At 35.6% G+C, this 242670-nt stretch overlaps 2 protein-coding genes across 3 annotated transcripts; one reads left to right on the forward strand and one right to left on the reverse strand.

Moving 5' to 3' along the window:
- The first annotated feature begins 58510 nt into the window (after nt 1-58510).
- On the forward strand, nt 58511-239232 carry SYN2 (synapsin II). Of its 2 annotated transcripts, XM_082768170.1 has the most exons (13): nt 58511-58977; nt 126723-126780; nt 128592-128683; nt 132568-132724; nt 148506-148595; nt 191876-191938; nt 194436-194578; nt 199298-199372; nt 203470-203572; nt 216794-216943; nt 231604-231664; nt 235416-235707; nt 238331-239232. In XM_082768170.1, exons 1-13 carry the CDS (start codon nt 58604-58606, stop codon nt 238464-238466), a joined length of 1794 nt encoding a protein of 597 aa, XP_082624296.1. In that variant the 5' UTR covers nt 58511-58603; the 3' UTR covers nt 238467-239232. The 2 variants fall into 2 exon arrangements, with proteins under 2 accessions (XP_082624296.1, XP_082624297.1); XM_082768171.1 differs by lacking the exon at nt 191876-191938.
- Nucleotides 153057-178713, reverse strand: TIMP4 (TIMP metallopeptidase inhibitor 4). The gene is made up of 5 exons (XM_082768172.1): nt 178162-178713; nt 161089-161186; nt 156264-156378; nt 155479-155603; nt 153057-155324 (listed from the first exon to the last, which is right to left on the reverse strand). Exons 1-5 carry the CDS (start codon nt 178289-178291, stop codon nt 155127-155129), a joined length of 666 nt encoding a protein of 221 aa, XP_082624298.1. The 5' UTR covers nt 178292-178713; the 3' UTR covers nt 153057-155126.
- Nucleotides 239233-242670: the final 3438 nt, after the last annotated feature.

A 242670-nucleotide genomic window follows, 5' to 3' on the forward strand; every position in this document is an offset into this window, starting at 1 on the left:
TAGAAGATCTTGAAATATATATTTTATGTAGGGTGTGGGTGGATGGATAGTATTGACCCAGAATGACCTTATTCTAATAAGTAATAATAAATGAAAAACTGGTTTGCAAGTGAACAAACTAGTAGCATTTCAAAGGGCAATTATTATGGTGTTTACTAATATTTAAAACTAAGTTAGCAAAGCAGTCTCTAGAGGGAAAAATACCTTTGGAATATTTTTGTTTGAGTGGTTGTGTTTATAAAGAAAACACGGGTAATGATGTTGTCAAAGTATTCTAGAATTTTCTACACAAATCTTGATCTTACCAGCTCAGAACTTCTATTTGAGGCCCCCAAGGTGGATTTTTATTTATTTTTTAATTCTTATATATAACTTAAGATCTTGGTTTATAGCTTTCCTACCACTGTGTTCTTCTGTGTATTTCCTTAACTGGCTTTTATGTATTTTAGATTAAATCTGAGATATGTTTCTTATGTACATTACTGACTTTTAAATTCATTTTGTTTCCATTAGCACAAGTAGCTTTGAGACTAATAGTTTGTGACTTGTAGCCTATGAAGAGTCTATATGAAGTTTATGAAGTTATTTTATGTCTTATACCAACTCTGAACTTGGCCTCTAATCTGTTCTTCAGTTTAACTTTTACTTTGCTAACTTTGGTAAGAAAATCTGCAAACACCAGAAGGTCTTAAGTCTCATTTACACTGTCAGCCAGCACTGCTGTTGCAGGGAGCAGTTTTCTTCTATCCGTTTTTACCAGTGTAGGTGTTTGCGTGGCTGCATATCGCAACAGATTGGAGAATTGATGTGGGTTAAAGCCAACTTTTTTTTTTTTTTTTAAACAGTCTAGTTTTAACCAGGTCACCAATGTGCTTTACCACACATGTTTGTGCTGGTGGAAGCAAGAGAGACGGTAAGATTTCTTCATTTATTGACAGTGCTACTTTAAAGATACAAGTACTTTCCCCCCCCCCAAAAAAAAATAAAAAAATTCTCCCTTTAAATCTTGTCTGTGATTGATTCCATGTATTAAAGCTGTGTAGTAAAAGTACAATATTCTGTATGTCACAGTCTTCTTTTGCTTTTATTCTTTCTCTTTCAGACAAGGAAATTCTAATACTGTAGCATATTTCTCATGAGAGAGCATGACAGAAGTCTAAACTTCAGCCTTTTCTTCTCATTCTTTGCCACAGGCAATAAAATGCATGTAGCCTGCCACATAACTAGAAAGCTTATTTGTAAGTGTAATTTCTGTTTCTACCCTGCCATGGTGTTCTCTAGTTCCTCAGAGTCAAGGAATCTCCCAGATATTGACTGTTCAGTGTCTGAATTCCAAGTGGTTGGTAGGTGCTGCTCAGCACATATGCTAAGCTCCATGCTGTAGGTTTCAGTGTCAAATCTTCACAGTTATCTTAATACCAAAATCTTCATTTCTAGTTCAGAAATAACTGTTCTCATGAACTCAATATAGAGTTCTTAATACATACAGTCTGTCAATACACGAGTTGATCTGATAGTTTGGAACTGGGCTCAGATTTCTGAGATACCTGGTCAGCATTTGGTCTCCATAGCGTAAGCAGTGCTGCATTTTAGGTGGTGTAAGTACCTCAGCTGTGGTGGTGCTGCTTCCTAAGAAAAATCTCTTTCTATTTTCCCTTCTGGTTTCGTCTCCATGGATATCCCTCCAATGAAACTGACAACTTTGTGTTCCTTATAGTAGTGGGAAATCTGTCCTACCTTTCCATAGCACATGTCTGCTGGAGATGGCAGCCTCCTATGGGGACAGTTAGTACTTGTGTCTGTAACCATTATAATGTATAAAGAGTAATTTTTTTGTAGTAGTGGCAGCATCTGGAACCAGAAACTCATATCATATTGTTTGTTTTAAATCTGTTTCTGTATTTATTTTATTTTTTCCCTCAGTTAAAACTACATATTTTGTCTAAAAGCATGCATTATATTTATTAACTCTTGCTGGTGCAGCTTCACGTAGGTGTGAATTGGCTTGCTGTTTGTATACGGTAACATCAAATGCCACCAGATGTCCTCTGTTTCTGTCTCACACCTGAGTTACCTCCTGGTAATTTACCTCCTGGGGATTTTAACTGAAAATATCAATTTTAAACAAGAGAGTGGGGGAGTTCAAAATCTTTTTTCTTAGGTTTGAAGAGTTTAAGGTACAAGGCCACTTAGAAGTGTTTAGGGAACTCTCATGGCTTGTTCCATTTTGTTAGTAAACATTTCCCTTTACCCCCCACAAGCTTATTTGTGACCTTGTGACTCAGTATCCAAGGGGCTACCTTCTGACAAGAACAGAGAAACAGCTGGGTACTTCCAGGTGCCTCTTCCAGACCTGTTGCTGAAACCAGCTCCATTATCACCATAAGAATTACTCTTCTTTTGCTGAGAGATCGTTACCAGTTGCAATAAACAAGTTGATTATTACCTAACAATGATTATAGTAAACAAATAAATAAAAATAAAAATGTGGTTAGTACCAAAACCAGTTTAGTATTGAAAATCTGGCTCTCCCCCTGGCTTTGGTTCTGTCTGCCTCCTGGTTCTAGGCAGGAAGGGATTTCTGTGACAGGCTGGTATTGTATGGAAAACTCAATTTTACAGGTGAATGCTAACACTTGTGGGATGCACTGAAACACTGAGAGACAAACTGCTGTTTTCTTGCAGGTGCTGTATTGCTATTTTACCCCAGGCCAATTCATTAGTTAATTCCAGCAATATTTAAGCTCTGGGGAACTGACCTCCACATAAACCCGCACATCATATGTTGCCAGCTGAAACCCTGGGGGAGCTGGGAGCCCCTGTTATTCCAAAATGATCGGTAGCGCTGTCACTTTCCTTACCAAATGCCTTAAACCAGCGTCCCACCTGAGAGTTTTTAGGGAAGTTGCACTTTATTTGCTGTATTTGGATAACAATGACAAGGAAAATGTCAACAAGCACGTTTCACTTTTTATATTTTTTCCTCTTCTGTGGTGATATCAGACAGCAGCAAGTCAAGGTGTTCCCTCGTGCCTCTAGTAGATGGAACAAACAGGAGCCATACATTATCCTGCGTTCACTGCTTCCAATCTTAAAACTCTTGAATTATTAACAACCCCGGCTCTAGAAAGATAATGGAACTCTAACTGTATTTGTAGTGACGATAACCTAGAGCAATACCAGATGCTGACTTGTACTCACAGAAGTAGTAAGGTAAGTGATGAAACACCTCCTGAAGGTGACAGCAGTAACAAATAAAAGTGGTATTGCTTCCAGGGACATTGGCTGTAATAGGATGTCTCCCTACATCCTCATTTTTAATCTTTCATCAGTAATTCTAACTGAAACAGCACATTGTGTAATTAACCATAACGCTTATTAAGGACTTTTTTTTCCTATGTGTGTAGATGGCAACTGTATTAGTCTGAGGGTGTAACAAGTTGAAGTTTTGAATGCCTGCTGTGTATTCTGCAATGGTTCCTTAATATTTCTCTGAATTTGAGTTGATCAAGAGTTGACTAGCATAGATGCATTTCCTTACATAGCAGTTTGTGAGAGTAAGATTTTGTAGTTTGCTGTAGTACAGTAAAGTTCCTCCAACACACTTTGTACCAATTTGAATTCAAGTATGTTTAACTAACTTATTATTACTACTATACTAATATTTTGAATCTGTTTATAAGTAAGGCCGTTGTAGTTTCAATACAGGAGATTATTTATTAGCCTAATAACTGTAGCCAGTCCACGTTGCACATTCTCATTATCATCTATTGCTAAAGCAGCATTGAAATTCTGTGCACTAGAAAAAGCTGAAAGGATCATTAAGCTGAATAAACAGCAAGTGACACTGAAAAATACATTACAGTGATATTTTAAGCTAATGCTTGTGTGGGCTGCGTGAAAGCACAACGAGCTCATCTCCCACAATCCTTTTTGCAATTCTGTCACTAAACAAGTAGTTTACTGCTGCTTTCCTTTACCTGGCCAGGCAAGTTAAGCGATGAGGGAAGAAAGCAAAGTGCCAGATGTGCAAAAGGGGATAAAAATGGGTGAAGGTGTAGACCTAGACAATGACTGCCACACAGTTAATGATTTTCAAAATGTCATTTTAAAGCAACTTATTTTGTTTTTTACAAATAGTTTTCCCTTAATCAAGAAGATTCTTTTGTCCTTCATAATCTTGATTACAGCACTTTTTCCTTTCTGGGTTCTAATCCAAATGAGGCTCTAGATTTTAATTTATTGTTTCTGAGAACACTCACTTGTATTATAGATTATATAGCATGGTTTGGGTTGGACAGGACCTAAAGCCCATGCAGTTGCCCCTGAGGTGAAATTTAGTTTACTTTTAGTTCTTAAACCTCCATTTTGTATTACTATAATACTGTGCTCCAAGGGCTGACAACTACATGATGAAATGTAGTAAAAAAAACAGTGAATTGTGGATAAGTGATTCATTTCAAATGCTAAATAAAAGGTTATTCTCTCTTTTTTTTTTTTTTTTTTTTTTTTTTTTTTTTTTTCTTAGCTTTTGAGCTTGATCATTTGAATTTGAGAAATGTTTGCATTTGGACATGCTGACCTACTTGCCCTGGTGCTTAGGATTAGCAGGAGACTATATTTCTACTTGTTTTCAAAGGATCAAAAATTGAAAACTATGTGTGAAGGGTCAAGATGCATATCACTCAGCTCTATTTGGATCTACATAAAACCACTTTCTAACATTTTTAATAATCCTGTGTATAAGTAAGTATTACAGAAAAACTTATATTTTTTAAAAAAGAATAGAGCGGATTACTTTGGCTTATTTTAATGTCCTAAAAATATTGGGTTATACTTTGTTTGTACTCTGTTTTTCTTCTGATTATGATGACTATTATTAGCTAACAAATAATAATTTAGAAGCAAATTGTTCCCAAGACTATTAGGCACTTTTTCCTACTGAAGAGGTACTTTGCTTCACTTTACAAGTTACTAGGAAAAAATATTTAATTCTCTACTTCTAATGGATCTCTGGTTTAACTACATATCTGAGTATCTGAAAACTATTCAGCAAGTTGGTATGTTCTTCTCATTCCCTTCTTTTATTCACTAATAAAAAATGTACAAAAAGTATGATACCCTTCTACCAAACTCACTTGTTTTCGGCAATGAGAAAGGTTAGCTTACTTGTAGTATATTTAGATTCCTCCAAAATTTTCTTCTTGTTGGAGATTTTTAGCTGTTGCCTAAGAGTGTAGGTAGACGTAAAACAAGAGAAATCAGAAGAGTAACTTACTACTAGCATATGAATCTTGTGTCCAGGAAATACCTTGTAAATATTGAGATCGTATTTCAGTTTAATCTGAAGTAACAACAGTATTGAAGTGTTGTATGATGCACAGACCAAAAAGTTCTGTTCTTTCTGACTTAGTAGTGTTCTAGAAAATTTCTGTACCTTTTAGATTTACTTCTTGAACTATTGTTTTTCATTTTCTGTTTTGTCAAAGCCGAAGGAAAGTCTTTTACCAGAAGCCTAAAAGAAAAAAAAAAAAATAAAAAAAAAAACAGGAAAATTTTTGATTAAATAAATAAAAATCATTTGCATTGATAAACCTTGAATACAGATCAGAATAGCTGTTTCCCAGCTACTAAAAATTACTGATTTCTGAGTATATTAACTTTTGGACACGTTCTGTTCACTGAATTCTTGAATGACCTCAGCAATTTGTTTTCAGGAGAAGAAAATTTTTTAACTCCGTTATCCATCTTATTTTGGAAAAAATAGTTCTTGTACGTGACTGTTCATGGCAAAGCATACACTGAAAGCACTTGTGTTAGTCACTGCTTCTAAGTTAGCACAGAAGGTTCTGAAGTTGGATCAGGAAGATGTCAGCTGCATGTCTGGGTATTTTTAGTGCCTTTCTTAGGTTCTAATTAGCAGTGTCTTAAAACACAGTTAAAATTCAGATGATTCCTGGACTAGTTGTTTATCTTATGTCTTTGTAGTAAATGAGAATAACAAATGTTTCTAAGTAGAAAAAATCAAGCATTTCACTTCCATATTAGACTTTTGTAAAGCTAAAAAGGTTTGTGGAGGCAGCTCTAGAAAGGGTTGCTGTGTGCAGTAATAATGTCAGGATTTAAATGTGTATTGATTGTTGAGGAAACTGAGGCTTAGGCAGGGTTGTACAGCTCTGCTAACTCTTTAACAAAGAAATCGATTGTATGGGGCTTCATTAACGCTGTGTGAACTAATTATTCTATGCATACATGGGTCAGAAATCTTTGATATGTTATTTTGAGATCTTCCTACAGTAAGTTGCTGTTAACCCTTTTTCAGTGTAAGTCATGATATAGGTCGTGAAAGCCCAAATTTGATGTGTTACTCTGATAGTCTTGAATATTGGAGAGTATTTTTTTAAAGATTTGGGCAGCACTATATTCATTTGTATATATTTATATATTTTAGGTTTTTTACATGGTAAGTACTCTAAGGTTTCCATTTCAATATGCTGCTAAGAGGTCAAAAGTGACTACCTACAGGCAGACTTATTTATGTATTACTAAGGAGAAAAATATTCCTGTATCAAGTGAAAGATGGCTTTAATCTCTGTAGAGGTACCCTGTATTTAAATGTAGAATCCTGTACATATAGATATATATATACTGGATCATTATTGCTTGGGGACAAGATTAAAGTCCATCTGTGTTTGGACCAAGCTTGGCTATGTGAAATCTGTCCATCTTATAACTAGGTTTTAGTGCGCGCTTTTGTGTGTGTATGTGTGTGTGTTATATATATCTCTCCACAGAAATGGCATTCCTATAAAATGTGTACATTTTTACTGTTAAAAGCAATCTGAATAGTTAACTGTCTGATAACAAAGCATCTTGTGAGTTTTTCAAGGTAAAATGTTCCCTGGCAGAAGTGCAGAAGCAGTTAGCACAGCTCCTTCGTGCGTTCTGCTGCTGGTCTCTGGCCATGTAGGAGGATCACTTCTCAGATCTATCTTTCTGCTGTCTTCCAAGAGAATTGAAATGCCAGCACTCAAAATTCATGTTTTCAGAACAAAATGCACAGTCTCCCAAAATACTGTATTGACTGAGTAGTTCACCCACTTTAAGCCAAATTTGTGAAGAATTCAAGCCAATTAAGCTAGCTTAGATCTCGCTTCTTTAGGACTGCTCCATTCCAGAGCTAGAATCAATGTCAAGTGTTTCTATTGACATCCTGGGAACTATATTTAAAATTAAAAAAGAAAAGAAAAGAAACTTCCTTCATTAATAGCATAGCCAATATTTATGAATATCTTAGGGTTGGACTTTAAAACCCTCTATGACTTGCAGACATATAATTCTCAGGTTTAAAAAACAGGTTTCTAGTTTAAGTAATCAAATAATGAAAGTCAGTGGCAATGTGGGATACTCCACAGCTTGGCACCGAGCACTTTTTTTTTACATGGTGACATGTGCAAAGATCTCAGACAAAAATGAATCATGAAGCAAACGTTCTTTTTCATCTACAAAGAGCACTGGGGGAAAAAACAGAGCTACAAAATACCAAAAGATGTTTTCCACAGAACAAACAGAGGAAAATATATTGGAGTCATCTTCAGCAGAAGACTCTTACTGTGTTATAAAACTTTCTGCCGGCCTACAGCACAGCTTCTTCTGAGGTCTGATCCGAGCAGATGCATGCCATCAGTTCCGTGAGTTTGTTTTGCCTGTAGTAACGCCTGCTGTGGAGCAGAGTGTAAGAGTTGGTGTTTATCTGGCCTCTGGCTATGCAAAAAAAACATTTTTTTTTCTGCTGGCTACAGTAATACTGTGAGCAAAGGCTCTTTCTCAATGTAGTCATATCCTTAATACAGCTCAAGGATGAAGAATATTAAAATAAAGTGTAAGAAAGAATAATTGTGCTATCCTGAAGGGAAGGTGAGCTAGCGAAAATGCCAGAGAAGATCCTGACTTTCTGCAGCATAGCCATAATTTAAAATGCAGTCACAGATTCACTTTCTATTCAGGCATCGAAAATTCAGGTCTTGTGTATTCTGCAGGTAGCAAAAACTGATTTGAGATTCAGACAGACATAAACACCGCTCCCATCTAAAATTTACCCACAGAGGAATGTCCATCTTTAATTCAATCAAATGTCCAAAATTGTTCATGTATATATCTTTCTTGGGGGTACTTTTCATACTGTAAGTGTGCCAGCAATTATTTCATCACTTTACTTTACATTTTTCCCCCTTTCTTTCTCATCCACTTCCCTCACCCACCCCCCTTCATTTCTCCAACTCACTGCATGCTTCTGTTTTTTCCTTCAGAATAAAACAGCCCATATTATTATTATTATTATTTTTCCATTTTATCCAAGCTCTGATAAATCCAGCCTGACCTCCAGCTCCCACATCTTGCACTGTAGATTTTGGCAATGTTCACCTTGAGCTGCTCCTGTTGCCTGCAGGTCTTGTGCACCCAGAGATTCCATGGAGAACGTGGACAGGTAAGTCTGGCTTTCCCCAGAAAGAAGCATCACTGCTCTGTCTGTCAGCCCCATGCTTTCTTGGTCCTGTCCCCACTCATCAGTTTGTTAATGCAGAAGGGAAGGCCTGTGTTATATTACAGAAACATAGCTTTCTTATTTATGGGTGCTGTTTTTATTTCAGTAACAGGCTTTAGTCTTGATTTTGTAGGTCTTGTCCATGAAACAATGTCTATAATATTTAGTGTCACAAAACTTCAGAAAGTGATTTGCTCATGGACTGTGAAGTCTTCCATCAAATTCCAAATTGCTGTAATTTTCTGGCCATGGAATAATGAGTGTTTTTTATTATACTTGAACAGTAACAGAAAATTTGTAGTGATCAAACATACTGAGCATTAAAAAACTGTAAGAGATGAACATTCGACTGGCCTACATTTATACAAGTCCTAGCCTTAAAAAAAAAAGTTCAAATTCAGAATCTGATGTTTTTCTCAATCTTTTTTTTTTTTAATTATTATTATTTATTCAGAAACAAATTGTATAACTTCATTAAAATTTTCTTTCCCTGCCTCTGAATATATTCTCCACTGATATGTGTAACCCGTATTGAAGTGGTTTTATGGGTTCAGTGTGAGTTAATGATGGGATCTGTGGTGCTGTGCTTACACTGCAAGAAACCTTCATGACTTAAATACATACATTCATTTCACTGTATCTTGGCTGACAGGAAAACAGGCTGTTTCTTCTGCTTATGTATTGTATATTACTGAAACATTGTGACTTTTTCTTCAAGTGCAAAATAGAACCTTGTTCTGTAAGGCTCTTTTCTAGTGAGAAATCACTTCAGAAATGGTAGTATACTGAGTAACAAGGAGATTTCAATAGCCAGTGAGTGTATTACATGGTTTATTTAAAGATATTATTTCAGATGCCCATTGAATTTGTATTCAGACAGCTGCCAAATGTCTGGCTGATTCATTTCTCTTAAAACTTGGTCTGCTCAAAAATGAACTTGAAAAGAGTAATCAGTTTTGCAGTTGTTGATTTGTGCATTTACTCAATTTCTCTGTTTGAGAGAGCTGTGTAAGTGAAATAAGCTGTTCCTATAGCAACATGTACAGTCTAGAAGAGTTTCCATGGTGTACAGATTGTTGTATCCTTAAAATCAAACAGAACAAATTAAAAAAAGGAACTCTCTCTCTCCCCCCCCCCCCCCCCCCCCCCCAAAGCTTACCTCTTTGTTGTTTTTTTTTTTGAAAGTGATGTGAAGACAGACAGCTCATGTATAAGTGATAAGAGGATGCATCTCCTGTTAGGTGCCCTTGCTTGATTTTCTTGGCAAAAGTCCAGAATCGCAGAACCTGCCTCACCTCGCTGCAGAGTTTGCCAAGCAGACGAGGTTATGGCAGTGTGTCTGACTCAGCAAGGCTGCAGGATGCACCATGTACCTAAATATGTCCTCCTGCCAGCACTTTGTTATAGAGAATTAGAAGAAGACTGCTTTTCTTCCAATAGGTCAGACTTGTCCTTTCCATTTATTTGCTGGAGACTGAGCCTGGAAGTCCAAAGGAAGACCAAGGTGGTTGTTTTTTGATTTCTGTTTATACTCATGCTTTTTTTTTTTTTTTTTAAATGAGAGAGAAAACTAGTCTTTGTTGAAAGATGAACTAGATGAACTCTAGCATGCTTACTAGAGTAGTAAGTAGTAGACTTTTCTGGCAGCAGAAAAAAAGTTTTGTGTCTGCCAGTGTTGTAAAACAAGCCATGGAAGGAAAATCTTGGTTCTTTCTCATGTGCGATGTGGTAGAACAGCATCAATGGGGAATGAACCTGATGAAGTCAAAAGGCTTATTTGAAAAGAGCACCAAGTCAGAACTTCAAATACAAATAATAAAATTAGAAATGCAGACATTTCAGATTAAAACAAAGGAAATCTTTCTTCATTTATACTGTTTCCAAATTTTAATGTAAATGCTGCAGTACAGTTGAGAGTTACTAGCTTCTGTTGAAAATCTATATTAAGAACTTCAGAAGTACAGAACATGTAAGAAGGGAAACATAATGTGTGGCTAACTCTTCAACAACTGGGAACAGACAAGGCTTTTAGAATTTTTTAATCTCCATTTTGATACATATTATGTATTTTTGCGTATAAGCCTTATAGGCAAATATCAGGCCATATTTAAATTATATGAGTTTCAACAGTTTGTAAGTGGAAAAAGTAGAACTTTAATATTAAACAAGGTTGTAACTTCATGGACTTGCACTGGATTGACAGTTCTGGTACCAAAGCAGAAAGGTCTCGCACTTTGCTCATTCCTGTTCATTCCTCGCCATCATCCCGAGTCTCCCTTCACCCTCTCTGGACAGAAGGCTCTGGCCATTGCCTGCAGGCAAAGTAGGCTGAGGCAGTTCAATCACCTGGAAAACGCTGTGATCTGAATTCAGCTGTCAAGGCTCCCATCAGCAGACAAGCACCAGATGGGCCTCAGGCAAGCAATGGTTGAACGTGTTTGGGAGTTAGAGAAGCAACAGAGATCAAAAAGAAAATCAAGGTCCTCCTCTTTCACAGCAGCAAGTAGTTTTTTGGCTTGCTCTAGAAGAGAATTTCAGCTCAGTCTGGCATTTCATTTATGTCTGTAACAATCTTGATTTTAACAAGATGCTGATGGGTGGTTTATAAATAAATGTATAGATAACTTATTTATAGCTTTGACAAGGAAATGTATAAATTAGTATAACTAGATAAAAATGTGCTATTTTTTTGTTGAGCTCTTGCATAGTTGTATAATAGTCTTAAGTCTTTAACTTGCCATATAGAAACTCAGAATTTCTGATACACGTTCCTGACTGCTTTTGACATGGTCTTGACAGTTAAAATCTTTGCTTGTAATATATGATTTTATAAGGGCCATAATTTAAGACTGCCTGCAGTAGCTGAATAACAGGTTAATGCTAAAACTGACTTTATTTTGACTCTCCTTGCCATTTATGAGTGTTGAGGGTAAAGTGCGTTAGTACAATAGAAGTACAAAATCCTATTTGTTATAGGACTTCTTATTCTTGTCTCAAATTTTCTGTTACCCTGTACATCTTGCTTACCTGTGCAGAGAGACTGAATATTTCTATGTGAAATAGCTGCACTTTTTTATGTGCAAAATGTCTTGTACTTGACTGCTTGCGTGTGCATTTAGTGTTGAGGAATTAAAGCGTGTTGTAGAACTTCTGAAGAAAACTTGTAATTAAACAGTTTAATTTTAAAACACAGTGTGCTGGGCATAGTAACCAGCACTCATTATTTCTGTGTGTTTAAAAACACACAGTATAAGACAAAGCCAAGTATTTTGAATGCTTCTTTTAGTATTGAATCACCTGATTTGGAGAACTGAAGAAGTATTGGCTTTTGCCTTTATGACTGATCTGTGCTAGAGACATGGCTTTAAACATTTGCAGCCCTGTAGCTATGTCCTGTAGCAACACACAGCATGCTGCAGAACAGCCAAACTAGCAGTTTCTTCTAACAGCTCTTTATTGAAGGAGATTTGAAAGAAATCGGTGTATCTTTATGCCCAAGTGGTGGATGTAACCGGGTCAAGAAGCAGAGGAAGAGGCAATCAATATGATCATAAAAAGTTATGCTTTTTTGCTACACTTTCCAAAGAAAATGAAGTAGGAGTAATGCTATGAGTTAGTTGTCTGGGGTACAAATAGAAGTACTAAATAGCAAAATAAATAAATAAATCTTGGTCTAGATATTTAAGATCAATTTATCAGAAAAGTAGTGGTGGAGGGCTGGCTGGACTTCTTGTCTATCTTTGCCTGACCAGCATATTCTGTAGGTTAGTACCCAAACCTCAGCGCTCATTCAATGAACAGTAAACATGAGCTTCATTTGCTCTTAGTAGATCCCTTCCTGTACAAATCCCTTTTGCTTACTTACTGGGCTATTCAGGGACATTGTTAACATCGAGCCAGTGAGAAGCATCTGATTCAGTAGATATGACCCAAATATCCCTGTGTTTTCAGAGACAGCCCTAATACCTGGCTGCGTGCTACTACTTTTTTTTTTTTTTTTCCTTCAGGACATAAATTGATTACTGCTGAAATCAGAAAGGAGTGTTCTCTTCTGAATCTCTGCCCACTGCTGTACGGAAATGAGCTGGACAGATATAATATGGCAGACGAATTCCCTATTCTAATTTTGCTGTTAATGTAAAGTTTGTTCTGAATGTAATTACAAATTGACAAGTACGCATTCATTCTAATTGCATTTCATGAGACTACTTAATCTTCATGAAGACACTAAGTCTGCACAATGTCTTTGTGTCATAAGCCGTGACTCATCAGAAGGAGCAAAATACAGAACTCTGTGTCTTTCTAGTGCTCTGTGAAAAAGTAAATGGGTCTAATGGTGTTGGATCTTTGATTTTACACTTGGTCACATTTGGAGGCTACTTTAAAAACGTGCTGCTTCATTCTGGCATTAGATTTGAAAATAATTAATGATAACATATATCAAAGTATATGGAAAGCTTTTGTTGTTTGATAGCTGAACATCACTTTTATTTCCAGCAGTCCTACAGTATTGCTTGCTTTTCCTACAACTAAAGATATTTTAGAGAGAAAAGGATGTGTGTGTAAGGGGCGAAGAATAAAGGATTTAGTGCAGCTAACATAGCAGGGTTTATAACAAAGCAGTTTTTACTGTTTCATTGTTACTTCTGAAGGGGTTTCTTTCCACTAAGATGCCACAACAGAAATTTCATTCTGATTGAAAATGATCTTCTGATATTCATGGAGCAATCACGTATTAGCTCTGATAAGATAAAAGGATTTTGAAACGATATTGTAGATTCTAAGAAAGAAAATGCAGCTGTGTGAAGTGGTGAAGTGGATAACTTGCTAAAGCTCTGTTGAAGGTAGGAATACCACGGGCGGTGGAAAGAGGCGATGTGCAGTGCTAAGCCAGCATTCCCATGGCTGCTTCCTGGGAAGTTCTTTGCATCCTGCAGGTATCCTGACTGGGGGCAACTAGTACAGTCACCTCAGGGAGCAGGGTAATGAACAGGAGCAAGAAAGCTGAGAAAACTGTAAAAAAAAAAAAAAAAAAAAAAAAAAAAAAAAAAAAAAAAGTAAAAAATACTTCCAAACATGCTTGTAACTGGTTCCGTTGAGTCTGCTTGTTATGTGAACTTGCTACGAGCCTTTTTATTCTTCTGGACCTGACTTTTAAGGATGTGCTTATCAGCTGCTAGCACCTGGAGCAGGAACAGTGAAAGGTGCACACTCACATGCTGAACCAGAGGACATATACTCCTTTTCACCAAAAGTGTATGGGCCCTTTAGACGAAAAATAATTTGACCCACTCTGTGATGAATTAATACAGCATTTTTCATAAGCCCTTAGTCCACAAACTGATGTTTTCTAACCAAGAATAAGGAAAACAAGCATGCTTTACAAGAGGGACTCTCTTTAAAAAAGGCAATTCCTAAAATGTTAGAATGATTGAGGAGCTCTACTGCCTGGCCAGATGGTAATTAGAGGCTTTAAGGAAAATATTTCATTGAGCTAACTTGCACTGGCCCAACCTTCCCACACAAAGCCTAAGAAATATTCCCCCAGTAGCTGTGTTTCCCCCTCTGGACTGGCAGAAGGCAGGGCTGTTGCTCACCTGAGTTTAGAAAAGCTTGCTGTCTTGGGCTTGGCCCGATGCAAAGCCCGATTTCACAGCTTCTGCCAACTTGAGTGCAGGCAGAGGTCACCACTTAGCCATAATGCTAAGGTATTTGGGCAAAAGATTAAACTGGAGTCAGAAAGGTAGGCTTTCCTACTCCACAATGCCCATGAGTAGTGCAGGAATGACAAAGTGGTGTGTTAAGTCACAGCTCTTCTCCAAATCTGTAACAGTGAAAAAATCTGAAATGTTCCCATAGGGTGCTTCTGGAAAGTGCTGGATAAACACAGTGAATCACAAGGCTGTGTGACATTTTCCAGAAATCACAGCAGTTCAAATCAGAGCAGTTAAATTTAAAAAATCCTTTTAAATATTAAAATTCTATAATGGAAGTGCTAACACTAATTCATTAGGCATAACTTTTTTTTTTTTCTTTTTTCTGTAACTCCACTTAAAAAAACAAACAAACAAAAAACCTTGGGTTTGTAAATTGTAACCCTACTTCTTGATGATTTATTTCTGAAATTAGGAAGATTCTCACTTGGAACCTGAGTCACTAGCCTGACTTCACCAAGGTAATGATTTGTCTGAAATATATGGAAGATTCTGTTCATAGTACATATTCAGCACTCATCTGTTCTGTGATTTGAATAATCTTCTATCCATCAATCATCTGCAGTACTTGCACAGTTTAGTTCCAGTTTACAGGCGCAAGAAGTAACTCTAGAACATTTTTTTCCCAAACTGCTCTATTAAGGAATATGATGGAAAGCTAAATGGCAGCCTTTTGCAAGGGACTGGGTGAGATGGGATAGAGACAATATTCTCACCTTCATCTGACAAGGCGCATGATGGACAGTTTTAAAAGCTGACTCTGAAGACCAAGCCAATACTACCTGTGGGGCTGAGATGTTTGCATTAGTTTTGCAGAATTGTTCACAACTGTTAAACCTTAGAAGACAAATCCCTGTTGGTTTTGATTTGAAGGAATCATCCATGTTCCTGAAAGAAGTATTACAATTTATTTTTGCCAAGTTCTGATGTAGATGTGCTGACTTTCTGCAAAGTTTGTAGGCATACAGAGAAATCATGTATTTGGATTCTAAGTATTTAAGACACTAGAATCAAGCAAACAATTAACTTTTCACCCGCTGGATATAATCAAATTAAATGATGTCAAAATTTCAAGCAAAACAAACTAGCGTGGCATAAGCAGCTATGACTCTGTATGCCATGTTTTGAAATGTGCTGGGAGACGGGGCTGTGAGAAAATGCAGGAGGAGTATTTTGCTTGCAAAGTGCTACAATTTTTTTTCCTTTGTGTATTTCCTTTCCCAATTAGAATGTCAGCACACAGTTCTGATCTTTGAACACAGAAAGCAGCACTTAACACTGGGGATTTAAGATCTTAATTCAGCTCCCTGTTGTGTATACTTGGGAATGCAGTCTGCAGTGATCATGTTTGCTTTCCCTTGTGCTCGTGCTCTTCCCCTTTCCTCCTCCTCCTGCTTTCTCCAGGATGCCTCCACCTCGCTGGCAGCACAGACAGCTTGGGCAGGATGAGTCAGAGCTATTCAGTAAACAAACACAGACTATTCAATTCCCCCTTCCTATGCTTAAAAATAAATAAATAAAAATGGTAGCACCTATGTCTAAGCGGACACCTTTTGGAATTTGTGAAAATGGTTTTCAAAAGGATCTTTAGCCTGTTATATTAGACCAGTTACTGGAAAATACTGAGAGCTTAAAAAAATGACTGCCCGGAGAGCCTGATTAAAAACATTAGTAAAATGGTGAGTCATACAGGCAATTAATTAAAAAAAATAAAATAAGAAAGATGAGAATACTAAGACACAATTGTCTTTGGATAGAAAAAACAAGTCAGGCTAAAATTAGTTTAAAATGTAGTGACTGAAGTGAACAGTGACAGGGAGAAAAGCACCTTTTTAATATCATAGGTGTTTTGATTTAAAATGAGATGAAAATATTTGTTTAGCTTAATCTAAACACGTAGATGACATGTTTATCTTGAAAAATGCCTGAGTCTTTTTGGCATGCCTTTACAGTGGCATATGGAGTGATAAATGTGCCACAGTTTCTCAATTCTGCCCTTTACTTTCTAATTAAAGGAGAAGAAACCCACTTATCTGACTGTTTTCCAGAAGGAGGGATGATGAAGTTTGTGATGGTTTGTGAGTTGGAGCCTTCTCCCACTTCCCCTGCACAAGACCTCAGAGAACAGAATCTATTTCATAACTATCTGGTAGGGGTAGGAATCTTTACATGAGAAAATCTTGACAGAAAAACATCACAGTTTACTTCTTATCCTAAGGCAGGGCAAACAATGACAGATCTCGTACATTCCCTAGTAATGGTGACATTTTGGAGGAGCAAAAACCAGAATTTTTCTCACATGGGGCTCATTTGACACCTGGGTAGTCATTCTAATTGAAATAAAGTTAACTGTCCAGTTTTGTTAAAGATTTCTGTATATAAGTAAAATATTTTAAAGCAAAATACTCCCAAAAGAATTTCTTTATATATCCATATATATCTTGAATATATATGGATATATATATATATCCATATATATCTTCAGTTTATCATAGTCACAGCATCTCAGAGTGGAAGTGATCTCTTGGTGTTTCCATTGTAATGCTTTTGCTATCTAGTAACTGTAATGTGATTACAGTTTAAATGTCTGTAGCCTCCATTCTAAGTGGTGTTTTTTTTATATGAACTTTAGGTAAATACAAAAACCTTAGGTACAGCAGAGTGCACAGATCCCTAAACTAGCATTAAATAAAATATAGTACCAGAACTAAAAGCAGCGTGGCAGCTCTCAACCTTCTCCCTAGAGAAAGGGACTGACACAAGGAAATTCAAACCAAACTTAATTTGTTGAAAGGTAGATAGATTTTAATTTCATTATTATTAAACCCCTCCCCAACCCCTCCGGTTAAAAAAGAACATGAGAACACCCACCAAATCTTTTCAAAAATGCTCTGTTTCAGAAAAAGACCTAGTCTTTGCCTAGACTTTCACTACAGCAGGAAAAGGATATTTCTAGAGTGAATCCTCCCCAAAATGTTGGTTGGAAGGGTTTTCTGAAGATCACCCATCGGTGCAAAGCATGAGCGTTCCTGTTGATACTGTGCTGCTGAGCCAGGGGTGGAGACCCCAGAGAGCCTGTCACCCTTCTGGGTGCCTGTTCCACTGCTGCACTAGTGAAGGCATTTCTGTTGAGATTCAAGATAGAGGTCCCAAGCCTGAAGTTGTGGCTACTGCCCCTTGTTTTGTTTCCTTCCAGGTTTTGGCCCTCTGTGGTTTTCATGGCTCAACGGGTAGTTGTAAGCCTGTATCAGATGCTACCTTAGCCTGCCACTTGCCAGGCAAATCAGTGTTCCAGTGGTTTAGTTTCTATTAAGGCATCTAATTAAAAACAACAAAAAAAGGTTTTAAACTCTATCTTCCACAACAAGTAGTTCCTTCTTGGTTTTGAATGTAACTTTTTTTCTTGCTTTATGAACCTCTTTAAAGCTTCCCATCCCTCACCACTGCTGGTCCTGGTTGAAGAATCTCTGGCTTCTCAGTATGACCCACACAAGTTTTCTGTATTCTCCTTTTTTGCCCTTCCCTTTATCATTTCCAGTCCAGTTTGTGGTGAGACAGTGGAAAGCTGCAGTTCCACAAAGGCCTCATGATGTGCTGTGCTATAACATCTTCACAGTTTCTTCTCTGTTCTTTCTGTAATACTTCCATACATTTGTATTCCCTTTTCATGTTGACCTTGCATTCTTAGAGAACTATCAGAATATCTTCCATGTGTTACCTTAGAGGTAACACCTAATTTTAAAGATGCAATTAGATCAGGAAAGTCATTTTTTCCTGGGCATGTATTGCTTTGCACTTGTTGACATTGTCTTCCATTTCATTCTCCAGCCACACAAGGAGATTCTTGAGGTCTGCTTGAGACCTTATAAACACTGAAAAACTTGCAGTGATTTCAATCCTATCCCAGAATATTTCTGCAAGCATTGAACAGTACTAGTTCCACAAAGCATGCTTGGTGACCTCATTATTATTATTCCTTCTTTATGATAAATGTCTGCCAACCCTTTACTTTTTTATTTATTCATTATGCTAGTTTGTTAGAAGACTTCTTTGTGTTGATTTTTTTCTTAATGCATCTAGGTGAGGCATGAGAGGTTTGAAAAATCCTGTTGATTTCTGTATGTAAGTAAAAACATTTTAAAGTAAAATATTCCTCAAAGAAATTCTCTACATACCACTTTGTAATATAAGGGCTTTGTTAATTTTCTTTAAGAAAGGCGATGATCAATTTCTTTAAAGAACTCTAGAAAATTTTACTTAGCTTTTCTCCAATGACTGCATCTTCCCTGAGTAAATAAAAGGAGTGTGAGAATATTTAAATTTACCAATTGTGTTAATACTTGTGTAAGTAGCCCAGCTATTTCTTTGCATCCTGAACAACTGTATTACTCAGGAGCTTTCTGCTTTAACTTAGTAATGTGTTCCAGAGAGCTTTGTGCTCTCCTGAGGTGTGTGTCCTTATCTGTTTTTTGCTTGCTTTGGGTCTTGTGTACCTACTGGTGTGGCTTAGATTGTATGAATAAAATAGGAAATGCACAGGATGAGCAAAATGGTTGAAATGAAAGACTTGTAACTGTAGTTTTTGAAGAAAAATGAATTAAAATTTTAAGCTCCCCAAACAGTTCTTAAATTAATACAGAAAGTGAAGTGCTGATGAAAGGAACAGAATTACATATGTACATATGTAATCTTACATACGTGGTAGTGATTTTTCCTAGTTGCATCTGTTCTCTTGTAGCTGCTTGCTATTACTCAGATTGAGTTTTAACTGTTGGAAGACATTGTTACATAACCAAGTTTGTCACTGGAAGGATGGGGTTTTTGTGCAAGGGCAATGAAAGGGCAGTCACTGTGCAGAGTGTTCCCATCTTGTTTCAAGTGCATTGTGTTCTCAGCCAGCTGTCCCAAAGGTATTGCCTTGCCATTTGTTGGAGGGACAATCGTGACTGCAGGTTTGCTACAGCTGGAGCTGTGAAAATGAAAATATATCTCTTTAGTGGCTGCCAGGAGGAAAGACCTGAACCCCTGAGTTGGGGAGAAACACAAATACCTGTATATGAAGGAGAGTGGGAACTACGAAATGAAGGACATTATTTCGAGTTTTAACCTCCTGTTTGTTTTTTTTTTTTTTTTCCTCAAAACTGGAGAGATGAGGATTGGGTTTCCCATGACAAATCCAGCATTTGCCTGACCATTTTAAATAACCACAGTCGTGGAGGTAGGCGTTTCTGCCAAGCATTGACTTTTACTTACAAACAATTACAATTCTCAAAACACTGACCAATACAGAAAAATATCATTGCTGTCCAATTTCACATACAAAATCTCTGATTTTATTTTTTTCTCCAAAAACATTAAATACTGTGCAGTAGAAATGTGTATTACAAGGGGAAATGTAATAAATGGTGGATGTGAAGGGCAAGAGAGAACTCACGCTGGTAACCCAGGCACACAGGGAGGCAAGCTGTTGTACTGCACAGCAGATGTTTGTTTCCAGCAGTAATGCAGGACTGTACATCCCAGTCAATGCAGTGTTTTTAAAACTGAAGAAAAACCTCTTCACTAAACATAGATGCTGTAATTGTGACTGTACATAATCACTTTTTTATTATTTTATTTTCAAGTGCATATTTTTAAATAAAAGATTTGGATAAACAGCCTCTAAATTAGCAATCCCTGATGGATTTAACAGATGTAGGCAGCAGAAATCTGATTTATAAATAGGTAGCACTTCTAATGCATAATCTCTCTAACTAAAAGGTTCCTAAATATTGTTTTTACTAGGCTTTGTTCTTACAAATCACCATCTCTTCAAGTGGCATGCAGCGTGGGAGGGAAGCTAGCAGTGTAATGTGAATCAGAATGTGACTGATGGCAAAATATTCCAAAAACATTAATATCAGTGGAGTCCTATAGATTTCAGATTTCTGCCATGATGTTTCTCACCTTTTGCAGTAGAGCTACATGCTATTCTTTAAGTTATTCTTTAAGTTAAAAAAAAAAAAAAAAAAAAAAAAGGAAAAAAGTCTAGTACTCATATTTATCAAGAAAAGCTTAGAAATGAAAACAGTTAACTAAGGCTGTCTTCATGGCAACAGGTTACGTTTTGAAAAATAGGCAGTATGTATAAAGTAATGAGATGATGCATTACATTGGAGCATGTGGAGCTTTTAATCTTAAAATATAACTAAACCTGTAGCTAACCTGCTTTTTCCACAGTTTGAAGTAAGCATCCCTTTTATCCTACCTGCAAATCCTCTCCCCAGTTATTTATACCTTAGCCAAAGTGACTCAGATCATTTACACTGCTAGCATGGTATAGCCATTGATCTCTTAATTGTTTTAAAATTCAGGGTCTGTTCCTTTCTTTGAATAACAGCAATCCCAATTCAATTCCAGTTCCATGAAGATATAGGGCTTGCTGATGTTGTTCCAGAGGTTAGAAAGTCAGTCTTCATACACCTGAAAAGTCCTCTGCAAAGTGATGTGCTGTACCAGTTTTCAGTCTCTGCCCTGGAGGGTATTTGGCAGATATGTGAAAAGAGCCCTTGTTCTAGGAGGAATTGCAGAATCTGACTTTGCCTCATCTTTGCTAGGCTGAATGAATTCAGCTTCTCAGCCAGCCCTTGGGGACCCCTGGGTCCCCAGCCATGTCGGTTGCCCTGCACCAGCCTCTCAACATCCTCTTACTTGAGACAATTTTCAAGTAAGGTACAGGGCTCATGGTAGTCTCACCGTGTTCTCAGCAGTGCTGAGTATTGGTGATGATAATTTCTCTTGATCTGCTGGACCCACTTCTCCTAAGGAACTGTAGCACGCTCTTGCTCAGGTAACAAAATGGCTTCCGTTCCACTGTACTTGTTTCTGTTTGGTTTTAGTCACAAGAGAGTACAGGTTTGTTCTGTGGATTTTTTATTTTATTTTATTTTATTTTATTTTATTTTATTTTATTTTATTTTATTTTATTTTATTTTATTTTATTTTATTTTATTTTATTTTATTTTATTTTATTTTATTTTAATTTTAATTTTTTAGCATGCGTTATTTTCCTGTAGAATCAGCCTGAAAAGGTAACTGTCTACAAGGTTGGTTCTGTCTCCCATTAATATCTATGCAGTACTGTTACGTAGGTGCTCTACATGACAGCAGTTATGTACAAGGCATGGACATACTGGAAAGAGGCCATGAATATGATCAAAGGGCTGTAACACCTTTGGAAAGCACCTCTGGAAAGAAGGGGAGGCTGAGAGCTGGGACTGTTCAACCTGGGGAAGAGGAGGCTCTAGGGGGTCTCACCGGTGTCTATAAGTACCTGAAGGGAGAGGCCAAGGAGGATGGAGCCAGGCTCTCGTCAGTGGTGCCCAGTGCCAGGGCAGGAGGCAGTGGGCACAAACTGGAGGCTCTATTGAAATGTCAGGAAGCACTTCTTCACTCCATTGGTGACAGAGCACTGGCACAGGTTGCCCAGAGGTGGTGGAGTCTGCTCAGAAGCTGCCTGGATATGGGCCTGGGCCAGCAGCTCTGGGTGGCCCTGTTTGAGCAGGGGATCGGAGTCTCTTCCTACCTCAGCCATTTTGTGATTCTGTGAAATTGGTTTGCAGGCTGGTATATAACTTCCATTAGGAAGGTTTAAGAGGAGTTTAGGTTTGATTTTTTTTAGAAAACAAAGCCAAAAATATCCCAAAGCAAAATTAATAGAGCCATAGATATAGATACAGCCATAGAAGATTCCGAACTTGTCACTGGAAAAAATCTGAAACTGATGAGTATTGATTTTGGCTGAATGCCAATTTTTTCAAACCAAGCCTCCTCTTAAAAGACTGAGTAGTTTCTCCTAAATATAAAGAAAAATTATATTTTCAGTTGCCTTTTTGCCCATGCTCCCCCTGATGTCCTCCTGCCACCCTTCTGTCCCACAACTCTCCCCTGGTTTCTCCTGTTGGAGGTGCTGTGACTGGGCCCATCTAAAGCCTCTTTCTTTTTTTTTTTTTTTCTTTTTCAAACCCTTGTTTTACAGCCAAAATGAGGTAGTTCACGGGGGGTTATTAGTGACAGCCCTTCACACAGATAGGTGGTAATGCGAGCCCACTCAGGTCACAACATCCTGGAAACGTTGGCTTTTCGCTGTGCAGTGCATCTTGTCAGAAAATGTCCCCCCTTTTTTATTTTTTATTTTTTTTATTTTTTCCATGCTGTATTGGGTTTATTGTTGCTGTACTGTTGTACTGGGTCTGCAGATTGCTGTATCTTTCTGGTCAGCAAATTGCAAAAGGAGATGTGTTGGCCTTTGCCATGTGAATTGTCCCTCGTTATGTCTCTTTAATATTAGAAATGTTGTCCTTCAGATCTTGTGAATGTTTTTATGTTTTTTGTCTGAGGAATTGAATAGAGTGTTTAAACAAAAGCACAAGCTGCTGCCTTTCCTTACCTAACCAAGAAAGTTAAAAATACTTTTTAAATGTCAGATCCAGGCTAAAATACAAAATTGCATCTTGAGATTCATATGTAGAAAAGCTCAGATGTTTTTGTTGCTGTGTTTGTGCATTGTAAAGCGAAAGCAGGACGTGAAAGACAACAAATCCCAGTAGTCTAAAATTACCCAGACACTCTGCTTGCATGGTCTGGCTTCTGTACCTCAGGTTACGGACAAAACACAGAGCAGCTGAAACACCTGCTGATCTCTTCCATGTTTACCATCTCTGAAATGAGCCTAATTGAAGAATAAGTGAGTTTCCATAGCATTTAGCTAAATACTGGGTTTCTCTTGGCTAGCATTTCTGTGTATGTGGTACTGAAATAGCTCCAACTCTGTAAAATAAGTAGTGGTAGCTGCATGATGCTTTAATAAGAACTGAATCAGTATCCAAGTTTTGTTGTATCTTGCTGTGTGCCTAATTTCAGTTGGGAAGAAAGAATATATTTCTCCTTTTTTTTTTTTTTTTTAAAAAAAAAAAAAAGGAAGCAGTCTTCGTTTTTAATTTGATCTATTTTCTTTTGCATCAAAAGTGAACTACTTTGTTCAAAACTGTTTTTGTTTGAAAATGCTTTAAGTGCTAAGATTTTTATTTTTTTTGTCCTCAGTGACATTGTGTCAGAGAAGGTGGAATCGGTAGGTCTGGCCTTTTGCAAATCAAGCTGTCTTTCAGTTAAGGTTTTGCTGGGGAAGAAACTGTTCTACACACACGCCTGGTATTGGCATTAATTTACAAGATCTCATTGAGTATATGCTACATTAATTTGGCTAATATGCAGTTTGGCATCTAGATGGCAGTCTGCAATTATGGTGGTTAAATAAACAAGAAAATGTGCCATCTAGCTAGCAGAAGACCGTGGAGAGAATTAGAGGAATGGTTGGTACAAATAGGCATGGCTGGTACAAACAGTCTCCTTTGCTATGTGGTATGCATATAAGTAAGTACATGTGAAATGTCCCAGGGCATGTGGAGCATATGAATATCTGATGGGGCTTTTATTTTATTTTATTTTATTTTATTTTATTTTATTTTATTTTATTTTATTTTATTTTATTTTATTTTGCTTTGGTCTGCTCACAACAGAATGTCATGCATGGCTTGAATGCACAATCTGATAAATGCTCTCAGTTTCAGGGACTATCAGATATGTGAATCCTATAGCCCCATTTTCTTGGTGTAGGAAACAAGTAAGCTAGTTACTTAAAAAGAACCTGTTAATGTAAGACACTTCTCATGGACTTCAGTTTTTCTCACTGACCCACTTTTGCTGTCCTTCACAAATTATGCAATTCATTTCATGTTCAACTACAACAATGAAAGTAAATTTGTAGAATGTTTTATGGTAAATGATGTTATATGTCCCTTTTCTTCAAAAATAAATTAAAAATAAAATCCTTCTATAAAATCTGTTACTAAATGCATAATTTCTGTCATCTTTCTCCAGTTTTCACTGACATCAAGAGCTATAAACTGTGGTTTAAGGACTTAACCTGCTGAGATAAACTATTAAATGTAGCCCCTAAACTTTTAGGAAAACATGCAAAATATTTTCCTAGATTTTTAAAATTTCATTGGATTTGTTATTGTAGTATTTGTTAACTAGATTAGTTATTTGTGAAAGTTCTTCCAGTGTGATCTCTGGACTGAATATTTAATTTCCAAGCATAATTTTGAGGATATTATTACTGCAAACGTAGCCCTATAATGCTTTTGGAACCTGTGTAATGCAGAGAGTACGAAATAGAAAGTGATTAACTTTGTTCCTCTTTCTTTCAGACAGTTCCTTGAAACATATTTATGCAATGTGCATATTATTATCCCTGTAGCCCAAATTGTATAGAGCACCCTAGCTGCGAACAACCAGTCCTCATTCCGTCGTCTTCTATTTTGTGGTGACCATGGTACCCATGCAGTCTTATGCCAAAGCAGTGTTTGTATGCTTGGGTTTCAGAGAAAAGCAAACACAAATATATTTTTACAGTATAGATTTGAGCTAAAATATTGTTTGCAAGAGTCTATAACTTTTGAAAGCAATTTATGTAGCATTTGATTTTTTAAATAATCTACTAATTCACTGCTAGTCAGTAGGAGATGCTTTCTGTAGCAAAGCATTTCTGATCATGAATAAGTCTAAAATAATTTTCTATATCAGTTAAAAAAAAAAAAAGGGAAAAAAAAAAAAAGGAACACATTTCATTGCTAGTTTCTTAGAGAGGCAGGAAATCTTGTTATCGAACTACCTGGAATTCTGAAAGTCCGTTCAATAATGACTGCCCCTGCAAAATTCATTTGCTGCTTATTCTTTCCCTTCTTATTCATAAAGGAAAGTACTGACTTTTTTCTCTACCTTTTAACCATCTGATTGCAGGTCAGAACATAATTTTGTTTTTAATTCTGTTTTGGACTATGCCTAGTACTTAGCTCCAGCTGAACTCAATACGCACAGTACAAGCAATCCATTTTAAAAGACCTGCTTATTCAATTGGCAGTTCTTGAGACAGGAATTGATATACAGTCTTTTTGCAGTTGTCATTAGGAACAGACATACCGATATGGATCTGGAGACTCTCCTTTGCTAATTTGGGCAGTAGATTAGAGTTGCAAGTGCTGTCAGGCTTGCAGTGGTAGGGAGAGCAGACAGTATAGTGCGTAAAGTTGGACTTCGTTACTGTTCATAGAATCACAGAGTGGTTTGGGTTGGAAGGGACCCCAAAGCCCACCCAGTCCCAACCCCATTCCTTGAGCAGGGACACTTCCCACCAGCCCAGGCTGCCCCCAGCCCCATCCAGCCTGGCCTTGGGCACTGCCAGGGATGGGGCACCCACAGCTTCTCTGGGCAGCCTGGGCCAGTGCCTCACCGCCCTCAGAGTAAAGAATTTCCTCCTTGTTCAACTACAAATGTTACAGGTGTCCAGAAACATTCTCTTTGATTTAGAGGCACCAGCTGACAGATCACAGAATCATAGAATGGCTTGGGTTGGAAGGGACCTCAAAGATCCCTTAGTTCCAACTCCCTGCCCTAGGCAGGGACGCCACCCACTAGACCAGGTTGCTCAGGGCCTCATCTAACCTGATCTTCATCACCTCCAGGGATGGGAAGTAATAGTCCTCTTCCTATTGCCTTGCTTTCAGGTTTTGGTGTATCTGGTTTAGCACTATTCTGCACAGCAATAGATGTTCTGAGATAACTCGTGTTACATTGCTTTAAATCCTGGTGTTGCTTGTCTTTCACTAGTTTTTATCATGGGAAGAATTCTTCTTGTTAAGATCAAGCTATTTATCTTTTGCTTATCAGATTCTGTAGTTTTTCACTGAGTTATTCAACTTAGATCTATTCTGGCATTATAGGGGAGAATGAAAAGAACAACTTTAATATACTTAATTAAATACATATTTCTCTATAACATTATCAGTAATATTTATGTGGAACTTCTCAAAACAGAAAAGGTCAAATGTTTAGGATATTCAGTCTGAGATTCTTAGCCTGTGTTTTTTGAAATGAGTTCCATTACATCGGCTGTTTGGATGACCATATGGGATTAATCTATAGAAAGTAAAATTTGCCACTTGTGATATTTTATTTTATTTTATTTTTAACAAAATTTTCCCTGCAAAACATTGTATCTTTTCCACACTTATTTAAGTGTTCTACTTGGAGACCATAAAGAATTCCTGTAAAAAGATTATTACAAACACTATAACCTTCTGCTTTGTGTATGAGGTACAACTCTTTCACATATTTGTGCCTCATATGAGCACATAGCAGTGTTATCACTCAGCAGTTTTAAGTCTGCTGTACTGCACATTATGTGATTGTGGATAGAAGATGAGAGAGGTTAATTGCACTGTTTAATACAGACACTTGAGGGTGTTTAAATATATTTTACTTCCTTCCTCACTGAATTATTGAAAATAAAGCAAAACAATGAGGAGATGGGTTTGGATGAATAAATCTCACTGGTATTATTTAAACAGTGTCCATCTTCTAGTTTTGTAGCATTGACAAAAAATTAAAGGTTATTCTATTTCCTACTCCTATCATTGTTTAGAGTTTCCTGTAATGATAGAGTGCTTATTCTCACCCAGCACTGATAAACTGGCATATCCTTCATCTTTTTAGAGACTTATTGTTGCAGTGTAATCTGGGGTGAGAACCCCAGGATGACAGGGTAATAGGCACTGTGGGCAAAAATGAAAGTGATACCATGTAACAGAGGCATTTTTATGACTATTGAAATTAAATGAATTATATGTATGTATTACATGTATGAATAGTTTTTGGACATATCTGATTTTATAGGTTCACATTCAGAGTAAAAGGTGCCAGCTACCAAGGTACCAGCATTGTTTATAGTTTGGATTCTCTAATTTTACTGGCTAAACTCCAGATATTCTAGAGTTTTTTTTCCTGCTGAGTAAAAGAAATGCACCTGCACAACATGCTTCATACTAGTGTTTAATGGCTGTTACACTCTTCTGAGCTTCTTTGTAAATCCTGTCATGACTCAGTCTTTCTAATTCCATACAAAGCAATATTCTGCTTGGTCATCTTTTACTAATGAATGTGAGAAATATTCAAATTAATAAATGTAGTCTGTGATTGTTAAAGTGAAATACTAAACTGAATGAGACATAGCAAATGGCAATGAGCAGTGGGCACAGATCATGCCTACAAGGGAAAACAGAACAGCATTAGTGAGATTTTTGCTTGGTACACCACCTACTAAAGTCAAATTATGCCTGGTTTACAGAAAATGCAAGTACAACTATTAGCCTTCAAGAAATGCTAGGACACTGTGTGCTGTTCCTTTTGAGAAATTTGCTTCCTGTCTGACACGCATATTAAGAACTAAGAGTAAATATTCAGATACCGTAATCATCTTGCCATCTTGGATTTGGGCTGCTTTACTATGCTGTGCTTGTTTTTCCATCCTAGGAAGCCATATGCGAAAGGCTCACAGAATCAGTCAGACAGAACGTCTGTTTTTTCTTCCTAGAAATGAAATAGCATTCACTTCTTAGAATCTAGATTGACCAGAAGGGCGATTCTTATGTGGTTAGCCTTTGATAATACCGTTACTGTGCAGCATTAATTAGTGGTACTCAGAGCATTTATTTATAGCTAGGTAAATATGTGCCTCTTAAAGAGGTTCATCTACCCTTCGAGAATAGGTTAAAATTAGAAGGCACTGGTAGAGAGCTCATATTTAAAAACAAAATTAATCTGCTTTTGGATTTCACAAATTCCATTTGTGTTAATAATGACATATTTAATATAGTAAAGTTTAAAACAACAACAAATGACAATAACAGCAAAAACAATTAAAGCTCCCACAGAAAACATGAAGCAGGTTGCAAAGTAACAAAAAGGAAATCTGGAAAACAATGTGCACAGATTAGTAAACTGAATACCTAGGCAGAGAGTTGAATCCTAGCAAAAGCCAGTAAGCAAGTTTCACTTCTGATAATTTGACATCTTTTGAGTGAAAGATTCATTTTATATATATATATATATATGACACATCATATTTTAGAGATGTCCTACATAGGTAAAAAAATAAAAGAGAATGGTGTAATAAAGAGTTACAGAGAGTCTTTCCTTGGTGATTCCTAAATGATTTCTGCATCTCTGAGCCTTCCTTACCCTGCTGTATCTGAACTTTCACTTTATCTGCTGTCATACAGCCTTTCAAGACAAAAATAAAATAAAAATCTCTAAGCCTATGTTAAGACTCACTCATATGGTATTCCATTGAGAAGCTACTAATTTCTGAAAATTTCACTAATGAGCTGAAAAAGCTGTCAATTTAAAAGAACTATTACGAATAAAAAAATATGGTGTTCGTGTTTTACAGATTTCATTTGATATAGTTCCTAAAATTAGCTGGATTTTTACTTTTATTTTGATTGAACTTTATTTTACTTGTAGCAAAATACAGTAAATCTTCCTTTATATAGGAACCAATGTCTCAGACTTCAGAAGAAAGCTACCAACTGGAATATAATACCCTCTGTAATTTTATGACACTATTCAGGCTGAATGTATGTTCAACTTGGAATATGTAGTATCTCCAAAATTAGGATTGTAATGAATCTCAAGAGGTCATGTGGGCAAGTAAAATCCTCTTCACTTCTTGTTTTTAAAAGCTACAGATTCTACTTGAATGAAAAATATTTTATGGTATTCCATCATGGCGATGTTACATATAGCAGAACAACCTTTTTTGGTCCTTGTTAGCCCTTTGTTTCTTCTTCAAAGACAGGAATTTTAAAAAGATGATGCTCAAGGTAAAAGAGAAAAAGTAAACGAGATGACACTATAAAGGTATTCCAAACAGGTTTTATGTTGGTCTGGAATTATATTGGTATCTAGCAGGAAGAATACCAAATTTCTAAATCAGTTCATTGGTCCTTGCCATTATCTTCCCTCAATACCCATGTGATTCCTTGCATTTAATGATAAAGATATAAAACAGATGTCTGGTTTGTGTACAGAACTTCTAAATTTATAATTAAGCAGCCATTTAGTTTTCAGTATGATTGACTTGGGTTACCAGGAAAGACAAAGTGGGAGACTTGATTGTTAATGACACACCTCTGTGTTTTTGTTTTGCTTTTCTTGTTTTATTTTCTTAATAGCCAACAAAGTTTCTGAGAGGAAATTGCTCCTGGTTCCTTTGGGATCAGATACACCTAACTCTTTGCATTTTAATCTATTTTATGTTTACTGAAGGGACCAAAGAATTTTCTGAGGTTTCGTAGTCTTTTCTATTGCTAGCATGTTTTGTTGTACCATTTACATCTAGAACGTTTTCAGACCATCTGGAGCAAAGCTGTGTGCAAAAGAAAGTCATAACAAAATTCACATTCTTTATGTAAATCTATTCACTGAGCCCCTCCTATCACTAAGGCAAGTTTTTATCGTGTTCCCTCCCCCCCCTTCCCCCCCCAGGATGGATGTGATACTGCTGCTTATATAACAATGCAATAAGTTTCTCTGTTGGAGGAAAAAGTAAGGTAACCAAGCAACAAAAATCATTCTTGCCCTTAATGAAATTGCTTTCCCATAGTTAGGATACTAACACCAATGCTTTTAAGAATTGAACAGTGAAAGCTTCAGTGTGAATAAGTGTGTTTTAGCCTTCTCATTCTTCTTACATGTTTTTTAGTAATGCTCAAAATGTTTTGAAACCCCCTATTTGTAAAGAGAAGCTATGGTGCAGTGCTGTACTCAAACCCATGTGACTACAGCAAAATGCAGTTTTCTTCATCAGGATCCTGCCTTGGTATGCTTATTTGCACATGTAGATTGGAATACAGGATCAAGGCACTTTATTCTCTGATTCAGTAGATTTTTTTCATTAATTCAGATTTGACTATAATATAGAAGTGCTAGAATTTAAGAACTTAACGTGAAGTTTAACATGGTGTTTGCTGATACCTCAATTAAATTAGAAGATGTTTAAGCTAGTGATTATCCCTACTCTTTCTCTGTACACAGTGTTGTACTCAACACAATGTGACCTTCATTTTTGGTTGAGGCCATTAGGTTCTAATGCAATAGAAATAATTGTGCATCTTATAATTTATAAACACTCAAATATTAGTAATACAATTAGATCACACAAACTTGGAAAAGTATCTTTGCAGACAAGAATACTCATGTCTGAGTACATAGTCTGAAGTTTTCAAGTCACCAAATCATGTTGGTACAGATTTATTGTACATATAAATGCCTTATTTTGTTCTGAGAATTCAGTACTAGAATATTTTTGGTGAATGTCACTTTTTTGAGCAACATTTTATATAAGAACATATGTTATTGGGTTTTGAAACATCTGGGCTTGGGAATGTTTTAGTCTGTATCAAACTCAACAGAACCTCCAGTGCACTGTTTTTTTTTTCAGGGATCCATGTGTTATTTGAGAATCTCAATTCAATGAATTAAGAAAGAGACATATCCACAGCTATGGTCAAGTCAGTGCTTGTTAGGTAAGATACTAATTTATTTTGTGTGTTCAAGGGGCCATATAAAATGCCTGAGATTCAATTACCTCAGCCTGCTGTGTTTTTTTTTTTTTTTTGTTCCCCCCCCCAAGTAGCAGGAAGCAAAGTCTGGAATACGGCTTTCTGAGAAAGAGAAGAGTAAAAATAGGCACCTGTATTTGTGGAGATGGATTGCAAACTGCACGGAGCTGAAATGACATTAAGAAATGGGGTTTCTACCTATGTTGATGAAATTAACTTGAGAAGATATATTTTAGAAATATATGGATGGCGCCACCAGCCAGGCTGACTTGCAGGCTTTCCGCAGCTCCCCAGCACTCAAGAGCAGTGGCACCACCATGGTCATTGAAAAACAAGCAAGTGTTTGGTGGTTGGATTTTGAATTACAGGCATGTTAGGGGATGTGAAGGGTGAAAGGGTCTTTATCAACTGTGGAGGATGAAAATTTTTCAGTGTTACTTTAATACAGATTTCTTGAGTTCATTCATTAATTCATTTCGATTTCTGTTCATGTACTTCAGATGAAAAAGACACAAAATTCTGTTTCATAGAGGTTTGGGGAATAAGCTTAAGGGGATGGTTGAACGTGGCAAGAAAATTAAGTACTAGATTTCAGATTAGGACCTAGTTAGTTTGACTGCAAGAGAGATTTAGGTTCAAATGCCCTAACCCTTCCTGTTTCTGACCCCACTTGTATGTAGGATTGTTGCTGAAAATGGGCAATGGTAAATACTAGCACAAAAGCCATATACGAAGGAGGAGGTAACCAGTAACATTTGGAAAATGTTGTACAACATATTTAGTATTATGTAGTGAAAGGTAGGGTTAACAGCATAAAAGTGGAAGGAAGCATTGTCATGTGCCATCTCCTTAAAGAATCTAGATGAGAAGAATGTTTTATGAGGCAATGTGTGGTGCAGGACGCAGATGTCTGGTTTAAATAGGAGGGAGGACTAATATGCTCATAGAAAGGCAGTGGCAGGTTGAACAGAAAGCAAGCAAGTTCATGATGAATTTTGATATAGCCTTGTTTTCTCTGGGGACTAGGAGCATGGATGCAAAATTTGGCAATGTGTTGGTTTCTGTGCTTCAGAATGTGCACTTTCAGGTGTGGGTTGTCCTACTTTTTTGCATGTTTGAGTATCGCAGGGTGAGGAAAAGATGTTGAGAATATGGCTCTACACCCCTTTTGAAAGGACAGGGTGAAATAGCTGTATGATTTGTAATGGAGGGAAGTTTGTCAAATAGGTAGACACTAATTGTTCTGGAAATTACCACTGAAGAAATCAAACAATATTATGAATGGATGAGAGGATGACCAAAGAAAATCAAACTGCATGAGGATATGTTTAACAAAGAATAACATGGCAGATAGCTGGAGAAACATCGGGTTTAAAAGAAATAATTAAAAACGAGTAGAGCAATGGGATGCAGAGGTAACCATTAATATGAAACGAGAGTTTTTCACAGTGTCTTGGGGATTGGGATGGAGAAGTTGAACAGCAAATGACAAATGAGGAAAATACTAGATGCAAGGAACAGGAGGAGGTCTGTCACATTAACACAAGTGAGTGGGGAGCTGCATCATGGACTGAAGAGAGTGTGTTTTGTGTGTTTGTTAAACAAGCATAATAGGATTTGCAGAAATTTTGCATAAGATGATATCGCAACCAAAATAGTTGTGACTGTGCCATTTACTGTGTTGCACTGCACCACACTGCCATGTTGCTAGCAGGGGAAAAGGAGGAAGGAGCATTTTAGTGCAGTGAAGAAAACAGTGTCTGGGACACTGAGCAAGGGTCTGAGAGCAGAGAATGGGGGTAGGGCAATTTGTAGTCTCAAATCAGTGGAGACTGGAAAGACAAAGGAAGTTGTAATCCCAAATAATGGGAAATTATGAGGAGGAAAAGCAGAATGAGGGAGTGACCAGAAGGGAACCACCTCACTGTAACAACATCTATACCCCTTCTTTCTCCCCAACATCTCTAATCTTCTGATCCCAAAGATGCAGGCCCAGCAGAGCTAAGTTAGGCCAGTCAGAACAACAAACCAGAGGCAGTCAAGGGAATAGTTCTGCAAGCAGCCATCTGTAAATGACCGCGCTTCTAATTGAGAGAGTGTGAGTGCTCTGTGATTTATTGCCAAGCACCTCATTTTGGGCAGAATTAAAATCGAGACCTTTCTGTGGATTCTGGCTCTGTACTTTGTGGCTAGGTGAACCAGGCATGATCCTGTTCCTTATTAGGGATAACAAATGGACAACAGACACTGAGTTGTATGTAAAAGAGAAAGAGGTTAACTGAATTAACCTGATCTCTCCTGTTAAATCTAATAGCATTGTGATTTTATAGCTTCCTTCGAAATCTTGGCAAAACCGGAAGGAAGCTTTATCAAATGCTCTCTCTTTCAAGAAGCTGTATGAGAAAAGTACTTAAAAAGGTAACATGATGTGGGATACAATCTTGGGAAAATGGATAAGAAATTGAATTTGACGGATGATGGAAGAAAATAGTTAAATTTAGCTGCATTACTACGTCAATAATCCACTGCATTTGTAGTGCACTGTTTTAAAATGAGTCTCTATCAATGTTGAACAAGTCTGTGCAAAGCCATCAGTGGTTATTTACATACAATTTCCCAGACTACCAGGAAGACAGAAAAATAACAATCCAGAGTATAATCACACTTTAACCTCTTGGTGCTTCAGTGAAATGGATATCAATTTCTTCTCCCAAGGATGTTGTATTGCTTAATTAATACTTGAAGCCCTGAGTGATTTGGGTAGAATGCTTGTTATGCAATTATAAAAGTATGAATTTATTATTAATGTTGGCCATGGAATTTTAATACTAGTTCATTTTTTTTTACCACTCTTTAACTATACTCTGCACTACACACTGATTTTCCTAGTTAAGCTGTAGTTTTCTATGTTGTGCAACTGAAGAACTAGTCAAGCTCTTTTTCTTTTCACTGAGATATCAGTCGTTTTACTGAGACTTACTTAAAAACATACTTTCTAGTAAGTTAACATTTCATAGCTGTCAAATCTGAGAATTTTTGAGAGGAAAGGCAATATTTGTTGTTTCCCTCTGACAGAAATTCCATAGTTCTTTTTCAATTTCACAAGTCATTATGTAAGGGTGTTAGGGAATGGCACAGAAGAACATTTAACACAGCTCTCAAGTACTTTCCATCTTCCTCTCAGGAAAAAACAAACAAACAAAACACATGCACACACAAGAATATTCTTGAGGGCTTCCTTTCGCATGCAGAGAGCTCATTATTATAGTTCGCGTTTTCTAAGAGGATTGATTTACTTTTAATTGTAGTGTGTTGTAAATATGGCAAAGCTGTCACCTCAAGGCACCCAGAGGAGGCAGGGCCCTGCGGCAGCAGGCGTGGGGAGGTGCTGTGCCCCTGTTCTGGTAGCAGCCCGCACCTGCATTTACTCATCTGTCAGAGCAGAAACAGAAAAGTGCAACAACTTCCAAGAGCCTGGAAGTGTTTTATGGCTTTTCTGTTACTTCCTGAATAATCACCTTTTGGTGTCTCTTTCCCTCTCCAACCTGCCCAGCCCTTCCAGCCCTCCCAGCTGAGGTGTGCTCTGCTGAGCGCTCCAGGCCGCATGAGGCCTGGCCGCCTGCACCCAGAGCACTGCCTTTGGAAATGAGGGAGACACAGCTGGTATTTCTAAATTCCTGCAGAGTCATGTTTTCTTTGACTGTCCCTAAACAAATATGAAGTACAATGAATATGAATACGAGTTAGAACTGGGGTAGGACTCCTTTGATTTGTTAATGCTTTTGTTGCTTCCAGTCTTCCCCAGGCCATGTATTAATGTGCAAATTCCCCTTGTTCAGCTTCTCCTTTGGCTCTTCAGTCGATCATTGTTTTTGCAGCTGTCCAGGACAGAGGCCAACTCACCTCTCCATGCACCCTTCCTGAGTTATACCAGTCCGCTGTATTTTTTAGAGTATTTTCTTTCTCCATCTTTCTACTTAAAAACATCAACAACAAAAACCAGCAACAAAGAAAATACCACAAACAAAACAACAACAAACAGAAACACTTTAAATGTTAAACACTTGAGAAGAAAACTGTTACAAAATACATTGGGAGTGAAACTGGTAGGTACTGAATAGAATTTAATGGAAATGAAATATTTACAGAGTAGGGACTCAAAAGCGGTACAGGATTTTTTATGGAGAGAAACCATATTCTAGATGGCCTTGATCCAGCAAAGTGCTTAAGGCCCAGGGCAGTTTCATTGAGTTAATTGGGAATATGTATGTGTGTTTAAGTGCTTTGCTGGACCTCAGCCTTGGAAACACTAGGCTTCCGTTTGAATTCCATTTTTAGTTTTTATTTTTACGTGAGGGTACAAATCTCAGCTGGTTCATTACCTCATTATTGTGACACCAGCAAGAGGCAATATCAATCTGTACAAACTGAAATCAAGGGTGATTTTAAAAAAATGAGTATTTAATAATTATCCTTAAGAAGCACTAAATCTGTCCCGTTTGCAGTAAATGACTTTAAAAATCAAATTTACTTTTGAACTGAAGTGAACTAATATGTTTTGTTCTGTGATGATCAGCTTTAGGAAGAAAACATTTTATAAAATTTTCTTCAGTTCCTTTCAACTATTTAAATTCATAGATCTGTTTCATGGAGAAAATATTTCTGAGATTTCTATTTTATTTAAATGAATCTGCTTAGAAGAAAAAGGGTACAGGATATGAAATAAGGATGTATATATCATTCACTGTTGAAGATGATAATTCAGTGTTTCGAAATACTGATTAAAATGAAGTCATTCCCTGTTCAAATCTGATTGGATCAACATAATCAACATAATTATCCTTAGTAAAAGTGTCATTAACTTTTGATTTATATTATACGACCAAAATATAAATGATTAATTTATGCAATTGAAAGCTGAAAATGTTAATTTGATATGAAACCATGAGTAAGAAAATCAATGTTTTACAAAAGACTCAGTTAGCATGAGATCGTGAGAGTGTTCAGAAGGGTAACATTTACAGACATAAAATCTTGATGATAATGATTAATAATGTAAAAAGTCCATTTGGTGAGACTCAACACATGCCTGTCAATAAGTGGCTGTTTCCATGTTCCTGAGCTAAACTTGCATAAAATTGTTTTTAACTTAAAAGAGGAAAAAAAAACAAAACACAACAGTGGAATCAATCCAGAATGATTTTGCCTTGCAGACGGCATTTGGTATTTCACAACTGGTGTTCTGTCAAGAATAACTTGTCTGTTACAATTGTTCAAATTTAAGTATTTATTTTTACAACATGATTATTATGGGGAGTATTGTATGACAGTCTAGCAAGAAAACCCCAGTGGCACCTGCTGACATTAAGATTTTCCTGAGCTGCTTGTGTGCTGAATATAGGATGTTTCAATTTTCAGTGGTTTTAGAGAAATATAACTTGCCCTTCACAATATATTTCCTAGGCAATATTTTTGTTATGCTATATAATTCATCTGCAGACTCTGATAAGTATTGTCATTTGGAGAAAGAGTGGTGGTTTGTTTGTATATTTATTTTTGATTTTATTTTCCGTGAGGCAGGACAGACTTCTCATTATACAAGACTTATTGGATCACCATCATATTGGAAAACAACCTGTCCGGAATATATTAGTATTATTAAATATAAACTGAAGGCATTGCTCTTCCTCCAGGCAGATGTCTTTTCTGAAGTGCAGAACTTGAAGCTCCTTCCTATGTTAGGAATAAAATCTGAACAGTTGTTCTGAACAATTTCAACTTGGTTACATGCCCCTAAATTCCTTTTATTTATTTATTTATTTATTTATTTAAATTTAACTGCATATACTTATTACATTTATTTTTCAATGCTATATAGTACCCATCTTTGAGGAAAGTGTTCAAGTGTATTTTTAAATATTTTCTTACATGCATCTGTTACAAGGTCCTGTTTTTGCATATTCCTAACACTGAACAATGTAAATGTCAGTAACCACCCTAGGCTTTTCTGCCCTGGTAGTCCCCCTGTCTTATGAGGAATAAGGATGCTGACAAACAAAACTTTTCAAACTGTTTAAGTTTTGCTTTAATTCTACAGATCCTCAATGGAGCAAAACCTTTCTTCATTTCTGAATAAATGTCCTAAATAAATCTTTTACCCCTTCTTTAGACCACCTATGTCAAAATCAGTTTGTTTAATGAAGCAGTCATATTAAGAGTTCTGGCAGAAAAGTCATAAAAAGAAAGTGGAATAATGTAATTGGACTAGAATCTCCCTTAGGGGAGTTATAAGAATTCATGGAAAGACAGAATTAATCCATTTTTGGGAGTAAACTGACCAGGGAAAAAAAAAAAAAGTGTGACTACTGAGGTCACAATTTTTTTATGCTTCAGTGGATAGCATGATGCTATATCCCAGGTTTATTAAAGAGGTGGCAGATAATACAATCTGCTGAACCACTGAGTACAGAGACATAGCATCAAGTGGTATCTGTATGATATCAACTCTTAATGTCTTTCTTCCTCTTTGTCTGGAAATAAATTAGGGCTTGGATTTTTTTCTTTTATGGCTGTTTGAGGATATATCTTATGTGCCTGCTTTTCATAAATATTAGTATTCAGTTTGTGTAAGAAAGACATTATGACTATTTTTCAGCAGAACCTATTAATCTCGATACTCAGACTCTTGTTTGCTTGTTTTAAAGTTTGCTTGTTTTAATGGTTAAGCTGTTTTATTTTTGTTTTTGTTTTTGTTTTTTCCCTTTCCTTTGCATTACCTGTGTAGTATGAGGAGTTCTATTTCAGAATTAGAGAGCTTATTGCTTTATGTAGCAACTTTCACAATCACATCTTGGGTTTCCCTTCAGTCATCTAGTCTGCCTTCTCAGTAAGGTGACCGTATTTTGCTTTCTCTTTCACTGAAATAAGTATCCTGAAACCTCCTCACTATCCAGTTTTATTTGTGTCTAAATATCAGACTGACATGGAATTTCACATTTTGTCTGTGCAATGATATATGAGTATTAAATGCATTATGATGTGCGGTTGAGCTTAAGTAACATGTAGGCTATAACTTCATGGCACACAGTTTTCTGACTTATGGGTTGTTTATACCAATCTATTTTGACAAGCAAACAAATCAGGCAGCAGCATGCAAATTGTGCAGATCTTGTTCAATGGGCTTAAGCTTGCTGATGTACCAACAATCTTGAAAGAATAAGGTTAAAAGTACATCTGCACAGACTTCCAGCAAAAGCCAGGGGTTGGTAGGTTTATTTTACAGCTACAGATGTTTCATGAATAAAAGTAGTTTAACATTTTTCTGGTTCTTAATCCTTTGTTCTTTATTTTATTTTATGGCTCTTGTTATCAGGGTTTCTTACTGAAAATAGACCATATACAGCTTCTTGGTACACTCACTACTTTTGATTCATACAGCCTTTGGAATAATAACCCAGTAGCATCAGCTGACAATTATGAACCTGCAGCTGTGGCCTTCTTAAAAAAAAATCATTCATAATCACAAGAGAACTGTTATCACACACATTTCTGATAAATGTTGTAGCAGCTGTAAAGAAGGGTATGAAAGATAACTAAACAAAGCCACTGACTCTTTCAGAATTTCTTTGACCTAAGTACAAAAAATTTAGGATGAATCATATCCAGTGTCGTGTCAGGTGAAATCGCTTCAGTATTTTCTCTGAAAAATATTTTGCCTCTATGTGCCAATTAAAGGCATTAGAAGACAAATTTTTAACCCCAAAACGTGCAGACTTTATATGTAAGCGTGCAGAAGTAGTATTTTTAATACAGAAATATACAAAGTAACACAGAAAATATAAAGTAATATGGAAATTCAGTGTGCTATATGGAGACATTTGGAGACTGGAGACATTTGTAGGTGATTTTATTTGTTTTTTCTTAATCTTTCTGGCTATCCTATATTCACATAAGCATGCTACTGGAAACTTAAGGGAGTCTAAATGTGTAGGAGGGCAGGAACTGAACTGCACTTGCCTCAGCATTTATCATGGCACCAGCTCTGTCTGTGAGCGAGGGGCAGACTTACACATCAGTAACCAGGTAGCACAAATACTGTGTACCTATTCCTCCTCCAGCACATGGCACAATTCTACACATTGTAAAAGTCTTGCAATTTTCTGATCTTGTACGTTGTTTAGAAAAGTTAAATCATCATATTAACTAAGTAGTCAAATACAACTGAAACACTTTATTCTTTGGGGGAACAGGTGTAATTCCATTGACCTCATGAAAGTATTGTTTAATTTACTCTCATGTTCAGAAGCACTCCGGTTCTGTTAAATAAAATGAGTATGTTGTGATGGCAAGCATTGGGAATACCCTGAGCACATCTGTAGGCTCTCTTACCTTGCCTGAATGCCAGAGGGCAGGAAAAAGGCTTTTAGAAATCACTGACTAAAAAGCAACTGCAATGCATTAGGAACCTCAACAGCATGCAGTTCCTGCTGCCTATATAAAAGTGTGTGTATGTGGATGTATATGTACAGACTGTCTTAGGAGATGTTTCTCTCATGGATACTTTTCCTGTGCTGTGGATAGTATGGCAAGGCACACAGGCCAAGCAGATGTTTTGTTCATTTCTTTATATTTCAATGTCTAAGGATTGCTGGAATTTTTGTTTGTTTGTTTGTTTGTTTGTCTGAAAAGGCATAGATCTCAGCAAGAATTTCTTTTGCAAAAATTGGAGATTTACTTTTTTTACTCCTATGTTTATGAAATTAAATGTCCCTGGAAAGCAAGCAGATGCTTGTTTGCCAGAATACTGTTTTAAATGGAAATATTTCAACAAATCAAAGCTAACAGTCAACCATGAAAGCAAATGACTGAATGTGGATCCCAAAAGCGTAGCTAAAACACTTTTTCTCTCTGAGTTGCTACATGGATGTTGTAAAGGACAAATGTCTGCTTGGTTTGGGAGCTTTAAGTCCAAGCACATGTGGGGCTGCCTTGTTCACTAAATGCAGCAATCTTCACTTTATGTAAGTGTTAAAGCAGGTGCTGAGTTTTTTAAATTATTATTTTAAATTGCATTTACCTAAGGTATGCACCCTTAAACAAGGAGGTTTTGGGCAGGAGGGAGGCACAACTTCTGTAGGGAAAAGAACAAGGGGGAGCTTTAGCAAAACTCTCCCTGTCCCTTGCAACTTCTCCCACATCTCTGTGTCTTTCTGGACCCTGCAGTAACTGATGTCTGCTTTAAAGCAAGCAAGAATGAAATAAAAAGGGAGCTTTGTTTCTGTCAACCTTTAATTGCATACAGCTTCTGAGAAAATTGGACTCTTGAGTCTCTTGTTCATACCTTGGCAGTATCACACAGTGAGAAACTGTAAGTAGTATTCTCTCCCCTGGTCCCCTGACACTAATTTATTATGTCTTGGTGGCAGATTTTACTCTTGGTCTTTCACTGTGATCAGTGTAGGTATAATGTTTTGCGGACAGTGAATACCATACTTCTCTGGAGCAATCAGCATTGTTTAACACGCTTGTGCTTTCAAATATAAATAACCCCCTCCCTCCAATTAATCACAAAACAAGAAAGAAGTGATGCATAGATGTAATTAAAACCAATTTCTTAGTGGACGCATACAAAATACATTCACCGAATATTCCTTGGTTACTGGGTCTCTCTCTCTCTCTCTCTCTTTTTTTTTTTTTTTTTTTCTTAAAATAGACCTACATTCTAGCATAAACTTTAGCCTTTCTACATGCAAAACAGGAATTCTTATATTTTTGCTTGTACATCACTTTTTAATCTTTGAGATGTTAAAATAAAGCTAGATTTATTTATAGTAATATTTAATCTTGCTACATATAGAATCAATTCATCGAAAACAAAATCAGATCTCAATTTCTTTTACAATCTTATGAAAATACTTGAGACGTGCCCAACTATCTGGCCTGCTAAGTCAAATCCTACATATTCAAGGATCTGCATTGGCCAGTAAAGTATCAAGACATGTCTACTGACAGAAACAAATATATGTATATGTATATTTTATTTAGCTCACAGGAAAGTAAAACATGGATCTGCTTTTCTCATTGAAGGCCCAGGAACCTGAAGCTGTCTGGGGAAACATGAAGGCCCTATTTATGGCAACATAGGTAGAGGACCGGTTCTTTTGATACTTTGGTGAAACCACCATAGAGTTCCTCCTTTTATCACTTTTTCGGAAAAGCATTGCTGTTAGTGGATAGAGTGGCAATTCTGAAAGAAGTGCTATGATTGAGATGCTGTGTACACAGCTCACTTTGTTTGATCTTTTGGAACAAGAAATGTCCCCAGTGATTCTCAGGAAAGACTTTTTATGCAACACTAATGCAGTCTACATGCTTTTTCAGTGTGTTCCTGCACTGCCTCTGATAGCATCATTCTCATCCAGTTCCAACCTAATAATAATTAAAAAGAAATAAATCAGAGGAAATTATTTTTTGCAGTCTTGATAGTAATATATACTGTCAAAGTTGCAATTTGATCTCTGGGTTCTGTGCACTAATTTTTGTTATTGTTGTTTGATCATGTTAGTGCCATTTAATTAAGTAATGCCAGAAACAAACAATTTATTTTTACACATGTAGAAGAAAGCCAGCAAATATTCCAGATTTGGGACTGCTTGTGTATTTTATAAAACTTTTAATAATACTGTTTTATAAAAGTATATTGTACCTGATTTAAATCTTCATAACATGATTAGCGATTGCTGAGTTGAGGAAACATTAGAATATCTCATACTGCCATTTGTGCTTTGGAAACGTGTAGCCAAAATGTACAATATTTTTACACTTATTTCAAGATTGTTCATTGATTTACAGCAAGAATTAGGTAAGAATTAAGAATTAATTTGTTGGAATGTCATCACCTGTACTGGAATTTTTTCAGTATTGTCTGTATACTTGCCAATGTTCATGTAACAGTCTGTTTATAGAGATTAATTTGTCTTCATAGCAGTTGCTAATTAAGATTGTTACATCAAGAGATTTTTAGATAAGAGTACTGAAGCTCATTTTGAAGCAAAGCTCAAGTAGAAAAAAAAAAAAGAAGCTGACTGTAAGACCATAAGAACAGAATGTCAGCCTGAATTGTTTATTGCTTTAAATGAAGTTGTTGTCTCAAGTTTTCTAATTCAATTCTGTGTTCTCTTAATTTCTTCCTATAGTAGCAGAGTTTCATGTTTTAGAGAGATGTAATTTTACCTCATTTGTCTTGATGGCAGGGAAAGGACATGACCAGAGTTAGCACGCAGGTTTCCTCAGTTGCTATCACAAAAGTTTCAGTTTGTCACTAGAGTTTAATAGGTTGCTTTAAACAATCCTCAGGTAAGTGACTCTGGTGACTGTGGTATATAGCTGAGTTTCTGCCTTAAGAATGGGTTACTTTCATTATGCTTGCAATTAAAATTGATGGCACTTTATTGATTGATTGGCAGAGATAATTTCTATAGCCATAAAATATTTTAAATAGAGATGGGAAAAATGTAACACAAATAAACAGGATAGATATTACAGTGTTAGTTGATAACATTTCAGAACTCTATTTATTTGTGATAATAAGAAAAAATCAGAAAGATAAACTCTGAAAGGATAGAATTAATTTACTTGACATGGAGGAATACAGGGGCATACGAGAATTAAAACAATGCTTCCTGAATGATCAAATGAAATAAATGAAAATGAGCTTGCAACTGTTTCCCGATATTAGAAACCTCTGTTTACCTGAAGACAATTTCCATGACCTTTTTTTTTTTACAAAGATCACATAACAAAAGTGAATGTTAACTTACAGCATCTATCCTTAGTTGATTATGCCTCATTTCTTTCAGTGACTTTTTTGTTTGTTTGTTTGTTTGTTTCAGAGTAGGATATATCCATCAGAAATAGGACTGTTTTGTTGTCTTGTACCTGTTGTGGAAGATGGTGAATGGAATGGCTGAAGTGATGGGGCAAAGAGAAGGCCCCATTTTCTTATGACCTGCTGGGAAGTTTATTGCAGAGCTGTTTTTTCCTCCTTTTCAACCACTTTGAGATTGTGTTTGCCTACGATGTGTACAATATCCACAGCTTAAAATTAAATGGATGAGGTTTCAAGACTGCCTCTGACACAAACATTTTCAGCAGGAATTCTTTTCATTGTGTTCATTTTTAACTGCTGTGCAATGCAAATTATGCCTCTTACCTATCTCATTATCTTGTAAATAATGCATAGACTTAATTACATGCCTATACAAACCCATCGTTTTCTAAAAGGTTTTCCCATATAAGAACTGATACAAAATTCTGCAAGAACTGAAAACGAGACAGAAAGTAGATTTTCCAGGATTTTTACTGTGTAGCTCTTTCAGCCTTTCAGAGAATAAACAGACTAGGTGATGACCACACAGCTAAAAATTCAGCTGAGAGAGAAAGTACCGTTCTCCTATTGCCTCACTGGAGCAGGCGTACTTTGAGCATGTTGCAGCTTTTAGCAGTGTTGCTGGGATGCTGTTCCTTTATTTCAGCTAGTGACTCATACTGCAGTGCAACCAGAGGCATCACATTCACATCACCTATCAGCTTATTATTCAGGGCAAAGTAATTGTTGATAGCACATTAAAATCTTCTGCTGAATACTTCATTTATGAAAGATTAGAATTTTCCTTTTAACCAAATCTCTTCAACATAAGCCAGCTTAATATTTCTATGATCTTCCCCCTCTCCCCCCCACCCCAGCTCTCTCACTAGTATGTTATTTCTAATAATACCTTTTTTGTTCTGTTTTTGTAACAGCTAACAGTGTGTGTTTGCAACCACAAATTTTATCTCAAGCCCTTCTACAAAGTCTGAAGATAAACACCTTTGAAATGTTGCATAACTTCTCAGTCTGAAGGCAGACTGAGACTTGCTAATGGGAGATATTGCTGGAAGAAGAAAAAGGTTTTCAGTGAGGGCTAGGAGGTTAAAAACAGAAGCTAAGATATTTGCACCAAGTGTAACAGGGAGTTTCATAGGAAAACCCAAAGTGCCATTTTTCCGTCTTGATTAGTATTTGTGTAAAAATCATTATTTATATTTAAATTGAAGTGTTTTTGTTGTTGTTGTTGTTGTTGTTTCTATTTTCCCTTGAAAACCAAGTTTCTGGGATCTTCTGGACTCCAAAAGTACTGAAATATAATTCTCTTACATGTATTTATTTATTTATTTATATTGGCTTATTTTAATTAATTTATTTATTTTTATTTTTAAGGGTTAGTGTAACTATACCAATAGGCTGATGATTTTTATTATGCTAGTATCTGTAGGCTATAAAGGGATTTCAAAACTAATCGTTTTCCTAAGTATTTTGCTTCCCTAAAGATAACCTGTAACAGGAGAGCAAGGCAAGCAAACAGAAGCAAGTAAGATACAGAGCAGACACAGCAGCAAATCTCATGATATGTTCACACAAATGGTAATGTCCAGCATGTTTATACATTTCAGAAATGTTCTCCTTTCAAATATTCATCAATATTCATCAGTACCCAATTAAGTTAAATCCATCTCTCAGGACATGCTACTGTTTTGCAGGTATTCCTTTTTAATAATATGCAGCTTAATTACAGTAAGATTATGCTGCAAAACTGAGGTATCTTTATTTTTTTCATTAACTGCCACTAAACCACTGTGACTGGCCTAATAAGATTCTGCCAGTCTGCATGTTTCTACCAAGCACATTTTATTTCATTATCTCTTAAATCCTCTTTAATTCTTATGGAACTATTGCCACAGGACCCGTTCATGCTTTCATTTTAATGAAGTAAATTGGAGCAGGTTTTAATGTCTGTCTTCCATAAATTAAGCTCTGTGGCTAGGGAGACATGTAAAGGCTTCAGTTTAAATTCAGTAAGCTAGCTTGTTTAACATGTCAGTAGCAGTGAAAAAAAAAATCAGGAAAAATCAGGAAAAACTTTTTCATGCTCTTTTTTGGACTTGGCCTCTTCATGCACAAGATGTGTAGGTGAGAAGCTTGATTTAACTGTGAATGAAGGACGAGAGGTTTTTCTGTAAATCGCCTTCCCACATTCATTAACTTTAAGAAACTAACTTGGAACAAGGCAAAATTATGATTTAAATGAAAGCTTCCATTAAATTGTATTGATGTTTCTGGCGTTTTAGGCTTGAGACATCTGTGAAAGCATTCTGAAGCAGAAGAAGAGTTTTCAGTTCTCCAAGAAAGGACAGAACAAGCAGAGAGAATGGAGTAGTAGGATTTGTGTATTCTTTGCAAGTGTTGAATGTTTTGTTTTTCCCCATCTTTCTCCTTCAACTTTATAATAGCCTTTTAATTCAGCAATGCATGACTTAGAGCAATTTTATTCTTTTAGCTTTTAATATGCTTATTTTATTAAAGCAGTTTAAGAGACAGTATTCTCCTACATTCTGTCTTGAATGAATTGTTTCCTCTACTTGACTTAGTTTAACTGCTGCCATTAAAAAAGCCTGCAGAAGTAAACTGGAAGTTAGATACAGTTCTTCAAGGAGGAGGTTGGGGGGTTGGGGGTTGGGGGTTGGGGGTTGGGGGATGGAGGGGGATGGACGACTGTCTTGGCTGTGTATTCATCAGCTCAGTTAATAAGAAGTTAATTTTTTTTCAGCATGAAGATTTGAGCTACAAATTTAGAAATTAAACCCAACTTTTTGAGTGCAAAGTGAAAAAGAGGTGGCAGGTGTTTATTTTAGGTTACAGACAATCACCAAGAAATGGTATCTTACTACTTAAGAACAAGAGTACTTCTGGAAAGGAGGGCACAATTTTGGCGGTGGTTGTTGTTAGGATTTGCATTTTTGAACAGAACTAAAATGACTGAAGTCATTCTCTTGCTTCCAAGTGTACAGCTCACACTTTAATGGTCACTTTATAATGACCATTAGTTCTGTTCAGAAATCTGTTCAGAAACTAGAGAAGTCTTTACTTCCTTTTTTTTTTTTTTTTTTTTTTTTTTACCCAAAGGTATCGGAGTGTAATCCAAAAATAGTAAGGATTAATATTCACATTTTATGTATGTAGATGCAAAGCCACATGACCACCAGGGAAGCAGTGACAGAGTGAGCAAGAGAGCCCAGCCCCTCTCTGATAACTCCATTACTCTGGATTTTCTTTGAGAGTGCCAGTAATATTACTTTTCTGTTTTTTCTGGTGATTGTCATCCTCCTTTTTCCCTCACCCCCCAAACAAAATGCAATAAATCTTTGCAAAGCTTTGATTCAAGCACAATTGGAAATATATTTGCTTATTTATTGAGCATGTGCAGTAGCATACCAATGTGGTGCTAACCCAGACCGATGCACACATGTGATGTCTGTCGGTATAACAGGCAGCAAAGAAAATAAAAAAAATAATAAATTTTCTATCTAGATACCTTTCTCCCCAAAGGCCCTACACAACCTGACCTTCTTAACACTTTTAGATAACTGCCTAAAATTTTTATTCTCTTCACTGGTGTTTATTGTGTAGCTCTGAAAACATAACCCCGAAAATGAAATTCAGGGAAATCCAGCTTTTAGTGGCATGAGTAAAGGAAAAACACTTCACTGTAGGATGACTCAGGACATGATCTGTTTCTCCTACCAATCTACCAGAGAAAAATTTGCTAAAATTCTGAAACTGTGAACATTGTTTAAGAGGCGCTTTTGTGAATTTGTCATCCATTTACTATAATAGAGAGCTACTTGACTGGGAGATATTGCAGGTGTTATGTATTATATTGCATTCAAAGCACTTCCTACATGTTGCAGCTGATACACAAAAAATCATTTCAGCCTTACAAATGATGCAGTACTACAGTAATGTGACCGTCTAAATGCATGTGAAAAGACAATAAATTGTCAGAGATCCAATTCTCTGCTACAAAATGTGAAGAAAGCATCAAAAAGCAGCTGCTAAAGACAACAAATACAGTTTAGTACCACTAGTGAGTGGTATTCCTGTAATAGCCACATATTTAAAATCTTAGACTGTATGCTGCAAGACACTGTCACTCAAAACAGGCAACTCAAGACCAAGTTCATTCTATTTTCATTTCAATTTTTTTCCCTCTAAGGACCAAAATCTGAGTTATTTTGTGAGCTGTCAGCCTCATTACTGGACAAAATACAAGGCTGTGCTGTTTCATTAATGAACTGAGGACTATGAAGAATATCCTAGTAAAGGATTCCTGGAGGTAGAGACATCAAATTTAATGGTTAATTTACTGTATAAACACGGCATTGACTGAAACCCTTACACTGTGCAGTAAACTGTTTAGCCTATTTTTGTGACTTAACCTTTACTGATTTGCATCTGTTAATCAGCTCTGCTTTTATGCAGTTTCTATTTATGTTTATAATGATATAACCGTATGTCCTTGGTACTAACGATGCAAGATCTTTGGATTCTGTTTTTAACCGTATCCCTTGATGACGATGTCTTCATCTCTTGGATAAGGCCAGCTAATTTATTTGCTTCCTACTAAGAGAGGTCTGACTGTTGCTGCAATACAGTGACTCAGCTAATCTAAATTGTTGTCTGTTCAGCCTGAGTTTGAATCTTTTCCCTGTATATGGAACCAAAATGTAAGACTTTCTGTGAAAATGCGCAGTTTCAAGAGAAAATTCATATTGATTACATATAAAAATAGGTAATTGATTTCAATTACGTTGTCAGAATCTGTGATAAAGCTAAATTTCTTGCAAAATGTAAGCATCTGACTTTTTCTGGTGCTTTCAATGCTTTATATTTAACATTAATATTTATGCCTGGATTTTGGTTTGTGAAAAAGAAGCTTACAGAAAGCATTATGAGTCCTTGGCAGAAAGTTAAAATTACTGTGCCAATAGGACAACTACTAGATACTAAATATTTTTTCTATAAATTAAACGGTACACATTGAAATTAGAACCTCCCTAGTAGCTGGCAAAAATGGTACTGTCTTGGAACTAATTATCATTTCCTACTGTAGAGGAGCCCACCCATGTTTGCACAGCAAGTTTGCTTGTATGCTACAGAGCAAAACAGCTGTTGTGGGTGGAGGCAGTTCCCATACTGTGATGTTCACTTGGAAAATGTCCTGCCAGCTGTCAAAATTACTTATTTACTTATTTATTGGGGGAGGGAAGTGAGTATAACTTGGGGTTTTCTCCTTGTCATAACAGATGGCACAGAAAGGGGTACACCCTTGGAGTGATGCCTACATTTCTAGATTTGAGCGAACAATGGTGAAGTAAGTCAAGCCAAATGTGTTTTGAAAAGGACCTAACATCTTGTTTTAAGGGGAAGGTTTCTCTAGGAATTCTTAATCTGAGCTCTAGCTTCCCACCTGTCACACTTTTCTTCCATGCTGTTTGGATTTTCACTCACAGGCTGAAGTAATATCCTGCTAAGGGTTGGAGGTTCTGTGTTTTTCATCCCAGACCATTGCTTATTGTTCAAATCAATGACAAAATGCTTATTGTTCAAATCTAAATGCAAGGCATTAAAGCCTTATCCAACCAAGCAAAGGTCAGTGGCTGATTCTGTAGCTTCATGTTATATAAGGTGTAGGGAGCTCTGTAATCTCTTATATTACTAAAAGAACACCCTCTAATATCATCCCTGTTAAGCAGAGAAATATTATGTAAGCACAAACAATATAACTCAGGTTTTGTAGTTTATACAGAAATAAAATTATTTTAGCATAGCGATTTAGTGAGGGATAGGAAAAGGGATTCTTACATAACTTCTCATTGTTAAGTCTTGTAGCATCTCTGAGTGTCAAACATCACAGATTACAGAACTGAAACAGAGGTGGAGATAAACGAGACAAAACTAATCTCTCAAATAACCCTGCAGTCGTTCTAAGAAATCAAATGCTTAAAGCACAATTACCTTTAGAGTGATTTAAAGCATACGATTAGTGTAATGCAACTGCATCACAGAATAGCTATTAAGAATCAAAACTTAGAAACTCTTCCTGATTTGTTAAGACATTCACATTCTGTTAGTGACCTAAATCTGTTGTTCTGCCTTCTGCCTTTCTCTCTTAGTTCTATTCATTGCAAAGAGCATACTGGAAAGTTTTCTTTCACTGTTTCACTTGTTTGTGGTCTCTGGAAAGAGTATAGCTCTTAATGAAACATCTGCATTTAAAAATTGATGTGGTAGTTTTAAAAGCATTTATAGTGCATTTACAACCATTACCTCATACGTTTAATTCACAATGTGACATAAACCTTGTCACTGCGATGCACTACCCTTCTTGACAGTAATATATATATATATATTATATATAGGTAGGCAGGTTGGGACTCATATTTTGTGTAGCTGTTTTCAGATATTCTTAATTATGGATATCATAAAGGTTTATTTTTAGAAAGTATTCAGACATCCATTTGAAGTCCAATTGATTCTTGGTGGGTTGTGCCTCCAAGACCAGAGTAGAACATATGTTTAAGATTGGTAATAGGTTCAGCAAATAGGACCAGAACACAGGTCTTTTTCAACTGTCTTGGGAAATTACGGACCTCTGTAATCATCTGTGGGTTTTCAGCAGTGGACAACTAAAGCAGCTGCATTTCTTTAAATGGTCAAATTATGTATAGTGATGTATACCATGAGAATATTTCAGGGCATAAATGATCATTATGTAAATGATGAAAGAGTGTTTCCTTCAATACATCAGGGTTTTGCAGTATTGAATTTCCCTAGTTAGTCCTAAAATTACTCTGGTTAAATGTAAAATCAAAATTAGCTGATAACAGCAAAAGCATTGGACCACTGTTTATTGTACACTATATTGGGTGGATATAATCAAGAATTTAGCACAAAGTTATCTGCAGACACAGAGTCAATTTCAGTGCAAGAGATGTATCCTTGTTCACTCAGCCTTCTTCTGTGGTTATGTTTAGGCTTTTAAATCTGCTGTAAAGGAGAACTGAAGTTTTATATATTTCTATGAAGAGAAGAGGATCCTTTTTTCGTTATTCATTGTACAATAATTTGTCCAAGTCATACAATTTTAAAAAGCAACAAGGCAAACTGTTTCACAGTCCAATACGTTATAGTAAACAGTTATTCTTTGGATTCTTCAGGTCACTTGCTCTCTTTAGTTATTACTAGGTTAAAAGCTCTAAGGTTGACTATTCATTACACAATAAGTGGATGATATTAAATTCAGTACAAACAACAAAATGGAAGTAACTTTCTCAGGAACATCATTAACAGAGACATGACAAAACTTATTGTTGAAGATAAAACTACAAAGACTGAAATACAAATGTTTGTCTTCCTGTATTAGTCTTACCAAAACCCTTGAATTATCCTCTGAATACAGTTATCTACAGACTGTTTCTTTCTTTAAGGTTAGAATTAATAGGTTTGTATTTCCACACTTTTTCTATGAAGGGGAAAAAAAAACACAACTCTGATTCTGAGTAACTCTGAGTTAAAGCCCTATTTTTACCATGTATTGTCAGTAAATTATATTTTGTCCTTTTGTACTACACAGAAATTTACCCTTCATGTTTTAAAAAATAATTTTTAAAATAGGCAAGTGCAAGTTGATGACAAGTGAATAATAATATTATGAATATATGAATAAAGTTTTCTTTATAGAAGATAGAGAATTCATATTCCTCAATTTCATAATTAAAAAGTTTTTAATGACAGTGATAAAACTTCATAGGAGAAATGAGTCTGAAAACATCCTGAAGTTGCTTGTAGTAATTTAAATTTGCTTATAGATAGTACAGTGTGAATGCAGCCCATTGTGATAATTCCTTCTAATCCACATGTAATAGAATTTCATCAAATAACTTTCTCGTCGACACCATAAATTCTGTTTTGAATTTAAAATACCTTCTTGGAAGATATTTTATTTTGATGTAAAAGCTTCTGCTGACAGAAAATCATCCATATCCATAGTTACTTTTTTCTGGTAGACCTTACTTCTGGACCACCTTTGACTACCTCTGAGTTAAAGGCATAACATGTTACTATACTACTACCAGATTTTTTTCTTCTATTATGGATTTTCTATACTGTGACTTGCACTTTTTTCACATGATACTATGACTGTTTAATTTCTTTTCTTTCACAAGAAACTGTAGCATTATAAACACTGTGAGAGGAAGCCCAATCTGAGAGAGTTAATAATGACATTTATCAAAAGTATTAATTTCTTTTGATGATGAAGATATAGTGAAAGGGGTGGCTATATGGAATATTTAGAGAAAATTTTGCTAAGTAGTGTTTGAAGAAGCATTTTTCCAAAGGCTGTTTTCCTATTAGATAGCTTTCTGCTTGGATTTTTAGTGTTCTTTTTATTTGCTAGTGCATGACTTGATGACTTGAGACCAAGAATGTTTACGTTCTGAAATATTTTTAAAGTGCTAGCTGAGCAGAAAAGGTGGCTGCATTCTTGATGAATAGGATGCTCTGGGCTTTCAGCAGGCTTCCACTCTGCCAAAGGAGGGTTGATTGGATTTTGCCAGCAAAATATAGCCAACTGATTTCTCATCACAAGTTCCATATAAAAGTGAAAAGTACTGAAGGGTTTGTGAACCTCTCTCTCTCTCTCTCTCACACACACACACACACACACACATATTATTTGACAGATGTTTCAGCCTTAGCTTTTAGGACATGGCTATCTGAAGGATGCTGGATGCATGCATTTGCATAGGACTGCATGATGAATTTTACATCTTCACTTGAACTTTATTAGAGAACTGAATTATATGGTCTTGTATTCAGTTTGTCAGGAAATGTTTGGGAAAGGCCAGTTGGAAGGCAGGGTTTAAGTAACTTGGTAACCTTGCCTGATTTTACTGCTTACTGGACTGAAGCATAGGGCTTTGATGTTGCAGTATAGAAAACTATACAGTGTAGTCAAACTTCTAAACTAATGAATGCTGCTTTTGAAATGGTTGAAGATGTGCTTGTTTGCAAATGGTTGCTTAACTGTTATTTTCTGCTAGTATAAAAGAGGTCTGTTAAGAGTATCTTTGAACTTTGTTGCATGAGCAACATAGTAGAGAAGATGAATTGCAAGCAAAACCAAAAGACAAATCAAGCTTTCTCAAGGACCTTGTTAAATTCATAGTCTAATCAAAGCATAGCACTCCTATGGAGTGAAACTACTTCAGGTTTTGGTACTAAGGAACTAGCTTCTGAGAAAACAAAAGGTATTAAATTTTAATGAGACCATAGAATAAACAGTGTACTATTGCCCTCAGCCAATCATGAACACTGTACATAGGATTAAAGTTGTAAAACAGAAATGACTGGCCAAAAAACATCTTAGATAACTGTCTTAAAAAGAAAAAAAAATATTTTTAGAAAAGGATATAAGATATATTGCAGGTTGTGTATTTCAGCCTGTATATCCCTTCCCTGTGTTTAGCTAATTATCTCGAAGAAAGCATTGGGAATATGTGTAATTATATCTAGACATCTGTAATATCATACATGTGTATGCATACATGTGTCTAAAAATATATGATTTCAATATAATATAACTCATCTTTCACCTATGAAGCTGTTCTTTTAATTCTTTATTTTAAAACAGACATGTTAATGTTTTACTTTATAGAATAGATCTGCATTCATTGACAATGGTGAGATGAAAGGTAATTTTTGAATGTCATGCATGTTGCATAATATTTGCTTTGAATTCATCTGAGAAAAAAAAAATCAATAACAAAACATAATTATATTGTTTAGCTTGCGTGTTGCCATCCTTTCAATTTTTGGCTCATCTTGCATTCTGCACGTTAATGGCTTATCAGGTTTTCACATACATGGTATTCAAAATGAATTTGTGGTGACTAAAGCAGCCAATTAGTTAAATGCACATTCATCTTAATCATTTTGTAAGTCATGTAAAAAGAAAAATACAGTTTTATTGTGAAGGCCAGGTTGGATGTAAGTGCGACATAGTTTCTGTTTGCTGTATTTCATCTAACATTGTGGTTTACAGTTTTTATTAATAGCCAGTCCTGTGTTTATTTTTCACTGTATCACTGTGTTTCAGTTGACCTCAAATTTACGTATTCAATCAAATAGAATATATGCACCAAGTAAGGGTAACAAATTTTCACACTAATTTTCATAACTCATAAATTTCATTTAAAAATATTTAAAAAAATAAATCCTTAAAACACAGGATACAGTGAGCAAAAATCAGGTAACCTATTTATTATTAGGAAATGAAAAGATATGACTTACTACTATTATAGATTCAGATTTTGAAATAAATCATGAGACAAACTATTTTAACAGATGTTATCTTCTGTAGTCAGTTATTTCTCTTATAGTTATTATCACTCATATAGACTGCAGCCTGCCTTTTTCTATTACAGGTTATTCTCGCATCAGAGTTTTTTGAGATCCCTCTTACATCTCAGCATTATTCATGAGACTACAAAGCTCTTGTCTGCCATGTGCATTCATTCATGTTCAAAGCTTGCTAAGGTAAAAATATGACTCTAATAAATCATGATTTATAAAACAAATAGTCATGGGTTTTCCTACATAGAATTTACTGCACTGCAGAGCACAGTGAGTGTATACTACAGTACATATATAGAGATACAGATGTATATTTTATATATATATATATATATATATATTTTTTTTTTTCCCCCCAGGAATGCTACTTGGTTTCATGTTCAAGAAAATACTACCGTAGGATCATTTGCTTTTTGTACTGACAAAGAGACAAAACGTACCCTGTGACATCAGGTCAGTTCAGTCATTGGAGCCCTTGGAGATTACAGCATCTTCTTCCATGCTCTTGGTGCCCTCCCTTTGGAGTTGCTATGAGTGGGGAACAACCTACTGTTTTGGGAGCACAGAGGCTGAGAGGTTCTTAACTGCTCTCTCAATTATTAATTGGCTCTCTTGCCAATGTAGAACTCTGTTTAAATTGGTGTGTTTATAAAATATGAGATTACTTTAGGCCAGGTAAATATTTACTAAGCTGACATAAATAAATAAATAAAAACACTGTATAATTTATCCTCTCTGCTACTGTTAATAAGTCAAAGCGTAAGAGCTGAGAAATGAAGATGAAGTTGATTTTGTGTCCTTTCTAAAGCAATAACTGAGAAAGTTACTCATGCTGTGCCTATTTTTGTCACATCTTCATATGGCTCAACTGTACTTCTGCCACCTTGGACAACAAAATACAAGGAAGATCAGAAATAGAAAACTGACATGTTTTTGCTTCAGGGGCCTCATAGCAGCAGGTGTTCTGGGAGAATTCAGTGAATCTGTTTAATGAAACTAAGTGAAATTCGGACTGCTGGATTAGGAGGTCAGACATGTCTGGTGAGCGAAGTTGCCATGATGCATTTGGAAAACTGGGTATATGTTTGATGGAAATAATACAGGTGTTAGAATATAAAAAAAAAAATAATGGTCCAGCTTCTTAACAAATGCATCACAGGTGAAAAAAATGTAATTTGAAATTTGAGCTTAAAATGAGTAATATTTCAAATTCGGCAAATCCATTCTCATACAAACAGTGCTCTCATACTAACAATCAGCATCGACTCAAGTGACTCAATTTGTGCTCATGAATAATACTGTATAACTATCCTGCTAGTTGGTACATGCTTTTAAGAGAGAAAAATATTTAAAGACAAATCGGTTATAAATAAAATATTGGAAAGGGTATAGAATAGCACTATCAACATTTTTTAACAACTCAGATATGTAACTAGACATTGGGATCCTGTATGTCACATTTTTGCACAGCATAACAACCTTGGCATACAGTGTATATCCACTTCAGCCCATATTTTCCGTTGTATTTTCTTTACATGCATGTTTGTATGTTGCAGCTGTCATATTTGTATGGAGGTGGGAAGAAAATTTTTGTTTTGTTGGCATGAGTTTAAGAGGGTTTCAAAAAGCTTCATAATCCTGATCTCTGTGAGGATTGGCAGGATATGCTACAGTCCAGAGGAATACATACCTTGGGTGCCTTATTTTCAACACAGTTTCTGTTTAACATTTATCATGAAAATGGGCCTGCTATGCCAGAGTTAGCTGCACTGGCAGCTACCAGCAATGTTCCTTTACCTCAGCTGTGGCTTGTTCCTGCTTTGGGCAGGTGAGGGGTTGGAAAATGTCACTTCCCTAATGCAAGTGGACCCATGCTGACAGTAGCCCTGATGCCCCCACTGGTACAGGCAGCCCTCATCTTTCCCTCTTTGTACGGGCTGAACTCTATCTGCACACCTGGACACAACATTCAACTGAAAGCATGCCATAAATTGGTACACAGGAAACACAATTCACTCCAATAGGGTAATGTTTTTTTTTCCTAACGATGCAGTGCACAGAAGTCCACATGGCACAGAACTTGTATTAGCAAATAACCGTAAAAAAAAAAAAAAAAAAAAGCTTCCCTGGATTCCTTACATTCCTGTTTTCCATTACCATATGCATAGTGTAATGTACAGAGTAGTGGTTAAGATTAGTCATTTTTCTCCATTAAATGTAATTATAATTCAGTAGACTTGCATATTTTTATAGAAGAATAACTGGTAACATGAGGTGTTAAGTAGTTTTCGTTTAAAACGTATTTAAATTCAATCTGCTCAAGTGGTAAGAATCCCTGATTTCTGGTATGTATGACTTGACTGACTCTTTCATTTCCACTACATACAGTTACCTGAAAGTCACTTCTCCCTAAAATGCTAATAAAATTTTAGGCTTTTGAGCAACCTAGAGTTTAGTTTTGCATTATATTAGCAAAAGAATATGAAATCACATCATACTGGCCCTAACCTGCCTGTACTTTTTTTTTTTTTTTACTACTCTTCTGTAAAACATGAACTTGTAAAAGTTATTTCTGTATTAATACTTGTGTTATAGATGTGATAAGTCATTATAAAATGTACTAGTTGGGGTGTTTTTGGGGTGTTTTGCCAACTCAATCCCGAGTCATTAGATTTTTATTTTCTTTTTTACATTGCGATGTCCATGTTAGGAAACAAGACTGGATCAAAAATTTTCTATTGTACTGTCTGCTTTGATATCAACTCAATTTGTGATATTTGTTGTTCAACAAACCTGCAATTCAATATTCTCACTTCTTAATAGACATAAATAATAGTGAAATGTCTCACAATGTGAGGTGATGAAGTATATAACGGTAGGTTGGGCAAAAGGTATTGGTACTAATTCTTTTGGGCACAGTTTTGCCTAATATATTTATCAAGCTCTCTGTCATCCTTCAGATATTCTTTGAACATTTTTTTCCTCTTGTAGTTACAGTAATGCTACAGGAAAAACTCTTTTTGTTTTGTCCTGCCCTAGGGACCATGCTCTTTGAGATTTTGACTGAGTGCAGTTACCAGTTACCCTTGTGCAGTTTTGTGTTTATCAGGTCATTGCAATACTCTGAGGGGTGGTCTAAATGGCAATATGCTAAGGGATGTTTTTTTAGAAACAAACAAAACTCTGAAGTCTAGCATTGGAAAATGCTTCTAAATTTTTAACATTTTAGTCATCATAGTGGTAATGTAAGGAAGTAAAAAAATACGCATCCTAATTTCTGAAGAGATGCTTATAGAGTAGAGATAGTGCATTCAGAGTGAATTACATAAACTATGAACTATCTAGTGCACAGGGTGTGAGCAAGGCTTCTGCTGCTTATCTCGACATCTGGTGCAACCATGAAGGGCAACCCTATCAGAGACTGCTGGCCATGATTACAATTAGGGTCAGGCTGTGTAATCTTAAAGTAATTACTTTGCTGGACTGATAATATACAGGAAAGTACTGCAGATGAGAATCAGATTTTATCAATTAGAAAACAAGTTTTCCACGCAAATGTTAATAAGGATGGATCTTCCATCACACAAATTGTGCTGCCTAACCACTTGATGTTTAATCATTTGTTATTTCATTTTACAGTAATGGATCCTGACATTTAAATTGCTCCTTATCATTTCCACTTGGTACATGTATCTTGCCTTCATACAAAAGAGTATGGCTGACACTAAAGATGGATTTTTGCCCTGTAACAGAGCCCTGCTTAATACTTTTGTTAATGTGCAAAGTGGAGTGGACTGCAGTTCATTCTGCTGTACTTAATTTGGCTCTGCAAGATGTCTGATTGTTGTCAGTAAAATAAGCAGCTTCTGAGTTTCCATAGGAAGCCGTCTGTCCAAAGGGGCTGTTTTATACAGTCACTCTTCAATGTAGAACAGTAATTTCAAAAATATCTAAGTACCATTTTTCAGGATCAGACTGATTTAAAATTTTTCAGAAATACCTTCACGGGGCAGTGAAACTGCTCATACTTTATAAAAAGTCTCTTGAGAAGTACATGTATAAGCAGACCCTCTTTTCTTTACTTAGGCCTCCAGCTTTTCAGAAGAGAAGGCAGAGGGATTGCTGCAACTGTTGCAGCAAGGATGAATGAAACAATTCTTAAGTCTTGTGGTTTTATCAGCTTTGCAGATGTGATACCAGTGGAAATGAGACATGCACTTGCCACAGCAAAGCGCAGCATCCCACCTCTGTCTGCAGACAACTTGCTTCTGTGTCGCACTGTAGGTGAGTCAGCTTGCATAACTGGGTTTACATACACAGTTTTCAGAAGCACAAATGGCCCCAAGATATCAAAATGCTATGGAGAGTAACAGATTCTCTGAAGATCACACTAGCTGTCCATGGCTTTAGGTACAGGAGTAGCTCCATGACTCCTTTAGAAGCACGAGCCACAGCTGAGGGAAATGCCAGGAGCACTCAAACTGCAGCAGTAGCCTCAGCGTGTTCCACTTGTTAAACTTTTGTGCCCTTAAAAGCTGTAACATGGCCTGTGTTGTGGCTCAGCAGCACGAATCCCCCACTCCCTCCCCCAGTTTCTGTGGTGTTTAAAAGGTATTTTTAATAGCCTTGATACTGTATTTTGTTATCAACGTTCCTAAATTCAATGATTCTTGAAAGAATCCCAGGCTGTTATACTTTTGAACACATAAACTTTAAACTGTGAAAGTGTTACTGGGAAAGCTTTATCAAATTTCTGACCTGAATAGACCTTTACTGCATGAATTTGCTGTGTATAGTGCTGGAGCACCTGTTACATTCAGTAGGGCACCTAAAGATCAGTTGCAAAATATTTTGCAGTTATGTACCTGGGATAAAGGTGTATGTTACACTGAAGGCGTCTGTCAGCCTTTTGCGTTTAAATGCATGACTGAGGTGAAACAGACTTTAGAGTAGGCAAGGCCCAGCCTGCACCTTCAGGCTGTGACCATGCCCGTCCTTCTCCCTGACAACGCAGCATTGCCTCGCACACGCACTGCGTCGCCTTCCTTTAACTTTTTTCCTTCAAGTATCATCACGAGGCCCGGCGTGAAGGAGGCGGAGTGCCGCCCGGGGCTGCGGCGGCCGCTCCCGGGGCCGGAGCGTTTCGGAGACGTGCCGGGAACGGCTGCAGCGCCCGGCCTTGCGCTGTCTCCATCCCCGCAGCGCGACCCTCCCGCAGCCGCTGTGCCCGGCGCTGAGGCGGCCGCGCGGCCCCGCTCCTCTCGCGGCTGCCGCCTGGAGGCGGGCGGGAGCGGCGGGCGCGCGCCAGCCGCCGCAGCCGTCGGCCGCGGCGCTGTGGTGAGGGAAGGGACGGGAAGGGAAGGGAAGGGACGCGAAGGCAGCGCCGCCCCCGCCCTGGCCGGCAGTGAGGCTGCGACCGAGCCCGGCTGCGGATCGCACAGCCCCGCCGCGGCGCCCGGCTGCCAGCCAGCCCGCCCGCCCTCGCTCCCTCCCTCCCTCCAGCTCCTCGCTCCTCGCCGCAGCTTCGCCCTCTCTCTCTCCCGGCCAGATGATGAACTTTCTGCGGCGCAGGCTCTCGGACAGCAGCTTCATCGCCAACCTGCCCAATGGCTACATGACTGACCTGCAGCGGCCCGAGCCGCAGCAGCCGCCGCCGCCGCCGCCTCCCTCGGCCTCCTCGGCCCCTGCCTCGGGCTCCCCGGCCGCGGAGCGCCGGCAGCCGCCGCAGTCGGCGCCCCCCCAGCAGCAGCAGCCGCCGCCGCAGCAGCAGTCGGCGGGCAGCAGCTTCTTCAGCTCGCTCTCCAACGCCGTGAAGCAGACGGCGGCCTCGGCCGGGCTGGTGGACCCGTCCTCCGCCGGCTCCTCGGCCGCCGGCAGAAAGTTCAAGCTGCTGCTGGTCATCGACGAGCCGCACACGGACTGGTAGGTGCCCCCCCCCCTCCCCGCTGCGGCCCCTGCCCCTCACAGCCCGGCCCCGTCCGCGGGGGCTGCGGGACCCCCGGGGGGCGCCAGGTGCGGCGCGGACCCCGCCGGGGCAGCCGAGCGTGGAGGCTCCTTCTCCGACAGCAGCCTCGGTAAAACGCGTGCACCGCGCTGCCTAGCGAGATAAACAGCTCGTGTCAGCAGCGGAGGGGGGTCGGGGTCTCTCTGTCGGGGGTTCTGTGCGGATTCACGCTGCTGAGCGGGCTTGTTTTGGTGCGCAGCGCACCGCTGCTGCTGCGGCTCCCGAAATGCGTCTCGGGGTGAAGGTCCTTCGGGAGGCTGCCGACGAGCCCTCAGCCTGTGAATGTCTGCGGCGGGGTTAATTAACTCCGCGGGTTTGGTGCGGGGTGGGTGTTTTGCTTCCACTACAGTCACACGGTACGTGCCATTTACAACGCCAGAACTTGTATGTCAACTCATCCCTTCCCGTGCCTGAGTGCTACCAGCAAGAGAGGCTATAGCTTTTCCAGACCCGCTGGTCACGTATGACATCCCTGAACGCTGTGGTTATAGGAAGGGTGCACGTTTAGTAATCATACGCTATCTTATTTCCCGATAACCTGTGTTTACACATCAAGCTGTGAATCATCCTGTTCGGGGTTGCCAATTACAGTATATCGTGTCTTAAAGGTGCCTAAAAATAATACTGAGTAAAACAAGTATGTTGTTACAGCACTGACATCATCCGTAATGGATCGTGGGTCTCTGATTTTATTGTCAGCTTCAAAAATTTGTAACCTTACTGTCTAGGCGGACTTAAGCATCTCTGATTTTATACAATTTGCTTTAAAATGGCACTTCAATAAAATACTTGAAACAGAAATTAAAGCCTAATAAAAACAGTATTGCCTATAGCAAATGTTATTGTTAGCAATGTTACCTGTTATGTTTCTTGTTTGTTTTGGGGTTTTTGTTTGTTTTTGGAGAAGAAAAACAAAAACATACAAGGTTGTTGTATCTGCCAGACTAAAGAAAGCCTCTGTACCTACGTCATGGAGATGCATCCATGGACACTGCTCACTGCCTTGCAGATACATTTATTTAATATTCTACAGTGAAAATGTTTTTGCTTGGTAAATTAAATAACTCTGTATGTTTGTAACGTCTGTTTCTGGTAACATCTTTCTATAAATACTGAAGCCAGCCTGTGTATTATAATCGTGGCATGTTCTACGTACCTCATAAATGCATCTGATATAAACACTATTTATCAGCAATAGCAAAGCTTTTAAAGGTCTGTTTTGTGAATGTCACCAACTGCACTTCAGAAAGGAGACTAGATGCATTCACAAATATACACAAGGTTACTCCTTGTCCCTGTTTCTTCTTTTTTATTTTTTTCCTTTTTCTTAGTATGTGATGTGGATATGTAGTAGTTCTAGAAAGAACAGTTTATTGTTATTGTGCTGGTACTGGCTCTTTCCCCTCCAAAAAGCTAATCACTTTTTAATTGGGGATTTTAAAATCAGTATTGTAATATAGATGTATGTACTCTAGAAATATATGCAGAAAAGTTTATTCCATATCTTTGGAATTATGGACATCCAGATTGACGTGTACTGAACTGCAGTAGATTTTGTCTATATCATATTTATGAGCAGGCTTGGAAAGTGATTATTAGTGACAATTTGAAAAAATATATTGAAAAATTGGAACTGGCAATAGATAAACTACAATGATCAGATAGCTATCACACCAGCTACCCTGTCTGGCATGATGCATTGACGTACGGTTTAGCAAGATGAGGTATAGAGATCTGCTGTCATGTGATACACTAAAAAAATCCCGTAAATAACAACAACAGCAAAAATTACCAAGTACTCTGGAGTCAAGGTAGATTCATGAGAAACGACTGCAGCTGCTTTGCATTAATCCTGAGAAGAGGATTATATGGTGGGAGTTTTGAGCTGTGTTGTATTTGTCTTCAATTCAAAATGTCCTTTTGGGCAATTGCCTTTAGGTTGCAGTTTAAATAGAAAGAAGAGAATTTCAATCTGGATCGTAATGAAATCCTACTAATTCAGTATCCTCTCTTTAGCAAGCTCCAGAGGATGTATTATGCACCTTATTTTGTGAGCAAAGGATATAACCCCTTACTTCTAACATCAAAAGTGCATTTTGCTTCTAGTATATTTTAATTTCTATTAGAGACTCATGCTTGAGGTCTGAGTTTTAATAACCTTTCTAATATCGTTGTTGTTGCTATTGGATGCATATGGGATATTTTACAAATAAATAAAAATCTGGTTGTTGCTTGCATTTTTTAATCTTGATCTAGGTGACTTCTTTTATAATTTTCTTGTCTTAACAAGTTTGTCCTTTCACAGGTTTTGAAATTCTCCTTTTTCAGTTTCTTTACTTTTATGGTATAGGATGGGGGAAAAATTGGAAACGTATATGGTACTAATTTGCATGTTTTTACCACACTAGATTGTCTTACTCTTTAAGGAAAGAGAGCAAATGCAGTCATCCTGTCAAACCATTCTCTTTTCTCCAGTGGCACTCAATCAATGGCATGTGAGAGCTGTGAAAAAAGCTTATTTTCTTACAGGTTCTTTGGAAACTTGCAGCTACGTAGATGAGAAAGACCGTTATGGACTTCTAAAAAAGACAGCACTGCAAAATAAGCTAAAAGTCTTTGTATCTTTTAGTACCACTACACCTGCCTCAATGACAAGTGAAGGGGAAAAAATGAAAACAGGCTAAAGCTTTCAGTCAACTACCAGAGACAAATCCAAGACAAGCTATCTTCATTGGTTCTGGTTCTCATGGAGTACTTTTTTCTAGTCCCCTTCTACAATAAATGATCCTTTGGTCCAAAGGTGAAAGAAAAAAACAATCATTTCCATCAATTATCTCTGAAGTTTTCTCTCATTCTAGACTATCACCATGAAGAAGGGGTGACTTGTAATGCCAACGCTCCTTCAAATGAAACAGCACTATTCATTCATATGAATGCATTGGAAAGCTCATCTTATTTTGTGGCCCGTTCTTATGCATTTTAATGTCACGTTCTTTTCATCTGCAGCTGTGTATTAAACAGACATTTTTAATACCTTCATTGATGTCCAGAACCCATTCCTGAGTTACCACATCTAGTTGAGAACCATGCAAAGTAATTAAAATGTAGAAGTAAGTCATTTTGATGGAAAAAACGTATGATTCACAAGCACTTAATGGATCTCTTGGGGAAGGGAAAGCTTCAAGAACCAATTTGATGTTTAATAATCATTTTATATAATAGACTTCAACCTGATCATTTTAGAGAGTTAGGTATGTGTTGATATTTTTATAAATGGAAGAGACTGAGAAGTAAAATCATTTGCTCAAGGTCATCCAAGAGCCTAGTGACAGAGCTGAAACAAAATTTCGGTATTTTGCTTAGCCTGTTCTTTTAATTCTTCTTTTCTAGCTGTTGGTCTGCAGTAAGTGCCCCAAGCTCCCAGCTAGCTACATTTATTTAAAAATGCATATAATTTTCTCAGGAGATAACCATTTTGTTCTGTATACGAAATGTACTGAATATTTAGTGCTGTACAAGCAATTGATTAGCGGGTGTACATCAGTGGCGAGGTGCCAAAATGTGCACATAGAGTATTCTCCTTATTGAAAGCTTATGTGTAATATTTAGAAAGCTGTTTCAATATTGAAAAGAAAGTACTGGTTGGTTGCTCTCATGCTTTAAAGATTAAATGTAAGACTCATTGGCTGTTAACGATGAAACTATAAAAAGAATCAGATGGAAAAAATGTGTTCCTATTTTTTTAAGCACAAATCTCATTGGAAGTATCAGTACTGCCACCCCTGATAATTGTGCATTTCCTATAATGTTTACTGCTTTCGTAGTTACTTATCTTTAGATAGGTGCAGAAGATCATTTCCAAATGGCTGGTACAAATCTTGTGTGAACAGAAAGCTTTCTATTTTAAAACTACTGAATTATTTATGGGCAAACATTGCTCATCATAATGTTTTTAGTTTGAAAGCATTGTCTTAGTGCAGAAAGTCACTTGTTTATGGTACAAAAATTTACTCAAGTGAGTAGAATGAGGTTTTTGTTTGTTTGTTTTTCCTATTTTCCAGGCAACTAGAAGGAGGAAAATAGTTGTACTCAATTATATGTACAGAGTTGTTGTGTATAAGGGTAACTGCCAAATAACTTACATGCTACAATGAAGTTTTATTTATTTATTTAATTCCTGTAGGGTTGGTTCAATTATGCATAACCAATTAGGTTATGAATATTTCCTGAATGAACTTGAACTAGAATTAGAATTCATTTTACTTGGTAGTAACATGTTGATTTAGTAACTGCACTATTTCTTGCATTCAGTGCAAGTCTTCTGTTAGCAAGTTTTCTAGTTTGGGAAGGTGTCACTTAGATTTTAGCAACAAGGGCAACTGCTTTGCCAGAGGTCTAGGTTATCTTCTGGGTAGCAGCAGGATGATACTCTGTAGAAGGAGCTTTTGCTAGCCTCCTGGCATTGCAAGGCACAGTGCTACTCGTATAACATATAAAGACACCATATGAAGTGGGGAGGAAAGCCCGGGACATGGACAAGCTGTGTAAGCAGTAGTGATTACGCAGAGTCTCTTAGAACTCATCTAGGGGCTGAAGGTGAGAAGCTTTTGAAAGCTGGCCAAGGAAGGGACTACTGTGTTGCAGAGGTATAGGGAGACTGATTTTTAGAAAGGTGTGAGAATCGCTAAATGTAGATATGTGCCTTCAGGCAATGAGTATACAGTGAAGGTAATCTTACCAGTATATGTATTTTATATAGGAAGAAAGACAATAGAATAGAAGTTACTTTTATTACTTTAAAATATTAATTAAGAACTGCTGTGCTTTTTGCAACAAGAAACTCTTAATACTAAAGGAAAAGCAACTTTTCTTTGACGTAGTGCTCTAACTGTCTTGCAAGGAGGAAACAGGTTCCTTCATCCCCTGAAATTTAGCAACATTGATAAAGATTTTACCTTTTTTTTTCTCTTTAATTGTTGCTTCATATGACTTCGTGTTTTGAAGTGATCTTTGTGAGGAGGTTCATCTGAATCTTAAAAAGTTGGTCATGTGGCAATCTAATTACAGTTATGGCCTTTGGACTAAATTCCTAGTCCTCTAAAAAGGGGATGGCAACCAGATGTTAAGTGAAGTCAATACGTGCTTAGGCAGCTTTCTACAACCGGGTAATAAGACCAGTACTACTTCCCACTACATTCTGAAGTTTTTAGGTTGGATATTAGGAAAACTTCTTTACTGAGAGGGTTGTTAGGCATTGGAAGGGGCTGCCCAGGGAAGTGCTTGAGTCACCATCCCTGGAGGTCTTTAAAGATGTTTAGATGTAGAACTTAGTGATATGGTTTAGTGGAGGACTTGTAAGTGTTAGGTCAGAGGTTGGACTCGGTGATCTTGGAGGTCTCTTCCAACTAGACAATTCTGTGATTTTTAACTCTACATTAAGGCTCTGCATTTTGCAATCAAAATAGCATCATTAATAACAAAAAGATGGAGGCATAAGCAAGGGTTACTGTGAGCACAAGCAGCACACCTCTGCTGGCTGGGAGGACAGATGGGCACAGATTATACAACTTAAGTTGTTTCAAAAAATTTTATTTTGAACTCTCTCCCCTCATTAGATGTGAACAACTGAATCTGTTCGTCTGTTTGTTTTTACCGAAGGGGTAAAAGTATAGCCCAATGAGCATTGTTAATTGGTCTTTGTCCTCCCCCCACTCCCCTATATATATATATAGGGGAGTTATATATTTATTATATATATATATAATTAATTATATATATATTTATATATATATATATATAATATATATAATGTGTGCTGGGCAAGAACATGAGAACAAGGATATGCACCTGCACTAACTGAAGTGCATCATGTAGTATGTTAACAAATCTGAATTTGTAGTATACAGCAATCCCATGCAAGTTGTATTTCAGCTCTATACTCTGAAATGGCCACTGATACCATTCTCCACCAGACAACGTGTGTACTAGTATTTGAAGATAATGTAAGAAAAGATTCCAGAGAGTTTTCAGTTTATCTACAGTTCTGTCATGTGTAATACTAGGATGCTTTGCTTTAGTATAAATAGTAAAACACAGTACATAATGGAGATTGCCTTGTTGACAAGATATTAAAAAAAAAAAAAAAAAGACAAAAAAACAAAACAAAACAAAACAAAGCTCTTACTGGGAAACGCTTTTGTCTTCCAAAATGTGTGTTTCTCTGTCTAAACAAGCTCTTTAATGTTGTAATGTTCTTTCTTAATGTGCATGAGATGCTGATTAGAAATTTAGACATTTTTCTCCCTATGTGCTCAGAATCTTAGTGAACCTATTTTTAGTCTCTAAAGAGACCACCAAACATTTCTGAAACTTAATGAAACCTACAATGATGTGTTTAGCTCCATAAGTGATTTTCAAAAAAAAAAATCTATTTGCTGATGTTTCCTTCTAACGTTTCTGTTAATGGAAAAGAAATGGAAAAACTGGCAAGTAAGTAACTAATTGTTTTCAGGTAGGTATAATTCAAAGCTACAAGATTGAAGTGGGAGATAATAGCTTTTAGGACTTTACACTTAAGTCAAATAATAAATTCTGCTATGATTCAGAACTTTAAAATTTACCAGTGGCAAATAAAGATCATTTATTGAAACAGGAACAGCATGAAAGAAAAATTATTCAAAAACATTATTAGATTTCTTACTGATCCTCTTGAAAAGTGAAATGTGTCTAGAGGACTCTATATTTTGAGTTGTTTCTGTTTTAAACAAATATTATTCTGTAAACAATGTAGGACACCATGACTGTACACATTTTTGTTGAAATCATGTTTCTCCAAAAGACTGATGCTAAATATTCTAATTATCAATATATTCTTCATGTAATTACTTCAGTGTCTGCATTTTTAGTACTCAATTCTTAATAGGACAATGAGACAGTTACTTACAGATCAGTTACTCTGATCATCCTCTTCAAGTTTATCAACTTTAGTTCTTCAGCCAGCCTGCCCACTGTGAATGCTCTAAACTACAGAAATGGGTTTTTAATATAATTTAAGTAGATGATTTAGATTTTTATGTTTGTATATAAGATATACCACAACCTGAATTAAAAAAAAAAAAAAAAGGAAAAAAAAAAGGTAAGACTTTAGTGAAAAGTTGTGTTTGAGTACAAAGTTGTGCCTGAAGAGGAAAACTACAAATATAGAAGGTTGTATTTGGTTACAGAACCTCTGAAGAAGTTTTCTAGACTTGGCTGGATGAAAACTGCTGGATGAAAGGGTAAATACAAGTAGGTAAAGTAGTTATAAAGAACTGAAAATAGTAAAATGGCAAGGAGAACCATATTGTAGATTTCAAAAAGAGAGGTAATAAATTATGAAGTAAATATTACCTGAAATAATGATATTGCTTCCAATGATGAGAGGCTGTGATATGACTTTACAAATGTCGTAAGCTGGAGGTCAACGTTATAGCATGGTCTAGAATGTAAAATATTTGCTTGATAGCACTGCTTCATTTGCTAATTAAGCAGCTTTATCTGCGCTGAGTCAAACTCACTTCTCAGAAGAAAGCAGTGCACTTTTAGACAGCCAGCTGGAGCAGAGGGAGAGTGGGTATTCATGATAACATGAACTGTAGACTAATTTGAGATTTTGCAAAAAATGGAAAGACTGTTTTCTTTTCTCTATTTTACAATACCCACTTTCACCACAAGTGTGTCCCTGCCTGGCTGACACAGAAATATTCATAAGCTGTGTTGATGAATTCTCTGATTCCTAACAAAAAATTGGTGACTAATGTCACTGGTGTTCATATATTTGCAAGCAAAAGCTATATGAATGATAATTCAGAAGATGCAGTCTTATAAAGAACCTTCTTATTCAGAAGATGCAGTCTTATAAAGAACAAGACGAAGCTGGTGAGGGGCCTGAAGAACAAGTCCTACGAGGAGCGGCTGAGGGAGCTGGGCTTGTTCAGCCTGGAGAAAAGGAGGCTCAGGAGTGACCTTATTGCTCTCTACAGGTACCTTAAAGGAGGCTGTAGCGAGTGGGGGTTGGTCTGTTCTCCCATGTGCCTGGTGACAGGACGAGGGGGAATGGGCTAAAGTTGTGCCAGGGGAGTTTTAGGTTGGATCTTAGGAAGAACATCTTTACCAAAAGGGTTGTGAGGCATTGGAACAGGCTGCCCAGGGAAGTGGTGGAGTCACCATCCCTGGAGGTCTTTAAAAGACGTTTAGATGTAGAGCTTAGGGATATGGTTTAGTGGGGACTGTTAGCGTTAGGTCAGAGGTTGGGCTTGATGATCTTGAGGTCTCTTCCAACCTAGAAATTCTGTGATTCTGTGAAATTTAAAGTGGGTCTTCCTGGTTTTCCTACAGACCAACCTGGGACCTTTTTCATCTGATTCTACTGCTGCTAGAGCATGTTTTGTAAAGATAGGAGTATTAGATTTGCTAACTTGTCGCTTTTAGTAATGAGCTACTGCTTTTACAAATCTGCTACTGTTAGCTCCTTTGAACACTTTTGGTAATTTTGCAGCAGTGGAACTTGCAGCAGTTCCATTTGATATTGCTCTGGGGGTGTCTCTTTAATGTGCACAGGAGGATCTTGGAAGAGGGTGCTGATTTTCAGGGCAGAACAACATCTGAAGCAGAACAGGATTGGCCCTCAATCTGTACCTAAGGCTGGGTATTTTGGTGTGAGCAGTGTCAGGCAGTAATGTGAGATATCCAGGGCTTGTGTTGTGATTGTGGTTGCCTGTCAGCAAGGGGGCTGGCAGGGCGGGTTAGCTGATCAAGGCTATCAGAGGGTATCTGCTTACTCTATTCCTTCTTGAATTAAAAACATTGGCAGAAGTGGGATTCATTTTATGGAAGGATCCAGTGGATAGCGCTGAAGAAGATGGAACTTCCATTTTTGAAGACTGTTCCTTTGCCCCCCCCCCCAAATTGTCTTCATCTTTCTTCCAGTGTGCCAGTGACTGAAGAAGATGATCCATGGGGTGTCACTTAAATTGCTTAAGGTTGTTACTTAAGTGCAGCTGGGAATGGGTGAGAATGATGTTCTCTTTACTATTTTCACCTCTGAACATGTGCATTTGGACTCAGCTCTTTTTTTTTTTTTTGTAAATTGCTGCATCCTCCTGCTGCTATGAGAGTGGCAGAATTCAGGCTCTTTCTTCCCTCTGTGGACATTAGGACTTAGTCCCAGCCTGTGCAGAGAGAGGTGTAAGCATACTTTCCCTGTTTTCGTAAAACAAACAAATACTGTGTAGTGCTTGATGCCTAATGGGGTGTGATCACCCCTTTTTCACCTCTAATGAAATAGATAGGAAGAATAAAAATGTTGTGTGCCACCATCAGCCAGTCTGGTGCCAGAAATTGCAACAAAAGACAGTTTGGGTACAGTCCCTGCAATGCACCAACCCCCCCCACTATCGATCCTCAGAACATGACTTTTTTTTTGAGGTGTGAAGAGATTCTGTCCTGGAAGGAAATGGATTTTTATGTTCTCCTTCTCGTTGCAGGAACACACTGGCACGTTCAATGGGTCCCATTTCTTCTCCGAAATCTCAAGAATGTAGACTCCTGCATTCGTGTTTTCTTATTTTTGTTTTTCTTACCAGTCATATTTCAGTCTTATAATTGACTCAGTGTTTTGAAAGGCATAGTTTATGTTTGTACATTGCACTCCTCACCCCTCACCTCCCTCCTATGTAATGTGTCGGGAAATTTTTTTTTTTTTTTTTTTTTTTTTTTGTGTGTGTGTATGTGTTATGTATCTGTTCTAAGGGAGGGAAGAAGATGGTCTAACCATTAAAATGAATTTCTGAAATGACTGTTCCATTTTGATGCTGCCTGAGTTACCATTAGATCTATGATCTTATATCCCAACTGGATTGATTGATAAAAGGAGTTAAAAAATAACAATAATAAAATAAATAAATAAATTTGAAAGTGCACACACTACTTTGAATTTTTATAAGGTGATGAAAGTAATTTTAAAAATATTTTAATCTGTACTTCAGATGAAGTGTTTTAAATAGCTTAATTTTGTTCTAAAGGATCCACATGCAATGATTTGAAATAAAATAATAGATTTTTAAATTAAGTATGCCAATTTACAGATTCTGGTCCTTAAAAACAAGTTTTAAGATCTTGCCTTTACAGAAATGGAGCAAATGTAAGTAAGCAAGCATTAGGGAATCTGTCAGTGAACAGATATGATTTTTTTTTTCTTTAAAATAGGTACAGTTTCCTAATGAGTACTTAAAACTGTAATAGGAAGTTGTTTCCACTGCTCGTAGTGAAGAAAACTCATTACATCCATTAAGAACTGTAGTAACAAAATGTTGTGTAATGCATTTTTAAAAAGTGAATCGACATGATCTGAACAGCAACAGAACAGGGACACAGTAAAGGCTAAGTAGAGACTTGGTTTTATTTTATTAGGCATGGCAGTAGTCGTCCTTTATAGCTGATTTATGCTTTGTTTTCAGAGTGGGGCACTCACTTTCTGACAGGCTACTGATAAATCTTTATTGCTAGACTAACCTTTAGGCTTCTGGATTTCTGAGTTAAGCCAATTTGTCTCATTTTGTATGCAGCTCTTGTTTATTTGTTAAATAGGCATGATTAGAATAGGGGAGCATGCTTTTATGTAATTTCAAATTGAATATAAACAATCATTAAGTAAATATCAGCAATGTGTGCTGTTTCTTGGAAAACTGTTGCAGATAATTAGTTTAGTTTTTGCTGAGAGTGTGAGTGCAGAAAAGACATGAGTAAAACTTGTGGCACAGGTAGTAATAAAATCCAAGTTACACTTGCGTGTAGATGTGTCCAGGAACCAAAGTGTTTGTATCCCTGTAACTTTCTGAGTAGGTGTTTGAGAATGGAGCACAAGTTGAGATGCTCTTTCACAGAATCACAGAATTTCTAGGTTGGAAGAGACCTCAAGATCATCAAGTCCAACTTCTGACCTAACGCTAACAGTCCCCACTAAACCATATCCCTAAGCTCTACATCTAAACATCTTTTGAAGACTTCCAGGGATGGTGACTCCACCACTTCCCTGGGCAGCCTGTTCCAATGCCTAACAACCCTTTCAGTAAAGAAGTTCTTCCTAACATCTAACCTAAAACTCCCCTACGATAAGGTCGCCCCTGAGCCTCCTCTTCTCCAGGCTGAACAAGCCCAGCTCCCTCAGCCGCTCCTCGTAAGCCTTGTTCTCCAGGCCCCTCACCAGCTTCGTCGCCCTTCTCTGGACCCGCTCAAGCACCTCGATGTCCTTCTTGTAGCGAGGGGCCCAAAACTGAACACAGTACTCGAGGTGCGGCCTCACCAGAGCCAAGTACAGGGGGACGATCACCTCCCTAGCCGTGCTGGTCACACTGTTCCTGATACAAGCCAGGATGCCGTTGGCCTTCTTGGCCACCTGAGCACACTGCTGGCTCATATTCAGCCGACTATCCACCATCACTCCCAGGTCCTTCTCTGCCTGGCAGCTCTCCAACCATTCCTCTCCCAGCCTGTAGCTCTGCTTGGGGTTATTGCGCCCCAGGTGCAGGACCTGGCACTTGGCCTTGTTGAACTTCATGCAGTTGACCTCAGCCCATCGGTGCAGCCTATCCAGATCCTCCTGCAGAGCTTTCCTACCCTCAAGCAGATCGACACACGCACCTAACTTGATGTCATCTGCGAACTTACTGAGGGTGCACTCAATGCCCTCGTCCAGATCATCGATGAAGATATTAAAGAGGACCGGCCCCAGCACCGAGCCCTGGGGGACGCCACTAGTGACTGGCCTCCAACTGGACTTGGCTCCATTCACCACGACTCTTTGGGCCCGGCTATCCAGCCAGTTTCTAACCCAACGAAGCGTGCGCCAGTCCAAGCCAAGAGCAGCCAGTTTCTTGAGGAGAATGCTGTGGGAGACGGTGTCAAAAGCCTTGCTGAAGTCAAGGTAGACCACATCCACAGCCTTTCCTTCGTCCACCCAGTGCGTCACTTTGTCATAGAAGGAGATCAGGTTTGTCAAGCAGGATCTGCCTTTCATAAACCCATGCTGACTGGGCCTGATCGCCTGCTTGCCCTGCAAGTGCTGCGTGATGACTCTCAGGAGGATCTGCTCCATGAGCTTCCCTGGCAGTGAGGTCAAACTGACAGGCCTGTAGTTTCCCGGGTCTGCCCTCCGGCCCTTCTTGTAGATGGGCGTCACATCTTTCCATGCACATCTGAAAATACAGCGGTTCCCTGGTCCAAGAAGTGCCCTGTCATTCTTTCTGTGTTATGGCTTCCAATTAAGGTGATTATAAGTCATCAAAATTGCTTTAAGAGTATTGTGCGAGCATTATGAAGTGTGTGTGTGCACAAATAGATATGTGTATAGATAGGTATGCACACTTCAAAAAAAAAAAATTAATTTTCACTAGCAGATAGTATTTCTGTAGTCATAATTCTGTCATTCTGGTACTATTGGGGTGCACTGGAATAAATAGAGGCTCTTCCATTATGCCACTGGTTAGAAAGGTTACCTGCAAAATCTCTTCTATTGGTTGTAATGATAGAAAGCATGAGTATTAGAGATTTGGTATTTTGTGTGAGGTTACACTCTACTTAAATTCTTTCAGTTGATCCCTATTCTAGAATTTCCATGCTGGCTTGTTTCCCTACTAAGGAAGATATGTCCAAGTATAAACTACCAACAGCTCAACATACAAGAGGGTCAGATTAGTATTCTTGGCAGTAGTAATATTTTAGAGAAGTTTAGAGCAAGACTAATATTAATTACAATTAATGTATATTGAGATTTACATTATCTTTGTTAAAATAAATTCCACTAGGTTGGTCTTTGTTCTTGAAATGGGTAGGTAGGAGGACAGACTGCAGGTCTGTTCTTGGATTGGTGAGGATCTTACAACTGTCTTTTTCAACATAAGTCCTATGGTGCTTGTCTAGGCTTTTTTGTTAGAAGTCCTTTCCAGAAAGTTAGGCAGCTTATTAAAGTGGTTGATTTTTTGTTGTTGTTGTTTGTTTGCACTTTTTTTTTTTTTCTCTTCAGAGTAGCACGACCCATTAGAAAGTACACATTTGAAGTCTCCAAATCCTTGGCTGTTAGGTGGCATATTGAATACATATCAGGTACCAAGTAGCTTTCAGAGTAAAATGCTACTACAGAGCAAAATGGGATATTACTGTGTGATTGATTTTGAAGCTGAGTTGTCCAAGTCCCTTGGTTGTAGTGCCCATATATTTCAATTACAGTAGCCTGGAAGGCTGATGATATAGAATAAACACATTAGAGACTGTTATTCTGAAATGCAGGCGGTGTGTAATTTTATGTTGTAACTACAGTTAAATCTCTGTTTTCTGGTATGCCATCTTTGAGGTGGGTTGATAATCAGGATAATGTAGGCTTATTCTAGAGCTTTTGTTAGGCATTTCTCATTTGGATGATTTAGAACAATACACTTACGATGTTTTCTGTGGAGTAGAATTCCAGTATTGGTTTCAGACTTTGAAAAAAACATATGGCAAACTGCTGTCTGTCAGTCAAGATGGCATGAAGACTTCATGCATATAGCTGCTTAACAAACACCAGTGTGAAATTTAAAGCATATCACTTCATTTAAATGCTCCTTTACAGATTCTTAATTTTGAAATGAAATTTGAAGGGAAGTGAATCTGATTTGTACTGAGAAAATATTTTCAAAGGACAGAACAATAATTCTAAAAGACACAATCATAACTTTTCAAATAAGTTACCAGGACTGTTTGCACCTAGACCTCCTATCTCAGGCAACAGTGTTTATAAGTGTTATGTAAAATTTTACATTGCTTTGACTGGCCTTTTTTTCCCCCTAATTCTTTGATAAAAGACTTGAAATAATTCTAAGAATCTTAGCGATAATGTATTTGTCATGTTCTTAGTGCTAGGGTTTTTGTTCAGAATAGCTGAGATAATCTAACATCATATATTAGGTCATCTGCAGTATCCAATTTTTGTGAACACAAAATTATTTTTATAATTAATAAGTATATTTATTTGCATAAAATGTTATGTAAATATGTATGTCCATGCATGAGGAGTCATAAAGTGGTCTTATTGCAGAGAGTAATAAATGTAGAGCCACCTCTCAGGAAGTGAGAGGTACTCACTGTCACCTTGTTTGGCAGTTTGTCTAGATGTTAAATTGACAACCAATACTTGAATCCTGTTCAGTGGCATAGAAAAGATCTGCGTTGGTGTTTTGTTTGTTTGTATGTTTTTTAGGTATGTCATCGTAGCACTTTTGCAAATACGTAAATAGTGGAATCCTTATATAGAATTTTATCATATTATTAAAACAAGTAAACATTTACTAACTTTTCATGCTGTGTCATTGATAAGACTGTTGGTTTTTAAAATCTGGAGCTTGGACAGTCAGTGAATTAGATACTGTCATCATCCTATTAATATAACTGGCGGTATTAGAATGTATGATGGCAACAGAAAATTATTTAAAAAAAATATAGAAGCAAAAACGAAAATTTGAGTAAGCAAAAGAGATCTTTAAAAGAGTCAGTATTCTTACCACGTGTTAGAATATGTGCGCTGCAGAATTTTTGATTTATTAATAAGCTCTCTATTTTGACAAAGTATTATGATAGAATGCATATTTTTGTGTTTCTTGAATTAATATGTTTTTTTTTCAAATAGTTTGTTAATAAATGATTTGGAAGTTATTAAACTCTAGACACCCTACTTCTAGAAGAGAAAATTTTCAGTTTGAGAACTTTAGCAAGTAACTTTCATGGTGGAAAATAGGATTATGTGCAATAGATACATCAAAGTAAAAGATGTTAATCAGCAAAACCAATTTGTTTTAATGTCTAACTGTTTAAAGTTAACATCTTTGCTGCATCTGCATTTAGATGTTGTAACAGATAATAAAGTTATCTATAAAGTGGATTTCATTTTATTTACCACGAAGAGAGGGCTTAAAGTGCACCCATGTAAACATGTACATATGTATGTCTCTTTCTGCAGTAAATCAGGGTTAATTTTTCTGAAAGAGCTGTCCAGGTTATAAAACTGTTCTTCATTTCAAGGACAAAGTCTTTTGATTTGTCAGAAATGTACCCTGAAAACTCAGGGTAAATATCCATGCATGTGAAACTAGTAGCAGTTCAAGTATGCAAATGGGAAAAAAGATTAGAAAGAGCTTGGATCAGATGGTTAAAATTATAAAAATGCATCCATCATCCATATACTTTAAGAAAAAAAAAAAAAAAAGGTACCAATAGCCAGGACCAGCCCATATAGATCTTTTTATTCTACTCAAATGGAACAGTGTGTTTTGTTTTGTTGTTTCCATTCACACTCAAATTAAACCAAGTTAGTGATGCACATTTGCTGTCTTTTACAATCCTCTTTGTCAGCTGTCTCCATTAATAATGCTAAATATATTTTGAGGTCATTGTGTAGTTGGTTAGCTTAACTATGTTGAGAAAAATTACAGCAAACTTCTAGAACTATTTAAAATCTGAAAATGTTATTTAATAATGTGTTGGAGTTTGCTTTGGTTTCACTTGAACGCTATTGAAATTGTTTAGAAAGGGTGAAGAGGAAAACTCAAGGTACCTGTATATTTCATGTTGTCTTTTTTTATTAACCAGTTCTTATTTGACCTTTGTGTTGAAACCTAAATGGAACATTTAGCATAAAATTACCGTGGAGGTTTGCAACTGACAATGAAAGGTATAAATTACTAATTAGGTATGGAACAACATAACAAATCCTATGTTTATTTGTTCTTGTAATTTTTCCATGTGAGCAGCTAAGTATCTGCAAATGTCACCAATGACAATGGCTTTTTGGAAAAATAGTATGAGTAGTCATAAAATTTTTACTAGTTGCTACTACTCAAAAGTTCTATTTCAAAGCACTTCTTAGGGATCAGTTGATTTTTCTGGAAAGCTCATGACTTTAATTTGTCTTTTTTTTTTTTAATTTTTTAATAGGAGAATTTAATGACATGTTTGTTATAAATTTCTACATTAAATGAAGATGAAGGTAAATGTGCAAAAAATATAAATAAATTCAGATATCTTTCAAGAAAAAATAAATATTTACTAGACTAAATTTATAGAAGTCAATATTGTGGTGTTGCATGTTCAGTGTACCTCTGTGGCTAAGGAGAGCTCTGTTCAGATGATTATGTTGACATTTAATCAATCAATTCAAGCAATCAACTGTGGTGTCTTATGTTGCAAAACATTACATTTTTTTTTCCTTGAGTTCTCAGATGGAACATTTAGAAGTTAGTGTAAATTTCTATATGAATATTTCATGTCAGAATGTACAGTGACACAATTCTTAGTGTACATTTAAAATAGTTACCTACAAATAAAATATTTGCCATTATTCAAACATATTTTCTCAGAAGTACCTTTCTGATGCCTAAATAAAGCATCCATATAGCTAATGTAGGTATTGCTTAGTTTTTTTTTTTTTTTTTTTTGTTGGTTTTTTTTTGAACTCTTCTCTCCATTATTTTGGTGGGGTAAATATGTGTTTGACTTGTGCCTTTTTCTCTTTGAGAAGTTGTACATCTCTATATATAGTAGTAACAACAAAAAAAAAGGGAAAATGTATATGCATCAGATGTATATTGTTGCATATGTACATCAAATGATGGAGACTTCCAATCTGATTGTTCCTTAGCCATTGATAGATGGTTTCTTTGCCAGAATTTCTCTCTACTAGAATAATGGTCATTACATTTTCTTAATTTTTTTTGTCTGCTAAAAGCTTATTATGAATAGCATTATAAATATGATGGTTAGACCAAAAAAATCAAATAAAATGGAAATTAAAAACTATTTGAACAGCTGTAAGCTGTTTCCTCTGCTTACTTGTGGTTCTCCCATTTATTTTGATACGCACACTTATGACAAAGCAAAGTTTGCCCCATTACACATTTCTTGAGGGCTTATTTTTACTTCCTCCACTCCCAGTCTTATATGGAGTGTTTGGTTTTGATCAATCAACTCTTAGTTATTAGATGTACTCAGCTTGTTGAAAAGGCATATAGCTAACTTGCTTCATGAAATAGAATTAATTGTCCTTTGTCCATTTGTAATAACTGATTTAAAAATTCTCAGAACTGCCTGCTGATGTACTCTGTATTACTGACATGTTGAAATAAGTTCGGTACCGGAGTAATTTATTTTTTTGACATATATTTAAACTACAATATCGCTTGCATTTAGGTTGTCATAATGCAGAGTGCTTGCTGTTTGTGTGAAATTACTTTTTCCTTGCTTAAGAAATGTTATCAAAGCAAGTTAGAAGTACTAGAGCTTTTACTTCATTAGAATATTCATTCATAAGAATGTATTTTTAACTCACAGTTGGGTTTCCCTCTATCCCAGCATCCAATACCACTGTAAGGCTGAAATTACTTGCTAGATTTCCTATGATCTTCTTAGTGTTTAAAAAAATAATAATTTTATTTGTGTATTATTTGCATGTGAAGCAAAGTTTAAATTAAGTACTAAGAAGCATCTTATAGTTTCGGTAATAAAGAAGACCTTTAGTGCTCTAATTGCTAATGTAGGAGCAAACTACTGTAGGAGCAAACATTCTACATTCTGATCAACTGACTTACAAATGCAGTTTGAAGGATATTGGAACCATACTTTCATAACAACTCTTTATACATTTTATACCCTTTTTATCTGTACATTTTTAGCATCTCAGCATTTTACATAGAATAAGCAAGTACTAATTTTTTAAAGTGTACTGCAGGATACTCATGAAGAAGTAACATAAATCAGTTGTCTCAAATTCTTCATCTGACTCCTGATTTTGTTTAAAGACAGAATAATATGCAAGATGTAATTACACTCGTATAAGTTGCTTATTATATTTTGCAACTAAGAACATGAATTAGAGCAGAAGCTCTGCTGGCAGACAGGGAAGAATGTATTGTACACGCTATTCACCTTTGAAAAATTTTTATTTTTATTTTTTTTTTAAATCAAAAAAAAACAGTTGTTACTGGAGTTTGATTTGTAAGACAGTGTTAGAAATTACAAAACAATTCAGGAACAGGATGAATTTATCAGCTTTGAGGTAAGGCTTCCCTACTACAAGGATGAGCAGAATAGAAATATGGTAATTATTGCCATTGATCATGCATTGGCCTAGAAAATGGCTGAAAAATAGCTGCAGTGTTTCAAATAGTTACAGAAGCTGCAGGTAACCCCATATTCTCCTTTTTATTTTCTTACAAGTCAGGAATGCTTGTGGTGATTAGATGTAGAAAACTCTGAAATTTCAGAATTCTTAAAATTTTGTAGTAAAGAAATACCCTGCTCGGGCAAGAAAATTAATCAAATGAAGCATGTGGACTTAAATCCAAGTCAGAACTACCTGCATCATTGAGCCATGTTGCCCAAGAAGTACATACAGAATGAAGAATAGCACAGATAACCATATGTATGCTAAACATATTATATATGTAAAATAAGCATAGGTATGCAATTTTGCTAATGAAAATAAAAGCCATAGTGAATTACCAAGACTGGAAATTAGAAACTGGAACATAGACCACAGTAAAGATGAGTCCTTTTTGCAAACCTGCGCTGAATTCTGCTCAGTTGTTGCCTGGCCAGATATAAAGCCAGCGTGTGTGTACTTCCCTGTGCCGTAATGGCATTTTATTTTTGCGTGTGTGTGTTCTGGGGCTCTGTCTTTTATAATAGTCTATTGTAGGTCATGTACAATAGGCTGTTTGAGGGAAAGAAGGCTGGTAAATTTCACTCAGTAATAAAGTAGAAAAAAATGCAGTCTACTTTAAAACACAGTAATACCTGGGAATGTAAGAAAATGAAGAAATTGCAGTCTACATTCATTCAAAAACTCTCAGTGGAATTCTGTTTATTCCAAGAACTAGGTATACGTGTTTTATATTTCATTGTGAAAATAAAGTAGCGAGTATTTTTTAAATGCTTCTTTAACTTCCTGTTTATGTACTTAGGTTGATTTTTAGTAGATTATTTTTCATAAATTAAATATTTGTGGAATAAAGCGGCCCAATACAAAACAGAGGAACTTAAAATGAACCAAAAAATTCAGTTTCTGCATTGAATTATTGTTTACCATTATTTCTTTACTGCTTTTCAAACACTTCTATAACGAGTAGTAAAGCATATTTATCCCAATGGGAGTCTTGCAAACTTAGAATTAAATTCGTAAATACTAACAGAGTTTTCAGCTAAGCAATGAGGTTTGTCTGGCATTCCGCATGCTGACTGTCTTGAAATATTGAGAGTCTTTGGGTAACAGAGTATACTTTACTAATTTGATTTTTTTCTTTAAATAATATTGCCCTTTTTTTTTTTTCTTTTTTTTTTTTTTTGGTAATAATGATATAATATATGCTGTTCTGAACCTGCCTTTGGAGTTTTTTCATTCAATTTCATTGTCATTTGACAGTGGTTGCAGGAAAGGTGACACTGACCTTCTGCCAGCTGATGGACAGCAAAGACTAAAAATTTTCATTTGTATCAAATAAATGGATCAAATTTCCTACATTTCTGAAGTAGATACTACTGCAAGCAATTATGTCATAAGAAATTTGGTGTTTGAATCTCTCTTCTGAATTTCCAGGACTGCTTAAGACTTTGATGTAATATATATATATGTGTGTGTGTATGTATATATATATATTTTTATGTATTATATACAATATATATTATGTATATTATATATACATATAATATTGTGCATATTTGTACCTTATCAAAAACTAACTTGAGTACAATAGAAATGGCTTATATTTTTAAAAATATATGTAATTTTTTGTATGAAATTAATGGACCTCGAAGTTTCCACCAAATTTTAATGGAGGCGTATTTTGTTTCACCTTAAGATTTCAGTGAAATTTTTACTAGATATTGGGAGGAAAAGGGGAGCATAGCACTAACCCTTCAAATGGGAATAAGGATATGTTTTTATTAATTCCTTGAGTAGACATTGAAATGCTGGAAATTCAGCCCTCTGAATATGAAAATTAATCATGACTGAAAAGTATCTCAGCTTAGAGAAAATCCCTCTTCTGGGCAGAAGTCAGCACCATGACTCAGCTGCTGCTCTTTTCTGATAAAATGTATGTGGGTGGTTACGCTGCAGTAATCTCTGTAGCCTTCCCTTCTGTTAGTGCCTACAGACATTTTTCTTACACCCACTCATGTTCTCTGGTTCCATACAGCAGATTAATAGTACCTTTATGACACTAGAAAGATGTATATAGCAGATTCTCTTCTGTATGTGTACAAGAGATGTAAACTTGTTGTTTTAAAGAAAGCACATTTCTTGAGTAAAACAGATTTAGTCAGAAATGTAGGAAAATGTTTAAATAAAAGATAAATCTTAAATGTGAACACTGGGATATCTCTATTCTCTGTAAACATTAGGAATTTATGATATTTCCAGGGTGAAGTGTATCTGTATTTTTCAACAGAGATTTTTTTTTCTATTCATAAGAAATCAGTGAACAAAAATTACACAATTTTTCATGCTAAAATACATCTTACAATACCTTAAAAAGCTATTAGACATTTTGCTGAAATTATTTTTCTCTAAAAAAGCCAAAGGTATTGGACAACTGTCAGAATCTTTAGCATGTGGAAGTGGAGAACTTAGAAAGATCAGGATTGCTTGTGTTATTGGGAAGACGAGACATATTCTCTGGAAGCCACTATCCACATTCTGTGTTGCTGTGTCATTCCAAAAGAAAGGAAGAGAAAAAATGTGTGTTACTTGTATTACATCGTATGGCACCTATTAGCTTTTGTTGAATTGTTTCATGGTTTTCTTTTCTAATGTTTTTTTGAAAATTTAGAACTAAATTATATCACATACCATGTATAGATAAGATGACAAAAATTGAAATTATTTACTAACTTATAGAACTGTTTAGAAATCACTGAGGATGTGTGTTCATGCATTCATTCTCATTCATTCAGAGTATTCTGGGGGGTTCTATTACCATTGTACACATATTTCAGCTTTACCTTACAAGTCTAAACTTGCCAATCTTGTATTTTTATCAATATATTTTATCAGGTAGAACTGACCATTGTGGAAGAAAATCATAAATCAAGTGCCACTGACCAAATATGTACTTTAGAAAGGATCAATCTGGAAAAGTGATGTACAGCCAAAGTCCCAATGTTCTGTTTTATTTTTATGCAGTATGTTAGGTAGCTATAGATCAAGTTGTCTCGATGCTCCTGCCTGAAGCTATATCCATGCTTAGCAGATTACATTGAGACCTTTTTGATTTACAAGTTGTCTAATACCTGATCAAATGTTACTTTTATAAAAATTCCCCACCTGGTTACATTCACTTCACCATTTTGTGCCTTTTTTTAAAACAAACAAACAAACAAACAACAACAACAACAAAAAAACTTAAAACTTCATTGAATTCCAGTGAATTATGGGAATAATGATAACGGTTTGAAGATATCTTGGTGTTATTTTTATGATAAACAATGTTCTGTAGACATCAGCAATGATGCAGGCCTGCAGCATAGATCTTCATTTTCAAAAATATTGCTAATCTGGTGGCCTTTATTTAAGAAAAAAATAAAAAAATTGTGTCAGTTGGCAAGATGTTTTGGGTTGCCTAGAATGAGATCCTGAAAGACTTAGAGGCTCACAGCTTTCATTTGTTTTCTTTACAAGTGTTTAAATGTTATTTAGCAGATTATTCAAGACTGTTTTTATAAGCTTCCCAGACAAAACAATTTTTTTCATGCTTCATATCCTTTTCTAATTTAAGTAATTAATCAATTGGATCTGAGATGGTTGTAAAATACAGTTGATTATTGTTAGAAAATCTTTTCATACATTAAGATGTAACTATGAAATAATTGACCACTGTATAAAATATAAAATAAATTTAATTTCAGAATTTATTCAGACAGTGCTCCTGATTGGTAAATTGATGCTTTGTATTTCTAAATCCATTTTAGATAGAGGAGTGGCAGTAGAGATTTTTAGAGTATATTATTTTTGCAATTAATAGCATTTTAGATTTAGGTATTACCATTAACAATGGTAATATTAAAGTATGGGTTTTAGAGAGTAAGTTTGGGTTGAATAACCACAGATTTAATTAGTTTTATTTTACAAATGCAAGCATTAAAGATTTCCCATTGGTTTACTGATAGAGTCTTGTATCATGACTTATAGTTTCACATTTTGACTTTCTATGAATTTTCTTCAGATTTAGTAATTTTATGGATTTTTACTTTTCCAAGTGACTTCCTTTTTTTTTTTTTTTTTTTTTTTTTTCTTGGAACTTTACATTTCAAATGCAAATTTAAAATTTTAGTATTTAGTTTTATGCTTTCCAAACTGAGCATCGAGAGAAGTTAAGTTACCATCACGTGGTATCCACTAGATTGCATCTTGTAACAGTATTTCAAAGTCTATACTGGTATTGAAAGTATGTAATTGAGCTAATTTATTTTATTTTGAAAAATTATCTTCATATTTTATATATAAATATATATATATATACATACACATATATTCTGTACCACAGTCTTAAATTACAGGCTATATTATCTGCATCAAACATAATTTTGAAAAATAATTCCAGTACCTAAAGTGTTTTATAGGAAGAAAGTATAAGAAACTGACTGAAAAATGGAAGAATCTTCACTGTTGTTCTTATGACTTCTTTTTGGAGGTGGTGACATAAGGATGATCCTTTATGTCTGTGTGGGAGATGTGACTGATGGAATTTTTAAACTTAAATAAAATAAAAAAATACTTTTTCAGTAGTTATCCGCTGACCTTTGCTCATTGTAGCATCTCTAATGTCAAAAGAAAATTCTGTTACCAAAGTAAAATTTACAATATTGCTAATACTAAAGTTTAATTGAATTATGGGTTTCCCTTAAATCCTTCACTAAATGGAATATCTTTAAAAGACATAACATTTTATTTATGTTTTAAATTGCCCATTAAACGGGCAATGAAAATCTTTAGGCAGAAGTACTCATCTATAAATGAGACAAAATCTGATGTACTGGTGGAAATCTCATTAAAGCTCAAGTAATTATGAAAACTTGTTGAATGTTCTGTTTTGATTAATTTGTCTCTGTCCCTGTAAAGAAACTATCTACCTCCACAGACCATATCTTTCAACATTGCAGATTCTGTATGGTAGGGGAAAATGACATTTCCACCATTTGTACCATTTACACTAGGAAAGGTGTCCCACCCCTTGGCTCTAAGACTTCAAACAGTATTTGGTGACTCAATATGGGGCTCTCCATGGTGTGATGCTTCTTTGTTGTTGTTTAACTCTGCAGTTACAAGTAGTACAATTTAGTGTCTGTCAGGAAGTGAGGTGGTTTGTTGTTATTGTTTGGTTGGCTGTTTTGTTATTATGTTTTAGTTATTTAATGTCTACTGTTCAGTTAAAAAGGTTGTGTGTTTGTGTGTGTCTGTGAGATAGGGCTGTATTTGAGATAGAGTTGTGCTCTTTTGGGGCTGCTGTTGTTCTGAAGGTTCTGAAAAACAGGAAAGCTAGAATCCTGTATGGGCCACAATTGTAAGGAAAAGGAAATATAGAAAGAAGTGTGAATATATATATATATATATATATTTTTTTTTTTTTTTTTTGCATGGATTAAAAAACTGAAAGTAGTAAAGCAACATTTTTTTTTCCCTCTCAGAACAAATATGTTGTGCATACCTCTATCAGTCTACTCAAAACTATTTATTTCAAAGAACACGTTTTTCTCTTTTTTTTTTTTAAGGAGGAGAAAATGATATCACAGACACTGGAAGTATAATAGTTTACATATAGATATAACAGCAATTATAAGAATAAATGAATAAGCAATGTATAAAGTGTTCTTACTGTTTTCTGTAACCTGTATCAGTGACTCTGAGTGACTTCAGTCTCTTTAAATAAATAAGATTTTGCAGTACTGAATGGAAAATACTACTTTATGTGTGCATACAGGAAACTTCTTCAAATAGAGTATGTTATGTGTAAGATCATTATTAGAAACGTAACTAAATAATGAAAGGTTGTGACGAATTTATTGAAAACCAGAACTAGAAGAAACAATTCAGTTTTATTTATTTATTTATTTATTTATTTATTTATTTATTTATTTATTTATTTATTTTAAGCTCTGTCCATTTAGACAACTCAAATGATTGGGAAATGGGAAAATTTTCATGATTATCTCATACAAACAGAATGTCATCAGCACAAAATACCAAAGATGGACTGCTTGCTTGTGTGCACATACATAATCCCAGCTGATCAGCTGAGGTTGTGTTATGAAGAGATTGAAACTGTTTTTACTGGGGGAGCTCACTTCTGTGTAGAGAAGCTAGTGTTTCTTCCTGTACTTTAAAATAAGGCTGGAGAGATGTTACTTCTTGTTTCCCCTAGGAAACTACTACTTCACAAAAACTGACTGAAACTAAATTTTCATCTCATAACTCTGTTCCAGTCTTTCAATTATGGATAAAAAAATATTTTAACAATATGGTTTGCAAAATACATCTCAAATTTTATTTTAAAATTAAAGCTTCCAGTTATGTTTTTGTTCAGGTAGATTTACAGAAAATAGATATCTTTTTAAACCATTTACAAACAACTTTCATGACAATACCTTAACTGACTGAAGATAGGTTTCTAAAATGCTAATCATTGTCGAGAGGCACTAAAATGCTGGTAATTTGACTGAATAAACCTTTTTTTTTTTTTTTTTCTTTTTTTTTTTTTTTTTTCCCACTATTCATAATGTAACGTACTGTAGAAAGTGTTGCTTCAGACTCTGAAGACAATATATTCACACTGTATATACTTCCCTCAACTCTGATTATGTCTTGGTTTGTCTAAGTAACTCATACTTCAGGCTCTATAAAAGCCAATGTAAAGGTTATCTAAAATAAGCAAGCTTCATGTGTTGACCTACATAACACATACACGACTCTCACCAGCCTTGTAGGCAGTTTGTTTAGGACTTACTGTCTGGATGAAATTTACGTTGTCTGCTTTTAGTGACATGCTTAATTCTAAGTTGCTTTTTACAGTGTTAGAATGTATGAAATAAAAGATTACTAAATATGTAGGGGAAATTATTAAGTAAAAGACAGTGTAAAACGAAGAAATACTCCTAAATGGTTTTGATTTTAAGTCTAAAATCAGAAAAGAGTTTCTTCTGGTAAAAGTAATGTTATTCCAGAACAGGTGTGCAAAGAAAGAAAGGAGGCATAATTACATTCACTTTGAAACAAGCTATGATACAGCTTCATGTATAGTAGGAACACATCCCTAAACACTAGCAATAGCCATGAGAAGATCATAATAAGCTGTTTGAAATGAGTGTTTGAGAAAGAAAAATAACTGTGTTTTTTTTTTTTTCTTTTTTTTTTTTTTTTTCCCCTGGCCTCTAGTAGACTAGCTTGTTTCTGCATTAGCCAGGACACTAGTACATTACTTGTTTGTTTTTTTTCAGAAGATGGTTTTTGATGGCAAATTTTTGCTTCCAGTGTCAGAGGGCTGTACTTGCCTTTTTTCACTCCTTGTTCTTCTAATTAAAATCAATATTTGATTGATAATGTATTTATATTTATTGATAAACAATTCATTTATTTTGCTTCCTAAGTATAATTGCCTAATTGTGTGTTCTATTTAGGTATTTTCCTCCCTATCACACTCTTTCAGTACATTCATGTTGACAAGGTTTATGTACATGCTTTCTGGAAAACATATAAATAATTACCACAAAGTGTTATTTTCTAGAATGCTGATAAGATAGCATAAGTTCTGAAAGCTTGCTATGATAAATAACAACAGAACAACATTGGTGATGCAAAACATTTCATGAGAACCAGACTTGCATAATTTGCCTTTACAGGAAATACATGGAGTGTTGTCCATTTCTTGAAGTGTTGTGATTTATCAGGTCTAATTTGGCATGATATGGCATCTTAACTTGATCAGATTTCAGTTCCCAGAGCAATATGAACACTATCTAGGAACCTTAATGTTCCAAACTGACTGGAATTAGTTCTCCAATCCTGCAATATGCTTTTGATTTATTTTTTATGATAATTATTTAACACTTGGGTACTCTAAAGAAATGTAAACTCTGCTCTCTCTACTAATTGTGGGACCAGAATCATGTTCCTTACAGTGCTTGGCCAAACAGTCCTATGTTTTCTGTAGGTTTACGATTAAACATAGTTAATTTGACCTGAAATGATATTACATGAATGTGGCTATCTGAGTACATTGTGTGGTTTGGGTTGGTTCCTCTACCAGTAAAATCCAGGGAAAGTTGAGGATGATTAAGCATATTGGTTGAGAATTTCTTGAGTAAGACTGTTAGATGGTTTATCTCTGGTATGCTGCTACTAAAGCCACAAATTGACTGAGCATGTTTTGAAGAAGATGACTTACATGTAGTGCATGAACACATGGAAGGCTACATGCAATTCTAGTCTTTACTGTTGTTAGTGATACATGCAATCCTATTTGTACTTTGTTGTTATTGCTGCATTTCCAGACACAGTGTTGTATTGTTCTTCTGTCCAAAGTCATAGGAAGTTTAATACATTGTCTGATTCTTCATAAGCTAGTAACTTAAAAAAATGTAAGATTTTACATATCCATACAGAAGGGAAGGAGTTACCTAAGAAGAAACTGGCCTCTGATCAGCTCTCTTCCCCCACTGCTATTTGCTATAATTAATGGCTGTGGAATTCAAGGAGTCGTTTTAATAATGTGAGCAATAGTTGGAAATAAGGAGCTTTGTCAGTGTTTGTACTTGATAACAGGCTTGGACAAAACAAAAATGAATCTCCAGCTATGACAATTATGTCAATGTTGATAAAGTTGTCTCTCTTTTATGCAAGGGCTATACTTTGCTACAATATAATCACCCTACAACAGTTTTTTTTTTTTGTTTTTTTGTTTTTTTTTGCTTTGTGTTGGATTTATCTGGCACAGCTAAATCTGCTCTACATCATCTGTAGTATTTTTCATCTTTTCACTTACTTTCCTAATAAAATGGGACATGGACAGCAACCTTCAGTACTGTCAAATAAAGATTAATTCTGTATGATGCAAAATAGGTAGGATTTAGGCAATTATAAATCATGCAGATACTTCCAATCCTATAAGATAGTAGAAATTATTACTATAAAATAGTAGAAATTATTCATCTTTGGAGAATGAGCTGTATGTCAACCAGTACCTGATAGTCTGTATCATGATTTCCTTTTGTTGTATAGCAAAATGTTGTGATACTGACACAATATGACTTTGATAACTACTTTGGTCATATCATTTCCCAAATGTCTCTTATCAGTAAAATGCAAGGACACTTAGATTGGAAAATCAGCAAATTCAGATGTGTTTTAGTGCATATACAAGAATAAGAATATTATGTTTTAGATGATTACAAATGATGCAAAAATTCTTCTACTAGTCATGATTCTGAAATCAGGAAATACAGATCAGTTTAATGTGTATCATGTGTACTCGATACATTTATTTATGCACTTAGATTCTTTAGGCTGTGTCTTTCAGTTTTGAAAGTCATTTGAGGTATGTGATTTTCAAGCTATACAAACCTTACTTGCAGTCAACCAACACTGATTTTAAGCATCATTTATTCACCTCAGACTCAGGGAAGCATCAATAGTAAAAATTTGGCATTCAGCATTCCACATCAGCAAGCTCTGTTGAACTTTTGTCAATAATAAGCTTATACTTCTCCTGCTGAGGATTTTCAAAATCAGAAGATAAAACACAACTATAACAGTGGTGCTATAGTTTCCATGTTTGCAGGTGTAAGTGCTTTTAGAAATAGTATTTAGATACCAATGTTTAAAGCATTGTAGAATGGGAAAATAAAGCTATTGTAGAAAGGAAAATATGAGAGATTTTTGGTTTTCTACCTCTGTAATTTTCATCTTATATTGCTATTTATTAGGGACTAACACTGTCTAAGAGGCAATCCTCTGCAATAGAATTAGTTCTGTTTAGTAGTTGTGGAAAGCAAGAAGGAAGTAAAACAAAAAGGGACTTGCGAAAGTTGGTGTTACTAGGGGGGGAGAAAGCACCTGTAGGACTGAGAGAAAACAACTGCAGGCAGGGACAAAAAATGTTAAAGGAGGTTGCTTTTTTTTTTTTTTTAAAGTGAGGAATGATTTTACGTTTATTTATCTATTTATTTATTTATTTATTTTTATTTTTTGCAATTTTTTTTGTTTTTAACCAGAATGTTTGTAAAATTCTGGCTAGTTTCATAAATGTTTCAGAATTGTTTTGTTCTTAAATGCTTCAAAGCTGTTTCATGTTTTTAAGACAGTGGTTTTATAGCAGTTCTGGTAAAGCGACTACTAGCTTTATTCACCATGCCTATTGCTCAAAGAGGAGGGAATGTGCTTTCTGACCTCATTCATAAATATGAACTTTAAATTGCCTTACTAAATGTCAGGTGAAATGCAATAAAGCTTTACTCTTCCATGACAGTCATAAGGGACAGATAATGTGAAAATAATGCCATAGATAACTGTTTGGATTGCTTTTCTGTTGTACATGGGCTATTTCAATAGTCTCTGCTATTGACATATGTTATTGTAGAGGCAAGCTCTTCAGTTCTCTGCTGTGTTTATCACGCATAGCTTCATCTTTGAGTGCTTAGCCTAAGCTTATCTTGAAGACAGATACACTGTTTTTATGTTTTATCATGTTTAAACATACACAGGGTTTGCATACATAATTTAACTATGTACATAATTTAAAATAGTTTTAATATTGATTTTATTGATATTGCAGAGAAACTGTAAATTTCTGGTCATATTAAAATAAGTAGTCTCAACTCCAATATCTTAATGTGTTATATCCTAAAATAACATAATATGTGGTGATACTATGATGTGTATGATACTAGTCTATCGGGAAAAATAGATTCAATATCAATTCAGTTATTTATGTTAGTTTATCCCACTAATCATATATATTTAGAAATTTCTCAGATATTTCTCAAGTTGCAGTGAATAAAGAAAAATAAATTGCCTTTTTAGTATGCACTGTCCACCAGTTCAGGGTGGGGGGAAAAAATCAAATGAGGAAGCAGCAGACCTGCTAATAAACTTGGATGATTTCAGCATAAGCTCTATGTTACAGGAGCTGTATGCATGCATAAATAGAAAAGCAGGAAACCAATGTCTGAATGATGACTTTAACATGTCTAAGCCTTGTTTAAGCAGAACCTAATATGCTGGTGGTTGGATCTGCCATTTAAAAATCTAAAAGAAATATTGGTCCAGATAGTGCAAAGATAAACCATAGTAGTGACAAATGGCATGTTATTAAACTATAGGACAGGAACACATGAAAGAAATGAAAGTTAGAGCTCTCGGAGAATCTGTGCAAGTACACCAAATGAAATACAGTGACTTCTATTTACAAGTCTGTTGATAAGAACTGAGGTCAGGAAGGGAAACAAATTCTCCATACCAGTTACTGTCCACCTGCTTAAAGCATTTTCTTTTTTTCTGCATGTACAAATTGCTTGTTCTGTTACCTCTGACTGAGTAGAATGGGGATTGAGCTTTCTCAGATATACAGGAAATTGCATTTGGAGGAAGAGGATTTGCTAAGGATATGCTAGGTATGTTTCTGCTTCTCCTTGTTGAAAAATGGGTTCATAGCAAGAATGTTTACTATGCTATCAACAACTTATTTCTTGAAACTACAGTACGTAAAAGAAGAAATTCAAAAAAAAGAAAAAAGAAAAAAGAAATTCAAAGTAAATACATTCTCTTCAAAAAGAGGATTTTAATTTATGCATTAATTTATAGAAATCATTAGTGTGGGTATGACTCCAGCATGTAGTTGCAGTGAAACACATTTTGTATTTTTGGCTGTGCTATATCTACATAAATTAATTGGTTTGATTAACAAAAAGTGATTAAAATAGCAGCAAGTTTGTGTCAGAATGGTCTGATACTAACAGGAGATTTAAAACTGTTTGACACTATAGAAAGGGGTCTGCTTACACTCAAGCACTTCATTCACTCTGCCAGACTCCTTACTGCTCTGAGGCCTTTTGATAGAGATGATAATAATGTTGTGCTCTTAGTGTTCTTTTTCTGTTGTGACTGGTTTATACTATAGTTATATGTAAGAGGTTTATTTTTGGACCAGAAACGTGTGGTGTGTGCTAGATGCTATAAAAACATGGAATAAATGGTCTTTACCCTCACAAAGGGAACATTGATTTCAAAATGCATCGTCATATCAGTAGACAGAGGTGATTTAAGGAATATTTTAAACTAATTGTTAGCCAAATAGTCATCTGTCACGTGCAAAACAGCATCATACATGCTTAATGAAACTTTATATTTGCCCTTTCATTGGGCTGCACTGAGGAAAAGTCTAACTCTGTCTTCTCTATTGCCTCCCATCAGGTGTTTATATACATGGATAAGATGCCCCTGAACCTTCTCTTCTCCAGGCTGAACAGTCCCAGCTCTCTCACTCTCTCATTGTATGTCAGATGCTCTTGTCCTTTAATCATCTTTATGCCTCTTCATTGGACTCACTCCAATAAGTCCATGTACTTCTCCCTTCCCCTGCCTCCAAAGAAGTTATTCCCGGGTTTTGTAACAGTAACAAAAAAGGCTGACAGCAGTAAAAAATATAGTGAAACTTTTTAATAGTATGTCCTGAAATAGTTGTGGGTTTTCTCTTGAGGACTCCTTGATTTTTCTAATATATATGATGATTTGTACTAAAAAAAAAAACCACAACAATAAATGTCTCCTTAGCACTATGTTGCAAATTATTTTAAGATTGTTAAACATAAATGATGGGGAAAAAATCTGGAACTTTATTACTTGAGATTTTCAAAATCACATTTCTTTGTTACAGAGCGTGGTTAGACTGGCAGGCACTTTTCATTTACTGAACTTTATTCCCTATAGTGTAAATAAAACTTACACTGGATGTTGCTTCCAAGTTAATTAAATCAATATCTTGAATGCTCTTGTTCCTTTCCAGTATAAATGATGTTGGCTGACATTATTAAATAAGTCAGAGTCCCCAAAATAAAACATAAATATTTCCTGTTAATCTTGTTTGCTTGGAGAAGGGAGACAGGACTACTTAAAAATAAGTGTTCTAAATAGGAAAATGTGTTTTACTTCTACTCTCCAATTCCCTTTCCTGATTTCTTTGTCTGTTGAAAGCAGGTGTTTCTGACAAGGCTTAGATAATCATCATGTAGTTAAGTGACAATTATTTCTTTCAGATGTGAGATGTGATAACACTGGCATATATTCAAGGACACAATTACTTGTTGTGGTACAAATCATAACAATATAGTCCTAGGATGTTACTTGCAGAATCTTTATGGAGTTGTTACATTGGTTTATAGACAGTGGGATCGAGTGCGCCCTCAGCAAATTTGCAGATGGCACCAAGCTGAGTGATGGAGTTGTTACAATAGAAAGAAGGGAGGCCATCCAAAGGGACCTGGACAGGCTGGAGAAGCGGGCCCACATGAACCTAATGAGGTTCAACGAGTCCAAGTGCAGGGTGCTGCACCTGGGCTGGAGCAAGTACAAGCTCAACATGAGTACAGACTGGGTGAAGAACTCATTGAGAGCAGCCCTGCAGAGGACTTGAGGGTTCTGATGGGTGAAAAGCTCGACTTAATCCACAGCCAGAGTTCTAGGTTGAAAACGGGTCCACCTTGAATGGCAGCCAACTTTTTGGCAAAGGACTTCCCATTGAATAAATCAACTCTGAGATCCAATTACTTTGTTGTGACAGGCATGCATTAGAAGGGGACCTATCATGTTTGTTTTTTCTTTAAAAAAAAAAAAAAAAAAGGAATCTAACAGTCACTGTGCTCAAAATGGAACTTGATGTCTGATCTAGGTGCTTTTAGAGTCTTAACTGTCAAACAGTGATCATATATTATACACAAATGGATTTCCCAGGTGGGCATATACAGATGACATTTAAATTAGTTTCACTCATATAATATACTGTGTCTTCTGACATGCAGATTGTGTCTAAGCTTGAAGAGATAATAGACTTACTCGTGTCTTATCTACATAATCTTTCAGACAGAATTTCTAATACTGAGTTTGTTTAATGTAAAAAAAGGGGTGTGGGAGGGGGCTGGGGAGAGAGGTGCTCTTTTGGAAAGCAAATGGAAAGATTAAGGGAAATGGAGGAGAACAGATCTGCAAACTTGATCCTAGATTTTACCTAAAGGCTTCATGTAAGCCATGTAAAGAAAATTAAAACTAAAATCATATGTTTTTAATGAATGATGTGATTTGCAAAGAAATATTGGGTCGTCCCAACTGGTGGAAAGTTTCAGCTTCTGAATTTCTCAGTTGTGGTGACAGGATAAATGTCACTTTTATAGATGACAGGGACATAACCCAACAGGTATGTGTTAATAGTCTATCAAATTTGCAAACATCTATTATCAGGATTCATAAATGCTGTTGAAAGTGCATTGTTTAATCGATCATATACCTAGAATACCTTCTTTATGAGTAATGATCAGTTGTTTCAATACTGTATGAAAGCTAGAACGTTTGTGTGGAAAGTCAGTATATAAACAGCCTTGATATGCCAACAGTTTTATTAGACTTGTTTTCTTGCATGCTTTGTGTATTCCATTGTAAAATTCCTAAACAGCATTGTTTTTACTTAGTCAAGTTTCATTACAGATTTTTTTTTCATATACATCTGAAGAATTCTGGAATAATAGGGAGTATTATGAATAAACATTAGAGAAATTTATATTTTACTTAAAAATGCTTACATCCTCAGATAAAATAGTAGTGCTTGAGTGTCTGATAATTACTTACGATTAGAAGAGGGAAGTCTAGAAAGTATATCTGAATAGAGATGAGGAAGGTAGCTCAGAATGAAACCCTGGAAAGCAGAGCTATCTTGCTGGGGACAGGTCTGACTGCAGGGCTGATGTAGAGTACATGGCCTTGGCTTTTCACCATGACAATTCATATCTGAAAATAATGGTTTTGCTGAACAGTTAGAGGCAGGAAAATCTCATCAAAATGCTATTTAACTCTACTGGTGAAGCAAAGTGTAGAACTTTATGTTGTGGGGTTTTGATTTTGTTTTAAAGCTAGATAAGGCACCGTCTTCCTCGATTTATTTGGTTTACATAGCATGTGTTTGCAAATACTTATGGACTGATAAAATTACGTCATCTATCTAGAGGGGATACAATTCCGCCCTGTCCAATGCATGGGCTGTTTCTTTGCAGTTATATACACTCTGTAAATAGAATTTACTAATTCCATATATCTATAACCAAGGAGCATGAGTCTTGAAACAGGATGGAAAGTATTCTGAAGGAAAGGTTTTAAAGAGGTTTTTAAACCCCAGTTGTCTCAGTGGTCATTCCTTCAGCAGAAAAAGATTTTAATGTTAATAAAGCTCAGGAAGAGATCTGAAATAGTGGGTTACATCTGTTGCTGAATCAGAACAAAACTAAAAGTGACAGGGAGCTTTACAAAATTTTAAAGATTGCAAGTGCCAGGATGGATAAATCCTGACAGAATGAAAGGAGGGTCTGCTTAGAAACATGGCTTCCATTGTACTTTTCTAAACCTAATGCATGCTGTTGATTATCTTACTATAGTGAATAAATACTTTATTATATACTAACTTGTTTGCTTTTTTAAAGGATGATTACATTGCAAACTCAAGTTAGAGGAACAGATTAAAAATCATGTAGTTTTTTTTCTTTTTAATTTGATTAAGGATAAATTTATCAAAACTCACTGATATCTAGATGTGATGTAGGAAGGTAAATGTTTAATTTCTATTCTATGTGACTCCTAAATATCTTTTAGTAAATGCCTTTCCTGGATTCTGTAGCACAATTTATTCCATGGGCTGGAAATCTAGTTTCAATAATGGGCAGTTGAGTGCTTACAGGTACCTTCCAATATAGGAAGGACAATTTGATATTTGATTTTCTTCAGCATATGGTTTTACTTGGAGCAGGATATTGCTAATACTAGGTAGTCCAATAATGCTCTATTCATTTATTTCAAATGAGAATGTGTAATTAGGTCAGCTGGAATTTACATGCGTTATGCTCAACTTGTAAGACATTTTTCCACCTACTGTGTGGAAGTTCAAGTCCTACGTTACCTTCAAATGGGAGGAGGTTTTTGCATCTGGCCGCTAGGCAACAACACCTGTAACTGAGAAGGGAGTATGAAGTGTTCCAGTTTCTAGTAATTTCTATCTTTGTTGTATTCCTCAAGCACAGAAAAGTGGCTCAGAAGCATAAATAAAAGGGCCTACTAATTCTAGCTTTAAATCTGGTAATTGCATCAATACTAAGAATTGGATTTACTGATGTTTCCATGAAAAAAAAAAATATTTCAGACAAGTTTATTGCAGGATCTACTTTTGCTGCACAAAATATATTTGCATATATTTTCCACATACAACATATGGCAATTATTCAGATTGCAACAGCCAAGTGTTAGCAGCTTATGTGTTACTTATGTCCAAGTATATCTCAAATATAGATTGCTGTTCCAATCAGATTTATAAAGGTTTTCATTTTGTCATGCCTCAACATTCGTTATTCAAAATCTTGCCCATTTCAGTTTTGGAAAGTTGAGTCCTTCAGTTGCACTTAATCTGTATGGTTCCAGTTAGTGCCTACATACTAAAAAAAAAGCACAAAAAAAATACCAGGAAATTGCATCGTATCTGTACATTGCTAAATGAATCTGTATTGCTAAGATGTAGCAGTAGGATGTTTGTTTTTAGATCTTCAATTATACTATACTTTTATTTACATTTTTTTTTTTTTTTTGAAACGCTATACTTTGTCAAAGTGCTTAAAATAACTACTTAAAACTTTGAGAGCTGACTTAACAAAGTAAAATAATTTATAATTCTTCTATTTCTAGAAATGGAATGGTATATAAAAATGGAACTTCACAACCACATTACAAATTAATGAAATATTTTATTGTGGTAGTCTATGGAGTTTAAAAAGTCTGAGTCAACATTCAGCTACTAACTTCAAAGAAAGAATATTCAATTTAAATTTAAATAGAGTGTATGAGTCAGCTCACCAGCTTTCTGTAGTTTGCTTTTTATCAAGGGAGAACAATGTTGAAGTTTAGGATATTTTTCAAAATATAGATAGTATGGATAAATTAACTATGAACAAATTAAGGCCATGTTAGAGTCTACATTTTTTTTTAGGGTAATGCAGATTTTCAGTTTCCTGTGGTGATGGATTGTTAAAATCTTAGACTTATAACAAAAACTTTTATCCAGTTTGTTTAAAACCAATTAACTGAATAAGTTAGAGTCCTGTGAAGAAAGTTTGCAGGCATTGAGAGAAATTATTGTGTATGTAACAGAGAAAGATAGCTATTTCATGGTAACAAACTCAATCTACATGTGGACATACTAAGTCAAAGTTACATGCAGTATGAATAACAGAATCTTTAGGATTCATTTTACTTGTCAAGAAGTATTTCATACCTAATTAATGTTAAACACTTATTATCAAACTAGATTTACATTTGAAGATAATCATTATAGTACTCACAACAAAATATTCCTGAAAAGACTTCAGGCATCTAATGCCTGTTTAAAAAAAATGTTAAAATCAAAAGATTTTAATATAATATTTATAAATGTGCAGTACTTTGGGAGCAAGTAAAACTTTGACAGCAGAGGTGGTTTGAATTTAGTGTAGTTCATCTGTTCTTCCTTGACAACGGCACATATGAGTTTCAAGACATTTATCATTTGTTTCTTCATATTTCTGGTTTTCCATTTTCTTATTTTTTATTTTTCAAGCATCTGTGTCTTTAATTTGTGCATAAAGCTAAGAGATAAGATATGAAATAAAAAAATGTGCTACATGGAATTTTACTTGTCTGTGTTGTTATGCAACTCTAGAGCAGAAAAGGAGAAAGGATGAAAAATGTCAACTATGAACTGTCCAACATGCTAAATGGGATTGTTTTAAAATGCTTCATTTGTTTGCAAATTTTAAGCAACCTGTTTAGAAGCTTTATTAGGTAGAAATTCTAGTATTTTTTTCAGAGCAGTTTTGACTGGAAATCTTAATTCTTTTCAACAAATCTCTGAGCCAAGCATATGCTTAAGAACCTTTGCAAGGATGCTTGAATACAATAAGCTTTAGTTAGGCAGTTAAAATATTTTCTCATTTTTCTTCTGTTGGGTCAGTAGAAAGCAATGCATAAGGGAAACCATTTCTAATGAACAATGTTAAAATCATAGCTGAAATTGCACATAGGAAAACTATGATAACAGATGTGAAAAAGGGATTTTGCAAGCAGAGATCAATTTATTCCTTAGAATAGATCCAGACTTTATTTCACATAAACAAAAAGTACTAGTTCAAAAAAGCCTTATCCAGACTTGTAGAAAGACTAGTGATCTTTTCCCCATGTACTTAGAGACTCTGGTTCATTCTACATCGGTTCATATACTGTATCGCTATGCAGAGATGGATCCTCCTCCTGTTTGGAGGATCCTGCTAGAAAGTTTTCACTTTGAATATAACCACAGCCAGCTCATACTAGCAATTTAGACCAGTAAAATGTTATCTAGAGTTTCTTATAATGAATGTTTAAATATGGCTAAATCTGCCTTATTCCTTTATATGCCATTGAGAGTTGCTTATTCAAAGTAAAATTATTTTTTTTTCCTGATTAAAATATAAATGGTTACAAAAATACTTGGTCACAACAGAGGAATGAAGTTAACTATTGTTCAGAAGCATTTGTAGCTTTAGTTTATTTTTTTTCAGAAGTAAGTAAGGTTTTCAGAGAAAAGCAAGTAAAAATATGACTAAATATGACGTAATTTTTTTGCCGTAAAATGTCTCCTAAGGATGGTTCAATACAATTTTTGCAGTAATTCCTTTCCCATCACGTATTTTTGCACTCTTTTCTGGTAATGTCCTGTCTTATAACTCTGCCTTTCCATAGCTAAAATGTAAAGCTGAAAAACTTGCATACTTTCCGGAGGAGAAAACAACAACAACTTTGCTGCCTGCTTCATTTCTCTTCTACCAAATAATTTTGTTTTCTCTTTCCCTGCATAATTTTTATTAGTCATGCATTCCTTAATAGTCCACCTGATAGAATTTATTATAGGAGAAGGAAAAAGAAGACAATACAAAAATCGTTATAATGAAAATAGCTAAGTATAGTCTATTTTAACAGGGTAAATGTACATTCTAGAGAGGAGTTCAAAAAAAAAAAAAAAAGAAAAAGTTTCATACGTTTCCCTTTTACACTCAAACCATTTTCCTGTGGAATACATGTGTATACAGAGCTTGTGGTAGTGTTCTTTTGTCCTGTCCTGTCCTGTACTATCCTATGTTGGTGCTTTGGGAATAGAGCCTGTTGTATCTAGCAGGAGCTGTTTCTGTGTATGATTTCTTGGTGTCACATAATGTGAAGTTGACTAAAGATGTGATGCAGAATAATTTTAATCTGTGAAGTAGTTTAATATAGCACAGCTGACTGACTACACTGTACTAATTTATTTAGATCAGATAATTTCAGAAGTACCTGTGAAAAGTTTGCCATAATTTCCATTTTTATTAGAAACTTGCAAATTTTAAGAAGCAATGCAAAGATTGCACATTCTTCAACAGGTTATGCCTGCATACCCGTCAGTATTTTTTCAGCACGATGGTGTGTCAGATGATACACTAACTTCATGAGTAGAGTGAATCACATCTGTCATGTCTCTGTGCTGAAAAAACACGAATTTCTAAAAGTCACAGATTAATATCTGAAAAAAAAAATTATTTGTTTTATGCCGTAATAAAATCTTTGTTAAACATTAGTGGCTATATGTTGCAGATACTTTCAATTTAAGGTTTAATTGTCAGCAATGTGAAGAGTTCCAAAATACTGCTGATGTTTATGTCTGTCTTTACCTGTTTCAAAATAATCCTCTGAAAGCAATATATTCTGTTAAAATACAAGATCAACATAATATCTTAGAAAATATAGTTAGCAAATGTAGCTAGCTTACTTAGTGAAAAATAAAAATAGTAAATATTTTTTCTGAGAGACAGATCATGCTATGGGTGTGGGCTATAGGATAGAAATCATATTCTCAAGTGTTGACTAAGTGTGAAAGGTATTGTTTTGACATACCGTTTTGGTGCTGCAGATGATCAAATGTTTTCAGTTATGATTTTGGATTATTGATGTCATGTGTACTCTGGAGCATCATCTACAAAGTTGCTTTTTATTTTTTCATAACAGTTAATGATGATTACACTTATTTTAAAGAAAGATACTGCTTGTACATGACAGGCCTCTTAAATTTATCTGCTCAAGTCAGGCAAATTTAGGACTTTTGCTGGAAAATACACATTTATCTTTTTTTTCCTAAATAAATTCCTTATAGAATACTTGTTCAGTTTTCTTCAAAAATCTTTTTTTTTTTTTTTTTTTTTTTTTCCAATAATAAACATACTTCCGTAATAGAAAAGGACTGTTTGAATTTGGATATAACAGCAGATTTTACAGGTTGGGCTAATAATTTCTTTTTGTTAGTGCTAAAAATGGCGTTGGAGTGTTAAACACAAACTACAAGGCACAGCCAGTTTTCAGATATATTCAGAATGTTCTGTTACAAATGACGTGGCTTGCTAATTGCTTTTAAATTAGGGTATTTGTGCCTATGATGATTATTGCAAAGCATCATTAGCATCTAATAACTGGAGTAGTGTCCTAATTGGGATTTGATTTTTCAAAAAGTACTTGAGAATTTGGGGCTGTGGATTTGTAGTCATATTTTATAATATCCAAACATCCTTGTCAAATGTACATCACTGTGCCATCCTCCCAGCAGTTATTAAGTAGTGGATGACTACAATGCATAAAATAAGTAAGGTCAGTGTTGGAGGGAATGGTTAAGTAATTTCTTAATCTGCCCTTTTCTATTATCATTTCTGAGACTCTGCTTTAAGACTTTTGTAAATTTTTGCTTAGCCATTTAATAATTTGCCTTTGGGTTCAGCCTTAACAGTTAAATTTCAAAAAGGCAAAATAGTGATACAAATAAATAAATAAATAAATTGATTTGCAAGCAGGCCTTTCATGCAATCTAAGGAGTATTCAAACTGGGGAGGAAAAAAAAAAGAGAGAGAAAGATGAGAGAGTACATATTCTATTTCTGTACATCAGAAAACTATTATTACCCCCAAAGATTTTATCATCTCTAAAAATTCAGAAAAAGTATTGATAATTAGGTATAATTTATTGGTGAGCTGTGTATCTAAGGCATCCATTTCAGACTAAAAATGCTGTACTACATTTGTATACCTTAAAAGTAGTAAGTGTACTGATACAGGTGCTAGTGTGTGCAAATAGATGGCATTCAGTATCACATTCAGATGCACTTATATACTTTTTTAATTCAGCATGCTTTTCTATGCTTAGGTAATTTTCAGCAATAATCTACATATATACATATATAAGAACCTGTAGCATAATCCCACTGTGTTTTCATCCCTTGAAGAAATCTTGTAGCTATAAAAACAAATCTTCTAATATTAGTACTTTCTCCATTTATTTTTTTCCTATACTATACATCCAGTAATGCCTCTGTGTTACCACAGTCAGAACTGGTTCAAAGCTTACCAAAGTCATGTAAGAATATTAGAATATTGTGCCTGTATTTGTGATGTAATTTGTGCTTCCCTGTCATGTAACTTTAGTTACACCTCCCTTGGCTCCCTTGTGCATCTTCATCTTTTTCCCTTGAGTTGTCACAAGCTTCTGGTGGCCATCCAGACCTGAGCCCCCAGCTGGAAAACAGAAGCCAAAATAATTGAATGAATATAGTTGCTGAGAAAGTAGGTATTTGTGTGGGGGAAACAAACAAAATTTAATTTACAATTCAATTTACAAATAATTTAACAGTGGAGGAGAGGAGGAGTCATTTTCCGACTTATATTTGCCCAGAAATAAAAATCTGGATAGGGAGCTATGAAATATGTTAATCGACACAGATCCTCTTGAACATCTGCAGCTGGTAGGTGAGGTAGTTTTTTTCTTTTGTGTGTGTTTTTCATTATCTGCTGATTACATGCGCAGTTTCTTTCCCTGGGGGTGGAACTACTTGCTATTTTGAATTTGAACAGAGTGGCTATATGTAACTTTTTACAAGCCATAATATAAATTAGTCAAATTAACACTGTGTATGGAGATGACTGGCATCTCTTTGTATTTTCATCCCAATATTGCTGCCATTAAGATTACAGAATCACAGAATTTCTAGGTTGGGAGAGACCTCAAGATCATCGAGTCCAACCTTTGACCTAACACTAACAAGTCTTCTGCTAAACCATATCCCTAAGCTCTACATCTAAATGTCTTTTAAAGACCTCCAGGGATGGTGACTCCACCACTTCCCTGGGCAGCCTGTTCCAATGCCTCACAACCCTCTCAGTAAAGAAGTTCTTCCTAACATCCAACCTAAAACTCCCCTGGTGCAACTTCAGACCATTCCCCCTCGTCCTGTCACCAGGCACATGGGAGAACAGACCAACCCCCACTCCCTACAGCCTCCTTTGAGGTACCTATAGAGAGCGATTAGGCTGCCCCTGAGCCTCCTCTTCTCCAGGCTGAACAAGCCCAGCTCCCTCAGCCGCTCCTCGTAGGACTTGTTCTCCAGGCCCCTCACCAGCTTCGTTGCCCTTCTCTGCACCCGCTCAAGCACCTCGATGTCCTTCTTGTAGTGAGGGGCCCAAAACTGAACACAGTACTCGAGGTGCGGCCTCACCAGAGCCAAGTACAGGGGGACGATCACTTCCCTAGCCCTGCTGGCCACACTGCTTCTTATACAAGCCAGGATGCCGTTGGCCTTCTTGGCCACCTGAGCACACTGCTGGCTCATATTCAGCCGACTATCAATGTCATCCAACAATGTCATAGCCGACTATCAAATGTAAGCTTAAGAAAGCTTACATTTTAACTTTCTGTCCTAGATAATACTGATTGTTTATTTAGTCCAGGAGCATCAAATACTGCTGAAATAAAACATGTCAGAAGCTTATTTGCAAAAGATGAAAAGGGGCAAATCTTCCTGCTTCCTTTTTGTATAAGCTACAATACATTCTCCTTGCGAGGTTGATCAGAGCCCTGACTTTAAAATTTAATGTTGCTTGTATTATCAGTTGCTGTAAATTATATAAGCTTTGGATGTTTTTAATATGTATGTTTAATCTCTTTTTAATTTTGTTAAGATCTTGACACATCCTGTGGCAATGAGATCTGCTATTTAATAATGTTCTACTGATTCTGACGTTTTGCCCCTTCAATTTGGATTAATTTGGGGTTGTTAAAGTACCACTTGTACTTTTGTTATGCACTTGGAAGGAAGAAAGAGGCTCGGGTTGGAAATTAGGAGAAATTTCTTAGAAAGAGTGGTCAGACATCGGAACAGGTTGCCCAGGGAGGTGGTGGAGTCATTGTCCCCGAAAGTGTTTAAGAAAAGGTTGGACCTGGTGCTTAAGGACATGGTTTAGTGGGGCATAGGGTGGTGTGGGTGGGTGGGGACCAGATGAACTTGGAGGGCTTTTCCAACCATGATGATTCTATGTTTCTATGATTGTAATCTGAATGTCACAAACAGGAGAGCACAAGTTTTAAGGTTGATAGAGGACAATCACATAAACAGTTGGTGTCTCATGGCTTCTTGGTCCATGGATTAATTTAAAGGAGTCTGTGGAAGGTGACTAAGAAAGCCAAGTTCATGTAAATTGTACCTCTGAAAGGTGTGAACTTTCTAAATGGCTGGAAAATTAAGACATCTTAGGAGGTGGACAACTGCCTTTCAACGAGATGTACCACTCACAGAGTTTTTCTTTACACCAGCCATCATTGCATACTTCTCTGGCTGTTGCTGTGCAGCAGCATTCTACAAAGACCAGTTGGTAAACTGTTAAATGTTTCTCCACTGAACAACCTAGCATGTGATGTAGTAGGATGTAACATTGCCAGCAGCAGTGGGACTGCAGGGCAGCAGGTGCGCACAGCTGAACACTTGGACAGAAGATGGGAACGGCTCAGCATGTAGCTGGCAGAAGGACTTTAGGATGTACCGTATGTGTGCAGAGATGCTAGCAAGGAAATAGCAGAGCAAATTTGGATTCACACCACACCAAATATATGTTTGTTTGACTGTCCTGTGCTTGGTGGATGAGGGAAAGGCTGTGGATGTGGTCTACCTTGACTTCAGCAAGGCTTTTGACACTATTCCCCACAGCATTCTCCTCAAGAATGTGGCTGCTCATGGCTTGGACTGGCATACGCTTTGTTGGGTTAAAAACTGGCTGGGTAGCCAGGCCCAAAGAGTCGTGGTGAATGGAGTCAAATCCAGCTGGAGGCCGGTCACTAATGACGTCCCCCAGGGCTTGGCACTGGGGCCAGTTCTCTTTAATATCTTCATCGATGATCTGGATGAGGGCATCGAGTGCACCCTCAGTAAGTTCGCAGATGACACCAAGTTAGGTGCGTGTGTCGATCTGCTCGAGGGTAGGAAGGCTCTGCAGGAGGGTCTGGATAGGCTGCACCGATGGGCTGAGGCCAACTGCATGAGGTTCAACAAGGCCAAGTGCCGGGTCCTGCACCTGGGGCACAACAACCCCAAGCAGAGCTACAGGCTGGGAGATGAATGGTTGGAAAGCTGCCAGGCAGAGAAGGACCTGGGAGTATTGGTGGATAGTCAGCTGAATATGAGCCAGCAGTGTGCTCAGGTGGCCAAGAAGGCCAACGGCATCCTGGCTTGTATAAGAAGCAGTGTGGCCAGCAGGGCTAGGGAGGTGATCGTCCCCCTGTACTCGGCTCTGGTGAGGCCGCACCTTGAGTACTGTGTTCAGTTTTGGGCCCCTCGCTACAAGAAGGACATGGAGGTGCTTGAGCGGGTGCAGAGAAGGGCGACGAAGCTGGTGAGGGGTCTGGAGAACAAGTCCTACGAGGAGCGGCTGAGGGAGCTGGGCTTGTTCAGCCTGGAGAAGAGGAGGCTCAGGGGCGACCTTATCGCTCTCTATAGGTACCTCAAAGGAGGCTGTAGGGAGTGGGGGTTGGTCTGTTCTCCCATGTGCCTGGTGACAGTACAAGGGGGAATGGGCTAAAGTTGTGCCAGGGGAGTTTTAGGTTGGATGTTAGGAAGAACATTATGGAAAGTGTTGTGAGGCATTGGAACAGGCTGCCCAGGGAAGTGGTGGAGTCACCATCCCTGGAGGTCTTTAAAAGACGTTTAGATGTAGAACTTAGGGATATGGCTTAGTAGAGGGCTTGTTAGTGTTAGGTCAGAGGTTGGACTCGATGATCTTGGAGGTCTCTTCCAACCTAGATGATTCTGTAATACTGTCAATTGCTGTTCAATAGGAAGTAAAGAACCAACTGGACTCCATCCAAACACAATGTGTCTTCATGAAGAAATGTAGGGACTTCTGTACAGAATCATTTTTGTCTCTTAAAACACTTCAAGATAAACATACAAACATGAAGAATTTAAAGTATCTGAAGTGTTACAGAAAAAGCTTAACATGGTTGAAAAATGTTTGGATGAAATAACCAGTATGTGTTTCCCTTTGAAAAAACACTGTTCCTAAGTAATATTCTGTGGGGTTTTTGTTGTCGTTTATTTGTTTGTTTATTTATTTATTTATTTTTACTTATTATTATTTTCATTAGGCTAAATGGATTGTAAGATTCCATTTATCCTTCAAATTGGATTGGAATTGCCCAGGAGGTTCAAAGTTTGCTAAGTGTACAGGATGACAGCATAAGCATTGCTTTACTGGGAAGATGAACTGTTTTCCAGTAAAAACTATATGTAGTTGTATGAGACTCATTGGACTAATTTTATCTGTCATTTGTAATCTCATGTGATATTTGGTTTTATATCATTAAGAAAAGCATATGACTAGTAGTTTTGGGGGCACAGAATAGGTATTGTCATGCATTAGGTGCCTGATGTAATTAATGATACTGGGACATGATCACTTTAACAACCGTTAACAAATGGCTTCACATTTTGTCATGCAACAGTTTTGATTCTGTGAACTAGGTGAAACATACTAATAGGGCTGTTGCCTTACTTTAATAAAATAAGTCACCATTGTTTCTACATACCAGTGTGAGCATATGTGTAAGATATTTTCAACTATTTATGATGAATATCACTCAGTGGTGCTCCTTATACATCTTTTGATAGCTTTCCTTGACTTTAATAGCATTAGCTGCTAATAGACAAATGGTGTTTTGTGAACAGGGGAACGGGTGCTGGCAATAGCTATTAACACAATTCTGAGCAGGTGTTCTCAACATAACCCATCAGGTGGGGCTGACTTTTGATGTAAAAGTCTGTTGTGTGAAGTACTAAACAACATGTCCAAAAGCATTAATATCAATTTTGGAAATTCTGTTCAACTCAGTAGCCACTAAGTTTCAAAAAGAAATGTAGGAGCAAAATTCTCTCAGTTGCAATCTACATGTTTGTCTTCTCATAAGTGAAATTTTAGTTAGTTCATGGATATAGGATTTTGATTATTTAGGTTTAATTTTGCTGTTATGATTTCTTATTTGTTGTGTTGGCTTTTTTTTTTATCAACTATTTATGTTTTTGCAATAATCAAATTCACCAGTACACATTTTGCCCGATCATACTCTTGCTGATCTGAGGAAGACTGAAGTGAGGTAACTTGAGTACCACAAGCAGGTGGAAAGATTTGATTCTGCTCTACTAAGCATAATTTAAATGTGAAGCTTGATTGTCTAAGCTGCTAAATTCTGCTGCTAATGGAAATACTTGCTTTGTGTTTAAGCACTTCTATTCCTAAGTGCCTTAAATCATGGAAATTCAGGCATGATTGCAGTGGAAATTCTGCTGTAAAACTGAAGTACAGCTTCAAGGAGAGAGCAAAAACACTGCAACTCTTTACTAAATACGTGCAGCATAGAAAAAGCACACATAACAACCTTTTAGTGATTGATAGCTTATACTATATTTAAAATAGAATTAAGTATTTGTATTGATATTCAATATACCTGCTTGATGAATCAGCTGAATCTGATTACATCACTGACCATCTGTCCTTGTCCTTCAGGTGAGAATTGGAATCTTGAAGATCAAGGTGTCCCTGTCTCTTCTAGCTGAGATTTATATTCTGCAGGTTTCTTGGCATGTGTCACTGATCCCTGTAGTTTTCCAATCATTATTGCTACTTCACTTTTTGTACCAGCCAGGCTTGATGTTTTTGTGCGTGAAGCTATACAGTATTCAATTATGTAAGCATTATTTCAGGTATACATGATAAAAAGTTAATGTCTGTGATAACATTACTTATAACATTGGGTGGTGTAGCACCATGCTGGAATAATGCTGTGAAGCAGTGGAGCACTTGCACTCTTTTCAGCAATTTGACTCAGATCATAACAGTGTAATGAGGAGAGCATGCATGCAATTACTCTTTGCTGTGCTGTGATACTTTTCTGGTTACTACACCAGTAACCAGCATGGGTCTTGTGACTTATTTTGCTTGGATGAACGGTCACAGGGCCTTGGCAGCAATATTTATGTGTAGCTAAACTGTGACAGTTGTGAGGTACAGCAATGCTACTTTGATCAGTTATTTTCTGAAGCAGTCATACTTTTGAATGTGGATGATAGATTTATGATTCCAGTTTTCAGACATAAGTTGTTTGCAGAAAAAAAATACGTTATAAAATCTTTGTTTTTGGTGTGATGTTTGAGCAAAAAGAATCTTAATCAGGTGCCAGCATCTTGAGTCAGCTGGACACCAGGAAAGTCCATTCTTCTGTTAGCTGGTTGCTAGAGGGAAATTCCATGGTTGGTGATAGTCACTTTGCCATCTGTTAGAAAATGAGCCTGAGTGAGAGGTAATAAAGTTGACGTGCTTTTTATATTGAACTCAGTCCAGAGAGTCTTATGATGACAATCATAGGGGAGTATTTTGAATATAAATTCATAATCTGTGTCTGAATGCAATGTATATTTAGTTATGATCCTTCCTTTTCATGTAAGAATGCACAGCTAGGACTGCTCCTCTAGGGAGGATTTAATTTCTTAGTAACTTATGAGTCAGTCTGTTCACAGATAACTGATGTTAGATCTCCCTGCCTCTACCATGTAGGAATTTTGGGAGAAGACTAAGTGGGATAAAACGCTTTTCATCTTCATATGCATCTCCATATAAAGTGTGTGTATGCATAGGCTGTCTGTTTAAGTGCGTGTCTGAAATAATCCATCCCCAGAAGAACTTAAGTTGGTTTTGTCAATTTGTAACTGTGGCTAGATGGCTTCCAGTTGGCTCAGAGTATATTAGAGTGAGTTCATTACTGCTGCTAGAAGAACATACATTTCTAGAATGTGTATGTATTTATACCAGCAACTGCAAGAAATATTATCTTGTAGTGCTTCCAAAAGTACAAGAAAGAAATGTAATTTTACTCCTTAGATTAATAATGTTAGTATTAGTATATTCTAATTAACAGATGAAAGAAAATAACCAATCAGTTCTGTGCAAATCATGTAGGAAGGACATGTATGTATTTTTTTACTTAATATGCACATGTGCTGTAAAGTGCTAGTTTTGGAAATACTGAAAAAACATGGCTTTTTTTTTTTTGAGTAGCCTACAGCAGATTTTTTTTTTTTTTTCATAGTGCTTCTTAAAAAATAATAACAATTTTACATTGATTGAACAAAGCTTTTGAAGAAATTGCAGCATTTGTTTTAAATGGAAGGTTTCTAAATAACAATGCATCTCGAGTTGCAGTATTTGTAAGTATTTTGTGTAATTATAGATTCACAAAACTGACTGGCACTCATGCAAAGAATGCTTTGGTGGTATTACAAAATATTTAAGTCAAGAATCCGAAAAGCAATAAAGCTTTTTTTTTTTAAAAAAAAGTCTAGAAATTAAGTGTGGAGCACTACAATGAGAGGAAGGAAAGAGAAGGGATACAAAGTGCAAGCACAAAAATCCTATTTATAATTCAGTTATATAACAGTGTGGAAAATTTCATAATTTGGTATCAGCAATTATTTCAGGTATTGCTGAATTCAAGCTAAAAATATTGTAAATTACTTGTAAACCCCCGTACCACCAGATGTTAGTTTATTAAACCACATCTTAGTGGTTTAATTCTTCTGTGATTTCTAATATGAACCTTTTGTTACATAACAGGCAGTAGTGGATTCTGAATATGTTTATGGGTTTTTATTTTTATTTTATTTTTTTCCTGTGGAAAGCCCAATGTCACCAGATTCTTAAATGTAAAAATTTACAAATTAATTCCTTCAGCTGTGCTCAACATAGACACTGGTAAGTAAAAATGCTTGGAGAGAAAGGATAAAGTATACCAATCATTTTCAGATAAAATTCTGGCAATACACATATGTTAGTGTAATTAATAATATCAAGTGTGTCAGTATGTGAACTTCAAGCCATCTTTTTGATAAATGATGAGTATTCTACTATATAAAGTCCCTCTTCTAAAAAGTTCCAAAACATCTACAGTGGAGATCTGCCACATCATTAGGTTGGAACATATGACCATACACTGTGTACTGGGCAATGTGTTTGCATGTGTCTTACTTATGCATTAGCCATATTTTTTGTCAGTCCTACTGTCTTGCTAACAAATAAATAATATATTGCAGCTATTAGAAAATATAAACAGATCCTGTTTGGAAACAGGAAAGCCATTATTTAGCAACCTTTTTCTATATATTTTTCTAACAGCCTTTGAAAATATCTCGTAATATGTAACAATTCTTTGGTTTAGAAAGTTCATTCCTCTGCTACAAAGAACAGTTAAAGATATTTTAAAGATTTATTGGCATAAATGAAGTTTTCTGAAAGGTAAGATTCTTTCTTGTAATTCTGTATGTGAAATATCTTTATTAAGATTGGCTGTAAAAGAAACAAAAGTGGTGTCACATGCAATTGGATTATTTATGTTCACAGAGGAAAGAAAAACAGTTATTCTTTCTCAAAATGCAATAAATGTCTTACTTCAAGCACAGCAGCAAGATACTGTGGGAAAAAAAAAAAAAAAGCCCTCAGTTTTTAGTGCTGTTGTAAAAAAAAAAATAAAAAATAAAAAATATTTGTGTTTCATTGCAGTAGACCTTTGAGTATGTCCTTGCTTTTATCAGGTTTCTTAATTTCTTAATCAACTTGTACTATATTCATCATAAGAGTAACAGGAATGTTAAAATGTAGCAACAATAATAAAAATGAACAAAGGTTGAGAAGCATCACAAGGGATAGAACAGAAAGAGAGAAGGTATGAGTCATCCCATTTTGCAGAATCACTGACAATCTTTTATGTTTATATTCTAAATGAATTGGCACTGTCCTGAACTCCTTTCATTAGTCTCTCTTTTAACTCCCCTTTCAATACAATGCACTTTGTCACTCAATTCACGTTTTTCTCTATTTTTTTTTTTATATTCCTTTGAGCTTTTTTCTCTGCAGGCTTTCTTATAGTGCTACCTGTACTGACTTGTTCCTAATTAACTGTCAAATTTAGGTATGACCATGAGCATTAAATGACATACAAATGGATTTATCTAAAAACAAGGAGACCTTTGTAATTGAGTGGATTTTGGAAGCTTTTAAATTGTTATGAATGTCTTGCTATGAAATTTTATAGAGCAGAGGAGATTTTGCTACTGATAATTTTCACGTCAAACATTCTTCAGGGACTTCTTCATGTTTTCAAACACACTAAGACACTTTTGTATTTGTGAAAGAAGATTGAGTAATAATACTTCTATATTTAAAAGTAATCCAAGAGCTGATGAAATTTAGAAAAAGAAATATTGCACTCATATTTCTTTAGAAAAGAAATATGCACTCTGGCATTAGAGCAGAATGAGAAATGATAGCTAAATGCTCATTTAATAATCTAGTTTTAAAGCCAGTTGGTATCTAAAGTACACTTGCAATTTGCAAGGAATAAATTATGGTTATATTCCGTTTGTTTGTTTGTTTTGTTTTGATTTTTAGTGAGCATGCTTTTAAGAAAGGAACCAGCCTCCTCTCACACAAAATGAATGATATAAAATCAGTGTGACAGATAAGAATAGCATCTGTGGTTATATGGGATAGAGGAGGAATAATTAGCTCCCTGTCTACTACTCTTTTAGGGTAGAATAATATACAAATGCATGTGTGCTCTTTGGGACAGAGTTTTTGTTTTTTCGCTGAGAAAGGCTGGAAGCCATATGTAGGCAGATAAGGAAGTCAGCACATTTTTAGTAACTGTGGAGGAAGGGATAGACATCTGCTGATTTGCCTTCAGCTGTAGAATCTCTATAACGAGTCTGTCTTTGAAGCCATAATAGAAATTTTGGTGGGGAAAACAAGTAGAACGATATGGCCTATTTAATGTGGTAGTTCTTTCTATTCTTGTGAAGATAACAACCTCCTAAGAGTAATAAAAATAATAAGAAAATATAGGTATTGTTATGTTTCTAAATCAGCAGTGGAAAACCAGCAGCATTGCCAATTCTAAGTGTTCATATAATAAATTCTCACTCCCAAAAATACTACTTCATCAAAGCATTTGAGGCTTTAAAATATGTTAGTTTTGAAAAAGAAAGCAGATGACGCTTTTTTTTTTTTCATTTTCTTCTGTTTTCAATTTTCTTCTCGAAATGCTCAAGTACAATAATTTTTTCTTTCCTATTTTCATCCAGTGCAAATTAGATTCTCATCTAATAATAAATATTATATTGAGATTTAATATTGTCAAAGCCCATATAATTAACTAGGAAGTCTGTTAAAAGCATTAATGAGTCCATAGGTAAATTAACAATATCCAGTTTGGTACCTGATTTTCATGGATCATTATGCCCAGATCATCTTGAGCCATTAGGCATATATTTTGTATGGAAAACATACCAGCTTTGTTAACGTTTTTCCAGTTATTTTGAAGTTACATGTAATTTGTTTTTGAGGAAAGAACTTACAAATCTTTTACCTGGACTGACATTTTGCATTTGCTTATTAAATCTGCCAAGCGTAAGCTGGTGCTTGATATGTAGGTATTTATACCTTGCTCTTACGAAACTGGCTAAGCAAATTGCACAGATAAAAGGTACAGCAGACAAAAATGAACAATGCTTACAGTGCCCATACGTTTTTCTTTTATGTATGGGTCATAATCCATGGGAGCTCTGAGAGCTTTTTGTCTTCAGCTGAAGTACAAAATCTTCCTCTAATCAACGTCATCAGTACTGAAACTGACTGTGCTGTTGGTCCATAGAAAAAAAGAACCTACCCTCTAAAATGTTTCTATGATCTGAACTCCTTTGGTATAATGGGAGTTCAGAAATCAGTGACCTCAGAAGACACAGGTCGATAGCCTACAAATACTAAGTAGAATTTCTGAAATATTTGTAGGGGAGGAGTCCGTATGTCTGTCTCATTATTCAGAATAGCACATAAGTGTATTCCATTCAAATTAATGGAGCATTAACATTTGTTAGAAAATGGCATATTCGTGAGCTGCCATAAATTATTCTGTATATATATACTCAAATGTTTGTTGGAACTGGGTAGTAGTGATCTACTATGTATTTTAAAACTCTGAATAATTTATCTTTGTGGAATGCATCCTTCTTTAAGGTACAGGTAGTGTGCCAGTGACTCAGGGAAGTGGTATTAACTTTTGCAGTGAGTCACGAAATGAAATGAGTAGAATAATTTTGTTTTAGGATTTTACATAATCAAAACCTTGCATTGATTTTTTTTTTTTTTTTTCATTTGAGAAATCCTTTCTGAAATAATTTCATCTTTTTGAGAGAGAGATTTTATGTAGAGGAAAGTAAATTGTTTTGCCTACTGTGTGTTAGGGAGTTATTCTTTCAGTTTTCTTACATGCATCATATTCTTCTGTGCCTAAAAAACTGTGACTTTTTTTCTTTGTTCTATTAATTGACCTGTATTTTTGCAATGATTCTCTTGCCCTTTGTAGTTTTAATCCATGAATTCATATTACAATAAGTGCAAAAAATTAAATGAGAAAATGTTAGCATATGTTTTCTGTAGTCTAATATTTTTCAAAGAAAGAAGCATGTATATCATGTAATGACAGGTTATGTAGTTGTTCTTTTATCTGCCCTAAGAATTGACTTACTTGGAGGAAATTCCTTGAAGACATAAAAGTCTCAGTTGTTTCCATGAGCTTCTTAAAGACTTTACCAATGCAAATGAAGAATGCTATAATGATTCTCCTCATCTGTTTTCAGCAGATAACAGGTTTATTTAAACTGGTCTATATAACTGTATTGGGGATTTCATATTGCCAAAGTTTACATGGCAACAATGCTACTGATAATTCAGAACTGGTCCTCATCCTTCTTACCTTATGGCATTTAAAAAAATGTAGTGACGTCATTCTGCCCTCCAATGAGATTTATTGAGCTTTTCTTTTCCAGTTTTGTTTGAGTCTCTTATCACCACATTGGAAAAACTGACTAGGCATTGAAATTCAGGTGATAAAGATCTTAAGAGAGTTGGTGAGTCATACTCTAGGGAGAATACTGGATTCAACTGGCCTAGCAAAAATTTTATTCTAAGAAATGGTTTTCCAATAATGTATATATGTGTGTATATATATATATATATATATATATATACACAATTGCATGTAATAACTAATATTGAGTTTGGTTAATATAATTAAATTCTCAGTAAAAGAAGGCACTTGTAAAAAGCCATTCTGACTGTTTGCTATAGGTGTCTTTTATACAGCAAGTTAATGAAATCAGTTTCCCTCAGTTCCTTAAACAATAAAAATAGTAATTGTTAGGTGTTAACAACTCTACCTATAGAGCCGTGCGAGTTCTTGAGGACTGCAGATTGCATGAAGTTTAATTTTGTGGATCCATGTCTTTTGATCCTTTAACATCATCTGCTTTTGCTGTCCCCCCCCTCCCCCCCCCCCCTCCAACCAGACCCATTCCCCTCCTGCTGTTTCACTGTCAGTACAAATGTTCTTAGGACAACAAAAATAATCACTAGCATTCAGCCAAGCCTTCCTCACCTGGTTGACTGTGCAGGTATGTGAGTGCTAGACCAGGATGGCAAGTGGCTCTGCAGCCCCAGGGAGGGTTAAGAAAAATTGATTTTTACAGCACTGGGCTCAAGTCAGCTTTAAGTGGTTGTGAAGCTTTTCTGTCTCTCTGGACTGCTCCTCTGGGGCTTCTTTCTCCTCTTCCACATGAAGAGTGGCTGAAGGAACTGGGGCTTTTTTAGTCCAGTGAAAAAGGAGGCTGAGTGGAGACCTCATCACTTTCTACAACTACCTAATAGGAGGTTGCAGCAAGGAGGGCGTCAATCTCTTCTCAGGTGACAAGTGATAGGACATGAGGAAATGGCCTCAAGTTGCTCCGGGGAGGTTTGGGTTGGATATCAGGAAGAATGTCTTCATGGAGAATGTTCTTAGGAATTAGAATGGGCTGCCAGTGGAGTCCCCGTCCCTGAAGATATTTAAGAGATGTATGGATGTGGCATTAAGGATGGATGACATGTGACATGGATGAACAGTGGACTTGGCACTTTGAGGTTGATGGTTGGTCTTGATGATCTTAAGGGACTCTTCCAACCTAGATGATTCTATGATTCTTCCAAGTCAGCTTTTCCAGTACTGTTTCCCTTTGTCTCCTTTCTTTGAAGAAGGGTTATATTGATGTGAATTCATTGGTGGTTTGATTTGGGGAATAGGCTCTGTTGCTAAACTGGTATTTTCATTCTAAACTTACTCTTTCTCAGCTTACTATAGATGTACCTACATCTTCATTTTCATACCTGTCACTATCAAAATCATGGGCTTCCACTTCATATGTATGTGAACAGTGCAACAATTTTTCACTGACTGCCTTGGCAGCACATGCCTGTGCATTCTGGGCTGAATTTGACTGTGTGTATAATGGCAGAAATGTGCAGCCCAGGAAAAATACAATTAAGCTTTGTGCAGAAAGCCATAAATCATTGGCACTGTCTGTTTAGGGGGAAAAAAAAAAAAAAAGAAAAAAAAAAAAGAGAGAAGAAAAAAAAAGCTTGGTTATATTGAGCATATTTTTTTGCTGTGCCTTCATTAAGAGGTTAGGCAACAGATGACAGGATGGTTGTTAATGCAGATTTCACTCTGTAAATTTACCTTCTGTCATCTTGGTGATGGTTTGCAAAATACCACATAATTAGTGATTCTTGACTCTGGTACATACTTGCACTCTTGAGAAGAAAGCCACGGTTTTATAGAATTAATAAAGGAAATGTGACATGCTGGTGTTCTGGAGACCTCTAAACACACATGTGTATGTATGTATATACATATACATGTGTATGTATATATGTACATGTAGGCATACACAAACATAACATCCATGGCTTCAAATTTAGACTAGACATCTCTTGTCAAAACAGTTTAATATGAAAGAGAAGTGCTACAAATAAAGTTGAAATTCCACAAATCTATCACAAAATTGCTGACAATTTTTTTTTTTTAATTGTTATAAAGTATAGTTCTGCCCATGAGTCCCTCCAATCAACTTGAAAAAATAAAGCAGGGGAAAGGGGAGAAGGGAGAGGAAACAGAAAAAGAAGCTGCTAATGACTTTACTGACATACTGTTAAATTATGGCCTGCGGAGAAGGGTGGAAAACCTATTCTTAAGTAACTAGGAAGACAACAGAAAGCATGTAGGAAACCCTGTTTTAGTCAGTCTGTATTTCACATTATTAAGAAATGCTTAGCTATTCATCTGGAGGGTGAAATTAAAGAAATAGTGGTACAACTTCTGTACAGAATTGCTGATTTTGTCATTAGGAGGCTCATCTCTTCAGTACCACTCTTAGCAAATCATTCTAAATGGTTGTCTCTCCTGGGGAAAAAAGGGATACCCATTCAAAGAGTAGCAATGATAGATTTTTACTTTTCTTGCTGGTTTTGTGAATTTCATGTCTTTCTTAGTTTTCAAAATGTAACTACTAACTTTCAATTCATCAGATAATTTTGTCACTCAAAGCTGCTTACTTCTTCAAGTCTGAAGATGGAAGCAAACATTCCCAAATTGTAGAGGAGACTTAACAGTTAATGAATGTAACCATGCGTTCTTTGGGTCTGGTTTGCATCCTTGGTGTTTTTAAATGAGGTAGCACTGAGATTTAATTAGAGCCGAACAGTAGTCCTGGCATAGCACCTGTTCAAGTCACAGCCAAGTCCGTCTGACAATTGCTTTTCCACACCTTCAGAGAAACCAACACAGTTTGCTAACTGTCCTAATATTTTGAGCAGTCATAAATTTCTTCTGAGCATTTTCTTTTTTAAATCTTTTTTTATTTAAAACAAACAGAAAACAAAGTTATAGCTTTTGCAATTTAGTAAGAATCTCAGCTATATTTACAAATAAATAAAAAGGTTGCACTTCATTCAAAGGGAATCAAGAGAAAACAAAACAAAATCATAGAGCAAATGAAAAAAAAAAGTGTATGCTTTTAAAGATACATGTTTCTCTTAAAATGTAGAGTTCTCTAATTCCAGTCTTGTGATTTTATCAGGCCTGTGACTCAGAGATTTATTTATTTATTTATTCATATTCTAAGTTCTTGTACTGACAGATTTTGCCTTCCCACAGACTACCTCCCATCTGTTCAGGGTAATGGGTTTTCTGCCTATACTCAGAAAGGAGCATATTGTGGGATTTGAGTGAGAAATTTTACCCAAAGAAACCATTAGTTCTTGGAGTCTACTTAAACTTGGTTGCCAGGACTACTCCATGCTAGGTAAATAGGATAAAAATTTTTATGTCCTCATGTAGAAAATTGAGAACTATCGCCTGCCTACAGAAAGAGAAGAAAACGTGTATGATAATGAAATATAAACTTTGTATAAACACTGTGTTTGTGAAATGTTCAGGCTCTCTAGTTTTAAATATGTGGGTGGAAAGAAGGAAAAAGGAATAACAAAAGGGTGTGAATCTAGGAAAGAAACAAAAAGTTATATTACATTTTCTAGGGGATACTACAAAAGTAAAAGACTCAGAAAAGTCTAAATCAAGCGATGTGTACAATATTATCTCATAATAGAATGGACAATTTGTCAAAATATATGTCAAAATTTATGTGATTTTGGATTAAGCCCTTAAAAAGTACTTTCTTCACACTGACAAATCTGATAAAGATGCTCAAAACACAATGACTTGCATGTGTATCAAAAGCATTGTTTTAAGACATGATCATTACTTTTGAAAACTTTAAATAAAAAAAAAAAAGAAAGTAGTTTAGTAGCATTCATCCTTGCTGTTTCTGTTGCTACTTTAATCCTTCTCATTTGCTATGTAGCACTCAGTGCTTGTTGTTTTCCAACTAGGAAATTAAGATTCAGAGGTTAGCCGGTGGTCCTTTCAGTCTCTCTGTGGTATCTTGAATGGTGTTGGTCTGTGCACTGATGAGAATGTTACACTAAACCATGTTCCTTCAAGATTTTAAGATTTCTGGGAATAGGTGCATAGCAGGGCTCTGCTATTCAGTGTTTCTGTTCTTTTGCCTTTAGTTATTGAAATAGTATCTCTTTGGCTTGTGTTTTAGTAAACATGCTATATTTACTAGTGAGGAGGAAAGTGAAATGTGTTCTGTGACAGGGAAGGGGAAATGAGTGCACTGTGTCTTACCCCGAAGCATTAATTCTGTAGAAGTTATGCACTGTACTTACAGATGAGCTGCAGTACCTTGCAAGTGTAAGTATAAGTACAGCCTTGTATGGAATATCTCCGAGGGAAAGAACAGTATTAACCCCTACCAATCAAAAGCATCTTCAACAGAAAAGTGCAAAATAGAGTCTAATTTGGACAAAACTGTGGAATAGTTTTCAATACTTCTCTATTGTGTGTTTGAATGCACAATAATAAACTTTTGTACAATTTTCCCTTCTTCTGTACATGGCATAAATTTAATCATGAGGTTTTCCATACTGGGAGAGAGAATCTAATTTTGGGGAATCTAATCTAGTTGTTATTCTTTTCATACTTTTCATAAATAAATATGCTTTTTTTTTTTTTTTTTTTTAAGTTTTCATTTTTTCTGCCTCTCAGACTTAGGTAAACTGTAAAACCAAAGTGAGCTGGGACTTTTTTCCAGCACTTTAGTCTTGTTTCTGTTTAATTTGTGAAAAACTGCACTGTGGCCTGGGCTGTGATAGGTTCATTTTTTTATTTTATTTTTTTAGTCTAATGTACTTTTTCCCCTGAAGTTGTTTTTTTCTGGTTTCATCAGTTCACAGAGAAGTCTACCCAGCAGATGGCAGTGTTTAACCAACATGTCGGTGGAAACCTGCTCTGGATTTGTTCTGTATAGATAGCAGTTTGTGCAGCAGCTCAGGTTCATTTACAGAAATTCGTTATTATACAAACATAGGCATTGTAGAAATTCGTTTTGGTTTGTTATGCTTTCCTTTTCCAGAAAAGTAGTGAAATTGGGCATACCATTACATTTAATGAAATTACCGAAGATACAAAATAATGTAAAATGCAGAATTTCTGACGGAAGTAATTCTTCTTGAGTGGACAGATTTTGCAAGGCATTTGGAAGAAACATCCATAATCATTACAGCCTTTATGAAAAGTTTTTAATAATGTTTTTGGTTGCTCTTAAATCTTGATGAAAGCATCTGTCCTTATTCACTGCATACCATTAGTGCATATTATGCCAGTGTATATTAAAAAAAAATAATCCACTAATAAGTCTTTACCAAAAATAACATGCAGTATTCTGTTCATAACTCAACAGTCTGAATGAATTTCTTTTGAATTTACTTCTGGGCAATGGAACGTAGTGAGCAGTGTGTGAGAAAGGAGAAACTCAGGCTACAGGAGCTTAAAATGGAATTTCTGAGCATAATGCTCATCAGGTTTGTTGCTGATTGTTACAGAAAACAGCTGTTGAAGATACAAATGGGCTTCTGAAGTGGCATATACAGGAAAAAAAGATAGAAAATGCTGACCTTAATAGTAGTCACTTTTTTTTTTTTTTCTTTTTTTTTTTCTGATTTTCTTCTAAAGTGCTAATTGCCATATCTGCAAATCCTGGTGACTTTGTTTTCACTGAGCCATTAGGAATTTAGTGATTGCTTGCTCATTTTGTTCCTTTTTGTTTGTTTTGTTTTCCTATTTCATAACTAGAAAAAAGAAGGATTTTAGGAAAAAGAGTGGCAGTCTGCCATTATGTGTGAGTTTAATATGAGAACTGTCTCAAAGCAATCAGTGATATAACTACAGACTAATTTGTTTTGATATGGTAGCAAACTAGAATGAGTGTAGCAGCATTTCTTTCTTTAGCTAACTTAACTTTCAGTATGAATATAGTGGGTCGCAGAGTCTGAAAGGTTTTCAACACATCCTGATTTTTTGTCCCAACAGACCTTATTGTAGAATAACCAAGAAAACATTCATACTCTGAGTAGTGTTATTTGTTCATGTTTTGTTTACTCACCGGGATGATCATCCCTGCCCAGAGTCATAAATTCACTAGCAAAAATATTTACCAGTAACTAGTTGCAGATTTTGGATATTACGTAACAAGGACTTGCACATGCCTGCTATTTAGCTCTTTGCCAAATGGCAGTATCTTCATGGGAAAAGTACTCCCGTCTTTTTCTCTAACGACTCCCCATCCAAATGAATCAGTGCCATGGACTGCAGACTTGTGGTTGCCCAAGGATCCATTAGTGGAGAGGTGACTAGTAGCATAAGTGAGCCACTTCCCATTAGGGACTGAAGTGGGTGGGTGTAGCCCACAAAATGATGTAGGGCTGGATTCAGTTCATCTCTTGGGCATCCTTGACTAATGTGCTCTACGTTGCCAACTACATTTAGAGTGCTCTTTCCACAGTACGGCTCCTAGAGGGAAGATCTCTTCAAATCTCCGAGAACTTGGAACAACCTTTGCTATTGTGTGCAAACGAGAGCAGGTCCTGTTCTCACCCCTATAGACCCTGGAGGAATTAATCCCATCGATGCGAATTGTTCAGTTGTGAAATTATTACAATAATGCTATGTTTTAATATATGTCAAAAGAGAATGCTTATTTGTGTCCTAGTTATTTCAAGTCTGCCAAAAAATGGCAGTGACCCTCACAATTACATGATAATTAACAGCATTTAGTTGTGAAGAAAAAAAAAAAAAAAAAAGAAAGAAAGAAAAAAAGAAAAAAAGAGATGAACAGTATTCAGCTGTGAAGGGGAAGAGAAGTTGGAATACAGTTCTGTGTTCAGCAGATGCTTCTGCTCCTCGCAGCTGTAATGTACTGCCAGTCAGCTAGGCTCTGGACGGCAGGGGGGCTTGCAACAGAGCCTCATCAGATTTCTGCTCAAGAGGTTGGCACACTGCTGAATTTCAAAATCTGAAATTTGAGGTACAGCATGCTATTGTGTATGGCTCCACTTTCAGAGCTGAATACAGCCTGGGTGCAGTACAGACCGTGCTCAGAGTAGCCTGTGCAGCTGTACAGCACACATTGCAGCAGTGTAGGACTTGCCTGATTCCAGTCTTCATTAAGCACTGAAAATTCAGATCAGTTTTGTTTTGCAAATAAATGAGGAGGGTGTGAACAATTGTGGGATTTAGTATTAAAGCAATGTGCAATATGACCAAAATTAATATATCACTCAGGAATATTTTTTATTTATTAATCAGTTTGGCTTCTAATTAGATACACTGTAAGCAAATGGGTTCACACAGCTGCTTACAAAACCCCCAACATGTCAGAGAATACTTTCATGAAACTTATTATCATATATTTTGGTTATGCTTCTCATCTTTAATAGCTTCCCCTTTGTCACAACATCCTTGAGGCTTGTGGTATGTTTTGTGTTACAGATTGCACTAGACTTTACCTGTCTTTTAGTTTTTCAGACTGTTCCTGGACAGGAATTATTAAAGCCCATACTTCCAAGGCTGCCTTCATTTAGGGAAGGGGTGGATGATGTTTTCAGACTAGTGTACTAGCTGTGGTGCTAATTTATTGTAGAGAACAGATTCATTCACTAACTTTGGCAGTGCTTTCTCTGCGTTTCTCAGCAGACAAAATTCTATTATTCTCTAATCTATAGTGGAAAACTGAGAGTCCTAAGGAACACAGGCTCTTAATTATTTGACTTCCTTGATGATTTTAATATCAGTAAAACAGATGTTGATATTTTAAGTACAGGCAAAATTATGTGTGATTATACTTGTAAATACACCATTAAAATTAGTTTAGTTTTATAGCATACTTGGAAAGCTTAATTCGGAGCAGAAGAGACAGTTCCTTTTAATGAAAGGGTTGGAATATTGCTAAAATGTATTCCTTGCTGTATTTTCAGAACAACTCATTTGTGAATATTATGTAGGAGTTAATTAAAAAGTGTTATTCTTTCAGGTCTTACTAATGTTATAGCATCCAGTTTGGAACTTTTTCTAGTGGTCATTCGTTAGGAAAAAAAAGTCCTAGTGTGTTTAAAACTATGACAAAAGAATATAGGAAGGTACATGAAACTGGCAAATAAATCAAAAATATCATCCACCTAGTTATTGGCTCAGTCAGAATAGTATATATTCTGTATTACACAGCATTGCATTACCATCTCCAACCAGCAGGGACTTTTGCCTCATTTTTCCATCCCAGATGCTGCACGTAGAGCAATAGAGCCAACGATAAGAGGAGTTCGGGTAACCTGCTGCACCGTTCTGTGTATTTCCCTGCAGAATCAGGCATAAAATGTGATTTAGAAACAAAAAAAAAAAAAAAAACGGAAACTGATACTGGCAAAATTTTCTATTTTCGTGGTAACCCTTATTGTCCTGAGAATTTTCAGTAGAATGTGTTTCTGATGGCTACTGGAGCTTCAATATCCTGAAGTAATTGTTTTTTCATGGAAACATGCTGGACCTTCCTCCATAGCTAGTGGGTATATAAAATGTGTGTTTCATTCTTCCATAAAAACTGGTAAATTAATAGTTTTGTTCTGTTGAGCACAGTGCATGAAATTCTTTTCTTTGTGGGGGGCGATTGGACTGGAGTGTACCACCCAGCTTCTAGTGCACTGGGAATCTTAGCTTCACTTAGAAGAGACTCTCAGGAAGCCAGTGGAGACTCAGTGTGTGTATTCTCCCTCACGGACATGCATGTGCAAAAAGTACCTTAATGTTATTCACTAATTCAAATGAATAACAAGGGAGGAAAATAGAAAGCATCAACAGTTACTAGTAATTTAATCCATTTAGACATCAGTGATAATTTATTTCCTTTTTTTTTTTTTTTTTTGCTAACCCTGTGTTAAATACATAGAGACTGTTCATATTGTTGCTGTTAATATGCTTTCTTTAGCAGATCTAAAACTAAGTACAGGTAAGCTTTATACTATCTATCATGCATAACATCCATAATTCAGCACAAATATCTATGTAACTGTAATGATAATGAAGCATTTCCTGTGTTCTCAGCTCCTGCCTTTGACTCCTACCTGGCTTGGTTGATACCACAGTAGAAACCTTAAAAGATACAAAAACAATGAGATGACCATGGTTCTATATTTTTCCTTGATTGGTAACACTTTTTTTTTTTCACCAATCTGATATATATTTATTTCTACAGAAGAGGGCAGCAAAAGCCATATACTTTCTTTACTGCATCAATGACTATGAGCTGTAAAGACTAGGGTTTCTAACTGATCTGTTTGAAGAAACAGGGCAGCACACAGCTGTCTTAAATCTAAAGATAAGTTATGCTTACATTAAAAAAAAAAAAAAAAAGATTAAAAAATCGAAGACATTTCCACTGACTGTTTGGAATCTTGATGTAAAGTATTCCTGTAACATCAACTAAATAATAGAATTGTAATGTCCAGCTCTACATGATGGAAGTGAAAGGATCTCTGAGCCAATGATTAAAGCAGCTGCCAGTCTGTGAAAAATCATTTAATCTGTTGCTCATTTAAATCCAATTCAGAGCTGGTGAGGCCACAACATTGTTGAATGGGTATTAAATGCTTGTTGATGTCCAGCTGGAAAAAAAACCCACAAACTGTCTTGCCTGTACCATCACTGTCATTCTCTGCAGAGGCCACGTTGTGATTGTGTTGTGTGTGTTTGTGTGTGTGTGTATTGTGTGTGTGTGTATAAGTACATGTATATCTCCAACAGGATATTCTGGCTCTTATCTCTTCTCCTCCCATTGCCCACTGCTTCCCCTGAGTCTTGTCCCTGCGTGTAGGGCTGAAGATTTAAGGTATGATGTTACGGTTGAAGGTTTGATGTTGCAGTTAATCTCGTTTAACTACGAGCTGTGGCTGAAAGGTGTGCATCTCTTTATCAGTTTCTCTCCAGACATATACGTATCTTGCATGCTTTCCTCTCTCTCTCACCTCATGTTGACTTAAAAATAAATAAATAAATAAATAAATAAATAAACCCACTCAGAATCTCATCTATGGGTTGAGCACAGGAGCGAAACTAGCTGGAGAGGTTTTTAAGGTACATATTCTGTACTAAGTGCAGGATTCCCGAAGATGAAATTTCAAACATGATAGCCCAGCATGTTATATATGACTATCACTTGGTAATGTCTGCAAGATTCATATATTCTCATATCACATACAGTCATGCATCTTGCTGAGAGGCATTTAAAACTTAGAGCCTTAGAGATTTCAGTGTAAATAGAAAATAATGAAAGGCAGATAAATTTCTGCTGAAGATTTTATCAGTAGTATGGATTCAGTCTCAAAAATTCTTTCACTCCAGACTGTTTTTTATGGCATTTCAAATATTGTCAGGAATTACTTTCTATTAGTGTATCAGTTTACTTTCTTTACTTCAATGGGAAAGAGCAAAGAAAAGTATCACTAGACGTTATTTCTATTTTTTCTTCTATGGAACAATCAACTGTGGCTTCCTTGTGTGACATTTTTGCCATTTATTCAAGACAGAATGCATTACCTTCTGAATAGTAAAGTTGTTTGTTATCTGTTTGTCCTCATTTATCTTTGTTGTCAGCAGAGTGAGAAGTTGGAAAGAGTGGACTTTTAGTTGTTAGGCAAATCTAACTTTATTGGCAAATCTAACTTTATTAGTCTAGCCTGCAATATTTTCATACTGACTTACATTTACATAGATAAGTTTAAGGAACTTATCATAACTGCTGCAGATATGCAGTTTGTCTTATAGTCCTAGGAACCATTAAAACATCCAGCAGTATTTAGAACAATAATAATTTGTAGAGCTTAGGGATATAGTTTAGTGGGGACTGTTAGCATTAGGTCAGAGGTTGGACTCGATGATCTTGAGGTCTCTTCCAACCTAGAAATTCTGTGATTATGTGATAATATTTCTTAATATGGCTAATGATGGTTTTCTATATGAACGTTTGGACTTTTTCTTCAGAATACAAAGTATTCTTATGAATCTATACTTGGGAATGTGTAGTAATTGTTTGTTCCAATGAGTCTAACAGATTTGGAAAAGCTTATATGTTGCATCAAGTATGAGGTCTTCTAGTGATTATTCTTTAAAGTATTTAAAAATACTTTCATTTGTCATCTAATTTACAAAATAAACCCACAGAAATTACATCGTGACTATAAATCTTCCACAGTATAGGGCTAATGGTAAGTATTACATAATCTGAGGTGTGGGATTTTGAGACAAACAGAAAGGCAGTCTAGCATTTGGTCATGAAAAAGTACTTGTTTAACCTTGAGTGGGCAGAAAATTAGGCATTTTCAGTAAAGCATGCTGTTCTGAAAAACCAGCAAATTTAAGCTCAAATTAGAGATTCAAGAGTAGGAGGTATGTTCTTCTTGATTAGAGTTCTAGCAAAATACTGTATTCAGGCACAGAACAGAGTGACAAATAGAAGGGCTCCTGTTTAAAGCAACAGAGAGGTGGTTCTTGGGCTTGTAGGTCTGCACTGTGAAAGAAGAAAAATAGTTCTGTTTTGTTTATATCATCAGAGTAAAAAGGATGAATATTCTGATATATGACAAGGAGATAGGATAATTTGTTTAAAAAAAGAAAAAGAAACAAAGACTAGTAATAAATTATGAGGGGAAAAAAAAAAAAAAACAAACACACACAACCAACTGAAAACAAACAAACAAAAACACACCACTTTCCAGCAAGGGGGATACACAGCACAGGAAGGGAAGTGGAATATTTGCCACTTAATAGGCTTGGATTCTATATTTCTATATATATATATATATTTTTTTAACACTTTTAGAGTTGAATTTCTTTGGGCAGCTTCTCTATTGTTTGGGCAGGAAAATCCTCTGCTGAAAAATTCCTTTTCATGAGCTTTGCCATCACTCATAAAGGGAATGAGGAATGGTATGACAGTTGAGTGCCTCTGCATGGAGGAGTGAGGAGATCTGGTTTTTAGGATATATTTAACAGAAAGTTCTTTGGTTCAAGTTACAGAAGTCAAGGAAGGAAAGTCCTGCACCAGAGCAGGATTGTTTCCTACAGATGTTTTGTACTACCCTGTTAAGTTTGAATTGCGCAAGTAACTGTGCTTCCATGCTCCCCAGTAACTGGGCAGATCAGCAATGAAGAATCCTATTAGCTTGACAGAACTACCTATGTGAAATATTCTAACATTGCTAGGCCATCTGAGATGACTTCATCATGTCCTAATATACAGTAGGACCACAAGTGCTTGGCTTTATTTCTAGTAATTCTCTTTTCAGGTATTTTGATTGACTAGGGTGGCAAAAATCTTTGTTGCTAACCAGACTTGAACTTGAAGGGAAAACAAACCCAGTCTTCAGTATTTTCTATTCCGTGTCTGAGGCTAGTGATCCAGACGCTAAGTTCTTGGAAATCTGTCTGCTTTTGTCACAGTCTGCCAAAATCTTTACATGCATTTGTTAATTCCAGTGAACCAGTTATTTGAGACTGCGGTGTATGTATGCGTAAGTTACCGTGCTCAAAGTTAATTAAGCTGTTTATGCACATTGACAGTCTGCAATTTCTGTACTCTAGAGGGTGCTACTGTTCTAATTGGTGAATAAACTTTTGCCCAGTTGTAGTAAGCTGGCAATATTAATTGTTTTTTGAGCATACAAAGCTCTTATTGATGGGAACAGAAATTAGTTCCCACTGTTCAGGCATGCCCAGAAATCAGTGCTTAAGCTGATCTGAATCCTGTGTACATTGTACAGAAATTAGACTACCAGCACAGTGCTAATTGTCTAGAAGGGCAAATTGCTGTGTTTAGGAATATGCAGAGCTGTGTAAATAAGAGATTTACATACATGAGCAGTAGTCTGTAGGACTGGAACCCATTCTTTTGCCGGATGCATGCTTTTGACTTTAATAAGGCTGTTGCTGGTGAACTCTATTGTGGTATTTAAGAATGCAAACTAAATTGGTCTAAATCTATTGCATGTTAGCAAATGATTTTCCTGTTGATTTTGTTGCCAGCTGATGTAGCACCTGTGTTAATGCTTTGTTCATTTACGTCATTGGTTTCATGGCACAGTAAGATATTGTGGAAATTTATGTAGATGCTGCGTAGTTTGAGAGAAACGTTTCAGGCCTTTTTTAATATGTTTGAAACATTTTTATTGCTCACTACTTTATTCATTGTCCTTGCCAAAGTTAAGTAGCATCAGTTCATATATTTATGTACTTATGTATTTATGGTAACTATATATTCTATAGTTGGTTAATTTTAAATGTTCAAGATTTTATCCAGAAAATGAATTGTGAAGCAATAAATATATAAATATTTCACTTATTTTGAAAAGATCCTGACTGCAAGAGTTCATGCTAATACCTCTAGTAAGGAGCATTCATAGTAGTACCTGGTCGTTTTCTTTACATGTAGGCTTTGGAAAGCAACTGTTTACACAGGGACTTCCATATGAATAACAGTACTGCTTTCTTCCCTTCTCTTCCTTACAAACAATTCAAAAATCATCAGCAACGGGCAGCCAAATGTTACTTGACTTGGGGCACATTTGTTATATTATCTTTACTCATACTGACAGCTAACCTTGTACTCTTCTCAAACGCCTTGACTAGAGATTCTGAGCATGAAAGCATTATGTTCTTTCTACTGAGGTGCTCCCAGGGTTGATACACAGGCATTACATGCTTGATACTGAGAGTAATAATGTTTAACTGGAATTTCAAACTATGTTTAAGTGATTTTTTTTTTTTTTTGGTAAAAGAATAATGCCATATCATTTTGTTTCCCATCTTCTCTTAAAAAAGTAAGGTAATTAATAAGGTAATAAATGTCTTTCTGATAAGACTATAAATAGGAAAAAAACTCAAGCAGGGTATGACTATATTTCCTAAGCACCGTAAGTAAAATGCAAACTAGGTTCTATTTCACAGCACACTCCTACTAAGAATATCTCGGAGTTTCTTCTGAAATTAGATGCATGACTTTTTATTGTAATGTATTTTTAGAGAGATCTAGATAAATTCTTGCAGTTTGCGGCTCAACATTTGGAGAATATTATTGAATATTACACATTTTTATCAAATGTGGGTTAATGCTCATTTGAAATTAGGTCTCTCTGAATGTTTAAATGTCACATTTGTTTTCAAGCCCCAGATGGCATAACTTCAGTACTTACTATTGCTGTTTATTTTCAAAGCTGAAGTCATTTGTTGAAATGTGAATCATGCCAGAATTTAGTTTTTTTAAAGGTTGTTTCATCTCTAAAGGATGTTGAAGTAGGAAAAGTGAATTTAAAGGGATAACATTTCACTTTAACTAATGTTTGGAGCATATTCCAATAAATGCTTAGTGCTAAAGAACAGAGGAGCCTCTCTTTGGCTCTTTGTGGTTTCTCAGTTCCATTTCCTGTCATGAAGAAGAAATTAATTGCTGATATTTGTTAGGGTAAGCACTGTAGGAGGTTTAGTCTCTCTATATGGTCAAATTACCATTCAGAACAAACTGGGAAAAAAAAAATGAATACTATTTCTTTAAGTTAGACTTGTTATACAGTGTATTTAACTTCTACTTTTTTTTTTTTTACAGGCAAAAATATGTGATAATGTTATCCTCAGTAGGCACCTTCTGTAATAAAACAGTGGATTTAAAACTTAGTATCTCATCTGTATTAATTAAAAGAAAACAGTATAAACCAATAATGCAAATATTTTCTTCATTTTTATCTTAGCAATTGCATATACATACAGAATTAATTGCTGAACAATATTTCTGTATGCCATTTCATTATAAACAGTTTCTTTGTTTTTTACCATCAGTTATCCAAAATATATAAAATATCGTTAAGAAATATGTTGCCTAAGGCAGTGTTTTCTGTTGATTATCATGGAATTTAGTTCCTCCAGTGCTGAAACCAATGGTGAAACTCTTCTCAATCTCAGTGGGAAAAGGATTTTTGAAAAGTAACAGTGATTTTTTTTATTATAGAGTATATGCTACTTTCACTGATGAGGTAGATTTAATTGAATATAATATATAAATAAAATAAAATTGAATATAAATATATAAAATAAAGTTGAATAAATAGCATTTTGTCAAATGTTGAAATGGACAAAATAGGTTTTTGTTTTGTTTTTTTTTTTTTTTTTTTAAGTACTTGCAGATGTTCTGTTTTGTTTTATTTTGTAGAGTAGAGTATTATGTAGAGTAGATTTTTGCTTGTTATTAATAAAAGTGGGAAAGGTACTTTAAACTTTGGCTTGAATAAAGAAGTTACAGAGACTGATACCCTTTTCCAGCTTCAGAGTGTTAGAGTAATTCCCTTTTATCAACAGGTTTTTATTTCATTTCTGTTTTCTCCAAAACAAATAAATGCTAGATAAGACATAAAACACAAAATACATTGCTTGTGAGGCCTGAGGTTTGGACCATTTAATTCAGTTCTGTTTTATCAAAGCAATCACAGTGCTTAACAGTTGGTAATCTCTCTTTCAGGTTAATTACACTGCCACAAGTTACAATCTAGAAAAAGCAAAACTATTTAGTAAATTGATCACTTGCAAATTTAGTGACAACAGTCTCCAGTACCTATGATACTTCCTTTAAAAACAGTTGAAAATTTTTAGGCATAATGTTTCCAATAAACCATTTTTTCTAAATAAATTAAGTGAACAAAGATTAGTGTGAGTGGTGTTGCTTAGGATCTTGTTCACACTGAAGTGAATTTCCATTGATGTTGTCAGTTTTAACGCAAGCAGGATTGCATCTTGTTAATGGTACTCATATTAGTAACTGTGAAATATGTATTTAGGTACACCTTAGTATGTACTTCATATTGGGTGATTGCAGGAATCACAAAATAGTTTGTAACAGGATATTAAGGACAAAAGGATGATAAAGGGGATAAAATGTGTATTCTTTTAGTATATATGTGTATTTTCAAGACACTGAAGGCCATAAAGGAAGCTTTATGCAGCTATTGATTACGGATATACATATCCTTGATTTTCTGTCTTCCTTCTTTCTTGCAGGGCCAAGGCTTTCCGTGGAAAAAAGGTTCATGGAGAATATGACATAAAGGTTGAACAGGTAATTAAATGACTTAATCTGAATGTTATTTTTATGTGCTCGTGTGTATATATACACGTACATGCATATATGCATAAATAGGTATGTAGTCCTTTGTAATTCAGTAAAAAAGAAAAATTCAAATTGGGTAGAAAACCAAAAGGTTGAATTTTATTTGGAATTTCAAGGAGTGAGGCAAAAATATCACTGGCACTGTGGATCCAGCTTATCTAAATCACTTTAATGCTGTACTATCTAGCTCTGCACTGTTCTCAACTTGGAACTGCTTTGCAGGGATTTTCAGGAGTATTGAGAGAGGGGAAGAAGGAGGCAAGCTATTTTGTTCCAAAATACCACTCACATCTAAATCAGAATGTGCAGTTGACATCACGTACACTTTAATGCTAGCACTGTGTAAGCCTAGAGTTTCCTTCATAAGGTCTTTGTAGGACCAAAACCACCTTTAATCAGCAATAGATTGAAGGCTTCTGAACCCTATTAAACACTTTGTAAAGCATTGACACCTTTACTGTTTGTGTACAAATAAATTGAGTTAGTAACTTCAGTGTTCTTTTCCTAATACTGAAGGGCATTATTTTGTTTGTATACTGCTTACAGCAACCTACCTATAATCTATAATATTTTCTATCACATATTAAGTTTTTAAAGTATGAAATCTATACTGTGAATCCGTGTAATTTTTTAATGTAATAAATGAATGGGAGAGACTAGTTGTCAATCTTAATTTTTAAATGATTTATTAATGTTTTGTCAGCATTTATACAAATATTTTAATCTCTCATCATTTGCACTGATTTTACAAAGTCTTAAATCTGCTCTTTGTGTTTAAAACATTGATCCAAGAAAGTATATAAATGTATAAGATTTAATGAAGAATCATCCATGCTTGAAATCAAGCACATACTTAAACTGTTGAGTTGGAATGGTGGATAGAGGAGTCAACACTTGCCTTAAATGAACACTAATTCTGAAAGCCTTACACAGATTTTACTTAGGAAGGCCTTCAGTGACACCATTTTTCAAGAGGAGACTAATGAGAATTCTGACAGTCTCTACTCTGTACTAGTGTCTAGGATAGCAAAGACACTTTTATTTATCCACTAGAAGACAGTTGGCTGCATTTCAATTATTCTGCTGTGTAATGTTATTGTAAAGTGCTTTGAGAGTCTAAGCTGATGAAAGACTGTGGATAAATGAAAAACATCCTGTTCTTTTATTTCAAATAACTGTAGATTCAGAGTATGGAATTGGTTCCTTGTAAATGCCACATTTCCAGTGTGAGAAGATACTTTGAAAAAATCCTTTATTTGTGAATTTTGCATGTCAATTGTTTAGGAGCAACTGATCTTTTAGGAAGAAGACTAAATGCACATAAAATAAATAGAAAAGAGTAAAATATGTGAAGGAAAGGGAAGAAAAAACAAAACATACTAAGTGTGATAAGAAAATATTCTGTTTCTCATATTTACCTTAACACTGCTTTTGTGCTATTTGCTTCAGCATGTTTGGTAAATGTTTGTTGTGCCTTGATTAATTTCTATAGCACACCATACAAAGGAAATAAGTCTCTACCACCCCACAGTCTTTGTTTATGCATTTTTTTTTCTTTCTTTATATTTTCTAATTTGTTCGATTGCTTCATATATGATGCATGCCATTGGATTAAGATCCAATTAAGAAGATCCTCTTAGTGCACATTGTGGTCCAATTATATATTGTCAGCTGTTCAGATATTAATACTTAACAGAAGGGATTTAGGAAAATAAAGGTAAAATAAAACAGACCGACTAATGCGAGTCCTCTTTTCACAGGCAGAATTTTCAGAAATCAACTTGATAGCCCATGCTGATGGCAATTATGCGGTGGATATCCAAGTATTTCGGAATGGCACTAAAGTCGTCAGGTAAGAAAACTAAATACAATAAGAGCAAGAAGCAATAGGTTTTGCATGTAATTTTACATGCATAATGTAAATGTACATGTAAAATATACTGAATGGTTTTTTTTTTTTTTTTTTTGTATACGGTAATAGGGATTTTTGCCATGAAAAGTATCTGATCAGTGGAGTAAGTCATGTGACAAGGCCTCCCACGGGCAGCAGCTCTTCATGTGGGTCCATACCATGGGTTCCATCTGTCAGGAGCAAACTGCTCCAATGCAGGTCCCTCACAGGTGGCAGCTCCCCCCACACCACCCGCTCCTGCGTGGGCTCTTCTCCATGGGCTGCAGCTCCCACCCAGGGCCTGCTGTTTTCTATTGACATGGACCAAGTCATATGAATTCTTTCCGGATAGTTACTGTAATATCACAGTTTAGATAATTTCCTATTAGGTTATTTTGTCCATAAAAGAATTATTCCAATGGAAGTCAGGGGTCTTTTCACCATTTTATTTATTTATTTATTTATTTTCCTCCAGAGAGAACATGTTCAGCTTTGTAAATGTAGGGAGGGAAACAGGAGTAAATCAGGGCAAAGTAAAAGCTTAATTTACATTAGGAAAATTATTTCAGACAGTTCTATAACTGGGGAATTACTCTGATTTTGGTCAGTGCAGTTAATGGCTTAAGTGTAACAGTTTGGCTGAATGCATATAGAAAGGTAGATCACACTGCTGACAGTGATCTGGTGGTTTCCTACTTAGGTTTATCTCCAGGAAAGAGTTCAGGGAGCTGGACTGCATATAGCATGTCTAGTAACTTTGTGTTTTTGCTCAACATCTGTCCAAATAAAAGACTTGAAGATTTTTACTTTTTCATGTTAAAAAAAAAAATCAAGAAGAAAAATATTGAAAATAAGCATACTTTATGCTTTAAAACTCATAGCTGTTTAATTTCTTGTGTGCTTTAAAAATATTGCAGCTTAATGTAACAACCACTTATGCCAAATCCACAAGATTATTTCCTTAGAAGAGTAACAGATCTGATTTCCCCCTCTCCCCCTCCCCCCCCCCCCCCCAATGAATGAAGTTTGGAGCCAAGAAATCTTGCTCCTTAATGGCTTTGCTGTAGAGAATTTTCCAAACAGAACATAAGTATCGATGCCCAGTTAGGATCTCAATATGTCAATATTTAACGAGAGCTGGGAACCTCAAGGAAACAGCATCTGAAATGATGTATATTTGTTTAAGAGAGAGAGAGAAAAATAAAAAATAAAACTTCTGTTTAAAATTACTGCTGTTAAAAAAACAGAGAAATCTTACCACGTCATCAGGCAACTCTAATAGTGAGGTAATGCAGGATTTTATAGTATTATCACTTTTATTTATAATCAAATTTATTTAACCAAATAGAGCTACCTGAAGTTGATATTGCACTCATCTTTGTGTGGGATATTTGCATATATGTGTGTGCTTTCTGGTGTAAGAGGGGTAAGCCGGCATGATGGGAGCGGTTCTACATTTGCATGACAAATAACTTTTCTGGAGATACAGAACATGTTGGGGGGGGGGGGGAGTTTTTTCATAAAAGTTCTAAGTTCTGTTTCTTCAGGTATCTGCAAGTCTTTACCTTGCGTTAAGCCTTGTTGGTTTGGGAAATTTGTTGCCTGAAGCTTGTTGTATGGTTCTTGTGTTTCTAAGGAATGCAGAGATACTGAAGGATATTCAGTTAAGGAAGTTCTTTGAGAGTCAACATTAACTATGGGTCAGCCAATAGCATATACAGCACATTCCTTTTTTTCTGTCTCAATTGTCAAGAGAAATAGGAGAAATTTCTGGTCCCACTCGTGTGAAAATTTATATTGAGTACAGACTGTAAACATATTACTAAAAAGGTTTATCTGAATACTGTGATTAAAATTCTTATGTTCTATTGATATGATGTCCAAAATGACTTTCTATATGAGCAAAATATTAGTTAATTAAATCATAGAAATTCCTGTGACAGAATTTTGCTGAATGGGATTAAGAGGAAAAAAAAAAAAAGTGACAGGCACTTGCTCCACAGTTATACTTTTTCAAGACATTGATATCTTTAAGCTAGTTAGTGTTTTTTCCACCTATAAAATCTGAATACAGAGGAGAATCTTTCAAGTTCAAGTTTGAGTGAATTCCACCTGTTGTGTTATGTCTTCTATTTTCTGTAACCTTTTTAAACTAGATGTCAATTCTTAAACTGGATGTCAGATGTCATCTTACTTAAACTAGATGTCAGAGTTTAAGTAAGGTGAAGGTGGTGCCAGACTATTTTCAAAGGTGCATAGTCAGAGGACAAGAATTAATGAATTTTGCAACACAAGAAAAAATGATTAAATTTCAGATGGGGGGTGGTATCTTGATCAAAAGTTGAACTCTGATTATCTCCAATTCTGATGATTTCTTTTGCAGGCATTAGGATTGCTTCATCTCTTTCTTATTGTCCTTAAAACACTGACAATAGCTGTGAAAGTAAAAATATTCCCTAAAAGGAAAGCATTAGAACTTGCTTAAGCTTCTGGCAGAGGTGTTTGCCTGCTTTATCTTTTTCATTGCTCAGGAATCAGTATACATAGAAATAAACTAAGAAATACTAAGAAATACTTAGAAATAAACTAAGAAATAAACTAAGAAACTGGCTGCTCTTGGCTTGGACTGGCGCACGCTTTGTTGGGTTGGAAACTGGCTGGATAGCCGGGCCCAAAGAGTCGTGGTGAATGGAGCCAAGTCCAGTTGGAGGCCAGTCACTAGTGGCGTCCCCCAGGGCTCGGTGCTGGGGCCGGTCCTCTTTAATATCTTCATCGATGATCTGGACGAGGGCATCGAGTGCACCCTCAGTAAGTTCGCAGATGACATCAAGTTAGGTGCGTGTGTCGATCTCCTTGAGGGTAGGAAAGCTCTGCAGGAGGATCTGGATAGGCTGCACCGATGGGCTGAGGCCAACTGCATGAAGTTCAACAAGGCCAAGTGCCGGGTCCTGCACCTGGGGCGCAATAACCCCAAGCAGAGCTACAGGCTGGGAGATGAGTGGTTGGAGAGCTGCCAGACAGAGAAGGACCTGGGAGTATTGGTGGATAGTCAGCTGAATATGAGCCAGCAGTGTGCTCAGGTGGCCAAGAAGGCCAACGGCATCCTGGCTTGTATAAGAAGCAGTGTGGCCAGCAGGGCTAGGGAGGTGATCGTCCCCCTGTACTCAGTTCTGGTGAGGCCGCACCTCGAGTACTGTGTTCAGTTTTGGGCCCCTCGCTACAAGAAGGACATCGAGGTGCTTGAGCGGGTCCAGAGAAGGGCGACGAAGCTGGTGAGGGGCCTGGAGAACAAGTCCTACGAGGAGCGGCTGAGGGAGCTGGGCTTGTTCAGCCTGGAGAAGAGGAGGCTCAGGGGCGACCTTATCGCTCTCTACAGGTACCTTAAAGGAGGCTGTAGCGAGGTGGGGGTTGGTCTGTTCTCCCACGTGCCTGGTGACAGGACGAGGGGGAATGGGCTAAAGTTGTGCCAGGGGAGTTTTAGGTTGGATGTTAGGAAGAACTTCTTTACCGAAAGGGTTGTTAGACACTGGAACAGGCTGCCCAGGGAAGTGGTGGAGTCACCATCCCTGGAAGTCTTTAAAAGATGTTTAGACGTAGAGCTTAGGGATATGGTTTAGTGGGGATTGTTAGTGTTAGGTCAGAGGTTGGGCTTGATGATCTTGAGGTCTCTTCCAACCTAGAAATTCTGTGATTCTGTGATACTCAGAATTGATGTTTCTTTCGGTGGCAGAACAACCTGAAAAGCCATGTTAATTTGTCTCTCTACTTACTGGAGTCACAGTATTTATTAGATGCTGTTTTCAGAAACAATTTGGGTATTAATTATTATCAATTTTCCTTGCTAGGTCATTCAGACCTGATTTTGTCCTTGTTCGACAACATTCATTCAGTATGGCAGAAAATGAAGATTTCCGAAACTTGATCATTGGGCTGCAGTATGCAGGCATCCCTAGCGTCAACTCCCTGGAATCCATCTATAACTTCTGTGATAAACCATGGGTGGTAAGTCTTGTACTGAAAAGTTCTGGTGCAGGCTTAGTGACTTCTGTTATTTGCTTGTTTAATTCATGCTTGTGTGACAAAATGCAAAGTCACAGAACAGTGAAACAATAGTGAAAGAAATAAAAAGGAAACTAATGTATTTTATTTTATTTATTTATTTATTTATTTTCCAAAGAGACAGTGTTGGCAGTGTGGAGATGGAGAGAAAAATATGCACAGTACAAATAATGAAATAAGCGAGGAAACTAACGGAAAGCCTATTCGTTGCTAACATCCTTCCTCAAGTGATGAACATGTATTTATTCATAATTTGTGTGGGAAAAGCAAGCTGAGAATATTTTTCATATTTGTGGCTTTGAACATAATTTAAACAGACTTTTAGCCAGTATTTTCCTCCTGCCTGTGAAATTTTTGGGGATATGCTTCAGCAAGGAAATCTGAAGCTATTAGTTTCCTCATCTGAAAGCTCTTTTCATAACCTTGTGCATATGAGGTAGAAGTTAGTCTTTTTTCAGTTACACATAGAGTAACGAGGCACATTTGAGAATCACTGATATTTGCCACTTTTAGTGTAGATGCTATTTCAGCTTTTCAGTACATACTTTGTAGTGATGAAAGTAGAATTTGATGATCTTTTTAATTCATACTGGACTAGAGCTTAGTAGCAACAAGTTAAAATGCAGTGCTGTGAAAGATGATTATGGATGGTGCAATCACTTTGTTTAATAGATGTATTCAGTTGCCCAAGAGCTAATGAAACTTTAAAGAATACCACTTGTTATAAATAGCCAGTGATTCATAATTTTTTTCTTTTGATGTTTGGGTAAGAAAATAAGACTTTTCAGTATTTTTCACACCAAAATAAACTTTTACTATAATGATTTAATACTTTTTATTGCCTTGAAGATGTTTATTTTCTCAGATTTAATTTGAAAACCCGTATTAAAAAATTGTCAGCAGGTTTTCATATATATCTCTTGCAGCTAATTTTATCACATTTTTATGTTTCAGTAATGTACAGTGGGGAATAAATAATTAATAAAGCATTTATAAGTTTTCAGAATACATATTGTACATTGCTGAATCCATTATATTAGTACGTCATATTTTATATGCTGTGTGGCATTTCTTAATGCTTTGATTCATTGCATGCAGTAAAGTTGGGCAATGAAACAGTAACAGTAGCATATATATGCAATAACGATGCAGTAGAGAGAAACTGAATAATTTTTAATAGTCTTCTGGTAGCATTAGCGTCATAGCTGTTCTTTCACCAAACCAATATATGTTTCTTACAAATGGTCTCATTTCACAGAAAATCACTGTGCTGATTTTTTAGACCAGTAATAACTGGGATTGATTGGGTGTTATTGAAATATTTGCTATAATAATTGCTACAACTGCTTATCTTTGATTTTTTTCAAATATTTTCTTTCTGTGCTTAAATTTCTGTACTTTAGCCAAGCCTCAATATGAATGACATTAAACTATTTTTTCAGCTAAGCTTATTTTATTCAAACATACAGAAGAATGATATTTTTTCCATTGAGATTTTCCTACCTTGCTGTTTCTGCATCTGACAGCCAAAATTTTTCATTTGAAATAGATTTTGCAGTCTCAGCAAAAGTCCATTTCACATCTCTTGGATACTTCCTCCCTAATAACTATCCTAGAGAAATTTTAAAGTATCAGACAGGTGACATGCTTCAAACTAGCGTTTCATGTTTTAATTTACTGCAACAGTTCCCTTCACAGAAGTTGTTTAATTTAAGGTATGTAATACAAAGAGGGCCTTAATTCCACGTTTTAACTACATGTAATGATAAGGTAAGCATGCAGTCATGCAAGTGATTCCTATTACAAATTTATATCAGAATTATACATCAACTGGATCCTACTTTAAAAGAATGCAGACTTTTGATTTTGAGGACAAAAATAGTTTCTGTACAAACACAAGGTGGCTTGTTTAGGCTTTTAACTTGGACTTTACTGACTTCTGTTCTCACTGGTATAGACACCAGTATGTACGGGCATATTAATCCTAGACTATTGTGAAACCTTTATCAGGTTTGGGGATGGTAACCAATGCAAGAAGTCATGTAAACAGGTTTCAATTCATGTTCGGAGTAAATAGCTAATGGTTAAAAATCTGTTGATCCTTTGATTCAGCCAGTTTTGCTAATGTTCAAATAATGCAGCATAACGCAGGGACTGTTAGTTTTGCTAGTATTATCTTCTAGCTTGTTAGATTACATCCAACTCAAACATGCTACCTTGCCTATGTAAAATCCCTGCAGCAAACTGTAGTCTAGTTTTAGATGCTTTTCATCTCAGTGTGTGCTCCTCAATCATGCATAATGCTGACATTATGCATAAAAACCACTGATGCCTATAGCATGCTTCTAGATGTACTTCAGGCAGGTAGATCAATAAGTGTTCCGTAGTGTTAAAATGGCATGTATTTAAGCTGAACTAGAAAACATAGTTAAATTGTAACTAGAGGGGAAAAAACAAAGCAAACCAAAAACTAGCAGAATTATTCTGTTATTTCCTTGCTCAGAAGTGAGTTCAACATATGCAGCACTGTTTAAAGCTTTTCAACCACCTACTATTCTAATATCTTATTATACACCGAACTTCATGCTTGGGTGAAACTGAATTTGTACGTTTGCAGATAAATACGTTTTCTTATTTAAATCCTTGTCTTACTCATCATGGTTTAAATATCAGAATAGATAGTGATTCTGATTGCATTTTATGTTACTCAGTCTTAACATTGATATGAAAAGAAAAGTAGTTTCCACTTCATACATATATGTACTTTTTGTAAAGTACATCCTACTGTCAGAAAGTATTTCAGAAAGCATATTCAGCAGTCATGAGTGTCCATGTCAATTTTGCAGTAGTGTGAATAAGCAAACGAGCTTAGACTGACCATAGATTAGGCCCATCCTCTTCATACCACATAAAGGATGCCTTTCTGGATGATTCCCTTGTTAGAAAGGTTGATTTGTTGTTTTTATGAAAGGTATTTCTATAAAAATATAGAAATAAAAATTCAAAAATGTTAAAAAGAAAAGTAGAACTCTAGATAAAGCCATAAATCACCATCTTTATTAATTGATGAGAACTACATTAACCCTCCAAGTAAAATTTCAGTGGCAGAAGTAAATCACAATTTCTATAATAGCAGAAAGAGACAGGGCAACGGTGTCCGATGCAATGGGACTTTAAAGGTAGCTTTTTTTTTTTTTTTTTTGAATTAGCCAGGGCCACCAATTGCACATATTTAAATAAGTGTAAAATGAGGAGTAGTATAGAATTGGTGGAAGGGAAAGTCAGTATGGGTAGGCTACAATTATAAAAGGACTGTGGGATAAAATAAGGGTTAGAATCCAAAATACAATATCTTGTTTTTTTTTTGGTTTTTTTTTTTTTTCCTTAATTTGCTGTACTTCACAGTATCAGGTCTTTGCTTTTATTAGAACCTATAGCACAGCATTTTTTTTCTACTCTGAGGACAGATTCACAACCTACATTAAAAACTGAAGCACCTGCCCAAAATTTTTAGGTAGAACTCTTTTCACATTGTGTCTGCAGACATAGTTTTCTATGTCATTGCCAGTAGGCAGGCAGTATTTAATCTAAGATATATTATCAAAAGATGGGGATGTGAGAAGGTTGCTAGAAACATGGTAAAAATATTTTTAAAATAAAGTCTTAAAGCCCGTGTTTTCTAGTGTTGGGACATATATTATTCCTTCAAATGCAAGTCAAAAGTTCAAAGCACCATATAACTCTCTAAAAATTTAGGATGCTAGCAACTGTGGCAAAGAAAATATTGAATTGAATGTTTGTGGTGAAATGTTTGCATACTGAAATATGTTAATGATTTGGAATTATCACAGTACTCCTGTTATATCACTTCTGTTATAATACTTACCACCTACCTCATGAAAAAATCATGATCCTGGCTTTTGAGATGTATTCTACTTAAATGTTAGTAAGAATTTCAGAAAGATACTTACCTAGTATGGAAGCAAGGCTTTTATAAATAGACACTATTGGTTGCTACTAAGCAAATGCAGAGCTGTGGAAGAAATTTTTAAAGGTCTTTATCTACTTCATTGGAATGTTTCCTTGCATTGTCATGTTGCAAAATCATAGTCATCCCATACTTATGATTAGTGCTGGGGAAATGTTATTTTAAAAAATAGATCCAGTGTATTGGGTTGATTTTTTAAAAAATACTTTTCTTCTGTCCTGCATGCATCCTTTTGCATGTTTCCTGTTAGGGTTTCTGTGAAGTATTCTTGCTTAAATGTTTACATTAAGCGAACCCTGCTCTTGGTTTTTACTTTCAATTGTAAGTATTGGTAGGAGTATAGTAATTCCACAAATTCACTCATACTGTAAAAAATTGGCCAATAAATGGGCTCATACAGTGAGATGGAATTAACTGGTGACGTCAGTAAAGACTCTAACTCTGACATTCTTGTCAGGGACTGTAAGGTTCAATGTCCATATCTGCTATAAAGAGAACATTTTATTACAGTTCAACCTTGACTATGATATACTAATTATGTGCATTACAGTAGCTGGATTGCTGTCTATAGGTTCAGATAGTGGTAAGTGTTTTAACAGTGCAGAGATAACAGAATTGCAGCAATTCTACCGACCACAGTTATATGTTCCAAGTCCAATCTCATTATAGCAGTTCTGTTTCCTTTGCTGCAGAGGAAAAATGTAGTATCATTTGTGGCTGGCTGCAAATCTGTTCTTTTGTTAGCATGCCTTGGGAGGCTACTTAGAAACTGTTGGTTTAGACAGCTTCCAGGATCCACTGATATGTTAATTACTCACTTCTGGTGAAGGAGATGGTACAACCTACAACTTGATAATGGGTCTACAATAAGCTCATTTGTGAGCTTCATGACCTTAGCTTGCTGCCAGGTTGGTGGAAGTCTGTGTTTAACTTGAAATGCTGACTTGATATAATCACAGAGGGGATGTAGAAGCTCACGTTAGCATGCCAAGCTACTGTGTAGTCATAACAGCTTGTGAAGAGAGATCTGTCACTTCATGGATGAGAAACCTGGGTGTTGAGCAGGTTTAGCCTCTAAAGAAGAAAACTTCGTCACATAGTGACAAAGTGCTACATCATTCTCTGGTTCAGCAATGTAGGACATAAAGAAAAAAAAAAAAAAGTGTTTTTTGGTCAATAGCTGGCAGAGTAGAATTAAGACTCAGAAGACAGACTTGTCTGTATTTTAAAGATATCTGAAAGATTCTGGCATTTTTTATGTAGAGTTCCAGATGTGAACCCATCTTGTACTGAAACACCTTCAAAAGATCACTGGGACTTTGCTTCATTGTAGGAATTTTTTGCTATTAAGGATTTCAAATGCCAGAGAAGTATGATAGAACACTCTGTTATGCCAAAAGTGATTTCCTCACTCATCTGCACTCAGTCTGAGGGAAGGCTGATCATGGCTTTTCCACTTATAAAGATCACAATTCTTTTCCACTATTATAAAGATCACAATTCTTCTGTGTGTCTTTTCCTACAGTTTGTGAGTGGATATCTAAGTAGGTTTTTTGCAAGTTAGTTGATTTTTTTTTTTTACCATGCTCCATTTGCCAAGCTTACGTAATGCTGTGCCTACATGTATTGTGTTTTACTTTGTTTCTTTTGCAGATGATTTTCCCCTTATCTGTCTTCCTCTTTCTTGTATTGAACACTTTCTCTGTCCTCACCTTCCTATTTTTTTTTTTTTTTTTTGTTGGAAGGTCTGTTTTGACTGTCCTTTGCTGCTTTCTGATGGTATTATAGCGTGCTAACTTGCCAACTCCCCTAACTTGTTTTCTCCTTCATGTGTTCTGTAAGAAGTTGTCCCCTTGTGCCTTTCCAGCCTTCGAGATATACTTTTATAATCTGAGCAACAGACTGGGGCACTGGCAGGAAAGTTGTAGACACTCTGCAGGGAGGAGCATATAAAAGAAATGAGCTCTGTTCATTCCAGCTTCCTGTTGACAGAAATTATTGAAACTATGCCAATAGGCAGACACAGCCACATAGATGAGTTTCAATATTGTGTCAAAGTATCTTCTGGAGAACGAATAACAGATAAAAATGAATGTGCATAAGAATAAAAGCCTTGAATATCTATTTACTGTAAATCTACTTCTATGAGTGACCCTTAAGTGCTATTTTACATCTGTTTTAGTGAAAGAACATAAAAATTTCCCCAAAAATTGTTGCACTGTAAGAAAATTCTGTGCTCACTAACAAGAGTAAGATATGTACAGTAATGCTGAACAATGGTTTAGAATCTGGTTGTTGTATTTCTCTATATCCCAGAGGGATTTTTTAATTGAAGGTCAGAGCTAAAAAATGTGTCCCTAAAATTGGGTTCAACACAAATTTGGGAAGAAGTTTAGGGATATTAAAATTTAATATCTCTTATACATTATAAATCTTAGAAATGTTCAGACCTGTGCTATACTTAATTTTATATATTTCATGAAATGAAACCCGGAACCAGCACTAAACTTTCTTGTTTCAACCATTCTGGCAAGATTGATCTACCTGATAGAAAATGATGGGGACAGTGGACAGCCAGAATATGGAAATACGTAGATCCCACCCACACTTTTCCTACCTTTACACTTTAGGAAGCTAATACAGCAAAAAAAAAACAGCTCCTTTCTTTCACTTCAGGACTGCAAGTCAGGTGCTGCCCTTCTCTTTCCCAGGCATTGAAGAATTGTTTTTTCAGGCACTAGGCACAATCGTATGACTGGCAAAGTCTGAAGAGCTTCATGTCATAATGTGTGACATCTCCTCAGCAAATTCAATTTACCTATTTGCAAACATTTACACAAAGGGAGGAGGTGTTTTAAAACCATTTTCTGTGTCTCTTATTCATATAAAGGGTATTCCATAGGACAGCCAGAGAACAAACTGTCCACATGTGGTATTCTTCCAGCCCTGATCCAAGCAGAACATTAAATGTAAAAACTGTAGTTTAATTCTCCATCAGCCAATGAAGATTTTGGCCTCTTTGCTCAGTCTGCCAGTTAAAGCAAAACATGTTGATGGATTTGTAGTGCAAGAGCTGAAAGTAAATTCACAAAACTGTGTCAGAAGGAAAGTAAAAGCATTTTAAACTCTTTGGTCAAAAGTAATTTACTAGCAACTTTGAACACTACATTGAAGCAAAGTACATAATTATTTATTTAAATATGTAACAGAAATCTACATACATACACAACAGTGTGATTTCCTCTAGGTACCTACTTATAGAGATATTTAAGTTTATTCCTGCAATAAAAATGGAATATTATGGTCTTGCTTAATTTTGCTTTCCTAAAATAAGTAAGCTCCCTTGAAATTCCTTGAAAACAGCAGAGACCCTTAAATAATGAATATAGTAAAGTGTAGTGGTGATTTGACTTCTGTTCCAAACAGCACGTAACTCTTACAGTTCTGTATTCATCGATCCTTGCCTGAACTATGAAGTACTTTATATATAAACTGAGTATATACTTTTCCCTTTGAGAAGCATTTACTCTCATGAAGTACTATTTTAATGCAGGAGTAGGTTCAGATTTTTTACTTCATTGCTGAATTTTTATGGTAGGTTGTTGTCACTTTGCCCTGCTCTTCTCTGCACTAAAGAGCAGCAGTGGGAGGTCTTGACATCCATTGCAGACTTTCATTGCCTTGAACATTTCCAGTGGCAGAAAATTGAAACAGACTTTTAATCATTTCTTAGCTTATTCTGAAAGAAGCTATGTTTAAATAAAGGTTTTAAAATTAATCTGAAAACCAGGACTGTGAAGCTGGTGTTTGTATCCCTTGTATATCTGCTGTTCCTTGTATAGAGTTGAAATTCAAAAACCCGCTTTTGTTCTTGCTTAAGTCAAATACCAATAATTGAAGACCAGTCTTAATATTTATTTGAAAAGCAAACCTGTGTGATATATTCCCAATTAAAGTACCTTAGATGATAAACTAGCCAAAAACTAGGCAGAGATTATATCTGTTTTTCATATATGGACATGGTCACTCAGGCATGGGGAAAATCTGGGGGCTAGAAGCCCGTTCTTGCAAGGAATTTGTGAGCCATCTGGGAAACTCCCTTCCATTGTGCTGCCTCCCTTGCCACAATCCCCACTCCTTCCTGTTCCCTCCCTCCCTCTACACAAGCATAACTGTCCCACATTATCTTCAAATATTCCACCAGTGCTACTATTGCTATCTGATTTCCTCGTGGTCATTCCTTTATGTTGAGTTTCTATTCTTAGCTCCAGTTCACATCTGAAAGGGATGCAAAGTGGACTTGTTCTCATTGGTTTTACAAAGTCTAGTAACTATGAAACTATTTATAAATTTTTGTGAAGTCTAGAAACTATGAAATAGTTTCTTCTCTAGTTTACTGTTCAAACTGCAACAGAGCATAGCATAGTTTGGATGCTGGCCACCTCAGAGAAGTCCTGTGACTTTATGTGCTGTACTTGAAAGAGATCATGTTTGCCAGTCCTGCCTGGGGGATGGCATTCTATCATTGAGCTTTGTCAAGGGATAATTTGAAAAAAAAGTTTATTGATTTTCCTCATCTTGCTGAGATGCAACAGGAAGCATCTCAGGTCAGGAAAGTCCATGTAAGAAGCCCAATTTGACTGAGTTTGAATTCTGTAAACAAAGTTGTATAACACATGCTTGTGTTTCTCATCTTGAGAAAGAGAAGAAAAAAAAAAAAAAAGTAATTTATATATTTAGGCAGTTTTAAAATGAGGTTTACTTTTTCAACAGTTGCACACATAAATAATGCATTATTTCTGAAAATATCTTCATATCAAGACACCTGAAGACCTGCACAAAATTTAACTACATGAATCCTTATCAATGACATGGGAAAGCTATATATGCAAAACTGAGTTTGCATTACAGAATAGATTTCTTCATATTCTACTGTGAAGTTTCAGTGAATTCAATATTTTATTTTTTTTTTTAAAGTAACTATTTTAACTGGAAAATCTCAGGATCTTAGCATCTTAGGGAAGAAAAACAATCATCATCAACAAAAAAACAACCATACTACACAATAAAACCTTTATTGTAGCAAGACTCAACCCCTTCTGAAAAGTGTTTAAGCATACGCCCAAGTCCTATTAAAATAAACAGGTGCACAAATGTTTCCTTGAACAGGACACTGAACTCGATGTTCCCATTATAGTGGAATCTACTACACATTCTTATTGCTGCCAAGTGCACCCAAGAAAGAGTTCTCATAGCTTTTATTTGAATGACTTAGTTCAATAAAATCTTGTTTATCTCTGTAAATTTTCATTTTAAAATAAAAAGTTCCAGAATGGCTCTTGATCTAGACCTTATGGTATGACTTTTTGCTAATTCTTTTCTAACAAACATGCCTAGATCTGTTTCTGTTTTATGCTCATAGCTATTATTATTTCTTTTTAATCCTCAAGTCTCCTTTAATTCTCACTTTCCTCACTGTTTACACATTTTGTCACCTCTTCTTTCATCAGCCAAGGTGGTTCTTATTGCCAGATGCCTTGCTACCCAACTTTGCAAGCCAAGATGAAATATTTTTCTGTCTGTCAGTGATCCTTTTTCTTTTTTTCTTTCCTTTTTTTTTTTTTTTTTTTTTTTTTTGGTAACATCCTGCTTTTCTAATCGTTGGATAATTTATTTTTTTTCGTCTCGTGGGTGCACTGATAGTTCGTACGTGAGAGCTCTGAAGTTTTTCTAAGGGTGTGAGTTTCTTGTGTGTGTGTCTTGTAGAAATTCCTAATAACTTGTACATCTTGTCAGATGTGAAACTATTCCTGCAGTTATTTGCAGCCATGATTACAACTGGAGAGATGTACTGCTCAGAAGAGAGGTACTCAAACTGTAGAAGAGGTGCAGAAGCCAAATAAATGCCTTCAGAAATTCTGGGTAATGTAGAGTGGAGACACCCAAATGTTTCAGGGAAGGGTCAACACAAACCACGCAGCCTTAACAGCTTCATCTCAGTAGATGCAGACAGACACCCCAGAGGGTAAGGAGGGAGCTGGAGATAAAGGAGCTGAGGAAGTATCAGCTACAGTCAAGGGGGGAGGGAAGGAAGGAAGGAAGTGATACCATTAGTCCCAGAGTGATGGGTCAAGCACCAGGACTCGAAGACAAGATAGTGGGGGAGGGCACCTCAACTTGGTGAGGCAGAGATCATCACCAATGTTTACATGTGAGGCTCGGCTACAAAAGGGTTGGGAAACAACTCATCTGTGTTATAAAATTACTGCTTGAATTGTGATGCGGGTTCCCTATAACTTATCTTTCCATTCATAGTCCAACTGTATTCTTTGGCTTTGAATAGTAATAATGGAAAACTACTGGAGGAACATCAAGTTCTTTTGTCAGTTCCCATCTTTTATGTATTCTGTTAATATGCCCAAACTGATTTGTAGGCAATGTTTCATTGTTACGTTGCCATGTCAAACTTTGAATTCACTTTGAAAGTTTGAATACTTTCATTAAGTTGTCTGTCAGATCCTGCTGACAGAAAGAAGTACTTAAGTTACCGTCAGCAGACTCTTCTCCTTGATTCTTATGTTAAGTATCAAATAGCAAATCAAATGTGGATATACCCGGCCTTCTGGAAAAGTATTCAATGTTTGCTAAATCATAATAGAAGAAATGTTGGCCAGTCATAACAAAGAACCAATATTATGAAGAGCATAAAGAAACGCAGATACTACTTAGGTAATAATTTAAAAAATCAGTACAAGAAAGTATCAACACGAAACTGTAAAAATAAAGCATGGTGAAAAATCTTTGTTAAATTCACTCCCACAGAGTGCATGTGTCAGATATACCCTTCCAGGCACTTCCACACAGTTACTTAATTTATTTTCCCTCTGAAGTGTTTACAAGTGTTTGTTTCTCAGTCTGCTGGCCAACAAGGACCCTGATATGTTTGTACTAGTGATGCTGAGCCTTTTAACTTTTGAATGTCTCTTATGAGGCAATATTTTTTTCCTGGAATGACCAGCCATGTTTCTAAGCCTCAGCCTAAAAATGGTTTTAGAACATTTTTCAAAGTGCTGTGTGAAGGAGGATTAAAAAACAAAGAAAAACCTTCCATGTGTCATTTTCTCTAATAACTTCCTCTAATAGAAATGTAATGTAAATCAGCCTATAATGTAAACCAGCTTGTATTCAAGATTCAAACCCCGCAAGAGATATCTGCATGTCATTATAGGGAAAATGGAGCTTTTCTGTACTGAAAGGGAAAATCCAATTGCAGCAGTCCCATCCATGCTCACATGTAGTGGTGTGTATGTTCAGGCATCGCTTACTCAGGTGTGCAGTTCATAGAGAAATACTAGCAACCTCTACAGCATTTCCTTGGGAAGCTATTTTTCATCAATGCTTAGTCTTACAACAGAATGAGTTAAGATTTTTTGCTCAGGTGGCCAAGAAGGCCAACAGTATCCTGGCTTATAACAGAAATAGTGTGGGAGGGAACTGATTCTCCCTCTGTACTCAGCTCTGGTGAAGATGTTGCTCAAATACTGTGTTAAGTTTTGAGGCACTCACTACAAGAAGGACACTAAAGTGCCACTGGAGAGTGTCCAAAGAACACTGGAAGCTGGAGAAGGGTCTAGAGAACAAATCTTATAAGGGGCAGCCAAGGAACCTGTTTTCTTTTAGCCTTGAGAAAAGAAGGCTTGGGGAGACTTTAACAAGCTCTGTGATTACCTTAAAGGAGGCTATAGCAATGTGGGGATCAGGCTTTTCTCCCAAGCACCAAGGAGGAAATGTCCTTAAGTTGCACCAGGGGAGGTTTAGGTTGGTTATTAGGAAAAACTTCTTCACTGAAAGGGTTGTGAAGTATTGGAACAGGCTGCCCAGGGAAATAGTTGAGTCACCAGCTCTGGAGGTATTCAAAAACGTGTAGATGTAGAGCTTAGTGACATGGCTTAATGGTGGACTTGGCAGTACTAGGGTACAGGTTGGACTAGATGATCTTAGAGGTCTTTTCCAACCTAAACGATTCTATGATTCTAAGTATACAGTAGCATGAAAATTTTATTGTGTCTTAACATTTGATCAACATAGCAACCCAATCTTCAAACTGTCCTGCATCATCTACTTTTAGGTAATACATGCTCACAGAAAACTGGCAGCAATAATGACTATTAATATCATATTAGAAACTTTGAAATTTTATTTTAGTAACTTCACCCACAGGCATTGATATATTTAGTATCATGTTTAATATATTAGGTAAAAGGTAAATTTATCATGAGAATACAGAAGTGTTTACATCTCAGCAAAGTTAAATCTCAAGTAAAAGGATGATTTTTTACAACAGAGGGATTCAAAAAGAGTTCACATAGAAGTTTTCCTGTTTCTCTACTGCTAGAGAATCCCAACTCATCTGGACTTGTGAGTCCAGGGAATTTTGTGATCACTTAAGTGATCATGCAGTATTAGATGGCGGGTTGGAGTTCTTCCACTGTTAGTAGAAATAAGCCTTGTAAAAGGCACAGATAGTGAATACTCGCAATGAAGGAAAATCTCTGACAGAAAAGGTCTTATAATACGTAGCCAAGGGGTACTTCCCTACTAGGCAACAACTGTACAGGCCAATGTGAAGTAGTTTGTTGCATCAATATTTTATTCAGCGTACCAGGAACTGGGACGGACAATGCTATATATCCTTCAATCTGGCAAGAGAGACTAGAAAATTTCTGGAATTAAAAGTAACAAAAAGCACCATCTGGAATAACCTGTTGTAAATATATCTAATTATTTTTAAGGGAAGAGTTTCGCCAGTTTGTTCAGGAAAAAATATGAGCATTTCAGGGATGACATGCTTGCAATTAGGTACATTTTAAACTCATCTAAAGTGATAATTGAAGTAATTACTCAATCTTTAGGAAGTTAACAGAGTGGGTTTTTTATAAGTGTTCACTGATTTGGTACAGTACAATATATGCAGTCAAAGGTATAGTGTTCCATTCTTAGTGTAATGAAACCCCATAAAGCTTTTATATGAAGTCAAAAAGACTAAGCGTTTCACTTCGTTAAAAAGTCACTAAGTCACTAACCATGTTTTTGACTAATTATTTCTTCTTATCTATACCATGCTTAATTGAGAGAAAAAGTGCAGCTGTTCCTATCCTATCCTTTTTTGGAGGCACAATATGCAGGCCAATATGAAAACTTTTAAAATAAGGAGAGTTGAAATTACAAGGAATGCTACAAAATCCAAGTATTATCCTTTAAAAAAAATCTGAAAAGCATAACTATATGTACCTGAGAATCACCCTCCTAGAGATGAAAATAACAAAGTTATTAAATTTGAAAATGAAAAAATATTTCTTTTTATTTTTCCCATAGATGTTGAAAAGTCTCCTGCTGAAACATTAGGCACTATGAAATTGTATTGTTATATAATTGGTAAAAACAACAACAACATCAACAACAAACAGGGTTCTTGGCATACATATGAAATACTTTACTTAGATATTGTGTAGCTCTGCCAGTGTTTTCTATTTCATAAACATCCTGTATCTGAAAACATTCAGCATAGGATTAGATAATAATTCAGTAGCTTATCATCTGAAAAGTTCTTGCTCAGGTAAGGATTTGATGAATCTTACTGTGATTTAAAGGCATAACTTAAAGATAGATTAGTTAGTGCAGTAAAATGATCTTCAAAACATAATAAAAGCAGAACATTAATTGGGTTAACTTAATGTATTCTATACTTTTTCTTTTCTTCTTCTTGGAGAAGGTCTTTAAAAAGTCATATCAGACTTGTTAGGGTAGTTTTCAGCAGACCTTTAAAACCTAGTCTGGATAGAAAAGCAGAAAAGGCGGAGGGTGGTATTCCATTTCCACATATTTGTAAGGCCTGTGTAGCTCCTGAACTGTCCATACAGAGCAGAATTTTCAGAAGTGGTCTTTTGCTTCTGTCTGTGTAACTAATGATTTTTTTTTGGTTCTCTCCTTTACCTCAGGAAATTTAAACCTACTTTTCCAATGTGCAATTTCATAGCTTAATTACTGGATTATAGGGTACTTCAGGCAATATGTTACAGGTGGGTGGTACTATTTTAAGTAAATAGACATTCAGCGGTATTGATCTGAAATAGAGCTTTCTTACCTCTTCAGCAAATGTCATAATCCCCACAGAGTGTCACTTTCTCACTCTTTTGTTTGCTTTCAGTGAAAATGGAAAAAGATCAGGAAAGAATCACAGGAGATTCCATGAATTTTTTAAAGTATTTTAAAGATAGATTTACTACTGAATAGATCTATTTTAACAAGATAGTTTGGTAAAAATCACATATTTCATAGGCAGTATTTCCTTTTGAAATTTTAAATTTGGATCTTGGATAAGAACAGGAGTAAGTTGTCAGGAATTCTGTTCGCAAACCACCTTATTTTGGTAGCTGTGATAATATTTCCTTTCCTTGAGGTCTGTTTTGTACGGTACACTGTCCAGCTAGAAGTTCTTAGGTTTCTGGTGAAAACTACTCATCATTAAGGTATTTTCCACTGGCCTTCAAAATTTAAATATGTGTTTTACCAAACCTAAGTAAACACCACTAAATTAAATAAAATCTCTATGCCAGCTGGATATGCAATGCAAAGCTTTCATCATTTATTTATTTATTTATTTTTTCCGTTTAAATGCTTCTTGCTAGCCCTGTACTCTCAATTACATTAACAGAGTAGGTATTGGATCAAACCATATCATGGACAGAGTTGTATTGTTCTTTGCTTTTTTCCTGTTTGTAACCAGCAAATCCCACTGTTCAAACTGTTGTGCTAATTTGTTTATGTCTCATGTTGGCATAATGACAATTAAACACATCATGGGCATGTACAAGCCAGAGCTTTGGAGTCTTGAAACAATAGTGGTCTTCTGACTGCCAGTAGTCTTGCTCCCTAGAAAAATCATTTGCTAAGCTGTGATTTCAAGTGTGACTTGGTTTTTAAACTGCTATAACAGAAGAGTTGATCAGTTCACTAAAGAGGACAGCCCTTGAATACATTCCTATTTTAAAAAAGATTGTGTCTTTGTGTTTAGATGTTGCTTTGCTTTCTGTGTTTTTACTACTTTCTACATTATAGATAGCGAGGATATGTGTTGGGGAAAAAGACCAGAAAGATGAAATGTTAATAAAATGTTAGTAAAACTGCCAATAACCTAACTATTTAAATTATTAACATTGTTGACTGGAGGCAGTGATAGAATGGTTATGTGGCTATGGCACGTGGCTGGAGCCTCAGAAATCAAGTCTTGATTTCTCTTCATCTTGTCTGTTTCCCAATTTTGCAAAATAGCATTTCAATGTCGGTAAGATGCCAGAGGCTAAATTAATGTGGAATATATCTTATCTTAAGATTGAAGATGGTAGAAATGCAGTGTTATAATGGTTTTATCACAAAATCAGCTTAAAATATGGAAAATATGATGTATCTGAAAATCAGTATTCCGATTTATTGTATTTTCTGTCAGTGTGAGGATTGACTCTTAGAAGTATTGCTGTTTGTTTTTTTATATGTCGTAGCTTGGGTGAATTAAAAAGATGTGTATGAGAGAGAGAGGGAGAGAGAAGTGTACAATGTTTAAGTGTATTTTATGCTAATTATTGAACATGGAAAAGAAGCAACACAACAGCATGAGAACATTTCAGTAGAATGTGATTTCTCTCCTAAGATTTTGTTTTGTTTTCCCTTGTTTTACAGTTTGCCCAGCTGGTGTCTGTCTACAAATCTCTAGGTCCAGAGAAGTTCCCTTTAATTGAGCAAACGTTCTATCCAAATCATAAGGAAATGGTACGTGCAAATACCAATACTAAATTAACTTAATGTCTCTGTAAAATAGGAACTGTAAACACACATGACCTATTTCTTCCCTTTACTGTGCATTAAAAATAAATAAATAAATGTTGGAAGCTTTTAGAGGGGTGAGACTTGGTGACCACTTGAAAACATTTTGGTGGTTAACTGGAAGATTTTCCTATTTGAAGGTAGTCATTTTCAGCTAATCAGCTTCAGATAAATATTAAAGAGATTAAATGGTTATAAAGACACACAACAACTGTTAACGTGCAAGGGGAACTTTTATGGTTTGTTTCAAACCAATTCTTTATGTTATGTTTCAAGTGTCTATTATCTGTGTTGATGATGTACCTGTAACTGAGGAACTTCATCTAAAATCAGGGTGTTTATGATTTGTATCTTCTTCATATACCTGAGCTGACATAATTTGATTCGCAGTCTTTTATACATATAAATGTAGTCATGAAAGTGGCACTCATAATCCTCACTTACTTTATTTTTTCTTAGAACAAAATTATTCTAGAGATTTTAGGTCTAAGTGAACACCTTTATCCTCAATAGTTTTTGAAGACACATAGGAATAGGGTGCATCACTGTCACTGTTTTCCCAGAACTGTTCCTGAGCGTGTAAATAACATAGTTTTCTACTTATAGATGAACATACAACTGTGATTATATCTGTGCCTGCGTATGCAGGATATACACGAACCAAAAAAGACATCATTTCTTACACTGCACACGTTTTTTTCTTTCTTATGCTTTCTAAACAGAAATTCTTTCCTGAGTATATATTTTTTTCAAAGGGAAATATTTTCAGCACTGAGAAACTAGAAGGAGTTTATTTGCTGATTAAATAAACAAGTATAAAGACATCAATTATTTTTAGTGGATAATCCTGATCTTGCCATTCCACATCTATCACACAGCTGTGATTAAAGTGCATCAATTACTATTGCAACATCATGATAAAATACATTATTTGTTTATTTAAGGTCCCCAAGGTGTAATTGCTGTGTGTCTGTCTTGAGACTGACTAACACTTCATTGTTGTAGGTGCATCTAAGGCTTTCCAAGTTCTCTTCCTTGTTCCCTTTAGACTATAAACTCACAGAATTTACTCTCCTTTTGTCACATATGACACTTAGGAAAAGAGCTATCACCACAGGTACATATTTAGAACGTTTGCTACATAGACATTTTGGAGAGCCAAAGGAGAATGGTTATTTATCTGGAGCAGCAGAGCTAAGTATTGGATAACCAATACTTTGGGAAGATGTTTTTGTTAATGGATTTGTCAGGAAAATATACAACTTTATAAAATTTATATTTTTCTAATGCAAAAGAAGAATTTTATGCCTTGGGGATTCTTTGGAACAGGTGGAGCAGAATTACAACTTTTGTTTTTCAATACGTTTTTTCTAAATAATAGTGAGTTTTATATCTGTTTCCCTGAGAATGGCCAAGATTAAAGCTGTTTCATATTTTTCTGCACAAAATATATTGTTTTTCATTATTTTATCAGCTACTAGTCACTATTTTATTGAAAAAGTGGGCTTTTTAATGCATTTCTAAATTGTAATACATAGAACAAGGAAAATTTCCTATAATTTGGACCAAGAATTTCTGTTTGAGATTGAAATTTTTATGTAGTATCATCATTTCTAGAGAAAAGTTCTTTCAAGATCTACCTGTTAAATTGCAAACTACTGTCTTGAACAACTCGTTGAACAGAAATTCAGTAATAGAACACAAACAAGAAAATGTCTGTATGAGTTTATATGGCACATTTTGCTTGTTAACATAATATAAGAAATATTTGAGTGTTTTTCCCCCTCCTCCCTTATTTTTTTTTTTTGTTGTTCTACATTGCTTATTAATGTCTGAACTGATTTGTCTTTTGTTTGAACTTTTGAATGCTAGTATTCTCCATGTCTGAGATAAAGATGTATATATATTTGCATATTTCTACTCAGTGAATGTTACATCTAGAGAAACTAATCCCTATGTCAGTATTGCATTGCCATACATTGTTCAAAGGTGCTGTAACATCTGATTGTGTTGAAGCTCATTCATATGATTTTTCCTTCTGATGAAATTCTCAGGGAACTTTATGACTTGAAAAATAATCAGGCAGCTTGGTATCAGATAGCATTTTAATTGAATTTCCAGAATGGGTGGTAAGATTATTTCAATATCAGTTTTATTAGTTGATGAATTGAAATAATATACTACTTAAGTTTAATTTATTTTTTTTTTAACACCATTGACTAGCCTCTTTTGCATTTACTCTTACAGAATTTGTTTTTTACCTTTTAATTTTTTGTAGTTCCTCTTGTGCTCATACATTCATGTATTTTCCCCCAAATTGTAACCTATGTAACTCTCCCTTTCATCCAGTGCAAACCACTTGGGGGCAGGGGAGAAAGCAGGGAAAAACTGCAAATCTCTGTGAACTGAGTTTTCACCAAGCATGCCAGTGGTTCTTCTACTTCTTTTGCTTCTTTCATACTCTGGTGATCATTTGTACTGAGTCTTTAGAAGGCAATAAAAGGTAAATAAACAAAGATGCCATTCTTTTGTGTAAAACTGTAGCTGCTTTAATGAAACACTTTTTGAAACAGAAACATTCATCTCAGACTGATTCAAACTATATAAAATGGTGTAAGGCTTTTGAACTCATTGCTGGTTGAGTCATATTACAGCTTTTCCCTCAGTAATTTCCCTTTATTTCACTACATTCCCACCTCCTATGTTCTTTCATGAAAGAAAATATATATTTTTTTCAATAAAATTGTCGGGCAATATTAATTAAAATTTAACTGGAACATGTAAGGAAAAAAACAGCAATATTAAAGCATTTTATTTTTTTTCCATTCACCTGTACAGTCTCCATTCTCCAATCCTTTTCTCTACTCTTATCATAAGTCACTATTTTAATATTAAAATCAAGGGTTGTACCAGGCCGTATTTCTTCTCTGACCTCACATACAGTTTCAGGAAGTAGAAATAAAATGTTAAAGTAACCTGCTGTTACTAATGTATTGGTGCCACTGCAGTAAAAAATCTTGATAGGAAAAAAAAAGAAAACATAATCAGAAAGCTGCAATCTATTTCATAATCCTTAGCAGTGCTGAATCTCAGGGAAAATAAAAAGTCATTCTGAGGGTTTATTTTTTTAACGCTTTTCTTGCCATATTTATTGTTAAGAAAAACAAAAAAAACCCACATCTTTTTACCATCTGTTATGGGGAGTTTGGCCAGATTTTTGTTCAGACAGAAGTCAAACTGGACAGCCAATAATTCTGAAACACCTCATATTGGATACTTTATGGCAGGTCAAATATAAAATGTTTAAAAAACTAATTATAGCATATAATTCATATTACAGTTTTAAATAATTAAGAAAACATTTATTTTTACAATGTATATAAAGAAGGCAATGAGATTTGGTTTAGTTATGTTTAAGGTCTATTCACTATAAAACAGAAATAGAAACATCTATGTTGAGTTGAAAACCAGAAAATATCTGTTTGCTGCAGAGTGCTATTCAAACTGCACCATTACATCAAAATGGAATTGGAAACACATGCTACACTGTACATGTAATGAATATTAATTAGCCATGTGCTTAATTCAGACCTTGTATGGTTATTAGGCTCTTGCAGGCTCATCTAGGAATTGTTTTGGTTTCACATGAGGAAATTGTCTGGTTTTTAAATATATTTATAAGCTGGTAATATAAATGCACAGCCCTTAGGACTAGTAATTAGCACTGCCAATATTGTCTTTGTGATATGAATTCCTTTTTGGAAGAAAAGTCGCCTACATATTTCATATAGGAACAAGTAATTGTATGTGTATATATATTTTATGTTGATGGCCAAAATTGGCCTTTGGTAATTTTTTATTTCTCTCCAGCAAATCAGAAAACTAATTTGACTTTATATTTGGCAGCACAAATATATGATGTCTTAATTTAGGATTGTAAATTAAAACACCCAAACTGTTTTACAGTAAAATAAAAAGTGAAACGTTGGCTATTAAGGGAAATAGGCAACTCTTCCTCAAAGGAATAATGCTGTGCATTCCTGTTGGTGTTGCAACATTTGTGCTTCCATCAAAGTGGACTTTGATAGTATTTTACTTATTGGTAAATAGATAAGGGGATAGATAACAAAGATATCTTTGTTGATTTGTAATAATTACAGTATGCCGCATTCTGTTTCCCTGGAAAGCCAAAGCAAAATAAAAAAAAAAATAATAATTAAAAAAAAAATCATAAGAGATTATAAAGATCATAAAGACTAGTTTGAAACCCTGTTCTTGCCCAGGAAAATGTGGTGTCAGTCAGTACTCTCCAGCTTTCCAGAATATATGCAGCATGGTTCTTCAGGTTTAACTCCTTCTATGTTAATGCTAGATAATATCTTTTCAGTAGGGTGAAGTGAAACATGATAGGGTTTCAACATTTTTTTCTATTTATTTAGTTTTACAGTCAAACAAAATATAAAAGCCCTTGTGTAAGTACCATTTACAATCTCCAGCAAAATAGATTTTTACTTTGTTGCTTTTCTGTAAGTATTAATTTAGCCACAAGAAAAGTAAATAATATTCATTCTCACAATTGTCTTCTCAAAGTTGCCATTGTCTGTCATTTAAATATGGATTAATGCAATTTCCAAAATAACAGAAACACTAGAACAGAGTATGTCACAAAAATCGTTTATACAGTCTTTTGCAAGTATACATTTTATATCCAATGACATATCTTAGTAAGACAATTATATAGGACATGCTGAATTTGAATAGAATTAGAAATGCCCATTCACTTAAATAAATGAATATGTTCTTCGCAATTTTAGGTCTTGATGATTTTTAAAGTTCTCAATGACAAATAGACTAAAGGCACTATGTGGAAAACTGGACCCTTGAGCCATCAGGCAATAACAGCTCTAACTCTTCATGAATCCATAGGCTAGAAATGTCACAGTATTTGTGTTAAACTTTCAAATGGATCTGATCTATCCACATGAGAACAGAACTGTCTAAATATTTTTCTCTGCCCATTGTTCTAAATTCCTATATGAGGAACAAATGAGAGTAATCTTTAGGCAAAATTGGAATGACGTTAAAGAAATCCAATAGGGAAAGTTAGAGAGAGTAAAATATAGGTTGGAAATGGCAGCTGTTACAGATCCATAACCTGTGTGATGGTTCTCATCCAATTTCTAGAGCACAAGCAGTTTGTCAACTACCTAAACTTTGGCATTTACCAAAATAATTTCTTCAGTTTTACCACTGTGAATTGAGTTACTTTTGTAAACTTAAATATGTGTGAGATTAGCTATTAACTACGGTAATCAAATTGTAAAAGTTTAGACTCTAAGAAGCTAAAAGATAAACTATGTTGCAACACTTCATTAGGGTAAGTTGTAACACTTCTCTAGGATAAGTCAGAGTTTAAAAATTTGTCATGACAGATGTCAATGGGCATTCATGAATGAGAAGTCATTAAGGCAAATTTAATGTATTATTAAATATGAACAAGTATTTGAGAGCTTTTCAGGAATCACTTGCACTGTAAGTTATTAAATATCTACTGCATATATTTTTACATGAGCTTCTAAAGCCAAGGCTTTAACAGTCCTGAAGTAAAATGACCTAGTCACACATTTAGAGAGGTGATATCAAGTACTACAGCTGCAGTGATGATGGTCATGTAAATTTCTGTAAATATAAACAGTTTTCTCTTGTCATTATTTATGTTGGTTCTATAAAATGCTGAAGCATTAGAACATCTGCCTTCACGGTCTGCAAGGTATAGCTAGTTCACAGGAATACTGAATTGGATAAGGGGATTTTGATTATCAAGGCTGTGTTATAACTTAATTATCTATGAAAGTTATGACTCTGTAAATAAAGAAACCTGTGACATAAGTAACATACAAAATATGGAGCACAGATTGGTTTAATCACTAAAGTGTTTAACTTGTTTTGACAGGTAAGGAAAAAAACACAAATTTTTGAATCTTTTATAGCAAATTGTTATAATACTTTGCATATACACTGTACAATAATTCTTTTGTATCAGAAGATTTTCATACAGAAAAAAAATAATAAAACATTCCTTAGTTCATCAGAAAGGTTTGGAATAAAACATGAAGCTCTTTTAATTTGTAGGTTGACAAAAATAGGGAATGAAATTCTGACCATTCTTATTTTCTTGTACATTCATATTGGTTAAAAAAAAAAAAAAAAAAAAAAGTTGTTATGCCTTAGAGAATACAGAGAAGCATTCTCAGCATGAGCATCTCTGTATAAGCTTAACTTTACAGAGTAGCTACCTCCAGGAGATTTGTTCCTCTTCTTGCCTGAGTGCCAATTCCACAGACTCATACTTTAGCTGTACAGGACAATTTGTTTTTGTTTCTAAGCAACAGATACATTAGGTGATAGCAGTTCAAAGCTGTGAGCGTGCAATGTTTGATGGAATTATACTCCAAGGCTTTTCAGGAAGTCATCACATTAAGGTTCGCTGATATCAATAAACTCTTTCTCTGGAGGAGGGCCACCTCGGTACCAGCTGCAAGTGCCATCACTTCTTTTGATACAGGCATAATGCTTGGCTTGGTGCCCATATAGCTTTCTTTCTATCAGCCAGTCTGTCCAGAGGCACTCATTTGGTGCAGTGATCGAGCAGGGCACCATGTAGCAGGTAGTAATCTAAATGTGAAATAGTACATTAATTCAGTATATTTGTGGTTTCTCAAGAAAATATAAATTATATGGTATATAAGAGTACAGTTTCCAACAGTGAAAAATTATATTGGCTGTAAGGTGGGCTCCACTAATAAAGAGTATTTTGTGCTATACTTACTTTACAGCCACAGCCCATTTGATATCTCTGATTAAGACTCTTCTTTTGAGACAAGGATAAATCATCCCATGGTTCAATGTAGTTGCACAAATGGATGAAGACTTTACCATCATTTAAAATTTGGCCTACAGCATGAAAAAAATAAGAAAAAAATAAGGCAAGCAAAGAAAACAGTTTTCTGAATGCTGAAATAAATTGAAAAGATGTCCAAAGTTTTTAACTAATTGCACCAAATTAGTCTTAGACTTTTTTCCATGGATGTTATTAAAACTGTTAGAACTATTCTGATGAATAAATGGTAAAGATTTAGCAAGGATATTTCTCACAAGATGCTGATAAACTGCCAGGAAGGGATGGATGCAAATTTGGGTAGTATGTTAAACCAGGTTACAGGACTCCATAGAAAAATCTGTAGTTACTTACACCACCAAATCTGCGTATGCATAGGTATGTGTTGTCTTGTTAAACATGTTTGTATTCATGGGAAAATCAGTAGGTTTGGTTTAAAAAGAACAATAATGGCATAGTTTTTATTTACTAACTATATAGTTACTGACTTTGACTTCCTCTGAAACTGTTTTAAGATCTTCCAGTGAAGGATGGAAAGCATGCAATATTACAATGTAATTACGGCTTAACACAATTTGTACATTTCATTCTGTTTGTATTATTTAGACAGTACATAAATATATTTTTACAAGAGCATATTTTTGCAAAGTCAATCAAATTGTACATTGAGCAGTTACTTTTGTTCTTATAGGTACATTGTTTTTTTTGACTCTTACCTGTCAAAAGATATTGTTTTTTGTTGTTAGCTTCTAGTTTCACTCCACAGAGTGATGAATCAAAAGGAGTATAGACGTACTGGACATCCTTGAGCTTTTCAAATCCTTTAAACATCTGAAAATTATCAGAAAGTAAAAGTCAGTAATGGAAAACAAATATGAAAAAACAGTTGCAAGCAACAAGTGGAAATACATGGGGCATCTCTTGAAAAATGTCTCTTGAAGTCTCAACTTTGATGAGAAAATACCAACAATTAGACCCCATCTCTACATCATATGAAATGTCCATTGTTTTCAGAAGGAAATTAGGTCCTTTTTAAATTTAGTTATAGTTTTGAAATCTACTTTTTCAGTATTTTTAATGGATCTTTAAAGCTTTCTCTTCAAATTATATTCTACAGACATCTTTGTCTACACACATCTACTTCTTTAAGAAATAACCCACACCATTCATTTTAAGCAAAGTTCTGCAGTGTTGAATCTTTGAAGATGCAAAAAATTTTCTTTACATGTTTACATGGGAAATCTTATCTTGATCAGTGTAATGGTATATAACTTCAAGAACATGAAACATGTTAAGGAATGGAGCATTATTCTTATATTCTGTCATTAAAACATGTTGTTTTTCCATATCTAATTGATAATTTTCCTAATGCAACCTTCTCAAGTAACTGTTGGAAACTGGGATCTATTTAGGATTTATGGCCTTCAGCACCAAAGTGAATAAGCTCAGAATCAAAGCCCATGCAGTGCTCAGATTATCTGCTCCTTTACTAGCATTTCCAACTTTGAAAATAATGCTTAAAGTAACCATTAGAAGATTAATAACAAATATAGTTATATCCAAATCAGAGAGGGAACCGTAAGATGCTAATCAACTTCAGAATGCTTGTCATCACCAAATATGACATAACTGAAACCCCAGCACTCCAGGGGCCCTGTTTGGCTACATCATGCTGTGTGTTGACAGCTGTGGACGATTGCAAGCTTCACAGCTCCCAGGGGCAAACTCTCCCAATAGCAGCTGGCGTCTCTGGAAAATATGCTCACATTACCCAAGTTCTCTTGGGAGATTTAAATATTAAAGGGCACTTCAAAATACACAGTAACATGTTAGGGTTTTTTTTAAGCCTTAATTTACAAAATTAAAAAAAAAAAAAAAGTCAAAGGTGTTGTTATTGGTCTTCCCATCCAAAATTATTAGATGGTAACTTGAAATACTTAGTAGAAGTAAACATCCTCCAAAGCAAACAAACAAACAAAAACACAACTGTAGCCTGTACAGCAGTGAAAATATTAGAAAATGTATATAATGTTGATGGACAATGTATTTAATTTCATTGGATAAATGTAGTCTGGTATGTCAGCCAAATGTAAAAGATCTCAAAAAGCTGGCCAGATGAGGAAGCAAGAGCAGGACAGGTATGTTGCACAGTATCAGTCTCATTGCTAACACAAGCTTCAGGCAGACCTTCCTCACTCCCATTGAAAGCCATTTTTATACCTGCCATCTTAGGAAATGGAATCCCTAGCTTCTGCTACACTTGCACCCACGTTATTCACGGTATGTGTGCTAGACAGCTGTGTCTAGTACAAAGTAACTGCATAAACTATGCAAGCATCCTCTAAATTGAGTTCTCTTCATGTTCAGAATCTTTTGATTGTGCTATACTGTGTAGTAGAGCACAATTTTTATTTGAATAACTCACCACCTAATAGAAATTAACTTAAGTGGCATTATGTGGACAACACAAATTGATTCAACAGTAATATATACGTATATATTTATATATGTGTCCATAGCAACTAATACTGGAGGTCTGGTCAATATTGAAATGTGCATTTTGAGTTTCATTGGAGCTGCAGTTTGGTGTTAGTTTAATAAAAATATATAATAAATGAGGAGCTCCCTGCAGGCCTCATCAGGTTCGGGTTTTTGGGGTTTTTGTTTGTATTGTTTTGTGAAATTCCAGATCTGATCAGTCTCTGGTTTTGAGATAGATATAGGTTAGACCATTTCTTAAATTTTTAACCTTCTTTTTAATTTGGTAAATCGTATTTGATCTTCTCTGTCGTATTCACTCAACTCCTAGAAGTGTGGAGTCTTCTGTAAAGGGTTAGAATAGGATGTCTTGACTCAATTCTACACTGTGATATGATCCATTTACATCTGATGTTCTGGTAGGATTTATTGAAGGAAAATACAGGGAGGAGTCAGGAGAATTTACGGGCAAATATGAGAAATTATTTTGTAAGCAATCAAGAAAAGGAACTCTATAATAAATATATATGTATTAATATTTGACATATGCTGTTTAGATTGTTTCAAATGTTATCATCTGAGAGAAAAGATAAGAAATAGTGTGATAAGGTTATTGCTGTGATCAGAAAAGTTTTAAGTTATTCAGGAAACTGCAACGATACACAGTGTCACTGATCCATGTAGGTCAGACTTTGAAGACAGCTGACAAGATATCCTTGTGATGTTATTAGCACTTGCAAATTAAGCTTGAATCAGATTCTCAGAAAAAATCTTACGTCAGTCTCTGAATAGTCCCACTCCACTGAAGTAGCCAAATGTGGCCCATGGTGTACATCTACATTATTTTAGTTTATTCCTTTCCACTTATCAAATGTTTACAAGCATGAACTTCTATAAATTCCTCACTCTTTTTACTTTTTGTAGCTCAGTGCAAACTTTACAGTGTTATCCATAACGCTTTTCTGTTAAACTTGTTTATTTAAAAGTGAATATTTCTTGATAATTTTTCAGTATACCCGGTCCTGTTTAATTTTCACTGGTATGCCAACTGAGTTATAAGCTCAGAACATAACTGATTATGTAACTTTTTGTCAGTTCTTGTAAGATATACAAAGTACAGACAAAGTTGCCTCTACATTTATATTTTTAAGTGACACGTTGAGTTTTCTAGCCATACCACCAAAGAATTGAAGTGTACAGAATCTCCTGTTGGCTCAACCACTTTGTATTGCAGAGATTTCAAAACCAAATCATTTTATTGTGCTTGTTAGACAGTGAACAAGGAGCTGGATCCCAACTCAGCTGAGCAGCCTGAGTGTGCCAGGATGGAAGCCTCAGCTCCTCCTTCTTCTTAGCTGTCCTAGACAGAAGTAGGAATTTGAAGAGTGGGACCATTGTGACCCCCCTTGTCTTTAGTCTATGGTTGTGTGATAAAGAACATCTTTTATTAGATAATAAACCTCCCTGATACGTCCAGTCCTAGCTGACTTGCCTTCTGAAGCTCAGTGGAGTTAAATCAAGATCTCTTACTGATGCATGACTTTACTGATGACCAGGTCTTCACTTATGAAATTTTGGGAGAAATTCCAAAGCAGCTCCAACAGTATGTGAATGGATTGAATAAATTTCAGTGTGCTATTATTGAAGAACAGGTTTACAGGCTGGAAATAATAATCACACAAACTAGACTTCTCATTCTTCTTCTTTTTTTTTTTTTTTTTTTTCTTTTCCTGTGCTGAAGTATAAGATTTGTGTTTCTATAAAGTTACTCACTTAAGAGTTGCAGGGTAGCAACATAAAATTAAAGTTCTAGTGGGGGAAAGAGAACTGGTATTTATACAATTATTTCTATGAAGAAACATTTGGAAATATTCTTAATAGCTGAAGAAGACAATATCGCAGATGGTAGAGTTTTTTGCTTTTATTTTAACAAGGCTAAATTATCTTTAATTAGCATGTTGAAATTGCTATAAAACCTTAACAGACATCATGTATAATACTATGCTTGTGAATATTTTGAGATATTCTAGTTTACTTGAACTGATATACTAGTACAAGCTGAGGAATTGGATTTTTTTAATTATTATTTTATGAAAGCACATATCAATTCACAGTGATCTGCTGAAGTGTTCCAAGTAAATCACAGAAAGGTTAAGGTTGGAAGGGTTATACAAAATATTCCATGAAAAATTAGAGATGAGACTACCTGGAGAACTGGAAACAGAAGAAAGAAAGAGAAAAACAAAACAAAACAAACAAAAAAGCAACAGCAGCAACAGAAAACACACCATTGTAATACATCGTTTTAATTGAGAGATACTCTTTACGTATTCCAGAAACAGGTAGGTCATGACCTTTTAACATAATTGAAAGACTGATAAAGACTGATGGTAACTTCAATGGTACCAAGAAGTATCTTCTTAAAGAACATTAATGAATGTATCTTCTTGTTGGAACTTAACAAATAATGGAAAAATCTTGTGAGATTCTGAATCACTTTATTATTTTGTGTACTCCCACTTTGTGTTTGCTTTCCTAGCTTATATTCATACAATTGGATTTTTGTTTGCATGAATATCAGGGAAGGACTCCTGTTTCTGCAAATATTCCTGTCCACTTGTGAATGATCCTTGCTATTTCAGCTAGAAATGCTTTCCTCTGTTCAAAAAAAGTTTGTATCATCCAGTCAGAGTTGCAACACTGTAATGCTACATATGTGATCACGTTCTCACCAGAAACAAAAAATAAGTAAATATAGTGAATACCTTTCCATAGACTTGTTTTCATACAATCTTAATAAAGCAATTGTCAATAACAAAAGTATTATAAAAATACACTTATTTAGCAAGTAGCTGTTTTGACCTTCATGAGTTTTCCTTTTTTTCTCCTTTCCCCCCCCCCCTTTTTTCTTTTTTAATACTTCTATTCTAATTCTGTGTTGTTCACCTACTCTAACCTTGGAGGCAGATGGATCCTTTTGCAGCTTAAACCATTTGGGGTTTAATTGTATTTATATGCAGAGGTTATTGTTGAACTTCAAATTAGCTGAGTGATTCCATGTACCTTTATTTGTTTGATTTCATACCGGATCATTTTGTGGGTATCAAGAGGATCATCACTGGCAGGAACCACCTTTTCACTGGATATTTTTGCTCGAATCACTGTAATAAAGGAAAAAAAAAAATGTAAATAGACATACACCTGATTTTACAAGCAATAGCTAAAATTACATTTATCTTAATTTTTTCTTTTTTGATAGATTTTAGCTTTTTTTTTTTTAGAACTAGATTTTAAGGCTTGTCATTAGAGTGTGTTAAGAGCAGAAAATAACAAATGGGCTACCTATGATACAAGTACTTATTTTTGACAGAGGTATGTTCTATTGCTTACATATTTCCTGACATTTACATCCAAATTTTCAAAATCCTTAGTGCTACCCTTGAGTTAAAATATCCATAACTAAATTAGAGCAAGGCTAACTGTTGAGGTTCATGCTAATTATGGTTATGGCTGCTATGATTATGGACATTTGAAATAAGTTACCACTGAGTTTTGCTAAAGTAGTCCTTCAAAATCTTTGAAAGACCTGCATACCATAACTTTTGATAAAACACTATGATCAGGCAGCAAGAGAAAAGGAAACTCCCATTGAAGACATTTATCAGTTTATCAGTTTATCAGTTAAATAGACTTGAAATTGACACTCAGAAAGACCAGGCTAGGCAAGATTAATGCATCAATTTTACTCACAAAATAAGAAGACAAGCATACTTTCACTCACTTTCCTAAGACCATATATTTTGGCATTTTATTAGTGTCCTTAGTTGTGTTAACCTGTATAAATGAATTACTCCCTCTCTTGACACATTCCATTTATTTCCTATCCTTTAAGCAAGGAAAGTAAGAAATTTTGTGATGGAGGAAATGATTTTTTCTCCTGTCTGTGTTTGTTTTAGGCATCTCTCATGTATATTGTTTAAAATATACCAGCAGTATTTGTCGCAGAGAATAACGGCATTCTAAGAATATAGCATGTTACATTGAGGCCAGAATTTCTCGATGTACTTCTACACCTCCCAGAAACAGTATGGAGTCCAATTTTTGCTTGGTTCTGGATGGCTGCTATTGCAGCTTCTCTGCAGACATCCTACTTGTCAGAACAATCTGTATCTCCATGGAGGGATAACGGCAAGGGCCTTAGTAGTCAACAGTCCAATCTCACTTCAACTGTAAATCCAATTCATAATTGTGCAGAGAGAGATCTGTCCAAGGACATCCACATTTTTAAAGGGAACGGTTGGATTCATTCTCTCTGTCATAGGTATGCCACTTTTTGCAGATATGACAGCGACTAGAAATTATTTCTCAGCATGGAAGCAGTTCACTGCCTCCCTGAGCCCCTGTTCCAGGATTTGACTATTCTTATAATGAAATCCTCATACTTTTTGTTACCTTCAAGCTGAAGCAGCTTTATTATTATTATTATTTTTTTGGCATAAAAATCCTGCTTCTTCCTCCCCTCCCCCCAAAATATGTATGCAATACATTAACCTCCAACCATCAAATAAAAACAATAAGAAACTCAAACTGTAATTTTTCTTACAGCCAAATGGAGGTTAGTCTCATATAAGAATGGGCAATTCTCATTTCCTCTCTTATTAGCAGAGCAACCTAGATGTCATAATCAACATGATGCAGGTATCTGCAGCTTCAAAGCTTGAGTCCTCCATCTTTTGGCACAGTGCTCCCTTCTCCCAAGCCATTCAAACTCTTAAAGCATTTTAGACTTATGTGTTGGATTGAAAGAAAAGAGTTCTTTTAAGTATGAAGAGCAAATTCCTCTTTTCAAATGGTAAGTAGCAGCATCTCTTTAATCATCTGCAGATGTGTAATGTTCCCACAAATTAACAGTACTTCTTAGGTGCTTTGATCTAATTCCAGATAAAAAGTGTTGTGGATTGTTTGTACTATACTACTGGAAAGGTCAAACTAGAATCATGTTTTGTTTTCCTTTGCAGCATTTCTTCCTAAGGAAAAGTATTCTCACAAAAGAGTTGATTCAATGTAGATGGGGCGAGACAACAGTTAGGAGCTAGCTCCATAATTTTCTTTGTACCATAATGTGTTTTATATGCAGGAAATATTTTCCTGTGTACTCAATGCAAACCTATGTAGAATAATTAAAACTACTTTTCCTACTGTATTTAATATTGAAATATTGCTAGTTTTCATATTTTTATTAAATTCTGTTCATTATGGTCTGACAGGAACATTACAGATAATCTGTAATAGCTCAAAGAGTCTCCATGGAATTACATAAGGCAGAAAGGATAATATTTTGGGTTTTGTCATTACGAGATCTTTTTGTGGGCATGTAGAAAAAAATGAAAACTATTTTTATATTGTGTGTATTTCACTTACTTGTTTGTTTAAGAGAAAGCTTCCAGATGGTGGAGGAATACCAAACTAAGATTTATTTATTTTTAATGACAAGAAAGTTTTATTGTTAAAAGATGTCTAAATCTTTAGTTATTGGGGTTTTACTTTTTCTGTTCTCCTGAAATCAGATTCAAATGTATGTATATCTTTATGTGCCTTTCAAGTCTTATTTTTTTACTTTTTTTTTCTGTACTTTGAATTTTTTTTTTTCAATCATTCGTCTAGCTGTCTCCTAAAGCCTCTGATTCATGTGGTTGCTTCTGTTTTTAACCACAAGCATTTCCTGATTTAGCATTCTTGGGCCTAGCCATCTCCTCCTCACTTGTGGTTCAGAGGGTGGTTATAACTTAGGATTTCTCCTAGTCTGCACTTTCTTTCAAGAAGTGATATCAACTATATTATTGTTGGATTTGCTTCTCTATTTGGCTGAGAAGAGCCTCCGGTTGTTTAGGGTAATAATGCCATTTATCTATCAGACAGTTATTCATTCTTTGTGAGGAATTTGCATATATAAAATACATATGCATAGCTCTTATATTCTAATGTCAATAATTCAGTCTGCCTCAAATTTGTTCCGCATTTAAAATCTATGACATATTTCAAAAGACATTCGCTCTTATATTTCAGTAGTAGGATGTAGCATTTCTGCAGTCATGTTTTGTAACTCATGGTACTTGTAAAAAATACAAATCTTTATCCCTACTTTGCAGCTGAAAGTGGTATCAGGTATCTGAAATAAGAGTTAATGTGATCAAAGCTACATAAGGGGGGTCAATTAGAACCTTAGAATAAAAATCATACAGTTGTAGCAGTTATTGGCTCCCACTAATATGCTGTGTCCATAGTGTCAGGTTGCTGCCCCTCTGAGCAATCACTGCTTTTATTAGTAGTGTCATAGAATGTTGCAGTATAAGAAGGACAATGTTCTATATAGTATATCAGCTTGGTTATTGCACATTTATAATTAGATATAAACCAACTTGGTTACTGTGCATTTGTTATTAGATATCCGTTAAGAATATTTTTAATCCTTCTTTCCTGAATTAAGTAATTTTGAACTGCATAAAGATGGACAGATAGGGAAGCAGATGCCTGAAGCTTCGAAAATCTCTTTTGTCAGCTGATTGGACTCTAAAAACACTCAAGATGAAATTCCTGAACAAAGTTGTGTTAAGATCACAGTAACATGAGAAACAGAGACACGTATTGAGTTGTTTTATTTAGATTGGGTTCAGTATTTTTATTTCTGAGATATGATTTCTAAAAGTCTGTGAAGTACTTTTCTTCTGATAAAAAACACATTTATAAAGCCAATTGAAATAGCAGTGAACATACTTTCTTTAATGATAAGAAGAGTCACTTAATGAGAGAATATGTAGCTGTACCCTTCTCAGATGCGATAGGACAAGAAACAACTGACACAAGTTGCAACTAGAAAAAATGTGACTTGGTAGTAAGGTAAAAAATGAGTTGCAGGAAGGGTTGTTGAGTTAAGCTGACATACACAAATACTCATTGCTGATGGCCTATATTGTCACCTACAACAAAAGTTAATTTTGAAGGTAAACAAAAGGAGAGAAATGGGTGTAGAGGGGTGGAAAGAAAGAAAAGTGAGAGAGAAGAAAAGTAACAGTCCCCTGTGGTCTGCCAAGAAGGGGAAGTAAGACAAATGTTTCTGATATGAATGTCCTCTCCAGGCACAGAGGTCCCTCCTGTAATATTTTTCCCTTAGTAAACATATGGTTTTCATCAGGACCTGATTATACTCCTTCCTGCTTGATACTATTAATGATAGTGATATAATAATAGCACTAACTGAACCCTGCATTGATCGGGGCAGGTGTTACACACCAACTAGTTTAAGCTTTGTGCATGCATATTATTGTATAATACTTCTGTGAATGACTGTTACTTACTTTGTTATTCACTGTTATTTTCTAAGCTAAATTGTACAATATAAAGGGTAAGAAAAAAGTGTGAGTCTTTTGCTCATGACAGTGCCTTCCATAAGAAGCTGTCAAACCAAGAGTAGCAGGGTTTGTAAGTGGAAGGCCTAAAGAATTATAGCATTAGCCAAGAATGACAGCATGAGAATGGGAAAATGCCACAGCAGCTTAGATGAAAGTGCAGATGGAAGTCAGACTGCAGGATTGCAAATGTAAGGTATTTTAGAGGTTGAGGGTCTTAAGGCGTGATGTAGCAGAAGGTAATCAATCACCGGAACATGTTGCCCTGCGAGACTGTAAACTCACCATCCTTAGAGGTACTCCAAATTCAACTGGACAAGGCCACAAGCAGTTTGATTCAATTGAACCTGCTTTGAACAGAATGGACTAGACAACCTCTACAGGTCCCTCCCAAACTAAATTATTTTATTGATTAGAAGTGCTGGTAAGCTAAGACTGCAACACTAAGAATGCTCTTGTGCCTGAGATAGTAAAGACTGTTCTAACTAGTGCTGAACGTTTTATTTGTTTCTTAGAATTTAAAGAGTTACAGATCATTGTCATGATGGATGAATATTAAATATTAGCTGCGCTGGAATTTTCATGCTATCAGTAATAAACTGATTAAATGCCCACAATTCATATATTCAAAACTCCAGTTAACGCAATCTAGTCCTTCAGCGATTAGGTAAGTTAACGAGTAGAAGGACAAAAATTTCTAGGCTGGGATGCCTCAACTGATTTTTGTATAAAGAAGAGTTAAATCCTGTCCTTTTGGCTTGTAATGGATTCTGAGGTCATCAACAAAGTGTGATTCTGGATGCAGAGGAAACCATATTGCCCCTGGATTTATCTCCATTCATGTTCTTGTAAGTCCACTTGCAAATTTTAGAAACAGCGCCTCAGTCTTTTGAGCAATTATTTCTACCTGTCTCTTTAACGTCTGACACTTCAGTCAAGCTATTGCCAGATTCTATTGCTCATGTATTCTTGTAAGGCTGTTATATTTGTTGCCTTGCAGGGACAACGAAAAAGTGGCACAGGGAGAGGTATCTCAATGAATGTATTGTTCTGTGGATGGGTTGAGGATGGCATCCCAGATACATATGGGAACAGACAGAAGAAAGCATTTGAAAGTGCAGAAAGAGAAAACAGAAGGTTTTGTTGTGGTTTTGTTGTTGTTTTGTTTTTTCCTGAAATTACATAGCAGTTTGCATTTTCTATAAACATAACTATAGACACACAATATATGTGGAGTACATAAATTTGAAAGGCCTTACATTCAAATGAACCCTTATATGTTAAAATGTCCTTTCACCCAAATGAGAACATTCGCATATAAAATAATGCATCTGTTTCTGCTCACCCTTCTACTACAATATTAGTTAAAATTTTGTAGTTGAACTAGATAATCTTTGAAGGTCCTTTCCAACTCAACTAGTCTATTCTATTGTATCTATACCCAGAACTTAAACTTTTTACCTCTTTGAGGTGTAGTAGTTTAAAATACAACTTGCTAAAAATATGGTTGGAATATTACAGTGTCTGTACCAGATAGATTTATACACATACTGAAAACATTCATCAAACAAACAGTCAGGAATACAGAGTCCACATAATTTGTTTGCAACTGTAAATGTTAAGTTCCCAGGTCCAGAGATCTAAAATAATTGCAGAATAAACCAGGAAACAACTGAAATGAGATCATATAGGTTTGCTATGCAAAATGGCTTTTTCTGTTGTATGTTTGTATTACCCAGGAGTACACTTTTTCCTCCTTTCTGAGGTTTCCATTCCTCATTACAGAGGATGGAAGGATAAGGGTTTTTCATGAAACATTAGTAAAACTCTTTTTGTAACCACCATCGTGAAATGGGGTTATCTGCCTGTTTGGGTGTATCAAAATAGAAATTCATGATAAATCAGTTTACCTGGTAGCAATTCTTATAGGTGCTAATACAAATTTACAGTATCTGATAAAGATATGCCTGTTTTTAATTTAAATTAGGAGTGTATATTCTTAACTGTAGAAGGCTTTCTTTGTTTTATATGCCTTTGTTTATTGTGTGGTATCATAGGGGAAACTTCCAGAACTGATGCATTAACTGATCAATGACATAATCCCGATGATAACTAGAGGTTGCAGTACAGTGTTGGTAGTGCCACAGATTATATTAGAGCAAGAGCTAATCTGGTCTATTCACCCACATACCTGGTGACAGGATGAGGGGGAATGGGCTAAAGTTGTGCCAGGGAAGGTTTACGTGGGATGTTAGGAAAACTTCTTTACCAAAAGGGAAAGGGCATTGGAATGGGCTGCCCAGGGAAGTGGGCAGCCTATCCCTGGAGGTCTTTAAAAGACATTTAGATGTAGAGCTTAGGGATATGGTTTAGTGGAGGACTGGTTAGTGTTAGGACAGAGGTTGGACTAGATGAGCTTGGAGGTCTCTTCCAACCTAGATGATTCTGTGATTCTGTAAGCCAAGAGTTGTCAACAAACATGTGCAGCCAAAACATAGGTTTCTCTTTGGGGTGTTTACCTATAGAATTAAGAACAAAAAAAAAGTTTTAATAAAACCCTGTCACTCTTTCTTTATGTGTAATCATCACAGTCCAGGATCACCCCCCTCTTTGTAGTATGTAAGTGCTTAAATACTTCATATTCTGTAGAAGAACACAGGCAAATCTGGTAATGAGATTTTCAACAGTGCTTGTCTTCTGTTTTGGGGGTGGGTAAATTAATTCGGCAGAATAAATGTAAGAGATTGAACAGGAGAAGAAGCTCGAGATCAGAGAAGGGGCAGTAATTTGTTCCTTCTTATAGCTAAAGAGCTGCTCCAGGTAGAATTTCTATGTGCAGAGTAGTCTGGCCAGCATACACAATCACTAGTCAGATTTGCTTCCAGTTTAAATCAGACATGAATCTTTAACTGTCCAAGAATTTAAATGCAAGCTAACTAAAAGACTGTGAGTAGAACTGGCTTCATCTACCATAGTCACCTGAACTCAAGTTAGAGCTAAACGATCTTAGGAGTCCAAGATAAATGCCATGAAGTCCAAATCCAGGGCATAGACACAATTTTTAATTTACCTTCTCTGTGTCCAGGTGCCATTGATATTATACCCAGTATATTTTGGTCCAATCCTACAAACTTTGGTTTAAAGAATACTGGCAAGTAAAGCTATCAGAGCTGCCAGAGGAATTCAAGAACACTGTTTTGAATAGTTGGGTTCCATGAGTACATAGACATGACAAAAACAATTACATTTATTCTTTACATTGGAAACTAGGCATTTGATATTGCTTAACCTCTCTTGCACAGAGGAGAGACTCAGAAGGCAAGGAGAATAATCTTAACCGCAAAAAGGAAGAGGAAATCTGCACAGAATTTGTCACAACAGATGAAAATGAATGAACCCACTTTAAAACAATACAATATATGCTTGGATAGAAAAGATAGTTTATACAAGATGTTGTAGAAGTCTTACTTCACACTTCAAAGCAAATTCTCATCTGTACAACATTCCCACTTTCTTAATGCAACTCTGCTATATTCTTAACTAAACATGCAGAACTGTTCAGTTATATAATAGACTTGCCACATTTTCTTATTGTAAAGCTTTGAGTTTCACCATTGAAGAAGGCAAGTGAACTTCCTTAAGTATTCATATATCTTTATATAGAAAAGATTGTAATTTATCTAAATACATATAAAAAGAAAAAAAAATTAAGTATTATCAATACATAAGGAGCATCATAACTTTGTTTTAAACTCGCAGGCATTCCTAATACTGACAAAAGAAGGCATTTCATTTGGAAGAAGACAAAGGTTATTGATGTTAACATATTTTAAAATAAGTAACTAAATATCTAACACACAGTTTTGCAGATACTCTTATTTTTAAAGCAGATTATTTTAGAGATATATAAATAATTTTAAGGAGATTTAAGATTTTTATTTCCTTAGATTCGGTATTCAATTTGCATGTGTAGTTTCCACAAGAAAGCAGTAATGCTTTCTCAATCATTAAATTCAGTAGATGCATCTGTACATGCATCTGTATAGAGGCACTTGAGCATTCACATACTCATATAATAACAGAATGTATGTATCCATTGATATGGTAAGAAGTTGTGGAAGACTGTATTATAAACATTACTTGGAGCAGGGATCATGTCTGCTACTTTTTAATGAATCAAAGTAATGATTATATCAATACATACATGTATATGATCAATATAATGTTGCAAATACAATCTCATAAAAATGCCATTATTTTTATCCAGTTCTCATTTATAATTTTCTTCATTTATTTCTCCTATAGGTCCAAGAAAGGCTCTACTGTTACTGACTTCATTTCACATATTTTTAGTTGAGATGGCCTGTACTATATGCAAAGAAGCCTGTACTCGATTATCAAAAACTACTCCATGTTTTATCACTTCCTTTATTTTTTTATTTATCTTTGAGGCACGTGAATCCTTAAGTCTATTTGCAATAAATTCAAAGGCACCTTGCACGTTTGCAAATTAACTTAAATTTCTGATCTCTGGTAGTTACAAATTTACTAGAACACTGAAACTTCTTCATCTTCTGTTCATATGCTATTTTTGAGTTTCTTTAAGGAATCTGTCAATCCTGTGGATGAGGTTCTGTCTTTTAAATGTAAAATATATCTATTTCACTGTGTTTTTCTGATTTCTTTTTAATATATATATTCCACGGTTTACACTTGCCATAATTTCCTCTATGTCAAGCGCTTCCAATGAGCTATACCACTTCTGTCATAGTTGTACAAATACCTCTGAATATCCCTTAAAAAAAAACAAAAAAAAAACAACAACAACAAAACAAAAACAAACAAAAAAAACCCACACACACACTATTATCACGTTTGCAAAATATTTTCATAGTATTCATTTTTTTTTTTTTTCTTCCTGTGCTGAAGAGTCTATGTCTCGGGTTGGAGTGAATGGAATTTGACCCTAGGTACAGAGTGAAGACTGATCCTTTTATCAAAATGATTCATGCAGTGTTCATGGGACATCAAGATGACTTCAAGATTCCCACAGTAAAGCTACCAAATTATTGATTATAATGCCAATTTGGCAATGAGATATAACAATAGCCACTTGGAAAATAAATCTAACAAATCCGATGATGTCTAATATTGTCACAGCCATATGGTATATCTTCCAAGAATCATAAGCCAAAACGACTTAGAACGTAAAGGAGATTGGAACCATTCTTCTGCACCTTTGATTTCTGAATTATTGTGCAAGATTTAATTGTTCCAGACTTCATTAGAGAGATAGAAAGTTACCTCAGGATATCTGCTGAGATACTAAGATCACTCATTCTTTTGAGATTGGAAATCTAGCAGTAAACATCTATACTTTCTGTTGTCTTTTGAGATCCAAGCAAGATGCTCTTGAACGATCTTTAAAAAGTTGGGGAAAACAAACAAACAAACACTGCTAAACATTTGGTCTATCTATCAGTTTAGATTTCAACAAGACAGAGTAGTAAGCAGCACTTTCATTTCCAAACTGTAACATAGCTCAGATGTCTGAAGCTGGTTTATTAGTTCAGCTCTAGAGATAAATAGTGATGCAGCAGCAAAACTGGTCCAATACTGAGTGAATCTGAAAAAAATCTTTCCCTCTGTGTTTGAGGGATGGATTTCTTAAACATAAGTCTACATTGTTAATATTCACTCTTTCTGCACAATTCCTAGAATGAAGGCCAAATAATCTGTAGTTCAAAATGTGTATGCTAGTTAGAAGGGGAAGACAGTGTTTTCCTGCTTTGTATCTCAGTTTTCTGATATTCCATGAATAAATGTTCATAGCCATCTGTAAAATAACTAAATCAATGGCAAAGTAACCAGTGAAACCACACATTTTGAACATCACAAAAAAAAGAGTGGAACTTGGTGGACTGTTTGGACAGAAAGGCTTTGGATCTCTATCCACATATCTGGAAGAATATAACTATAGCAGATATTTTTTTTTTATGGAAAGCAACATCTGAAAGAGCATTGCCTAGTCTTGATGATGTTTCCAGCTGCATGAGAAGGTAAGTGTGGTGACATAACAGTCTTATCTGTAACTTTAAAAACAAGTTCTGAAACTGTAGTGTTATCACTCAGTCTGAAAGAACTCAAGGGAGTTTTTTAAAAGGAAAGACTAACTTGAAACACAAGCATCGGGCCAAATCCAAGTCTATTAGCATAAAAATAGACAATAAGGAGAAAAATATGTTGCAGAAACATACACTTTACCCACTGAAGGAAAACATCACAAATGCATTTGTAAAGGTTTCATATGTTAATCCCTATGAGTTATTCTAATCAATTGATATCGCCATTGTGCAAATGATTTGGTTACAAAGGGCAGCAGTGCAGCACTTTCTTCTTTAGATGATGAATTATGATTTATAAGATATAATTGGTTGTTTTTCATGGTGTTTTTTATTCAAAAAAAATATTACTACATTCCAAGACTCATCTACTTGGAAAAAAACAAACCAACAAAATTCTGAATTCTATAAAGCAGGTATGAAAGATTGTTTTATTGCTCTTTCATATGGATGTCAATTTATACTGTTTATCAACCTTTTTTTAACATACATGATTTGCAGACCTTGATTATTCTTTTGTGGTTTATTAATAGTTGTGTTTGTCTGCATCTGAAATACACTTCCATGTGAGGTTTTCAAACTGTAGGAGGCCTATCTTTTTCAAGCACATTAGGACTTTCTGGTAGGTCAGGATTTTGTGAGGCTCTGTTTTTGGCTTGGGATGCAAAAATTCCTTGTGTTGAAGGGAAGAGTCAATTTAGTTTGGCTGCCTTGTTAAACCAGATTTTTCAGTCTCTTATTGTTATTAGAAGAATACATTAAATTTATGAGAGGTTTTTAAATCTAGTTTTTATAAACTTTCAAATGGAAGAGGTGATTTTTTTAAACAGATGTGCGGTATTCTTTTAACTAAATATTACATTAAAAATAGCATGATTTCCTAATGTTGTTCAAGGTCAGTTTTATTTTTCTGCACTGTTTTTACAGCTGCTACTCATGTTACCAGAAATATTTCTCTCTACTTCACAAGCCTCAAATACCACATCATTTGACTAGTAATCAACATCTGCCTAATTTCAGCTGAAGAATAACACTTTCTTTATACTCTGAAGTCTGTAGAACAACATACATAATGTTATTGTAGATTTCCATTCATAGCAGCATACCTCTTCTTCCATGCGGAAGAAACACGGTATTGTTGAAATACTTTTTAATGAGAAAGTTAGGGATTAAACTTGGTAGATTAATAGGATTAAGAGTTTGGCAGTCTTTCCTGTTCTCTTTTATATTATTTAATCTTTGTTCCTAAGCTTGCATTTTGTTTTCCACACTGTATGCAGCATGTTTTTGAAATCATGGGTGTTAGATTCTTACCCCTATAACGCATGCTTTTATTTAAAAGTAACACAGTTGCTGAATTATCTTATCTTGCATTTATAACATTCAGCAGTGAGATAGTATTTCTGAGTTACTTCTAAATCAGTGAACTACCATAATACTGAGATTTAGTTATACTACAAAATATTCAGTTAGCTTTTGGTTCTTTTACCTAATACTTCTTGCAAGAAACATGTTCAGGTGCTGTACTTTTCCTGTTGTTTTTATGTGCATTTTCTCAGGGAGGAAGGGAGAACTAGAATAGAAAAAAATCCTGCATGTTATTTCTGTAATTGAATTCACAGTTCCTGGAATAGAAATTCAGCCTTCATTTTGGCTTGAGATCCCTGAGAAATGGTAGCTGCATAATCCTTTCCTGTTAATGACAAGTTACTCTAGAAACATACATGTACCTATGCATTAATGTCACTGATTTCTACTCTAATAGCAGGACATCTTTATGAAGCAGAGTAAAGTCTGCCTCCATTTGGCAGGAAAATAATATAAATGCAAGTCATATTACAAGTACTATATTATTTTCCATGCTATACAGAAATCTAAAAGTCTTTAGGCAATTCCATGATGCAATCTGTGTGAAGCCCATGTCTGTCACTGAGATGCCAGGATCCAGCCATGGTCATGCAGCAAGGCTATGTTGCCCATTTTCCTCCAGCAATGGTTTCAACAGTTGGGATTTTTATGGAACTCTATTGCATCCCTGTCTTTAATGGTCTTTTGTTACATGATACAGTTATTACTTTTTGTATGACACTAGTCATAAACAAAAATTACATAGCCACTTAATCACGGTGTGACCACTGCTTGGTCACACTACTCAGAGCAAATAGGCTCTATAAGATTAAGAATATAGTGGATGCATATAACATAATACAGTATGAATAAAATATAAAGTCTACTTCAATTTTGCTTTGTACCTTTTTTCCCCTTAACTTGGAAGGGGTACTGTCAACATTTATAGTACCCTTTCCAAACCTGATTCTCCCCATCAAACAAAGTTACTTCCCACTCTAACAAATTAATCTACTCCAGTACAAAGCTAAAAGTTATATTGCAGTGAGACAAAATTGTGGGGCGCTGAGCCATGAACACTTTAATATTACAGTATGCTATTTCTATATTATTGAGTTTCATATTATACCAGAGGAACTGAAAAATTAATTCTGGTATATTTAAATAAACATTTTATAGTTATTTTTAAACATGATTAAAATTTAATATATCAGGCATTGTAAAGATATGCCAAATGATCTTGGTGATCATATGAGATTTTAACAGGCTGAAAAGACTGCCAAGCTTCAGCTGTAAAGTTTCCATTGTGTTTTGAGATGTGCCGCTCCTCTCTAAAGCTATACAATTCTCAGAAGCTATTTTATGTATTTATTTGTACTTAAGATCTGTTAGTCATTTCTATTCCAATCCCATACCCAATATACAGTAAGAAGATTGTTTTAATTTTTAAGAAAAAGCAACAAATGTAGGAATTGAAATCAGAAAGATGTCTACTTTAAAATAGGGTACTAGTGTAACTTATCTTAGAAATGCAAAGTATTTACATGTTAGTCCTATTGTCCAAAAAACCTTGCTTTTGCCTAAAAAAAGGAAAAACAGCTTGAATTAAAAGTAATAGACTTTAGAAAATAGTTATTCCTCTCAATGTATACAATTTCTCTGCTGGCTATATAATTTGATGTGAACACTGGTTTGGAATTGAGTCCAAGAGTGACTGAAGTCAGCGGCAAAAGCAAAATATGTCATCTTGACCATCTGATAAACTCAGTTTTATCCATGGTTTTTCTAAAAAAAATTTAGAGGAAACTTCTATCGTCTTGAAACTGGGGTGCCTCACTACTGAATTGGAATGGTTAAAACAGCACATCCTCATCATGTTTCATTTCCATACAGAGAAAGCCTCCTGGATTCTTTGGTGTGGATACTCAGCACCTGCAATCACTATGCAGTACATGGAACTGCTGTTTAATAAAGCTCCCATCTCCATTTCAGATGGAAATCCTTTTGACAAGTATAGGTGTTCACTGAGGTTTGAAGGCATTCTGCACATTATATTATATATATATATTATATATACATATATATATATATATATATATATAGGATTTCAGCACCATTTAGAAGAACACAAAAGAAATGTATCTATTTTCTACTAAAAGGAGCATATCTTCATGGTGCTAGGCACTTCATACTGATGAGGATTTACTTCTCTTTGAACTGAAAATTAAAACTACTGAGAAGTTCATGAGAGCTACCCAAATCTGTACAAAAATCACACCTTTTTAAAGCTAAGCTAAGCAGGAAAATTAATAAACCCAAGGTCACATAAATGGCAGAACCAACATAATAGTCATTATTTCCTATCATATCTACTACCTCATCATTACTGTTCTTCCTGTGGCATACAGCCATGTCACACATGCAATGCTCTTCACTCATCTGTTGTTTTTGTTTTAGCTACCACCTTGTCAAGACCAGAAACACTCTCTTGCTCTAGGTCTGTAAGAAACTTGACAGAAATAACAGGCTTTCTTAGGTTGTGTGGTAGCTGTTGAGTATTTATGAACAATGTAAAAGCACAAAAGCCTCCTGTCAAGAAAAGAAAAAATAGCACAGTAATAATCAGATAACAGATGTGAAAGTGAGAAGAGCTTGTCCTAGACTTAATTTCTTTGATTATGTTTTTTTTCTTGTGTATCTTACATAAATGCTAAGGTTCCTGAGTGGCGTTACACATTCTACTGGCTGAAGTAATGTCTATAGATTCAACCTCTTCCACCTCCGTTTTCACTCCGTCTAAATCCCAAGTGATCCTAAAGGAAATTTGAAAACTTACAGATAGATAGCAAAACTGAGAAATAATGCAGTAACTGAAGTACATATAATGGCTATGAGCAAGACTGAGACTATCTCACGTTTTACTTAACATGGAACTTAGAGGCATGGCATGGTTTCTTGGTTTTAATAAAATGTGATGGATTTTTATTCTGCAAGGGTATACTTGAACGTGTTTGTGAGTACAGAGATGTATGAACTATTCAACCTTTTGCAGTTATTTAGTCTTAGTAAAAAACTGGATTAGCATTTAACTACTATGGATTTTGGTAGCTGAAGAGCTGGCCTCTTTGTTTATCAATATTTTCTAAATATGAATATGTTGAAATTAAGGTACACATCTTCAGTTTGAGCTTTAATCTTCTTGTATCTTAAAAAGTATGTATATTTGTATATGTATATAAGTCTGAAGTAATCTACTACACGGGACACTTAATAGCATGGCCCAGTTTACGCATCCCCTCTTAAGAGCCAAGTAGCATGAAAGATACAGGTGTGGCTTCAGACCTGCTTTGCTTCAAAGGAAGCAGCATTGCAGAGGCATAGCCCTAATTCCTGTGGGGATTGTGCTGTGTGGCAGGACTCCAGTCTTGTGCTCCCCAGGACAGTCCCAGCCCTGGCATCAGGGATGGAGGAGCTGCCTTTGCCAAAGTGGTTTGCAGAGGTTTCTCTTACACAGGGCAAACACTCCACTGGTGTTCTCCAGCTCCTTTAAAGTCATTTTGCTCTGCTTATGTGAGGCATTGTGTCCAGAATAAAGCAATTAATTCATCCATGAAGGCTTAGAGCAGTATGTACATATAAGCAAATGTATATATATGCATATCTAAAGGTATATGTACACATATTTCTGTGAATGAATATCAGTACCTCTCTATCATATTAGAATGTATATAAATGCTATTTTAAAATGATAAATAATGAACAAAGGGATTCAAGATGTAAACATACCTTAGGTGAAAGGTGCAATTTACTTAAACAGGAGCGTCTGTGTGAGTCAGAGCCTGAGCACCAAGTCCAAATATAATGTAGTTGTATTTTACATAAATGTAAGGTACATTATGTTTTATTTAAACATATATTAAAAGTAGCATATACCTACCCTTTTAAAAATGTTTCTATGGGAATTTGCCTTAATATGAATGGCCAGAATGGTTTCCCTAAAGAGTATAGCTTGTAATGAGTATTTCCTCTGTACTGTAAAATTGTTTATTTAGATAAATCTCTAAATAAGTTTCTTGAAAATTGTTACTTCATTAAATCTAGGAATGCAGCAGATTAATGCTGTTAAATGTATACATACATAGTTAAGCTCCTGGAAGTATAACTTCTATTTTCTTTCACACCTGCACTCCAAGTTTGTAACGCCTGGTGTAGGTAATTTAATGAAAAAGATTGCTTAACACAACCAGATTAAAAAACAGTTTAACTGATGGCCACAAATAGAGCTTAGAGTTTGTCATGGCTACAAAGATTTTCTGTCAGGATATAAAAGCAATTAATCAGTATGCAGAAGGTATTGCCTGCCCCATAGAGATGCTAATTTTGTGACACTTTGGAAACTCATGTTCTACATTTACTGTTCACACTAGATGGAAGCTAACCAGCCTCAGCTTGAGCTAATGAAATCAAAAGACTGCAAAATGTCACATTTTCTTATCCCCATGCAGTCTAATTTTGAGATCTTTAGTTTCTTTCTATAAGTCATTTGACAACCATGGTGTTGATTGAATATCATGAAATAAAACTGTCCTAAAGACTGGAGAGTCGTATTTATGCAGAAGTCCTGTAGACAGCTTATCTGCATAAAATAAAGGGCATATCAGTTTTGTCCTCAAGTACTTTTTGGAAAGCAACAACAACAACAGCAAAATAAGATATTGTAGTATAGCAGAACAAAGATCGAGTGTTTCAAGATGTTGTCATCACGGACTTTTATTTTTGTTTATTTTCTTTTGTTTTTCCAGAGTGCCATAACATCTATATGCATAATATGCATATTTAGATAGAATAGTCTATTATAGATACTGTGAACAGTAGACATTTAGAAGTATTATTCCCTGCTTACTCTAAGTTAGGAGCTAATACACAAGTTGTTTTTACTAAGAAGGAAAAAAAAAGACTAAATAATATATTAATTTCAACAATTTGTAACCACAAAATATTCTTGAAAAAACAAACAAACAAAAAACCAGAACAGTTACTACCACATTTTTTCCCCCATAGCCATATTTTTAAAGGGGATGTCTGCAATCATTTTGTTTTAAAATCCTAACTGCAGACTAAGCCAACTGGTTAAAATATTCCCCTACAGCAGTACAAAAAATAAAATAAGAACAATTAAAAAAAAAAAAATGCAGCAGTTGGACTAGCTTCCTTTGATTTCCTACCATCAAACTTAGAAGCATATAGTAGTTGTGACTCACCTAAAGCAGAATCGCAGATGAGCTGCTGCGGGTGAGCAGGGGCACAGCTGCACGCCTCCACCAGCTCCTGAATTCTGTGGGTCAGCAGCAGAAGCACTGAAAACAACAAGGTACTAAGTACAGGATTCATGCTGCCTTAAGCACGGCTAATCGGTCAGCCAAGAGAAAATGCTTTCTTACTGTTGATTTTATATCTAAACTTCCTAATAACTATCTGATTACTTCACTGTTCAGTTTCAACAGCGTTGGTTTAGAAAAGCCCTCTAATGCTCAGTCTCAGTATACGGTTATGTTAACTGACTTCTAATTTCCCTGACATAGGACCCTCTTATTTATGGCCCTGACACTAACTTGTAACTCCGCCTTCCTTTAAGGAAAAAGCACATCATTGGTGAAAATCATTGTACCAGCAGTGAGGTTACCTTAGTATGTATTGCAACGTTGCTCTTATGAGTCAGTATAACTGTTAGTAATCAAAAAGCTTTACAAAAACATCTTTTAGAAGTATCTGAAGCTGGTTTTGTGATCTTTAGCAAAACAAAGATTTTTTTTTTTTTCTAGTAAATTTCCTTCCAAAACTAAAAAAAAAAAAGAAAAAGAAAAAAAAAAAAAAAAGAACAGTTCTGCTACCTTCTCTATTTTGGTCAAGTAAACAAAGCTGTCCTTTTTTAAGCTCTGTTTTCCTTTGCAGTCCCTGATCTTCCCTGCACTTCTGTGCATTTTCTTGAGATGACGTCCCTGCTTGCAGGCTGGACAGAACTTCATTCATGAAAAGGAAATGTTTCAATGCTTATTTGTAAGACTAGAACAATTGGTAGTTACAAGGAAAAATGATTTAAAAAGAAAAGCTGCAATAAAGGGCATTTTTTATTATTTTATCACAGATTTACTTTACATTTAATGTATACTGGAGGCACAACTCTTTCTCTGCATTCCTTTTTAATGTACGTGTATGTCCTGATCAGCATAGATCTGTATCTGCATTTTCTGGCTCATGCTATACATGGAACACACATAAATTCAAAAGTTGGGAAATCTTTTTCAACTGCAGATCTTCTGTTGCTATAACAGTCTGGATATGTGTTACATGTTGTTTGTTACATGTGTTAAAGTTGTTTCATGGGGGAGTTAGGAGATAAGATTTGATTAGAGAGTAATAAAATATATAGACTGACATGGACGATAGAACTTAAATAATTGCTTTTTTTTTTTTTTTTTTTTGTCACAATTCAAGCTTGAGAATTGAAAATTCATTAATGCAATTTGACCATTTCAGTGGAGACTCATGAAAATCTTTGTTGTGATTTAGGTGTACACAAAATAGTTTGTTACGTATACATAGATGTGTACATGTTTCACAGCAGCAGATTTATTTTTTTTTTTAAACAGTAAGTTAGTTTTACCACTAATAGATGCTCAGACTCTTCTTTTTATCTCATTCTCCTCAGAGACACAGTCAATTAAAAAATATATAAATAAAATTATTTGAATTAGGTCTTATTTTCAGATTTTAGATCGAGGTTCAAAATTGAGCTGGGAATGTTTTACATGATATCGTGATTTAGTGATTTAGTTCAAGCATTCATGCTTTGTTTTTTTTTTATTTTTTTATTTTTTTTTTGTCTTAAGTTTTGGCTTCAATCATAAGGTTAGATCCAGGTCCAGGTCTAACACCTGAAAATAATTTAGACTTGTTAACATCTCTGTTCTTACTTGGAGGAAATTTACCTTTTTTCAGGAAGCTTTTTATGTGAGTATAAAGATGTGAAACCTTATTCATGTTTTTCTATTTTCAGGAATAAGGTTTTTGTATTTTCTGATAAATCTTAATTATGAAAAAATAAGATTTGTCAAGTATCTTTAAATTCCAAAACTAATGCAAGATAGCTGAGAAGTATCCTTAATTCTTTTCTGTCTGATGCATAACATGGGTGGTGAAGAATCCTTGAAGCCAATGCACAATTCACTTTGTCCATGGAGGTAACTTTAAAAGCAACCTTCTATAGGTAAGCTGTTTCATGGTGAAATCCATGCATGGCTTCTGCCAGCCAGTACAGGTGAAAATAGTTGCCAAAACTATTTATTATATAGTCTGCAGAGAGTAGCAGACATGCGTTCCAAATACAAGGCTCTCATGGGTAACCACAATCATGGGTATTTTCAATTAATATCTAAACAATGACTTTATGACTAATGAGATGAAAAATGCAATTATTTTAGGCAAAACATTTGAACTGATATGACTGGAAAAAAAAAAAGAAAAGTTACAGAGAAGTTATATTCCAGTAAAAATTCTTAAACCCTTAGGGTATCATTACTTGAGAGAGGGACCCATCTCCTGAGTTCATGCCATTGCACAGTAGTCTATAACTTTACAGAAACAGGAGTTAGAGAGGCAAAAAGGGGGCAACTTGAAAGAACATTCTCATCAAATTGCAATTGTTTCCAGTCTTTCAAAAACTATAGCTTTTTGACCAGTGATGCTAGGCCTATATTCCTCCACTTTTAGGTAGTTCAGAGAAAATGGTATATTCCTCAGACGATTTATTTTCCTATAGCTGATATACCAGGTGTGTGTAAAGGAATTGAATTGTGACTAAAGTAATGGTACTTCTAGTGGAAGCAATATTATCATTTTACCATTTATTACACTATGGCTGTTGCTCGGGTGTCACTATTGGCTATCTAATGTGCCTTAAGTCAGAATGACATTTGCAAAAAGAAAAAAGTGATTGAGAGTTTTTCTAATCTGAATTTAGAAATATTTATATCATAACATTAGAAAAGGATTTTACTAAGTCTGAAAATCTCTGTACTTGGGAACATGATCTCATAAAAATGCATTTTTAGTCTGTTTATCACAGGAACCAAATATCTGTAGCTTTTGTATCGGTGCAGTGTTTGAGTACCTATGGCCACAGTATCAGTATCAGTAAACATTAGGTCTTAGCTTGAAGCTGCACTGTTTTTTCATATTATAGTTCATATTTTTAATTGAATGAATAAAATTTTAGATCTAACTTCATTAGTTATATTTTGACCCTGTAAAATACAGAGATTACTTCCAAAAACATTCCTTGGTCAATATGGAAGTAAAAATACTCTTTTATCTTTGGTAATAGTAAAGAAAAGGTAGACAACATTTCATAAACACAAGCAGACTAAAGCAAATGAAACACTCGGTCTTCTTCATTTTGTATAAAAGGACTAACAGTACATTTTCACTACACTGTTATGTTATAATGTTGATTTTCCTTTAGTTTGATAAATAAGCCATGATATCATAGCAAATTATGTCAAAACACTAATGAAGTATGAAGAGTTGCAGGATTAAATAGTGCCCACTCCCTGGTTATGTTCTGATATAACTAACACTAATAAGAAACAGAAAACTCCCTGTATCAAGGGACATAGTTACACTGACTCCTTCAATTCATTATTGGCACAGTAGAAAAAACACTTGGCACTTTCTCATTTCTGTCCAGCTAAATAAGACCAGTGTAGGACAATTCATTTCTATTTTCTAGTAAAATGCAAGAAAATAACAAGGATTGGGATTAATTCACTATATTTGTTGATGTGTACAGTACAGAAAGAAGGCAGAACACCTAGCAACAGTCAAATCAGCTTCATCATTCCATTCTCAATGGATACTGTAAAAATGTGTATTCTTATAATTTTGGAGGGGCTTTATGGACTGTGGGTTGTCATGTTCCTTATTATTTTTACTACCTAGCATTGTCATCCATCAACAGCATTCTGGAAAATCTTGAAGGTCATTAATTGCCAACTTTGTTTCTTTTTCATCTAATGGTCCCCAGAGACCCATATTAAGAACACTCAATCTCCCTTTGTTTTGATACTATGATTTTATGATACTCTCATCTCTTCCCCAAGAAGACATCTCTTAACTGTTTCCCCTCTATAGTTTTTTTGCTTGTTTGTTTGTTTGTTTTTAAGAGGCAGCGCTATGAGTTCAGTTTATAGTTTCCTGGATACTGATCAAGAGTATTTCTGCGGGCCACCTTGAATTGGGTACTTTGACTTATGTCAAGTTGCTCTGAACTGTGTTGCATAGGGATTGTCCATACAGCTTCTTTAAAGGCTATTTAATTATGATGTGATATACAACAGAAAGGTTGCTTTCCATTCCAGCTGTCAAGCAGTTTGAATCTACATGGTGTTTTTTGGTTGGACTGCTTGCTCAGCACATTAGCTCCTGACTGTCTACAGAGTATATATTTTTTATCTATATCTATCCTATCCTCTTTCTACTGTGGAAAATTAATCTTATTTTAGAATGATTGCAGGCAGGAATCTCCACAGTAATAGTTTATCTGTTGCCTTTTTGATGCTTTGCTGGAGTTCTATATTCCCTAATTTTCATTTGGTGTTGCATTTATTTTTCCTATAAATAACCTGGAATAATCACAACACACATCCCATCCAAAACCTGTATAATTATATTATAATTATATTTTTTTTATAAAATCAAAATTAGAATAGTATTTTGCAAAAGAGAAAAGCTTTCATGGATTTTAAACTCCAGTATCTCCATATGTACTATAGCCCACTTCAAAAGGGATGGTACTTAATGCTGTCACTTCCTAAATACTCTAGTTAAAAAATGCACTCAGTTTATGGTCACAACAGTTAGGGTCATTTTTTTTGTAAGGTGGTGAAATGTTATTTTGTTTTAGAGGAAGGAGATTGCAAAATAGTTGATAGAATGATTGGAATGGAATGAGACACTGACGTTCCAAAATTAAAATATAATTAGTCTCTGCCAAGATTTTGTCTTCTCCAGATTTTCTATTAGAAACCTGTGAGAACTGCTCTTTTTGATTCACTGACATTATAGTTAATGTTTTTCTTGTTCATGAAAATATCTGTTTTTATGCTGTACTGACATTAAAAGTGTAAGATTTTTCTACCAGAAGGTCACTTGTGTATTGATTTAGATAACTTCTTTTTTTAATTGAACAAAGTATGTTGTGACAAAGGTATTTTGGATTGATTTCCTGGTTCAGACTTACTTGCCAGTGTCCCTTTATGCACTAAGGTCATGTAAAAACATGTATTGATTTCTGTGAGTACAAAGAGAGTTGGCTTCATAAGATCCAGTCTTATGAGGTGATGTTAATGGCAGCTGAAGGAACTGTGTATGAGAGGTACTCAGAGAACCCAATTTGGCATCAGCTCCCATATTGCACTCAGTCTATAAGCCATTTTAACCCTCTGTTTGGAATGAAAAAATCACAATTAAGCTGCATTTGCCTTTCTGATGGCCTTGCACACTGATCAATTAATGCTCTACTCTTTTCATTCACTCAAGCTTTTAGATTTCTTTAACACTCATGTTTCTGAAAAGATAATACAAAGTGTTTAAATTCCCCTTGGCTTGCTACCAGTGTAAAGGGACTATAAAATATTCCTGCATACAGATTTTTACACCTAGTTATTTTCTGTCAAGGTACAAGACAGTAGAAAATCTGGCTCAATATCTTTGAATTGTTCTTTGTTGAGAATAACAGCTGCTTAAGCATGAGGTTTCTGCTTTTCTTAATCGTGAGAGGAATATGTTGAGCTACCCCTGCTGGTGAGAGAGAGAGCTTCTGCATGTCTGACCCAAACTTTTATCTTGGGATTGTTTTTTTTAAACCAAATAGACCAGAGAAAGTCCTGCTTGTTTATTGATTTAGGACTCTTCCTGCCTGTTTCTGGGAAAGAAAAAAATGAATAAAAAGCCACCTTCATTATTTCATTTTTAATTTCCTCTCTCCAAAGTAAGCAGAGCAAAATTAGATTTAGTCTGTTGCATATTCCACAAATAAATTACATGGAACTAGAGTGGTTAAATGAACTTTGCTTGGGGATTATTGGAAAGATAAATATTTAAACACTGAACTTGAGGTAAGTTATGTTTATGAAGTATCTATTTTTTTGTGTTGCAACTTTTTTCTTTCTTTTTTTTTTTTTTTTTCCCTTTTTCTCCTTCTAGTCAACTCAACCATGAGGACATTAAAGTCAGGATGAATGCCCCTTCAAAAAACTGTTTCCTGCACTGTTGCCAGCAGAGCACCTTTTTTTTTTTTTTTTTTTAATTAGATGATATATGCCTAGTTGTATTTTTATATACAGCAATGAATGTATTTTACATTATATCTTGGTTAAATAATAAAAAGTAAATTTACAAGAATTCAAATTATTTCTTGAAAATAAAATATATTATGTAACTGTAAGCATTGTTTAAAAATACATAAATTGCAGAAGCACTTACAACCCTTTGAGCAATTCAGTGTATGAAGCTTAACTTTTAAGAATTTATATTAAATTGATAGACTTACAGTGATGCAATCACAGGATGAGACTAGGAAGCCTGGCTCATAAACTTCAGAAAATTTCTGAAAGAGGAAACGATATGTGTTATTCCTATTACATACAGGAAAATACAAAAAATAACACAGATGAAGACTCTACTGGTTAGTTAAATAACCACCTACCAGTTAACAAAGCAATATCATCAGTAATATAGAAGATAATAACAGTGCCTTTGGGTATTAGATATCAAACTAGAATACTTATTTCTACAGTAGAAAGTATGATAAACACATTTATGAAATCTTTAAGTGCCCAGATATTAAAAAATAGTTAAAATGTAGATAGATAAACGTTGCTTATCTTTGTAAAGTCAATACAAATAACCTTCAGTTTTAAAACTGATGCAGATGAAATTGCTTCTGAGTGCAAGTCAGTTTTATTGTTACTGGATAACTTCCATGAATGTAATTTATAGTCTCTAGTGTATTTTAATGAGAAGTTAAAGTATCTATAATGGTCAGAGTTTACTAAATGGTATTACATTTTCAAATTTATCCTAATTAAGAGCATAGGAACTTCATAGCTATCTAAAATTAAATATTTTTTTAATTTATTACAAAATGGAAACATATTTTGTAGCTAGTTGTGGTGTTTTATGTAGAGACCTCTGTGCAGTGTAACTGTGTAGAAAAATGTCCTGCAGTGCCAGTAACCAACAGGCTTCCAAGCAGTAGAAATGGGGATGTGGTGCATTTTGGCCATTGAACCTAAACAGGACCAGGCGTACACAGCTCTGTGAGTTCAAAGTCAATGCTTAATTGGACAATTCCTTCAAATTTTATGATGGTAAAATCATGTCACACTCTTCAACTAATTCGAATTCCATTCAGGGAAAATAAATAAATAAGTAGGATTTCTGACTAAGAGCTTTAGGCTTGGCTCAGGTTTAGAAGAGAATAAACTGACAAAGCAGAAATACATTGTAAGAAAGGGATGTCAAATCTCTGATCTCTGCATAGATCCTAAAAAATGAACCTACATTCACCAGACTAATAGTGCTGCCAGCTGCCTCTAGTTACAACGTATGTTTTGTTTCTTTTTAAAACACAAGTTAAGTTTATTTTGTCAGGTTCACTGGAAGGACATGGCTCTTGTTGAGACATTCAAGTAACAGGAATTTTTATCCTGGTGCTGCTGCTGCTGCTACAGTGGAACTGCAAGCACAGGACAAAAATTTCAGTTTAAAGGAAATCACAGTCATGAATTCAAGATTAGAAGCACTAAGTACACCTTAGTAAGAAGTACTCTGGCAGATCATTTTTTATTTTTCAGCATAGTGCATTGAAAATACAGGCAGCAGTATAGTGTAAACTGGAGGTCTTTAAAAGACATTTAGATGTAGAGCTTAGTGATATAGTTTAGTGGAAGACTTGTTAGTGTTAGGTCAGAGGTTGGACTAGATGATCTTAGAGGTCTCTTCCAACCTAGATGATTCTGAGCACAACATTAATCAGATAAGTGTTCATGAGCTTATCTGTTAATTACCTGTTAATCTTGTTAATTAACTGCTCAGAGGTCACAGTTGTAGCGCCTGTTTCAATACCTTCCTTTCTACAGAGCAGTTTTCATATTCTTTACTCTTCCCAGGTTTTCTCTGACCCTGTAGCCATTGTTACTGCTTTCTACCAAATTCATTTACAAAACTGTGACGTTTATTGAATGTTGTAATTTTCTGCTTCTTTTCACACTTCATGCCTGATGGTGTCTTCTTGTTCTGCACCTATTACATGGTAGTTCCAAAAGGGTGATCTCAACAAAACAAGCATCCCAGGCTTGGTGACTGTTTCCTCCACTCCCCCATATTGCGGACTAATGGATATACCCACATGTTTTGAATTATGCTAATGAATACTTTTACAAATATTCTCTGTGTGGATAATGTTATAAATGGCCATTTATAACAGATAACAAACTAAATCTTCTAGGATATGGATTATTTCCTTTTTCTTAACCAGAAAAATAAATAAATAAATAAATAAATAAATATTATATATATCCTTTGCCAAGTTTGGTGAGAAGATGAAAGGGGAAACTGTGTTTAATCTTTAACTATCTTTTCTTCATATTTGGCTGGCAGGGTATTCTTACTTTTTGAAGTGAAATACAGTCTGTACACAGATAGTTCCCTATTTGCATATGTGCATCTGCAGATCTGAGGCCAGGAGCTTTCACATCTTTTTGTGCTCATGAGTTTATCTGGAACTCATGGTTTTAATGGTTGTCTGATGTCTCAACAGCTGTTCTGTCAGTACTTATCCTTTCTGAGTACCTGTACCATTTGACTGGTGTCCTTTTAACCGCTTTAATTTGGCAATTTTTTTCTCATATTCTAGCAATGTCAAAGGCTAATTACAGAATTTTCTGAAATGGAGCATTCAGTATTTCACTGTTCTTTCACTGTAATTATTAATAAATGAGATCCGAGAAAAAGTTATGCCAGCCCCAAATCTTTTATACAAACAATATATGTGACTTCCTGGAAATATCTTGACATTTCAGAAGAGCGGTATGGTATTATTTTGCAGCTTTTAGGCATTTTAAATACATTCTGACCAGTGACTACTGAATCTTTAAACTTAATTTGTGTTTGAAGTCTGTTCAGTAATTATCCTAGCAATATTGAAAAGGGGTGTTTGATATAATAACTTACATCAGCAGAAGAATAAAAATCCAAAGCATTTCACTGCTCTCAACATCAACAGTTGCCAAAAGCTTTGTGGTCTCAAGCTAGCTAATCCAGCAGATGTCATGACATGATTCTGAAAGACTTGATATTAGAAACATCTTTCTGTGATACATTTCAAAACTATTTGTTGTGAATGCATGCTTGCCTTAATTATTGTTTGTTCAGCAATTCGAGAATATTGGGTTAAATTTCTCCTTGGATTTAGTAGTTCTGCCAGTATAACTTATTCTTGAGATAATTCTTTGTCTATTATATATCTAAATAGTGTAATTACAACGAGAATTTGCATTGTATTTTCTCCCCCTTTCCCTTTCAGGAGGGGGAGTGAGAGAGCAGCTGTGGTGGAGCACAGTTGCCCACCCAAGTAAAACCACCACAATGTCAAGAATGAATGAACTCACAGTATGAAGGAGCTCTGTATTAGCAACCATAAGATTTTTTCCGTTTTTTAAGTATGTAAATTCTCGCTATTAGTATATGATGGAAAATCCTAAAAGCTATCATTTCAGAAAAGCAAATTCAATGCTAAATATTTTTCATTTTGAAATTTAGGAATCTAGCGTTCTCTTGCCCAGATTTTAAAGCCATTCTCCTTCAGATGTTTTACTACTTCCTTTCATCTGTAAAACATGATAGACTTTTGCTCTATAGATAAAAGGAGCACCTACTCCTAGTAGTACCTTATCGTAGTCAGCATCTTGAGCCATGCAACTTATTCCAAGCTATTCTAAGTTGTTCTGCAGAAATGAAATTTCATATTAATTATAAAATAACAATGTGAGGAGTTAAAACCACAGAAATGAAAACATATAGACCAAAACAGTCTTTTTTAATTTTTAGTAGGTGATAAAACATTTTAATACTCAATGTCATTATTTTGATTAATTACATTGTATTAGCAAACATAAGTAATGTATCTCGACTGTTTTTTATGTAGGTTCCAACAAAGAGCTATGACAGGTTTTCCAGTTGCTGCATTTATTTATTAGCAATCCAAACATAGTTATATCTATCTTTGGAAAATTCTATCGCATGTTTGACACATTTATTCTCCTTTCTCACTAATTAATAATAATACATTATAGTTTATCGTATTGTTATTTAAGTTACAGTGGAACTGTTTATACAAAAAAAAAAAAAAAGTAAAGAAAAAGAAATTTAGATACATTTCAGGTATGTTTTATGTATATGTCAGAAATCGTGTGGTTTAGACCACTTCCATCTCTCATACATATGAACCTGCCAAATGTATCAATGCAATTTCTGTTGCTGGTCTTCCAATTTTGAATTCTGATTTTTTCCATTTTTAATTGTCACAGCAGAATTTATACTTAACCAAATTAAAGAAAACCTTTAGCAATATTTTCATATTGCTGGGAGGCCTTTCCCTCCCAGCAATAGAATTGAAAGAAAATGGAAAACATGCAAATGACTCACATGCACCAGGGGAGCTTTAGGTTAGAAATGAGGAGACATTTCTTCTCAGAAAGAGCAGTCAGGCATTGGAACTGGTTGCCCAGGGAGGTGATGGAGTCACCATCCCTGGAGGTGTTCAAGAAAAGTTTGGACCTGGTGCTTAGGGACATGGTATAATGGGTGACATTGGTAGTAGGGGGGTGGTTGGACCAGATGATCTGGGAGGTCTTTTCCAACTTTAGTAATTCTCTGATCCTATGATTAGTACCAGCTCTATTTAAAACTGATCCATTCATACTTGCTAGACCTTCTTTCAAGGTAACTTACTGCCAAGTAACTATACTGCAAATTAAAATGAAACCCATGACATTTTCAGTGTCAGTTTCGTTCACCCAAATGTATGAGAAGTCTTCAGATTGCCTGCTCTGCTAAGATGAAGTAACAGAAAAGAACAGATTGGGAAGAGGTGAGAGGAGGACTCAAACTGAGTTTTCTGCAATTTCAATAAGAAATTTCAGTTTTCATGATAGTTTGATAGAACAATACCACACACAATTGGAAACTAGTTAGTATTAGCAAAGTGACTGTATGAAGGCACACGTGTAGAGCCTCCATATGCAATGGGAGAACTGTGGTAATTACAGTAATAGCAGGAATAAAGAAACACTGCTAAAAAAGCAAAATAATTACAACTTCATCATCTCTGGATTTGTGGGCCTGTCACAGTGATAGATATGAACAAGAAAAGCACTGGGATAACTTAATATTTCACCTTCTATGCTAGGTTTTTGTCTGTCTGATTTTGCAGAGCAATATTCAGTGTTTTTTTCCCTGCAACAACTTATTCTCTTTGTCTATATTGGGATGTGGTATACCACATGAAATCTTGATATTGGACTCCAGAGCAAAAAGAACAGTATTACCTTAAATGTTGTTAGCACATTTTTCTAAGGGAGAAAGCAGAGGTTTTTTTTTTGTTTTGTTTTGTTTTTTAAGTTAGTGTTTGTTCCTGTGGTCAATAAAGGATTCCACAGCTATGGAATCACGGGAAAATACATGGTCCTCTTAATTACAGGAGTGCCATTTGTATTGCTATACTTAGAGGTCTGCCAGCGTTTCCATTACAAAGCCTGTTTCAGTGGTTTATAGTTCAATCATAAAAATGTGCTGCTGCCATTATGAATCTTGAGTCAGGCAATGATTTGTTCCCACCTCCTCAAAATTGAAAAAATAAATTAAGAAAAGAAAAAAAAAAGTATTTATAAAAAAAAGTATCTGGTTTTAAAATATGAAAGCAATAAATAACTAGATGTTGACTATATAGGACTTTGAATTTCTACAGTTTAAAAAGAATTTTATTTTGAAACTAATCGTGTTTTTTAATGCTTACATGATTATAAATGCCTTTAACTTAAATTGGTTACATTGGAACAGCTCTAGAAAAGTAACCAAAACAGCTAAAAGTATTCTGCATTCAATGCTTCTTGAACCTCCGTACACAGTAATAAAATAGAATGTGTCAGTATCACAAAGTACTCTTTCATGTACAGCTCATTTACATCCTATGTTCTTTGCTTCAGGATAACTGAGAGCATTGAACTGACTATGTAAGTGAAGACGTGTAAAATGCCATTAATTAAATATATTAATTTATTATATTAAGTATAATCCTTTTGTACCTACTTTAATTTTACTCTTAAGTTAAATTATCCTTTGATATAATATACCTTTTTCCTGTTTTGTACTATATCCAAGAGATAAATACAAGTATTTTAGTATAACAAATTTTGGAAATAAACAGCATGCAAGCACTCTCCTAGTAATTTATTGGATGAATTACGCAGGGAACTCTAGTCCATTACTTTATATATGAAGTTTGCTCTGTTCATGCTCACAAATTGAAATCTCAGCTGCAGCTGGGTCATACAGAAACAAAAATATTTTTCCAAAAAGAACTATTAGGAAGTTATCTTCTCTTATGTCAGAGTACCTTACCAGTGAATTTATAAGTTTATTCTTAGCAAAGGATGTTCAGCATTACAAAAGAAATCTCAAGCTTCTCTTGTAGAGCCCTCAGTTCATAGTCACTTTCAGTTATGACAATCAGTATAATTTTGGAGAGGGTGGGGAAATATAAAAAAGCAAGCTCCATTATATATTTTCCTAGTAAAACAGCTGTAGACTCTAATTTAAGAAATGTCCTTATATTTCTTAATATAGAAGAAGGGGAGGGGAAGGAATAGGTCAAACTGATGCCAGTGGCACATCCTGTTGAGCAACAGTGAAGTGAGTGGGAACTGGGAAGTCAGGAGATAACAGCCATCCGCTGTGTCTGTTAGAAAAGCTTCCATGCTAGATGTAGGAAATTACAAATGGGCTACAGTGATGGGTGTCAAAAGTTCCAGCTACACTGTGACAGGCGCACCAGAAATGTCAGTGAAATTCTAAGTGGATCTTCCTTAACTTTTTTGTCATCTTTGGCTGGATGGTCTTTAAGGAGATTAGAAGATGGGGTCTTTTTTCTTTTCCTTTCTTCCACTAAAACTGTATAAAGCATTCACAGCAGGATAAAATTACCCCCTGGAATAAGAGCACTAAAATCTGGGAGAGGAATCTATGAAACTTGAATTAGTGTATCTGACACTGAAGAGCTGCCATGCTGTAAGTAAACACCAATCTTGAAACTTAAAACTGCCAAGAAACAGAAAAACAACAGGCAGTGAAGTCTGAAGTGTCTAGTGCTTCTCCAAATCAAAAGCTATCTAAAAAGTTGCAAATATTTTTATGATAGTTCACAGAGGGGGATTTTTCCCTGAACCCTAACCTAACTTTAACGATACAGTGCTCCCATTGTGCATATAGCTGCTTCAGAGGACTTTTTCCTAAAATGACTTTACAATAAGCAAAATCAACTGCCTCTCAAACTTCTTCCAGTAAATACTTACATTTCCCTGAAACTAACCCTAAAATAACCAACATCACTTGTGATTTTGTGATCAGCTGATAGATGGTAAGCAGAGCAAGATTTAACATATCCCAGTTCAATATAGATTAACACTTATGGTTAAATGAAATATCAGAACAATCTGTAGATGCCTGTTCAAATAACCATGTGGCAAAAACAGATTTGGCTACATTACGGTTGTTTAAATAATTTTCATAAATAATTTAGCTTAATCATTTAACTCTTAGTTGATTCCTCTAACATTTCTTCTTTGTTTTCCCTCTTAGCTAACAATGCCAACATTTCCCGTTGTTGTGAAGATTGGACATGCTCATTCAGGCATGGGAAAGGTGCAGATGCTACTTACTGCATGTTAGGAGGCTGGGTGTTTGTCTAAAATAAATGCATGTTACATTGTTTCCTGGATATTTTAATTTTCACTGTCCAAATTCTGTCTCTGATCCTTGCTCCTGCAAATCTCTACTTGTCTGTTATTCAAGAAAGCACCTCTCTTTAGGAAAATACTTGCATAATATACAACATATTTTCACATTAACATGTAGTCAGGCAGTTGTCCTTTGTAGGACAGTTTTGGAAACATGCTGAGATGCTTTCCTGAACCTGAACCTTGTTTATTAATGTAGTTGACTGTGGTGAAACTATTGAAGAGTCAAGGTCTGTCTGTACAATCCAAATTTTTGGACCTGGGAATCTAGGAAGATTTTGCCTTGGTTCTCTGCTAGTTTCAACTTGATACAGATTTCTTCATTTCCTGTCTTAATGTATTCTCTGTGATTGTTTCATACCACTATATAACTGCTGCTTTCTTTCTCCAAAGTAATTGCATTCAGTGGTGAGTACAGTTGTTTTGATATCACTTATCTCACAATGATGGTTCAAGGGATATGATTTAAATCCCACTTTCATTGATGTCAATGAAAATTTCTAGTCATTACCAATTAACCACCTTCTCTCACCGAAAACACTTTAATGCTGTAAGTGTTTTAGATTTAAAATCATCAGAGAATAGTTACATTTATCATCTTGAATCTCCAGAAGCTCCATAACATAATATTTGACACTAGCAATAGAAATAGAAAGATGATTTATTTGTATTTTATTCAGTAATTATGCAGCTTGTATATTATATTCAATGCCTATGACTGCTTTATTTAGTACTTAGTAAGTCAGTGGAACTCTGGCAGCCAGCTTAATTGAGAGCAGAATTAACTATTAATTACTTAAACTGTGGTTTCTGTGGATGGCATACATGAAGTATTATGATGTTTATACTGTATTTTCAATATTCACCTCCTGTTTATAGAAAAAAGGAGATATTCGACAAAAATATTCAGCATATCAAATGTCTACAAATAAAAAGAAATTTAGGTGTTGGTGGTTTTTTGTTTGTTTGTTTGTTTGTTTTTTGTTTTTTGTTTTTTTGTTTTTTTTTTTTTTTTTAGCTATAAAGTATTTTAAGTCTTTAAAGATTAAATGCCGGTCTTTTGTAGTGAAAAGTTTACTGTCAGCCCAAATAAAGGTTCTTCTCATACCCTAGTCCTCCCTAGAGGGACACTACTAGGAGTAGTGTTTCCATTTGTCATAATTAGACTCACATAAGCTATTAAGCTTTCAGAAACTGAGTTGAGACCACTGTATCTGGTTCTGTGGCTCTCAAACAAATTACTCTGTATTGTTCTTAATCTGAATTGAGAGCAAATACTTAGGCCTTATGGCTTGTTTTGGCTTCACAAGATACCATTTAATATGCAAGTCCTATCTCACAGCTGTGACCACTGTTGCCTACAGGTCCCATTTTAAGTATCAGGTGACAGTGGAAGCAAATAAGATGCTGGACTTGCCAGAATGTGCAAACTCTCCTAATATTAGATAGCATGGTACATACTAATCTCTATTTCCTTTCCTCACCTTTCGGAAATATACTTTGGGTTAATGTCTTGTTGGAGACATAGCTTCCCCCTCATAGTTTCTACCAGCCCTAAGACTTCTCTTCTGAGTCACTTTTTCTCCCCATTTCAACCAGCTTCCTTTGAACTCAATGGTAGATATGTGCCCTCGCTGTCCAAAAGTAATACCCCTGCCTGCCATCTGTCCTCTAAAGTCTCCTTCTCCCTCTCCACTGAATTAATATTCCACAATTTTCCACCTCCCTCTTACTTCAAGATGTTATAATTGGTGGTATTAATACCCATCACCATCTTATCGTAGTGTTCGATATCTAGGAAATCCTACTCCTAGAAAGCCTGACTCCTTGCAGAGAAATAGGACAACTGATTCTGCTGTGTTGAGCCAGCCCTCTGTGTTCCATGTGAATATACCTTCATCAGAATATCTTTACGCCCTCATTTCCTCTCTCATGGGAGATAAGTGACACAGATGCGATAGTTCATGATGGGCTCCATCTACAATCATTTACGTGAGCAGTTTAGAAAAACAATTGCATATAAATTAGTGTCACGCATTATCACACCTTTGAAAATTCTCCTAAAAGCTGCAGATCCAAAAATTATCAATCAACACTACAAATAATAATAATAATAATAATAAAAAAAAAAAGAAAATTGGAAAGAAAAATAAAATCTACTGTTTGCAAGTTGCTTTCTGCAGATGAACTGGTAACATTTTGCCTAGGAAAGCAAATACCTTAATGCAGGAATGTTACAGAATCTAGAAATCAGATAAAATATCCAATACTTTTTTATGAACTCATGCTATCAAAAAACATATTTCTCATGAATGCCATTTACAACTGAAGTCTACATTTTATTCCTAATTGCTGTTTTTTTCTTTTGTATATGCTGTTTATTTGTGGTATGATGACTACAGATCAAGGTAGACAACCACTACGATTTTCAGGACATAGCCAGCGTGGTAGCACTTACTCAGACCTACGCCACTACTGAACCCTTCATAGACTCCAAATATGACATCAGGATCCAAAAGATAGGCAGTAACTACAAAGCATACATGTGAGCCAAAAACTTTTCTTCTTTCATCATTTATCTCAAAACTAATAAGCACCAATAAGAATAAGACTGTTGGATGAGCTTCTGAGTTGAAATGTGGGGACTCTATGCCTTCATTGTCATATTCTTCAGAAATATAGTATGTTAGACTTTCTGTATATATCAAGACTTTCTTCTTTAAGTTGATTGTCACTGAGAGGAGGAGAGTAACACAAAAGGTGAGCCTGCCAGAGTGGTTTTCCTGCTGATCTTTAATTATTTTTTCATTTAAAGAAATGGAAGGGGATTTGTTTTCTATAGAGGACTTGTTTTTGTCAAATTTTCTCTCCCTCTAAGAATATTTAGATGGCATTAATTCACACAAACCTGAACAATAAAATTTAATGGAAGGAAGTGCTCTTCTTTTAACATAGCAAATGTAAGAAAATCTTACAATGGCTTTCACGTATGTGGGTAAAAATCTCTTCTAATTTGAGAAGAGCTCTTGGAGGATCCAGATATGTTTAAAGATTATGACTATAGGGAGGTTAAAGTGGTGTTTCAGTTTTAGACACATTAAGCAAGAATAGCAAAACAGATTATGAGGTATTAGTTGAGTATGGTAACTGTCTTTATGCTTTTTTTTTTTTTTTACTGTGTTGACTATTGATTATCATTTCATTCATGTTTTTAAGACAAGTTAGATTATCTCATATTTGTTCCCTCATGCTTACAGTTTTGAAGCAGGAAAAAAAAACACGGATAAAAATACACATGCGTATCTAGATACACATACAAAGACATAATGCTAACTATTCCTGCAACATTGGAGAAATAAAAGACTTCTTGTATATTGATATTTGAAATAAAAATAAATTAAAAAAAAAAAAAAACAGTAAGGGGCAGTCAATTTTTAGTAGTAAAATTGTTTGAACTTTAAGCAACCTACAAATGTGAGAAGCAAAAGTTGGAGCTTGGTTAAAGAAAATGTGTGAAATATTTTTTAATGTTAAAGATAGACTTAGCATTAGGTCTCAAGTAATTTAGAAACAACCAACAAGCTCTATCAGAAATGCAAAACCTTCTGCCCAGGACTGGGGCAAAGATCAAAATGTATCTCCTTTGGTTGGTATTGAAGGGCCATGTACTGTGACTACCCCCCTGTGACATTACTCTCACAAGATCAAGACTGTATGAGCAACTGCTGGCCTCTCCTGACACCAGAATTGAAGGGGTATTTGAGAATGACTTAATAGTCCATCCGCCTCTCGCTGTGCATCTGAGCAGAAGAAAGAACAACACAGAGTAGGGTGGACATACTGTCCCCAAAGGTCAGATCCATCCAACAGTATAGACTGTTGGATGTTCTTCTGCTCTATTTTGAACACAGAACTATAAATTTTACAAAAAATGTGTTGGAAATTTGAGCTGGGAAATTTGAGTTGTGTGCCATAACCAAGGCAGAATCTTCAAATAAATTGCAAGATTTGGGTGGTTTCTGTAATCCTTGATCCAAAATTCCTGATTTTGAGCGGTAGCAAGGCACTCCAGAAACTTTATATCTCAAGCTCCCTACAGAATTTCAGATGTGTTGGGCCTACCCCAATACACAGCCTCTCCCTATAAGCTTAAGAATCAAAACCAAATGCTTTTGAATGATACACCTTTTAGTCCCTGGTTTCTCCAGGAAAGTCAATTGCAGTTCTGCTCATTTGTCTGACATTGATGTTCCAGACTGTTGACTTTTCCTGGCTTTAGCCCCATAATTTGAGGTATCCATCCTACTTTTAGGAAAAGTAGCACCATACTCCTACACCCCAAAGTCTTCTATATCTGTTCAAACAGTATCTTGGTCCAGATTCACCTTTTCCCAGACTTCTAACTTGCCTCTTCTTATCTCTTATGCCTTCATTTATTATTGCCCCAGATTCTTCCCTGCTCCTTTTATTCTACTCAGTGACATTCAACAGCTGTGCTCTCCCCCTACTTCCAGTCAACAGTCAGCCTCCTTTCTCTGCCTTAGACCTTGTCATGCAATTATTTCAGCCTCTTCAAGGGTAGGTTAGTGCTTGATAGGTTTGATAGGTAGATTTCTTGTACTCTGCTAGCCATCTCTCCCCTCCTCTCTTGTATATAATAAGCAGAGTTGATTTGTCTCTATCTTACAGCTCCCAAGTGGCACAGTCTTAGCACTAAAGCCCAGCTGTTAACAGTTATTGACATACCTCCAGATACCAGCAGTCAGACGCAATATTAGTAACTTGATGGTTCATTCTCTGTGGTAGAGACTGGACCACTACATTTCACAGGAGAGAGCCCTACATTTTTTTCCTTGACTTGAAATTAAAATTTGGTTTAGTCTCTGGAATAATTTTTGTAATAGTTAGCCACACAATGTTTATCATTTTTAAACACAAATGTTTCTTCTTCACAGAAGAAGCAGTTGGCCTAGGGGACAGAAAAAAAAAAAAAAAAAAAAAAAAAGTATAAAATGACAGTCTGTTCCTGCTACCTTTTATTTATTCTTATGTTTCTGTTCCCTCAGAAACTGAGTTCATCCAGATGCTAAAAGCCTAGCAATATTTTTTTCTCTAGATTCTTTCATAGAGTTAAATCAAAAAAATTAAATACTGATCCATTGTTAGAAAGCATCATGAAAGGAGAAGATTTACCAAATGTCTGTAAAATTCTTCATATGCATACATACACATTATGTCAGTGGTATATTGTTTTACAGCTGGTTCTCATTTTGTTCTGTGACACAGGAACAGAGTACTTAAAGAGCCACCACAAAAAATACCAGCTGAGCATTTGTTTGTGTAATTTAAAGAGAGTTATTAAGAGCTTCGGTTTTATAATTCTGTGGGAAATTGTGGTATAAGTGGATCCATGACTCACAAAACACTGGTGCTTATCATCTGTCAGTAGAGATTATAGCCAAAATGCAACATTGGATCCCTCTAAATACCACAGCTCTTCAAAACTTTTTGTGACGCATACTTAACTACACTTGGTACCATTACAGAATCCAACTGACTTAAAGGAAATAGAGTTTAAAGGGTCAAACACAGTGAAGAAAAACAGATAATGATAAAAACACATAATGATGTGAAAAACCCTTAGCAATTATCAGAACAGAAGTGAAGAAGGGAAAACTTACGTATTTCAGTAGTGGAAATCATACATGACTTTTATGAAATCATAACTAAGGTTTATCATACTAGATAGTCAGGTAAAGGCACTTTTGCATCACTTAGCCATGGTCAAATGGACCAGCCCCATTGTTTTGGAGTCTCTTGCATCAGTGGCTCCAGTCCACAAGCTGTCAAGATTACATCAGTTAGGGCGATGTCCATAGCATTCCTCTCAGTCTTCATCTGGTCCCTATGGCATCATTACAGCCATCCATACATCCCGTCTTGATTCTGCTTCAAGTTCGATAGGGGATGTTTCAGGTTGCGGAGTAAAAATACGGCTTAAAACATCTTTTCCTCGTTACTCAGCAGTGCTTCTTCACTACTCAACAGTGCTGAGGTTACATCAGTGCAGCTGAGCATCAGGAACTAAATACTTACTAAAAGTTTTCAGGACTTTTTTACTCTTTTTTTTTTTTTTTCTTTCTGAATTTGTCACACTTGTCTTCCTAAAAGACACCTTATCACCTTATATAGTACATGTTAAGGAATGCCTTTGAGAAGTCTGCAATAGAGTTCAGATGTGGTTTGTGAGAATTATAATCTCTCTTCAGAAAGCGTGTGGAGAAATAGTGAACTTAAACATTTCAATTGTTCTGTAAGTGCACACATACAAATAAATGTCACAAAATAACCTTATTACCAGGAAATACCTTACACATAGCATGTCATGTGGACCTTCCCTTTTCAATATATTCTCCCACAACAAAGAATAAGAACTTTACGCTTTAAAATTCAGCTACCTTTATGAGACTTCTGTAGAAACGTTGACATTCCCCCACAATTGCTACTGACCCTTGTAATTAGGTTAATGGAAAATGGAGACAAAACTATTGCTTCTACCTAGTATACTTTTAATATATTACAGATGTTTCGGTTATTTTATTAACTGGAAACACTTCATGATTTGTATCCTTAGCCTATTCTCAAAACATTTAGGTTTCAGAATAAAGCTATCTTCTCAATCCTGGTAACAGTCCTAGGGTCTGAGGAGGAGAAAATATATATATATATTTCTTACAGATAAAATAAAAGATGGTATACTTGAGCCCAAACTATGCTGCTTAGATTATATTAGTAAACTTGCAAAGAGTGAAAACTGGAGGAGAAAGAGAAGTCCAGCTCTATAAGAGATCAGAGATGTAGAAATCTTGACTTTAAAGTAATAGGACCTAAATCTGTAATGGTGTGGATTTGAAACGAGAAGCTGAAGCCTCACTTCCTTGACATTTGCACTAATAATATGTTACAGGCTATTCAATCCATTTATCACTGACAACAGTTTATTCCTAACACTTGCACTTAATCATAGTTTTAAAAATTTTCTTAAATGACTAAATGGGAAACAAAAATTTCACAGTATTGTCATACTTCATAATATTGTGATGCCTGTTAAAATTCTTCATGTTTTAGATGCTCTACTATAAGCTGTCAGACATGAAAACAATGTAAAAACTGCATTAAATATTAATATTAGGATCAGAGTAAATTAAGAGATAAGGAAGATATAAAACCACTGGCTGTTTTTGTAATATTTCCCCATTTTCAGGAGGACTTCCATATCCGGAAACTGGAAGACAAACACGGGCTCTGCAATGTTGGAACAAATTGCTATGTCAGATAAGTAAGTCCAGTCTCATGTAAAAGGTAATTAAAAATACATATATTATTATTATTATTATTATTATTATTATTATTATTATTATTATTATTATTATTATTATTATTTAATCACATTGGTGACATGCAATTCACAGTAAATGAAGATTCCCCATTCATTTTGGAAAAAAACCTTGGAATTAGATGAAAGAACATGAGCCAAGAGTTTCCAGAGGAGTTGTCTAGAATTAAGTATCCAAATTAAGTACTTAATGGTCTTACCCCATGTCACAGTGTTTTAAATTTTTCTCCTACATCATCGATTGTAACCAAGCAATCTGGTCTAAACACTGTCTCTTTAAATTGTATTTCTCTTTTCTATTAATTGTTTGTCATTTCTGAAACGTCTTTTCAACTGCACTGTCTTTTTGCCCAGATGCTGAGATATTCCAAAGCTTATTTCCTTCATATCATCATTCCAGCTCTGTACTTTGGTATACTATACTTCTCTTTTCTCTCTCATCCTTGTGCTGGTTACCTCTTAGTAATTCTGTCTATTACAGTATCCATGCAGTACCATTTTCAAGCTCCAGTCTCTTCAATAGTGCCCATTAGCTCCAATAACAACATATAGGCCTCTTTTATATGCAAAGTGAAGCTGTGAATTTTATTTTGTCCAGCTTCTCCAAAGTTTGCTACCAGTGGAAGCAAAACAATCTGTACAGTAAAAACATAATCTAAAAAATTCTAAAATTCAAGAGTATTTATTTTTCTGGTTTTGTTTGTTTGTTTGTTGTTGTTTTACTTTGATTTTTTTGTTTGGCTGGTTGGTTGGTTTTAAGTCTGGAACCTACACTAACTTGTTCCCTCTTATGAGCTGAGAGAGAGACAGGAGTTGAACCATTGCCTGCCCTAAGAAAGGTGCAAATAAATAAGATGGGAATTACAACTCCCTGCTGTCCAACCCCTGTCTAGACTGTGTCCTCACTGATCTCCCCTCTGGGAATGGAGTGGAGCCACATTATTTTCTCTTTCTCATTCTCCTCCCACCTTCCTTTAGAAAGTGAGGTTATACATTCACTGAGAGGGAAAAGAAAGTGCTTTAGTGAGCATAATTACAGTCCATGAACTACTTCTCTGTAAAAACGCAGGCACGTAAAAACGTTTGGCCATAAGGAAAACTAAACAGTAAGCATAGGCAATGAGTATAAAATGCTAACCTTGCCTAGCCACCTCACTGTAAATGCTCTATGTTGCTTTGCTGCTGCTTCCACTTTTGAATATAACACAATTAAAATATAGCAGGTATTTTCCCATAAAAAAAAAAAATAGCCAACAAAACAGAACTTCTTTTATGCTGATGAAGACAAAAGCATAGAAAAAAATGTATGTGTCCTTGTAACAGAAAGGGGTATGTATCTCATGCCATGCTTTTAGTTTGATTACACACAAAGCAGATAAAGGAAGAAAAGAGAAATTTGAAACTTTCTGAAGAGTTGAAGTACTTTAAAGGCATACCAAAAGCAATCAAATCTAATGAATGTGCATTTCAGGGCACTTATAATACATCTCATGATTTAGAAAAAAGTGTTTTGAAAGTGCTGCCTGAGTCAACATTGTTGACTGAATACAAATGTTAGTCTAGAAATTTGGAAAAGAAAATGGAATGTGGAGCAGTAAGGGATGATGATGAGGCACAAAATGAGAAAATTTCAGTGATACGTATTCATATTGACCCCTCCATTTCAGAGGCATTGCTCCCCAGATAGGACCAGAACAATATTTACTTATTGCACACACCTCATATTTCATGTCAGACACCCGAGGAACAGTACTTTGTTTTCTATCAGTTCTGAGGATGCTGCACTTTTTACTGGTTCTGGGAAAACAGAACCATGGCCTCTGGTCAAACCTACTGTACAAGCCTTGGGTTTACAACACTAGAGGAGAGTCCACTCAAGACCTCTCTTCCCAAACGTACCTGTATTTCTCCAGGTGTGCTTGTTGGCAGAGTATAGACTACTAGAAATTCTCTTAATTAAATCTGATTAATTTTTAAGTCTTTTAAATAAAATATAGTGTTTTTTTTGGTTGTTTGTTTTTTAATAGAAAGCTCAGATAGTTATTGTTAAAGACAAGTTTTGCTGTCCTCATGTCTTCCTAAGATACACATGGGTATTTTACAGAAAAAAAAAAGAAAAAAAAAATGTTTGTAAGCAAGTGCGCTCAAGCAGTCCAGTCAGTCAGTGCATCTACAAATGTTGGAATTGTCAGGCATCCAAAAAAAACTCTCATTTTGGACAAAAATGTTTTTCTCACAGGAAAAAAAAAAAAAAAAAGTTGCTGAAATACTACCATCAGGGTTTTTTCAAACATTTATATCATTTTTTTATTTTTTTATTTTTGTATTCTGCTTAACAGAACATTTTTTTTCCATTGCACAAAAAAACTATAAAGGATGTGACCTAATAAGTTTACTTGGAAAGGATGCCATTACCAAAGATATTTTTATATGAATAAGACTCGGCAATGAGTTTCCTTTGATCCTACAGTGAAGTCAAATGCTAGTTTTATAACATCATTTTTTTGCAATGGAAACACTATGATGTGGCATATTTATCATTATGTCTTAAAGACTGGATCAGGGAGGGAGGATCTATAAAAGGAAATAGTTCTCATTTATACCCAAATACTAGCCAATGAAAGAGAAAAACAAATATGATAAATAACTGCTTTAAAACAGTGTTTTGTTTTGTTTTGTTTTGTTTTGTTTTTTGAGGAAAACATCCTTCAATTGGTGGCATAACAGTGTCTGCCTTAATAACCCTTCAAGATCATATCATCACTTACTGGTGCTCAGGCACTACTGTGTTATTAGTTAATTAAAGTTCTCAATGCTATTTTGTGTCTATACATGTAAGTCAATCCTTGCCATTTAGCACACATACACAACTTACGTCACCTCAGAATGCTCTCAATGAAATATTACAGCTCCCTATATATGTCACTAACAGTTCTGTGCTTGATCACAGGAATTGCCTCACTCTTCTTCTAGAATGTCCCACTTCATTTCCTTGTTAGTCAGATAATCTCTCTATTCATAGGATGGATAAAGGTCTTCGTGCAAGAAAAATAGATCACATTACCGCATGTAGAATGGGTAAACTGTCCATTCCTCAGTTCATATTTCTTACCATGAGGTTAGCAATGAAATGCAGGAGTTCAGTGTTTTATGAAGCACTCACTTTGTTGTAGGAGCTGTAACCATTCTTCAGAGTTCTTTAAATTTCTGTTAAATTTTACTGTAGTGGCCTATAAACCTACATGAAGCATATTACAGTTTTCTGCATGCTACCTAACTTTTACTTAGTGTCATGTGACTGTTTCTTTTTCATCTTGTCTTGTCTGTTTTGTCTTGGTTTTTCTTTTGCCCTGTTCAGTAAAGTTTATATAAAGCTCATTGCTACTTTGAAATACAGTTTAGTCAGTAATTTAAGACAGAGACTCTCATTTTAGTTTTCCTGATAAAAGAATAAAACCCATACATAATTAAATACACTATCAAGTGTGGTAGGCAAGAGGATTGTCACACTTGAATCAGTGCACAGATGTGCCAGTTTGAATTTCACAGGAAACAGAACCCCCACCCCCTACTGTCTAAAACTCCTTGGCATCACTGTAGCTATAAAAACTGGTCAGAAGATAAATCCCCCTTCTAGGGAGTTCTCCCATAGTGCACAGCCACACCTAGCAAGCTGTGCTAGCATAAGGTGGTAGAAGTGGGATACCACTAAATGGTATTTGCGTTCCAGCATATCTTCAGGTTACTCACAGTTTAGAGCAGAGACATGTTTGGACCAATGTAAGCTGGGAGACAGCCAGCATAACACTAGCGAACGACACAGAGCCACAGCTTTTTTTTTGAATTCTGCTGGGAAAAGCAGAGTAATCTACTCAGAGTCTCTATGCTACTATTCTGGAAAAAACAAATTCAGTAAAACTGACAATATAGTGAAAATTCTGAGTTTCAAGCAACCCTTATATAAAGTGCAGTACTGGATTAAGCCTGTAAAAACAAAAGCATGATGAGATACTCACAGAAAAACTGTTTTTGTAAAACAGGTACAAGCTTTGGGTTGACACCTGTTCTGAAATATTTGGTGGTTTGGACATCTGTGCTGTTAAAGCTGTACATGGAAAGGATGGAAAAGATTATATTTTTGAGGTAAGCTATCCCACACTTTTCAATATATGCTTTATATATTACAAATATGAAAATAAAGAACATTTGTGATAGTTAGGCATTGGCCTATTTGTGTTTCAGGAAAGACTGTATTTTTGAGCAATGTTTAAATCATAATACAAAGCCACATGTCCAAGTTAGTGGCAACACTTGCTGGAAAATGTAACCATATCATATGGTAATGTTTTTTAGTGTTTCAGGAAATGTACACAAACTGCAAAACAAAACCAAATGTAGATGTCATATTTTCCTAGCCCTTATGATTTCTTTCCTAAGCAGGCTTACCAGTTTTTCCTGGAAGGCTTATAGATAGCATTATCCCAAGGGAAAAATTATATCTTTACATGGAAAGGGAAATTAAGAACAAAGTGTAAACAATTTTTATTTTTATTTTTTTTTGCTAGCCTAAATGTTACCTTTAGGATCTGATTCCTCATGAACTACCAATACTAGAAGATGTTGCTGTGGATCATTTTGAAAAGTTTTTTCATTTACCTTAAGTTTATTATGGATAAATGTAAACTTTGTCTACCCATAAAACAAGCTACCATCAGTTGCCTATCACACAATTTGGAGGTTTATGTTTGCTAAAGCAAAAATAAGAACATTTTTTCTAAACCATGACAGTAATCTGGTATCCAGAAGGAGGTTATAAATGGATTTCCTTCTTCAGTTATTTATATCCATTTATAACAGAAAAGCTCTGCAAAAATAAAAATATTTGTTTTGCCACAGTGTTAAACTTTTGTAATTTCACAAATTCATTTCTCATTATTGTAAGTGCTAAGAATTCCCAAAGCAATCAATAACACTTTAAAAGGCTGAGCAGCTTGTAGAATTACAAGCAAATCAAACATAATTAGTCACTACCTCCTGATATACCAAGGAAGATTTCAAGAAATCCTGTATCATTAGCCTGTCCAGCCAAGCCAGAACTTATTGTGTCTTACTGAATCTTAACTCGCTGTAATATAAAATGTAGGATTCCACACTAAACCTCCTCTTTTGTTCCTTTGTATAGTGCAGTCCATCCCACCAAAAGGTCCTGTTAAGTCTGTAATGGTTGCCCCAGTGAAACCTGACTGAGATTTGAAAAAGTGGAAAAAATATATTCTTCTCTTTCTGAGAACAGACTGCCCTGACTTCTGGTGAGACAAAATAGAGGAAATTCCTGAACATAAAATTTGTCAGGTGTTCCGCTTCACTCTTTGGCTGTAGGCACAGGTGTATCTCAGACATAGTCTGCTTACTGGGAAGGTATTGATTTCTGCTTACAATTAAAATCCTCTCCAGTACTTGGACTTTGACAGCTTCCCATATGCCATTCAAAGCTTTATAGGATACTCCGCAGTTCTTATGGCCCCTAAAAGTCTCAGAGGATCCCAATTTAGACACTTCCCAATATGACTAAATTCATTACATTGGGGGTAGCTCATACTGATTTGGCTGGCTTTAAGCCACTACATTTTTATACTACAACTTTAACTATAAAATAAATAAAAAAATAAAATAAAATAATAATAATTAAAAAAAAAAAAAAAGATTATTTTAAGACGTAAGATCCTAGTTACCTCATAGGGTAACACTTAAAAACTGAAAGATCACTGGCAAAAAGATACAAAGCTAGATTAGGAGACCATTCAACAAGTATATCCTTGTAAGAACAAGAGTAAAAAAAATCTTTCTTATTTCCTACAGACTGTAGCTAAATCTAATCTGAAAAATGTCTGGCTTCAACCCACTCTACTTAGTATCTCCAAATGATCTCTTTTACACCCTGCTCCCATTTCTTCCTGCTGTTTTCTGCTCCCAGTGGAAGTTAAGGATGCATTTTTTATTTTATTATTTGACATTTCTCTTGTATTCCTCATTTAGCAAATTCCTACCAGACTAAACACACCACTTCTATTAACTGAACTCCAGTTTCAACATTTTTGATACTGCATTGTTTTGAAATTTGAGAGGAAATCCAACCATTGCCATCGACTTCCACTGGTCAGTGTACACAAAGTAACCAAACTTGGTTGCTCTTTTGGGTAGAAGGAGAAGGGGGAGTAGTTTTTCCACAATGAAATAGCTAATGAAAATTATAGAATGGAACAACAGAGAACTTCAATTCCTGCTGCTGAACAAATGCTGTAGTTTTTCATGCCAGATACATTCATACTAAAACATAAAATAATTTAAAAAAAGAGAGAGAGTTCTGACTGCAGGACACATCATGAACTGTGTTTGTAGAGCATTTTTAGTACTGTACATAATAGATGTACAGTAAAAAAAAATAAAAAAATAAATGAGTGGATAGAAGCATGATAATTCTTGCTGTCTTATAGAATCATCTGAATTGTTTGGAAGATGGTAATGCTTATCAGCAGGAATATTTAGAATCTCTATAACCCATTGAAGTGTAGAATTGTTTGCAAAGTTCACATCCAATAGAACATCTGTAAAACTTATGATCATTTGCTACTAAAAAAAAACAGCTTACATCAACAGTTGTTGCACTATAATTGTAACGGTTATTGCACTATAATTCTGTTATAGAATGAAGAGCAGAAAAACATCTGTCCCCATACAGGAAAAATTTCTATTTTTTGTGTACTTTCAACATGGGAAGATAAATGTGTCATTAAAGCTAGCTTGTACATGCTGCAATCAAAAACCAGTAGCTGAACAGGACAATTGGTCTGTAAATGCTATGGTTACTCCCCAGTTGCAGTACCACACTGAAACCCCTGCTCTCAAATTTTCCTGGTGACTGGTACATCTATTACAAAACTAAAGCTTTCTGTGTTACTTACACTTTCATTCTGGACATGTGATCAGACAGGAAACATACAAACTTACTAATGTATGAAATAATGTATACAGATATGATCATTTTAAACCAGTGTAGCCACCAGCAGGAAAGCATACATAGGTGTTGACCAGATTCAGAATGAATGTGAATTAAGGTACAACAATGCTAAAATATCTTTCACATGTTCAGCGTTCTAGACAGAAAATACGGAAGGATTCTCTGTAATGAATTTGGGAGAACAGCATTTTACAGGAATGAGTACTTAATGCATATTTATGTTTTGACAAAGGTGTTCAACAAGAGCTTTGGAACATGCATAATTCAAGACAATAGTTTTAAAATTCCTACAGTACTTAAATATTACATGTAACACCACGTATGCATACAAAAATCCATTCTTAACTAATGTCATGTATAGGATATGAACTTTATATGTCTATGTTTGGAAAGCTATTAATTAACTTCTTATTTTCATTTACATTCAAATCCTATATCAATAATTTTATTATTTTGGTAATGTTGCCATTCAGCTGCTTTGTGATGGTCATGTTGTCATTCCTTGTTTTAACATTCTGTTTTCTTTCATTCCCCAAAACATGGAGGAACAAATTGCACCAGTGGCTGATATTACAGAATCAGAACGACACTGTGTCTCATGAATTTAATATTCTAGCTGTACTTCTTAAAAAAACAGTATATGAAAGTGATTTTTTAATCTATGATCTAGTACAATATGCTTACATTGCAGGTAAGACTGTATTGGTTCTTAATGCTAGATCCAGTCATCGTTCCCCACCTCTTCAAGATGGTTAATTTATTTTTTTTTTCTTTTTTAGTTTCTCTTCCATATATATTTTGTTAAAATAATATTTTTTACATAAGTTATTGTAAAGCTTCATGGCTGTTCAAGTTACAGAAAGTGTGCTTGCTGTAAGTAGAGTTCCTGCCTGCTCAGGAACAATGTGGAAGGATTAGAGAGCTAAAAGAAAAAAAAATGAAGGTTATTTAGTGACACTGAAATACAGTTCCAGACATTTAATTTCTACGTACATAAATGTTGTTAGGAAATAGAGAAATACACAGATCCAAATTACTATGAGCTTCTTGTAGATGCCTCCCTCGTGTGATGTGCATGTTCCTTTGACCTGGTAGTTCTCCATGTAATAAACAATAAGAATAAACTGCAGTGTAAGTACACCTTCTCATATTTTTAGCTTTTGGGCGCATTTTATAGATCTGAGTCTGTTGTCTGGTGCTACTTTGTACATTGGTATCTTTTTACTTTTTTTTACACCCTAGAGGTTTCTAGTCATTTGAAAGAGCTCAGGCCAATACTATTATTTTTTCCCCTAATAATGACAAAAAAGATACATTTTCAGTGTGCCATTCATCTTTCCACACAGCTGTAAATGCTACTACATGGGAATTTTGAAGGATGTCCATTTGTGCAATCTTGTTATTAAGTTGAGGGATAAGATATGCATCCCTGGGATAAAAATCCAGACCAGTTTTTCAGAAGACGGGAAGAATGAAATACTGAAGTTCAAACATAATAAACAAACATTCAAACATAATACAGCCTCTGTTTTTCTGAGAAGCCAGAAGTTCTCTACAGTTTTTCTTAGAGGAGGGCTGTAAGAAGTAACTTTGCCTTTTAAATGAACTAACTTTGCCTTTGTCGTGGTTCCGCTCGAGTGGGCAGCCGAGCTCCACCACAGCCGCTCTTTCACTCCCCCTCCTCAAAGAAGGGGGAGAAAATATGTGAAAAGGGCTCAAGGGTTGAGATAAGGACGAGAAAATCACACAATAATTATTGTAACGGGCAAAACAGACTCAGCATAAGAAGATAGTAAGATTTATTGCTCATTACTAACAAGCTAGAGAAGTGAGAAACGAAGGAAAGAAACCAAAAGCACCTTCCCCCCCCATCCACCCTCTTCCACCTCCTCTCCCCGAGCGGTGCGGGGGAATGGGGATTATGGTCAGTCTACAGCACTTCTTCTCTGCCGCTCCTTCTCGGTCACTCTCGTCCCCTGTGCTGTGGGGTCCCACCCACGGGATGCAGTCCTTGATGAACTGATCCAGCGTGGGCTTCCCACAGGCAGCAGCTCTTCCAGAACTGCTCCAGATATGGGTCCATACCACGGGGTCCATCCCTCAGGAGAAAACTGCTCCAACCTGGGTCCCCCATGGGCAGCAGCTCCTGACAGGTCACCTGCTCCTGAGTGGGCTCCTCTCCACGGGCTACAGGTCTGGCCCGGAATCTGCTCCGGCAGGGGTCTTCCACAGGTGGCAGCCTCCGTCGGTGCAGGGCCACCTGCTCCACCGTGGTCTCCTCCACGGGCTGCAGCGTGGAACCCTGCTCCACCGTGGTACTCCATGGGCTGCAGGGGGACATCCTGCTTCACCATGGTCCTCACCACAGGCTGCAGGGAACTTCTGCTCCGGCGCCTGGAGCACCTCTCCCCCTTCTTCTACACTGACCTTGGCACCTGCAAGGCTGTTTCTCACTCCCTTCACTCTCCCGGCTGCTGTGTGGCGCAGCGTTTTTTTCCCTGTCAAATATGCTCTCACAGAGGTGCAAAACAACATCGCTTATTGGCTCAGCTCTGGAAAACAATGGGGCCCTTCCCAAACATGGGGCAGCTTCTAGATCTTTCTCACAGAAACCACCCCTATGGCCCCCTGCTACCAAAACCTTGCCACGTAAACCCACTACAGCCTTTTAGAAGAACCAAAAGGTGTTCCCAAGAAAAAAATCTTTCTCTAGAGGAACCCTGTGGTATTTTTTGTTTTGTTTTGTTTTGTTTGTTTTGTTTTGTTTTGCCTTTTACTTTTGTCCTCCAAAGAACCATCTCCAAAACCCTACAAGGGAGAAATTAATTAAAGAATCACTTAGCTTAAAAGGAAGAATTGCCAGGTTGCTCAAGAGGAAGTTCATGTCATGGCTGTGTCTAATGAGCTTAGCTATTCATATAGTTTCTATTCTTTCACCTCAGTTTGAATACTCATCTGCCAAACATCATCACACCAGAGACAAACTGTAAAAACAAGGATTTTATGAACACATCATTTCAACATACACTGTTGTAACTGCCTTACCAATTCTTGCTAATACAACATCAAATTAAGGTCCATTAAGCTTTAACATCTTAAATGTGAGAAAGACTTTTAATCTTTTACTTTTTAAATTAATACTTCTGTAGTTTTTATACCAGAAGGAATACTTGAGCATTTCATGTTTCTGACTGCACTGAATATCTCTCATGATTCATTCTTGGAAAACCAAACCTCTGGGAAACAAAACAAAAAGCTCACATCATGATGATGAATGCAGTAAAAGAGAAGAAATGTAACAGAATCCTTTAAGGCGGCCTCACAGGCAGTTACCAAATTTTGCTCAGAATTGAATGGGTGGGTGGCTACTGCAGGTGTCTTATTTCTGCTTGCTTATTTTCAACCCAAGCTATATTAAAGTTAGTTTCCAAGTAATTTATAATGTAGCAAGATGGAAACCATTTGGATTTCCTAGGCAGTATTTTCAGTAACTGAAAGACAATATAAGAAATTAAGAAACAGAATTTATTTATTTTATTTTATTTTGTTTGTTTTTTTTAGGTCTTACTGTAATAGTCACCATTTCTGAAGGTGCTACAATTTATCAAACTACTACAGAGGGATATTCTGGTTTTCTTTTCATTCCAGATTGAAATGCAACCATAGAAGTTTGTCTTCAAACTTTGAGTCCTTCATCTAGGGATGTCTGATTCACTTTCCCAGTTGTTCTTACTTTTTTTCTGCAAATGTTGTTATTCACCCACTGCAAGAGGAACTGTAAAATTTTCCAAGCAGTCACCACTGATTTCCTCCTGTACTATCCCTGCCAACTTCTCAGGTGTGGTTACATTTCCAATTACAAATCTTTCCTGCATCTGCTGTAAAGACCTCTGGGAAAGCCCCATGATTAGTTCATATCCAGTCACTCCCTTACTTCTCAGAAATCACACCATCTTTCCTTACATCCCACTCAATCTTAAATGACATCCTTTAACTATTACATTTTTTTTAATGTCAATTACTTTCCCCATAGTTAGAATTCTTCAATTAAAATCTATATCAGCTTCTGTCTTTACAGTCAAAATTTTCACCACAATACATCCAGGTCCCACAAAAACAATACAGAAGAGTAACACATTGATAACATAGCAATAATACAATCTAGCTTCTCTTATTCATCAAAAGTAAAGACCAAGACCAAAGTAAATGTTTTTTTTTTGTTTTGTTTTGTTTGTTTGTTTGTTTGTTTGTTTTGTTTTTTCCCCAGGCCTCATACTCTCAAGCATGAACTTCCAAAATTCCTCTGATTTGCAATGAAATTAATTACTCTTCACTTGCAGATCATCATATCTTCTCCAGAAATTCCCAGTTTGTGGGTTTGTTTGTTGTTTTTTTTGTTTTGTTTTGTTTTTTTCTCATACAAAGTTCTTGTATCATTATCTTGTTAGAATCCTTGGGCATTTCTGACTTGTATTCTGTCCATTCCCTCCTGTATTTTAACATCCTGACACCTTCTTTTCTCACTGTGTCACACAGAATTCTTTAACTTTCCCCTCCTTTAATCTCCACAGCTCTGTCTTTCCCAGCAGCATTTGAGCTAGGTCTTCCTAAAGCTCTAGGTAAGAAATCTTTCATAACCCTTTGGTGGTAAACATATTATGTAATGGAGAAGTATGCCTGGACAATGACAATTAGTGTAGTTTCTCCTTCAAACAGGGTGATCCCTTTGCAGTTACTGATGTCTTATAATTACAATGGATCCCTTATTAATCCCACCCCATTTCCTTTGGTGGTCATCAGAGTTAAACAGCATTTCTCTTCTCTTTCTTTCCAGTCCCAGTCTGGCAGCCCAAATCTTAAATACTTGTCTTATCTACACTAGCAATAAAGGGCACAGACTAATTTACTGAAGCATCATATCATTGAAAGGTCAGTTTTTTATAAAAGTATTTCGTTTACTCAATCAAGATTCAGTAGTTTTTGTTATCACTTCTAATATATATACTTGGGCTCTTCTAGGTTAACATAAAGATGTATTAAATGCATTTCAGTGTATGTTTTGTGGGTGATAAGAGAAGTTCATCCTATGGAATTGGTTATTGAAATGCATATAAATTACAATCAAAAGCAATATGAATTAAGTGATCATAATTTGTAGTTGCCAATGTTTTTACTGCCATCTCCAAAAGTAGCACATTTGACTTGATAAATTACAGATGACTTTCTTCTATGAATCTACTTAGTTGGAAACTCCAACATTTTAAATAGTTAAACTAGGTACTGAAAACAGACCTGGGTAACTGTATAAATGATATTTTAAAATTAGTACAGGCTGTAAATAGACTGTTTATAAACAGGATGCCTTGTGTGTGTTTAAACTTTGTAAAGCCCTCAAAAGTGGGGGCAATGCCATCATGGCATTCCTGTTAGTCATTCACAAGTTTTAAAACCTTTTTTAGTGTTACCCAAAATATTTTTAATTCTTAAGATACAGTTAAATAAAACATTAGTGATTTTTGATAACTGTCATTAGCTGTTTTACTAGGAAGGAAATTAGACTGCATTGTCATAAAGAAAAACTATATAAATAAAAAAAAAAAAAAAAAAAAAAAAACCAACCTTATAAAGACTTTACTCAATCGTGCTGCTGTAGTTTCTATTATTACTGCTAATATATACACTCAGGCTCTACTAGGTTAACATAAAGATGTATTAAATGCATTTCAGGATATGTTTTATGGGTGATAAGAGAAATTCATCCTATAGAATTCTTGATTGAAATACATATAAATTAATGACAAAAGCATTAATTAAGTGACCATAATTTGAATACCTATGAAAATTTACCTTGATTTTATCTACTTCACCAAGAATACTGGAAGTGCTCACTTACTTTACCTTCTGCCCTTGAGAACCACAGCAACAGCAACATAGAGAAGGAAGCTAAACCTCTTAGCAGCCACATGCAATACTGGGTAAAAATGGTATGTTTTGGGCACTCTAGCCATTCCCTCTCAGCAACTTGAGTTATTACACTGAACAATGTCATGCAGTTGAACCACTTTTAAGACTTGGTAATCTTTTACTTAGCTATTAGCAACATTTACTCTGCTCTGGTGAGGCCACACCTTGAGTACTGTGTTCAGTTTTGGGCCCCTCACTACAAGAAGGTTATCGAGGCCCTGGAATGTGTCCAGAGAAGAGCTACGAAGCTGGTGAAGGGCCTGGGACACAAGTCTTGTGAGGAGCAGCTGAGGGAACTTGGGTCATTTAGTCTGGTGAAAAGGATGCTCAGGAAGGAAGCTGTGGGGAGCTGGGGGTTGGCCTCTTCTCACAGGTGATAGGACTAGAGGGAATGGTCTCAAGTTGCACCAGGGGATGTTTAGGTTGGAAATTAGGAGACATTTATTCTCAGAAAGAGCAGTCAGGCATTGGAACGGGTTGCCCAGGGAGATTGTGGAGTCACCATCCCTGGGGGTGTTTAAGGAAAGGTTGGACATGGTACTTAGGGACATGGTTAAATGGGTGACAGTAAGTAGGGTGATGGTAGGACCAGATTATCTTGGAGGTCTTTTTCAACCTTAATGATTCTATGATTTCACTTTATGATCAGTAGTTTTCTTGATAATCCGATGCATTACTTTCTCTTTTTACCACTTTGTTTACCAGCTTTGTACTTCACCAAAGCAGCAGAACAGATCTTAGCTTAACATCTCTGAATACTTGGCATCTGGCTCAGTACTTGTTCAGTGTTAGGTTCAGCATACCTTTGACCAGCAATATTAATTCAATTAAGGCAGCCAACAAGAGGGTTTTTAACAACATCAAAACCTGTCCAAGTGAAAAATGGTTGTTTTTTATGTCACGAATATTTGAATCTGCCTCAATATGTGAACATGACAGCTATGCTTGAAAATACTGTCTTCAAGAAGTGCAAGATTTAGTTTAAAATATATCTGAGGGCATTCAACAGAGGCTCCTCTGGATCTGAGGAAAGATCTGCCAGAACATTTCCAAATATTAAGTCCTTCAATATCAAATCCAAGTCACTTAAGCATTACTGAATGCCAGGACTATGAGCTAGTGCTGGCCAAGTTGATGCATGTCTACCAACCATTCTGTGAAGCCCAGCAGGGCACATTCACTAATTAAGCAGCCTGGACCATTGCCATTGAGTCTGAAAGCTCCATGGATTGTGAGTACTCAAGTAGTTTAAGTTGTGGTTCTAAGTTCCAGGGCATTGATTGAACTGCCATGCTTCTGCCTAGGACACAAAAGCACTATCAGGGGTGTCTAAATTCCATTAAAATGTCATTGCTGGAACTCTGATGTACATTATCTCTGTTTAGAGGTGTCCTAATTTTGCACTTGTGTTTTTAGATACATGAGGTGACAAATTACACTGATTTACCCTACCCTGCTTCTGGCAGATGTCACAAGCTAGCAGTCTAACAATGGTAACTCTTAACTTAATATTCTTCTGTTAAATCATATATCTGTCATAGGTGAAAGTCGAACAATAACCTGACATCTATTCTATTTTAATTTAGAATGTGTACAGTTATTTTTCATTCCAATATTTAATCTCTTCAGACTCAAAGCTTATATTCCTTTGCTACATTAATGCAAAGTTTAAAGCAATTCTGCCTAATAACCAATTTTTTGTATGAAACTGTGTTCCATCCAAGCAGATGAGAGTTATTTTACAACTGGCATTAAGCCATTCAAATCTCAGAAGTATAGACGTTATCTTATTTTTAAAACATTCAAACAGAGCTGAGATGGGTTTATAGATTTACTGAAGTGTTTGTGGTGTTTAGAGCAACACCTCAAAGCTTCTTTTATCCTTAGCCATAGAATTAAATTTTTCTTACATGCTGTACACAACACAGCAGTATCTCCTAAGGAAAGTTATATGTGAACTTGCAGTCATAGAAGTATTTAGAAATTCAGAGTCAAAACTCAGTCCTCTGGATCTTAATCCTGTCTGATCGTTTAGCAAGATCTTGTTTTAGGCAACTCATTTCACAGTCATTCCAAATACAATTTTTTTTTAATTATTTTTTTTTTAATGTAAGTGGATATTAAACAAGGTGAGGTTTTCTTTCCACACTTGTGAAAGAGGGATAACTGTTGCTTCTACATACATTCATTCAATTCTTAAGAAACATTTGTTCTGGATCTCAATTATTATTTCTTTGTTTACAGTTAGTTTATTTTAAAGTCTCTTTGCTGTGATGAAGCTTAGAGGAGACATCTAAATCTGAAAATCCCAGAAAATGTGTTGCCAACATATTGCTTGCTAGTGTGCAATGTTAGTGTCTCTTATAAATGAACAAATGGAAAAATAATGCAAAAGCTTTTGGACTTCAGGCTAATCTCATTATTAAAACGAGGTAGTCTTTTTCAGTCGCAGTGAGAATTTCTTTAGAACTTATTTTGAAAATCCTCAAGCTTAGATAACATCCTTTACAGTGCAGCTTATTCTCAACAACAGTGCAAGAAATATTAGTCCAGTGTTAGAATGAACCTACACATTCTTTTAAATCCAAATGCCAAATCAGACACCCAGTATAAGTGACTAATTCCTAGATGCATTTGAATACATAAAGAAGGAAGGTAGAACTTGCTCTTGTCTATAAAGGAGATAGTGTGCAGTGTAGGCTGATGGACTAAGAGTTTTGTTCCTACTATATCCTTTCCACCCCATGCAAAGCAGATGCACTAGCTTTATGCTCTTCAGTCTGACTGTTGTGTCACCCCTACAGATAACAACGTTCTTCCACTTTAAATATTTTCACAATCCGGTCTTTCTATAAAATTTCTATATCTTCCCTTCAACTACACAAGCTGAATAACTAGCAAACAAACAAACAAACAAAAAGCTCCATGCAACAACCTACAGCAGAGCGCCTACCTGAAGAGATGGGAATCAGCAACTCCAGCCAAAATAGCCCTGCCTCCCTTCAGCAGAGCCCTCTTTCCTATTTAGTCCTTTTGCCAGAGGTTGGATGAGAACGAGGGAAGTTTAAGATGTTTCTCTGACCCTAAGCACCTGCAATTGCCTGTGGCAGAAAAAGTCCACCAGCACTCTTTTGACTCTTTTGAACCTTTTCAATCTTCTTCCATTTACCTGCAATAGAGAAGGAACCACAGAAGCCAAAGATACACAGGAAAGTGCACTTCTGGAAGCTCTAAAGCACCCCCGTAAAATTCACTGATTCTTCGGCATTGAAACCCATGAGGATTCTTTCCTTCTTCATCTCTCTTACCAGCACAGATTACTATTGCATTTACTGCAAGATTTACCTACACTACTGAGACACTCCAAGACTTTTCAGGTGGACAGCTTTTCACAGACTGAAAATTAGATGGCAACAACTCAGTTTGTACAATCTAACTGGATCAGATATAATGACATCTATAGAGTATATTACTGCTAATGTAGTCTAACTGCTTTGTGCCTCACTGCATTTTATTAGTTACTATTATTTTATTAGTTACTATTGCTTGTATTGTAGGCCTGAATCACTTGTGATCCATTGCTATTGGAAACACCAGAATGCAGGGCTGCAGGTGATATGCTGTCACCTTTTTCTGAATAGCATTGACACAAACTGAAAAAAGGATTGCAGCTTCTCAAAAGAGAATTAAATCCTTTGTTATTATCGAAATAAGAATGGGCAGTGCTGTTGTGATTACTAGTTGGGGTCATTACCTTATCCTTATATTTTCTCTTTCAGGGTAAATAGAGATACACCAAAAATAGGTACACTGTGGAAATCACAAATACTTCTGTAGAAATAAGAAATCATCAGAACCCACTGAAGTTAACTGAATTCAATATCAGTTTTATCCACCCAAATAGCATAATGAAATAATTGCTGAAATATATTAACCAGTCACATGTAGAATGGAAATAAACACTTTTTTATTTGTCTGTCTGATATTCTGCTTTCATTATGTTTGTTTGTTTGTTTGTTTGGCTTTTCAAATAGCTAAGAAGCTTTATTTGAAGTTTGAAGTTTTGTCATTTCCATGTTCTATTTCAGCTGATGATCATGGTATGAGCTACAAAAACACCTACAAGAAAAAAAAAAAATCTTCAGAAATGTAGCTTAGACAGCAGCTCAGAAAAGTACTTTCGGTACAGAAAAGTACTTTCAGTACAGAAAAGTTTTCAGCAGTCAACATTATAGTCTAAAAAAACTCACATCCCTTATCTGCTATATCTATGTGCTTCCTACAGGAATCACATTCTATTTTCTATTATTGAAAAAAAAAAAAAAAAAAAAAAAAAAGTCATGTGAAATAAGTTTATGTTGATGTATTGTTTTATTTTACAGGTAATGGACTGTGCAATGCCTCTGATTGGTGAGCATCAGACTGAAGACAGGCAACATATAACTGAACTAGTCGTAAGCAAAATGAACCAAATGTTGTCCAAAACTCCTATTCCATCTCCTCAGAGACCCACTGCCACTCAGCAGCCTCAGGTAGGAAACCTTTGCTTTTAAAATAGAGCATCTTTTTCCATAATTTTACACTCAAAATTTTCCTCTAAGAATTTGGCTGGACGACTACACAGACATACCCTCAACTACAAGGATTCAAGAGCTTATCAACACATTTAATAGGTTTGTCATATTTAAATGAGATTATCTCTAGAAATAATTGTGTAGTGCAGGCAATATTTTGTTTTGTTGATATGGTTCTACTAGTAAACTGATAACTCTGGTTTCAGTGAACTACCAGGTTTTGTATTGTTTCCTTTCAGCTACAGCTGTATAAAATGTCATGGAGGTTTAAATATCATGACAGATCATGACATCCTTGAGGATGTCAATAAGAATGCTGAAACAATATTTCTTATGCATTTGTGAGAAGTGACTACTTCATGACTATATGATCATCTTTTTGCTACCAGTTGTCTTTCAGACTTTGTAAATCATCTTTGTGTTTCAATTTCCACGCTTACAAAACACAAAATCTCTTTTATTGATCCTTCAGGTAACTTATGAGGCTGTAGTTTATTTGTACAAGGCTCTAAGAGTGTAAAAGGGGTATGTAAATGCTAACCAGCTTGTTGTATCAGTTCATAGGCCTAGACAGCAGGTCTGGTCAAGAGCAGCATTATTAGCTACAATTTTCATGTACTTCTTTTAACATACTGAGGGAATAAACCATGACAGTACATTCTGACATAGACTATTAAGGACTGTACTGCTACTCTATAACAGTGCAGCTCCATGGTGATCATTGAAACAGCAGAGTAAGCCAAACAGTAATACAGGAATTACCAAGCCTAAATCGAGAATCTATTTTTATTCCTAGTAGGCTCCACACCAGGTAAACAATTTGAAAACAATTTTGTGGCATACCTCAGACAGACTAGTTCTTGAGGTAGAATGACTAATATGTTCTTCAAATATATCATCATGTTTTAAGTTATAAAAATACATCATCCCACATAAAAAAGTGCTGTGGTTTCTATTTTTATTACAGCCACTCAAAACTAAGCACAAAATTGTTTCAACCACAGAACCACATACAATGGAGAAGTTTCCATTCAACATGACTCAAGTCTATTGTAAAGAGAACTGAAAAAGAGGGACACAGAGGAGAAAAAATAAGTCACCTAATGCCAAAATACCATTTCTTTTAGGATGAGTAGTTTACCCATATACTAAAATGAAGCAAAGTATATAATCCAGAGATGCCTGGAGCATACCACTCAACATAAGACAAAATTTGTAGCATTAATAGACAGATTCCCAGTTTAGTTATAAAAATTAGTGGAAATAAAAAAAAAAATAATAATAATAGAAAAATTAGATAGATTTAGTGTACGAGATTTCACATTCTGGAGAGAAAAAAAAAATAACCTAAGGTCTGGATAGGCATGCTATGCTTCCCTGGATTTCCAAGAAGACAAGGATGGACAAATGTTTGTACATATTGGTATCTTCTAAAGAAACTGGTTATCTGTTGTATGTAAATAGAGTTTTCATATGTTTCTAAAGAACACTGCCTATGTAAGACAAGGTCTAGAATGAAAATAGGATAAGCAACATTTTTAGAAAGTTTCTAAATTCCTCAGTCATTGCTGTCACCTATCACGTCCATGAAAAGTTTGTGTGTTTTTTTGTTCTTCCCTCTTAGGCCAAAAATCTTTGAATGAATCAAAAGATAATATTTGCTGCGTAGCTGTTGAATTTCTGTTATATTTCTGCTTACTTACTTTAGGTTACTGAAGAATTCAGCCTTTGCTAATGGCAACAGGATGTTATTTAATGTTAACCTTATTTTCATTATCATACCCTTTAATTATGAGTTGCAGTTAATCAAAATCAGAAATATCTCTTCAGAATATTTGCAATATTTGTTGATCAGACTCTGGTTCCTTAAAATTTGCCTTGTCATATTATCCACCAGCTTAGGACAGACAAAAATGACCAGAAGTTCTACAGAAGATGCCATTTGAAAATACCCATTAATCTTCCCAGATTTAAGTAATGATTATGAATGATCTATAGTATTTAAAACAGGTATCTCCTCACACAACACTTATTTTTAACTTTTTTTTTTTTCCTAAGAATAAAGTTAGTCTGTTAAAACAAACTGTCCCTTGCATCTTTGAACAGTTTTCTTCTTTTCTAATCTGAGACATTATTTTCTATTCTTCAAAAATACAGCCTGTTCGTTGGCAGGGGTAAGGGGAGATACTGCATATTTCTGAATGTCATATAAAATGGAAAGCCAGTAATTTATCCCAAATAAAGTATATGCATATGTATTTGTGGTTTTAGAGACCAAAGTAATACAGATATCACAGTTAAATGAACAGTTTGCAGCCAGTGGTACAGCTATAGATGAGCCGCATTTTGAATTCCCTTATTATCTGCATAGCATTTTTTAAAATTAGGTATAATGTGTTCACTACTGTGGCATTGAGGGCATCCTGCATAAAAGAGTGCTTCAATTTATAAATGCCCACAATGGTCACTACTGTTCCAGTTAACTAGTAATCCATCAGAAAACAAATCAATGATTAGGAAAACAAGTCTTTGTTTAGAGCTATGCAGCCAAATCTTGATGGAAACGATTGGCCTTGTAATATGTTCTGAAGGCCAACAAAGTTCTCTCTGTCAGAGTGCCAGAAGGAGCAAATTCCAAAGGTAAGGCCCTCAGATAACTGTGTTGCTTATGTTGAAATCTCACTGGCATAGATCCTGTGATTCTTAATCTGAAATATCAGTTACATAGACTTTCAAAATATATATTTTGTATATTATTTATTTACCCATTTGTTTATTTATAAACACTTGGGCAGGCCCTATAACAAGTTACACTAGTACACTGAAAGGCAGAGAATTAATCTGTGAGTGAGAAAAGCTGTTCTTTCTGTTGCACCTCACCCCCCTGATTCTGGCTGTTGCCAGCAAACTGTGTGTCATGCTTTTGAGGTCCCAGGCTACTGCATAACTTTGACAGCATGATCGAACCATACCGGGATAGAAAGTATTACAAAAAGAAAGTAATTACAAGATTCAAAGCTTGCCAGTTTTGCTCTTATCAATTACTTTGGGAGTCTTCCCACTACAAAGAAAAGCAAGAATCCCTGGGCAGTTATGTCTGTCTGATATAGTTGTATACAGTCAAAAACTCTTTCAAATATTAACTTATTTCTATTTATTTTAAAAGCATGGAAGCTTGTTTTACCAACAACCATGATGAAAATATATAGTAGAACTCTAGCTAGGAATATGACATTTATGGATGTTTTTCCATGAAAGACCAAAATCCAGGTGCTCTACTTGTGGGCAATAAATGAAATCTAAATTTCTTCCTTTTGTAGCCTCTTTTAACACTTTTGACAAGCCAGCTGAGGAGCCTCTGTCAAATCTTCCTTAAAGCAACAACCAGTACATTAAACTACCCAGTGAAGTGTTCTAGGTAGTGGAATCACCTACCTGTCTCCATCTGTTGGTAGGAAAGATCACCAATTAAAATTCTGCTCTCTGAATTTGCAAAACTACAGGTGGTTGTTCAGTAGAGGGTATTTTAAACTTGTTTCTGTGGCAGCACTTGTATATAAAACAATAATAGTAAAACATAGTCAAAGCTGCATATCAATTCATGATACTAGTTGTGATGGAGTAAATTCTGTGTAGAATATTACATTATGCAAGAACATTACCATAAAATGCAAATGACTACAGTAAAGTTAGCAGTTGAAGCTAAGGAACATCATAGTAGAAAGTGTTTTTTCAATACAACTCTGTTGAGACCATGCTGCATTATCCACAAAAGATCAAGGAATTTTGTATCCTTAATGGAAGGAAGAAATGCATGCACCAGAGGCACAAAATCCATAACCACACAACATGACAAAGAGCATAGCATTACCAACTATATCTTGGTTCTGGTCCATTTAAAAGAAAGGAGTAGCACACCAGTTACAGAGCAATAAATAATGTAGAAGCAAAGAGGATGGTCCTTTGATAGTTTTGAGACTAGAACAGCAGAACCTGGCATCTTTCATTTCTTAACTTTCTCTTCTGCAAATCTGAAAGGCAGCATTAATCTGCTTGTTAGGTGAAGTAAACTTCTCTGCTAAAGTCCAGGTGTGGGCTTCATTTCTAAATGATGTTCTGCTTTATAGTCTCATAGTTGATCTAATTTCTCGAAGAGGAACAGGGCCATGACTTGTAGGTTTGCTACAGCTTTGTGGCATCCTTAAGCTGCCTAATACTAAACGTACTCACATTAGCCCGGCTGTATTCATATGACTGACTAGCACCACCACCAAGAATTCTCCTGTCACTGTCCCTTGGCACTTATTTGGAGGCACATATTTTTCTTCTCTGTTTTTGGAAGGAAAGACTGCCTAACAAATAAATGATATGAGATCACACTACATCTTTTTCTATGAAAGAAGGTAAACATACAGTTTGAGTATTAGTATTTGAGAATCCTACTGCAAAACAAATCACTTCCTGGTGTGATTAAATCCATACTAACAGACAGGAGGTGTAATTTATGAATAGCTTGCATTAAGGAAGTTGCTACATTTTCTGATGACCCCTAAAACCATATGTACTATATTTCTTTTTCTTAGGAGGACTTTTAAATAGGGGATAAATGGCAGCTCTGACATCATATAACCATAAAACAGATGTACGTAGATTTGTGAAGCAGCATCTTATGGAAACCTGGATCCTTAATATACCTAAGAGATAGCCTGACTTTCTCTCTGCACAGGGCAAGGCAGCACAGAGAACCTGGAAAAAGTCTGGACAAGGTTTTACTGTTATGTCTCTTTAATTGTTTACTTTTCCAAATTCCTAATCATATTACTCTGTATAAACGAAGCAATATGTATAAACAGTCAATAAACAAGTGGTATATCTATGTAGCTGTTAATTGAGCATCTTCTGTAGTCTGCATTAGCATTTAATATGTATACTCTGTTGATAACCTCAGAAAGTTTGTATGCTCTTTGACAGGCATTAGTAAATACAAAGAAAATCTTACTAATTCTTTACTTCTTGCTATGTGCATCTAGAAGCCCTTTTAAATCACAGCACATTTAAAAGCACATTACTTTTTATGTTAAAATGTTAGTTGACTTACCATTGTGACTTTAAGAAAAAATCAGGCAGCACCAAGTTGGCTATATTGCCAGAAAATTTAAGACATTGTCATCAAGACTTACCAGAGACAATAAAAAATATTGCTAGTGCATATATACGCCATAGAACACTAAAAACTACATTTCAGTGGTTATATAAGTCAAAAGTCATTCTTAAAACTGGCATGTTAAACTGATTTTTACAAGTTATTTTTGAAATTGGATTTTCACTCCAGAGCTAGGATCTGTTTTACGTTTTGGTTCTTTGAATCCCAGCGACATCTTGTGGCCTCTTCTCTTTCTAATAACTGATTTTTAGAGCTGTCTTATTTATTACTACAACTTAGTGCATCGTATTACAGAAAGTATATCACCTTAAACAACAAATTGGATATATATTTTGCCAATATAAAATGTTTCCTTTTCAACCATTTTGCATAACACTATTATAAAGAAAAACAGTTGGTACCATTTTAGATCCTAAATGTATGGAATTAAGAAAAGCAGAAGAAAATAGAAATATAAAGGAACTTGAGCTCACCCCTTCCTGGTGAAAGGTGCAGGTACACTTCACTCCAGTTAAATTTACACCAGTCAAGTTTAATTATCACAAGCATATAATGGTAGCATACATTTTACTACACCAAGGATATTTTGTGCATCATTCAATTAGACATCTATTTGAGGCAGATCCTACAAGAACGTAGAAGTGATAGAGATCACAATGGAGGTGGAGATTCAGACTTAACTGCTGGATTAAAGATGTTTTTAAGAGCCTGGATGAGGTATTTAAAGCAGTCACTATTTCATTACACAAAGTTTGATTTATTTTAAGCATTTGAACTTGATATTCATGTAGTGTAATATTAAAAACAAAGTTCATGCAGGAAAATAAATCCTAATATTTTTAATATTGACAACAGTTAAAAAGTAGTGGAACACAACATACAGATGTTGAGAAGAGATTTTACTAAAAAATTGGTTCTAAAATTTAAGATAACCTATTTTAAAATGGCTATTAGAATCCCATACCAGTAGGTGGAGTAATTACTAAGGAGGTAAGTATATTTGGTCAGTTCTTTGCTTATTTAGTATTGTCTCTGTAGAGCAGGAACAGGTAAATAGCTTGCTGGATATTTGCTAGTGATGTCTACATAAATGTTTTTGGTGGTTAGCTGGGAATATATCAATTAAATGAAAACAAGTAAAACAAAACACTAATAAGTGCTTATATTTCCTAGTTTGTTTTGAAATAGTGTGCAACAACTAAACAAGTATGCCTTACAATGCCCTTTTTCAAAGGCTCTGGTGACATTTAGATAATAAAACATACTAAGGGGCATATATTAAAGATTTAGGATTTAGGATTTAGGATTTAGGATCTGCTAACACCAACAGAAATTTGTACAAATAAAATAAAAGTTTTCAGTACGTTGCCTGATTTTTTTTATTATTATTTATTTATTTATTTATTTTTATTCTGACTACTCTCTATTGAATTCTTGTTGCCAGCAGAGTACCTGGAAGAATACATGACTCCTGCAGATAAGCTGAACAGATAAGCTGAACAAAGCTTGATAACAGAAAGAGTTGCTCACAAAAATACTCAATAGAAGAGAAAACCAAAGAAAAAAGTCCCAGTGGCAACCTGACAGAGTCAAGCATCAGGTCCAGGATGATCAGGATAACTTAAATTTTCTGTAGGGTATAAGGCAGTAGCCTTAGTGATAATCATTTTCATATTATGGAAGACAACAAAATGATAGCTAAATGGAAAAACATAACAAGTATTACAAGTTAATACTTTTTTCATGCTTATTTTAATCAATATAACAGTACTGTTAAAAAAAAAAAAAAAAAAAAAAAAAAAAAAAAAAAACAAAAAACCTCTCTTTTTCTCTTCACTATGCAATAAAATAATTCTTTTGTTAACTTTTTGATCATCTTCAGCCAGATGATTTTCTGATCATCTACCAAACTACCAATTGTGTTGGCAGAAGCAGACACTCTCTCTGAGAACTCTGAAACTTGATGGTGTCTACCCTCAAGGATAATTTAAACATTTAATTCTTAAGTAATCATGAGCCTACCACTACAGAGTATTGTATACGTTCTTAGTAGACTTCTGTGAGGAACAGCTTTCTTGTCCCACAGATATTTTTTGGAGACTTCAAAAACAAATATCTTCATTCCATTATAGGGCAAAATGTAGTCTTTTCAAAATAAGAACAAGGAAAACATTGATCCTGTCACCATGAAACAGGCAATACGGAGAGTCTAAGTTAGTCTCTCATTGTTTGGTCTTAGTGCTATACTTACTATCATATAAAATCCTTTTGATTTTTTATTTTTCCATATTGTTCATCTATTTTTACTATCTGATTTTTTTTTTTATCTAACCTGAACGTGATAGAAATACCTTTTTTGGGGAGGAGGTTTTCCTTGGCCTCCTTTCTTTTCCCCACTGTGGTGGGTGTTTGCCTTTTTTGTTATCATTCTCTGTCTCCACTTGACTTTTTTTATTTGATTTCTCTGACCTTTAAATCATAACCTGTTAAGCCAAACCATTTGGCTTTACTCTGTGTTTAACTTTCAAGGATTCTGTCCATCTCCCCAGCAGTCATCACCACAGTTTATTTTGAATAAGGACCATGTGCTAAGTAAGCACTGTGATTTTTAAACAAGGATAAGCACAAAGAGAAATCAAGGCAAAATCCAAAACAGAGCAGCTCATTTTCAAATATTCTTGACTTGTCCATAGGAAAACATAAGCATCCTCCTTTTCCCCTCACCACTTCAGTCACTAATCTAGTGTCCGATCAGTGCTCCATCTGGATAGTTGCCAGTAGAGCAAGTTTGTCCTCAGCTGCCCATAGATCATTCCCCAGTGTCTCCCTGCTCCTAGGAGAGACTCAGGAAGGTTTTCAGAGTTCAGACCAACCACTACTGATGCTTCATCTTTGTGGCTGTGTACTTGTGCTGTACCAAGAGAAGCAAGGAAAGAAGCACATGCAACCGCTGACAGACAAGTCTTATGTTCTGTTCAGATTCTGAACTTTGCTTTTATTTGTGGTAGAGCTCAAGTGTTTCACTCTGTGACTACTTCTTTCCCAAACCACCTCCTGCTCCACTATTCTGTAACATTGATACAATCATATTAAAATATACCATGGTTTATAACACTGGCCCTGAGTTAGCTCCATCTTTTTTCCTACTCTGTTTTGAAGCACAAACTTTAGTTCTAAATTGATCCAGCAATGATGGATCTTTGGATCTCCAGAGGAAGTTCTGCAGATCTTAACCTCTTCCTGTTCATGAAAGGATCACTTGTCACAAAAAAAAAAAAAAAAAAAAAAAATAATAATAATAATAATAATATAATTAATAATAATAAAAATAAAAATCTGGTTTTGGTTTTGTTTAAAGACTGGAGGAGCAGATAGAGCATAGCATCAAACAAGGTTAAAATCTCTGGGTCCCAGGGTCAAAACCTTCCTTACAATTTCAAAAAACAACATAGCATTTTGACACTATCAAGCCCCGAGCAGTACTTTACCCTCTATGTATCCAGAGGTGTCTATGTACACTGAGAAAGGAAGTTTAACTTTCCTGTAACTGGACAGTCTTCAAGATATGTGGTACCTCTTTCATTTGCCTGGCCATCTATCTCTTTCTCTGGTACAAACGTTCACACACACATTTCAGTCTCAGCTGCTTTAGCACACAGGGGGAGCTCTCTCCTATCACATAGCCCACATTCCTACCTTGTCTGTGGGGAGCAATTTTTCTACTGGGAAGAACTGCCTGAAAGCTGCTGTGCAACTGCATACTTTTAGTGTTCCCTTTTCAAAAACAGAAGTTGAAATCTGGCTTCATTAAGCAAGAGTTGCAATCATATCAGATTGCATCCTTGTCCATTAGAAATACTGACTGTTTCTGGGAGGGGACCACTTAGCTTCTACAAGTGCTGCTACTTCTTCAGAAACTCTTTTTTTTTTTTTTTTTTTTTTTTTTTTTTTTTTTTGTGCTGAATTGTCATCCCAATTTTTCTCTAGATACATCATCTTTTTAGGATTTTTTTTTTTTTTTCCCCAGCAAAACAATAGAACATAGGACTGCCATAGACAATGAGAGGCTACCTGTTTCAGTGTCTCAAGGAAAATACTGGAGGCAGAAAATACTGCCCTTTAACAGCAGTGAGTTCATAATATGATACTCATTCTTACGGCTGTGTAAAAATATTCTAGAAGAAATCTCCTCTGTAGGAAGTAATTAGTTATCTAACAATAGAAAGCAGTATACAAAATATAAGCTAGAATAGTTTTTTATGCTTACAAAAAAAGCTTTTTCAGGGCATATTGTAAATATTAATCCAAGTAAAATTAAGCTGTATAGCTTGTTTTCTCCTCTTAGCAGTCATTTCCCGTTCCATTCAGAGGAAGATTTTACAGGTTTTGCATAGGTAGTTTGGAAAGCTGGTTGAGCAACAATAAAAGTTGGTCTAAACTTTTTAATTCTTTATCACAGATTCAACATGAAGAAATTTTAGGCTGGCATCAGTTTTGCTGAGTATATTTTCCATATAGAGTTCCTTAGTGGAGAAGGGCAACACTGGACACTGATACCCCCAAAAAATGTACAAAGCAGGAGCCAACTCTCCTATAGCTGGCCACTTTGTACTAGACAATGTGAAAGTGGCTTCTTTTTAAGGTGAGCCTTAGGGCATCTCTCCATCATCACTGTAAGTAGGCCTGTTTCACTGCCCATCTCAGTCTACAGGGAATAAATAGCAAAAACTTTGTAGTCCTGTTCAGCACCACTAGCAACACAAGGAAGCATTTATAAGTCACCTATGCCAGATTCGCCCTGTACAGGATGAGGTCTGTACCAGCAACTGGTGAGAATCTCTGCCATGCTCACTGCACACTGAAGGTATGAAACAGTGAACGGTTAGGCACTAAGGAGTTTCTTATTTTTGGATTCTCCACATCATAATGTCACTTCAACATCTCATTGTTTTGCTAAGTAACACACTATGTGCTTATTTCCTGCCCATTTTTATTGGTTCACATTATGCTTTAGTTGAGCTTGTTTCCACTTCTTTACCACTACAACATATTCGCAAAAAGCAACCATACTGCCTTCGAGCCTCTATTTTGCTAAACTAAGCAAGACACAATCTTCCAAATATTGTGGGTATGGACTCTTCCTTCATCTGGTAAGTTTACATTCATTCCCTTGAACAGGCGTAACGTTCCTCTCTTGTGAGGAAAGAGTGTCTAGATCTCTGTCACTTTTTAAGCATTCATTTACTGTTGACACCCTGCTTAAATGATCTAAATTACCTCTCTGCTTTGCAGTAACGCTTCGTCTTAGTACTCCTGCTTTGTTTTACTGTTATTCTTGTTTCCTATATAAGATCAAACTCAGCCTCCATTTTGGCAATTCTCAATTGACCCCTCTATTTCCTGACCTGAACAATATGACTTTCCCTTCAAATATTGAAATATCTTAGAAAAGCTTCTAGTATTACATTATAAAGAAAACCAAATGAAACCCAAAAACAACTATATATGCTCCAACTATAATTCACAAAATCTTCAAACTCAGCCAAATCAACATCAATTTTTGCTGGGACTCAGTTTAGCATCTCTCATGCCCAAGGGCTATTTCCCTGACAAGTTGCTGCTTTTGCTCCCACCCATTTCAGCATTTTTCAGATTATTCGAAATTCAAATATATTTGAATCCAATCTGCATTTATATAAATATAAAAGACAGAAAAAGAAGTAGTACCACTGATCAAACTTTAATATATCATGCTTGGAAAAACAGTCTTTTTCTGCAGTTCTACTCCCAAAAATTCTAAGGAGACCATTTCAGGTGAATGTTGAAAGGAAGGAAGTGCTACAGAGACACCAACAGACACTTATCTTCTAGATAAGTAGCTGGGTTTCTGCTCTGGCTATAATTAATTTAGCCAATATTCTAAACACCACTATACAACCAAAGCATTGTTATACGCAGAGCAGAAAAATCACTACAGTGTATTTGTAGTATTCATGTGGCTTAGAGGCTTCCACAAATAAAGCTGTATTTTTTGTAATAGCTATGTAAACAGTAAATCCCCTTTGAAGAGGAGAGATTCTATAAGCAGCTCTAGATAATGTTACTATCAACAACAGCAATCCTGTCTTTTTTGGGGGGAATTTGGATGTGATGTGAAAGCTGTACTCCATAAAATGAAAACCAAAACGGCTCCTTGCCCCAGCAGTTACCACACCTCACTTAGGTAGTCCTAAACCATACTGAAAACTGTAGTTTAGTTTCTGTACTATGAATTACTGTACCATACTGTACTAGTAACTACTAAGCCCTGAGCATCCAAATAATAATCTGTCCAGGGCTATCTTCCATGACATATTCTGCATTCTAATCCTTGATTCCTGTAAGGTTTGAATTAAGCAGTAAGCAAGTTTGTAGATCAGAACTGCAGTGCAGGAAAACATGTTCATACTAAAAGAAACTGGTAGGAGGGTGAGCTTCTAGGCTGGGCAACAAAGGAAAAAAAAATAACAGAAGGGGTGAAAACATCTGCAGGACAGGTCTAGTCCAGCATCTGTGTTCAGAGAGATTGTGTTGCCTATGAGGAGTTAGCAGCTCTTACAATTACATTGGCACACCACCTTGGAGAGGTGAGAAGTAACACTGTAGTCAATTTGCCAACAACTGGTGTTTTAGAAGAAGTCTGGATTTTATTAAAGGCCTTGGCTCAGGACAGCAAACAAGACTCTGGTTCAAAGCTTGTATTTAATATCAAGTATCAAGGTTTCTGACTGTCTGGAGAAAAAAAAAAAAAAAAAAAAAAAAAAAAAAAAAAAAAAACAGTCTTGAAAAGGACTGGATTACTACAGACCATTGAAAAACCATGAGTAAGATTTCTCAATTAGGAATGTAATGCTAATTAGTCTTTTTGGGTCAGCCTGGGTGGGTTGGCTAATTAGCAAAAGTAATATACCCATGTGATTGGCCTGGAGTGTGGGTGAGGTTCCTGGAAGCACCAGGTGATATCTGGTGAAAAAAGGATGTGTGGGTGGTAAGATCAGGACAGCTGCAGTCAATGACTAGAGTGGGGGAAATACATCTTCAACAGAAAATGCACAAAAGCTCTGAGCTTTCAGAACAGTTGAGGTAAGGATTAGCAAGCTTCTGTAAGGTTTATTGAAAGCCTAATTTAGGATAAAATAATTTCATGGTAAGATGGAGAGATATGCAGATTGCATAAATACTGATGTTGTCAAGTCAGTTAAGTGGTGTGTGTGATAAAAGCTGAGACCATTCTGGTGCAAGAACAAATAGTAGACTTGCTTCAGCCTCAAGGCACAGAGGAGACAGGGGCCCTACAGATGTTGTTTTAATATTCAAGTAGGTGTGAGTTTTAATCACCAGCCTTTGTTCTCAGTTTCTAAATAAAATATGAGTTTTACCTATATAATCTTTTATTTTTGTTTTAGTAGAAAAATAGCCACATTCATATCCTCCCTAGTTTATGTCTGCCACTGCACAGAACTATGCAGATTGTTTTATGGACCTCTGTAAGGCTAGGAAATCTATCACATGGTAATAGTAATAATGTTCTTTGTAAAATACTATATGTGCTTTCTAACAAAAGTCACATGATCGGTTCAGTCCTCCAGAAGACTCCTTCTGGAAGTCCTTAAGTCCCAGTACTCACATTTTCACTTTAAGGGCACACTCCATGTGTCATACTTCAACACCAAAGGAAACAGAAGCTGTCTGTGATAGAGAACACCCAAATGCCCTAAGGTATATAGGGGAAGGTGCCAGGTGCATCTGAACAATAGTACTAGAATATGAAAGGAGTTAGCTCCTCTAGGGCAGCTTTTCAAGGTTTCCACTCTCTGTGCTAATTTCCCCAGTATCCAGGGAGTTACTGGTGTATGTATGTATTGTTTAAATGAGCTCCAGTGCATCATACAGAGCAGGTATCACAAATACTTAAGGTGTCATGAAAAATGCATTGGATAAAAAGTGAACTTTTATATATGGTTCAGAAATTTAGAGAAAGGAGACAAACAAAACAAAGAAGACTTTACCCCACACTAAAACATTTCAGATTATCTGCTGGCAGTGTCTTTCCTTATGAAATTCTCTTTTTACATATCCTCATCCTTACATTGATGGTTACCAAGAGCTATGTAACTGGATCAGTTAATATGAGAATCAGATTTCGCCTCATTCATTTTATACATATGATTTTTACCCTTCATTTGGCCTTGTAAAGGTTGGTAACTCTGAATAATTAGAGTTTTGGACGTGTCCTATTTCCTTTTATTTATGTATCTAAACAGACGAAGCAATTTGGAACAGCTGCATACAATAGAGTGTTGTTGTCTTGTAACATTTAGAAAGTATAATTTCTAGATTGCTGTGCTGAAATTTGCATCACTATGAGTAAGATTTATTTCTATGGTTCTGAGATCAAATACAAATCTATTAGAAAAATCAAAAAAAAACAGTAAGTTAAAAAAAAAAAAAACATGCTTAATTAATTTTACATTTATTATTTAATACATTCTGGGTTTTTCCCTCAACAGATGGCAATTTAATCTCTGAATCCTTAAAAAAAAAAAAAAAAAAAAAAAAAAAAAATCTAAGCTATTACATCCAATGATTTAACATGTTTCATTTTTTAAAAAATATTAGAGATGGGCCCAAGACAAAGCTTGGATTCAAATCCTAATGTTCCCAGAGGGTGTTCTGCTCCAAGGTTTTGGTTCAGGCCCATCTTTTCCTCTGGACAAGTATACATTTGAAAATGATACTGCCAAATAAATCTTCTGTTTTGAAAAGTTAAGTATTACATGTGTTTCTAATAACATGTCAGATGGAGTAGCATGAAGTAATTTTAATTATTTTCATTATTTGTCTGTGGTTTTTGCTTCCTTCTTTAATTTTGCTTAGTGAAACAGCTAACCCAGAGTAGTCCATCTTTCTTCCCATTTACAGCCGGAGAATCAAAGTGAAACTAGCACTGCTGTGCTACCACTTCCAGAAACAAAAAAATGTAATTAAAAATACATTATTTCTTGAATTACACAAACATATCTGTTGAAGTCCCCTTTCTATTCAGTCTATCCTAAAAAAAAAAGCAGAAGTGATGAGATACAAAAAAGTGTTTCAAGGTGCTAGGAACTGAAGGAGAACGACCATACACAAATAGCAGTAAGATTTGAGAAGGCACTCCTTACATCATGATCACATGCTGCAAAGGGAAAACATTTTTATTTTTTTTCAGAACTCAGCTTTGAATTAGTCCAAGATTCATATGTCATGGTAGGCAGCAACTAAATTAGAAAATGTTATCTGGAATAAATTAAAATTAGATGTTCAGCCCCCAAACATTAAAGAGATTTCTAATGAAAATAAGGACAAATTAGTGGAAAATTGGAACTAAGCTACTCTAATTTTTTTCTCTTCTGTTTTCAAATATATTTTCCAGAGTGGATCACTAAAGGAGCCAGAACCAAACAAAATCCCACCTCAGCGACCACCACCTCAAGGTTGTTTACAGTACATTCTCGACTGTAATGGCGTTGCAGTAGGACCAAAACAAGTCCAGGCTACTTAGATAATTGAGACTAAAAGCAAGGGTTAAAATAAAAATTATTAAAAAAAAAAAAAAAAAAAGGAAACAAAAACACAATCTTAAAAGCAAACATACCAGTTTTGTTCAATTTTACATTGTTCAATGCTGACCTGGACTGTGTTTTTTCTATGCAGTGTCAACTATACCGTCTGGTTGTTTACTTGTTCATGTCTGTGCGTGTAATGCTTACCTACTTTTCTCTGTAAAATTTGTGATTTCAGGGCTGTTGTCAACAGTGTACAAAGAATGTGCCTCTTTAGAGCCCAGTGCAACTGTATGGATGGTTAGACAGTATTTTTTGAGTATTATATATCGTTCAGTAAAATACCACCGAGGTTCAAATATAAATACTTTTGCTTACTCTGTGAGTGTGTGCACAGTATACTCATCGCCTTTATTTTTTTGTGTGTGTGCGTGCATGAGTATTAGATAGGTGATCCAGATATATTTTTTAAAGTCTAGATTAGAATTTGCTGGTGAGGCTTTCTATTTATAATTTTATAAAGTTTGTTAACATTTAAGTTTTACTTATAACCAAGTGGAAGTCTAATATTTCAGAGACTCGATAAGTACGATACAGTTCTTCCCAAGGAATATTTAAAATATCTTCTATTTTACATACTGGTATTCATATTTTTAGTATTTCTGCATTAAATTATTAGCTATAAAGCTATGTAAATGGGCCACCTATGTGCAATATCTCAGTGAAAGTGTGAGTATTTAATGTATCTTATTTCAATGAAGTAGTTCCTTTTGTTGTCATTCCGAATTAGTAGTATCTATGGAGATTTTTAAATAAAACAGTAATGCAAATACTTTCAAAATCTTATACTCACCTAAGAGTTAAAGCCCAGGTTATTTGGTGAGAAGTACCTCAAGGACTGTTAAACTTCCTGTAAGAGCTCATTTTTTTTCCAAATACTGAGATGTTGAGAGATGGTAGACCAAGGTACCTTTAACCATCTAGAGATCTTGCCCTTTGATTGGAATGCAATGTTGGTGGTTTTCTTTACTAACTCAGGTCTATGATTTTAAACCTAGAAATATCAAGATAGCTATAAAGAAAATTCAGTCCCAGCATTATCCACTTAAATAGGGTTTATAACAATTGCTTAAAATCAAATGTGCAAAAAGACTTGAGATGCCTGACAACTGCTGTATTTTCTATAGGAAGATTATTTATGATTTTTGCATAAGCAGTTTATAGTGTAATATTACAAGAAATGTACAGGTGGGCAGTTAATCTGTTGTGAGAAATCTAGCCTACAGTCACAAGCTACACAATGCTAGCATACCATAAAACTTAGTCGCAAGTGAGCCACAAAACTATAATTTGAATTTAGAATATGTACAAAGATGAGTAGTGGCCATTAGTTTAGTGCAAACAGTTTTGTTTAAAGGGAAAACAGCTTTATGTTCTACTTCTGTTTTCCCTACAAACATTGGAAAAAAAATTATCAGTGAGAATCATCGTTCTTAGCATTTCTTTTCTTTGTACATGCTGGCTGGTAAGATGAGAATTAAGGTATGCATTATTAGCTATTTAAATGTTTGTGGTAAGTGCTACTGTTTACTACCTATCAGTAACTTACATGAATATTTTGCTTTAGTGATCAGCATTTGTCTGGGTCAGTAATCATTCCAATGATGGCATTGGATATTTTGTTCTGTATTAAGGAAGTACCACTTAGAATCAGGTTCACAAATCCTTACCTCCAGATACCATAAAAGTGAATAAACAATACTGCCCTGGGGTGAAGAAATGAATCTGATGATTGATTTTATTTAAAGCAGTTGGTATTTTTTGCATGTAGTAGTACAAGTATTCACAAGTGCTTTTCACACGACATTTGTGAGCTGTGTGTGCAAAGAAAAGATGGGTGTTTCAGACAGGATTTCAGCTTGTTGACTGTAAAGGATTTACAAGGGCACACATTATTGCTACATACCACAGACAAGAAGCAAGCCAAAATGTCTCTCTGCATGTAAGCATGCTTAGGTGCAATATTGTGGGTAACAGGGAACAGATGTTTTACAGTGTAGGCTTAATGTTCAGTTTTGTTGAGTTATTTTTGGTAAAAGTTTCTTTCATGATTGTTGCCTTTTGTACAACCCAGCTGCAAGAAAGTGAGCAAATGCTGGAAGTGTGACAGCAGTATATCTTTTATGTGAAATATCTTGTACAGCTTAATGTGCAATAAAAGAAAGTTATATCTGTCTTCAGTGTAAAGTTTCTGGCATTCAAGCCTGTATATACAAGTGGGGGAAAAGAAGCCTTTCTGTTTTTCAGTATTGAGTGAAGGGAGACTAATAAGCAAATGATCCTTATTAAGATGTTGCAAGACCATGTTATCACCTTCAAATATTTCCTACAAAAGTGGTTAAAATTAATAAACGATGAAGGCACATTCCTTAACATACAGTACGTGCTATTTATCTTTCTGCACCACAACACACTGCTACAACTGTATTAAAACTTCTTGAAGAATTAGTACGTGCTGTTCTCAGACACATACGCTGGAATCTCCTATAGTAAGTGGAAAAGTATCTATAATAACAATTAAAAAAAATATATATTGCAACTGTATTTCCAGATACGAACATTTTCTTTTAGAGACCCACGCAAGTCTTTTACTAGCACTGAATATCTGTGTAAGACTAAAAATTCCCAAATATTCAGAACATCTAGATCAGTTGTCTTGTATAATATTTACTGTTCAGCAAAGCTCACTTCCTTACTGAAGCATTATACAAACAAATCTCTCAGGATTTCATCCTGTCCCTTCATCTGCTTAACTCAGATGTCCTGTGTGCTTTGTCACATGGAAGAATAAAGATTGTTTTAACAAATATCATCCAAGGAAACCACATTCGGACATCTGATGTGAGATAAGAGCAGCATGGCCACTGATATCTGATGCAGCACTATTTCAGTCAGAAAGAGGAAAGAAAAAAAAAAACCTCGGTGATGATGTAGCATCTTTCAGCCATGGATTTCACAATCAAGTCTCTACTACACATGTTAGTTACACACTTGCTACCATATTTTTTTCACTGTCATTCCTTCACAGTGGGAAGATCTCCTTGGTAAAGAGTTAATAATGATATTCTTTTGTTTCTTGTAATGTTCTTGATGTATTTCACCAAGATGTTAGATTAGTTATCAAAAGACTTTAAATTAGCCAGAAAATTTTCAATATAAAGTTGTTTTGTTGCTATAAGAATTAATCTAAGAGGAATATTACAAAAATAACTTCTAAACTTTGGGGGAGCAAAATTGTAATAACTACACAGAAAATAGTAGCTGTATTGCTGAATTAGATATTTTTGATATATTCAATTCTCTCACAGCCTCTCCTTTAGCTGGGCCAAAATTATACCAGGTGTAACTCCACTAATCTAATTTGAAGTCAGTGGAGTTACTGCTGGGATAAATTTGGGGTTTAGCATTTTTATGGATGAATCAGATGGCTCCAAGCAAGTTACTAATGTACCAACTGTGATTAGTAGTATTGACTACATTAAGCTGCAGTCCACATCAGTAGAATTTTGCCTCAAAAGTAAAATTAATCACATTCGAGGATTATTTTAAAGTGTTGGATATGAATCTAGTAAGAGCTCTTTGATACTATAACATTATGAAGTTTTTCTTGTACTGAACCTAGGGGGCCCAGTGCAACCCCAAGGAATGCAATCACAAAGCCAGGAGCCATTGCAGCCACAGCGCATGTACCCCCCTGGGCAGGCAGCAAAGCCCTCAGCTTCTCAGCCACAGCGTCCGCCTGGACCTACAACCCAGCAACCGCGTGCCCAGGCTCAAGGTCCCTCCAGCACCCGATTAGCAAAGGAAGCAGAGCCACAGCCTGCGCCACAGCCACAGCCCGCGCCACAGCCACAGCCTGCACCACAGCCACAGCCTGCACCACAACAGAAGCCTCAGTCTCATCCCCAACTTAAGTAAGATTTGCTTTATCAATTTTCTTGTCTCCTCATGATACGCTTAGATTTATTGTTGCAGTTGTAACTTGGGAGATGGTCTAACATTCATGAAAGGATATACATTTGTTCCCAAGTCTAGAATGATATTAAAAAGTTTCAGAAAGCTTATTATCTGTTTACCATTAGGAAGAGAATAGCAGTAGTTATGTCCTGTGCTACACAAAATTTCATATATTTGTTGTGCAATTTCTGCCCCAGCTAGGTCTGATGTAAAAACTCTTCATCTTACTCTTTTTTTTTTTTTTTTTTTTCTTTTTATGTCACTGACTCATGATCTGGGTGTGCTGTAAGCTTGCACAGAAAAGAGGAAGTCTTATCTGTTTCAACTTTTAACCTCGCAGTCACTCAAGGAACAGATTCCAGTTTCAAAAGGCCTATCTCAGAAACAATGCAAATGAACACGCTGCCAAGCCGTGCTTCTTACAGTCACACTCTGGTCATGGTTATACATTGCCACTGACTGTACGGCACAAGTAACTCAGGCAGGCCCTCTCCGAAGGAGAGGCAGGACTCGCACAGACAGCTGCCTGCCGTTACCTCACTGCTGGAAGGTTCTGCTGGGCACAGCGCACCGGCAGTGCTCTATCTGGGCAGCTGCATGCAGCAGCACAGAATGTGAGAAGGATGTGTAGCTACATATCCCCTCGCAGCTTTAACCCAGTAAGCAGAAAACCCGGAGAAGGTGTTAGCAATGATTTGCTGGTTTTCAGCATAGTGATCCTGATACACACTACTTCCAATGAAGTTGAAGATGCATTCTACTTATTTTGACAAGTAAAAATACTTGCATGTAGTTGTCATTTTATCCAGTAACGCAGATCCCCCTTTTTCATCCGCTCATTTGCTAATGCTAGTGTGAACCAATTCCGAGTCCTTGCCTGAGTACAAGTCAGGGGAACAGACTTGTTAGGTGACAAGATGCAAAGATAAACAATAGTCAAAAAAGGTCAAGTATAGTTGCTAATGAAGGAAAGATTTTCCTTGCTTTCCTAGGACAATGTATTTCTTTAGTTTTATAATCATTAAACTTGGATTAATTCATCCACTACTTAAGTATACCTACAAAATAGGGAAGTCAATTTTCTTAAGCAAGATGGAAGACTCTAAACTACTTTAAAACTTAATGTGTGCATTTCTGACATTTAAGAAAAATGGTGAAAAACAGGTATGGAAAAACTGTACTGTATATACTTTCCCATCTTTCTCCCTTTCCTTAAGTCAATTCTTCAAATGGAGATTCATTTTTCTCTTCCTTGAGTGGAATAGTCTCTAAAACAAAAACAAAAACAAACAAACAAACAAACAAACAAACAAAAAGAAATTACAGATTTTAAACTGCTAGCCATATTAAGAGGAGTTTTTCTAACTTTCAAGAAGCAGTTTTAGGTCCACACCAAGACTCAAATCTCCTGCCTGTAGGATTAACTCTATTTGCATGTGCATGCTTTGTATTCACCCACATGCTGTTGCCTAACCTGTATGTACATGTTATTAATCTGTGAATAAATATTTAATTAGGCTACTTATTGTGTTACTAATCAAGTCAAGTGCTGCTTCCCACCCTCCCTCTTTCAGTGAGTACAAACAAACATTTATCAGTCTATTCTCATTAACACAACTATAATTTATGAAAAACCTAAAACGCCTGTAGCACTGTTTGCTGTACATTATTAGTTCAGAGGCAGAGAAGTTGCAAGCCATGGATAGTATAAAACTACCTGAATAAGGAAAGTGTTTCAGTTTTACTGTAGCCAAAACTGAAATCCTATTATTGTACTGAGATAAAAATGAAATCAGTTAACTAGTTTTACTAATGCATGGATGTCTTCATAAAAAGATTATAACTCATTAATGTTTTCTATTTAAATTCAAGCCTACCTTTTAAATGTTATTTTACCTGAGTTAGTTTTAAACTTCAGACATTTCCCTTCTTGTACATTACTTTATTCATGCTTACAGAGACTTAAACCATGATTACATAATAGCACTAAAAACAGAATAGGATTACTAGACTAAATGCTTACAGGCAAGCAAAATGATACCCAATTTGGGGAATTTTTTGAAATAGGAATAGTGTCATTATATTTCCACTGAGGATGAAATATATCTAACACAGCAGTGGAGTACATTACAACTTTAGGATTCATTCTTCAAAGTCTTGTTGATATACCTGATTTTTCTGTATGCATATATTTTTTTGCAGACTTCAGGAACACAATTATTCATCATCCTGTGTTGGGTAGTGATTTGGATTAAGACAGGCCCAGTTTTTCCTTAAGTTCTGATTTCTTTCATCCAATTTACTAGACCTGTTTCAGATCTGTAAAAAGGCAGTGTATCTTCTAACAAAAAGATTATCCTACTTTGCAAATCAAACTACAGAAAGAACATGCTGTATTGCAGCAGCTCTGTATGCTACATCTAACTTTATTAGTTGTGTTGAATATCCATTTTGTTCACATGGAAACTGTCTACATCTCATGGACATTTTTCCTTTTCTCATAATTTATATGCATTATTTGTGGATGGAAGTTGATAGACAATATGACCATACAAAACTTGTTATATTTTTGTCTTGCAGCAAGTCGCAGTCTTTGACAAATGCCTTCAGTTTCACAGAATCGTCCTTCTTCCGATCATCTGTGAATGAAGACGAAGCAAAAGCTGAAACCATTCGAAACTTGAGGAAATCTTTTGCTAGTCTTTTTTCTGATTAGCCTGCTTCATCTAAATGCACATAGCATATAGTCTAAAAACTCCGTGAATGTTACATAGGTTTTGTTTTCCCTGTGACAGTATCCTTATCTCCTGTGCTAACTGTTGTATTAAGCAATATGTTAAACTTACACAAAACCAGAAGGACTTTGTTGAGATTCCATTCAGGAACATGTATAGAGGTAAAGAAAGAAGAGTTCTATTACTAACACAGAATGCCAAATTCTGTGGTCCTTATCCATTGTAATATTGTGGCCTTACTGTGACTGAACTATATAATCCTATTTGAGACTCCTTTGTAGAACTGTGTTAATAAAGCATTGAGTTATGGGTTTCTTCTTGCTTTACCCATTTCCAATGCATTGCAATGCATGTGTATTTTGTGCGTAAATGTTTTGTACTGCAGGAGTATAGTCTTGGTTTGTTCTTGCCTCTCAAATTTAGGAGGCAATTCACACTGACGTTCTTGTCAAGCTGCATAAATAGTGTGAGAAGGTGAAGCAGTTTCTTCTTCCTTATACAATCTTTCCATCAGCTGATTGTAGACTTCTGATGTATTGCTGACAGTTATCAGTACACAAATTAATGTCCTAAGTAGAGTGTATATGTACTACTGTATCTCTGTGTCTATTTAAATTTATTTCCAAATTGTAACCATAACTGGTTTTAGTTGCAAAGAATATGCATGATGTTACCCTTATTTTTGTGAACACCTTCTAATAAATGTAAAGTCCCAGCCTGATTTAAAAAAAAATGTCTTTGACAAAGCTTGTTTCAACACCAGTATGTATTGTTTATTTTAACTGATATCAAAAGGGTACCTTTGTGATTATAAAATATTGGACATAAGACACAACTGGAGACAATAGACTATCAGAAATAATTCCCTTTTAGATAGGCATCAAAAATATACCTTTTAGGAAACACGTTTATATTTTCTAATAAGTCATGTATTTTATAAATAACTTGTGAAAACAGAATTGATCTCAGACTTTGGGGTAATAGCAGCATATATTTTTTATTATCTAAATGAAAGTGAAGTTGATTAGTAATCTCTAGACTATCCCTTTTCAAATGAAAACCATGCCATTCTGCCTATCATGAATTATATGCAGCAGTATTCCTTGCTAGGAAAGAGTGCTAGCAGGAGAAACAAGAGAAAGTAAGTGCTATATTAGCATATTCAAGGGAGAAAGTGAGCAGCACAAGTTTACATTTAAACCCTATGGAATTTGTAGTGGGTTTGTAGAAAGTCATCTATTTGTCTCAGACATTGTACTTTCTGTACTAACAAGTGTTAGTTTATGAAGTATAGGTAAATCACAATAACTCTTTGAAGGCATACGTCCTTTCAGCAGTTTTGGATTCCTTTGGATGAAGAGTCTGGCTTAGGCCAAGAGGTTGGCAATGAAGCATGGAAAATTTCACCTCCAGTGATGTCAGAATTAAATTCATACATTAGTATCTGATAACTCTCTGTCAACATGGTCTAAGTTGATGATCTTAGCATATATATTTCCTGAAAAGCAGGCATGTCTAAATCACAGGCAACACAACTGATATGCTTTTTGGATTGATAGTGAGGACTGACTCAATATTGCAGTTGCCCAGAATAATGCTTTCCTCCAGGTTAAGACTAAAATGAATCTAGGGTCAAGACTGCAGCACAACATTACAGACTATAAATACATAGCACTGCTCTCTGTAGGATGGAATCTCAGTCTCTGTGTTTGGCACATAACCCCCAAATTTGTGGAACGGCCCTCAGAGAAGCCCCCTTACAAAATTAAAGACAATTCTTTCTCTCTCTCTTTTTTTTTTTTTTTTTTTTTTTTTTTTTTATAGACCGTGTACACAAGTCTATAGTTTAGACCATGAATTCTGCGGCAAAAGAGTACACCAGACCTATTAGCAGTTTCTATTAATTGATAAATTCATACAAGCAAATGGATTTGTTTTTAGTTTTGTCCCCTTCCTGCCCCCCACTGCATTGAAACACCCTTCACTGGGCTGCAATAACAACCCTGAGTAGTTATATAGCCTTTCATGTCTGAGAAGCACTTTACTTTTAGATTAGAAAGATTAATCAAAGTTGCTAACGCAAATTAATTACTGCTACAGAGAAGGCATAGTAATTATGCATAGTTTGGCATGGTTCATGATTAGTACATGCCTAGTTTCAGCAGTATTTAGTACAATATGAATTACGGGTAGTTCATTAGTCCAGGCCCCAGATTTCGACTTGAGGCAAAGTTTCTTGCTCATATAAAATTCCCTCCCACCTCTTCCTGGGAGAAAACGGGTTTCACTACAGTCTTTGTTTTACCATCTGGAACAAAAAAAAGAAAGAAAAGAAAATAAAAGAAAAGAAAAAAGAGAGCAAGATGATGCAATCAAATCTGCATGGTGTATCCTCCCACACAATGTACATAACACATTGCCTCTCCACAATGCCAAAACTTCTTTATACCTCCAAGCGTGCTAAAGCGTGTCACATTCAAGCTGATGCATGCTTGTGTTTCTTATGCACTGTTTCATGGTTAAGACATTTTTAAGCAATCTATAGAACATCTCCAAAATACCCATCAGAAAAAGAACTTTTATGAAAAGTCTATTCAAATATTTATTGTCCGTTTTGTCTGACTTCATTAAATAAATTGTACTTTAAATTCATGTGCAAGCTCTAAATACCCAGTCATCCAATACAATGCTATCTAGGTTTGCATAAGTGGTTACACAGAAATAATCGGAGTGTCTGTGGTTCAGCTTTCTGAACATTAGCCTAGGTACCTGAGGTCTGTACTTCATATGCACCTTTTCTATGGAGATACAGATTATGATGCTATAGGTCACTATGCACAGTACTCCATCCTTTTATTCATCTTTCACTTACAAATCGATATAATATGAATTCTATAGAGATATTTATCAAGCTTAGTCTTAAGATTGAGATGGAGTCATTTTTTGACCATTAGGTCTGCAGCCAATTCAAAGCATTGAAGCAGATTTCAGGAGATTGTAATTATGGATGAAGAGACTAAACTAGGTTTGAAACCACCACTAACTCTCCAATAAAAATAGTCAAATAGTACTACTGTACTTTGTAAATATTGCATGTTCTCTGTATACTTCCTCCTCTGCAAGAACAAAGTCACTTCGCTGAGCCAATGTTGTCTCAATGAACAGATCACATACAATGAAACTGCTATTTACAAAACTGAAAAAGTCATTGTATATTGTCTATGCGTTGACATGGTTGTTGCCAGTATTTTGCTGAATACTATAAATAAATATCCCAGCAAGTTGTCCATCAACAACAGCTTCCAGTGAGGTTGGGTAAGATGCTGAATATATCCAACAGAGCTACCTAATGCCTTTTCAGACTGCCAGTCATGACGCCTATTTAGTAACTGAGATAGCCACGTAGGGGCTGGATATGATACAGATATGATACAGGATCTGTGGGACACCTGGGCTATTCTAAAATGGCACTTAGAGGCCAGGCAGGATATATAGTTTGATTTAAAATGGCACTATTTGCCTGTGTTTGGGACAGAGATTCCCCTTAAATCTGGCTACTCAGCTATCTCACGCTGTGTAATCATTCAGGTGTGGAGTAAGAGCCACCTTAACTGAGCTCTGCCTTTCTTCTCCCCTGACTAAACAAAGCCGTCTAGCAAGCCAGTGCTGTAATCATTTGAAAAATTTGATCACTAATAGAGTTTATCTTTCCATACCAAAAATAACTAGAAGTGAATGACTCAGAGGAGTTTAAGAAAGATTATCTAAATTGTCACGAATGCCAGCACAAATGAAATTAAGTTCAGAGTGAGAATACGTCTCCAATATGGAAATGCTTTTTATTAGACATGTATTTCTAAACAAACTTTTTTTTTTTTTTTTCTTCCTAGATGATTTTAAAATCCTGTGTGAGATGTTTCAAAATAGGTAGCTAAAATTAGTTTTCCAAATGCACGGTCAGTTCTGCAAATAAGCAACCAAATTTGCAAAATCACGTTTTCCTCATTTCCTCTAGTTCCTCCTCATTTTCTAAGGAAGCATGTTGCACCTCAAGATATTAGTTTATATTAATGTTTGTGAAGCATTGATTGGGACATCTGTAGTTACATTCTTGCACCTCAAAAATTAATTTAAGAACAAATGCAAATAAAATTAAGAAAAACATAAAAAAATAAAATAATGTCT

The sequence above is a fragment of the Aythya marila genome, assembly GCF_965140915.1.
Source record: "Aythya marila genome assembly, chromosome: 10".
In the NCBI taxonomy this organism is placed as follows: domain Eukaryota; kingdom Metazoa; phylum Chordata; class Aves; order Anseriformes; family Anatidae; genus Aythya; species Aythya marila.

What these genes read in the sequence shown, in the direction of transcription:
- TIMP4 (XM_082768172.1), bottom strand. Translation starts at nt 178,291, where the DNA reads ATGAATCCTGTACTTAGTACCTTGTTGTTTTCAGTGCTTCTGCTGCTG. An exon ending in CATCTGCGATTCTGCTTTAG is followed by an intron (nt 161,187 to 178,161) that starts GTGAGTCACAAC and finishes CCTTTATTACAG; the next exon opens with TGATTCGAGCAAAAATATCC. An exon ending in AAAACAATATCTTTTGACAG is followed by an intron (nt 155,604 to 156,263) that starts GTAAGAGTCAAA and finishes TTCATGCTGTAG; the next exon opens with GCCAAATTTTAAATGATGGT.
- SYN2 (XM_082768170.1), top strand. Translation starts at nt 58,604, where the DNA reads ATGATGAACTTTCTGCGGCGCAGGCTCTCGGACAGCAGCTTCATCGCC. An exon ending in TCTGTGATAAACCATGGGTG is followed by an intron (nt 132,725 to 148,505) that starts GTAAGTCTTGTA and finishes CTTGTTTTACAG; the next exon opens with TTTGCCCAGCTGGTGTCTGT. An exon ending in CTCATTCAGGCATGGGAAAG is followed by an intron (nt 191,939 to 194,435) that starts GTGCAGATGCTA and finishes TGATGACTACAG; the next exon opens with ATCAAGGTAGACAACCACTA.